The 288358-nt window shown below is 43.7% G+C and overlaps 8 protein-coding genes and 9 long non-coding RNA genes across 58 annotated transcripts in view; 10 read left to right on the top strand and 7 right to left on the bottom strand.

The window, feature by feature from the left end:
• The window catches only part of LOC118379874 (annexin A6-like), a 49934-nt gene extending 4638 nt beyond the window's left edge, over positions 1 to 45296 (top strand). The window contains exons 4-25 of the mRNA XM_052517320.1: positions 6304 to 6398; positions 9091 to 9204; positions 10015 to 10105; positions 13533 to 13612; positions 13992 to 14048; positions 14192 to 14285; positions 14658 to 14753; positions 14965 to 15023; positions 17283 to 17405; positions 18169 to 18227; positions 20401 to 20479; positions 21851 to 21932; positions 22088 to 22182; positions 22412 to 22525; positions 23842 to 23932; positions 29183 to 29262; positions 29394 to 29447; positions 29530 to 29623; positions 40770 to 40865; positions 41230 to 41288; positions 42514 to 42636; positions 44586 to 45296. Coding sequence (XP_052373280.1) covers positions 6304 to 6398; positions 9091 to 9204; positions 10015 to 10105; positions 13533 to 13612; positions 13992 to 14048; positions 14192 to 14285; positions 14658 to 14753; positions 14965 to 15023; positions 17283 to 17405; positions 18169 to 18227; positions 20401 to 20479; positions 21851 to 21932; positions 22088 to 22182; positions 22412 to 22525; positions 23842 to 23932; positions 29183 to 29262; positions 29394 to 29447; positions 29530 to 29623; positions 40770 to 40865; positions 41230 to 41288; positions 42514 to 42636; positions 44586 to 44645 — 1895 coding nt within the window. The 3' untranslated portion in view covers positions 44646 to 45296. The remainder of the gene's footprint in view (positions 1 to 6303; positions 6399 to 9090; positions 9205 to 10014; positions 10106 to 13532; positions 13613 to 13991; positions 14049 to 14191; positions 14286 to 14657; positions 14754 to 14964; positions 15024 to 17282; positions 17406 to 18168; positions 18228 to 20400; positions 20480 to 21850; positions 21933 to 22087; positions 22183 to 22411; positions 22526 to 23841; positions 23933 to 29182; positions 29263 to 29393; positions 29448 to 29529; positions 29624 to 40769; positions 40866 to 41229; positions 41289 to 42513; positions 42637 to 44585) is intronic.
• Positions 1066 to 4700, top strand: LOC127929351 (uncharacterized). The gene is made up of 5 exons (XR_008134600.1): positions 1066 to 1845; positions 1932 to 2404; positions 2534 to 3908; positions 4124 to 4338; positions 4597 to 4700. It is a non-coding gene; the product is annotated as an uncharacterized LOC127929351 (long non-coding RNA).
• On the top strand, positions 29728 to 31628 carry LOC127929355 (uncharacterized). Of its 2 annotated transcripts, none has more exons than XR_008134610.1 (4): positions 29728 to 29766; positions 30334 to 30380; positions 30428 to 30522; positions 31567 to 31628. It is a non-coding gene; the product is annotated as an uncharacterized LOC127929355 (long non-coding RNA). The 2 variants fall into 2 exon arrangements; XR_008134621.1 differs by lacking the exon at positions 31567 to 31628 and adding an exon at positions 30997 to 31025.
• Positions 33690 to 36358, top strand: LOC127929357 (uncharacterized). 2 transcript variants are annotated; one of them, XR_008134642.1, is made up of 5 exons: positions 33690 to 33790; positions 35068 to 35115; positions 35306 to 35352; positions 35829 to 35875; positions 36256 to 36358. It is a non-coding gene; the product is annotated as an uncharacterized LOC127929357 (long non-coding RNA). The 2 variants fall into 2 exon arrangements; XR_008134652.1 differs by lacking the exon at positions 35306 to 35352.
• Positions 45297 to 49748: 4452 nt separating the features above from the next.
• On the top strand, positions 49749 to 99994 carry tnip1 (TNFAIP3 interacting protein 1). 10 transcript variants are annotated; one of them, XM_052517290.1, is made up of 19 exons: positions 55085 to 55189; positions 55659 to 55749; positions 56709 to 56907; positions 61122 to 61271; positions 63447 to 63541; positions 72430 to 72486; positions 77700 to 77900; positions 80242 to 80336; positions 80781 to 80928; positions 82168 to 82266; positions 82563 to 82628; positions 84061 to 84192; positions 86647 to 86775; positions 86873 to 87016; positions 87945 to 88070; positions 88304 to 88387; positions 88902 to 89120; positions 90505 to 90595; positions 97683 to 99994. In XM_052517290.1, the coding sequence occupies exons 2-19, from the start codon at positions 55711 to 55713 to the stop codon at positions 97745 to 97747; spliced, it is 2139 nt and encodes a 712-aa protein (XP_052373250.1). In that variant the 5' UTR covers positions 55085 to 55189; positions 55659 to 55710; the 3' UTR covers positions 97748 to 99994. The 10 variants fall into 10 exon arrangements, with proteins under 10 accessions (XP_052373258.1, XP_052373255.1, XP_052373266.1 ...); XM_052517288.1 differs by having other exon boundaries at positions 82165 to 82266; XM_052517309.1 differs by having other exon boundaries at positions 55087 to 55189; positions 88902 to 89114.
• Positions 58618 to 61220, bottom strand: LOC127929342 (uncharacterized). Of its 2 annotated transcripts, none has more exons than XR_008134523.1 (3): positions 61073 to 61220; positions 59936 to 60505; positions 58618 to 59718 (listed from the first exon to the last, which is right to left on the bottom strand). It is a non-coding gene; the product is annotated as an uncharacterized LOC127929342 (long non-coding RNA). The 2 variants fall into 2 exon arrangements; XR_008134524.1 differs by having other exon boundaries at positions 59936 to 60256; positions 61073 to 61135.
• On the bottom strand, positions 73178 to 77693 carry LOC127929347 (uncharacterized). Of its 2 annotated transcripts, none has more exons than XR_008134554.1 (3): positions 76091 to 77693; positions 75360 to 75442; positions 73178 to 75130 (listed from the first exon to the last, which is right to left on the bottom strand). It is a non-coding gene; the product is annotated as an uncharacterized LOC127929347 (long non-coding RNA). The 2 variants fall into 2 exon arrangements; XR_008134564.1 differs by having other exon boundaries at positions 73178 to 75091.
• LOC127929345 (uncharacterized) lies at positions 84271 to 84867 on the top strand. Its single transcript, XR_008134533.1, has 3 exons — positions 84271 to 84364; positions 84537 to 84622; positions 84752 to 84867. It is a non-coding gene; the product is annotated as an uncharacterized LOC127929345 (long non-coding RNA).
• Positions 99995 to 100173: 179 nt separating the features above from the next.
• LOC118381795 (glutathione peroxidase 3-like) lies at positions 100174 to 115044 on the bottom strand. The gene is made up of 5 exons (XM_035768699.1): positions 114820 to 115044; positions 109487 to 109637; positions 106834 to 106951; positions 105776 to 105875; positions 100174 to 100931 (listed from the first exon to the last, which is right to left on the bottom strand). The coding sequence occupies exons 1-5, from the start codon at positions 114907 to 114909 to the stop codon at positions 100701 to 100703; spliced, it is 690 nt and encodes a 229-aa protein (XP_035624592.1). The 5' UTR covers positions 114910 to 115044; the 3' UTR covers positions 100174 to 100700.
• A 4173-nt stretch (positions 115045 to 119217) lies between these two features.
• gpr137 (G protein-coupled receptor 137) lies at positions 119218 to 133147 on the top strand. The gene is made up of 8 exons (XM_052517281.1): positions 119218 to 120956; positions 121617 to 122230; positions 122470 to 122525; positions 122640 to 122884; positions 124134 to 124273; positions 126701 to 126829; positions 131503 to 131618; positions 131820 to 133147. The coding sequence occupies exons 2-8, from the start codon at positions 121853 to 121855 to the stop codon at positions 131917 to 131919; spliced, it is 1164 nt and encodes a 387-aa protein (XP_052373241.1). The 5' UTR covers positions 119218 to 120956; positions 121617 to 121852; the 3' UTR covers positions 131920 to 133147.
• Positions 133148 to 134490: 1343 nt separating this feature from the next.
• On the bottom strand, positions 134491 to 146931 carry LOC118384075 (E3 ubiquitin-protein ligase synoviolin-like). Of its 3 annotated transcripts, none has more exons than XM_052517238.1 (16): positions 146663 to 146931; positions 144512 to 144663; positions 144322 to 144414; positions 143869 to 144021; positions 143650 to 143698; positions 142998 to 143101; positions 142632 to 142758; positions 141756 to 141855; positions 141489 to 141554; positions 141209 to 141325; positions 138754 to 138914; positions 137328 to 137477; positions 136915 to 137061; positions 136503 to 136686; positions 136300 to 136412; positions 134491 to 136141 (listed from the first exon to the last, which is right to left on the bottom strand). In XM_052517238.1, the coding sequence occupies exons 1-16, from the start codon at positions 146778 to 146780 to the stop codon at positions 135942 to 135944; spliced, it is 2034 nt and encodes a 677-aa protein (XP_052373198.1). In that variant the 5' UTR covers positions 146781 to 146931; the 3' UTR covers positions 134491 to 135941. The 3 variants fall into 3 exon arrangements, with proteins under 3 accessions (XP_052373198.1, XP_052373209.1, XP_052373200.1); XM_052517249.1 differs by lacking the exon at positions 146663 to 146931 and adding an exon at positions 146447 to 146565; XM_052517240.1 differs by lacking the exon at positions 146663 to 146931 and adding an exon at positions 146270 to 146526.
• On the top strand, positions 139125 to 140704 carry LOC127929307 (uncharacterized). 2 transcript variants are annotated; one of them, XR_008134342.1, is made up of 3 exons: positions 139125 to 139400; positions 140161 to 140226; positions 140359 to 140704. It is a non-coding gene; the product is annotated as an uncharacterized LOC127929307 (long non-coding RNA). The 2 variants fall into 2 exon arrangements; XR_008134352.1 differs by having other exon boundaries at positions 139125 to 139846.
• A 573-nt stretch (positions 146932 to 147504) lies between the features above and the next one.
• On the bottom strand, positions 147505 to 166422 carry smad5 (SMAD family member 5). 9 transcript variants are annotated; one of them, XR_008134216.1, is made up of 9 exons: positions 166230 to 166422; positions 161847 to 162493; positions 161257 to 161472; positions 160329 to 160607; positions 155113 to 155214; positions 151096 to 151317; positions 149584 to 149840; positions 149001 to 149260; positions 147505 to 148853 (listed from the first exon to the last, which is right to left on the bottom strand). XR_008134216.1 is itself a non-coding variant. In XM_052517259.1 (9 exons), exons 3-9 carry the CDS (start codon positions 162031 to 162033, stop codon positions 149117 to 149119), a joined length of 1407 nt encoding a protein of 468 aa, XP_052373219.1. In that variant the 5' UTR covers positions 162034 to 162040; positions 162275 to 162493; positions 166230 to 166422; the 3' UTR covers positions 147505 to 149116. The 9 variants fall into 9 exon arrangements, 7 of the variants coding, with proteins under 7 accessions (XP_052373219.1, XP_052373222.1, XP_052373223.1 ...); XR_008134259.1 differs by having other exon boundaries at positions 147505 to 148803; positions 149002 to 149260; XM_052517259.1 differs by having other exon boundaries at positions 147505 to 149260; positions 161847 to 162040; positions 162275 to 162493.
• An 11118-nt stretch (positions 166423 to 177540) lies between these two features.
• LOC127916299 (uncharacterized) lies at positions 177541 to 181534 on the bottom strand. 16 transcript variants are annotated; one of them, XR_008094290.1, is made up of 6 exons: positions 181446 to 181525; positions 181069 to 181162; positions 180511 to 180557; positions 179558 to 179651; positions 177795 to 178170; positions 177541 to 177700 (listed from the first exon to the last, which is right to left on the bottom strand). It is a non-coding gene; the product is annotated as an uncharacterized LOC127916299 (long non-coding RNA). The 16 variants fall into 16 exon arrangements; XR_008094291.1 differs by having other exon boundaries at positions 177842 to 178170; XR_008094293.1 differs by lacking the exon at positions 177541 to 177700 and having other exon boundaries at positions 177772 to 178170; positions 181446 to 181534.
• Positions 181535 to 197809: 16275 nt separating this feature from the next.
• Positions 197810 to 234848, bottom strand: LOC118377121 (transforming growth factor-beta-induced protein ig-h3-like). The gene is made up of 17 exons (XM_052517219.1): positions 234674 to 234848; positions 234272 to 234370; positions 218650 to 218714; positions 218273 to 218430; positions 215081 to 215245; positions 214636 to 214782; positions 213938 to 214079; positions 213017 to 213229; positions 212238 to 212375; positions 211895 to 212037; positions 211184 to 211320; positions 208061 to 208191; positions 202792 to 202916; positions 200472 to 200574; positions 200293 to 200351; positions 198664 to 198691; positions 197810 to 198513 (listed from the first exon to the last, which is right to left on the bottom strand). The coding sequence occupies exons 1-17, from the start codon at positions 234787 to 234789 to the stop codon at positions 198452 to 198454; spliced, it is 2031 nt and encodes a 676-aa protein (XP_052373179.1). The 5' UTR covers positions 234790 to 234848; the 3' UTR covers positions 197810 to 198451.
• Positions 226427 to 227198, top strand: LOC127929262 (uncharacterized). 2 transcript variants are annotated; one of them, XR_008134194.1, is made up of 4 exons: positions 226427 to 226509; positions 226564 to 226731; positions 226786 to 226895; positions 227006 to 227198. It is a non-coding gene; the product is annotated as an uncharacterized LOC127929262 (long non-coding RNA). The 2 variants fall into 2 exon arrangements; XR_008134191.1 differs by having other exon boundaries at positions 226564 to 226895.
• Positions 234849 to 256320: 21472 nt separating the features above from the next.
• Positions 256321 to 288043, top strand: LOC118378381 (START domain-containing protein 10-like). 2 transcript variants are annotated; one of them, XM_052517211.1, is made up of 6 exons: positions 256322 to 256905; positions 278028 to 278175; positions 281765 to 281868; positions 282432 to 282549; positions 285881 to 285933; positions 286482 to 288043. In XM_052517211.1, the coding sequence occupies exons 1-6, from the start codon at positions 256726 to 256728 to the stop codon at positions 286701 to 286703; spliced, it is 825 nt and encodes a 274-aa protein (XP_052373171.1). In that variant the 5' UTR covers positions 256322 to 256725; the 3' UTR covers positions 286704 to 288043. The 2 variants fall into 2 exon arrangements, with proteins under 2 accessions (XP_052373174.1, XP_052373171.1); XM_052517214.1 differs by lacking the exon at positions 285881 to 285933 and having other exon boundaries at positions 256321 to 256905.
• The last annotated feature ends 315 nt before the right edge of the window (positions 288044 to 288358 follow it).

The following is a 288358-nucleotide window of genomic DNA, read 5'->3' as shown; positions in this document are numbered from 1 at the left end:
GGGGGGTGAGAAGGATTACTTTATCCTATCCTAGGTATTCCTTAAAGAGGTGGGGTTTCAGGTGTCTCCGGAAGGTGGTGATTGACTCCGCTGTCCTGGCGTCGTGAGTGAGTGTGTTCCACCATTGGGGAGCCAGAGCAGCGAACAGTTTTGACTGGGCTGAGCGGGAACTGTACTTCCTCAGTGGTAGGGAGGCGAGCAGGCCAGAGGTGGATGAACGCAGTGCCATTGTTTGGGTGTAGGGCCTGATCAGAGCCTGGAGGTACTGAGGTGCCGTTCCCCTCACAGCTCCGTAGGCAAGCACCATGGTCTTGTAGCGGATGCGAGCTTCAACTGGAAGCCAGTGGAGAGAGCGGAGGAGCGGGGTGACGTGAGAGAACTTGGGAAGGTTGAACACCAGACGGGCTGCGGCGTTCTGGATGAGTTGTAGGGGTTTAATGGCACAGGCAGGGAGCCCAGCCAACAGCGAGTTGCAGTAATCCAGACGGGAGATGACAAGTGCCTGGATTAGGACCTGCGCCGCTTCCTGTGTGAGGCAGGGTCGTACTCTGCGGATGTTGTAGAGCATGAACCTACAGGAACGGGCCACCGCCTTGATGTTAGTTGAGAACGACAGGGTGTTGTCCAGGATCACGCCAAGGTTCTTAGCGCTCTGGGAGGAGGACACAATGGAGTTGTCAACCGTGATGGCGAGATCATGGAACGGGCAGTCCTTCCCCGGGAGGAAGAGCAGCTCCGTCTTGCCGAGGTTCAGCTTGAGGTGGTGATCCGTCATCCACACTGATATGTCTGCCAGACATGCAGAGATGCGATTCGCCACCTGGTCATCAGAAGGGGAAAGGAGAAGATTAATTGTGTGTCGTCTGCATAGCAATGATAGGAGAGACCATGTGAGGTTATGACAGAGCCAAGTGACTTGGTGTATAGCGAGAATAGGAGAGGGCCTAGAACAGAGCCCTGGGGGACACCAGTGGTGAGAGCGCGTGGTGAGGAGACAGATTCTCGCCACGCCACCTGGTAGGAGCGACCTGTCAGATAGGACGCAATCCAAGCGTGGGCCGCGCCGGAGATGCCCAACTCGGAGAGGGTGGAGAGGAGGATCTGATGGTTCACAGTATCGAAGGCAGCCGATAGGTCTAGAAGGATGAGAGCAGAGGAGAGAGAGTTAGCTTTAGCAGTGCGGAGCGCCTCCGTGATACAGAGAAGAGCAGTCTCAGTTGAATGACTAGTCTTGAAACCTGACTGATTTGGATCAGGAAGGTCATTCTGAGAGAGATAGCGGGAGAGCTGGCCAAGGACGGCACGTTCAAGAGTTTTGGAGAGAAAAGAAAGAAGGGATACTGGTCTGTAGTTGTTGACATCGGAGGGATCGAGTGTAGGTTTTTTCAGAAGGGGTGCAACTCTCGCTCTCTTGAAGACGGAAGGGACGTAGCCAGCGGTCAGGGATGAGTTGATGAGCGAGGTGAGGTAAGGGAGAAGGTCTCCGGAAATGGTCTGGAGAAGAGAGGAGGGGATAGGGTCGAGCGGGCAGGTTGTTGGGCGGCCGGCCGTCACAAGACGCGAGATTTCATCTGGAGAGAGAGGGGAGAAAGAGGTCAGAGCACAGGGTAGGGCAGTGTGAGCAGAACCAGCGGTGTCGTTTGACTTGTTTTGTCTAGTTTATTAACCAGGCTAGAGATACACAACTCCAACACCAGTATTCACAACTGCTTAGAACAGGGTTGTCCAACCCTGTTCCTGGAGAGATACCCTCCTGTAGGTTTTAACTCCAACCCTGTTCCTGGAGAGCTACCCTCCTGTAGGTTTTCACTCTAACCCTGTTCCTGAAGAGCTGCCCTCCTGTAGGTTTTAACTCCAACCCTGTTCCTGGAGAGCTACCCTCCTGTAGGTTTTAACTCAAACCCTGTTCCTGGAGAGCTGCCCTCCTGTAGGTTTTAACTCTAACCCTGTTCCTGGAGATATACCCTCCTGTAGGTTTTCACTCCAACCCTGTTCCTGGAGATATACCCTCCTGTAGGTTTTAACTCCAACCCTGTTCCTGGAGAGCTACCCTCCTGTAGGTTTTAACTCAAACCCTGTTCCTGGAGAGATACCCTCCTGTAGGTTTTAACTCAAACCCTGTTCCTGGAGAGATACCCTCCTGTAGGTTTTAACTCCAACCCTATTCCTGAAGAGCTGCCCTCCTGTAGGTTTTAACTCTAACCCTATTCCTGAAGAGCTGCCCTCCTGTAGGTTTTAACTCTAACCCTATTCCTGAAGAGCTGCCCTCCTGTAGGTTTTAACTCAAACCCTGTTCCTGAAGAGCTACCCTCCTGTAGGTTTTAACTCAAACCCTGTTCCTGGAGAGATACCCTCCTGTAGGTTTTAACTCCAACCCTATTCCTGAAGAGCTGCCCTCCTGTAGGTTTTAACTCAAACCCTGTTCCTAGAGAGATACCCTCCTGTAGGTTTTAACTCCAACCCTGTTCCTGGAGAGATACCCTCCTGTAGGTTTTAACTCCAACCCTATTCCTGAAGAGACACCATCCTGTAGGTTTTAACTCAAACCCTGTTCCTGAAGAGCTACCCTCCTGTAGGTTTTAACTCAAACCCTGTTCCTGGAGAGATACCCTCCTGTAGGTTTTAACTCCAACCCTATTCCTGAAGAGCTGCCCTCCTGTAGGTTTTAACTCCAACCCTGTTCCTGGAGAGCTACCCTCCTGTAGGTTTTAACTCCAACCCTGTTCCTGGAGAGCTACCCTCCTGTAGGTTTTAACTCAAACCCTGTTCCTGGAGAGATACCCTCCTGTAGGTTTTAACTCAAACCCTGTTCCTGGAGAGATACCCTCCTGTAGGTTTTAACTCAAACCCTGTTCCTGGAGAGCTGCCCTCCTGTAGGTTTTAACTCAAACCCTGTTCCTGGAGAGCTACCCTCCTGTAGGTTTTAACTCCAACCCTGTTCCTGGAGAGCTACCCTCCTGTAGGTTTTAACTCAAACCCTGTTCCTGGAGAGATACCCTCCTGTAGGTTTTAACTCAAACCCTGTTCCTGGAGAGATACCCTCCTGTAGGTTTTAACTCCAACCCTATTCCTGAAGAGCTGCCCTCCTGTAGGTTTTAACTCCAACCCTGTTCCTGGAGAGCTACCGTCCTGTAGGTTTTAACTCAAACCCTGTTCCTGGAGAGATACCCTCCTGTAGGTTTTAACTCAAACCCTGTTCCTGGAGAGATACCCTCCTGTAGGTTTTAACTCAAACCCTGTTCCTGGAGAGCTACCCTCCTGTAGGTTTTAACTCAAACCCTGTTCCTGGAGAGATACCCTCCTGTAGGTTTTAACTCAAACCCTGTTCCTGGAGAGATACCCTCCTGTAGGTTTTAACTCAAACCCTGTTCCTGGAGAGATACCCTCCTGTAGGTTTTAACTCCAACCCTGTTCCTGGAGAGCTACCCTCCTGTAGGTTTTAACTCAAACCCTGTTCCTGGAGAGCTACCATCCTGTAGGTTTTAACTCCAACCCTGTTCCTGGAGAGATACCCTCCTGTAGGTTTTAACTCAAACCCTGTTCCTGGAGAGATACCCTCCTGTAGGTTTTAACTCCAACCCTGTTCCTGGAGAGCTACCCTCCTGTAGGTTTTAACTCAAACCCTGTTCCTGGAGAGATACCCTCCTGTAGGTTTTAACTCCAACCCTGTTCCTGGAGAGCTACCCTCCTGTAGGTTTTAACTCCAACCCTGTTCCTGGAGAGCTACCCCCTGTAGGTTTTAACTCAAACCCTGTTCCTGGAGAGACACCATCCTGTAGGTTTTAACTCTAACCCTGTTCCTGGAGAGACACCATCCTGTAGGTTTTAACTCTAACCCTGTTCCTGGAGAGACACCATCCTGTAGGTTTTAACTCAAACCCTGTTCCTGGAGAGACACCATCCTGGAGGTTTTCACTCCAACCCTGTTCCTGGAGAGATACCATCCTGTAGGTTTTCACTCCAACCCTGTTCCTGGAGAGACACCATCCTGTAGGTTTTCACTCCAACCCTGTTCCTGGAGAGACACCATCCTGGAGGTTTTAACTCCAACCCTGTTCCTGGAGAGATACCATCCTGTAGGTTTTCACTCCAACCCTGTTCCTGGAGAGACACCATCCTGGAGGTTTTAACTCCAACCCTGTTCCTGGAGAGATACCATCCTGTAGGTTTTCACTCCAACCCTGTTCCTGGAGAGACACCATCCTGTAGGTTTTAACTCAAACCCTGTTCCTGGAGAGCTACCCGCCTGTAGGTTTTAACTCTAACCCTGTTCCTGGAGAGACACCATCCTGTAGGTTTTAACTCTAACCCTGTTCCTGGAGAGACACCATCCTGTAGGTTTTAACTCAAACCCTGTTCCTGGAGAGACACCATCCTGGAGGTTTTAACTCCAACCCTGTTCCTGGAGAGACACCATCCTGGAGGTTTTAACTCCAACCCTGTTCCTGGAGAGACACCATCCTGGAGGTTTTCACTCCAACCCTGTTCCTGGAGAGACACCATCCTGTAGGTTTTAACTCAAACCCTGTTCCTGGAGAGACACCATCCTGGAGGTTTTCACTCCAACCCTGTTCCTGGAGAGACACCATCCTGTAGGTTTTAACTCTAACCCTGTTCCTGGAGAGACACCATCCTGTAGGTTTTAACTCAAACCCTGTTCCTGGAGAGACACCATCCTGGAGGTTTTAACTCCAACCCTGTTCCTGGAGAGATACCCTCCTGTAGGTTTTAACTCCAACCCTGTTCCTGGAGAGCTACCCTCCTGTAGGTTTTAACTCAAACCCTGTTCCTGGAGAGCTACCATCCTATAGGTTTGAACTCTAACCCTGTTCCTGGAGAGACACCATCCTGTAGGTTTTAACTCTAACCCTGTTCCTGGAGAGACACCATCCTGTAGGTTTTAACTCAAACCCTGTTCCTGGAGAGACACCATCCTGGAGGTTTTAACTCCAACCCTGTTCCTGGAGAGACACCATCCTGGAGGTTTTAACTCCAACCCTGTTCCTGGAGAGACACCATCCTGTAGGTTTTAACTCCAACCCTGTTCCTGGAGAGCTACCATCCTGTAGGTTTTAACTCCAACCCTGTTCCTAGAGAGATACCCTCCTGTAGGTTTTCACACTAACCCTGTTCCTAGAGAGCTACCCTCCTGTAGGTTTTCACACTAACCCTGTTCCTAGAGAGCTACCCTCATTTAGGTTTTCACTCCAACCCTGTTCCTGGAGAGATACCCTCATGTAGGTTTGAACTCCAACCCTGTTCCTAGAGAGATACCCTCCTGTAGGTTTTCACTCCAATCCTGTTCCTGGAGAGATACCCTCCTGTAGGTTTTAACTCCAACCCTGTTCCTGGAGAGCTACCATCCTGTAGGTTTTAACTCCAACCCTGTTCCTAGAGAGATACCCTCCTGTAGGTTTTAACTCCAACCCTGTTCCTGGAGAGCTACCATCCTGTAGGTTTTAACTCCAACCCTGTTCCTAGAGAGATACCCTCCTGTAGGTTTTCACACTAACCCTGTTCCTAGAGAGCTACCCTCCTGTAGGTTTTCACTCCAACCCTGTTCCTAGAGAGCTACCATCCTGTAGGTTTTCACACTAACCCTGTTCCTAGAGAGCTACCCTCCTGTAGGTTTTCACTCCAACCCTGTTCCTAGAGAGATACCCTCCTGTAGGTTTTAACTCCAACCCTGTTCCTGGAGAGACACCATCCTGTAGGTTTTAACTCTAACCCTATTCCTGAAGAGCTGCCCTCCTGTAGGTTTTAACTCCAACCCTGTTCCTGGAGAGATACTTCTCCTGTAGGTTTTAACTCCAACCCTGTTCCTAGAGAGATACCCTCTTGTAGGTTTTCACTCCAACCCTGTTCCTGGAGAGACACCATCCTGTAGGTTTTAACTCTAACCCTATTCCTGAAGAGCTACCCTCCTGTAGGTTTTAACTCCAACCCTGTTCCTGGAGAGATACTTCTCCTGTAGGTTTTAACTCCAACCCTGTTCCTGGAGAGATACTTCTCCTGTAGGTTTTTAACTCCAACCCTGTTCCTAGAGAGCTACCCTCCTGTAGGTTTTCACACTAACCCTAATATAGCACACCTGATTCTAACAATTAGCTGGTTGATAAGAATCCGATTAGTTACAACTGGGGCTGGACCAATAATGTACAGGAGGGTAGCTCATAGAAACAGAATATAATCCATCAATGGTGTAGCTTTCCAGGAACAGGGTTTGGGCAGCCCTGACTTAGAAAGTTCGAAGGTCAAATATTGCTGATGATGTTACTGATGATCTTCCTCTGTTCTCTACAGGCAGCGACAAGGAGGCCATCTTGGATTTGGTCACTGGCAGAAGCAATGCTCAGAGACAGGAGATTGTACAGGCGTACAAGTCTAGCTATGGGAAGGTACAGGAAAATCACATCATACCATCCAACATCACGTCAAAACATCTAACATCACATCATAACATCTAACATCACAACATAACATCTAACATCACATCATAACATCTAACATCACAACATAACATCTAACATCACAACATAACATCTAACATCACAACATAACATCTAACATCACATCATAACATCTAACATCACACCATAACATCTAACATCACACCATAACATCTAACATCACATCATAACATCTAACATCACAACATAACATCTAACATCACAACATAACATCCAACATCACAACATAACATCTAACATCACAACATAACATCTAACATCACAACATAACATCCAACATCACAACATAACATCTAACATCACATCATAACATCTAACATCACACCTATCATCTAACATCACAACATAACATCTAACATCACATCATAACATCTAACATCACACCTATCATCTAACATCACAACATAACATCTAACATCACAGCATAACATCTAACATCACAACATAACATCCAACATCACAACATAACATCTAACATCACAACATAACATCCAACATCACAGCATAACATCCAACATCACAACATAACATCTAACATCACATCATAACATCTAACATCACAACATAACATCTAACATCACATCATAACATCTAACATCACAGCATAACATCTAACATCACATCATAACATCCAACATCACGTCATAACATCTAACATCACACCTATCATCTAACATCACGTCATAACATCTAACATCACATCATAACATCCAACATCACAACATAACATCTAACATCACACCTATCATCTAACATCACGTCATAACATCTAACATCACATCATAACATCAACATCACGTCATAACATCTAACATCACACCATAACATCTAACATCACATCATAACATCTAACATCACAGCATAACATCTAACATCACATCATAACATCTAACATCACGTCATAACATCTAACATCACACCTATCATCTAACATCACGTCATAACATCTAACATCACAACATAACATCTAACATCACGTCATAACATCTAACATCACAACATAACATCTAACATCACATCATAACATCCAACATCACAACATAACATCTAACATCACATCATAACATCCAACATCACAACATAACATCTAACATCACAACATAACATCTAACATCACATCATAACATCTAACATCACAACATAACATCTAACATCACATCATAACATCTAACATCACAACATAACATCTAACATCACAACATAACATCTAACATCACAACATAACATCCAACATCACAACATAACATCTAACATCACATCATAACATCTAACATCACAACATAACATCTAACATCACAACATAACATCTAACATCACAACATAACATCTAACATCACATCATAACATCTAACATCACAACATAACATCCAACATCACAACATAACATCTAACATCACAACATAACATCCAACATCACAACATAACATCTAACATCACAACATAACATCTAACATCACAACATAACATCCAACATCACAACATAACATCTAACATCACAACATAACATCTAACATCACAGCATAACATCTAACATCACAACATAACATCCAACATCACAACATAACATCCAACATCACAACATAACATCTAACATCACATCATAACATCCAACATCACATCATAACATCTAACATCACATCATAACATCTAACATCACAGCATAACATCTAACATCACAACATAACATCTAACATCACAACATAACATCTAACATCACATCATAACATCCAACATCACGTCTATCATCACGTTTCTGTACCTTTCCAGAGCTGGACCTGGATTGCATAGAAATTACAGTCAGTGTTTTTTGTGTTTTGTGTTTACATAAACATCACTATGTATAATTTGGTGTTGAATGCTTTGAGTATCCATTGTTACTGTGACCCACTCTATGATCTGTAGTTAATACCCGGTCAATACTGGATCAGGTAAGTACCAGCTAAAACCACACTGTAAAATAAAGCTTTACCACAAATGACACAATTCAGCCCATTTGTTAGAAGGTACAATACATTCTTAGTTAAATTCAGGACGTTAAGCTAACATTTGTTTTGTGCTAACGTTAGCTAACATTTGTTTTGTGCTAACGTTAGCTAACATTTGTTTTGTGCTAACGTTAGCTAACATTTGTTTTGTGCTAACGTTAGCTAACAGTCTGAGAATGTAGTGTGCAGCGAACGTCGGTGTCCGTTTCGGGTTCTGAACCGCCACTACAAATAATAATGCAACCCTGTAGGCTTTCTATTACATCTAGTAGGAATAGCAAAGTCATTTAAAGGTTGATTACTGTCCCTTAAACCGCCACAGTTTATACTTACAAAAATTAGCTGTTTCATTTTTAAACTATAAACATTTTGGAATGTTCATTCAAATTGTTCATCGTCTGAAATTGTTACTAAGTAACAGGTTCACCTCAAACAGAACCTTTGTTGAACTCACTCAATATGGTTTACTGAGCCTTCTGCACATTGTCTCACACTTCATGACAGGATAACTTCATAACTTACCAATTATGTTGAGTTCTTTGAGGTAAGTTTTTCCAGTCCACTTGCTACTCACAATTCAGTGTGCACACACCACGAGAGGGTAACTTCATAACAGACATGACTCTCTTCCCCAGAACCTGATAGACGACCTGAAGTATGAGCTGACGGGGAAGTTTGAACGCCTCATCGTCAGTCTGATGAGACCCCAGGCCTACCATGACGCCAAAGAGATCCATGATGCCGTCAAAGTGAGATTCTGTAGTAGAGACCCGTGATGCCATCAAAGTGAGATTCTGTAGTAGAGACCCGTGATGCCATCAAAGTGAGATTCTGTAATAGAGACCCGTGATGCCATCAAAGTGAGACTCTGTAGTAGAGACCCATGATGCCATCAAAGTGAGATTCTGTAGTAGAGACCCGTGATGCCATCAAAGTGAGATTCTGTAGTAGAGACCCGTGATGCCATCAAAGTGAGATTCTGTAGTAGAGACCCATGATGCCATCAAAGTGAGATTCTGTAGTAGAGACCCATGATGCCATCAAAGTGAGATTCTGTAGTAGAGACCCGTGATGCCATCAAAGTGAGATTCTGTAGTAGAGACCCGTGATGCCATCAAAGTGAGACTCTGTAGTAGAGACCCGTGATGCCATCAAAGTGAGACTCTGTAGTAGAGACCCATGATGCCATCAAAGTGAGATTCTGTAGTAGAGACCCGTGATGCCATCAAAGTGAGATTCTGTAGTAGAGACCCGTGATGCCATCAAAGTGAGACTCTGTAGTAGAGACCCGTGATGCCATCAAAGTGAGACTCTGTAGTAGAGACCCGTGATGCCATCAAAGTGAGACTCTGTAGTAGAGACCCGTGATGCCATCAAAGTGAGATTCTGTAGTAGAGACCCGTGATGCCATCAAATGATTATATTTTGGAAGTAAAAGAAATAGGAAAATGCTAGGAATTGAGAATACCCACATCAGACACAACATACTAAATGACTGTTACACAGCCGAGTAAGTAACATTTGCCATTCTGTATTTAATGTCATTGTTTATTTCTAAGGGGGCAGGAACAGATGAGAAGTGCCTGATTGAAGTCTTGGCCTCCAGGAACAACCAACAGATACACAACCTGGTGGAGGCATACAAGGATGGTAAGATGCATTTCTTCCTCCCATTAGATTAGATGGTAAGATATACTTCTTCCTCCCATTAGATGGTAAGATATACTTCTTCCTCCTATTAGATGGTAAGATATACTTCTTCCTCCTATTAGATTAGATGGTAAGATATATTTCCTACCTCCCATTAGATGGTAAGATATATTTCCTCCCTCCCATTAGATGGTAAGATATATTTCCTACCTCCCATTAGATGGTAAGATATATTTCCTCCCTCCCATTAGATGGTAAGATATATTTCCTCCCTCCCATTAGATGGTAAGATATATTTCTTCCCTCCCATTAGATGGTAAGATATATTTCCTACCTCCCATTAGATGGTAAGATATATTTCCTTCCTCCCATTAGATGGTAAGATATATTTCCTCCCTCCCATTAGATGGTAAGATATATTTCCTCCCTCCCATTAGATGGTAAGATATATTTCCTACCTCCCATTAGATGGTAAGATATATTTCCTCCCTCCCATTAGATGGTAAGATATATTTCCTACCTCCCATTAGATGGTAAGATATATTTCCTCCCTCCCATTAGATGGTAAGATATATTTCCTACCTCCCATTAGATGGTAAGATATATTTCCTACCTCCCATTAGATGGTAAGATATATTTCCTACCTCCCATTAGATGGTAAGATATATTTCCTACCTCCCATTAGATGGTAAAATATATTTCTTCCTCCCATGAGATGGTAAGATAAATTTCCTCCCTCCCATTAGATGGTAAGATATATTTCTTCCTCCCATTAGATGGTAAGATATATTTCTTCCTCCCATTAGATGGTAAGATATATTTTCTCCGTCCCATTAGATGGTAAGATTATTTCTTCCTCCCATTAGAATAGATGGTAAGATATATTTCCTACCTCCCATTAGATGGTAAGATATATTTCTTCCTCCCATTAGAATAGATGGTAAGATATATTTCCTCCCTCCCATTAGATGGTAAGATATATTTCCTCCCTCCCATTAGATGGTAAGATATATTTCCTCCCTCCCATTAGATGGTAAGATATATTTCCTTCCTCCCATTAGATGGTAAGATATATTTCCTCCCTCCCATTAGATGGTAAGATATATTTCCTCCCTCCCATTAGATGGTAAGATATATTTCCTACCTCCCATTAGATGGTAAGATATATTTCTTCCTCCCATTAGATGGTAAGATATATTTCCTTCCTCCCATTAGATGATAAGATATATTTCCTACCTCCCATTAGATGGTAAGATATATTTCTTCCTCCCATTAGATGGTAAGATATATTTCCTCCCTCCCATTAGATGGTAAGATATATTTCCTCCCTCCCATTAGATGGTAAGATATACAGTTGACGTTGGAAGTTTACATACACTTAGGTTGGATTCATTAAACCTCGTTTTTCAACCACTAAAATTTCTTGTTAACAAACTATAGTTTTGGCAAGACGTTTAGGACATCTATTTTGTGCGTGACACAAGTCATTTTTCCAAGAATTGTTTACAGACAGATTATTTCACTTATAACTCACTGTATCACAATTCCAGTGGGTCAGAAGTTTACATGCAATAAGTTGACTGTGCCTTTAGACAGCATTGAAAATTCCAGAAAATATTGTCATGGCTTTAGAAGCTTCTGATAGGCTAATTGACATCATTTGAGTCAATTGGAGGTGTACCTGTGGATGTATTTGAAAGACTATCTTCAAACTCAGTGCCTCTTTGCTTGACATCATGGGAAAATCAAAAGAAAAACAGCCAAGTCCTCATAAAAAAATTGTAGACCTCCACAAATCTGGTTCATCCTTGGAAGCAATTTCCAAATGCCTGAAAGTTCCACGTTCATCTGTACAAACAATAGTACCCAAGTATAAACACTATGAGACCACGCAGCCGTCATACCGCTCAGGAAGGAAATGCGTTCTGTCTCCTAGAGATGAACATACTTTAGTGCGAAAAGTGCAGATCAATCCCAGAACAACAGCAAAGGGCCTTGTGAAGATGCTGGAGGAAACAGGTACAAAAGTATCTATATCCACAGTAAAACGAGTCCTATATCGACATAACCTGAAAGGCAGCTCAGCAAGAGGGAGGCTTGCAAGCCAAAGAACACCATCCCAACCGTTAGGCCCGAGGGTGGCAGCATCATGTTGTGGGGTGCTTTGCTAGAGGAGGGACTGGTGCACTTCACAAAATAGATGGTATCATGAGGATGGAAAATTATGTTGATATATTGAAGCAACATCTCAAGACATCAGCAGGAAGTTAAAGCTAGTTCACAAATAGTTCTTCCAAATGAAGAATGACCCCAAGCAGACTCAGTTACACCAGCTCTGTCAGGAGGAATGGGCCAGAATTCACCCAACTTATTGTGTGAAGCTTGTGGAAGGCTACCCAAAACGTTTGACCCAGGTTAAACAATTTAAAAGCAATGCTACCAAATACTAATTGTAGTATTGTGTGTGTAAACTTCTGACCCACTGGGAATGTGATGAAATAAAAAAGCTGAAGTAAATCATTCTCTCTACTAATTATTCTGACATTTCACATTCGTAAAATAAAGTGGTGATCCTAAATTACCTAAAACAGGGAAATTTTTACTTGGATTAAATGTCAGGAATTGTGACAAACTGAGTTTAAATGTATTTGGCTAAAGTGTATGTAAACTACCGACTTCAACTGCATTTGCTTCATCTCGTTAGAAGCTGAATGTCCAGCAAACAAGCAATCTTGATCTTGAGCATCAGAACATGATCATAATGAGAGCAAAAAGTCACTCATTATGACATACAGTATGACATATAATAATAATAATACATATTTTATAGCGCTTTCCATTACAATCTCAGAGTGCTTTAAACAACAACAACAAGACATGCACTTTTGAAAAACAACACAAACAAATAGTCAATGGCCGATCATGGCGGGCAAGGTAGTTCATTAATGGCTTAGGCAGTCGGCACCAGGCTAGAGTAGAGGCAGTTCAGAGATGAAACAGGGGGGTCAGACTGGTCCAGAGCTGTCCATCAGGACACCCTGGCCCAGAGCTTCTCAGTAGTAGTCTCTGAAGTCAAACTCCCATGGGTAGAATTCGCCCACTACCGATGTGTAGCACCCACCTGGGTGAAGACACGACAGACGCGAAAGCACCAGAAAAGCCCACTGTACATCAGTCCAGAATTGTCTACCTTGAAGCTAACCACTGAAGAAAACTACTCAAGAGTTCAGCATCTTGTAGTGTGAAGTTTGTAATTTGCACTTGAATTCACATTTCCTGTTGCTTCCGTATTATTTTCCTGCTGTGAGAAACTGGTCAAATTAAGATGAGACATCTGTACAGCTACTGTATGACATATAACAAACACAGCATATTCCAGTGAAATCCTGGTTGTATTATTAACTGCCTGTGTTGTTACTGTCTTCAGCTTATGGCTCAGACATCGAGGAGGACGTTACAGGAGACACCTCCGGACACTTTAAGAAGATGCTGGTTGTTTTACTCCAGGTTAGTTATTGCTATGCCAGTAGCCATAGTGGATCTAATATGATTTTATGATTTGAAAGGCTGTCAATAACTTGTTTTTCTAGGTTGAGTTTTTCGTTTTTGTAAGTAGATATAACCAATCTGTTAACTAACTTGTTGTTGTCCTAACCAAAGCACTTGTGTAGCTGTTTAGTCAAACATTGTGTGTGTGTGTGTGTGTGTGTGTGTGTGTGTGTGTGTGTGTGTGTGTGTGTGTGTGTGTGTGTGTGTGTGTGTGTGTGTGTGTGTGTGTGTGTGTGTGTGTGTGTGTGTGTGTGTGTGTGTGTGTGTGTGTGTGTGTGTGTGTGTGTGTGTGTGTGTCTGTGTGTGTGTCTGTGTGTCTGTGTGTGTGTGTTTCCAGGGAACCAGAGATGAACCAGGAGTAGTGCATGCAGAATTAGTGGAGGAGGATGCTCAGGTGAGTGTTTGAAGCAGTAGTACAGAACACGTTCACCGCAATACAAACCCACCAACTGTTTCTTCCCTTTCCCTTCCTAACCTGATCAACTCCTTTCTACCTGTCTGTAACTATCCCTTTTTAACACTTTTCAACGCTTTCAGGCGCTGTTTGCAGCCGGGGAGGAGCAGTGGGGCACAGAGGAGTCCATTTTCATTATGTTGCTGGGAAACCGCAGTGTCAACCACCTCCAGATGGGTGAGTATAACACCGGGGTACATAAACATGAGGCTGAGCGGGACAACAGTATCATAACCTCAGCCCCTGACCAGAACACTGGTTACATCCCAAATGGCACCCTACTCCCTATATAGTGCTCTATCTATAACCCATAGATGTTAACAGTAGTGCACTATGTAACAAATAGGGTTCCATTTGGAACGCATCCATTATGATGTCACAGTGTGACATTTACTAGTGTGAATCGGTCCGTTCTTGTCACACCCACAACACACAGGGATCCTGGTTGTATCAGGCTGCTGAGTTATGTGTCTGTGGTCTGGTCTCAGTAGTTCACTGACTAGGATACCATGCCAGGGAATGACTCCGTTCTCTGTCTTCCTCCTGCAGTGTTTGATAAGTACCAGGAGATAGCAGAGAAGCCCATAGAGGACAGCATCAAGAGTGAGCTGTCTGGGGACTTTGAGAGACTCATGTTGGCTGTCGGTACGCGTTGGGACTCTTTCTGATAACACACATGACGTTCCTTCCGCCTGGTTAAAAATCAGACTGAACCCAATTGAAATCAAATTGAACACCGTTGAGTTCACTCACCGTCGTTCAGTGGGGTTTAATCAGGCTAAAAGATCATACCGAGTCAAGTCATCCACTAACTCTTATTTCAACATGTCTGTCTTGTGCTCACTGTCTCCTACAGTTCAGTGCATCAGGAGTGTACCTATGTACTTCGCCAAGCGCCTCTACAAGTCTATGAAGGTGAACCTCAACGGTTTATTCTTCTCTCAGGCTCAGCTGCACTCATACCAACCTCAGTCATACCAACCTCAGTCATACCAACCTCACTCATACCAACCTCAGTCATACCAACCTCAGTCATACCAACCTCACTCATACCAACCTCAGTCATACCAACCTCAGTCATACCAACCTCAGTCATACCAACCTCACTCTGACCAACCTCACTCTGACCAACCTCACTCATACCAACCTCAGTCATACCAACCTCACTCATACCAACCTCACTCATACCAACCTCAGTCATACCAACCTCAGTCATACCAACCTCAGTCATACCAACCTCAGTCATACCAACCTCACTCATACCAACCTCACTCAGACCAACCTCACTCATACCAACCTCACTCATACCAACCTCACTCATACCAACCTCACTCATACCAACCTCACTCATACCAACCTCAGTCATACCAACCTCACTCATACCAACCTCAGTCATACCAACCTCAGTCATACCAACCTCAGTCATACCAACCTCAGTCATACCAACCTCACTCATACCAACCTCACTCATACCAACCTCAGTCATACCAACCTCAGTCATACCAACCTCACTCATACCAACCTCACTCATACCAACCTCAGTCATACCAACCTCACTCATACCAACCTCAGTCATACCAACCTCACTCATACCAACCTCAGTCATACCAACCTCAGTCATACTAACCTCACTCTGACCAACCTCAGTCATACCAACCTCAGTCATACCAACCTCAGTCATACCAACCTCAGTCATACCAACCTCAGTCATACCAACCTCAGTCATACCAACCTCAGTCATACCAACCTCAGTCATACCAACCTCAGTCATACTAACCTCACTCTGACCAACCTCAGTCATACCAACCTCACTCATACCAACCTCAGTCATACCAACCTCAGTCATACTAACCTCACTCTGACCAACCTCAGTCATACTAACCTCACTCATACCAACCTCAGTCATACCAACCTCAGTCATACTAACCTCACTCTGACCAACCTCAGTCATACCAACCTCAGTCATACCAACCTCAGTCATACCAACCTCAGTCATACCAACCTCACTCATACCAACCTCAGTCATACCAACCTCACTCATACCAACCTCAGTCATACCAACCTCAGTCATACTAACCTCACTCTGACCAACCTCAGTCATACTAACCTCACTCATACCAACCTCAGTCATACCAACCTCAGTCATACTAACCTCACTCTGACCAACCTCAGTCATACCAACCTCAGTCATACCAACCTCACTCATACCAACCTCAGTCATACAAACCTCACTCATACCAACCTCAGTCATACCAACCTCAGTCATACCAACCTCACTCATACCAACCTCAGTCATACCAACCTCAGTCATACCAACCTCAGTCATACTAACCTCACTCATACCAACCTCAGTCATACTAACCTCACTCTGACCAACCTCACTCATACCAACCTCAGTCATACTAACCTCAGTCATACCAACCTCAGTCATACCAACCTCAGTCATACCAACCTCAGTCATACTAACCTCACTCTGACCAACCTCACTCATACCAACCTCAGTCATACTAACCTCAGTCATACCAACCTCAGTCATACCAACCTCACTCATACCAACCTCAGTCATACCAACCTCACTCATACCAACCTCAGTCATACCAACCTCACTCATATCAACCTCAGTCATACTAACCTCACTCTGACCAACCTCAGTCATACTAACCTCACTCATATCAACCTCAGTCATACTAACCTCACTCTGACCAACCTCAGTCATACCAACCCCAGTCATACCAACATCAGTCATACTAACCTCACTCATATCAACCTCAGTCATACTAACCTCACTCTGACCAACCTCAGTCATACCAACCTCAGTCATACCAACATCAGTCATACTAACCTCACTCATACCAACCTCAGTCATACCAACCTCACTCATACCAACCTCACTCATACTAACCTCACTCATACCAACCTCACTCATACTAACCTCAGTCATACCAACCTCACTCATACTAACCTCAGTCATACCAATCTCACTCATACTAACCTCACTCTGACCAATCTTAGTCATACCAACCTCACACTGACCAACCTCACTCTGACCAACCTCACTCTGACCAACATTCACTCTCTCTCTGTCTCTGTCTCTATTTCTCTCTATTTCTTTCTTTATCTCTCACCTCCCTCTCTCTCTCCCCCCTCAATCTCTCCCTCTCTCTCTCTCTCCAGGGTCTTGGTACGCAAGACAACACTCTGATCAGGATCATGATCTGTCGTTCTGAGATTGACATGCTGGATATTCGGGAATGCTTCCGTATGTGCTATGAGAAGTCCCTGTACAACATGATCAAGGTGATACAACTTAACTTATCTTAAACCCATAGATGCTTTCATCCTATAGATGTTACAATGCCTCTTCTGTCTTAGTTCTTAGTTACCTTGTCTAGTGACTGAAGTAAGAGTGACTTTATGACTCTATACTTACTGTCTACCTCCCTGTCTATCTAACTAGCTATCTGTCTATCTAACTAGCTATCTGTCTGTCTATCTAACTAGCTATCTGTCTATCTAACTAGCTATCTGTCTATCTAACTAGCTATCTGTTTATCTGTATATCTCCCTGTGTATCTAACTAGCTATCTGTCTACCTCCCTGTCTATCTAACTAGCTATCTGTCTATCTGTATATCTCCCTGTCTTTCTAACTAGCTATCTGTCTTTCTAACTATCTGTCTATCTAACTAGCTATCTGTCTATCTATATATCTCCCTGTCTTTCTAACTAGCTATCTGTCTTTCTAACTATCTGTCTATCTAACTAGCTATCTGTCTATCTGTATATCTCTCTGTCTATCTAACTAGCTATCTGTCTATCTCCCTGTCTATCTAACTAACTATCTGTCTATCTCCCTGTCTAACTATCTGTATATCTAACTAACTATCTGTCTATCTGTATATCTCCCTGTCTATCTAACTAGCTATCTGTCTATCTAACTAGCTATCTGTCTATCTATATGTTTCCTTGTCTGTCTAAGTAGCTTTCTGTTTATCCGTACACATCTCTGTATATCTTTTAACATGGTATCTTAATATTCTGTCTGGTCTTCTACCCAACAGGAAGACACATCAGGAGATTACAAGAGGACTCTGCTCGCCCTGTGTGGAGGAGATGATGAGTAAGTCAGTTACTGCTGATTGATAGAGCTCATCATTACTGTGTTTTGCAGTAGTTAATGTACACCACTTGGGGGCGACATTGCACCATCTCAATTTATTCACAGTTGGCAGATTTAATAATGGCTTTTCTGGGGAAACATTGAGCCAAGGAGCTGAAACCCAAAGCTTCCCTGAAAAGTGAAAGAATTTAGAATTAAATGTTGTCATAGTTCAGGAATGAGTCAGAGGAGAAATGCTGTTAATATATAACTCTCAAAGGGCAAGCCTGAAGGGTGCATGTCACTCATTGTCATGCCAACATCATGTTGGCATGAAGATGGCAAGAGTACAAACAGATCTGTGACCAGACTAGTGTAGGCTAGGGCTACAGCTGGGTCGTTCCAACAATTCAAATTTGACTTGGTTAAAAATAAACTTTTGATTTCACATATTTATTTTACATTCTTTCATAAAGAGCACACGTACAACTTAATAAAAAAAACATGTTTTCCCATCTCAAGAGGTAAAAATAAATAAATGACTATTAAAGTGCCAAATTTAGTAACAGGGCTGACTGTAACACATGATGATTTCATCAGCCATAAATTCCCTTGTGTCAAAATGCTGAATTTGTTACTCTAGCAAGCCTTTATTCATATATTTAAAAAAAAAAAAATGATTTATTCAATTCTCCATGTAGTCTATATTAAAGGGCACTTCATTTAATATAGCAGGCTTCTAAAAATGCAATGGTGCACAATTTCTACCTAAAATATCAAAGAGGAGCAAAAGGCAGTAATTTGATGGAATGACGACCTGAATGACGACCTGAATGACGACCTGAATGACGACCTGAATGACGACCTGAATGACGACCTGAATGACGACCTGAATGACGACCTGAATGACGACCTGAATGACGACCTGAATGACGACCTGAATGACGACCTGAAGACCTGAATGACGACCTGAATGACGACCTGAATGACGACCTGAATGACGACCTGAATGACGACCTGAATGACGACCTGGCTACTTTAGTGAACTATTATTAGTAGAGTAAACAAAGGAAAGGAACATGATGTCATGTTGAATGTGTCAGATCTCAGAATAGCATATTTTATCTAGGAAATTACCCCAGTGGGTTTTCTTTAGATATGTTGTGGAGTCAGGGATAGCTCTGGTTTTGTTGTTGGGAGGGGTTCGGGCTGTGGCGGTCATGAAATTTCGGCAGCCGGTGATTGTCAAGCAAATAACTGTCGGTCTCACGGTGATTGACCTGTAAATTAACATAAACACATTTAGCATCTCCTGGCTTCCACACATGGCCTACAAGCCACTGATGTAGACATTTGAAACATCTACATTTTAAAAAGTTTAATATATCCATGTAATATAACCTATACCATCACAATAAATCCATTATTTATTTTAGACCGGTCAAAAGAAACATGATATGAAGAAAATGTAGTCTATTTCAGAAGAACAGAATAGCGTCGTCTGAGTTGTCCTTATGTTAGGTCCTGATCTGGCTATGCCAAATGGCTGTGGGCTACACTAGTTCATTCAGCAGACAAGATTTGCTTACAATTCCCTGGCATTTTTTAATATTATTTAATAGTATGAAGAATACAATATTATATTAGGAAAGTTGAGAAATAAATATAGCAGGCCTAGCCTATAGAAAGCTGATGGGATCCTCCTCTTTTTAATAGAGGCCATCACTCTGTTTTCTCACACAATTGCAGAGCCTATAGAAATGTTGCGCAACATGAGCTCATGGACTCTTATGAAGTGTTTGATTAGATTTTCCATAACATTTGCATTGATGTCAAAGTGATTAGCGGGACAATAGAGGGCTGAGTACGAGGCGGTTAGCAAGTTTGGTAGCCTACTTATGACCAGCAGCATCAGAGCTTGGAGAAACCTAATTATGGTCACGTGGAATTTGACTGCCTTCATGACTCGGTAATACGGTCACCGCAACAGCCCTAGTCAGGGTTAGCTCTGTGGTGTTGTTGTTGCTGGTGTTATGTTGACTCATGGTTAGATTCAATTAGATACATTGTATTATTATAGTGTCTTTTATCTTCAGGATGCCCAGCCCAGATGGGCTTATAAACCGCTGTCTGTTTTTGTGATTCACTGTGTTCTATACTCCTTGACTCATTGGTATGTAATTGGTCATTGCAGCCTAGCAGGAGAGTTCTTCCCAGAGGCTGCTCAGCTAGCCTACAAGATGTGGGAAACAAGTGCCACGACCAAAGTTCAGGTTCGGCCCTCTGCCCTCTGCCGTCTACTCACACATCCCAAATGGCACCCTATTCAATCAATCTGTTCTAAATGGCCCTATGCAGTGCACTAATTGGGCTCTGATCAAAACTAGTGCACTTCATATGGTTCCATTTGGGACACATATTTTTTGCTCATTTTGGCCCTCGAAAACAGCACACGACATTTCAGAGTTGCTTATAGTATAGATTGCATGTTTGTTCTGGCTCTGGCATGCATCTCATTACCTTTACAAGGATCTCTTCCCTTGTTGTGGCCCCTTAACCCGCGGTGATAACTCTACCATCTCTTCCCTTGTTGTGGCCCCTTAACCCGTGGTGATAACTCTACCATCTCTTCCCTTGTTGTGGCCCCTCAACCCGCGGTGATATCTCTACCATCTCTTCCCTTGTTGTGGCCTCTCAACCCGCGGTGATAACTCTACTATCTCTTCCCTTGTTGTGGCCCCTTAACCCGCGGTGATAACTCTACTATCTCTTCCCTTGTTGTGGCCTCTCAACCCGCGGTGATAACTCTACTATCTCTTCCCTTGTTGTGGCCCCTTAACCCGCGGTGATAACTCTACCATCTCTTCCCTTGTTGTGGCCTCTCAACCCGCGGTGATAACTCTACCATCTCTTCCCTTGCTGTGGCCCCTCAACCCGCGGTGATAACTCTACCATCTCTTCCCTTGTTGTGGCCTCTCAACCCGCGGTGATAACTCTACCATCTCTTCCCTTGTTGTGGCCTCTCAACCCGCGGTGATAACTCTACCATCTCTTCCCTTGTTGTGGCCCCTTAACCCGCGGTGATAACTCTACCATCTCTTCCCTTGTTGTGGCCCCTCAACCCGCGGTGATAACTCTACCATCTCTTCCCTTGTTGTGGCCCCTCAACCCGCGGTGATAACTCTACCGTCTCTTCCCTTGCTGTGGCCCCTCAACCCGCGGTGATAACTCTACTGTCTCTTCCCTTGCTATGGCCCCTCAACCCGCGGTGATAACTCTACCGTGATAACTCGGCCTCTCTCCCTCCAGGACTTCTGATCATAAACTAAACAATAGTGATAGAAGATTCATTGATATTTGGTTTCTGTGACAACACTCAGTCTAAGATTGTTCCTGAACTGCACATCTGTGCATGTTTGCTGCTCTGACCCTTAGAAGTCTGTCTGTCTGTCTGTCTGTCTGTCTGTCTGTCTGTCTGTCTGTCTGTCTGTCTGTCTGTCTGTCTGTCTGTCTGTCTGTCTGGCTGTCTGTCTGCCTGGCTGTCTCGCTGTCTGTCTCGCTGTCTGTCTGTCTCGCTGTGTGTGTCTCTGTGTGTGTACTATATCCGATTTGACCCTTGCCCCCTCTCATCCTCTCTTCTTCAGCTCAGACCGACCATCCGTCCTGCCAGTGATTTCGACCCGGCTGATGATGCTCAGAACCTGAGGAAAGCCATGAAAGGCTTTGGTACATTGCCTCCCATGGAAAACACATCACCTTCACTCTAACCGTGTTAATGACGTTGTTGTAACTGGTTCATACATCATATGGTATTAAACATATTGTGTGGAAGTGTTTGATAAAACAGGTATTTATAACCATTGTTCCCGCCATGTCTTCAGGCACAGATGAAGACGTCATCATTGACATTGTGGCTAACAGGAGCAACGAGCAGAGACAGGAGATCAGACAGGCCTTTAAGTCCATCCTCGGCAGGGTAAGACAGACACCCCCAACACTCACATGGTAGCGCTTTACATTGTACTGTGAAACCCACCACATCCAAAACTCAATCTGTGTGCTAGAATGCAATGTGATGACGTCATTCCAGCGAGTGGGCGATGCACAGCGGCCATTTTGTGCCTGCAGTTTCACACATGGGCCACAGATGTACACAGGATAAGATGGTCATCTGTTCTGTGTGTTAACGACGACCTCTCCTACAGGACCTGATGAAGGATCTGAAGTCTGAGCTCTCTAAGAACCTGGAGAGGCTGATTATCGGCCTGATGCTGACGCCCGCTGAGTTTGACGCCAAGATGATGAGGAAAGCGATGGAGGTAGGAGGAGATGGTGGTCAGTGTATATAATATATAGAAATGTATAGAGACACTGAATGTTTGTGGGGATGGTGGATCTCTCTGTGTGATACATATCTAGTAGACAAGTCTTAGTATGAGATAACATCTTCTGTTCTGTGTGATACAGATTTAGTATGTTCCACAGACAAGGGACAGCCTACAGGTTCTTTCTCCAGTGGGTGGTTTGATGTTTGAGACCGATATGACAAACTATGAATACATTTTAAAAAGTGCCTTTCGACAAGAATGGCACAGAGGAGAGGAGAGGAGAGGAGAGGAGAGGAGAGGATATATAGACATAATATGGCATTTGAAATGTCTTTATTATTGTGGAACTTCTGTGAATGTAATGTTTACTGTTCATTTGTATTGTTTATTTAACTTTTGTTTATTATTTACTCCACTAACTTTGGCAATGTTTACATATGTTTCCCATGCCAATAAAGTAGAGAGAGAGAGAGAGAGCTCCTAACCTCCTGCCCAATGTATGACCATATTAGAGAGACATATTTCCCTCAGATTACACAGATCCACAAAAAATTTGAAAACAAATCCAACTTTGATAAACTCCCATATCTACTGGGTGAAATACCACAGTGTGTCATTACAGCAGCAAAGATTTGTGACCTGTTGCCACAAGAAAAGGGCAACCAGTGAAGAACACACACCATTGTAAATACAACCCATATCTATGCTTATTTATTTTATCTTGTGTCCTTTACCATTTGTACATTGTTAAAACACTGTATATATATATATAATATGACATTTGTAATGTCTTTATTGTTTTGAAACTTCTACTATGTGTGGTGTTTACTGTTCATTTTTATTGTTTATTTCACTTTTAATATTCACTTTATATATTATCTACCTCACTTGCTTTGGCAATGTTAACACATGTTTCCCATGCCAATAAAGCCATTGAATTTAATTGAATTGAGAGAGAGCGAGAGAGAGAGAGAGAGAGAGAGAGAGAGAGAGAGAGAGAGAGAGAGAGAGAGAGAGAGAGAGAGAGAGAGAGAGAGAGAGAGAGAGAGAGAGAGAGAGAGAGAGAGAGAGAGAGAGAGAGAGAGAGAGAGAGAGAGAGAGAGAGAGAGATTCCCATTATTGAGTCAGACTGGCAGACACAGTGTTGACCAAGGTAGGGGTTTCCATGGTGACTAAATCCAAAGATTCTAAAATGTAAATCCCAGCATTTAGAATACATGCAGTGTTTGGTTGCTCAAACAAACCAGAATGACCACATCTCATTCCTATTCCCGGGAGTCACACTAATTATTTCCATATTTTGCCAGGGGGCGGGGACAGACGAACATGCTCTGATTGAGATCCTGGTAACCAGGAGCAACGGGGAGATCCATGCCATGAACACTGCCTACCGGGCTGGTGAGGCCTATAGCGTACTCCATCATCATAATAATAATTATTAGTCTAGTCTCTGTTTTAAGCTGTGGTTGTTGCCACACAGGCCATCACTGTTAAATAGTCACCACTAGCCAGCCTCCACCAAGTAACTACTGTCAATACACACCATCCTATATAACTACTGTCTATACTGTATACACACACCATCCTATATAACTACTGTCTATACACACCATCCTATATAACTACTGTCTATACTGTATATACACACCATCCTATATAACTACTGTCTACACACACCATCCTATATAACTACTGTATATACACACCATCCTATATAACTACTGTCTATACTGTATATACACACCATCCTATATAACTACTGTCTACACACACCATCCTATATAACTACTGTATATACACACCATCCTATATAACTACTGTCAATACACACTATCCTATATAACTACTGTCAATACACACCATCCTATATAACTACTGTCAATACACACCATCCTATATAACTACTGTCAATACACACCATCCTATATAACTACTGTCTATACACACCATCCTATATAACTACTGTCTATACACACCATCCTATATAACTACTGTCTATACTGTCTATACACACCATCCTATATAACTACTGTCTATACACACCATCCTATATAACTACTGTCTATACACACCATCCTACATAACTACTGTCTATACACACCATCCTACATAACTACTGTCTATACTGTATATACACACCATCCTATATAACTACTGTCTATACACACCATCCTATATAACTACTGTCTATACACACCATCCTACATAACTACTGTCTATACACACCATCCTACATAACTACTGTCTATACTGTATATACACACCATCCTATATAACTACTGTCTATACACACCATCCTATATAACTACTGTCTATACACACCATCCTATATAACTACTGTCTATACACACCATCCTATATAACTACTGTCTATACACACCATCCTATATAATTACTGTCTATACTGTCTATACACACCATCCTATATAACTACTGTCTATACACACCATCCTATATAACTACTGTCTAGACACAGCATCCTATATAACTACTGTCTATACACACCATCCTATAAGTACTGTCTATACACACCATCCTATATAACTACTGTCTATACTGTCTATACACACCATCCTATAAGTACTGTCTATACACACCATCCTATATAACTACTGTCTATACTGTATATACACACCATCCTATATAACTACTGTCTATACACACCATCCTATATAACTACTGTCTATACACACCATCCTATATAACTACTGTCTATACACACCATCCTATATAACTACTGTCTATACACACCATCCTATATAACTACTGTCTATACACACCATCCTATATAACTACTGTCTATACACACCATCCTATATAACTACTGTCTATACACACCATCCTATATAATTACTGTCTATACTGTCTATACACACCATCCTATATAACTACTGTCTATACACACCATCCTATATAACTACTGTCTAGACACAGCATCCTATATAACTACTGTCTATACACACCATCCTATAAGTACTGTCTATACACACCATCCTATATAACTACTGTCTATACTGTCTATACACACCATCCTATAATTACTGTCTATACACACCATCCTATATAACTACTGTCTATACTGTATATACACACCATCCTATATAACTACTGTCTATACACACCATCCTATATAACTACTGTCTATACACACCATCCTATATAATTACTGTCTATACACACCATCCTATATAACTACTGTCTATACTGTATATACACACCATCCTATATAACTACTGTCTATACTGTATATACACACCATCCTATATAAGTACTGTCTATACACACCATCCTATATAACTACTGTCTATACTGTATATACACACCATCCTATATAACTACTGTCTATACACACCATCCTATATAACTACTGTCTATACTGTATATACACACCATCCTATATAACTACTGTCTATACTGTATATACACACCATCCTATATAATTACTGTCTATACACACCATCCTATATAACTACTGTCTATACTGTATATACACACCATCCTATATAACTACTGTCTATACACACCATCCTATATAACTACTGTCTATACACACCATCCTACATAACTACTGTCTATACACACCATCCTATATAACTACTGTCTATACACACCATCCTATATAACTACTGTCTATACACACCATCCTATATAACTACTGTCTATACTGTCTATACACACCATCCTATATAACTACTGTCTATACACACCATCCTATATAACTACTGTCTATACACACCATCCTATATAACTACTGTCTATACACACCATCCTACATAACTACTGTCTATACACACCATCCTATATAACTACTGTCTATACACACCATCCTATATAACTACTGTCTATACTGTATATACACACCATCCTATATAACTACTGTCTATACACACCATCCTATATAACTACTGTCTATACTGTATATACACACCATCCTATATAACTACTGTCTATACACACCATCCTATATAACTACTGTCTATACACACCATCCTATATAACTACTGTCTATACACACTATCCTATATAACTACTGTCTATACTGTCTATACACACCATCCTATATAACTACTGTCTATACACACTATCCTATATAACTACTGTCTATACTGTATATACACACCATCCTATATAACTACTGTCTATACACACCATCCTATATAACTACTGTCTATACACACCATCCTATATAACTACTGTCTATACACACCATCCTATATAACTACTGTCTATACACACCATCCTATATAACTACTGTCTATACACACCATCCTATATAACTACTGTATATACACACCATCCTATATAACTACTGTCTATACACACCATCCTATATAACTACTGTCTATACACACCATCCTATATAACTACTGTCTATACACACCATCCTATATAACTACTGTCTATACACACCATCCTATATAACTACTGTCTATACACACCATCCTATATAACTACTGTCTATACACACCATCCTATATAACTACTGTATATACACACCATCCTATATAACTACTGTCTATACACACCATCCTATATAACTACTGTCTATACACACCATCCTATATAACTACTGTCTATACTGTATATACACACCATCCTATATAACTACTGTCTATACACACCATCCTATATAACTACTGTCTATACTGTCTATACACACCATCCTATATAACTACTGTCTATACTGTATATACACACCATCCTATATAACTACTGTCTATACACACCATCCTATATAACTACTGTCTATACACACCATCCTATATAACTACTGTCTATACACACCATCCTATATAACTACTGTCTATACACACCATCCTATATAACTACTGTCTATACACACCATCCTATATAATTACTGTCTATACTGTCTATACACACCATCCTATATAACTACTGTCTATACTGTCTATACACACCATCCTATATAACTACTGTCTATACACACCATCCTATAATACTGTCTATACACACCATCCTATATAACTACTGTCTATACTGTCTATACACACCATCCTATATAACTACTGTCTATACTGTCTAGACACAGCATCCTATATAACTACTGTCTACACACACCATCCTATATAACTACTGTCTATACACACCATCCTTATAACTGCTGTCTATACACACCATCCTATATAACTACTGTCTATATACACCATCCTATATAACTACTGTCTATACTGTCTATTTCACACACGCAGACGCTGATATTGCTCGTTCTGATATTTCTTTCTTTTAGTTCTGGGGGTATTGTGTGTATTGTTTTGTGTTGCTAGGTATTACTGTACTGTTGGAGCTAGAAACACAAGCATTAGGTATTACTGTTCTGTTGGAGCTAGAAACACAAGCATTAGATATTACTGTAGTGATGGAGCTAGAAACACAAGCATTAGATATTACTGTACTGTTGGAGCTAGAAACACAAGCATTAGGTATTACTGTACTGTTGGAGCTATGAACACAAGCATTAGGTATTACTGTACTGTTGGAGCTAGAAACACAAGCATTAGATATTACTGCACTGTTGGAGCTAGAAACACAAGCATTAGGTATTACTGCACTGTTGGAGCTAGAAACACAAGCATTAGGTATTACTGTTCTGTTGGAGCTAGAAACACAAGCATTAGATATTACTGTAGTGATGGAGCTAGAAACACAAGCATTAGATATTACTGTACTGTTGGAGCTAGAAACACAAGCATTAGATATTACTGTACTGTTGGAGCTAGAAACACAAGCATTAGATATTACTGTACTGTTGGAGCTAGAAACACAAGCATTAGATATTACTGTACTGATGGAGCTAGAAACACAAGCATTAGATATTACTGTACTGATGGAGCTAGAAACACAAGCATTTTGCTGTACCTGCAACAACATCTACAAAATATTTGTACGCATCAAATACAATTGTTCTTTTATTTGTTCTTTCAACTGTGGTACCTATTGTTGCCTTTAGGGGGAGCCAGTTGTTCTGGTAGCTGTTACTAAACCATAACACACTGAAGCACTAGTCTTTACTGTAGCTATGAATCAAATCAAATCAAATCAAATCAAATGTATTTATATAGCCCTTCGTACATCAGCTGATATCTCAAAGTGCTGTACAGAAACCCAGCCTAAAACCCCAAACAGCAAACAATGCAGGTGTAAAAGCATGGTGGCTAGGAAAAACTCCCTAGAAAGGCCAAAACCTAGGAAGAAACCTAGAGAGGAACCGGGCTATGTGGGGTGGCCAGTCCTCTTCTGGCTGTGCCGGGTAGAGATTATAACAGAACATGACCAAGATGTTCAAATGTTCATAAATGACCAGCATGGTCGAATAATAATAAGGCAGAACAGTTGAAACTGGAGCAGCAGCACAGTCAGGTGGACTGGGGACAGCAAGGAGCCATCATGTCAGGTAGTCCTGGGGCACGGTCCTAGGGCTCAGGTCCTCCGAGAGAGAGAAAGAAAGAGAGAATTAGAGAGAGCATATGTGGGGTGGCCAGTCCTCTTCTGGCTGTGCCGGGTGGAGATTATAACAGAACGTGGCCAAGATGTTCAAATGTTCATAAATGACCAGCATGGTTGAATAATATGAACACCTATGATGCATGAATAATAGCCTTGTATTAACCTGGGTCTGATGTCTTGCAGGCTATAAGAAGAGCATGGAGGAAGCTATCCAGTCAGACACCTCAGGGCGCTTCAGTCAGATCCTCACATCGCTGGTGCAGGTAACATTTATTCCCTCGTACTGTACATCTACAAAACAACGGGCCATAATATGGCCGTCCGTATAATTCTATATGAGTGAGTGAAGTTTATTCTACATAACAATACCCATCGTGCTCTTCCTCCCCCCCAGGGGGCGAGAGAGCAGGGTCCAGCCGACTGTGACAGAGCATTGGTGGACGCCCAGGTGAGTACATCATGCAACATGACTCTCGCTCGTTAGATTTTCAACGGGATTTATTATGGAGTAGTGTTGATGCTCTTTTCAGGAACTGGCCGATGCCTGTAACGAAGACTCTGACGACATGGAGATTAAGTTCATGAGTATCCTCTGTACCAGGAGCTTCCCACATCTCAGGAGAGGTACCAGAGAAACACTATTTAATTACTACTGACTACATCTCAGAGAGGTACCAGAGAAACACTATTTAACCACTACTGACCACATCTCAGGAGAGGTACCAGAGAAACACTGTTTAACCACTACTGACCACATCTCAGGAGAGGTACCAGAGAAACACTGTTTAACCACTACTGACCACATCTCAGAGAGGTACCAGATAAACACTATTTAATCACTACTGACCACATCTCAGAGAGGTACCAGAGAAACACTGTTTAACCACTACTGACCACATCTCAGAGAGGTACCAGAGAAACACTGTTTAATCACTACTGACCACATCTCAGAGAGGTACCAGAGAAACACTGTTTAATCACTACTGACCACATCTCAGAGAGGTACCAGAGAAACACTGTTTAATCACTACTGACCACATCTCAGAGAGGTACCAGAGAAACACTGTTTAATCACTACTGACCACATCTCAGAGAGGTACCAGAGAAACACTATTTAATCACTACTGACCACATCTCAGAGAGGTACCAGAGAAACACTATTTAATCACTACTGACCACATCTCAGAGAGGTACCAGAGAAACACTATTTAACCACTACTGACCACATCTCAGGAGAGGTACCAGAGAAACACTATTTAATCACTACTGACCACATCTCAGGAGAGGTACCAGAGAAACACTGTTTAATCACTACTGACCACATCTCAGGAGAGGTACCAGAGAAACACTATTTAACCACTACTGACCACATCTCAGAGAGGTACCAGAGAAACACTGTTTAATCACTACTGACCACATCTCAGAGAGGTACCAGAGAAACACTGTTTAACCACTACTGACCACATCTCAGGAGAGGTACCAGAGAAACACTGTTTAACCACTACTGACCACATCTCAGAGAGGTACCAGATAAACACTATTTAATCACTACTGACCACATCTCAGAGAGGTACCAGAGAAACACTGTTTAACCACTACTGACCACATCTCAGAGAGGTACCAGAGAAACACTGTTTAATCACTACTGACCACATCTCAGGAGAGGTACCAGATAAACACTATTTAACCACTACTGACCACATCTCAGGAGAGGTACCAGAGAAACACTGTTTAATCACTACTGACCACATCTCAGGAGAGGTACCAGAGAAACACTATTTAACCACTATTGACCACATCTCAGGAGAGGTACCAGATAAACACTATTTAACCACTACTGACCACATCTCAGAGAGGTACCAGAGAAACACTATTTAATCACTACTGACCACATCTCAGAGAGGTACCAGAGAAATACTGTTTAATCACTACTGACCACATCTCAGAGAGGTACCAGAGAAACACTATTTAATCACTACTGACCACATCTCAGAGAGGTACCAGAGAAACACTGTTTAACCACTACTGACCACATCTCAGAGAGGTACCAGAGAAACACTATTTAATCACTACTGACCACATCTCAGAGAGGTACCAGAGAAACACTGTTTAATTACTACTGACCACATCTCAGAGAGGTACCAGAGAAACACTGTTTAATTACTACTGACCACATCTCAGAGAGGTACCAGATAAACACTATTTAACCACTATTGACCACATCTCAGGAGAGGTACCAGAGAAACACTGTTTAATCACTACTGACCACATCTCAGGAGAGGTACCAGAGAAACACTATTTAACCACTATTGACCACATCTCAGGAGAGGTACCAGATAAACACTATTTAACCACTACTGACCACATCTCAGAGAGGTACCAGAGAAATACTGTTTAATCACTACTGACCACATCTCAGGAGAGGTACCAGAGAAACACTATTTAATTACTACTGACCACATCTCAGAGAGGTACCAGAGAAACACTGTTTAACCACTACTGACCACATCTCAGGAGAGGTACCAGAGAAACACTGTTTAACCACTACTGACCACATCTCAGGAGAGGTACCAGAGAAACACTGTTTAACCACTACTGACCACATCTCAGGAGAGGTACCAGAGAAACACTATTTAATCACTACTGACGACATCTCAGAGAGGTACCAGAGAAACACTGTTTAACCACTACTGACCACATCTCAGAGAGGTACCAGAGAAACACTGTTTAATCACTACTGACCACATCTCAGAGAGGTACCAGAGAAACACTGTTTAATCACTACTGACCACATCTCAGAGAGGTACCAGAGAAACACTATTTAATCACTACTGACCACATCTCAGAGAGGTACCAGAGAAACACTGTTTAATCACTACTGACCACATCTCAGAGAGGTACCAGAGAAACACTGTTTAATCACTACTGACCACATCTCAGAGAGGTACCAGAGAAACACTATTTAATCACTACTGACCACATCTCAGAGAGGTACCAGAGAAACACTATTTAATCACTACTGACCACATCTCAGAGAGGTACCAGAGAAACACTATTTAATCACTACTGACCACATCTCAGGAGAGGTACCAGAGAAACACTATTTAATCACTACTGACCACATCTCAGAGAGGTACCAGAGAAACACTATTTAATCACTACTGACCACATCTCAGGAGAGGTACCAGAGAAATACTGTTTAATCACTACTGACCACATCTCAGAGAGGTACCAGAGAAACACTGTTTAACCACTACCGACCACATCTCAGGAGAGGTACCAGAGAAACACTATTTAATCACTACTGACCACATCTCAGAGAGGTACCAGAGAAATACTGTTTAATCACTACTGACCACATCTCAGAGAGGTACCAGATAAACACTATTTAACCACTATTGACCACATCTCAGGAGAGGTACCAGAGAAACACTGTTTAATCACTACTGACCACATCTCAGAGAGGTACCAGAGAAACACTATTTAACCACTATTGACCACATCTCAGGAGAGGTACCAGATAAACACTATTTAACCACTACTGACCACATCTCAGAGAGGTACCAGAGAAATACTGTTTAATCACTACTGACCACATCTCAGGAGAGGTACCAGAGAAACACTATTTAATTACTACTGACCACATCTCAGAGAGGTACCAGAGAAACACTGTTTAACCACTACTGACCACATCTCAGGAGAGGTACCAGAGAAACACTGTTTAACCACTACTGACCACATCTCAGGAGAGGTACCAGAGAAACACTGTTTAACCACTACTGACCACATCTCAGGAGAGGTACCAGAGAAACACTATTTAATCACTACTGACGACATCTCAGAGAGGTACCAGAGAAACACTGTTTAACCACTACTGACCACATCTCAGAGAGGTACCAGAGAAACACTGTTTAATCACTACTGACCACATCTCAGAGAGGTACCAGAGAAACACTGTTTAATCACTACTGACCACATCTCAGAGAGGTACCAGAGAAATACTGTTTAATCACTACTGACCACATCTCAGAGAGGTACCAGAGAAACACTGTTTAACCACTACTGACCACATCTCAGAGAGGTACCAGAGAAACACTGTTTAATCACTACTGACCACATCTCAGAGAGGTACCAGAGAAACACTATTTAATCACTACTGACCACATCTCAGAGAGGTACCAGAGAAACACTATTTAATCACTACTGACCACATCTCAGAGAGGTACCAGAGAAACACTATTTAACCACTACTGACCACATCTCAGAGAGGTACCAGAGAAACACTGTTTAACCACTACTGACCACATCTCAGAGAGGTACCAGAGAAACACTATTTAATCACTACTGACCACATCTCAGGAGAGGTACCAGAGAAATACTGTTTAATCACTACTGACCACATCTCAGGAGAGGTACCAGAGAAACACTATTTAATCACTACTGACCACATCTCAGGAGAGGTACCAGAGAAACACTATTTAATCACTACTGACCACATCTCAGAGAGGTACCAGAGAAATACTGTTTAATCACTACTGACCACATCTCAGAGAGGTACCAGATAAACACTATTTAATCACTACTGACCACATCTCAGAGAGGTACCAGAGAAACACTGTTTAATTACTACTGACCACATCTCAGAGAGGTACCAGAGAAACACTGTTTAATTACTACTGACCACATCTCAGAGAGGTACCAGATAAACACTATTTAACCACTATTGACCACATCTCAGGAGAGGTACCAGAGAAACACTGTTTAATCACTACTGACCACATCTCAGGAGAGGTACCAGAGAAACACTATTTAACCACTATTGACCACATCTCAGGAGAGGTACCAGATAAACACTATTTAACCACTACTGACCACATCTCAGAGAGGTACCAGAGAAATACTGTTTAATCACTACTGACCACATCTCAGGAGAGGTACCAGAGAAACACTATTTAATTACTACTGACCACATCTCAGAGAGGTACCAGAGAAACACTGTTTAATTACTACTGACCACATCTCAGAGAGGTACCAGAGAAACACTGTTTAATCACTACTGACCACATCTCAGAGAGGTACCAGAGAAACACTGTTTAATTACTACTGACCACATCTCAGAGATGTACCAGAGAAACACTGTTTAATTACTACTGACCACATCTCAGAGAGGTACCAGAGAAACACTGTTTAATTACTACTGACCACATCTCAGAGAGGTACCAGAGAAACACTATTTAACCACTACTGACCACATCTCAGAGAGGTACCAGAGAAACACTATTTAATCACTACTGACCACATCTCAGAGAGGTACCAGAGAAACACTATTTAATCACTACTGACCACATCTCAGGAGAGGTACCAGAGAAATACTGTTTAATCACTACTGACCACATCTCAGAGAGGTACCAGAGAAACACTGTTTAACCACTACTGACCACATCTCAGAGAGGTACCAGAGAAACACTATTTAACCACTACTGACCACATCTCAGAGAGGTACCAGAGAAACACTGTTTAATTACTACTGACCACATCTCAGGAGAGGTACCAGAGAAACACTGTTTAACCACTATTGACCACATCTCAGGAGAGGTACCAGAGAAACACTGTTTAATCACTACTGACCACATCTCAGGAGAGGTACCAGAGAAACACTATTTAACCACTATTGACCACATCTCAGGAGAGGTACCAGATAAACACTATTTAACCACTACTGACCACATCTCAGAGAGGTACCAGAGAAATACTGTTTAATCACTACTGACCACATCTCAGGAGAGGTACCAGAGAAACACTATTTAATTACTACTGACCACATCTCAGAGAGGTACCAGAGAAACACTGTTTAATCACTACTGACCACATCTCAGAGAGGTACCAGAGAAACACTGTTTAACCACTACTGACCACATCTCAGAGAGGTACCAGAGAAACACTGTTTAACCACTACTGACCACATCTCAGAGAGGTACCAGAGAAACACTGTTTAATCACTACTGACCACATCTCAGAGAGGTACCAGAGAAACACTGTTTAACCACTACTGACCACATCTCAGAGAGGTACCAGATAAACACTATTTAATCACTACTGACCACATCTCAGGAGAGGTACCAGAGAAACACTGTTTAATCACTACTGACCACATCTCAGGAGAGGTACCAGAGAAACACTATTTAACCACTACTGACCACATCTCAGAGAGGTACCAGAGAAACACTGTTTAATCACTACTGACCACATCTCAGAGAGGTACCAGAGAAACACTGTTTAACCACTACTGACCACATCTCAGGAGAGGTACCAGATAAACACTATTTAATCACTACTGACCACATCTCAGAGAGGTACCAGAGAAACACTGTTTAATTACTACTGACCACATCTCAGAGAGGTACCAGAGAAACACTGTTTAATTACTACTGACCACATCTCAGAGAGGTACCAGATAAACACTATTTAACCACTATTGACCACATCTCAGGAGAGGTACCAGAGAAACACTGTTTAATCACTACTGACCACATCTCAGGAGAGGTACCAGAGAAACACTATTTAACCACTATTGACCACATCTCAGGAGAGGTACCAGATAAACACTATTTAACCTCTACTGACCACATCTCAGGAGAGGTACCAGAGAAACACTGTTTAATCACTACTGACCACATCTCAGGAGAGGTACCAGAGAAACACTATTTAACCACTACTGACCACATCTCAGAGAGGTACCAGAGAAACACTATTTAATCACTACTGACCACATCTCAGAGAGGTACCAGAGAAACACTATTTAATCACTACTGACCACATCTCAGGAGAGGTACCAGATAAACACTATTTAATCACTACTGACCACATCTCAGAGAGGTACCAGAGAAACACTGTTTAATTACTACTGACCACATCTCAGAGAGGTACCAGAGAAACACTGTTTAATTACTACTGACCACATCTCAGAGAGGTACCAGATAAACACTATTTAACCACTATTGACCACATCTCAGGAGAGGTACCAGAGAAACACTGTTTAATCACTACTGACCACATCTCAGGAGAGGTACCAGAGAAACACTATTTAACCACTATTGACCACATCTCAGGAGAGGTACCAGATAAACACTATTTAACCACTACTGACCACATCTCAGAGAGGTACCAGAGAAATACTGTTTAATCACTACTGACCACATCTCAGGAGAGGTACCAGAGAAACACTATTTAATTACTACTGACCACATCTCAGAGAGGTACCAGAGAAACACTGTTTAATCACTACTGACCACATCTCAGAGAGGTACCAGAGAAACACTATTTAATCACTACTGACCACATCTCAGGAGAGGTACCAGATAAACACTATTTAATCACTACTGACCACATCTCAGAGAGGTACCAGAGAAACACTGTTTAATTACTACTGACCACATCTCAGAGAGGTACCAGAGAAACACTGTTTAATTACTACTGACCACATCTCAGAGAGGTACCAGATAAACACTATTTAACCACTATTGACCACATCTCAGGAGAGGTACCAGAGAAACACTGTTTAATCACTACTGACCACATCTCAGGAGAGGTACCAGAGAAACACTATTTAACCACTATTGACCACATCTCAGGAGAGGTACCAGATAAACACTATTTAACCACTACTGACCACATCTCAGAGAGGTACCAGAGAAATACTGTTTAATCACTACTGACCACATCTCAGGAGAGGTACCAGAGAAACACTATTTAATTACTACTGACCACATCTCAGAGAGGTACCAGAGAAACACTGTTTAATCACTACTGACCACATCTCAGAGAGGTACCAGAGAAACACTGTTTAATTTGTTTAATTACTACTGACCACATCTCAGAGAGGTACCAGAGAAACACTGTTTAATTACTACTGACCACATCTCAGAGAGGTACCAGAGAAACACTGTTTAATTACTACTGACCACATCTCAGAGAGGTACCAGAGAAACACTGTTTAATTACTACTGACCACATCTCAGAGAGGTACCAGAGAAATACTGTTTAATTACTACTGACCACATCTCAGAGAGGTACCAGAGAAACACTGTTTAATCACTACTGACCACATCTCAGAGAGGTACCAGAGAAACACTGTTTAATTACTACTGACCACATCTCAGAGAGGTACCAGAGAAACACTGTTTAATCACTACTGACCACATCTCAGAGAGGTACCAGAGAAACACTGTTTAATTACTACTGACCACATCTCAGAGAGGTACCAGAGAAACACTGTTTAATTACTACTGACCACATCTCAGAGAGGTACCAGAGAAACACTGTTTAATTACTACTGACCACATCTCAGAGAGGTACCAGAGAAATACTGTTTAATCACTACTGACCACATCTCAGAGAGGTACCAGAGAAACACTGTTTAACCACTACTGACCACATCTCAGAGAGGTACCAGAGAAATACTGTTTAATTACTACTGACCACATCTCAGAGAGGTACCAGAGAAACACTATTTAATCACTACTGACCACATCTCAGAGAGGTACCAGAGAAATACTGTTTAATCACTACTGACCACATCTCAGAGAGGTACCAGAGAAACACTATTTAACCACTACTGACCACATCTCAGAGAGGTACCAGAGAAACACTGTTTAACCACTACTGACCACATCTCAGAGAGGTACCAGAGAAACACTATTTAATCACTACTGACCACATCTCAGAGAGGTACCAGAGAAACACTATTTAATCACTACTGACCACATCTCAGGAGAGGTACCAGAGAAACACTATTTAACCACTACTGACCACATCTCAGGAGAGGTACCAGAGAAACACTATTTAATCACTACTGACCACATCTCAGAGAGGTACCAGAGAAACACTATTTAATCACTACTGACCACATCTCAGAGAGGTACCAGAGAAACACTATTTAATCACTACTGACCACATCTCAGAGAGGTACCAGAGAAACACTATTTAATCACTACTGACCACATCTCAGAGAGGTACCAGAGAAACACTATTTAATCACTACTGACCACATCTCAGAGAGGTACCAGAGAAACACTATTTAATCACTACTGACCACATCTCAGGAGAGGTACCAGAGAAATACTGTTTAATCACTACTGACCACATCTCAGAGAGGTACCAGAGAAACACTGTTTAACCACTACCGACCACATCTCAGAGAGTGTTACGATTACTGAGTGAAGAGGTGTGGAGTCAGGCGCAGAGAGCAAAAGGATGTGGGAAAAACACGCTTTAATGTCCAGGAAAAATAACATGAACAAAAGTAGTAAAACAAATTAACAGAAATATAAACGGACAGCGCGAAACCCGAAAATGCAAACAAAATACACTCTAACACAAAACAGACGAACAAGCCCGCACGAAACAGAAGCGGGCTGAACAAACTTATATAACCCCACCCTAACAACCAAACAAGAAACAGGTGATACCAATCAGACAAAACCAAAGGAACACAGAACAACGGATCGGTGATAGCTAGTAGACCGGCGACGACGACCGCCGAGCGCCACCCGCACAAGAAGGGGAGTCACCTTCGGTAATATTCGTGACAGTACCCCACCCCCCTGACGCGCAGCTCCCGCAGCGCGCCGACGCCGGCCTCGGGGACGACCCGGGGGCCGAGGCGCCGGGCGATCCGGACGGAGGCGATGGAACTCTCTCAACATAGATGGATCTAGAATATCCCCCACCGGAACACAGCACCTCTCCTCCGGACCGTACCCCTCCCAGTCAACGAGGTACTGCAAGCCCCTCACCCGGCGTCTCGAGTCCAGAATAGCTCGTATCGTGTACGCCGGGGACCCCTCGATGTCCAGAGGGGGTGGGGGAACCTCCAGAACCTCACCTTCCTGCATGGGACCAGCTACCACCGGCCCGAGAAGAGACACATGAAACGAGGGGTTAATACGATAATACGAAGGAAGTAATAATCCATAACAAACCTCGTTTATTCTCCTCAGGACTTTAAATGGCCCTATACACTGTGGACCCAGCTTCCGGCAGGGCAAGCAGAGGGGCAGGTTTCGGGTCGAGAGCCAGACCCTGTCCCCAGGTGCAAACACTGACTGCGGTGACGGTCAGTGCTCTTCTTCTGCCTTACACTCGCTTGGCGTAATGACTCTTGGACAGCCCTCCAGGTCTCCTTAGAGCGCTGCACCCACTCCTCCACCGCAGGAGCCTCAGTCTGGCTCTGATGCCACGGTGCCAGGACTGGCTGGTACCCCAACACGCACTCAAATGGTGACATGTTGGTAGAGGAGTGGCTTAGTGAGTTCTGGGCCATTTCTGCCCAGGGAATATATCTCGCCCACTCCCCTGGCCGGTCCTGGCATTACGACCGCAGAAACCTACCCACCTCCTGGTTCACTCTCTCCACCTGCCCATTACTCTACGGGTGATACCCTGAGGTCAGGCTGACTGAGACCCCCAGACGTTCCATAAATGCCCTCCATACACGGGAGATAAACTGGGGGCCCCGATCAGAAACTATATCCTCGGGCACCCCGTAGTGCCGGAAGACATGGGTGAAAAGAGCTTCCGCAGTCTGTAGGGCCGTAGGGAGACCGGGCAATGGGATAAGACGGCAGGACTTAGAGAACCGATCCACAACGACCAGGATCGTTGTGTTACCCTGAGAGGGGGGAAGGTCAGTAAGAAAATCCACCGATAGATGGGTCCACGGCCGTTGTGGAACGGGAAGAGGTTGTAATTTACCTCGTGGCAGGTGTCTAGGAGCCTTACTCTGGGCGCACACCGAACAGGAGGAGACATAGAATCGCACATCCCTCACCAAAGTGGGCCACCAGTACTTCCTCTGAAGACCTCGCACTGTCCTAAAAATACCTGGGTGACCCGACGAGGGTAGACAATGAGCCCATCGAATCAATTGATCACGAACAGCGAGCGGCACGTACCTACGACCCTCCGGACACTGTGGAGGCGCAGGTTCCTCCCTTAGCGCCCGCTCGATGTCCGTGTCCACATCCCATACTACCGGTGGCACCAGCTTAGCTGCCGGAATGATTGGAGTAGGATCGATGGACCTGTCCTCAGTGTCATAGAGTCTTGACAGCGCGTCGGCCTTAGTGTTGAGGGAACCTGGTCTATACGAGATCGTAAAACGAAATCTGGTAAAATACATGGCCCACCTTGCCTGACGAGGATTCAGTCTCCTAGCTGATCGGATATACTCCAGGTTACGGTGGTCAGTCCAGATAAGGAAAGGGTGCTTAGCCCCCTCAAGCCAGTGTCTCCACACCTTCAGGGCCTTAACCATAGCCAACAACTCCCTATCCCCCACATCATAATTCCGCTCCGCTGGCCCGAGTTTCTTTGAAAAAAAGGCACATAAACGCCAAAGAAGGGTCCGGATGCGCCAACACCGGCGCCTCAGTGAACATCGCCTTCAACTTACGAAAAGCTCCGTCCGCCTCTGCTGACCACTGCAAACGCACCGGCCCCCCCTTCAGCAGTGAGGTGACCTACTAGTAGACCGGCGACGACGACCGCCGAGCGCCACCCGAACAAGAAGGGGAGTCACCTTCGGTAATATTCGTGACAGAGAGGTACCAGAGAAACACTGTTTAATCACTACTGACCACATCTCAGGAGAGGTACCAGAGAAACACTGTGTTAGCACTAATGCGGTATTAGATAGACATATTATTGGATATATAAGCCTCGATATCTGGCTTTTATGATTGACGATTGACATGTCATTTCTGTTTCTCAGTGTTCCAAGAGTTTGTTCGATGCAGCAATAAGGACATTGAACAGATCATCAAGAAGGAGATGTCTGGAGACGTGAAACAGGCCATGTATGGCCTAGGTAAGGATTGTTCTGCATGGACTGCTTACTGACCTATTTAGGCCCTTGACTCCAGAGTGGAGTATAGGACATTGGGGCGGCAGGGTAGCCTAGTGGTTAGAGCGTTGGACTAGTAACCGGAAGGTTGCTGGTTCAAATCCCTGAGCTGACAAGGTACAAATCTGTCGTTCTGCCCCTGAACAGGCAGTTAACCCACTGTTCCTAGGCCGTCATTGAAAATAAGAGTTTGTTCTTAACTGACTTGCCTAGTTAAATAAAGGTAAACAAATAATAATAATTGAGGCTGTTGACAAATGACATCTTACAGGTTTGGCTATTGTAATATTTATATTTATTGCCCTATCATATCTCTCTTTCTCTGCAGTTCGGAGTGTAAAGAACCAGTCTAATTACTTTGCTGAGCGCCTGTACAAAGCCATGAAGGTAGGTCTATTTAGTCTTCTTTTACAAAATGGCTCACATTGCAGTCCAGCTATATTTTACTGGCCTGTGGATAGCTAGCTAAATGCAGTTTTACTAGGCTAGATGTTAGTATTGGCAGGGGATGGATTTTCTGAGCAGTTCATGTTGTTTATGTCTACCTGGTAGGCTATGTACTATGTGTTTTGTGTTTGTGTTTTGTGTTATTTTGTGTTGTGTTTGTTTTGTGTTTTGTATTGCGTTTTGTATCGTGTTTGTTCTTGTGTTTGTTATTGTGGTTTGTTTTGTATTGTGTGTTGTGTTGTGATTGTTTTCTGTTGTGTTTGTGTGTTGTGTTTTGGTTGTGTTGTGTTTGTTTTGTATTGTGTGTTGTGTTGTGATTGTTTTCTGTTGTGTTTGTGTGTTGTGTTTTGGTTGTGTTGTGTTTGTTTTGTATTGTGTTTTGTATTGTGTGTTGTGTTTTGTATTGTGTTTGTTTTGTGTGTTGTGTTTTGGTTGTGTTGTGTTTGTTTTGTATTGTGTTTTGGTTGTGTTGTGTTTGTTTTGTATTGTGTTTTGTATTGTGTGTTGTGTTTGTTTTGTATTGTGTTTTGTATTGTGTGTTGTGTTTTGTATTGTGTTTTGTGTTTTGTATTGTGTGTTGTGTTTTGTATTGTGTTTTGTATTGTGTGTTGTGTTGTGTATTGTGTTTGTATTTTGTTTGTATTATGTTTGTTATAGTGTTTTTTATTGTGTTTAGTATTGTGTTTTTTATTGTGGTGTGTATTGTGTTTTGTGTTGTGGTGGGTTTTGTTTTGTGTTTGGGTTTTGTATTGTGTGTTGTGTTTTGTGTTGTGTTTGTATTGTGTTTGTGTTGTGTTTTGTATTGTGTTTGTTTTGTATTGTGTTTGTTTTGTATTGTGTTTGTTTTGTATTATGTTTTGTGTTTGTATTGTGTGTTGTGTTTTGTGTTGTGTTTGTTTTGTATTATGTTTTGTGTTTGTATTGTGTGTTGTGTTTTGTGTTGTGTTTGTTTTGTATTATGTTTTGTGTTTGTATTGTGTGTTGTGTTTGTATTGTGTTTGTTTTGTATTATGTTTTGTGTTTGTATTGTGTGTTGTGTTTGTATTGTGTTTGTTTTGTATTATGTTTGTGTGGACCCCAGAAAGAGTATAGATGTTGATACATCAACAGTGAATAGCAGGGATCCAGCTATATGGATAACCATGTGGCTCTTTCCTCTCCCCAGGGTATGGGCACAGACGACAGGGCTCTCATCCGCATCATGGTCTCACGCAGCGAAGTCGACCTTTTCAACATTCGCAAAGAGTTCAAGGAGACTCACGACTGTTCTCTCCATGAATTCATCCAGGTAGAAACCATGGTTGTAAGTTTTTATATTTTACATGGAGATTAACACACTGCTGTCTACTGTCTGCTGTGCTTTACATATCCCTGTACCCTCACACTGTCTGCTGTCTCTGTCTGTCTGTCTGTCTGTCTGTCTGTCTGTCTGTCTGTCTGTCTGTCTGTCTGCTGCACATACTCTTTTGATCGAGACGGGTGGAACGGGGAAATGTTCTCTATAGCTTCCTGTGTTGGGTGGGGCTTTTGGCGCTGCGGCTGCCAAAATACAGCTGTTTAGGAATTTCCCCTGCATGCTCAACTTCCTCTATGTAAGCCGCCGAGCGTGATTGGCTAGGAGATGCCAAGGCAGGAAGTGCCTCAATAACAGATCTATACTGGCTCTCACATGTAAAAAACAAAAACAAAAAAAAACACAAAAAACAGGGTTCACTAAATGTCACCCTATACCCTATGTAGTGAACAACCCTATTGGTCCTGGTTGAAAGTAGTGCACTTTCGAGAGAATAGAGTTTCATTTGGGTCACTCTCCCCAGTCATAACTTCTGCAGGTTAGCGTGGCCCTTAAATAATGTCTATGATATTAGCTCCTAACCAACTGTGCTATTTTTTCAATATTTTTTTCGCATTGTTTTTAACTTATTTTTGTACATAATGTTGCTGCTACCGTCTCTTATGACCCGAAAAGAGCTTCTGGACATCCGATGTGAACAAGACCTTTAAACAGGTCAACATTCACAAAGCCGTAGGGCCAGACGGATTACCAGGACATGTACTCAGAGCATGCGCAGACCAACTGGCAACGTGTCTTCACTGACATTTTCAACCTCTCCCTGACCCAGTCTGTAATACCTATATGTTTCAAGAAGACCACCATAGTCCCTGTGCCCAAGAAGAATGCAACGGTAACCTGCCTAAATGATTACCGCTCCGTAGCACTCACGTCAGTAGCCATGAAATGCTTTGAAAGGCTGGTCATGGCTTCCATCAACACCATTATCCCAGAAACTCCACACTGCCCTCGCACTCCACACTGCCCTTTCCCACCTGGACAAAAGGAACACCTATGTGAGAATGCTGTTCATTGACTACAGCTCAGTGTTCAACACCATAGTGCCCACAAAACTCATCACTAAGCTAAGGACCCCGGGTCTAAACACCTCCCTCTGCATCTGGATCCTGAACTTCCTGACGGGCTGCCCCCAGGTGGTGAGGGTAGGCAACAACACATCTGCCACGCTGATCCTTAACACTGGGGCCCCTCAGGGGTGTGTACTTAGTCCCCTCCTGTGCTCCCAGTTCACCCACGACTGTGTTGCCCCGCACGACTCCAACACCATCTTTTTTTCATTTTATTTTTATTTATATATTTTTTTTTTGCATTTTCCAATTAAGAACATTCAAAACAAAAGTGAAAAGATATTAGACAACGATAGGACAAAGGGACATAATATGACCGTCTGTATAATTCTATATGAGTGAGTGAAGTTTATTCTACATTCTACAGTTTATTCTACATACCAATACCCATCGTGCTCTTCCTCCCCCCAGGGGGCGAGAGAGTATATCACGGTATGACGTTGGTAACCAGTTTATAATAGCAATAAGACACCTCAGGGGTTTGTGATATATGGCCAATATATCACGGCTAAGGGCTGTGTCCAGGCACTCCGCGTTGCGTTGTGCATAATAACAGCCCTTAGCCGTGGTATATTGGCCATATACCACACCCCCTCGGGCCTTATTGCTTAATTATATAATATGTAATATAATAACGTATACTGTTCTGTTCGAACACTCAGTAAAAGAGGCACTAAATACTCCTTCCTCTCAATGTGTGTTTAATTTTGTGTTCAAAATTTGAATGTGTTCCAAATGGCCCCGTTTCCTAAATAGGCCATTTGGGACGGAGACTGTTTTAGTAAGTTCCTAAAAAGCTGTTGCTTCCTCTTTCAGGGTGATACCTCAGGGGACTACCGTAAGACCCTGCTGATGCTGTGTGGAGGACAAGACTAGAACCAGAACCACCCAGCAGGCTTCCAGAAGGCTCTAGAACACCAACTGAAGCTGTCAATCTACCGGTCAACTGTGCTGTGCGTACATCCCCATTGAACCCCGTGGGGATAATCAGTCTGCTCTGTTTGTCCCACACCGCTGCCACTCCTCTGCCAAAAGTGACCTATGACCTCAACAGCCTCCCCAATATAGTCCCTGTTCCGTTCAGCCTTCCTAGCTTCCTTGAAGTAATCACAGATCTAATTTGGTTCAAGTGATTTTAGGGTGCTAACCTTGCAATACAGGGTGCTAACCTTGCAATACACTTATCACGAACTAATGATGCATTTGTAAAGAAGTGGAACAGGAGCCAAAGCTCTGTGCTGTCACCTCCGTGTCAGCTAGCCTGTCTTCTTCATGTCAAATCTTTCTTCTTCTCTTTTCTTTTTTACAGAACTTCTGTAGTGTTAGTGGTATTTACATTGAACGCGAGAGATAGGAAACTGCTTGCCTATGTGTCTAACTGTCAACCTATTGAAGACTTTTTTTGTTTTGTATAGCGCTTCTACAATGTGATAGGTCAATAGGTCATCCATCCAATGAATACTGTATGGTTTTAGGCACGTTACATTGTTTCGCCTGATAATTAAAGGTATGCGTCGTAGTTATGTATTCTGTTTCCTTGTCTTTATTTGAAGACCGATTTGACTGATATAAGATATGATCTATATTATGACAAATACATATAAACATGCATAAATGTTCTAACAGCATTGAATACATTTCAACCGAATTCCGCTTAGGTCCATATTGTGTGTAAAAATGCACATATTGTGTGTCATTTGGCTGAGATCATTTTAAAGTCCTGTGTTGATCTCTGCTGACAGTGCTCCAGCAGGACCGTGTCAATGGCACGTTGTCCCCTATATAGTGCACTACTTTAGACCAGAGCCCTATATGAGCCCTGGTCAAAAGTAGTGCACTACATAGGGAATAGGGTGCCATTTGGTACGTGTCACTGTGGTTCACTATGTTTAGCTACCTGGGTAGCTTTTGGGTGCAGTTCAATGATTAACTATTGATGTTGGCAGAGGTTGTACTGGGCAGAGCTTTAGAATCAGGAAACTCCCTACTTACATCCTAAACAACACCCTATTCCCTACACAGTGCACTTCTTTTAACCAGACCCCTATGGGTTCAGGTCAAGTGTAGTGCACTATTTAGGGAATAGGCTACCACTTTGGACACGACACTTTTATATAATTCACTCAATGCCTCTCCCACTGAACCAACAGTACATAAAAGTTAACCAATCATTAAAAAACAGGATGTTGTGTCTCATTAAAGACGGGTTGATGCCCGTCATCACAGTCATCAAAAGGGTTTTCGTAGATAAATTGCCATTTTCTTTTTAAATCACATCCATTTTGTTCTTTATTTCATACACTTTGGCAGGACGATGAGAGATCTCTAAATTATATATCATCTCTGGCATATACAGTTAGTGTGCACAATATTAAGAACACCTGCTTTTCCCATAATATAGACTGGTGAAAGCTATGATCCCTTATTGAAGTCAATTTTTAAATCCACTTAAAACAGTGCATATGAAGGGGTTAAACAAGGATTTGTTTTGTTGTTGTTATTGTGTGCCATTCAGAGGGTGAATGGGCGAGACGAAATGTCAGTGTCTTTGAACGGGGTATGGTAGTAGGTGCCAGGGTCACCGGCTTTGTGTCAAGAACTGCAACGCTACTGGATTTTTCACGGTCAACTGTTTCCCGTGTGTATCAAGAATGGTCCACCTCCCAAAGGACGTCCAGCCAAATCCCAACTGTGGGAAGCATCGGAGTCAACATGGACCATCGATGTGGAACGGGGGGTGGAACGTGGGGGGGTGCTACCCAATATTAGGAGAAGGTGTTCTTAATGTTTTGTACACTCAGTGTATAGTTAGTTACGTGTATAGTTAGAATCAGTGGAGGCTGCTGAGGGGATGTAGTAGTCTGATAGTGGAGGCTGCACAGTAGTCTGACATTCTATATTTTAACCACAGAAGGTTGGTGGCACCTTAATTGAGGAGGACAAGCTCGTGAATAATGTCTGGAACGGAGCGAATGGAATGGCATCAAACACTGTATAAACCATGTGTTTGAAATCATTCCACTCATTCCTCTCCAGCCATTATCACGAGCCTGTCCTCCTCAATTAAGGTGCCACCAAACTTCTTTGGTTAAAATATAGAATGTCAGACTGTGACTAGGCCTCACAATGTCTCAATCTGCTGAATGTAATGAGCTGTATAATGTACTGTAAGATGTATAATGTACTGTATAATGTACTGTATGATGTACTGTATAATGTATAATGTACTGTATAATGTATGATGTACTGTATGATGTATAATGTATGATGTACTGTATGATGTATAATGTACTGTATAATGTACTGTATGATGTATGATGTACTGTATAATGTATAATGTACTGTATAATGTATGATGTACTGTATGATGTATAATGTACTGTATAATGTATGATGTACTGTATGATGTTTGATGTACTGTATGATATACTATATGATGTACTGTATGATGTATGATGTACTGTGTGATGTATGATGTACTGTATGATGTACAGTATGATGTACTGTATGATGTATGATGTACTGTATGATGTATGATGTACTGTATGATGTATGATGTACTGTGTGATGTATGATGTACTGTATGATGTACAGTATGATGTACTGTATGATGTATGATGTACTGTATGTTGTATGATGTGCTATATGATGTACTGTATGTTGTATGATGTACTGTATGATGTATTATGCACTGTATGATTTCCTATATGATGTACTGTATGTTGTATGATGTACTGTATGATGTTTGATGTACTGTGTGATGTTTGATGTACTGTATGTTGTATGATGTACTCTATGATGTATGATGTACTGTATGATAAATTATGTATGATGTACTGTATGATATACTGTATGATAAATTATGTATGATGTACTGTATGATGTATGATATACTGTATGGTGTAGGGTATGTTGTATGATGTACTCTATGATATATGATGTACTGTATGATGTACTGTATGTTGTATGATGTACTGTATGATAAATTATGTATGATGTACTGTATGATGTATGATGTACTGTGTGATGTATCATGTACTGCATAACATATGATGTACTGAATGATATATGATGTACTGTATGATGTATGATGTACTGTATGATATATGATGTACTGTATGATGTACTGTATGATGTATGATGTACTGTGTGATGTATAATGTACTGTATGATGTATCATGTACTGTATGATGTATCATGTACTGCATAACATATGATGTACTGAATGATATATGATGTACTGTATGATGTATAATGTACTGTATGATGTATAATGTACTATATGATGTATGATATACTGTATGATGTACTGTATGTTGTATGATGTACTCTATGATGTATCATGTACTGTGTGATGTATCATGTACTGCATAACATATGATGTACTGAATGATATATGATGTACTGTATGATGTACTGTATAACGTATGATGTACTGTATGATTTACTCTATGTGATGAGCTGTATTTGTGAGTGCAGCTGTTGTCAAGCCGTCTCAGAGTTAAAAGCGGAAAGAAGAAAAAAAGGGTTTTGAGAGAGGAGGAAATCCCCTACATCAGGCCAAGAGATCCATGGCAACATGTAGAGTGCAGTCTGCACCATGCACCAGCCCAACACTGTTCATTTAAACTGCACTGTGCACCAGCCCAACACTGTTCATTTAAACTGCACCATGCACCAGCCCAACACTGTTCATTTAAACTGCACCGTGCACCAGCCCAACACTGTTCATTTAAACTGCACCATGCACCAGCTCAACACTGTTCATTTAAACTGCACCGTGCACCAGCCCAACACTGTTCATTTAAACTGCACCATGCACCAGCTCAACACTGTTCATTTAAACTGCACCGTGCAGCAGCCCAACACTGTTCATTTAAACTGCACCGTGCAGCAGCCCAACACTGTTCATTTAAACTGCACCGTGCAGAAGCTCAACACTGTTCATTTAAACTGCACCGTACAGCAGGCCAACACTGCTCATTTAAACTGCACCATACAGCAGGCCAACACTGCTCATTTAAACTGCACCGTGCAGCAGGCCAACACTGCTCATTTAAACTGCACCGTGCAGCAGGCCAACACTGCTCATTTAAACTGCACCGTGCAGCAGCCCAACACTGTTCATTTAAACAAAGACAACAACCGCACAATTATCCCTATTTCATGTTAATTATTATACATTCATAGATTTTTTTTAACCTCTATTTAACTAGACAAGTTTAATGTAAATGAGATTAAACTTGGTTATTAGGCCTTATACTGTATGGACATTCATTTCTGTGTTATGTAAACTAAATGTGCAAAGAGACATTTCATGTAATTTCCAGCACACTTTAGTTTTGATTCATAAAGAGTACATTGCAACACTAGTATTCCTGTGTAGAATATAACTAACACATACAGCAACAGACTGGGAGTGTTTTGTGTCTGTTTCGCTGGTTGTGTCGTCCACTTTAGGCCAGACTACACTACTGCGCAGTTAGACGGAACCCAGGTGGGCCTGCTCTGTTCTCTTCTGTTTAGGCTGGTTGTGTCGTCCACTTTAGGCCAGACTACACTACTGCGCAGTTAGACGGAACCCAGGTGGGCCTGCTCTGTTCTCTTCTGTTTAGGCTGGTTGTGTCGTCCACTTTAGGCCAGACTACACTACTGCGCAGTTAGACGGAACCCAGGTCGTCCTGCTCTGTTCTCTTCTGTTTAGGCTGGTTGTGTCGTCCACTTTAGGCCAGACTACACTACTGCGCAGTTAGACGGAACCCAGGTGGTCCTGCTCTGTTCTCTTCTGTTTAGGCTGGTTGTGTCGTCCACTTTAGGCCAGACTACACTACTGCGCAGTTAGACGGAACCCAGGTGGGCCTGCTCTGTTCTCTTCTGTTTAGGCTGGTTGTGTCGTCCACTTTAGGCCAGACTACACTACTGCGCAGTTAGACGGAACCCAGGTCGTCCTGCTCTGTTCTCTTCTGTTTAGGCTATGAACTGCATCAGGCCCTTTTCTCTATGTGGGAATTCCCCATGTCTCTCTAAAAACATTGAAATAGCTTCCCCCTCTATTCACCAATTTCCTTCAAATGCGTCTCTCGGACACACGCTCAATGTGTGGGTGAGTTTATGTTTGTTTGCTTTTTTCCAAATTGTATATATAGATGTCATTTTTGTTTGATGTTATAAGAGAGTTTGTCTAGGTTATAAAGAGTCCTGTGTTGAAACTGTGACTTGGTCAAAACGCTGAATGAATAATCTAATGTGCGTACACGGGCGAATCAAGTTATTTAAAAATAAAATCCAATTTGATTTGTGAATTATTGTTAATATTAAATAGGTTAATTTAATCTCAAATCTAAAATTATAATTATTTCAGACAAATACATCAAAAATATAAATATGTTTTGATGTTTATTTTACTAGGAAAGTCAGTTAAGAACAAATTCCTCATTTTAATGACAGCCTAGGAACAATGGGTTAACTGCCTTGTTCAGGGGCAGAACGACAGATTTTTACCTTGTCAGCTCTGGGATTCCATCCAGCAACCTTCCGGTTACTGGCCCAACGCTCTAACCACGAGGCTACCTGCCGCCCTCAATGTAATATGGTATAAAAACATTTAATTCCCTTTATGTGATGTCATAGTTTCTCTTTGACTGATTAGATTTTTTAAAAATGGCTTACCTTAGTATGAGAGTAATTATAGGTCATATTTGTTGTTTATTAATAAAAAAAATACATCCGAAATTATAACATGACATTTCTGTAATCACCCCCCCCCCCCCAAAAAAACAAAAATAAACATGTTACTATTGGTGTGCATTAACAGTAAATCTGAGTTATGGAAAACAAACCCTATACTGAACAGTGCAAATATCAGCCAGCTTTTCCAGACTTCCATTCAGCACATATCCAACCAAGCTACAGTCCAGGTGTGGACTTTTCACAGTATTTTGTGCTTGAGGAGAAGCCAAAAGTGAGCCATGTATTGCAGCAAATTCTTTGACGTTCATTCCTACAAAGAAGAAAATACATTTTGATAACTTTTGATATTTAAAATATATTAATTTATTAAATGTTTTTGTGAAACTTGAATGACCAGAGTGCATAAGACCGAAATGAGAAACTGACCCAAATCGTCCTCAAACGACACAAATTAAGAAAAAAATGGTGATTTGCGTTAGATCTGGCGTGATTTTCATTGTTTTCTCATAACTGACGACCCACTTCTCACATGGCCACGGGCCACTAGATCAAGGGCCAGTATCCACCTGGACAGATGAATCTGAGTCCTGGACTAAAAAAAATATTTCAATGGAGATTGGAGATTTGCGTTAGATCTGGCTCCATCTATTCTACTCTACTCTATTCTATTCTACTCTACTGTGCTCTATTCTATTCTACTCTACTGTATTCTGTTATACTCTATTATATTATACTCTACTGTACTCTATTATACTCTATTATATTATACTCTACTGTATTATACTCTACTCTGTTCTATTATATTCTACTGTACTCTATTCTACTCTACTGTACTCTATTCTACTCTACTGTACTCTAGTCTACTCTACTGTACTCTATTCTACTCTACTGTACTCTAGTCTACTCTACTCTACTCTATTCTACTGTACTGTACTCTATTCTATTATTCTTTACTGTACTCTATTCTGCTCTACTCTATTCTACTCTACTGTACTCTACTGTACTCTATTCTACTCTATTTTACTTTACTGTACTCTATTCTGCTCTACTGTACTATATTCTACTCTATTTTACTGTACACTATTCTACTATATTCTGCTCTACCGTACTCTACTATTCTACTATATTCTGCTCTACCGTACTCTACTATTCTACTATATTCTGCTCTACCATACTCTACTATTCTACTATATTCTGCTCTACCGTACTCTACTATTCTACTATATTCTGCTCTACCGTACTCTACTATTCTACTATATTCTGCTCTACCGTACTCTACTATTCTACTATATTCTGCTCTACCGTACTCTACTATTCTACTATATTCTGCTCTACCGTACTCTACTATTCTACTATATTCTGCTCTACCATACTCTACTATTCTACTATATTCTGCTCTACCGTACTCTACTATTCTACTATATTCTGCTCTACCATACTCTACTATTCTACTATATTCTACTCTACTATTCTACTATATTCTGCTCTACCATACTCTACTATTCTACTATATTCTGCTCTACCATACTCTACTATTCTACTATATTCTACTCTACTATTCTACTATATTCTGCTCTACCATACTCTACTATTCTACTATATTCTGCTCTACCGTACTCTACTATTCTACTATATTCTGCTCTACCGTACTCTACTATATTCTGCTCTACTATTCTACTATATTCTGCTCTACTATTCTACTATATTCTGCTCTACCATACTCAGCGGGCTAACATTGTCTTTAGTCCCAACTGGGTTTGAATCTAGGTTGTCTGCGTGACACACGACTGGGTTTGATGGAAAGGGAAGAATGAAAAGATAGCAGTGTGCTAACCATTGTGATGGTTACCTGGCCTGACATGAGTGAACTGTTGTGTCGCCCCCAGGGAGTAGGCCTTAAGGTTGGTTATGGCCAGGGATGGCTATTTTAATTTTAGCCCGGCTAGGTTACTTTCTAAATGTAATCTGTTACAGTTTCTAGTTACCAGTCCAAAATTGCAATCAGTAATGTCAGTTTGGGATTACCCAAACTCAGTAATGTAATCTGATTACATTCAGATGACCTTCCCTTTAAGAGGTATTAATTAGAAGATAAAAGGATCTATAAAACACATTTGGTACGTTATCATAGTGGTCCCTGATTTGTAGTCAGATTCGCTCAGGTGGAACAAACTTAAACTTGCGTTTCTTTTCAATGCTGAATTGAATGTCATTTAGAAAACATCCTTTCAGAATGTAAAAGTAGTCCAAGAAGTAATCATCTAGTTTTTCAAAAGTAGCGATAATCTGACTACAATATGTTTACTGGTAATGTAACTGATTACAGTTACTGTTTAAAAAAAAATTATGATTACATTACTCCTCAACCCTGAATATGGTGTCCAATGGGTCCTACAGACCATAGAGAATGAGAGAGGCCTCTAGTGGCCAAAAGGCTGTGTTAGCATGGCCAGCGCAATTTAGGGCTTCCATCATTTTAATGTAGTCAACTAGTTGGACTTCCAACTTCATTGGCTGATCCCTGTTGGTGACTCTGTAGGACTCATGTCCAACCGGGTCATCAGGGGGGGATCAGCCAATCGTGAAGAAGAAAATGTATGTCTTCAAAATGGAGATAGCCTCAATGACGCTGCCCATGCGGTCACAGACGCCATAATGGCACAGATACAAAAATTTGTGCTCTATCTATCTCTATGGTGCAGACGCACTGTCTCACCTATTTTGGTCAATAGCCGTTCATGTTTAGGCATGATTTTATTTTCATTATTGGTTTTGGTTGCATCTAGGTGTTTGGAGGTCACCCATCATGAGATTCCAATCTTTATCAAGGTTGTTCCAAAGTTCATTGTGCATAGATAGAACATCATGGAAATAATAATTCAGCCTATTGTAGAGCTTTTAAAGAAGTAGTGAAGTATATGTGACTGTACTACAGCCTTTCCCTAGAGGTGTGCTGTAAAGGAGTAGTGAATGTGTGACTGTACGACAGCCTCTTTCTAGAGTTGAGGAGCTGTAAAGGAGTAGTGAATGTGTGACTGTACTACAGCCTCTTTCTAGAGGTGTGGAGCTGTAAAGGAGTAGTGAATGTGTGACTGTACTACAGCCTCTCCCTAGAGGTGTGGAGCTGTGAAGGAGTAGTGAATGTGTGACTGTACTACAGCCTCTGCCTAGACGTGTGGAGCTGTGAAGGAGTAGTGAATGTGTGACTGTACTACAGCCTCTGCCTAGACGTGTGGAGCTGTAAAGGAGTAGTGAATGTGTGACTGTACTACAGCCTCTGCCTAGACGTGTGGAGCTGTAAAGGAGTAGTGAATGTGTGACTGTACTACAGCCTCTTTCTAGAGGTGTGGAGCTGTAAAGGAGTAGTGAATGTGTGACTGTACTACAGCCTCTCCCTAGAGGTGTGGAGCTGTGAAGGAGTAGTGAATGTGTGACTGTACTACAGCCTCTGCCTAGACGTGTGGAGCTGTGAAGGAGTAGTGAATGTGTGACTGTACTACAGCCTCTGCCTAGACGTGTGGAGCTGTAAAGGAGTAGTGAATGTGTGACTGTACTACAGCCTCTTTCTAGAGGAGTGGAGCTGTAAAGGAGTAGTGAATGTGTGACTGTACTACAGCCTCTGCCTAGACGTGTGGAGCTGTAAAGGAGTAGTGAATGTGTGACTGTACTACAGCCTCTGCCTAGACGTGTGGAGCTGTGAAGGAGTAGTGAATGTGTGACTGTACTACAGCCTCTGCCTAGACGTGTGGAGCTGTAAAGGAGTAGTGAATGTGTGACTGTACTACAGCCTCTGCCTAGACGTGTGGAGCTGTAAAGGAGTAGTGAATGTGTGACTGTACTACAGCCTCTGCCTAGATGTGTGGAGCTGTAAAGGAGTAGTGAATGTGTGACTGTACTACAGCCTCTGCCTAGACGTGTGGAGGTGTAAAGGAGTAGTGAATGTGTGACTGTACTACAGCCTCTGCCTAGACGTGTGGAGCTGTAAAGGAGTAGTGAATGTGTGACTGTACTACAGCCTCTGCCTAGACGTGTGGAGCTGTAAAGGAGTAGTGAATGTGTGACTGTACTACAGCCTCTGCCTAGACGTGTGGAGCTAATAGCTAGAATCCATAGTTGCTACATCCTTTTTTTTTACTAATAAATTAATGATATATACCCATTGATTCTTGAAGAATACAATTGGTAAATGCCTCATGAGATTAGTTTAACTGTCTACCCCATCTGAACCAGAAATATAAACTTGTTTTACTCCAATGTTTGTAAACAATTTAAGAATAAACTAACACTTTATAGCCTCATAACAATAAGTTATATCATGGATGGTCAGTCCTCCTTGCATCTACAGCTCTGTCTATGAATTGGAGAATGGTGACATGACTCCAGGTCCATATCAGAGGCGTGATAACAACGTGTGTTGTCTGCTTTGTTATTGTTTCAGCTAACCGTTGTAGCTTTGAAGCCCTGGTGGTAGAAGGTAAACCGGTCAAAGCCTTACTCTGACTGTAGTCGTGCAGTCCCAATCCCTACATTACCAAGGTTTGGAGCAAAACCCTGCACTGTCTCTTTAAAGATTACACCAGTCTGTGTCAAGCGTCTGCATTGGTCGGCCCGGTTGTCAACCACAGCTGTTTACATCAGACGAGAGCGAGGTGGACTTTCCCAGGTTACAGCAGAGACCACTTCCGCAATTGGTTGTCTGGGCAAATCGAAGGAGCCACTGAAGCAGAAAGGTAGCTAACACAAGCCAACGATCTCTTTGTTCTTTGGTTACCATGAAATTAATTTAAAGCTGGCTAGCTACGTTATCAGGAAACACACTGGTTTTGACGCGTAGCAAATGGCTAGTTAACGTTAGTTAGTTATCTGTAAGATATTATCTGTCATGTTAGCTAGTATTTGCATGACAATCAGCTAACGGGTTAGCCAGGTTATCTTGTAGAAATACTTTGACAGATAGCTAGCTAACGGATAATATGAATTAGCCATCGTTCAAGTAAGCATAATGTTAGCTTGCTAAACAGTCTGATGTCCTACTTGTTAGCTGACGGTTTTCCAACATCCTAGCATATAGCAACCGATGACTAACGTTAGCTAGCTTCGTGGCTAGTCATTAACATTAACTAGACTAGTGTAACAGTCGGATGTCGCTACTAACTACTGAACCGCGACAGATGTTGTTCTCGTTTGTCATCTAATCAGGGACCTTTATCTTTTCTGGACTGGACACTTTAGCCGTCTCTTCTAATCAATAATGAACGAAGAAAGAAAGAGAGGCCGAAAAGACGCCAGAGTGAGTTGGGTGATGATGATGATGATGATGTGGTGTTGTAACGTGAGGTTGATGTCATCACATCTCATGACAACATCCATGATGACGTTTTCTAAAAGAATGTCTTGTCTTTCATTTCATTATTATATTTCGCAACGGATGTCAACTGCACTAGCAAGGGTCTTTCAAATCATCTGGTTGATGTACAATGTCTTTGTTTCTCATCTGTCTGGCTGGAAGTTCAGTTTAAATATTGCAATGGTCGTTTTTCTGCGGGCCATTCTCCAGTGTGGCATTGTTACATCCTTGTTATCACTCAATGACTTGGACACATCGGTGTGTGTAAGTTACACATTCAAATGATTGTGTCTCAATAGCTTTTGCAGAAATCCCCTTTTGATGGTGGCGTTAAAGACTCTTTACTTTACTCTTTACCAGTAAATGGTTTAGGGTGGGGAACCAACACAATGCTTGTTATATAACCAAATGTCTTCCCCTGTATAAGGTTAGTACTTCTCCTCCTGTATTAGGTAGTATGAGGTTAGTACTTCTCCTCCTGTATTAGGTAGTATAAGGTTAGTACTTCTCCTTAGGCAGTATGAAGTTAGTACTTTTCCTCATGTATGTGGTATGCATTTTGTTATGGCAGGTTAAACATCTCAATGTCTATTAGTTTCCCCCTTAGCCTTGTGTGATATAGCTATTGACTTAGCCTGGTACCAGATCAGTTAGTTAACTCCTTGTCACTCATTGCCATGCCAAGGAGTTGATGTGATGGTAAAAACAGATCTGGGATCTGGCTACTGAAGTATAGGTTCTCCCATGACAAACGGTAAACATGACATTAGCCTATTTCCCCATACTGTCACAGAAGTTACTGAGCACAGTCAAAACACATTCCCTAACTGAAACCTCCCACACAGCTCTGCCTCTCTTTTTCTATTGGTTCTATTCATGTTTCTGTTCTGTTGTTCCTCCAGTTCCCAGCACCATGCCTGGTAAGTGAATCAGTGGCGATGGAAGGGAAAGGGCCCTATCGTATCTACGACCCAGGCGGGGGTGAGGCTAAGCCCAGAGAGGCCAGGGAGGAGGGCAGCAGCGGTGGAGGGGGAAGCTACAGACTACTACTGGAAGAGAACAGCGTGCTCAGAGAGAGGATGAAGGGACTCAAGAGCTTAGGTCCGTACCTGCTTTTGTGATATAATACTACCTCTGTGGTCTAGATCACCAGCTCTTTATTATGATCCTAATCTGATATATACTACCTCTCTGGTCTAGATCACCAGCTCTTTATTATGATCCTAATCTGATATATACTACCTCTCTGGTCTAGATCACCAGCTCTTTATTATGATCCTAATCTGATATATACTACCTCTCTGGTCTAGATCACCAGCTCTCTATTATGATCCTAATCTGATATATACTACCAGCTCTCTATTATGATCCTAATCTGATATATACTACCAGCTCTCTATTATGATCCTAATCTAATATATACAACCAGCTCTCTATTATGATCCTAATCTGATATATACTACCAGCTCTCTATTATGATCCTAATCTGATATATACTACCTCTCTGGTCTAGATCACCAGCTCTCTATTATGATCCTAATCTGATATATACTACCAGCTCTCTATTATGATCCTAATCTGATATATACTACCAGCTCTCTATTATGATCCTAATCTGATATATACTACCAGCTCTCTATTATGATCCTAATCTGATATATACTACCAGCTCTCTATTATGATCCTAATCTGATATATACTACCAGCTCTCTATTATGATCCTAATCTGATATATACTACCTCTCTGGTCTAGATCACCAGCTCTCTAATATGATCCTAATATGATATATACTACCAGCTCTCTATTATGATCCTAATCTGATATATACTACCTCTCTGGTCTAGATCACCAGCTCTTTATTATGATCCTAATCTGATATATACTACCAGCTCTCTATTATGATCCTAATCTGATATATACTACCAGCTCTCTATTATGATCCTAATCTGATATATACTACCAGCTCTCTATTATGATCCTAATCTGATATATACAACCAGCTCTCTATTATGATCCTAATCTGATATATACTATCTCTCTGGTCTAGATCACCAGCTCTTTATTATGATCCTAATCTGATATATACTACCTCTCTGGTCTAGATCACCAGCTCTCTATTATGATCCTAATCTGATATATACTACCAGCTCTCTATTATGATCCTAATCTGATATATACTACCAGCTCTCTATTATGATCCTAATCTGATATATACTACCAGCTCTCTATTATGATCCTAATCTGATATATACTACCAGCTCTCTATTATGATCCTAATCTGATATATACTACCAGCTCTCTATTATGATCCTAATCTGATATATACTACCAGCTCTCTATTATGATCCTAATCTGATATATATACTACCAGCTCTCTATTATGATCCTAATCTGATATATACTACCAGCTCTCTATTATGATCCTAATCTGATATATACTACCAGCTCTCTATTATGATCCTAATCTGATATATACTACCAGCTCTCTATTATGATCCTAATCTGATATATACTACCAGCTCTCTATTATGATCCTAATCTGATATATACTACCAGCTCTCTATTATGATCCTAATCTGATATATACTACCAGCTCTCTATTATGATCCTAATCTGATATATACTACCTCTCTGGTCTAGATCACCAGCTCTCTATTATTATCCTAATCTCTTGTGGACAGAATGTAATCAGGCATTTGACCACTTTACGTAAGATTTTAGTTCGGGGGGTTTCAAATGATTATATTCCATGTAAGGCTACAGCTCTTTAAACAACAACACCCCCCTCCATATATCTGTGTTAGTGTAGGTACTTGTGACGTTGTACCAATGCCACTGTAGACCTGAGACCCTACACAACCACAACCCTCGTCACACTCATCTGTCTAGATTAGTGTTGTGACCTATACATTACAGCTACATATTCCATTCTCATAGCCTTGTAGGAACAATGTGGTTAGACCTGATTCCATTCTTTGGCTGTGTGCTGTAATGTTTGCAGGGAGTTTCTCTGTAGTGACTAGTGAGTGTTGGCGTAGTCCATTCTTTGGTTATGTGCTGTTTCTCTGTAATGAGTAATGTTCTCAGGGTCGGCATGATTTAGTTGTTAGTCATCAGAAACACTAGCTACTGTCTATCCATCACGTATTATAGCTCCTGTAGACTGTGAATAACATATTCATCTATATGCCACAACCCAAAATGAACAAGTGACTAGGCCTACTTCAAATCAAGCTGTTTCTAGCTGTCTCTGGTGTGTAGGAGACCTGTTGTTACTGCTGTGAATAGGGTTGTTACTAATGGTTTGGTGTGTAGGAGACCTGTTGTTACTGCTGTGAATACGGTTGTTACTAATGGTTTGGTGTGTAGGAGACCTGTTGTTACTGCTGTGAATAGGGTTGTTACTAATGGTTTGGTGTGTAGGAGACCTGTTGTTACTGCTGTGAATACGGTTGTTACTAATGGTTTGGTGTGTAGGAGACCTGTTGTTACTGCTGTGAATATGGTTGTTACTAATGGTTTGGTGTGTAGGAGCAGTTTGTTACTGCTGTGAATAGGGTTGTTACTAATGGTTTGGTGTGTAGGAGACCTGTTGTTACTGCTGTGAATATGGTTGTTACTAATGGTTTGGTGTGTAGGAGCAGTTTGTTACTGCTGTGAATACGGTTGTTACTAATGGTTTGGTGTGTAGGAGACCTGTTGTTACTGCTGTGAATAGGGTTGTTACTAATGGTTTGGTGTGTAGGAGACCTGTTGTTACTGCTGTGAATACGGTTGTTACTAATGGTTTGGTGTGTAGGAGACCTGTTGTTACTGCTGTGAATAGGGTTGTTACTAATGGTTTGGTGTGTAGGAGCAGTTTGTTACTGCTGTGAATACGGTTGTTACTAATGGTTTGGTGTGTAGGAGACCTGTTGTTACTGCTTTGAATACGGTTGTTACTAATGGTTTGGTGTGTGTAGGAGACCTGTTGTTACTGCTGTGAATACGGTTGTTACTAATGGTTTAGTGTGTAGGAGACCTGTTGTTATTGCTGTGAATAGGGTTGTTACTAATGGTTTGGTGTGTAGGAGCAGTTTGCTACTGCTGTGAATAGGGTTGTTACTAATGGTTTGGTGTGTAGGAGACCTGTTGTTACTGCTGTGAATACGGTTGTTACTAATGGTTTGGTGTGTAGGAGACCTGTTGTTACTGCTGTGAATAGGGTTGTTACTAATGGTTTGGTGTGTAGGAGACCTGTTGTTACTGCTGTGAATAGGGTTGTTACTAATGGTTTGGTGTGTAGGAGACCTGTTGTTACTGCTGTGAATAGGGTTGTTACTAATGGTTTGGTGTGTAGGAGACCTGTTACTGCTGTGAATACGGTTGTTACTAATGGTTTGGTGTGTAGGAGACCTGTTGTTACTGCTGTGAATAGGGTTGTTACTAATGGTTTGGTGTGTAGGAGACCTGTTGTTACTGCTGTGAATATGGTTGTTACTAATGGTTTGGTGTGTAGGAGACCTGTTGTTACTAATGGTTTGGTGTGTAGGAGACCTGTTGTTACTGCTGTGAATAGGGTTGTTACTAATGGTTTGGTGTGTAGGAGACCTGTTGTTACTGCTGTGAATAGGGTTGTTACTAATGGTTTGGTGTGTAGGAGACCTGTTGTTACTGCTGTGAATATGGTTGTTACTAATGGTTTGGTGTGTAGGAGACCTGTTACTGCTGTGAATATGGTTGTTACTAATGGTTTGGTGTGTAGGAGACCTGTTGTTACTAATGGTTTGGTGTGTAGGAGACCTGTTGTTACTGCTGTGAATAGGGTTGTTACTAATGGTTTGGTGTGTAGGAGACCTGTTACTGCTGTGAATACGGTTGTTACTAATGGTTTGGTGTGTAGGAGACCTGTTGTTACTGCTGTGAATAGGGTTGTTACTAATGGTTTGGTGTGTAGGAGACCTGTTGTTACTGCTGTGAATAGGGTTGTTACTAATGGTTTGGTGTGTAGGAGACCTGTTGTTACTGCTGTGAATACGGTTGTTACTAATGGTTTGGTGTGTAGGAGACCTGTTGTTACTGCTGTGAGTACTGTTGTTACTAATGGTTTGGTGTGTAGGAGACCTGTTGTTACTGCTGTGAATAGGGTTGTTACTTATGGTTTGGTGTGTAGGAGACCTGTTGTTACTGCTGTGAATAGGGTTGTTACTTATGGTTTGGTGTGTAGGAGACCTGTTGTTACTGCTGTGAATAGGGTTGTTACTTATGGTTTGGTGTGTAGGAGACCTGTTGTTACTGCTGTGAATAGGGTTGTTACTAATGGTTTGGTGTGTAGGAGACCTGTTGGAGGAGTCTCAGTGGGAGGCTTCAAAGTTGCGTCAGCGTGTAGAGGAGCTGGTCAGAGACAACGAGGCCCTGAAGTCTTCGACCTCCAGCTTCGCTACCAGTCTGTGTATGGGAGGACCTGTTCAGACTGAGACACAAGGTATGCTATCAGAGATGGGTTTCTTACATGATTATTCATTATTTACAGCCGTACGTTATCATCAATGGCCCAGTGCAGTGAGAAACGTGATTGTCCTGTGTTTTCTATATATTTACACTATGAGTTGGAATAATTTTGTGAATATGAAAATGCCATTTTAGTCTGCCAGCTGTTTGACAGGGCCAGCTGTTTGACAGGGCCAGCTGTTTGACAGGGCCACCTGAAATTACAACCTGTTTTAGTTGGATGGAGTTTTGGCCTTCCATGGTGACATCACTATGCAGTCCATTTGTTATTAGACCAATAAGAATCTCTCTGCCAACAATACATTTTCAGTTTCTCCCTCCCCACTCAGACCACTCCCAAACAGTCCTAGCAAAATTCTTTCTTGAGAAATTGCTCTTTGCTAAGGAACAATTTTTGTTTCTTATTGACCAAATAATTTAATATTGAGGTAAAAATGTCTGCATTGGACCTGTAACAGCAAGCTTTTCCTGAGGTTTCTATAGGCGGTTGCTAACACTATATAATGACCATATAACGGCAGGTAGCCTAGTGGTTAGCGAGTTGAGCCAGTAACCGAAAGGTTGCTAGATCGCATCCCTTAGCTAACATGTAAAAAATCTGTCGTTCTGCCCCTGAACAAGGCAGTGAACTATATAACGACCCTGGAACAGTGGTGTGACTCTATAACGACCCTGTAACAGTGGTGTGACTATATAACGACCCTGGAACAGTGGTGTGACTATATAACGACCCTGGAACAGTGGTGTGACTATATAACGACCCTGTAACAGTGGTGTGACTATATAACGACCCTGGAACAGTGGTGTGACTATATAACGACCCTGTAACAGTGGTGTGACTCTATAACGACCCTGTAACAGTGGTGTGACTATATAACGACCCTGGAACAGTGGTGTGACTCTATAACGACCCTGTAACAGTGGTGTGACTATATAACGACCCTGTAACAGTGGTGTGACTCTATAACGACCCTGGAACAGTGGTGTGACTATATAACGACCCTGTAACAGTGGTGTGACTCTATAACGACCCTGTAACAGTGGTGTGACTATATAACGACCCTGGAACAGTGGTGTGACTATATAACGACCCTGGAACAGTGGTGTGACTCTATAACGACCCTGTAACAGTGGTGTGACTCTATAACGACCCTGTAACAGTGGTGTGACTATATAACGACCCTGGAACAGTGGTGTGACTATATAACGACCCTGGAACAGTGGTGTGACTATATAACGACCCTGTAACAGTGGTGTGACTATATAACGACCCTGTAACAGTGGTGTGACTATATAACGACCCTGTAACAGTGGTGTGACTATATAACGACCCTGGAACAGTGGTGTGACTATATAACGACCCTGTAACAGTGGTGTGACTATATAACGACCCTGGAACAGTGGTGTGACTATATAACGACCCTGGAACAGTGGTGTGACTATATAACGACCCTGTAACAGTGGTGTGACTATATAACGACCCTGGAACAGTGGTGTGACTATATAACGACCCTGTAACAGTGGTGTGACTATATAACGATCCTGGAACAGTGGTGTGACTATATAACGACCCTGTAACAGTGGTGTGACTATATAACGACCCTGGAACAGTGGTGTGACTATATAACGACCCTGTAACAGTGGTGTGACTATATAACGACCCTGTAACAGTGGTGTGACTCTATAACGACCCTGGAACAGTGGTGTGACTCTATAACGACCCTGTAACAGTGGTGTGACTCTATAACGACCCTGTAACAGTGGTGTGACTATATAACGATCCTGGAACAGTGGTGTGACTATATAACGACCCTGGAACAGTGGTGTGACCTATATAACGACCATGTAACAGTGGTGTGACTATATAACGACCCTGTAACAGTGGTGTGACTATATAACGACCCTGGAACAGTGGTGTGACCATATAACGACCCTGTAACAGTGGTGTGACTATATAACTGTGGTGTGACTATGTAATGACCATGTAACTGTGGTGTGACTATGTAATGACCATGTAACTGTGGTGTGACTATGTAATGACCATGTAACTGTGGTGTGACTATATAACGACCATATAACTGTGGTGTGACTATATAACAGTGCTGCGACTATATAACAACCCTATAACGGTGACTCCTGACTGTTTCAGGTCAGGGGAAGCTTCACCGCCAGCCCAGTATCGACCAGAGAGAGAGTCAGCCGTGTCTCTCAACGGGGAAGGCCCTAAATCATGAGCAGCCCAGCGTAAGTGAACAGATATTACTTTATAGCTTTAGAGTACTTCATATTTTCTAGATGTTATTGATCAGGTCTGAGCAGTCCAGCACATTAAGTACAGCCTTATTAGCCTACATCTGAAACGTAACATTTACATGTCAAGGTGGTGCTTTTAGGTCTGTCCCAACTGGTTTCTGGCTTCCAGTAAAGGCTAACTGAAAGTAGCAATAGTCTCTGGTTCTCTCTTTGTGTCCTGTTGTCTTACACTGCCAGGGTTAGTTAGACTGCCAGGGTTAGTTAGACTGCCAGGGTTAGTTAGACTGCCAGGGTTAGTTAGACTGCCAGGGTCAGTTAGACTGTCGGGGTCAGTTAGACTGTCGGGGTAGGGTCAGTTAGACTGTCGGGGTAGGGTCAGTTAGACTGCCGGGGTAGGGTCAGTTAGACTGCCAGGGTCAGTTAGACTGTCGGGGTAGAGTCAGTTAGACTGCCGGGGTAGGGTCAGTTAGACTGCCGGGGTAGGGTCAGTTAGACTGCCGGGGTAGGGTCAGTTAGACTGCCGGGGTAGGGTCAGTTAGACTGCCGGGGTAGGGTCAGTTAGACTGCCGGGGTAGGGTCAGTTAGACTGCCGGGGTAGGGTCAGTTAGACTGCCGGGGTAGGGTCAGTCAGACTGCCGGGGTAGGGTCAGTCAGACTGCCGGGGTAGGGTCAGTCAGACTGCCGGGGTAGGGTCAGTCAGACTGCCGGGGTAGGGTCAGTCAGACTGCCGGGGTAGGGTCAGTCAGACTGCCGGGGTAGGGTCAGTCAGACTGCCGGGGTAGGGTCAGTCAGACTGCCGGGGTAGGGTCAGTCAGACTGCCGGGGTAGGGTCAGTCAGACTGCCGGGGTAGGGTCAGTCAGACTGCCGGGGTAGGGTCAGTCAGACTGCCGGGGTAGGGTCAGTCAGACTGCCGGGGTAGGGTCAGTCAGACTGCCGGGGTAGGGTCAGTCAGACTGCCGGGGTAGGGTCAGTCAGACTGCCGGGGTAGGGTCAGTCAGACTGCCGGGGTAGGGTCAGTCAGACTGCCGGGGTAGGGTCAGTCAGACTGCCGGGGTAGGGTCAGTCAGACTGCCGGGGAAGGGTCAGTCAGACTGCCGGGGAAGGGTCAGTTAGACTGCCGGGGAAGGGTCAGTTAGACTGCCGGGGGAAGGGTCAGTTAGACTGCCGGGGAAGGGTCAGTTAGACTGCCAGGGTCAGTTTGACTGTCGGGGTAGGGTCAGTTAGACTGCCGGGGTAGGGTCAGTTAGACTGCCGGGGTAGGGTCAGTTAGACTGCCGGGGTAGGGTCAGTTAGACTGCCGGGGTAGGGTCAGTTAGACTGCCGGGGTAGGGTCAGTCAGACTGCCGGGGTAGGGTCAGTCAGACTGCCGGGGTAGGGTCAGTCAGACTGCCGGGGTAGGGTCAGTCAGACTGCCGGGGTAGGGTCAGTCAGACTGCCGGGGTAGGGTCAGTTAGACTGCCGGGGTAGGGTCAGTTAGACTGCCGGGGTAGGGTCAGTTAGACTGCCGGGGTAGGGTCAGTCAGACTGCCGGGGTAGGGTCAGTCAGACTGCCGGGGTAGGGTCAGTCAGACTGCCGGGGTAGGGTCAGTCAGACTGCCGGGGTAGGGTCAGTTAGACTGCCGGGGTTAGTCAGACTGCCAGGGTTAGGGTTAGTTACACTGCCAGGGTTAGTTACACTGGTCATTCTTCAGCACCGTTGTACAACGGCTGTGCAGGTGCTTTATGTTCAGAGAGGGAGGGAGGGAGGGAGCTCCCTTCTCACTTTGTTCATGGTGCCAGACGGACTTGTTTTCTTTGCAAGCAACTTTTTTGCCGAATGACAGTGAAGTTAAGAAGTTGTCCATGGTGCCAACCTAAGATACCAACAAGCCTCCTCACCACATTCTCTGACACTCCCTCACCTGCGGCCTAATATGGATATTTTCCTAGATATTGAAAGCTGTTCAGCATGTACAATTACACACACACTCTCACTTTGTAGCCTGCTCCCAGTAGTCCAGAGTTGACTGATAAGACGGCTGGGATTCAGTGGACTGATATAGGGTACATACCATTTTAGAGATTTAACAATGGCTCACAGTGTTCGAAATTCACAATTAATGAATATATTATTAGGCATGGTTTGTTGACCCCTCGCTCATCAACTCACCCATTTCCCTCAGGATACTACATTAGTTTAATCTGTTATGTGTAAAATTAGTTTAGGTTCAGTTTCAAGGCAATTATCAGGGTGATTATCATCTGGGCACTGCACTTTCAACTGCTGGGAGAAGTAGCCCTGTTTACTGCTTGGAGAAGTAGCCCTGTTTACTGCTTGGAGAAGTAGCCCTGTTTACTGCTGGGAGAAGTAGCCCTGTTTACTGCTGGGAGAAGTAGCCCTGTTTACTGCTGGGAGAAGTAGCCCTGTTTACTGCTGGGAGAAGTAGCCCTGTTTACTGCTGGGAGAAGTAGCCCTGTCTACTGCTGGGAGAAGTAGCCCTGTTTACTGCTGGGAGAAGTAGCCCTGTTTACTGCTGGGAGAAGTAGCCCTGTTTACTGCTGGGAGAAGTAGCCCTGTTTACTGCTGGGAGAAGTAGCCCTGTTTACTGCTGGGAGAAGTAGCCCTGTTTACTGCTGGGAGAAGTAGCCCTGTTTACTGCTGGGAGAAGTAGCCCTGTTTACTGCTGGGAGAAGTAGCCCTGTTTACTGCTGGGAGAAGTAGCCCTGTTTACTGCTGGGAGAAGTAGCCCTGTTTACTGGGAGAAGTAGCCCTGTTTACTGCTGGGAGAAGTAGCCCTGTTTACTGCTGGGAGAAGTAGCCCTGTTTACTGCTGGGAGAAGTAGCCCTGTTTACTGCTGGGAGAAGTAGCCCTGTTTACTGCTGGGAGAAGTAGCCCTGTTTACTGCTGGGAGAAGTAGCCCTGTTTACTGCTGGGAGAAGTAGCCCTGTTTACTGCTGGGAGAAGTAGCCCTGTTTACTGCTGGGAGTAGCCCTGTTTACTGCTGGGAGAAGTAGCCCTGTTTACTGCTGGGAGAAGTAGCCCTGTTTACTGCTGGGAGAAGTAGCCCTGTTTACTGCTGGGAGAAGTAGCCCTGTTTACTGCTGGGAGAAGTAGCCCTGTTTACTGCTGGGAGAAGTAGCCCTGTTTACTGCTGGGAGAAGTAGCCCTGTTTACTGCTGGGAGAAGTAGCCCTGTTTACTGCTGGGAGAAGTAGCCCTGTTTACTGCTGGGAGAAGTAGCCCTGTTTACTGCTGGGAGAAGTAGCCCTGTTTACTGCTGGGAGAAGTAGCCCTGTTTACTGCTGGGAGAAGTAGCCCTGTTTACTGCTGGGAGAAGTAGCCCTGTTTACTGCTGGGAGAAGTAGCCCTGTTTACTGCTGGGAGAAGTAGCCCTGTTTACTGCTGGGAGAAGTAGCCCTGTTTACTGCTGGGAGAAGTAGCCCTGTTTACTGCTGGGAGAAGTAGCCCTGTTTACTGCTGGGAGAAGTAGCCCTGTTTACTGCTGGGAGAAGTAGCCCTGTTTACTGCTGGGAGAAGTAGCCCTGTTTACTGCTGGGAGAAGTAGCCCTGTTTACTGCTGGGAGAAGTAGCCCTGTTTACTGCTGGGAGAAGTAGCCCTGTTTACTGCTGGGAGAAGTAGCCCTGTTTACTGCTGGGAGAAGTAGCCCTGTTTACTGCTGGGAGAAGTAGCCCTGTTTACTGCTGGGAGAAGTAGCCCTGTTTACTGCTGGGAGAAGTAGCCCTGTTTACTGCTGGGAGAAGTAGCCTGTTTACTGCTGGGAGTAGCCCTGTTTACTGCTGGGAGAAGTAGCCCTGTTTACTGCTGGGAGAAGTAGCCCTGTTTACTGCTGGGAGAAGTAGCCCTGTTTACTGCTGGGAGAAGTAGCCCTGTTTACTGCTGGGAGAAGTAGCCCTGTTTACTGCTGGGAGAAGTAGCCCTGTTTACTGCTGGGAGAAGTAGCCCTGTTTACTGCTGGGAGAAGTAGCCCTGTTTACTGCTGGGAGAAGTAGCCCTGTTTACTGCTGGGAGAAGTAGCCCTGTTTACTGCTGGGAGAAGTAGCCCTGTTTACTGCTGGGAGAAGTAGCCCTGTTTACTGCTGGGAGAAGTAGCCCTGTTTACTGCTGGGAGAAGTAGCCCTGTTTACTGCTGGGAGAAGTAGCCCTGTTTACTGCTGGGAGAAGTAGCCCTGTTTACTGCTGGGAGAAGTAGCCCTGTTTACTGCTGGGAGAAGTAGCCCTGTTTACTGCTGGGAGAAGTAGCCCTGTTTACTGCTGGGAGAAGTAGCCCTGTTTACTGCTGGGAGAAGTAGCCCTGTTTACTGCTGGGAGAAGTAGCCCTGTTTACTGCTGGGAGAAGTAGCCCTGTTTACTGCTGGGAGAAGTAGCCCTGTTTACTGCTGGGAGAAGTAGCCCTGTTTACTGCTGGGAGAAGTAGCCCTGTTTACTGCTGGGAGAAGTAGCCCTGTTTACTGCTGGGAGAAGTAGCCCTGTTTACTGCTGGGAGAAGTAGCCCTGTTTACTGCTGGGAGAAGTAGCCCTGTTTACTGCTGGGAGAAGTAGCCCTGTTTACTGCTGGGAGAAGTAGCCCTGTTTACTGCTGGGAGAAGTAGCCCTGTTTACTGCTGGGAGAAGTAGCCCTGTTTACTGCTGGGAGAAGTAGCCCTGTTTACTGCTGGGAGAAGTAGCCCTGTTTACTGCTGGGAGAAGTAGCCCTGTTTACTGCTGGGAGAAGTAGCCCTGTTTACTGCTGGGAGAAGTAGCCCTGTTTACTGCTGGGAGAAGTAGCCCTGTTTACTGCTGGGAGAAGTAGCCCTGTTTACTGCTGGGAGAAGTAGCCCTGTTTACTGCTGGGAGAAGTAGCCCTGTTTACTGCTGGGAGAAGTAGCCCTGTTTACTGCTGGGAGAAGTAGCCCTGTCTACTGCTGGGAGAAGTAGCCCTGTCTACTGCTGGGAGAAGTAGCCCTGTCTACTGCTGGGAGAAGTAGCCCTGTCTACTGCTGGGAGAAGTAGCCCTGTCTACTGCTGGGAGAAGTAGCCCTGTCTACTGCTGGGAGAAGTAGCCCTGTCTACTGCTGGGAGAAGTAGCCCTGTCTACTGCTGGGAGAAGTAGCCCTGTCTACTGCTGGGAGAAGTAGCCCTGTCTACTGCTGGGAGAAGTAGCCCCGTCTACTGCTGGGAGAAGTAGCCCCGTCTACTGCTGGGAGAAGTAGCCCCGTCTACTGCTGGGAGAAGTAGCCCCGTCTACTGCTGGGAGAAGTAGCCCCGTCTACTGCTGGGAGAAGTAGCCCCGTCTACTGCTGGGAGAAGTAGCCCGTCTACTGCTGGGAGAAGTAGCCCCGTCTACTGCTGGGAGAAGTAGCCCCGTCTACTGCTGGGAGAAGTAGCCCCGTCTACTGCTGGGAGAAGTAGCCCCGTCTACTGCTGGGAGAAGTAGCCCCGTCTACTGCTGGGAGAAGTAGCCCCGTCTACTGCTGGGAGAAGTAGCCCCGTCTACTGCTGGGAGAAGTAGCCCCGTCTACTGCTGGGAGAAGTAGCCCCGTCTACTGCTGGGAGAAGTAGCCCCGTCTACTGCTGGGAGAAGTAGCCCCGTCTACTGCTGGGAGAAGTAGCCCCGTCTACTGCTGGGAGAAGTAGCCCCGTCTACTGCTGGGAGAAGTAGCCCCGTCTACTGCTGGGAGAAGTAGCCCCGTCTACTGCTGGGAGAAGTAGCCCCGTCTACTGCTGGGAGAAGTAGCCCCGTCTACTGCTGGGAGAAGTAGCCCCGTCTACTGCTGGGAGAAGTAGCCCCGTCTACTGCTGGGAGAAGTAGCCCCGTCTACTGCTGGGAGAAGTAGCCCCGTCTACTGCTGGGAGAAGTAGCCCCGTCTACTGCTGGGAGAAGTAGCCCCGTCTACTGCTGGGAGAAGTAGCCCCGTCTACTGCTGGGAGAAGTAGCCCCGTCTACTGCTGGGAGAAGTAGCCCCGTCTACTGCTGGGAGAAGTAGCCCCGTCTACTGCTGGGAGAAGTAGCCCCGTCTACTGCTGGGAGAAGTAGCCCCGTCTACTGCTGGGAGAAGTAGCCCCGTCTACTGCTGGGAGAAGTAGCCCCGTCTACTGCTGGGAGAAGTAGCCCCGTCTACTGCTGGGAGAAGTAGCCCCGTCTACTGCTGGGAGAAGTAGCCCCGTCTACTGCTGGGAGAAGTAGCCCCGTCTACTGCTGGGAGAAGTAGCCCCGTCTACTGCTGGGAGAAGTAGCCCCGTCTACTGCTGGGAGAAGTAGCCCCGTCTACTGCTGGGAGAAGTAGCCCCGTCTACTGCTGGGAGAAGTAGCCCCGTCTACTGCTGGGAGAAGTAGCCCCGTCTACTGCTGGGAGAAGTAGTCTACTGCTGGGAGAAGTAGTCTACTGCTGGGAGAAGTAGCCCCGTCTACTGCTGGGAGAAGTAGCCCCGTCTACTGCTGGGAGAAGTAGCCCCGTCTACTGCTGGGAGAAGTAGCCCCGTCTACTGCTGGGAGAAGTAGCCCCGTCTACTGCTGGGAGAAGTAGCCCCGTCTACTGCTGGGAGAAGTAGCCCCGTCTACTGCTGGGAGAAGTAGCCCCGTCTACTGCTGGGAGAAGTAGCCCCGTCTACTGCTGGGAGAAGTAGCCCCGTCTACTGCTGGGAGAAGTAGCCCCGTCTACTGCTGGGAGAAGTAGCCCCGTCTACTGCTGGGAGAAGTAGCCCCGTCTACTGCTGGGAGAAGTAGCCCCGTCTACTGCTGGGAGAAGTAGCCCCGTCTACTGCTGGGAGAAGTAGCCCCGTCTACTGCTGGGAGAAGTAGCCCTGTCTACTGCTGGGAGAAGTAGCCCTGTCTACTGCTGGGAGAAGTAGCCCTGTCTACTGCTGGGAGAAGTAGCCCTGTCTACTGCTGGGAGAAGTAGCCCTGTCTACTGCTGGGAGAAGTTGCGGAGCAGGCCCTGTTTACTGCTGGGAGAAGTAGCCCTGTTTACTGTTGGTTCAGTGTGTCAAATCTGAGGGCATGTTGTCCGGTCCTCTGTCAGTCTCTATGGGGGTGCCACAGGGTTCATTTCTCGGGCCGACTCTTTTCTCTGTATATATCAATGATGTTGCTCTTGCTGCGATTCCCTGATCCACCTCTACTCAGACGACACCATTCTGTATACTTCTGGGCCTTCCTTGGACACTGTGCTATCTAACCTCCAAACGAGCTTCAATGCCATACAACACTCCTTCTGTGGCCTCCAACTGCTCTTAAACGCTAGTAAAACCAAATGCATGCTTTTCAACCGTTCGCTGCCTGCACCCGCACGCCTGACTAGCATCACCACCCTGGATGGTTCCGACCTAGAATATGTGGTCATCTATAAGTACCTAGGTGTCTGGTTAGACTGTAAATTCTCCTTCCAGACTCAAATCAAACATCTCCAATCTAAAATCAAATCTAGAGTCTGCTTTCTATTCCGCAACAAAGCCTCCTTCACTCACGCCGTCAAACTTACCCTAGTAAATCTGACTATCCTACCGATCCTCGACTTCGGCGATGTCATCTACAAAATAGCTTCCAATACTCTACTCAGCAAACTGGATGCAGTTTATCACAGTGCCATCCGTTTTGTTACTAAAGCACCTTATACCACCCACCACTGCGACCTGTATGCTCTAGTCGGCTGGCCCTCGCTACATATTTTGTCGACTGGCCCTCGCTACATATTCGTCGCCAGACCCACTGGCTCCAGGTCATCTACAAGTCCATGCAAGGTAAAGCTCCGCCTTACCTCAGTTCACTGGTCACGATGGCAACACCCACCCGTAGCACGCGCTCCAGCAGGTGTATCTCACTGATCGTCCCTAAAGCCAACACCTCATTTGGCCGCCTTTTCTTCCAGTTCTCTGCTGCCTGTGACTGGAACGAATTGCAAAAATCGCTGAAGTTGGAGACTTTTATCTCCCTCACCAACTTTAAACATCTGCTATCTGAGCAGCTGACCGATCGCTGCGCCTGTACATAGTCTATCGGTAAATAGCCCACCCAATTTTACCTACCTCATCCCCATACTGTTTTTATTTATTTACTTTTCTGCTTTTTTGCACACCAGTATCTCTACCTGTACATGACCATCTGATCATTTATCACTCCAGTGTTAATCTGCAAAATTGTAATTATTCGCCTACCTCCTCATGCCTTTTGCACACAATGTATATAGACTCTCTTTCTTTCTACTGTGTTATTGACTTGTTTGTTTACTCCATGTGTAACTCTGTGTTTTTGTCTGTTGACACTGCTACGCTTTATCTTGGCCAGGTCGCAGTTGTAAATGAGAACTTGTTCTCAACTAGCCTACCTGGTTAAATAAAGGTGAAATAAAAAAATTTAACTGTTGGGAGAAGTAGGGGCGATTGGGGAAAACCATTAAAATGACATGCCCTCCTGTAACTGCTTATAACTCTCGTTTTGTTTGTGATATTACGATTCTAACACCGACAGTGTGTTATAAACTTATTTAGGAAAAATCAAGGACGGAGCGGGGCAAGACTGACAAAATGGCAGAGACACAAATCAAATTCATGAGCATTCAAATTCATCAAAATGACTGCTTTATCTGTTCTAGTGTTAAAGGGTTAGTTGGGGTGGTTTTGCCTTGAAGCCCTTTTTCTACTTACCCGGAGTCAGGCGAACTCGTAGAGACATAAAAATGTTATCCACGTGTAGTTTGAAGGAAGTTTCTAACTAGCGTTAGCGCAGCATGCTAGCTGTTCTCATAGACTTCCAGTGCCGTTGCGCTAATGCTAGTTAGCATTGGCTCGCCAAACTACCTCTAACTATCCTTCTCACTGGACGCAGAGACATTAAAAATGCCATCCAGAAGTTCAGTCTGGATCTATTTACAGTTTGTCATTGTCCTGTTTGGTGCTTCTAGGAAGGTCTGTCAGAGTTTGAGGTGGTGAATATGGAGAAGACCTCCGATACCCAGACGGTAAGTACCAATTTTCACACGGGGCTAGCTAACAATAACGGGGCTCAAATGGGATGTTTGGAAACGATCCAGGTTCTTTATGTACTAGATTCAGTTTCATCTATAAAGGTGTGTGTGTGTGTGTGTGTAGCCTACATTCAGAACCACTCAATGTATCTGTTTGTGTCTAGAAGGATCACATTCAGCAAGATTGTAATATGTGTATATTCAGTACCTTCGGTTTCAGACTTATTCTAAAATAGATGAAATAAATAAAGATCCTCAGCAATGTATACACAATACCACCTAATGACAAAGCGAAAACAGGATTTTAGACATTTTTCTAAATGTATTTAAAAAAATAAACATGTTATTTACATACATATTCAGACCCTTTGCGATGAGACTCAAAATTGAGCTCAGGTGCATCCTGTTTCCATTGATCATCCTTGAGATGTTTCTACAACTTGATTGGAGACCACCTGTGGTAAATTCAATTCATTGGACATGATTTGGAAAGGCACATCTCTGCAGCACTCTACCACAAAGGTCTGATTGGTGGAGCACTCCACCAATCAGACCTCTGAAGCCACTCGTCAGAGAAACAACATTCTCTCCTTGATGAAAACCTGCTCTGGACCTTAGACTGCGGGCGAAGGTTCGTCTTCCAACAGGACAATGACCCTAAGCACACAGCCAAGACAACACTGAAGTGGCTTCTGGATACGTCTCTGAATGTCCTTTAGTGGCCCAGCCAGAGCCCAGACTTAAACCTGATCGAACATCTCTGGAGAGACCTGAAAATAGCTTTGCAGCGACGCTCCCCATCCAACCTGACAGAGCTTAAGAGGATCTGCAGAGAAGAATGGGAGAAACTCTCCAAATACAGGTGTGCCAAGCTTGTAGTGTCATACCCAAGAAGACTCGAGGCTGTAATCGCTGCCAAAGGTACTTCAACAAAGTACCGGAAGAAAGAGTCTGAATACTTAAGTAAATGTGATATTTCAGTTTAATTGCTTTATAAATTAGCAAACATTGCTACAATCCTGTTTTTGCTTTGTCGTTATGGGATATTGTGTGAAGATTGATTTGAGGAATAAGGCTGTAACCTAACAAAATGTGGAAAAAACCCAAGGGGTCTGAGTACTTTCCAAATGCACTGTGTATATGTGTGTATATGTCATAACTTCTAGTCGACACAGTTAAAACATACCTGGTGATGAATGTAAGAGCTTGAAAGCAGCTCCCCGAGTTTCATTTCCTTAGTTCTCTGTTCTCTCTGGTCATTTCTCCCATATCAGGAACTTCTCTGTCTCTTTTTGTTGTGAGTCAACCGCTAACTAACTCCAATACTGGGAGCTCAACATGAGTCGTCAGCACAGGGAATGTCCACGATTATTACTGACTACACACACACACACACACACACCTGCTGTTAGGGAATGATTGACAGGGAATAATATCAGTCACAGAATATTCCGGACAGATGTGGTATAGAGTCACAAGGCATATGACCGTCAATGATCTATGCCTCATCACCCAAAGGATAGGAAACTAGGATGTATTTCCTCAAGGCTATACACTGAGCTTTTCTTATTTTATTTATTTATTCTATATTTTATCCCCCCCTTTCTCCCAAATTGTTCAATCTTGTCATCGCTGCAACTCCCCAATGGGCTCAGGAGAGGCGAAGGTGGAGTCCATACGTCCTTCGAAACATGACCTGCCAAACCGCGCTCCTTAACACCCGCCAGCTTAACCCGGAAGCCAGCCGCACCAATGTGTCGGAGGAAAACACCATTCAACTGGCATCAGGGGTCAGCCCGCAGGCACCCGGCCTGCCACAAGGAGTCGCTAGAGTGTGATGAGCCAAGTAAAGCCCCACCGGCCAAACCCTCTCCTAACCAAGACGACGCTGGGCCAAACCCTCTCCTAACCCGGACGACGCTGGGCCAAACCTTCCCCTAATCCGGACGATGCTGGGCCAAACCCTCTCCTAACCCGGACGATGCTGGGCCAAACCTTCCCCTAACCCGGACGATGCTGGGCCAAACCCACCCCTAACCCGGACGACGCCGGGCCAAACCCTCTCCTAACCCGGACGACGCTGGGACAATTGTGCGCCGTCCTATGGGACTCCCTACCACGGTCGGTTGTGGCACAGCCCTGGATATGAACCCAGGACCGTAGTAACACCTTAGACTTCTGCCCCACTCGGTAGCCCCCTACACTGAGCTTTTTATAAACGTTTCACCACCTCTGACTCAATCTTAATGGAGTTTTGCATTATAGGATGGGGAGCATAACTTACATGACCTGTCAATGGCACACGGTGGGACTGAGACTGACACACAAGGGAGACTGTCTATCTACAGCCTGTATGATTCAGATAGGACTTTTCCTTATTTTTATACATCTAGTATCCACAAAACTGGAGAGACAAATCTGTTGTTTTGACATGACTTGATTAGTAGCCAGTCAGCATGGTGGTACAGAGGCTCTGACAGTCCTGTCCTGTCAGCAGGGTGGTACAGAGGCTCTGACAGTCCTGTCCTGTCAGTAGGGTGGTACGGAGGCTCTGACAGTCCTGACCTGTCAGTAGGGTGGTACGGAGGCTCTGACAGTCCTGACCTGTCAGTAGGGTGGTACGGAGGCTCTGACAGTCCTGACCTGTCAGCATGGTGGTACGGAGGCTCTGACAGTCCTGTCAGTATGGTGGTACGGAGGCTCTGACAGTCCTGTCCTGTCAGTATGGTGGTACGGAGGCTCTGACAGTCCTGTCCTGTCAGTATGGTGGTACGGAGGCTCTGACAGTCCTGTCCTGTCAGTAGGGTGGTACGGTGGCTCTGACAGTCCTGTCCAGTCAGCATGGTGGTACGGAGGCTCTGACAGACCTGTCCTGTCAGTATGGTGGTACGGAGGCTCTGACAGTCCTGTCCTGTCAGTATGGTGGTACGGAGGCTCTGACAGTCCTGTCCTGTCAGTAGGGTGGTACGGTGGCTCTGACAGTCCTGTCCAGTCAGCATGGTGGTACGGAGGCTCTGACAGACCTGTCCTGTCAGCATGGTGGTACGGAGGCTCTGACAGTCCTGTCCTGTCAGCATGGTGGTACGGAGGCTCTGACAGTCCTGTCCTGTCAGTATGGTGGTACGGAGGCTCTGACAGTCCTGTCCTGTCAGTATGGTGGTACGGAGGCTCTGACAGTCCTGTCAGTATGGTGGTATGGAGGCTCTAACAGTCCTGTCAGTAGGGTGGTACGGAGGCTCTGACAGTCCTGTTCTGTCAGCATGGTGGTACGGAGGCTCTGACAGTCCTGACCTGTCAGTATGGTGGTACGGAGGCTCTGACAGTCCTGACAGTATGGTGGTACGGAGGCCCTGACAGTCCTGTCCTGTCAGTAGGGTGGTACGGAGGCTCTGACAGTCCTGTCCTGTCAGTAGGGTGGTACGGAGGCTCTGATAGTCCTGTCCTGTCAGCAGGGTGGTACAGAGGCTCTGACAGTCCTGTCCTGTCAGTAGGGTGGTACGGAGGCTCTGACAGTCCTGACCTGTCAGTAGGGTGGTACGGAGGCTCTGACAGTCCTGACCTGTCAGTAGGGTGGTACGGAGGGTCTGACAGTCCTGACCTGTCAGCATGGTGGTACGGAGGCTCTGACAGTCCTGTCCTGTCAGTATGGTGGTACGGAGGCTCTGACAGTCCTGTCCTGTCAGTAGGGTGGTACGGAGGCTCTGACAGTCCTGTCCTGTCAGTATGGTGGTACGGAGGCTCTGACAGTCCTGTCAGTATGGTGGTACGGAGGCTCTGACAGTCCTGTCCTGTCAGTATGGTGGTACGGAGGCTCTGACAGTCCTGTCCTGTCAGTAGGGTGGTACGGTGGCTCTGACAGTCCTGTCCAGTCAGCATGGTGGTACGGAGGCTCTGACAGTCCTGTCCTGTCAGTAGGGTGGTACGGAGGCTCTGACAGTCCTGTCAGTATGGTGGTACGGAGGCTCTGACAGTCCTGTCAGTAGGGTGGTACGGGGGCTCTGACAGTCCTGTCCTGTCAGTAGGGTGGTACGGAGGCTCTGACAGTCCTGTCAGTATGGTGGTACGGAGGCTCTGATAGTCCTGTCCAGTCAGCATGGTGGTACGGAGGCTCTGACAGTCCTGTCCAGTCAGCATGGTGGTACGGAGGCTCTGACAGTCCTGTCCTGTCAGTAGGGTGGTACGGAGGCCCTGACAGTCCTGTCCTGTCAGTAGGGTGGTACGGAGGCTCTGACAGTCCTGTCCTGTCAGTAGGGTGGTACGGAGGCTCTGACAGTCCTGTCCTGTCAGTAGGGTGGTACGGAGGCCCTGACAGTCCTGTCCTGTCAGTAGGGTGGTACGGAGGCTCTGATAGTCCTGTCCTGTCAGTAGGGTGGTACGGAGGCTCTGACAGTCCTGTCAGCATGGTGGTACGGAGGCTCTGACAGTCCTGTCCTGTCAGTATGGTGGTACGGAGGCTCTGATAGTCCTGTCCTGTCAGTATGGTGGTACGGAGGCTCTGACAGTCCTGTCAGTATGGTGGTACGGAGGCTCTGACAGTCCTGTCAGTATGGTGGTACGGAGGCTCTGACAGTCCTGTCAGTATGGTGGTACGGAGGCCCTGACAGTCCTGCCCTGTCAGTATGGTGGTACGGATGCTCTGACAGTCCTGTCAGTATGGTGGTACGGAGGCCCTGACAGTCCTGTCCTGTCAGTAGGGTGGTACGGAGGCCCTGACAGTCCTGTCCTGTCAGTAGGGTGGTACGGAGGCCCTGACAGTCCTGTCCTGTCAGTAGGGTGGTACGGAGGCCCTGACAGTCCTGTCCTGTCAGTAGGGTGGTACGGAGGCCCTGACAGTCCTGTCCTGTCAGTAGGGTGGTACGGAGGCCCTGACAGTCCTGTCCTGTCAGTAGGGTGGTACGGAGGCTCTGACAGTCCTGTCAGTAGGGTGGTACGGAGGCTCTGACAGTCCTGTCCTGTCAGTAGGGTGGTACGGAGGCTCTGACAGTCCTGTCAGTAGGGTGGTACGGAGGCTCTGACAGTCCTGTCCTGTCAGTAGGGTGGTACGGAGGCTCTGACAGTCCTGAGTGAGTCTTCTTGGTGTCGGTCTCAGGTCCTCTGTTGTTTTGCTATTGTTTATCTCTCTTCTTTGATCTATCTTAATTTCATATTTGTCTAGAAATGTATTGTTTTGGAGGTGCTATATAAATAAAGTTTGATTTGATCTCCAGGCTGGTGCAGGACCAGGACAGCTTCCTCAGGAGAACCAGGAGTTAACCAGCCAGCTACAGCGTCTAGAAAGCTCCTTCAGTATCTTTGCTGAGGCGTCCAACCCCAACCAGCTCCTAGCCCACCTGGGACGCATGGCTGTCGAGTTCCACCACCTCTCCTCCAAGGTCCAGAAGAACGAGCAGAGGACCTCCCTCCTCCAGGTAACTGACAGGGGAGAGGGGCAGCTTGGGAGAAAGCCAGGCAGGTAGACAAATGGCTAGGCAGGCAAAGAAGTTAACAGGCTGTGTCCACACAGGTATATTTTGAAAACTAGAAATTCAGCATGTCACCTGTGTAGCGAATAAGAATTGTGTGTTTGTCATTCCCGATGCTATACCAAATGATGTTGCAGAACCATACTCTTCCTGGGGTTCAAATAGGAAACACAACACCGACATATAAAATACAGAATATGCACAATATAATTAAAAATACAATCCGTATATATTTTTAAATGTCATGTGACAGTCCCCGTCGTGCAGTGAAGTGTTCTTTTTAATCTGGTTTCAATGCTGACTTGAGTTACCTGGAGTGGTAGAGTTCCCTGTCGTCATGGCTCTGTTTACCACTGCCTTCCCCAGCCTCTGTACAGGACCATCTGGCTGCATGGCTTGGTACTGACGAGTGTCCCGAAACAGTGTACCAACTGCTTGAACGGACAGTTTGGTTCCTTCGACATCTCGCACAAAGACCAACAGTGATGCAGGCCATCTCTCCTCAACTGACATGCATGCAACTGACATTCATCCTACATTTACATCGAAGTGCTGATCTGTTCTGGACTGACTGTAATTTTCCTATGTTCTTCTTAGCCGCACATGACCACACAACTGGGCAGTAGTCCAGGTGAAACTACACATGACCACACAACTGGGCAGTAGTCCAGGTGAAACTACACATGACCACACAACTGGGCAGTAGTCCAGGTGAAACTACACATGACCACACAACTGGGCAGTAGTCCAGGTGAAACTACACATGACCACACAACTGGGCAGTAGTCCAGGTGAAACTACACATGACCACACAACTGGGCAGAAGTGTAGGTGTCTTGTAGGACCTGTCTGGTTGAGTTGGATGACAAGAAGTCAGTAATGCCTTATCATGGACAGACCATGAGAAATAAGATTATCTGGTCTGATGAAACCAAGGTCTTTGGCCTGAATGCCAAGTGTCACATCTGGAGGAAACCTGGCACCATCCCTACGGTGAAGCATGGTGGTGGCAGCATCATGCCGTGGGGATGTTTCTCAGCAGCAGGGACGAGGAGACTAGTTAGGATCGAGGGAAAGATGAACGGAGAAAAGTACAGAGATGCTTGATAAAAACTGCTCCAGAGCGCTCAGACCTCAGACTGGGGCGAAGGTTCACCTTCCAACAGGACAACGATCCTAAGCACACAGCCAAGACAATGCAGGAGTGGCTACAGGACAAGTCTCTGAATGTCTATGAGTGGACCATCCAGACCCCGGACTTGAACCCAATCGAACATCTCTGGAGAGACCTGAAAATTGCTGTGCAGCGACGCTCCCCATCCAACCTGGGCGAGCTTGAGGATCTGCAGAGAAGAATGGGAGAAACTCCCCAAATACAGGTGTGCCAAGCTTAAGTCTGCCTGTTCCTCCCGCTGAAAATCTTCCCCACCGGACGATGCTGCCACCAACATGTACAATGTGGAAGAAGTCAAGGGGTCAGAATACTTTCAGACGGCGCTGTAATAGGATTTCCATGTCCTCTGCTGCTTATTATGACCGGGAGGACAGGAACGCTACCAAACTCACACCGTCAGTCTCTTAAGCAGTTCGCTATGTTTGAGGTAATCCTTGAACCACTGCGGTTATGGTCACAAATGAGACATTCCTGTCCGAACCCCTTCTATAGCGCGACATCGGGGCTGTAACGGTCCGAACCCCTTCTGTAGTAGCGCGACATCGGGGCTGTAACGGTCCGAACCCCTTCTGTAGTAGCGCGACATCGGGGCTGTAATGGTGTGAACCCCTTCTGTAGCGCGACATCGGGGCTGTAACGGTCCGAACCCCTTCTATAGCGCGACATCGGGGCTGTAACGGTCCGAACCCCTTCTGTAGTAGCGCGACATCAGGGCTGTAACGGTCCGAACCCCTTCTATAGCGCGACATCGGGGCTGTAACGGTCCGAACCCCTTCTATAGCGCGACATCGGGGCTGTAACGGTCCGAACCCCTTCTATAGCGCGACATCGGGGCTGTAACGGTCCGAACCCCTTCTGTAGCGCGACATCGGGGCAGAGAGTGAGTGACCTATGGTGCCAATATTAAAGTAATTGGCTGGAACAGTGGGGAGAAGGGAGGCCAAAGTCTCTCACCATCGATGTGCCCACGATGAGGATGGTGGATATGATATAATCTGATGGGGAAGGAAGTGGAGGAACCAAACAGAACTGCCTCGCTCAGGGGGAATGGTGTGTGACTTGGTACAGGCGGAGAGTACTGTCTCACTAATGCGTGTCCCTCTGTTTGTCTAGACTCTTTGTGAGCAGCTCAGGCAAGAGAACAACGAGCTGAGAAAGAAGATGGAGGAAGACCTTCAGTACAGAAACGGAGACTTGGAACTACTGAGGTGAGTTGTATTTTCTGTGGATTCAGTTGGACTTCTTGCTCCCCAGGGGAGAGGAGGCGTTTGAGTTTATTATTGTGAATTTAAACTGAATGTTGACTTTAATGTTTTCTGCTCCCACGTGAAGTTTAGGACTTTGTTTGAGTTTAAATAAAGGCAATAAACACTTGGTATTCGGTAAACAGTGAGTGGGCTTTTCTTTTTAACGATGAATCTCTGTCCAGCGACTACAGAGCTTCAAGTGAAGTGACAGTTGGTCAAAGTCTATCGTTTTTGATGATTCAGGAATTGCCCTAATATTCTCCCTACCTCAGTGGGGTCTTCCCAGAGGATGTCCTGGGGCTCTGCCAAGCTGCACATTACTCTACTAAACACTGGGATATATATTCTGGATGTCTCTAACTGCCCGGTAACACTAACCCTGTTTTCACTGTCTGGTCACTGCAGACAGGAGAACCTGAAGCTGAAAGAGCAGGTAACGGGAGCAGGAGAGACCGCGGCAGAGAGCGAGGGGCAGCCAGAAGCCAAAGAAGACGTGGTGAGAGAGGAAACTGCCAGCGTTAGATCCAAGACGGAGGTCAGCACACCACAGAAGGTATGGAAATCCTGTGGCAGAATGGATGGAAGGGCACCTGTCTGCTTCAGATGAGTAAAAGCTGGGAGAGAGAGAGGGGGAAATGGATCAGCATACATGTCTAGGAAGCCACAGCATCATTTCAGGATGTGTGTTGTTACAGTAAATCCTGTAGTTTCCATATTGGGTGTTGTCAGTATGAGTCAGCCCATTGCCAGGCATCACAGTAGTGGAGTAGTGAACATGCTTACTTCATCCTCACGTACTGTACAGTAGGAGGATGTGACCGACTTCCCCATTGTCATATCACGTTGTAGTACTTCCAAGTACTACTGCACTGTTGGTGTGTGATATTTCTCATATTGTCTCATTGGTCCATGTAGAATGTCTGTGAGCTACTTCCCAGGTCTTTCTTGCAAATTTTTTAATAAAAAATATATATATTTTTGTTTTGTTTTATTCAAGACATGTATAAATGGTGATCTGTAGTAGTAGAGTGGGCTCTGTGAAGGATGTTTCATAGCCCTGTCCTGTTGCAGAGTGGGCTCTGTGAAGGATGTTTCATAGCCCTGTCCTGTTGCAGAGTGGGCTCTGTGAAGGATGTTTCATAGCCCTGTCCTGTTGCAGAGTGGGCTCTGTGAAGGATGTTTCATAGCCCTGTCCTGTTGCAGAGTGGGCTCTGTGAAGGATGTTTCATAGCCCTGTCCTGTTGCAGAGTGGGCTCTGTGAAGGATGTTTCATAGCCCTGTCCTGTTGCAGAGTGGGCTCTGTGAAGGATGTTTCGGGGTAGTATAGGTAGTTATTAAAGTGTATGCACAGATAATAAGAGTAGCAGCAGTGTAAAAGAGAGAGGGTGGGGCGGAGGCAATGCAAATAGTCTGGGTTGCCATTTGATTAGGTGTTCAGGGGTCTTACGTCTTGGGGGTAGAAGCTGTTTAGAAGCCTCTTGGACCTAGACTTGGCACTCCGGTACCGCTTGCCTTACGGTAGCAGAGAGAACAGTCTGTGACTGGGGTGGCTGGAGTCTTTGACAATTTTTTTGGGGCCTTCCTCTGACACCGCCTGGTATAGAGGTCCTGGATGGCAGGAAGCTTGGCCCCGGGGATGTACTGGGCCGTCTCTTGACAATGTGATTGCTGACATTAAAAAATAAAATAAAAACATTTTGGGAATGTATCAACAAGGGACAAACCAAAAATAGTTTGAGTGCATTGTTCCTTTTTAAAAATCGCCATGTTTTATATCACTGTCCTACAGCAGAATGGGAATACCACAGAGAAGGAGAAAGCCCCGGCCAAGCCCTGTGACCCAGAGGCATACGAGAAGAAGATCAAGCTTCTAGAGAAGCAGAGGAAAGATGTGAGTCCCTCTCAACATTACATCAGCTGTCCTCTTTCCACGTGGAAAGGTCTTTGTGAGAGAAAAAAAAAACATTTCTAGATGCAGATCAAATGACACCCTATTCTCTTAATAGTGCACTACTTTTCACCAGGGTCCACACATAGTAGTGCACTATATAGGAAATAAGGTGCCATTTTGAAACGCACACTTGATTAGGTGTCCTGTTTCGTTGTTGGGAAGTCTGTGAAAAATGTATAAATGACGTTTCAGTCATATTTCCGTTGTGATGATGATGATGATGATGATGATGACAGGTACTGGAAGTGAACAAGCAGTGGGATGTCCAGTGGAACTCGATGAAGTCACAGTTTGAACAGAAGGTTCGTTATCACACACACACACACACACACACACACACACACACACACACACACATGAAATACAGAAGAGATTATCTGAAAACACTCATAGTAACTTGATGGAAATGACATTAGTGACCCGAGGTACAGTCTTGTTTACACATAGTGACCCGAGGTACAGTCTTGTTTACACATAGTGACCCGAGGTACAGTCTTGTTTACACATAGTGACCCGAGGTACAGTCTTGTTTACACATAGTGACCCGAGGTACAGTCTTGTTTACACATAGTGACCCGAGGTACAGTCTTGTTTACACATAGTGACCCGAGGTACAGTCTTGTTTACTATGCAGTGTTTACACATCATTCGTAAAGTTTTCAGACCCCTTGACTTATTATTAATTTGTTTGTTTGTTTTTGAATCTACACACGCTATCCCATAATGACAAAGCAAAAACAGGTTGGGGGGGGGGTGTATAAACAGAAACCTTACGTTTTCAGACCTTTTTCTATGAGACTTGAAATTGAGCTCAGGTTGCATCTTTTTTTTCCATTGATCATCCTTGAGATGTTTCTACAACTTCAAGTCCACCTGTGGTAAATTCAATTGAGTACACCTGGCACACATGTCATGAGCATGAAAGGGAATTGGTTATTATTGGAACGGCGCATACAAGAGACTAGAGGCTGTTGCTTCAATCCAACTGACTTTATTAAAACGAGGGACAGCAGGTTATTTTAGATCGGTAAGGCTGGAAAAAGTTAGTATCATACGAAACGGTACTACGGTATTCTAAAGTGTTTGGTATCATGACGTTTTGGTGCTGTGATATTACCGTGGTACCAGTATACCATGCAACACTAGTTATAACTGAGATACAGATACAGCAGATACAGCCTTAGTGTTCACAGTAAACGCGGCCCTGGAAGTTGCACAGAATTTTCACAGCGTTCAAGTTTGCATTTAGTAGACCTGAACTTTGCTCAGTGACGACAACAACAAAAAACTGAGGGAAAATTACCCGTAGAATCTAACCCCCAAATCTAACCCCCAAATCTAACCCCCAAACCAATCAACATATAGTTTCGCCATTTGGCCGTGGGTCTATACACTAACACAGACCTTTTTTAAAAAACCTTTATTTAACCAGGCAAGTCAGTTAAGAACAAATTCTTATTTTCAATGACGGCCTAGTGGGTTAACAGCCTGTTCAGGGGCAGAACGACAGATTTCTACCTTGTCAGCTCGGGGGTTTGAACTTGCAACCTTCCGGTTACTAGTCCAACGCTCTAACCACTAGGCTACCCGGCCGCCCCTGTGTAACTGCATAGACCTGCTCTAACACAGTTTCTCTGCTACTCCAATCATCTCTATATAAAATGTTGACCTGTTTGTCTCATTGAAAAGACACCAATACTCCCTGTTTTTAAAACTGTTTGAAAAAAACATCAGATCACAGACCTGCGTCAGCGGCTGGCGGACTCCCAGAAGGCCGTGCAGGAGTTAGAGGCGGAGCGAGAACAGAGGCAGCGGGATTACGATAAGAAGCTGCTGCTCGCCAAGTCAAAGATTGAGAATGTACAGGTGAGAACATACAGAAACCTAGTACAGACCCAACAACGTACAGGTGATAACATACAGAAACCTAGTATAGACCCAACAACGTACAGGTGAGAACAGACAGAAACCTAGTACAGACCCAACAACGTACAGGTGAGAACAGACAGAAACCTAGTACAGACCCAACAACGTACAGGTGACAACAGACAGAAACCTAGTATAGACCCAACAACGTACAGGTGATAACACACAGAAACCTAGTATAGACCCAACCACGTACAGGTGAGAACAGACAGAAACCTAGTATAGACCCAACAACGTACAGGTGAGAACACACAGAAACCTAGTACAGACCCAACAACGTACAGGTGAGAACATACAGAAACCTAGTATAGACCCAACAACGTACAGGTGAGAACAGACAGAAACCTAGTACAGACCCAACAACGTACAGGTGAGAACATACAGAAACCTAGTATAGACCCAACAACGTACAGGTGAGAACAGACAGAAACCTAGTATAGACCCAACAACGTACAGGTGAGAACACACAGAAACCTAGTATAGACCCAACAACGTACAGGTGAGAACAGACAGAAACCTAGTACAGACCCAACAACGTACAGGTGAGAACAGACAGAAACCTAGTACAGACCCAACAACGTACAGGTGAGAACATACAGAAACCTAGTACAGACCCAACAACGTACAGGTGAGAACATACAGAAACCTAGTACAGACCCAACAACGTACAGGTGAGAACAGACAGAAACCTAGTATAGACCCAACAACGTACAGGTGAGAACAGACAGAAACCTAGTATAGACCCAACAACGTACAGGTGAGAACAGACAGAAACCTAGTATAGACCCAACAACGTACAGGTGAGAACAGACAGAAACCTAGTACAGACCCAACAACGTACAGGTGAGAACAGACAGAAACCTAGTATAGACCCAACAACGTACAGGTGAGAACAGACAGAAACCTAGTATAGACCCAACAACGTACAGGTGAGAACAGACAGAAACCTAGTATAGACCCAACAACGTACAGGTGAGAACAGACAGAAACCTAGTACAGACCCAACAACGTACAGGTGAGAACAGACAGAAACCTAGTACAGACCCAACAACGTACAGGTGAGAACAGACAGAAACCTAGTACAGACCCAACAACGTACAGGTGAGAACAGACAGAAACCTAGTACAGACCCAACAACGTACAGGTGAGAACAGACAGAAACCTAGTACAGACCCAACAACGTACAGGTGAGAACAGACAGAAACCTAGTACAGACCCAACAACGTACAGGTGAGAACAGACAAACCTAGTACAGACCCAACCACGTCCTCAAGACGTATACAAACCCAACAACATTTTTGCTTTGTGTGTGTTGGTGAGTGTGCGGTCCTCACTGCTGGGAACACGTGCGTGTCAGTGTGGAAGAGAACTGCTCCAGCCCACTCAGCCACGGTCCATTGAGTGTCTCACCTGTCTGTTTGTCACAATGACTGTATATGAATGGACTCAATAGTGCATTTGAAGCCAAGGAAGTCATAGATTTATGTAGACATAACATGCACAGATTAAGCTACACCAGGAAGTGACGTTGTAGGCTAGCTCAGTGCTACCCACTCTCATTGATTATCTCAAGTTGAGGGCCGAGCGAGGTATTGCTAGGCTACCAGTAGCTCTCAAGATTGACCACGAATAGCTGTTTTCCCATTCACTATAATGGGGATTCTGTTTTCTGAAAACTATGCCCACAGTACCATGGGAAGGCTGGAAGTTTATGACTTCAATGAGAAGTGACAGTCACTCTCCCCTGGTCTATCGGCATCATTTGTAAAACGACTAGCTCCAGTGGTTCTGTCCTTTCATGAATCAGGCTGTTGTTCGTTATCCCTTTTGGATTATAGAATAGCCAATGTCCCCTGGTCTGGCCTTGCAGGACATCGAATTTCAGCTTTCTGCGATTTACAGGAAGTGACGTAATTGGGGGTCATACAGTGGTTGAAAAATTAGATTTAATGTAGTCCACGATCAGCTCCTTTTTGTCTTGCTGACGTTGAGAGATGGTCAACAGACAGGTTTGAGGAAGGGAAAGGAGAAGAGGGGGAGAGTGGGACGAAGGGGTGGAAGGAGGGAGGGAAGAGAAGGAGGTAGCGAGAGAGGGAGAGGGACAAAGGAGAAAAACGTCAACCATCTTGACACAGCTTTTCACATTGACTGAAAAAAAAAAAAAAAAAAAAAGAGGAAAAACATCAGCTACTGTGACATTTGACCTTTTTTTCAAAAACATGCCAGGATGTTTTCCTATGATATCATCGTTATTGATAGGTCACCATTTCTGACACATGGAACATTACTCGTCTGACTTTCACATCCTTCAGTCGGGTTTAAACTGTGAATGAGCTCTGAAACAGTGGAGTTGAAGTGTGTTGTGCCAAATGTTGTTGTATGTTGTGTTTTCAGGGGGAGAAGGAGTGTCTGAACTCTGAGACCACAGAGTTGAAGCAGAAGGTTCGTTACCTGCAGGATCAGCTGCTGCCCCTCAGTAAACAGAGAGAGTACCAGGAGAAAGAGATACAACGCCTCAACAGGGTCAGTACTGTGTGTGTACACTCTGTACACTCTGTGTGTACTGTGTGTGTTGTGTGTGTTATCTAACTTACTCTCTCTCCCCCATGCCACCCTTCAGGCTCTAGAGGAGGCCTTGAACCTGCACCCTCCCCCCTCCTCCCAGCAGCCACCGGTCCAGGGCGCCAGCGGTAACCACGGTGATGGGCCTAGTAACTTGAGGAGGCAGGAGCTGCTCACCCAGATAGCAGTGTTAATGGAACAGGTCAGTCAGACACTTTCTGATCTAATTGATCCAGTTCAGTGATTGGCTATATTTCATGGACCAACTGGCATGTGTCTTTACTGACATTTTCAACCTGTCCCTGACCGAGTCTGTAATACCTACATGCTTCAAGAAGACCACCATAGTCTCTGTGCCCAAGAACGTGAAGGTAACCTGCCTAAATGACTACCGCCCCGTAGCACTCACGTCTGTAGCCATGAAATACTTTGAAAGGCAGGTCATGGCTCACAACACCATCATGTCAGAAACCCTAGACCCACTCCGCCTATAGGGAGGAGGTCAGAGACCTGGCAGTATGGTGCCAGGACAACAACCTCTCCCTCAACGTGAGCAAGACAAAGGAGCTGATCGTGGACTACAGCAAAAGGAGGACCGAACAACTCCCCCATTCACATCGACAGGGCTGTAGTGCAGTGCCAAGACAGTCATGAAGAGGGCACGACAACGCCTATTCCCCCTCAGGAGATTGAAAAAATTTGGCATGGGTCCTCAAAGTTCTACAGCTGCACCATCAAGAGCATCCTTACTGGTTGCATCACTGCCTGGTATGGCAACTGCTCAGCATCTGACTGTAAGGCGCTACAGAGGGTAGTGCGTACGGCTCAGTACATCACTGGGGCTAAGCTTCCTGCCATTCAGGACCTCTATACTAGGAAGGAACCTGTACCCCTGCACATTGACTCCGTATCCCCTGTGTATATGCCTCGTTATTGTTGGTTTATTTTGTAATATTCTTAACCAACAATGCACTTCAAGAAATAGAGTTAAGGGCTTATAAGTAAGCATTTCACGGTAAGGTCTACCTACACCTGTTGTATTCACGTACCTGGTGTCCCAGGTCTTCCGAAAAAAAGTTGGATACTAAGTTGGTGAGTTCGAGGTAATCATCCTGCATCTACTCTCTCAGGTGAAGATCTTTGAGGAGGACTTCAGGAAAGAGCGGAGCGACAGGGAACGAATGAACGAGGAAAAGGAGGACTTGAGGAGACAGGTGGAAAGGCTGCAGGGTCAGATGACCAACCTCACCAATCAGGTTAGGAGCTGCTTTCTGCTGTGTCCTAAATGGCACCCTATTCCCTATGTAGTGCACAATGCCATGGGCCCTGGTCAAAAGTAGTGTACTGTATAGGGAAGAGGGTGCCACTTGGGACACAGACTGTTTCACAGCACTTTGCATTGAATAGGGAGGTTCTCATCTCCTCCACATCCCATGTGTGGGTTTTCCTGATGTGTGTTCATACATTTGAGTTGGTTTGTTCTTCTCAGCTTCACCAGGCCCAGAACGAGTGTCAGAGAGAGAGAACAGAGAGATGCAAGCTGGAGAGACTACAGATGCAGCATCATAAACAGGTACTGTAGTCACCGGGCCTCTGTCCCTTCTCATCTCCCATTATTGACAGATTTAGCTTGGCTTCAAATGGCTGTGGTGAACCTAGTCAATTAGCACAGGTGTTATAGGCTAACCCCTCAGTCCAACAGACAGACGGGGCTTGTCTTCACATGGCTGTGGTGGTAAACCCATCAGTCTAGTTTCACCTAGCACTGAGACCCTCTTTTGTAGTAATGACAGCAATAGGATGGATTTAGATGAGTAAAAATGGCTGTGTGCTGTGTTTCACTTCCTTCCACTCTGTTTGAGGACCACCAACTAGGGCAGTGCTTTACAACAGTTATATCTCAAACTAGTGCTACATTCTGCCTGCCTGAAAACAACCCCCTCCGTATTTCCAGATGTAGATCAACTAGATCTGTTGCATAAGATCCAAGTGACTGGACGCTGTGCTTCCTCTACCTGCCTGCTTGCCCTGCTTTACTCTGCTCTGACCGGGGTTACCGAGGTGTGTGTCCCTGTGTTCCCTGGTAGGGCCAGCAGCAGCAGGAGAGGCGTACCTCAGACCCCTCCTCAGGCACCATGAACGTCTCTCTGAGCCCTCCCTACTGTGGTCCCTTTGTGCAGGTGGCTCCAGGAGGAGGGCTGGACGGCTGGCCAATACACCCCAGGATACCCACCAACCCAACAGTTTCTGCCGGCAGCGTAGCGCCACCGGGACGTAGCGACTTCCCACCCCTCACAACGGTAAGGGTCCGTATCACAATATATCAGCGGGGGGAAAAATGTGTTTCTTCCTAGTTCAGGTAGTCTGTCCCCATTTCGGTCCTTTTGGTTCCTAGTGAATATGGTAACCTAATCCCAAATGGACCCCTAGCCGCTACTCTTAGATCATAGCTGCTGACAGAGGAGCTTTTTTCCCCTTGCCAGTAAGCAGCTACTTGCTCTTTGGAGGCTTCGGCCGGGTTACTGTAAAGCACTTTGTGAACAACTTTGGATTACAGTTAACCTGTTACTCCTACCCCCTACTTTTTCGAACATTCTGTTAAAAATCGCGCAACATTTCAGCGCCCTGCTACTCATGCCAGGAATATAGTATATGCATATGATTAGTATGTGTGGATAGAAAACACTCTGACGTTTATAAAACTGGTTAAATCATGGCTGTGACTATATAACAGAACGTGCGTTTCATCGAAAAGCGCAGGAAAACCTGATCACTGAAAATGGGAAAATATATCAATGCGCCACTTGAACGTGTTGTTGAATAGAAACCACATTACCTGGAGCCGAGGTTGCAATACCTACAGCTTCCACACGATGGCAACAGTCTTGTCATTTGCCTACGATTTGTTTCTTGGTCAAACGGACACGAGGCAGCGCATTTCTTCCGGTCTCCGACCGGATATTTTGGTTGAGATTTACCTGGACATTATTTCCAGACGTACAGCTATAGAATATACATCGCCTCGTGATCAATTTGATCGATTTATTAAAGTTTACTAATACCTAAAGTTGCATTACAAAAGTATTTTGAAGTTTTTTGTGAAAGTTTATCGTTGACTTTTTTAATTTAAAAAAATGACGTTACGTTATAAAACGCTATTTTTTTCCTTGATCACACAGTCTTCATAGATCGATATCTAGGCTATATATGGACCGATTTAATAAAAAAAAAAGACCCAATAGTGATGTTTATGGGACATCTAGGAGTGCCAACAAAGAAGATGGTCAAAGGTAATGAATGTTTTATATTTTATTTGTGCGTTTTGTATAGCGCCGACTATGCTAATTATTTTGTTTATGTCCCCTGTGGGCGGGTCTTTTGGGGTGTTATATGCTGTCAGATAATAGCTTCTCATGCTTTCGCCGAAAAGCATTTTAAAAATCTGACTTGTTGCCTGGATTCACAACGAGTGTAGCTTTAATTCAGTACCCTGCATGTGTATTTTAATGAACGTTTGAGTTTTAACGAGTGCTATTAGCATTTAGCGTAGCGCATTTGCATTTCCAGATGTCTAGATGGGACGCCTGCGTGTCGGGTAGGAGTAAGAGGTTAAAGGACTTAACTTAAAGGACTATATGAATAACATGCGATTGGCTGACGTTGTTCTCTCTTCTGCTTTTGATCCTTCAGGGAACCCCTTGGCAGCAATCGTTCCCCCAGCCCAGAGGCTCCAGGGGACCCGGAGCAGGGGAAGGATCCAGACCACCTCCAGAGAACACAGGTATGCTGACACAACTTATGGCCAATGGAAAAAGGGTTGAAAAATTCTGGTAACATTTCCAAAATTTGTGGAAATTGCCATTTAGATTATAGCTTCTAATCAAAAGGTTCTATACTTCTTTTAAAGTAAGGGAAATCGACACAAAACCAGACATGTCACCACTTCAAACCCTTCATTCTGGGTTGTACAATCTAATTAGTATGGTAACACTGTCATCATAATAAAGGTTCAACTTCTATTAACGGGAGTGAATCTATCATAAATACACACACATACACAGCATGTTAAAAACACAATTAGGCAAACTAAGCTAAAAAGAAAACACAAGCTGCAACCCATTTTGGTAATTTGGGATCCCCCACTTCCAAACAGGGATTCCAACCAAGTTGCAAGCCTCCACTCCTTTTGTGGTGAATAGTTTTAAGCTACAGTGGCAATGTGTTCGGCGAGATCAGTTATATTAGAAGAGTGATCTGGGACATAAGTATTGTTCCAGGGCAATTCAAGTAGCATTGCCAATGTTCTCTACATGTCTAGAGATGTCACGAATTTGGTCTAGGGCACATGCAACTCCATACCCAGGGAAAAACACACCAAATGACCTGGAGGCAGGGGCCTGAGTGTGAGTGATGTCAGCTAGAGACCTCTTATCTCTCCTCATTCCAGGAGGTTTGCAGTCTCTTAAACAGAGCCTTCATATCTTGATTGTTTGGAACAGTTCTCATAGCTGTCACTACAAACCCAACAGTGCAATCATTTGATGCATCAAGGGTGGGTTGCACCAACATGGATTAACTCTTAAATCAAGGTTTATATATTAATCTTGTTGCACCAAATGTTGAACCTAGTTTTAAATTAATCCTAGTTAAATTAGAGGAAGGATTTAATTTTTCATTTTAAACCTCGATTCATTTTGAGCCTGTTGCTCAATTAATAAAAAATAAAAACTTAGGTTGGAGAACTGCCACTTAATGTGGTTGAACTGATAACATGGCTGCATATCTACTGTGGAGAGACCAAAACAACCGTTCCTCAGAATAATTAGAGAATCCCGTTGAGTTTTATGATAAACTCATTATTAGTAGGCTTTTTACATGCCCAGTTTGTATAACAATTGAATTGGGGCTTATGATATGCCCAGCCTTGGTATGAATGATGATGTTATGCAACATGCTATAACGGGCCACATAATGGTAACATTGTAGTGAAGTAGCTTTAAAGTTACTTTTAACATGCATTATAGGCATCGATATTTACCAGTTATTTATGCTTACTAAATATTGGTGGGTTGTGTTGTCCGTCGACATCATAGGGGTTATGGAGAGGGGCAAACTGCTGGGGAATCATCTCGCATATCTTCTGGGGGATGGGATCAATTTTCTTGGATTGAGGCCCCCCTCCGGTCTGAAATAGCCCCCCGCCTCTCTTCTGCCACATTTAAACTGTTTAAAATGTGGCTTTTGACAACAAAAAAATCCAGCATGCTTCATCCGATTTGGGTCCCTCTTCTGTTTTAATGCGTGTCCATCCATTAAATAATATTTGTTACTATCCAAATTTCAATCAGCTTAATAACACATCCTTTTCGCACTCACACAATTCCCAAACACACTCAGTAATCTCTGCTATTACCCCATTTGCATCTTCAACGATTCTCTTGTCGTTACTTCCTATGCACCATATGTATCTTCCTATACATATAAAATAACACCTTGTGCCATTATCAGTGGCTGCAGACCACGTAAACACTTCCAAATAAATGCCCAAATAAATGCCCACAGACAGCTATCAGCGGGGCATGGTACTGTTATTTGCCCTCGCTCTAGTATTTTCTAGAAGACTAGCTTTAGCCTTCTTCCACGTCCATATGTATCTTCAAAGGTTCCTCTATAGTCTACAGTCACCATATATTCTACAGTATCTATACTGTCTACAGTAGCTATAGTTTCCTGTATCTGTGTCTGTAGTCTGTGGCAAAGAAGGGGGTCGAGTGATAAATGGCAGATATGTAAACGGGCTCAAACATCCCTACCAGGGAGAAAAGTGAGTATGAGGCCATATCGGGTACCCGAGGTTTCGACGGGCCGCGATTAGAGCAGAGACGGATAAAATGTTGACAGCTGGAGTGATCGAAGAGTCACATAGTGAGTGGTCTAGCCCAATTGTGATGGTCTCCAAGCCCGATGGGTCTTTGCGTTTCTGTAACGACTTTCGGAAGGTAAATGAAATCTCCAAGTTTGATGCCTACCCCATGCCCCGAGTAGATTAACTACTGGAGAAAATTGGTAATGCTCGGTACATTACGACCCTTGATCTGACAAAAGGGTACTGGCAAATTCCTCTGACCCCCAGGGCCAAAGAAAAGACAGCCTTTGCAACACCTGACGGTTTGTTTCAATACACAGTCATGCCATTCGGCTTACACGGGCCCCAGCCACCTTTCAACGGCTCATGGACAAAGTCCTAAAACCACACAAAGCATACGCCGCAGCTTATTTAGATGACGTGGGGATCTACAGGCCAGATTGGGAATCCCACTTACCCCGGGTACAGGCAGTGTTAGACGCCCTTAGAAAGGCAGGGCTCACGGAAAACTCTACCAAGTGTTATGTGGGGTTAGAGGAAACAGAGTATCTGGGATACACTGTGGGAAGAGGGTTAATCAAACCCCAACATAAGAAGGTGAAGGCAATTAGAGAATGGCCGAAACCAGGAAATAAGAAGCATGTTCGAGCCTTCCTAGGGCTGACCGGTTACTACCGGAAGTTCATCCCAAATTATTCCACAGTGGCCGCCCCACTTACCGACATGACTAGAGCCTGAGGGCCAAGCATGGTCAAATGGGATGAAAGGGGTCACCAAAGCATTTAGGACATTACAGGAGGCTCTCTGCTGTAACCCAGTGCTGGTGGTACCAGACTTTGAGAGAGAGTTTGTGGTTCAGACGGATGCCTCAGAGGTCGGCTTGGGAGCAGTGCTATCCCAAGAGGTAGAAGGGGTGGAACACCCCATCCTGTTTTTAAGCAGGAAGCTGGAACCACGGGAAACCAACTACTCAGTCATTGAGAAAGAGGCGCTGGCAGTAAAGTGGGCTCTAGAAAGCCTGAAGTACTACCTGCTGGGGCGCCACTTCACCCTCATCAGTGACCATGCCCCACTCACCTGGATGCATAGGGCTAAAGAGAAGAACGCTCGGGTGATGCGGTGGTTTTTGAGTCTCCAACCGTTTCATTTTGACTTGAAACACAGAGCAGGGAAGGAAATGGGAAACGTCGATGGGTTATCCCGCATGCACGCATATTTTGCTGCGGTAGCCCGACCTAGGGGGTCGGATCGAGGGGGAGAGTTGTGTGGCAAAGAAGGGGGTCGAGTGATAAATGGCAGATATGTGAGAGCAGAACTAATAAACGGGCTCTGCCCGATCACTAAAATGGCCACCCCTGTCAGAACTACAGATCACAAAATGTCCGACCGCCAAAACTACAAGTCCTAGAAGCAAGGGGAACCCTCAGAAGGTGGAGCCGACCAACAGATAAAGGGTCAAGAAAAAACAGGAAGAGGGAGAGAGTGCTGGAAGGATCTATGAACAATAGAGAAAGAGACAATGGAGATTAGCTGGATTTACCGTGTATGAGCTGGATTGTTTTGGACTTGCCTGTTGGCGTTTGGACCTGGACCTACCGAGAACCCGATTCGTGTACCGAACCCTGCTATCCTTGACCTCGCCTACGGCCTGGGTGGACCAGGACGGAGAAACAAACACACAGGTACTGTCCTGTTCGAAAGAACTCTCATTATTGGGTGATTGGGTGACAGTTTACCACTTAATTTATGTCGAACGCTCCTAACCTTGAAGAGGTTTGCCACAAGTCATAGATGCTATAGACTCTATAGTCTCGCCGCATCGCATACATATAGAATAACACCTTGTGCTATTACTTTTTTTTTTATTAAAAAAAAAATATATATGAATTTTACCCCTTTTTCTGCCCAATTTCGTGGTATCCAATTGTTTAGTAGCTACTATCTTGTCTCATCGCTACAACTCCCGTACGGGCTCGGGAGAGACGAAGGTTTAAAGTCATGCGTCCTCCGATACACAACCCAACCAAGCCGCACTGCTTCTTAACACAGCGCGTCGGAGGAAACACCGTGCACCTGGCAACCTTGGTTCGCGCGCACTGCGCCCGGCCCGCCACAGGTGTCACCGGCTGCGACAGAGCCTGGGCGCGAACCCAGAGTCTCTGGTGGCCCCGTTCGTACTATTACTTAAGACTAGTGGTACCCTCCTTAATTTTGTTTAGTTTTATTCTCTATTTTATACAAATTCATTTAAATTGACTTAATGAAATTCAGTCGCAGCGTCCCTCAATTGTTCACGAATTATGTGTCACCGAGGCAGCTCACAGTAAGGTTCTGTTCTGGGTTGGTCCTCATCGTCTTTTGGTCCGACGGTAATTTCCCTCACGCTTCATAAAATGCGGCACGGGTTTTCCTCGCAAACCCTCACTGGAGAGCTCTGCAGGCAGAATCAATCATCCCATTCGAGACGCCTAAATGTCATGGAAATTCTACACACCAAGTCGATCTTAAATGAATAATGATTTATTAACAGCAAGCTGGAGGTCACAGTCAATCTCGGATGCATAAAGGACCGGTCTGAAGTGAGCTCTGCCACGGCAGTCGCCTTTAGTTCTCTTACGGTGCATTCGGAAAGTATTCAGACCCTTTTGAATTGTTCAACATTTTACGTTACAGGGGCGGTAGGGTAGCTTAGTGGTTAGAGCGTTGGACTAGTAACCGGAAGGTTGCAAGTTCAAACCCCCGAGCTGACAAGGTACAAATCTGTCGTTCTGCCCCTGAACAGGCAGTTAACCCACTGTTCCTAGGCCGTCATTGTAAATAAGAATTTGTTCCTAACTGACTTGCCTAGTTAAAAAAAGGTCAAATAAAAAAACAGGCTTATTTTAAAATGGATTAAATAAATAAAAATGTCCCACATCAATCTACACACAATATCCCATAATGACAAAGTGAAAACAGGTTTTTAGAAATGTGTTCATTTATTAAAAACAGATGCCTTATTTAAGTATTCAGACCCTTTGCTATGAGACTTGAAATTGAGCTCTGGTGCATCCTGTTTCCATTGATCATCCTTGATATTTCTACAACTTGATTCGAGTCCATCTGTGGTAAATTCAATTGATTGGACATGATTTGGAAAGGCACACACCTGTCTATATAAGGTCCCACAGTTGACAGTGCATGTCAGAGCAAAAACTGTTCTGAGAGCTCCTAGACAGGATTCTGTCGAGGAACAGATCTGGGGAAGGGTACCAAAACATTTCTGCAGCATTTAAGGTCCCCAAGAACACAGTGTTCTCCATAATTCTTAACTTGAAGAAGTTTGGAACCACCAAGGCTTTTCAGGAGCTGGCCAAACTGAACAATCGGGGGAGAAGGGCCTTGGTCAGGGAAGTGACCAAGAACCCGATGGTCACTCTGACAGAGATCCAGAGTTCCTCTGTGGAGATGGGAGAACCTTCCAGAAGGACAACCATCTCTGCAGCACTCTACCAATCAGACCTTAATGGTTGAGTGGCCAGACAGAAGCCACTCCTCAGTAAAAGGCACATGACAGCCCGCTTGGAGTTTGCCAAAAGGAACCTAAAGGATTCTTAGACGATGAGAAACAAGATTCTCTGGTCTGATGAAAGCAATATTGAACTACTTGGCCTGGATGCCAAGCGTCACGTCTGGAGGAAACCTGGCATCATCCCTACAGTGAAGCATGATGGTGGCTGCATCATGCTGTGGGGATGTTTTTCAGCAGCAGGGACTGGGAGACTAGTCAGGATCGAGGGAAATATGAATGGATCAAAGTACAGAGGTCCTTGAATAAAACCTGCTCCAACAGAACAACGACCTTAAGCACACAGCCAAGACAATGCAGGACTGGCTTCGGGACAAGTCTCAATGTCCTTGAGTGGCCCAGCCAGAGCCTGGACCTGAACCCGAGCAAAAATCTCTGGAGAGACCGGAAAATATCTGTGCAGCGACGCTTCCTGTCCAACCTGACAGAGCGTGAGAGGATCTGCAGAGACGAATGGGAGATACTCTCCAAATACAGGTGTGCCAAGCTTGTAGCGTCATACCCAAAAAGACTCAAGTTTTTGCTTTGTCATTATGGGGTATTGTGTGTAAATTGAGGGTAAAAAAAAACAATTTAATCAATTTTAGAATAAGGCTGGAACGTAACAAAATGTGGAAAAAGTGAAGGTGTCTGAATACATTCTGAATGTACTGTGTATATACTGTGGTTCTTCCTTTTAAAAGTTGCAGGGTACAGCAGAACAGATTGCAAGGTGCTGCACAACAGATTGCAAGGTGCTGCAGAATTCTATGGCACGTTATTTAAGTGTCAGCCATTGTTGCCAGAATTACGCAATTTACCACAAACTGTCACCATCTACCACAAACAGTCACAGCATAAGCTCAAAACTTTTAAAGGAAGAACCACTGTAGTGCTTACAAGTTATATTTGCTTGATTTTAACTTGTTAATTATTCATAAACAATTCATCATTAACATTTGGTTCATGCATGTGACTGACCAATACCTCACGAGGCTTCTTCTCTCCAAGCTGAGATCTTGAATCTGAGAGATCCCTTTCCGTTCTCAAAACAATGTTCTGTGCGTACTGCCAAGTTGCAAATACTGATGGTGAGGATTCTTCCCATGCACGATCATTCAGTCACTTGCATGAACCCAGTTTAATTGGTTATTATAAACGCACAAACAATTTTCCTTCACACCTGGTTTGAAGGTCACCCGGAATAAGGCTGCATCAGCAGGAAATCCTGAATCCTCCAACCAGGATTTCTGGTTGGGAAAGTTCCCAGAATTTTGCAACCCTACCAGGGAAACATTTTATTTTTGCAAATCTCTCACTTTTTTTCTCTCTCTCATCCATTCACAAATGGTCTATTTTTGCTTTCCCCATTCTCTCTCTCCTTTTGTTCTCTGAGTGGCTGATTGTGTGATCAATGAGACGTTAAACAAACCTTTTCCTCTACTCTGTCTATAGATCAGTCCACAGCAACTGGGTTTGTAAAAAGAGAGCGACAGAATATTGACCCTGGAAAGCACTAAGGGCCTCGCCACCGTTGGTCCTTTCGTTGCCTCACCATGGAGACAGCTGGGTGGTAGAAGCATGAATCACTTTTCTGTTGACCCGGTGTGATTTGAACTATAATTTTCCTACTGAATTGTAGATATCCTGTTGTAATGTTGTTTATACTTGCCTTTTTATAAGCCTACTTGTGAGACAAACACTGTTTTCGCTATTCAGAAATATAATACATCAATATTACCATTTAGATGTTTCTTTTTTTAACCTCGTATTATTTTTTGGGAGATTCAATATCTGCTTTAAATGATTCTATGCAGGAACTGAAGTCATTTTGTGTAATAGGTTGAAATTATCTCAATGTAATATTAAAACAAGATACCTATGTGATTATCAGCTGTTGACGATCGTCCCACTGCAAAATATTATTATTTTATTTTTTACAAACAGTTTTGTTACTTGTAGGGTTAAGGGGTCCATTCTCCCATGTCAATAACAGCCAATCCTACTTGTATTCATTCCAACGATATATAATTCTATAGATAAATTGCCTTGGAATTGGATTCATAGAAGCGTAACCGTGGTTTTTCTTTGTTTTTCAGTACCATTGGTGTTCTAGAACTGTACTATAAGTGTAACTGTTCATAAAGTGATTGTTAAAACGCATCAAGCTTGGGAAGTGAATTTAGCTGGTATATCATGCCATAAAACATGGCTGTGGTGATTATTGATCATTTATTTATAATCTACTGTTTTGATGGTTGCATTAACTAAATGTAAATCACTTGTCTTTAGTAATGCTGTTCTTTCTATGTTAGTGTACTCCCAATATATTGTAGCTATTGACATCGTATGTTCGTTACACACACACACACCCTCACAAGAGCACCTGATTGGCCAAAAATGCACCTTTGCTTTGATTTCATTGGGTTAAATATTTGATAATCGATTCCAATATATATATATATCCTCAACATATTTACCCACGAAGCTGTCCAGTTGTGTGGAGAATTGGGTCATTGGTCGTAGTGTGCCCAGGCTTTGTTCCAATAGTCTTGAATGGCTTCCTTTTCCTGGTCTCATTTCCTTCCCTTCCTTCCCTGCTGCTGACAGTTAGATAGTACTACTGTAATGTGTAGGCCTGTTCTGGTGACGTTAAACGTTAGCCTGCCTGAGCGCTCCGCTAGCAGTATGGTCAGTGTAGGCGCTGTAAGTGCATTAATATGTGAATTTATATCGCGATAACAGGGTACATTTGGTCTCCGATTGCTTTAGCCTGTCAATCATGTCCTTTTTGCATCCAGTCAGAGGTGAGGAAATGAAGCGATTTTAAAACCGAGACTCGACTAACCCCTAAGGTTCAGTCAGCCAACCATTACCTCAGTAACAGCCCAGTGATAAACCACCTCCGCCAGACAGGGACTGTTACCCAAATGGCACACTATTCCCTGTATAGTGCACTACTCTTGCTCCCGGCTCTGGTTAAAGGAAGTGCGCTATATAGGGAATAGGGTGCCATTTGGGTCCCATTCCTGACTCAGCTGGCTTCTGTCTCAATGCACCTCTCAGACAAGCAGCTCCATACTATCTACAGTATCTACCCGACAGTCCTGTGAACCTTTATGACACTGTCAACAGAGCCGGGCTTGAATTCCCTGCCACGTACCTTACCCCAGGTACTACTGTTGATCTGAGAGGATCGGATAGGTGTTGACAAAATGGCAACAATGAAAAGTCGTTGTACGACAAGGTGGATTTATTGTTACCGTATTTGCTTATACCTTGCCAATGCTTTATGTCGACTAGTGTTAGGGGGCGAGGGATTGATTTTTGGGGATTGGTCACTACCCTAGAGCTCCAATCCTCCCGATGTGTGATTTGATTTGGTGGTGAACTAATGTTCTGTGTCTCCTCCTGAATCAAACTAATAACTCAAAGCTATATAGGGTTGAATATGTATCGTGTTATAATCCTTATTGTGTTTTGTTTCATTCAGACTGCTGGTAAAGATGGGTGTTTTATTCACAATGTTCACTGTAAATAGTTGGAACAGTCTTTTCTTTTAAAAGACAGATTCCAGAATGGTCCAATAGTTGAATGGTGACGTTTTAAAGGTTGAATTGCACTTTGAAAGGAATGCTTTGTTTTCCTCTGGCGGTTGTCTTTTTCTGGTTTGTAGTTCTGGAGTTTTTTGCAGAAGGCAAAAGCACATTACTGATGTGATGAGACTTTTTCTATTTGACTGGCTTAATAAACATATCCTAAATGTCTTTGTACATTTTCACTCTGGTGTTTATTTTCAATTAAAGTTTTTTTTTTCTTTTTTTTTTCGACTTAAAATAACAGATTCTCTTTAACAAACCATTGTTGACCTGGACATTTTGTGAAAGCATGTGAGTGGTCACACACCACAGGGCATCATTGTTTACAGGAAGAAATTGGCTCCATGTTGCATTGATGTGATTTATTGACATGAATTAGTCAGGCAGAAGCAGTGGGTAACTGGGCGTCTGGTCTGTGTGGCAGGACGAGGAGGTAGCATGGCTCCTAGGGTTACCAGGCCCAGCCTGAATGCACTGAAGGACTGGCCTGGACCCTAGAACTCAGGCTTGGCACCACAGAATCACTGTTTTCAAGCCTCACCTTCATACAACATGCCACCTCCTTTATGACCTACAACCCTTACCCAGTACCACCATCAACTGATGGAACCTGGAAACCGTTCCACTGTGATTTCATGTATCTAAAGGAGCGATCTCTAATAAATCTATAAAAATAAATCAAATCCAGCCTATCGCGGATGGAATGAATTCCATTTCAATTCAGGAATTTACTCAACTGAAATGGAATTTGACCCCAGCCCTGATGACAACACAGGCTGCGTCGCAAATGACACCCTATTCCTTATGTAATGAATTTCCAGTAATGCACTACATAGGGAATACTGTGCCATTTGGGTCACAGCACAGTAAAACCTTAGTCAATGTTCTGCTGGGTGGACTGGGATAAGAGTTGATTGAAGTATTTGATGATGTCCATCCGAACCTCAGACACTGTGACCCGGGGAAACCACCTCATCACGGGCTTTCCGTCCGGTCCGACCAGGAACTTCTCAAAGTTCCACTTGATGTCGTTCATCTTCAGGGGCTCCCAGAACAGCCTGTTGGTGGGGTTCCCAAAGCTGTCCCCTACCGGCGGGCAGGAGTTCTAGAAGACAGGGTTATAGGGTTAGAACAGTTCTAGAAGGCAGGGTGAAAACAGTTCTAGAAGGCGGGGTTAAAACAGTTCTAGAAGGCGGGGTTAAAACAGTTCTAGAAGGCGGGGTTAAAACAGTTCTAGAAGACGGTTAAAACGGTTTTAGAAGACAGGGTTAAAACGGTTCTAGAAGGCAGGGTTAAAACAGTTCTAGAAGGCGGGGTTAACAGTTCTAGAAGACAGGGTTAAAACAGTTCTAGAAGACAGGGTTATAGGGTTAGAACAGTTCTAGAAGGCAGGGTTAAAACAGTTCTAGAAGGCAGGGTTAAAACAGTTCTAGAAGACAGGGTTAAAACAGTTCTAGAAAGCGGGGTTAAAACAGTTCTAGAAGACAGGGTTAAAACAGTTCTAGAAGACAGGGTTATAGGGTTAGAACAGTTCTAGAAGGCAGGGTTAAAACAGTTCTAGAAGGCAGGGTTAAAACAGTTCTAGAAGACAGGGTTAAAACAGTTCTAGAAGGCGGGGTTAAAACAGTTCTAGAAGGCGGGGTTAAAACAGTTCTAGAAGGCGGGGTTAAAACGGTTCTAGAAAAACGGTTCTAGAAGACGGGGTTAAAACGGTTCTAGAAGACGGGGTTAAAACGGTTCTAGAAGATGGGGTTAAAACAGTTCTAGAAGACGGTTAAAACGGTTTTAGAAGACGGGGTTAAAACAGTTCTAGAAGACGGGGTTAAAACAGTTCTAGAAGACGGGGTTAAAACAGTTCTAGAAGACGGGGTTAAAACAGTTCTAGAAGACGGTTAAAACGGTTCTAGAAGACGGGGTTAAAACAGTTCTAGAAGACGGGGTTAAAACAGTTCTAGAAGACGGGGTTAAAACAGTTCTAGAAGACGGGGTTAAAACAGTTCTAGAAGACGGGGTTAAAACAGTTCTAGAAGACGGGGTTAAAACAGTTCTAGAAGACGGGGTTAAAACAGTTCTAGAAGACGGGGTTAAAACGGTTCTAGAAGGCGGGGTTAAAACGGTTCTAGAAGGCGGGGTTAAAACAGTTCTAGAAGACGGGGTTAAAACAGTTCTAGAAGACGGTTAAAACGGTTTTAGAAGACGGGGTTAAAACAGTTCTAGAAGACGGGGTTAAAACAGTTCTAGAAGATGGGGTTAAAACAGTTCTAGAAGACGGTTAAAACGGTTTTAGAAGACGGGGTTAAAACAGTTCTAGAAGGCGGGGTTAAAACGGTTCTAGAAGGCGGGGTTAAAACGGTTCTAGAAGGCGGGGTTAAAACGGTTCTGGAAGATGGGGTTAAAACGGTTTTGGAAGACGGGGTTAAAACGGTTTTGGAAGACGGGGTTAAAACAGTTTTGGAAGACGGGGTTAAAACAGTTTTGGAAGACGGGGTTAAAACAGTTTTGGAAGACGGGGTTAAAACAGTTTTGGAAGACGGGGTTAAAACAGTTTTGGAAGACGGGGTTAAAACGGTTTTGGAAGACGGGGTTAAAACGGTTTTGGAAGACGGGGTTAAAACGGTTTTGGAAGACGGGGTTAAAACGGTTTTGGAAGACGGGGTTAAAACAGTTTTGGAAGACGGGGTTAAAACAGTTTTGGAAGACGGGTTAAAACAGTTTTGGAAGACGGGGTTAAAACAGTTTTGGAAGACGGGGTTAAAACAGTTTTGGAAGACGGGGTTAAAACGGTTTTGGAAGACGGGGTTAAAACAGTTTTGGAAGACGGGTTAAAACGGGAAGACGGGGTTAAAACAGTTTTGGAAGACGGGGTTAAAACAGTTTTGGAAGAGTTAAAACGGTTTTGGAAGACGGGTTAAAACAGTTTTGGAAAGTTAAAACAGTTTTGGAAGACGGGGTTAAAACAGTTTTGGAAGACGGGTTAAAACGGTTTTGGAAGACTGGGTTAAAACGGTTTTGGAAGACGGGGTTAAAACGGTTTTGGAAGACGGGGTTAAAACGGTTTTGGAAGACGGGGTTAAAACGGTTTTGGAAGACGGGGTTAAAACGGTTTTGGAAACGGGGCGGTTTTGGAAGGGGTTAAAACGGTTTTGGAAGACGGGGTTAAAACGGTTTTGGAAGACGGGGTTAAAACGGTTTTGGAAGACGGGGTTAAAACGGTTTTGGAAGACGGGGTTAAAACGGTTTTGGAAGACGGGGTTAAAACGGTTTTGGAAGACGGGGTTAAAACGGTTTTGGAAGGCGGGGTTAAAACGGTTTTGGAAGGCGGGGTTAAAACGGTTTTGGAAGACGGGGTTAAAACGGTTTTGGAAGACGGGGTTAAAACGGTTTTGGAAGACGGGGTTAAAACGGTTTTGGAAGACGGGGTTAAAACGGTTTTGGAAGACGGGGTTAAAACGGTTTTGGAAGACGGGATCTACAGTAAGGATCCCATGTCATACCCGTTTTGGCCAGACAGCATCAGATACATGGGCTACAAATACAGAGACAGAGGGGCTATGTTTTGCTCACTCAGATGCTTTCTCATGTGATATGCAAATACATTTTAAACTCTGTTGTTCACAATTCCTGACATTTAATCTAAGTAAAAATGACCTGTCTTAGGTCAGTTAGGATCACCACTTTATTTAAAGAATGTGAAATGTCAGAATAATAGTAGAGAGAATGTTTTATTTCAGATTTTATTTCTTTCATCACATTCCCAGTGGGTCAGAAGTTTACATACACTCAATTAGTATTTGGTAGCATTGCCTTCAAATTGTTTAACTTGGGTCAAATGTTTTGGGTAGCCTTCCACAAGCTTCCCACAATAAATTGGTTGAATTTTGGCACATTTCTCCTGGCAAAGCTGTTGTAACTGAGTCAGGTTTGTAGGCCGCCTCGCTTGCACACACTTTTTCAGTTCTGCCCACAAATTTTCTATAGGATTGAGGTCAGGGCTTTATGATGACCACTCCAATACCTTGACTTTGTTGTCCATTTGCCACAACTTTGGAAGTATGATTGGGGTCATTGTCCATTTGGAAGACCCATTTGCGACCAAGCTTTAACTTCCTGACTGATGTCATGAGATATTGCTTCAATATATCCACATCATTTTCTGCCTCATGATGCCATCTATTTTGTGAAGTGCAGCAGTCCCTCCTGCAGCAAAGCACCCCCACAACATGACGCTGCCACCCCCGTGATTCATGGGAGCTCGTTGGCTTGTAAGCCTCCCCCTTTTTCCTCCAAACATAATGATGGTCATTATGGCCAAACAGTCCTATTTTTGTTTCATCAGACCAGAGGACATTTCTCCAAAAAGTATGATCTTTGTACCCATGTGCAGTTGCAAACCGTAGTCTGGCTTTTTTTATGGCGGTTTTGGAGCAGTGGCTTCTTCCTTCCTGAGCGGCCTTTCAGGTTATGTCGATATAGGACTTGTTTTACTGTGGATATAGATACTTTTGTACCTGTTTCCTCCAGCATCTTCACAAGGTCCTTTGCTGTTGTTCTGGGATTGATTTGCACTTTTCGCACCAAAGTATGTTCATCTCTAGGAGACACAACACGTCTCCTTCCTGAGCGGTATGACGGCTGCGTGGTCCCATGGTGTTTATACTTGCGTACTATTGTTTGTACAGATGAATGTGGTACCTTCAGAAATTGCTCCCAAGGATGAACCAAACTTGTGGAGGTCTACAATTATTTTTCTGAGGTCTTGGCTGATTTCTTTTGATTTTCCCACGATGTCAAGCAAAGAGACACAGAGGTTGAAGGTAGGCCTTGAAATGCATCCACAGGTACACCTCCAATGGACTCAAATGATGTTAATTAGCCTATCAGAAGCTTCTAAAGCCATGACATCATTTTCTGGAGTTTTCCGAGCTATTTAAGTCAACTTAGGTTAACTTCTGACCGACTGGAATTGTGATACAGTGAATTATAAGTGAAATAATGTCTTGTTAGATAAATGACTTGTGTTATGCGCAAAGTAGATGTCCTAACCGACTTGCCAAAACTATAGTTTGCTATTTAACAAGAAATGTGTGGAGTGGTTGAAAAACAAGTTTTAATGACTCCAACCTAAGTGTATGTAAACTTCCCGACTGTAAACTATAGATCTCCTCCAATGGACTCAAATTATGAAGCCACTTGCTAATTGAATGTAATTAATGAAGAAGAAAATGTTTATATTTTATTTATATATATATATATTTTTTTTTACATTTTTGGTGAAGCACGGCTTCCCTTGGTATCCGTGATACACCTACTGTAGTAGGCCTAGTGACAACCACCGAGTGTCATTACACTGTTTTTAACAGATAGTCTATTTCCATTCGTCAAAATGGCGCATGCACAGTGCACTGTTTGGGTGCTGTAATTATTTTGATGTGGACAAACATGTACAACGGTAGGTAGCCTACTAAGTGATTTGTTTTTACAATCAGATGAAAACATAACTGGTTGTGTTCATGTCACATTAAAATGTCATACATTTTTACTGTTAAATGACACACCTTTCCTAATAAGCCTATTAAAAACAGGTGTGCACCCAATAGTCTCCACCCCTCCCCTGAATGTCATGATATAATTCCCACTCTGTGTAACCCAGTTGCATATCTGTTACAGGGTGATTTTTGCCAACTGTCACTTCCACACAGTATCTGTCCAAGAATTTAGTCGCCCAGAAAGGGTTATTGACCCCCTGTAGACGAGGAGGACAACAGCAATCACCTGAAGGATGGCCCATCCCTAAATGGTCCAGTTTTCCACAATTCCTGGTTGGAGATTTTTGGGATTTCTTGCTTTTTTTACCTCGTGATTCAAGGAATCTTCTAACCAGGATTTCTGTAAAAACCTGGACATTTTGGGTGTGTCCCCAGATTTTTGATACGCTAATCACTTGCTTACTTTGAGGAAAGTGTAGACTCCTTGTTCTGTGTCTCCGTTCACATCCCCCCTCTGGAATAGCAGGAAGTTTGGAACGAATCCATTTCCTGGTCGGATATGCCTGGAACCCAAGGAGAGATAGATACGCTTATCACTGGTGTGCTTCCCAAGTGGCAATCTATTCCCTATATAGTGTGTTACTTTTGACCAGGGCCCCATGAGGCTCTGGTCAAAAGTAGTGCACTATATAGGGAATAGGGTGCCATTTGGGACACAGACATTGCCTAGACATGCTTTTGAGCCACTTAACGGACCTTTTTATTGGGTGCCTCACTCACTGAGCTATTGCCTTAGATAGATCGACTATGTGACACGAACACGAACCACAACACTGTTAAGCCTGTTATACATACAATCTCTGCTTTCACTAGAGAGGTTAACAACCCAGGTTATAAACCCAAATATACTGAGGGCGGACACTGGTGAAACCAGGGTTTCTAGTCTGGTGTACATGGGGTTTAAGCTGGCCAGGAGTAGAGTCTAGGGTGGGCTAGAGGGACCAGATACCATAGGAATGTTGTATATGTTTCTCAGAGTGGGTTATACCTTAGGGATTTGTATATCGCTCCTTAGATGTTATTTTCCAAACTAAAAGAAGCTCTATTGATTGACAGAAGTATTGCTGTCTTGTTCCCTGCATTCAGGCATGCAGGACAATTGGATTAAGTGCTTCTACACCTGCATTGCTTGCTGTTTGGGGTTTTAGGCTGGGTTTCTGTACAGCACTTTGAGATATCAGCTGATGTACGAAGGGCTATATAAATAAATTTTGACCAGGGCCCCAAATAACATTTAATTTGATTTTTTTTTTTTTATTAGTTTCAAGTGTCAGGTTTATTTCCCCTATGTAATAAAACAGTGGTAATGTATATCGTATACATTACACCACTATGTCTTTTTTTACCCCCTAAGGTCGATGTCTGTGCCCCATCTAATTAGCATAATACACAATTCCCCCATCCGAAATCTGTCAGTTTAAAGACGTACGTTTTTACATGTTAACGGATCTCTCTACTTACTTTAGAGAGGCCAGAATCTCATGATTGTCTCCTGGCTCCTGTTTTCCAAACTGATTGGAGGGGAACCCGAGAATGGTGAACCCATAATCCTTCATCTCCTTGTGTAGTGCATTCAACTCTGATTAGATGACACACACACACACACACACACACACACTGATGGATTACAGGTTGTATAATAACAACATAATAAGCCCTCGGGTAAATTGAGGACAAAATCAGCTTTCAAAACAACGTACATTAAGTAGGGCGTACACTATAGTTCTTCCTCTTCTCGTCACATATGGACTGGCCTCTTTCTCTTTGTTGAAGAGTGCTTTACGGGCTTCATTCAATCAGATCCACTTTAGCCGACAACTGCTTTACGGGCTTCATTCAATCAGATCCACTTTAGCCGACAACTGCTTTACGGGCTTCATTCAATCAGAGCCACTTTAGCCGACAACTGCTTTACGGGCTTCATTCAATCAGAGCCACTTTAGCCGACAACTGCTTTACGGGCTTCATTCAATCAGAGCCACTTTAGCCGACAACTGCTTTACGGGCTTCATTCAATCAGATCCACTTTAGCCGACAACTGCTTTACGGGCTTCATTCAATCAGAGCCACTTTAGCCGACAACTGCTTTACGGGCTTCATTCAATCAGAGCCACTTTAGCCAACAACTGCTTTACGGGCTTCATTCAATCAGAGCCGCTTTAGCCGACAACTGCTTTACGGGCTTCATTCAATCAGATCCGCTTTAGCCGACAACTGCTTTACGGGCTTCATTCAATCAGATCCGCTTTAGCCGACAACTGCTTTACGGGCTTCATTCAATCAGATCCGCTTTAGCCGACAACTGCTTTACGGGCTTCATTCAATCAGATCCGCTTTAGCCGACAACTGCTTTACGGGCTTCATTCAATCAGATCCGCTTTAGCCGACAACTGCTTTACGGGCTTCATTCAATCAGATCCGCTTTAGCCGACAACTGCTTTACGGGCTTCATTCAATCAGATCCGCTTTAGCCGACAACTGCATTACGGGCTTCATTCAATCAGATCCGCTTTAGCCAACAACTGCATTACGGGCTTCATTCAATCAGATCCACTTTAGCCGACAACTGCATTACGGGCTCCATTCAATCAGATCCGCTTTAGCCGACAACTGCATTACGGGCTTCATTCAATCAGATCTGCTTTAGCCGACAACTGCTTTACGGGCTGTTTTGGTATGTCGGACTTGGAACTGCGTTAGAGCTGTCAAATCCAAAAGCGACTCCTGGCATTGTACCTAAAGCGGACATTGCCATTGGCTGCACGGAGTTGCATTCACAGAAATCTCACGCAGCCTTTGTTTACAAGTCAACACTGGAATGGGAGATGTAATCTACACCTCCATTAGGCTGATAGAAATTCTCATTATTTTGTTTCTCGATTTTGTGATCGTCATTACTTCTACATGGCCTACACTTCCCTCCTTCTGACTGCAAACTCAAGTGAGGTGGGTGTGGCTTCCTGACAACGATCACAAGAACAGCTGCTCACTGATTTTGACAGCTCCAATGCAGTTCCACCTCCGTCACTGCCAAAACATTAGTTATGTGGGTGTCAGCTAACGCCGGTTAGCGCTTGATCTGATTGAATCTAGGCCTGCCAGTCAGTCAGGCCTGTTAGTCTATGCATGGACCTGCTCATTGTAAGAGGGATTTACAGTGAATCAGGTTGTGGGGTTTTGAGGGTAAACTAAGTGTGGGTAAGGTTGGGCTGTATCCAGATGTTCATACCGTCTCAACATTTCTGTACCATACCAGACCGAATGTCTACACAAGAGGCGGTATAAAAAATAAAATAAAAATTTAGGCAACAGGGATCTTGTTCCAGGAGGGGGTTGAACGTCTCTGCTGTAACCAAGAAGCTTGATCTTGACATCTAGCCACTTAGCCAGCAAGTTAGTTAACCAAATGCATAGCAGGAGCCCTGATATAATTTATTTGACACATCTTAGATTTCTTATAATTATAAGAATTGGCGTAGCACGCAGACCCTGCAAGGCGAGGCGGGCTTACTCTCTCACGAGAGTCAGCAGTCTGAGGCACTACAGCCCCGGGTTTAATCCCAGCAGGCTGTTTCACAGCAGGCCGTGACCGGGAGACCCATAAGGCGGCGCACAATTGGCCCAGTGTCGTCTTGTGTTAGGTAAGGATTTGGCCGGACGGGATTTCCTTCTCCCATCGTGCTCTAGTGACTCCTTGTGGTGGGCCGGGAACCTGAAAGCTGACTTCAGTCATCAGTTGGACGGTGTTTCCTCCGACACATTGGTGTGGCTGGCTTCCGGGTTAAGCGAGCAGTTTGTCAAGAAGCAAAGCGGCTTGGCAGTGTTGTGTTTCTGAGGACGCGTGGCTCTCAAACTTCGCCTCTCCTCTCCACCAATTTGATATCACGAAATTGGGGAGAAATAAGGTTAAAAGCACAAAAAATAATATATACAAAAAAATATATATAATAATCATACCAACTGTATATCGCCCAAGCTTAAGCGTGGGGCTATGCTACTGTTAGCTAACTCTCCTGTTAGCCTATTGTTAGCTAATTCAACTGTTAGCCTACTGTTAGCTAATTTAACTGTTAGCCTACTGTTATACTGTTAGTCTTAAGCCAGACAGTCTTACCCAGGTACTGGAAGGTGAGTCCTCAGTAAGAGGCTACGTTGACGAAGAGGACGGTCTTCCCCATGTACTCACGGAGGGAGACTGAACGACTCCCATTCAGGGTCTTAGCATTGTAGTTATAGATGGTGCCATCTTTTGATGGGTCACACACCTGAAGATCAAAACACACACACACACACACACACGTTTAAACATTTATGCATATTCTCTGCTGTATATTTATGCATGTGCTTTTTGTGGTGCTATCCGCTGTTAGTCTCAGAAAATAGGCCAAATGCATGTAGACCCAGTTTTCAATCTTCAACAAAAAATCTAAACTAATCAATGACATCCAATAGTGATGTTTACCATTCTAGTCTTGTAGACCAAGAATGTAAGCACTATTATTCTACTTGTTTTACATAATAAATCATGTGTATTTATCTGTCTAGGGCTGTCCCCGCTTAAAATACATATTGGTCAACCGAGAGTCGTCTGTTCTTTCAACCAATTGATTGGTCTAAATTTGTAAATGTGTATTTTTCCATATATAGACCCAACATATGTGTTTTTAATAAAATCAACTACATGCACTGAGCTTGTCTGATGCTTTAAGCCAGAGGTGTTAATCTCATTTCGAGGAGGGGCAAGTGTCTGCTGGTTTTAGTTTTTTCCTTTCGATTAAGACCTCGATGACCAGATGAGGGGAGTTCCTTACTAATACCTAGACAACCAGGTGATGAGCGTTCCTTACTAATACCTAGACAACCAGGTGATGAGCGTTCCTTACTAATACCTAGACAACCAGGTGATGAGCGTTCCTTACTAATACCTAGACAACCAGGTGATGAGCGTTCCTTACTAATACCTAGACAACCAGGTGATGAGCGTTCCTTACTAATACCTAGACAACCAGGTGATGAGCGTTACCTAGACAACCAGGTTACTAATACCTAGACAACCAGGTGATGAGCGTTCCTTACTAATACCTAGACAACCAGGTGATGAGCGTTCCTTACTAATACCTAGACAACCAGGTGATGAGCGTTCCTTACTAATACCTAGACAACCAGGTGATGAGCGTTCCTTACTAATACCTAGACAACCAGGTGATGAGCGTTCCTTACTAATACCTAGACAACCAGGTGATGAGCGTTCCTTACTAATACCTAGACAACCAGGTGATGAGCGTTCCTTACTAATACCTAGACAACCAGGTGATGAGCGTTCCTTACTAATACCTAGACAACCAGGTGATGAGCGTTCCTTACTAATACCTAGACAACCAGGTGATGAGCGTTCCTTACTAATACCTAGACAACCAGGTGATGAGCGTTCCTTACTAATACCTAGACAACCAGGTGATGAGCGTTCCTTACTAATACCTAGACAACCAGGTGATGAGCGTTCCTTACTAATACCTAGACAACCAGGTGATGAGCGTTCCTTACTAATACCTAGACAACCAGGTGATGAGCGTTCCTTACTAATACCTAGACAACCAGGTGATGAGCGTTCCTTACTAATACCTAGACAACCAGGTGATGAGCGTTCCTTACTAATACCTAGACAACCAGGTGATGAGCGTTCCTTACTAATACCTAGACAACCAGGTGATGAGCGTTCCTTACTAATACCTAGACAACCAGGTGATGAGCGTTCCTTACTAATACCTAGACAACCAGGTGATGAGCGTTCCTTACTAATACCTAGACAACCAGGTGATGAGCGTTCCTTACTAATACCTAGACAACCAGGTGATGAGCGTTCCTTACTAATACCTAGACAACCAGGTGATGAGCGTTCCTTACTAATACCTAGACAACCAGGTGATGAGCGTTCCTTACTAATACCTAGACAACCAGGTGATGAGCGTTCCTTACTAATACCTAGACAACCAGGTGATGAGCGTTCCTTACTAATACCTAGACAACCAGGTGATGAGCGTTCCTTACTAATACCTAGACAACCAGGTGATGAGCGTTCCTTACTAATACCTAGACAACCAGGTGATGAGCGTTCCTTACTAATACCTAGACAACCAGGTGATGAGCGTTCCTTACTAATACCTAGACAACCAGGTGATGAGCGTTCCTTACTAATACCTAGACAACCAGGTGATGAGCGTTCCTTACTAATACCTAGACAACCAGGTGATGAGCGTTCCTTACTAATACCTAGACAACCAGGTGATGAGCGTTCCTTACTAATACCTAGACAACCAGGTGATGAGCGTTCCTTACTAATACCTAGACAACCAGGTGATGAGCGTTCCTTACTAATACCTAGACAACCAGGTGATGAGCGTTCCTTACTAATACCTAGACAACCAGGTGATGAGCGTTCCTTACTAATACCTAGACAACCAGGTGATGAGCGTTCCTTACTAATACCTAGACAACCAGGTGATGAGCGTTCCTTACTAATACCTAGACAACCAGGTGATGAGCGTTCCTTACTAATACCTAGACAACCAGGTGATGAGCGTTCCTTACTAATACCTAGACAACCAGGTGATGAACGTTCCTTACTAATACCTAGACAACCAGGTGATGAGCGTTCCTTACTAATACCTAGACAACCAGGTGATGAGCGTTCCTTACTAATACCTAGACAACCAGGTGATGAGAGTTCCTTACTAATACCTAGACAACCAGGTGATGAGAGTTCCTTACTAATACCTAGACAACCAGGTGATGAGAGTTCCTTACTAATCAGTCACCTTAATTCATCAATCGACGACAAGGGAAAAGTGAAAACCTGCATACACTTGGCCCTCTATGGATTGAGTTGGACACATGTGCTTTAAGCACACTGTTTGATGAAATAATTAAGACACACAAATGACTCAAAGGGGGAGCAAGAGATCAAGATAACCAGAACAAAAAAAGATATATTCCAAACCCTCCTCCTCCCACCTGTCATTATACTCCTGAAGTTGTGGGTAGTAGGCTACACCAGTAGTCACCAACCCTTTTTCATGTGGAGTGTCAATTTACAATTTATCTTAACATTTCTACCGATCTGCGGTGGAATGAACTTGTAACGTTGTATCAACAATGTACTTGCAACGTTGTATCAACTATTCTGGGCCCTCAGAGTTTCCCTGCCAGAGTGAGCTCTGGACAGACACAGTTGTAGGTTATTTGCGCAAGGGATAAGAAGAAATCAGGTATTTTAAGATGAAAATATAATGAATAAATACACAAAACTCATAAATTGAATTAAATAAACCAAAACAATTTTTAAACCAAAAACACAAAACATCCACATCAAATTCAATATTTTTTATTTGATCAAATAACCACTTTTTGTGCCGTATTAATTTACAATCCTTACAAACCACTTAAAGTAAATGTACATTACTGTATTGTACATAGGCTGATCATCTAGGTTTGTACCTGTAGACTTTCTATCACCATGGAGATAAAAACAATGAGCAATACAGTAATTGATTACATTGAGACATCAAGTAGTTTGTGATGTGATGACGTGGCTCAGTTGGTAGCGCACGGTGTTGTGGCAATGCTAGAGTTGTGGGTTTGATTTCTAAGGAAATGGATGCACTCCCTACTTTAGATCTCTCTGAATAAGAGCATCTACTAAAAATAAATAAACAGACCATTTCAGTTTTCTCATAGAAATGTGTTGCATTTGCAAAGAAACTAGAAAATATACACTACCTTTCCAAAGTTTGGGGTCACTTTGAAATGTACATGTTTTTGAAAGAAATTTTTTTTTTTGTCCATTAAAATAACATCCAATTGATCAGAAATACAGTGTAGACATTGTTAATGTTGTAACTGACTACTGTAGCTGGAAACGGCAGATTTTTTAATGGAATATCTACATAGGCCCATTATCAGCAACCATCACTCCTGTGTTCCAATGGCACGTTGTGTTAGCTAATCCAAGTTTATCATTTTAAAGGCTAATTAATCATTAGAAAACCCTTTTGCAATTATGTTAGCACAGCTGATAGCACAGCAGATAGTAGTTGAGTATCTGGAGCATCAGCATTTGTGGGTTCGATTAGAGGCGACTCTGGGATGCTGGCCTTCTAGGCAGAGCTGCAAAGAAAAAACGATATCTTAGACTGGCCAATAAAAAGAAAATATTAAGATGGACAAAAGAGCACTGAACAGAGGAACTGTGCCTAGAAGGCCAGCATCCCGGAGTCGCCTCTTCACTGTTGATGTTGAGACTGGACAGAGGAACTCTGCCTAGAAGGCCAGCATCCCGGAGTCGCCTCTTCACTGTTGATGTTGAGACTGGTGTTTTGCGGGTACTATTTAATGAAGCTGGCAGTTGAGAACTTGTGAGGCATCTTTTTCTCAAACTAGACACTCGAATGTACTTGTCCTCTTGCTCAGTTGTGTACCGGGACCTCCCACTCCTCTTTCTATTCTGGTTACGGCCAGTTTGCGCTCTTCTGTGAAGGGAGTAGTACTCAGCGTTGTACGAGAGCTTCAATTTCTTGGCAAATTCTCACATGGAATAGCCTTCATTTCTCAGAACAAGAATAGACTGACGAGTTTTAGAAAAAAAGTTATTTGTTTCTGGCCATTTTGAGCCTGTAATCGAACCCACAAATGCTGATGCTCCAGAGACTCAACTAGTCTAAGGGGCAGTTGTTTTGCTTCTTTAAACAGAACAACAGTTTTCAACTGTGCTAACATAATTGCAAAGGGGTTTTCTAATGATCATTTAGCCTTTTAAAATGATAAACTTGGATTAGCTAACACAATGTGCCATTGGAACACAGGAGTGATGGTTGCTGATAATGGGCCTATGTAGATATTCCATTAAAAATCAGCTGTTTCCAGCTACAATCGTCAATTACAACATTAACAATGTCTACACTGTATTTCTGATCAATTTGATGTTATTTTAATGGACAAAAAAATGTGCTTTTCTTTCAAAAACACGGACATTTCTAAGTGACCCTAAACTTTTGAACGGTAGTGAATATCAAGCAAGTATTTTTATATTCCACAAGTATTATCAGATGAACTGTTTTGTACAGATAATTATCAGACTCAAGTTACAAATGTTGATAGTAAAATACCAGGCGCGTTTTGCTGCATGGTTCGCGTGACGCTCCAAGCATAGGTAAATATTTAGTTTTGTTCCCAGATTGATTATTTCTATTTGAACAACAAGCACTGGATTGTGAAATAAACAGAATTATATTTTACTACACCGAAACGATAAAGCAAATATGCCACAATGTAAAAGATTAGCCTGTGTCGCAATTTAGTTATCCCAGACATATTTTCAAATGAAATTATATTGTATCAATCGTAATATAACTAGGCTATATAATATATTCATCCATTTACAACAGGAATTACCTGACTGAATGAGTCGCCTTCAGCCCAGTGCTGTAACAGCCCCAGTAGTATCAGAGGTAGGACCCACAGACTCTCCTGCATGCCCCGCATCGTGACAGTGAGAAGGACCTGTGTATGTCCGCTCCTTTTCCTTTCACAAGGATGTAGTTTACAATCTGTCCAGTATGATTTATCCCTCTCCACGCAATGACAACAAGCTGACGCACACTTCCTTCTCAGCCAATACAAATCCAGAGCCCAGTCTCTAATGTTTTTTTTCTTCTCTCACTGGGGTTCGTGCTGACGACTGCCTTTTGACAGAGTAGATAGACACCTAGACAGGTCAGTTACCACTCACTGACAAATGGTAGAGTAGATATCAAGAGTCTGTCACCACACACTGACAAATGACTGCCTTTTGACAGAGTAGATAGACACCTAGACAGGTCAGTCACCACACACTGACAAATGACTGCCTTTTGACAGAGTAGATAGACACCTAGACAGGTCAGTTACCACACACTGACAAATGACTGCCTTTTGACAGAGTAGATAGACACCTAGACAGGTCAGTTACCACTCACTGACAAATGACTGCCTTTTGACAGAGTAGATAGACACCTAGACAGGTCAGTTACCACTCACTGACAAATGGTAGAGTAGATATCAAGAGTCTGTCACCACACACTGACAAATGACTGCCTTTTGACAGAGTAGATAGACACCTAGACAGGTCAGTTACCACACACTGACAAATGACTTCCTTTTGACAGAGTAGATAGACACCTAGACAGGTCAGTTACCACTCACTGACAAATGGTAGAGTAGATATCAAGAGTCTGTCACCACACACTGACAAATGACTGCCTTTTGACAGAGTAGATAGACACCTAGACAGGTCAGTTACCACTCACTGACAAATGGTAGAGTAGATATCAAGAGTCTGTCACCAAACACTGACAAATGACTGCCTTTTGACACGAAATTGGGGAGAAAAGAGGGTGATAGTACACCTTTTAATTTTATTTTTTATAAATCTGATGTCTATCATCATTATCATGATCATGTTTGATGTGGCAAAGATAGTGCACTTACAATATGATGCAATTGATTAATTCTACTAAATAAACTACCATGTGATGGGAGAAGAAGGCCTACCAGAATACAAAATGTCATCAATATTTAGCCAACAGGGGGAATGATATTTAACTGCCTCCTACAGTTTCCTGCTGTTTCCATGGTGAGCTGAGCCTCCAGCTGGCTACCCAGCAAACCCAAATTGGTTCAGTCAAAGTTCCCAGAACATTCATTAGGTTGCTGCAGATGTTCTCATAACACAAAAACGGTCCAGTTGAGCAGATTATTCTACATTGCTTCTTTTAGGATGCAAAAAAAACATTCACCTGATGTTACAAGAACATTCCCAGAAAACATTTGGTCAGTTCTTTAAAAGGTTCCCAGAATGTTTTGTTAGGTTGTGGGAAAGTGTGGACATGACAACTAGATATGTTCCCAAAACAAACAAAACTGTCCAGTTGTGCTGATTATTACAATTAGGTTGCAAAAAAAAAAAAAACATTCTAATCTTGCAACATTCAAAAAAATCCTAAAACATTTCTTTAGATTGTGGGAACATTGTGGGGATATGACAAGCGATAGGTTCCCAATAACATTAAAACAGTCAAGTGGTCCTGACGTCAGGGTGCACAAACCATTCCTTAGATGTTACAATGTTGACAGAACAGCCTTTCTGAGTTCTTTAAATGTTCCCAGAATAATTTCGACAGGTTGTCGGAACAGTGTGGGTATACATTACAAGAGATGTGTTCCCAAAATACAAAATATGTTTAGTTGTGATGACATTCCCTTAATGTTGTAAGAATGAAATGCCGTTTAAACAACGTTCATAGCATATTTGCAAAATATACCAATGAGGTTCACGCAATATACACTTTACCTTGTCTTGGAGGTCTTGGAGGTCCTCAGAGCGAAAATATATATATATATTTTATTGAACCTTTATTTAACTGTAGCAGTTTAGCACAGATCCACAAGCTATGTGTGTCTCCATTTGAACCACACTTCTTCCCCTGTTAGCTTACCGGTGTTCAGAGCACGCTAGATAGCAAATAAGCACAGGTAGTCTATGTCTTCCGTAACATGGAGATACTGTATGGCCGTGTGGAAACACTAACCCTGTAAATATGTGCAGTAATTTACCCTTTCGTTTTTATGAAAATAATTTTTCGCTAATATGGAAGATACTTTCCTTATGTTTCCAAAATCGTACCGCAAGTGATGCGTTTTAATGTTCATAGAGATGCGTTTTAAGGTTCATAAAGAGTGTCAGGGATCTTAACAAAATTCCCCCGACCAGAAAATACTATCGTCAATAGGAGATAAAGCAGTTGGCATCTAGGAATGGGTTAGGGTCACTGTTGCTTTTCAGATAAAAAAATGTTTAAAAATCAGCCAGAGGGGACCATATCAAGCATCTCAATGAAGGAAATATATCAGGTGCGTTTGTAATAGTTGAAAAGTCCATTTTTACACCATGTTTAATTTTGAGTTAGCAGCCAGATCATAAAACCTCTGCGCCAGGGCTGTGGCCTCCATACATTTCTGACTTATATAAATATATTTTTTTAACCTTTATTTAACTAGGCAAGTCAGTTAAGAACAAATTCTTATTTTCAATGACGGCCTAGGAAGAGTGGGTTAACTGCCTTGTTCAGGGGCAGTTAATATGCTGTGTACTTGTAACACTGTATTTTAGGATTGTCTTTCTTGAAAGTCTTATGAAATTCTAATGTAGAAATTGTCAAATTGTTTTCTTGTTAAGTTTGAAGGTTCTGAGTCTGTATTTAAGATACACATGATTACACAAAAATACAAGTTATTTAAAGGAAGCTCTATCCAACTAAAATCACATTTCATTAGACTTTCAAAGCGTGATGAAGAAAGGAGTACAGAGATAAGAGAGTGTAAAGGGATGAGAGGGAAAGTCAGAGAGGGAGGGAGAGAGAGAGAGAGACAGAGAGAGAGAGAGAGATACAGAGAGAGAGAGAGAGATACAGAGAGAGAGAGAGAGAGAGAGAGAGAGAGAGAGAGACAGAGAGAGAGAGAGAGAGATACAGAGAGAGAGAGATACAGAGAGAGAGAGAGAGAGATACAGAGAGAGAGAGAGAGAGAGAGAGAGAGAGAGAGAGAGAGAGAGAGAGAGAGAGAGAGAGAGAGAGAGAGAGAGGGAAGCATTACCACTTCATAGTGCATCCAGCCAATACTCTTGGTGAGTACGTATAGGCTGAGTGCTACAGCAACATGCAACTCAAACACACCTTTTCATTTATTTAAAGCTGCATCTCGCTCCGTCCTGTAACAACGTTCCACCCCTGTAAGAGGAAACTGCCTTCCCCTTGTTGAGTGAAACCTGAGGAAGGGATGTGGTATGATCATGGTGTACAATGGTTCGTATTTGTGTACTTAAAAAAATATATATATACACTACCGATCAAAAGTTTTAGAACAATGGTTTTTCTTTATTTTTTCCTATTTTCTACATTGTAGAATAATAGTGAAGTCATCGAAACTATGAAATAACACACATGGAATCATATACAGTTGTAAACAAAAAGTGTTAAACAAATCAACATATATTTTATATTTCAGATTCTTCAAATAGCCGCCCTTTGCCTTGATGACAGCTTTGCGCACTCTTGGCATTCTCTCAACTAGCATCATGAGGTTCAATTAACAGGTGTGCCTTCATAAAAGTTCATTTGTGGAATTTATTTCCTTCTTAATGCATTTGAGCCAATCAGTTGTGTTGTGTGTGACAAGGTAGGGGGAGTATACTCCCACATTCTGTTCTCTCTTCCTCCCCCTTCTTTCACCCCCTCCATCCTCTCCCTCTTCTCTCACCCTCTCCGTCCCTCTCTCACCCTCTCCATCCCTCTCTCCCTCTCCATCCCTCTCTCCCCCCTCCCTCAATCTCCCTCTTCTCTCTCTCTCCTTCCTTACTTCCCTCCCTTCACCTTTCATCTCTCTCCCTTTCCCTCCTCTCTCCCCGTCCCTCCTTCTCCCTCTGTGTGTGTGTGTGTGATCGAAAGAGTGATCACAGAGAGAATAGAACAAAGCTGACCCCTACAGGTTTGGTACTATAGTTGCTTTAAATGTAAACCCCGCCCCCACTGTACTACGTCATGTCTGACTACTAGGAAGTAAATCGAGATTACATTTTGTCAACCTCCCTGTCCGGAGCGATATCTTCGAATAAGGTAACAAATGTTAGTATTTACTTATTTTGTAACTGGTCAAACTAACATTGCCACAATGTATGTATTACTATTGAGCTAGAGAGTAAAAGAAAGATGTAACGTTAGCTGGCCCACATAACGTGAGTTTTCACAAAGCCAGTTGATCTAATTAGCTGCTGACTGTAGCTGGCTGACTAACGTTATCGCGCAGTTATTTTAGCTACGCAGATAATCACACCGTCAGCATTGAAGATTAGGGTAGTTTAGCTAGTCTTCGGGTTATATTGTTCAGCTGCTAGTTTGTGAAGTTGTTTAGACATGCAGAGGGTTAAATTGAAAGGGATAAAGTCGCCTAGTTGGAGTGGGAAATCCCCAATGTAGAAAGTAAACAACACCGACTTGGACAATCGGATTAGTTGGTATAAACAGCCTCAAACTAATGACTGCAAAATCGTTGAAATGTTTCACTACAAGCCAGAATGTTGAATAAAAATACATTTGAACTTAATCTACCGGTTGACGGTGGTGTTGGTCCTTTAGATGGTCGAAATTTGAGACACGCCCTGCATTGTTAACCTGACTTCTTAGAGCGCTGGGTGTTTTTACTGATTGACCCTTCATTTAACTAGGCAAGTCAGTTAATAACAAAATCTTAATTACAACAACGGCATACCAAAACGTCTCCTGCGGGGACGGGGTCCTGGGGTTAAAATAGATAAATAAATACAATATAAATATAGGACAAAACACATATCACAACAAGAGACACCTTGGTTTGTTTACGTTTCTACGTTTGTCTAGATGACGTAAACCTACAGCTCTGTCTAGTGGTGACGTCAGGGACAGCAGTTGTTGACAACTGTAGCAAACCCTAACTATGTTCCCTAACTGAAACCTCATTCTCCTAACCTGCTACGTTAATTCACTTAACCTGCTACGAAAACAAACCATGTGTGCTGACAAATTGTCTGTAAGGTCCCTCAGTCGAGCAGCGAATTTCAAACACAGATTGAACCACCAAGTATCACCCCACCCGTACTGAAGTTGGCATTTCAATTACCTGGCACATGCACAAAACCATGTAAATGGCCTGCTTGACTTCATTGGACTGAGCCATAATAAGAACAACCCAGTTAGTATGCCCATTGCCTGCATGTACTTCCGTCATGTGCTCATGCCTTCAGTCATGAACGAACATGTGTGCATGCGATGCATGCAGTCTAACTGCAGTCTGCAGGTACAACGACTTCAGAAAGCATTCATACCCTTTGATTTATTCCACATTTTGTTGTGAAAAAAATAGTAAATGTCTGTTTTTTTTTACCCATCTGCCAATGGGTGCCCTTCTTTGTGAGGCATTGGAAAACCTCCCTAGTCTTTGTGGTTCAATCTGCATTTGAAATTCCTGCTCCACCGAGGGACCTTACAGATAATTGTGTGTGTGGGGTACAGAGATGAGATAGTCATTCAAAAATCATGTTAAACACATTTTTTTTTGCATAGAGAGTCCATGCAACGTATTGACTTGCTAAGCACATCTATACTCTAACTTATTTAGGCTTGCCATAACAAATGGGTTGTATACTTATTACCTCAAGGCATTTCAGCTGTACATTTATTTTATTAAATTATATTTCGAAAAATATAATTCCACTTTGACATTGTGTGGTATTGTGCATAGACCAGTGACCCCAAAACATCTAAATGTCATAGAAAATGTGGGAAAGGTCAAAGGGTATGAATACTTTGAAGGCGGTGTATATGAACTGTTTAGCTCATGGGCCAGGTGATAGAAACGCCAACGTCAGTACCTGGGCTCTAAAGGTCGGCTGAACGATACTTTCCTGTGGATATTTTGTCTCACATTTCGAGCAGCTGAAAGACAAGTCGCACAGAAAACAGGTAGAGAAAGTAAAAAATAAATGTTATTCAACATTTGGGCTTGGAAAGGCACGTGTGCACGATTTTGCAGTTATTAGTTTCAGGCTGTATATAAGTTACCAATTAATTGTGTGTTACAGCGTGATTTAATCAGACTAAGTTGGACTGTTACTCAGATAGCTATGTCTCAAACTCCCCAACCACAGGCTGGTGGCTCGTTAAGGCGCTTACAGATGGGCAGCGAGGGTCTCATAGACTTCAATGGGAGTAGCGCAGCAGGCGGAAAACGCAAGAAGCACCGTCAGTGCTGTTCGCTCCAGTGAGCGGTGCTCATATATGAAATTAGCCGATGTCTTGAACGGCGTTCATCTTGTAAACCAATCAAACCATGTTTTTAATGACAATATTCGAGCTGACAACAACCGGGACCGTTTGTCACTACACACGGTAGGCCGATTTCCTCGCGGTTCAATTGCCTTTTACCCGCGGCCCGTCTGTAAGCGCCTTAAGTTCAGTCAGCTGTACAACTTTTTCTTGTGACAACTTGTTCTGTACACTAAGTTCCATGTATTGCATAACGAGCTCCTTTTTTTATAAAGATAGCCAATAAGTCACAGTGTAGTCTACTGTAGGGTTTCTGTCTTTTCACAACGTTTTTTTTGTTGTTGTCTCTCTTTACAGTTGTCTCTACTACCTCTACCACAGTGACAAAGTGTTGAGGCAGAGGACCATGTTATTCAAACCACTCTGAAGATAGTGTTTTAATCGCACTTTTAAAAAAAATGGACACACTGAAATCCTCCCGTGTTTATTTCGAACGCTAATAAATGTGATCATTATTGATCATTTTATATACAAGGGAAATAACTATCTTATTGCCAGACAGTGAGTGACACAGTCTATTCCCATTCACCTCAATGGAAGTTCCAGTCACACCAATACTACCCTCTAACTCTACCCTGCCAACACCTTTCCCTCTGCACCCGGCCGTGGCCCCATCAGTCCAGCTTGGATTTACCATCCTCTACACTACTCTCTACGGAAGTCTCTTCTTGGTAGTCTACGTTCAGCTCTGGCTCCTCTTTCTCTACCGACACAAGCGCTGGAGCTACCAGAGTGGGTTTCTGTTCCTCTGTCTTCTCTGGGCGGCTCTTCGTACAACTCTGTTCTCTTTCTACTTCCATAATGCCCTGGAAGCCAATCACCTGGCCCCAGTGTTTTACTGGCTCCTTTACTGCTTCCCTGTCTGTCTGCAGTTCTTCACCCTCAGTCTCATCAACCTCTACTTCACTCAGGTAAGACACACATATTATATCTCAGATCACGTGACATGCTTGCGGGACAAGTTTTTCTGAGTTATGATTTGTTATGAAAGCATTAGTCTTGACACTCGTGACAGATTTTTAAATCGAGAAGCAGGCCGACGCACGCAAGTTTTGGTTTTCAGGTTCTGAGACTATCTAAGTATTTGTTAAAGACTAGTATGTATTCACTTGAACTATCGTCTGGTTTCTATTCTCCTTTGTGTGTACAGGTATTACTCAAAGTGAGAGAGAAGTACAACCCTGACACTGAACCCGCCAATGGACTGTGAGTTCCACTTCCCTAAAAATGACTTGCGGTTGTGTCTTTTAAAAAAAAATTTAGTGGTTTTGAAGTAGCTTTATTTAAAACATTTGCATTGACACGTCTCACTCTTCTCAGATGTTGGGCGCGGTGCTTCTACACCACCCTGAGTGGTGTGTTCCTGTGTGTCAACGTGGTGTGTGCTGCTCTCGGCTGGAACGGGGGCAGTGGAGGAGCAGGAACTAAAACATGGAGTCTGGTTCTGATACGAGTGCTGGTCAACGACCTGCTTTTCATCTTTGAGGCTGTCTGTCTAGCTGCACTACTGCTTCTGTTAACCCGACGCTCCCCATCCACCAGCCCTTACCTGCACAGTAAGGTGAGTCCTGACTGTAGATATCCACCTGCACAGTAAGGTGAGTCCAGACTGTAGATATCCACCTGCACAGTAAGGTGAGTCCAGACTGTAGATATCCACCTGCACAGTAAGGTGAGTCCAGACTGTAGATATCCACCTGCACAGTAAGGTGAGTCCTGACTGTAGATATCCACCTGCACAGTAAGGTGAGTCCTGACTGTAGATATCCACCTGCACAGTAAGGTGAGTCCAGACTGTAGATATCCACCTGCACAGTAAGGTGAGTCCAGACTGTAGATATCCACCTGCACAGTAAGGTGAGTCCTGACTGTAGATATCCACCTGCACAGTAAGGTGAGTCCTGACTGTAGATATCCACCTGCACAGTGAGGTGAGTCCTGACTGTAGATATCCACCTGCACAGTAAGGTGAGTCCAGACTGTAGATATCCACCTGCACAGTAAGGTGAGTCCAGACTGTAGATATCCACCTGCACAGTAAGGTGAGTCCTGACTGTAGATATCCACCTGCACAGTAAGGTGAGTCCTGACTGTAGATATCCACCTGCACAGTAAGGTGAGTCCTGACTGTAGATATCCACCTGCACAGTGAGGTGAGTCCAGACTGTAGATATCCACCTGCACAGTAAGGTGAGTCCAGACTGTAGATATCCACCTGCACAGTAAGGTGAGTCCAGACTGTAGATATCCACCTGCACAGTAAGGTGAGTCCAGACTGTAGATATCCACCTGCACAGTAAGGTGAGTCCTGCCTGTAGCCCTTACCTGCACAGTAAGGTGAGTCCAGACTGTGTTAATCAGCTATTCCTTAAAAGGGAATTCAACGGAACAATTTTGTATTCTCTAGTCAGGGATGTGATTCTTCCCTAAAATAATTCATGCTTTTATGACATTCATTCTCCACTAACTGTAACTGACCGAGCTATTCCTAACCGTATCCCCAAGCTAATTGGGAGGAAGTGTCTGGTGAATGGGTAATGGGACAACCTTATAGTAGAATATCTAGTTATAGTGGAGAAAGTTCTTATTGCTAAAAACATACCTGATAATATGGACCATGCATGATCTAATATGTTAAAATAATTTAACCAAAATGTTATTGGGTTTGTTTTGGGAGGTGGAAATGTTATATTTTAGATGGTGTCAGCGTAATTTTATTTGAATTCATTTTGAAGTTCAATTGAATGAGTAGTTCCAATTGAATCAGTACTACGTGCAGATTGGTATGTATCTTCTTCCCCCAGGGAACAACAGTGTGCCAGACTGCAGTACTAGGAGCAGGTGTAATCTTGCTCTTTGCTAGTCGAGCATGTTACAACCTGGCTGTTCTCATACTGTCCCAGAATCACAGAGTGGAGTCCTTTGACTTTGACTGGTACAATATCTCTGACCAGGTAAAGCGCTTTATTCATGTACACTGAAACAAAAATGTCAACGCAACATGCAACCATTTCAAAGATTTTACTGAGTTACAGTTCATATATACAGTGGGGAGAACAAGTATTTGATACTGACGATTTTGCAGGTTTTCCTACTTACAAAGCATGTAGAGGTCTGTAATTTTTTATCATAGTTACACTTCAACTGTGAGAGACGGAATCTAAAACAAAAATCCAGAAAATCACATTGTATGATTTTAAATAATTAATTTGCATTTTATTGCATGACATTTGATACATCAGAAAATCAGAACTTAATATTTGGTACAGAAACCTTTGTATGATCTCTGTAATTGTAAATGTTTCCTGTAGTTCTTGACCAGGTTTGCACACACTGCAGCAGGGATTTTGGCCCAATCCTCCACACAGACCGTCTCCAGATCCTTCAGGTTTTGGGGCTGTCGCTGGGCAATACAGACTTTCAGCTCCCTCCAAAGATTTTCTATTGGGTTCAGGTCTGGAGACTGGCTAGGCCACTCCAGGACCTTGAGATTCTTCTTATGGAGCCACTCCTTAGTTGCCCTGGCTGTGTGTTTTGGATAGTTGTCATGCTGGAAGACCCAGCCACGACCCATCTTCAATGCTCTTACTGAGGGACGGTGGTTGTTGGCCAAGATTTTGCAATACATGGCCCCATCCATCCTCCCCTCAATACGGTGCAGTCGTCCTGTCCCCTTTGCAGAAAATCATCCCCAAAGAATGATGTTTCCACCTCCATGCTTCACGGTTGGGATGGTGTTCTTGGGGTTGTACTCATCCTTCTTCTTCCTCCAAACACAGCGAGTGGAGTTTAGACTAAACAGCTCTATTTTGGTCTCATCAGACCACATGAGCTTCTCCCATTCCTCCTCTGGATCATCCAGATGGTCATTGGCAAACTTCAGACGGGCCTGGACATAAACTGGCTTGAGCAGGGGGACCTTGCGTGCGCTGCAGGATTTTTATCCATGACGGCGTAGTGTGTTACTAATGGTTTTCTTTGAGACTGTGGTCCCAGCTCTCTTCAGGTCATTGACCAGGTCCTGCCATGTGATTTTGGGCTGATCCCTCACCTTCCTCATGATCATTGATGCCCCACGAGGTGAGATCTTGCATGGAGCCCCAGACGGAGGGTGATTGACCGTCATCTTGAACTTCTTCCATTTTTGAATAATTGCGCCAACAGTTGTTGCCTTCTCACCAAGCTGCTTGCCTATTGTCCTGTAGCCCATCCCAGCCTTGTGCAGGTCTACAATTTTATCCCTGATGTCCTTACACAGCTCTCTGGTCTTGGCCATTATGTAGAGGTTGGAGTCTGTTTATTGTGTGGACATGTGTATTTTATACAGGTAACAAGTTCAAACCGGTGCATTTAATACAGGTAATGAGTGGAGAACAGGAGGGCTTCTTAAAGAAAAACTAACAGGTCTGTGAGAGCCGGAATTCTTACTGGTTGGTAGGTGATCAAATACTTATGTCATGCAATAAAATGCAAATGAATGACTTAAAAATCATTCAATGTGATTGTCTGGATTTTTTGTTTTAGATTCAGTCTCTAACAGTTGAAGTGTACCTATGATAAAAATTACAGACCTCTACATGCTTTGTAAGTAGGAAACACTGCTGATTTTGCAGGTTATCAAATACTTGTTCTCCCCACTGTATGTATGTATGTATGTATGTATGTATGTATGTATGTATGTATGTATGTATGTATGTATGGAAATCAGTCAATTGATATGAATACATTAGGCCCTAATCTATGGATTTCCTATAACTGGGCAGGGGTGCAGGCATTGGTGGGCCTGGGAGGGCAAAGGCCCACCCACTGGGGACCCTAGCAACAGCTCTGGTGGACATTCATGCAGTCAGCATGCCGATTACACACTCCTTCAAAACTTGAGACATCTGTGGCGTTGTTGTAACACATCTGCAGATTTTAGAGTGGTCTTTTATTGTCCCAACACAAGGTGCACCTGTGTAATGAACAAGCTGTTTAATCGGCTTATTGAAATGTTCACTGACAGGGACGGAAACACGTTTGTGCACAACATTTGAGAGAAATAATATGTTTGTGTCTGGAAAATTATTTCAGCTCATGAAACATGGGACCAACACTTTACATGTTGAGTTTTTATATTTTTCTTCAGTGTTGTTAACATACAAAACAGTTGAATTGATTCAGTGACATTGGCAAGATGTCACTGGGAAATCTAAGGGGATCTATTTGAGAAAGAATCTCTCTCTAATGTTGATACATTATCAGTAGCGATGTCACTGCGATGTCGTCTGTAGTTATTGGGGATGCAAGCTGATTTTTAGATCAGTGACTCTGTGGAGTCCGTCTGCAATGTAGTCTCAACCTCAAACATGTACAATAACACAGTGCTTGTCTTTCCTCAGGCTGACCTGCGTAGTGAACTGGGAGACCGGGGTTACTTGGCGTTCGGTGTAATTCTCTTCATATGGGAGCTGCTTCCCACCAGCCTCCTCATCCTCATCTTCAGAGTCCGCCAACCGCCTAAAGAAGATGTTAGTTTCTGTTCTCTTTCCTTCCTGACCAGACCTCTAGGGTCGCTCTCCCTACGTTTCCTGGCCAGCCCTCTAGGGTCGCTCTCCCTACGTTTCCTGACCAGACCTCTAGGGTCGCTCTCCCTACGTTTCCTGACCAGACCTCTAGGGTCGCTCTCCCTACGTTTCCTGACCAGACCTCTAGGGTCGCTCTCCCTACGTTTCCTGACCAGACCTCTAGGGTCGCTCTCCCTCGTTTCCTGACCAGACCTCTAGGGTCGCTCTCCCTACGTTTCCTGACCAGACCTCTAGGGTCGCTCTCCCTACGTTTCCTGACCAGACCTCTAGGGTCGCTCTCCCTACGTTTCCTGACCAGACCTCTAGGGTCGCTCTCCCTACGTTTCCTGACCAGACCTCTAGGTCGCTCTCCCTACGTTTCCTGACCAGACCTCTAGGTCGCTCTCCCTACGTTTCCTGACCAGACCTCTAGGTCGCTCTCCCTACGTTTCCTGACCAGACCTCTAGGGTCGCTCTCCCACGTTTCCTGACCAGACCTCTAGGGTCGCTCTCCCTACGTTTCCTGACCAGACCTCTAGGGTCGCTCTCCCTACGTTTCCTGACCAGACCTCTAGGGTCGCTCTCCCTACGTTTCCTGACCAGACCTCTAGGGTCGCTCTCCCTACGTTTCCTGACCAGACCTCTAGGGTCGCTCTCCCTACGTTTCCTGACCAGACCTCTAGGTCGCTCTCCCTACGTTTCCTGACCAGACCTCTAGGGTCGCTCTCCCTACGTTTCCTGACCAGACCTCTAGGTCGCTCTCCCTACGTTTCCTGACCAGACCTCTAGGGTCGCTCTCCCTACGTTTCCTGACCAGACCTCTAGGGTCGCTCTCCCTACGTTTCCTGACCAGACCTCTAGGGTCGTTTCCTCTCCCTACGTTTCCTGACCAGACCTCTAGGGTCGCTCTCCCTACGTTTCCTGACCAGACCTCTAGGGTCGCTCTCTCCCTACGTTTCCTGACCAGACCTCTAGGGTCGCTCTCCCTACGTTTCCTGACCAGACCTCTAGGGTCGCTCTCCCTACGTTTCCTGACCAGACCTCTAGGGTCGCTCTCCCTACGTTTCCTGACCAGACCTCTAGGGTCGCTCTCCCTACGTTTCCTGACCAGACCTCTAGGGTCGCTCTCCCTACGTTTCCTGACCAGACCTCTAGGGTCGCTCTCCCTACGTTTCCTGACCAGACCTCTAGGGTCGCTCTCCCTACGTTTCCTGACCAGACCTCTAGGGTCGCGTTTCTCCCTACGTTTCCTGACCAGACCTCTAGGGTCGCTCTCCCTACGTTTCCTGACCAGACCTCTAGGTCGCTCTCCCTACGTTTCCTGACCAGACCTCTAGGGTCGCTCTCCCTACGTTTCCTGACCAGACCTCTAGGGTCGCTCTCCCTACGTTTCCTGACCAGACCTCTAGGGTCGCTCTCCCTACGTTTCCTGACCAGACCTCTAGGGTCGCTCTCCCTACGTTTCCTGACCAGACCTCTAGGGTCGCTCTCCCTACGTTTCCTGACCAGACCTCAGGTCGCTCTCCCTACGTTTCCTGACCAGACCTCTAGGGTCGCTCTCCCTACGTTTCCTGACCAGACCTCTAGGGTCGCTCTCCCTACGTTTCCTGACCAGACCTCTAGGGTCGCTCTCCCTACGTTTCCTGACCAGACCTCTAGGGTCGCTCTCCCTACGTTTCCTGACCAGACCTCTAGGGTCGCTCCTCGTTTCCTGACCAGACCTCGTTTCCTGACCAGACCTCTAGGGTCGCTCTCCCTACGTTTCCTGACCAGACCTCTAGGGTCGCTCTCCCTACGTTTCCTGACCAGACCTCTAGGGTCGCTCTCCCTCGTTTCCTGACCAGACCTCTAGGGTCGCTCTCCCTCGTTTCCTGACCAGACCTCTAGGGTCGCTCTCCCTACGTTTCCTGACCAGACCTCTAGGGTCGCTCTCCCTACGTTTCCTGACCAGACCTCTAGGGTCGCTCTCCCTACGTTTCCTGACCAGACCTCTAGGGTCGCTCTCCCTACGTTTCCTGACCAGACCTCTAGGGTCGCTCTCCCTACGTTTCCTGACCAGACCTCTAGGGTCGCTCTCCCTACGTTTCCTGACCAGACCTCTAGGGTCGCTCTCCCTACGTTTCCTGACCAGACCTCTAGGGTCGCTCTCCCTACGTTTCCTGACCAGACCTCTAGGGTCGCTCTCCCTACGTTTCCTGACCAGACCTCTAGGGTCGCTCTCCCTACGTTTCCTGACCAGACCTCTAGGGTCGCTCTCCCTACGTTTCCTGACCAGACCTCTAGGGTCGCTCTCCCTACGTTTCCTGACCAGACCTCTAGGGTCGCTCTCCCTACGTTTCCTGACCAGACCTCTAGGGTCGCTCTCCCTACGTTTCCTGACCAGACCTCTAGGGTCGCTCTCCCTCCCTACGTTTCCTGACCAGACCTCTAGGTCGCTCTCCCTACGTTTCCTGACCAGACCTCTAGGGTCGCTCTCCCTACGTTTCCTGACCAGACCTCTAGGACCAGTCGCTCTCCCTACGTTTCCTGACCAGACCTCTAGGGTCGCTCTCCCTACGTTTCCTGACCAGACCTCTAGGGTCGCTCTCCCTATGTTTCCTGACCAGACCTCTAGGGTCGCTCTCCCTACGTTTCCTGACCAGACCTCTAGGTCGCTCTCCCTACGTTTCCTGACCAGACCTCTAGGGTCGCTCTCCCTACGTTTCCTGACCAGACCTCTAGGTCGCTCTCCCTACGTTTCCTGACCAGACCTCTAGGGTCGCTCTCCCTACGTTTCCTGACCAGACCTCTAGGTCGCTCTCCCTACGTTTCCTGACCAGACCTCTAGGGTCGCTCTCCCTCGTTTCCTGACCAGACCTCTAGGGTCGCTCTCCCTACGTTTCCTGACCAGACCTCTAGGGTCGCTCTCCCTACGTTTCCTGACCAGACCTCTAGGGTCGCTCTCCCTACGTTTCCTGACCAGACCTCTAGGGTCGCTCTCCCTACGTTTCCTGACCAGACCTCTAGGTCGCTCTCCCTACGTTTCCTGACCAGACCTCTAGGGTCGCTCTCCCTACGTTTCCTGACCAGACCTCTAGGGTCGCTCTCCCTACGTTTCCTGACCAGACCTCTAGGGTCGCTCTCCCTACGTTTCCTGACCAGACCTCTAGGGTCGCTCTCCCTACGTTTCCTGACCAGACCTCTAGGGTCGCTCTCCCTACGTTTCCTGACCAGACCTCTAGGGTCGCTCTCCCTACGTTTCCTGACCAGACCTCTAGGTCGCTCTCCCTACGTTTCCTGACCAGACCTCTAGGGTCGCTCTCCCTACGTTTCCTGACCAGACCTCTAGGGTCGCTCTCCCTACGTTTCCTGACCAGACCTCTAGGGTCGGTTTCCTGACCAGACCTCTAGGGTCGCTCTCCCTACGTTTCCTGACCAGACCTCTAGGGTCGCTCTCCCTACGTTTCCTGACCAGACCTCTAGGGTCGCTCTCCCTACGTTTCCTGACCAGACCTCTAGGGTCGCTCTCCCTACGTTTCCTGACCAGACCTCTAGGGTCGCTCTCCCTACGTTTCCTGACCAGACCTCTAGGGTCGCTCTCCCTATGTTTCCTGACCAGACCTCTAGGGTCGCTCTCCCTATGTTTCCTGACCAGACCTCTAGGGTCGCTCTCCCTACGTTTCCTGACCAGACCTCTAGGGTCGCTCTCCCTACGTTTCCTGACCAGACCTCTAGGTCGCTCTCCCTACGTTTCCTGACCAGACCTCTAGGGTCGCTCTCCCTACGTTTCCTGACCAGACCTCTAGGTCGCTCTCCCTACGTTTCCTGACCAGACCTCTAGGGTCGCTCTCCCTACGTTTCCTGACCAGACCTCTAGGGTCGCTCTCCCTACGTTTCCTGACCAGACCTCTAGGGTCGCTCTCCCTACGTTTCCTGACCAGACCTCTAGGGTCGCTCTCCCTACGTTTCCTGACCAGACCTCTAGGGTCGCTCTCCCTACGTTTCCTGACCAGACCTCTAGGGTCGCTCTCCCTACGTTTCCTGACCAGACCTCTAGGGTCGCTCTCCCTACGTTTCCTGACCAGACCTCTAGGGTCGCTCTCCCTACGTTTCCTGACCAGACCTCTAGGGTCGCTCTCCCTATGTTTCCTGACCAGACCTCTAGGGTCGCTCTCCCTACGTTTCCTGACCAGACCTCTAGGGTCGCTCTCCCTACGTTTCCTGACCAGACCTCTAGGGTCGCTCTCCCTACGTTTCCTGACCAGACCTCTAGGGTCGCTCTCCCTACGTTTCCTGACCAGACCTCTAGGGTCGCTCTCCCTACGTTTCCTGACCAGACCTCTAGGGTCGCTCTCCCTACGTTTCCTGACCAGACCTCTAGGGTCGCTCTCCCTACGTTTCCTGACCAGACCTCTAGGTCGCTCTCCCTATGTTTCCTGACCAGACCTCTAGGGTCGCTCTCCCTACGTTTCCTGACCAGACCTCTAGGGTCGCTCTCCCTACGTTTCCTGACCAGACCTCTAGGGTCGCTCTCCCTACGTTTCCTGACCAGACCTCTAGGGTCGCTCTCCCTACGTTTCACTTCACCTATGTTTGGTTTCCATTTCTGGATTTGTATGTGTAGTCCCATTCTGACGTGTCTCTTCCTTCTGTCGCAGGGCTGTAGTATGCCCAACAGCAACAGAGTACCCCGGCCGTACTTCTTTGATGACCCAGCAGGGGAAGACGCTGACTCGGGTGTTCCTTGGGTCAACAGCTCACATCCACACCAAAGGTAATAAACTGTCTGAACATTACCCGGGTTGGTGCAAAACTGTATGGAAATTGGAATTTCAGTCTACTTTCTGAATTCAAAATGGTATTTATTGGCCCTAACCTTGGACTTTTACCTAATTGTGTAATAATCAATTCACCTGTATGGTTATTTACAACAACAAATAGTTTACTGTTCACACTGTTGTCTCCTTTTCACCAGCTGGTATGGATCCATCAAGGAGACGACACCTCTCGTCTTCGCCAGTAACCCTCTGGACCAGAACCAACACCACTCCTTTTACTCTACACCACAGAACTAACTGATCCTCTGTCCCAAATGGCACCCTAATTCCCTTTTTATAGTGCACTACTTTTAACCAGGGACCATAGGGCTCTAGTCAATTGTAGTGCACTATGTAGGTTAGAGGATGCCATTTGGGACGCACATTGATCCTGTCTGTCTGCAGTGAAATGCTGAAGCGCTCTATCTCAGGTTGCTGAAAAGGCGTTGCGCGGTCGATCCAACATACTTTGGTCATGCAGCATTTACAGTGAGTCGGCGCGTCCGTACTTCGCCGAGCTGTTGTCAAGGAAGTGACTTTGTGTTTTTATACAGAACCTCCCGCCCTCGCCTACCGTCACCCAATCATGTCAATGCGGAGCGATGTGGAACCCTCTGCATTGTTACATTTGGGGAGGCGCACGGCGATTGTGGTCCGGAGCTCAGTTTGGCCTCTGGAGGCTCTTGCAATTGTCACACCCTCCCATACGGAGCCTCAAACCACATTTTCAAATCCACCATAAATTGTCTTTGATCGCTTTCAGCTGCAGACAGCAATACCTCCATTCCAATTGACTGGTGTTTTTGCACACAAAAAAACAACCTCATCACTAAATAGAGTAACTATGCACCTTTTATTTTATTGATCAACTGATGACCGTCATCTCCAACAGAGCCTCGTTTTTTGTGGGGGGGGGTTTTATTCTTATGATTGGTCGCGATGTGTTTTGTCCTCTGACCTGTGTATTCATTAGATCTGATTGCAGTCTCTGTGCTATTTCATGTCAACTCCTTGTCCGTCAATGCCATGTCAACGGAGGTGGTAAGAGGACAAACACTGACACTCAGGCTATATTCATTCCATTACAGAAAGTTTATTTTCAAATTTTCTGACAGGACTAAATGTCATTATTTTGTAAAGGTATTGTTTCCTACTTGCCGTCTAGCTTAAAGGCACTGTAAAAATCGGCATGACCACTTTCAGAAGTAATGCAGACAACAGATTAGTTTTGTCATTTTATGTGATTGTACATTGAAGTAAACTAACTTATTTAATCAGATATCACCTGTCGTTTTAGCAGTTATGGACCAAATACCTCTTCCTTCTCACCAGCATCCATTTTATAAGGGAATTTTCTAGGTGCTTCATAGCTAAACAGAATATACTCAGATTGTGTAAATGTGTGATTACACTGAACAAAAAAAGCACAACATGTAACGAGTTCTCGTGTTTCTATGAGCTGAAATAAAAGATCCCAGAAATGTTCCATATGCATGAAAAGCTTTTTCTCTAATTTTGTGCAGTGAGCATTACTTATTTTTGCCAAGATAATCCAGCCACCTGACAGATGTGGCATATCAAGAAGCTGCTTAAACAGCATGATCATTACACAGGTGCACCTTGTGCTGGTGGACAATCAAGGGCCACTCTAAAATGTGCCGTTTTGTCACAACACAATGCCACAGATGTCTCCGTTTGAGGGAGCATGGAATAAAATTTGATTAAAATTGGCATGCTGACTTCAATGTCCACCAGAACGGTCAGTTTATTTCTCTACCATAAATTGCCTCACTATTTTATGGCTGCACTCATGCCCAGTCATGTGAAATCCATAGATTAGGACATTTCTATTGTCTCATAATTGTTGCATTTATATTTTTGTTCAGTATAATGCGTCTCAACACATGTGAACAAGAAATAATTTATTCTCGGTTGGTGCTCTTTTCCTCAGTTTAGGGCTGGATTCAACCCACATCGCCGGAGACGGCGCCTTAAAGGTAATTTCCTATTGAGCCGACATGTGCAGCGTTTACCGTGAATGCAGTCTCTGGGACTCTGGGAACATTACCTTTAATTGTCAATAGTGCTAGGGAGTGATTGAAGAGCCCCTACACTACCACTATAGTAAATGTGAAAAAACGAAGAGGGAGCACAGAGGCGACAGGTTTTCCACCAGCTGAGTAGTTTGTGTCGTTCTGTCTTTTCTAGATAGCAGAGATGAATATTCAGCTCCTGATAGTGAACCCAGCAATGAATATTCAGCTCCTGATAGTGAACCCAGCCATGAATATTCAGCTCCTGATAGTGAACCCAGCCATGAATATTCAGCTCCTGATAGTGAACCCAGCCATGAATATTCAGCTCCTGATAGTGAACCCAGCCATGAATATTCAGCTCCTGATAGTGAACCCAGCCATGAATATTCAGCTCCAGATAGTGAACCCAGCCATGAATATTCAGCTGATAGTGGACCCAGATAGTGAACCCAGCCATGAATATTCAGCTCCTGATAGTGAACCCAGCCATGAATATTCAGCTCCTGATAGTGAACCCAGCCATGAATATTCAGCTCCTGATAGTGAACCCAGCCATGAATTTTCAGCTCCTGATAGTGAACCCATCCATGAATATTCAGCTCCAGATAGTGAACCCATCCATGCATATTCAGCTCCTGATAGTGAACCCAGCCATGAATATTCAGCTCCAGATAGTGAACCCAGCCATGAATATTCAGCTCCTGATAGTGAACCCAGCCATGAATATTCAGCTCCTGATAGTGAACCCGTTGGTGTAGTACATCCCAACAAAGACGTGACCTCTGACAACAGCAACATTTCATTGGTTTATTCTGCATTATGTACAGATCCTAGTAAAACTTTACAATATGTACAGGTTAAATCAACCCACTTTCCTATTAAGTTATAATAAACCCGCCCGCAGCAAAATCTTGAGAAATCAGAAATTACAAAAACAGAAAGTATAATCTCATCACTCAGGACGCTATGGCTACACCCTATTCCCTAGATAGTGCACTACTTTCAACCAGAGACCTATGCACTACGTAGGGAATAGGGGGCCCATTTCAGACATTGCTTTAACTCAAGGGTCAGGCCTCCATGTAACACAGTCTGACAAGCAGGACAATAAGGGGGAATACATTTTACAGTGACGAAGAAAAGCAACCTCTCACAGGTGGATTGACTCCACGGTAGAAGGAGAAGTAGCAGTGACCTGAGATTTAAAACACTTGTCCACTTTGCTGTCACTGACCAAGAAATCAGCTCTCAGGTAAGGTCTGTATTTGAAGAAGTCAAGTCAGTTCTATTTAAAGAAATCAGGTCTGAGGTTCGGTCTGTATTTGAAGAAGTCCGGTCTCCGGTCAGGTCTGTATTTGAAGTAGTCCGGTCTCCGGTCTGTATTTGAAGCAGTCAGGTCTGTATTTGAAGAAGTCCGGTCTCCGGTTAGGTCTGTATTTGAAGAAGTCCGGTCTCCGGTCAGGTCTGTATTTGAAGAAGTCAGGTCTCCGGGCAGGTCTGTATTTGAAGAAGTCCGGTCTCCGGTTAGGTCTGTATTTGAAGAAGTCAGGTCTCCGGTCAGGTCTGTATTTGAAGAAGTCCGGTCTCCGGTTAGGTCTGTATTTGAAGAAGTCCGGTCTCCGGTTAGGTCTGTATTTGAAGAAGTCCGGTCTCCGGTCAGGTCTGTATTTGAAGAAGTCAGGTCTCCGGTCAGGTCTGTATTTGAAGAAGTCCGGTCTCCGGTTAGGTCTGTATTTGAAGAAGTCCGGTCTCCGGTTAGGTCTGTATTTGAAGAAGTCCGGTCTCCGGGCAGGTCTGTATTTGAAGAAGTCAGGTCTCCGGTCAGGTCTGTATTTGAAGAAGTCCGGTCTCCGGTCAGGTCTGTATTTGAAGAAGTCCGGTCTCCGGTTAGGTCTGTATTTGAAGAAGTCCGGTCTCCGGTCAGGTCTGTATTTGAAGAAGTTCTGGTCTGTGTGTTTGAATATCACTCCTCAGTAGTGAAGAGTGGTGAAACAAAACACCTGCATATGGATCGTAAGATGTCAGGCAGTTGAAAAATAAAATAATCTTGCTTTTATTATGTTCCAACAACAAAACGGTTGTTCCTTCTTCCTCTCTCTTGGCTGTCTGAGTTTAAACAGCATAAAACGCAGAGCCAGGAGGGGAAAAAAAGAGAAAAAATAAAATACATCTCTTATTATTGATTGGTAATCAATAATGTATTGATTGATAAGTCAGTTCCCAGAATGCATCAGTAGGCATGTATCAGTGGTCAGGAGGAGGGGGTGTGGTCTCGAGTTTGCGGAGACGACGGCGCCTCAGCTCTGAAGGGTTGGGCTCTCCGTCTTCGCCGACTTCCTCTCCATCTCCTTCCTCTTCATCCCGCTGGTCTTCACTGTCGCCCAACGTGGTAGAGTCTGGCTGGGAGAAACCTGTGGCCCCATTCACAGCTTCAGGTTCAGCGGCTGGAGAGTAAGAGACAGAGGAGCGAAACAAAAGTGAGAAAATGTGTCTACGGTGTAAAAAACACACCGCTTTAAAATCCCACTAACAGCTAGTCCAGATTCCTACAAAATGATTCATGTTCACTTCACAATATCAGTCAGTCAATAGGAGGACTTACCTGTACTGCTCTGAGAGTCGTTCTCCTGGTTCTCCTGGGTTTCTGCACTAGTGGAGGGAGGAGATGATCCGCTGGCCTCTCCAGCAGCGCTGCTGGTTTCTGACTGAGGAGGACTGAGGAGCAAATGAGTAGCATGATAATCATAGGCTAAACAATACATGGAAATGTTGACCCGCATAAAAATGAAAACAAGGCATCATTACGTGAGCGTGGCGACGGTAGTGAGGTAGTGGTGGATGTTGAGCATGGCAGCGTCCAGTAGAGTGTGGATGTTGTGGAGACACTGCAGTCTGGCCTCCAGGCCTCTACGGCCCTCCTGCTCCAGCTCCCTCAGCTCAGCCTCTGACATGGTGGACAGGGCCGGGGGAGGAGGGGGCATGGATGACACTGGGACAGAACACACAGCATAACAAGGTTATTCAAGATACCAGCCTTAATACAGATTTGTGAACATCTTAGCCTCCCTCAGCAACAGCCCTCCCTCAGCAACAGGGTAGATAAGAACAAAACTGTTGCTAGAATTGTTGAAAATGGTAGCCCATCTACAATACTATTTTCATGATGGAGGCTTCCTTTATAAGTGAAGGAGTAAGTAGGAATGAATCCAGATCTTACCAAACGGTGGAGGTGGTGGTGGCATAGTCAGCCACGGAGCTGAGGGGAACGGCGGGGGTGGGAAGGAGGGGAAGGGGAACCCAGGCATAGGGCCTCCTGGAGCAGGAGCAGCACCGACTGTACTGGCCCCTGTGGAATGACTGGTACCTGATTCACACAAGGAGAAATTATGACTTCAATGTTCACACAGACACTTTAGGGCTGGTCTTCCAGACCCAGAGGAAGTCTAGTCCTGGACCAAAAAGCTCAATTGAGAATATAGGTATTGAACAGGCCATTTCGTCATCTAGGTCAGAGAAACCTCTAATTGACTAGAATGTGAAGATTGGTCTGCGTCTACCCTCCCATTCAGAAAAGATAAGACTGACAATTTGACAGATGCCTTAGTACCAGAGAGTAGAAATGAGACTCACCAGCGCCCTGAGTCTGAGCCGTCTCTGTGGCCCCAGGGGTGTCTGTGGCCCCTGGGGCACCGGGAGCACCAGCAGGGGGGGCCGCTCCAGGGAAGGGCCCCCAGAAAGGAAACAGCCCTGGGGGGAAGTGGGGCATCATTCCAGGGCCAACTAGATGAGACAAGGGGACAAGAGGACGCATGTCAGTCAGCCGCTTGGGAGGCAACCCAGTTTACAGCTACTAACTTCATGAAACTATTAGTGGGTTTCTATCAGATATCTGGTAACTTCATGAAACTATTAATGGGTTTCTATCAGATATCTGGTAACTTCATGAAACTATTAGTGGGTTTCTATCAGATATCTGGTAACTTCATGAAACTATTAGTGGGTTTCTATCAGATATCTGGTAACTTCATGAAACTATTAGTGGGTTTCTATCAGATATCTGGTAACTTCATGAAACTAGACTCAGAAGAAAAAAATAAGAAACGTCCCTTTTTTTTAGGACCTTGTCTTTCAAGGATAATTCGTAAAAATCCAAATAACTTCACAGATCTTCATTGTAAAGGGTTTAAACACTGTTTCCACATGCTTGTTCAATGAACCATAAACAATTAATGAACATGCACCTGTGGAACGGTCGTTAAGACACGAACAGCTTAGGCAATTAAGGTCACAGTTCTGAAAACTTAGGACACTAAAGAGGCCTTTCTACTGACTCTGAAAAACACCAAAAGAAAGATGCCCACAGGGTCCCTGCTCATCTGCGTGAATGTTCCTTAGGCTTGTAGGCCTGTTGTAAGGCAGGTCCTCACCAGACATCACCGGCAACAACGTTGCCTAAGGGCACAAACTCACCATCACTGGACCAGACAGGACTGGCAAAAAGTGCTCTTCACTGACGAGTTGCGGTTTTGTCTCAGGGGTGATGGTCGGATTTGCGTTTATCGGCGAAGGAATCAGCTTTACACGGAGGCCTGTACTCTGGAGCGGGATCGATTTGGAGGTGGAGGGTCCGTCATGGTCTGGGGCGGTGTGTCACAGCATTATCGGACTGAGCTTGTCGTCATCGCAGGCAATCTCTTTTTTTTTGTTTACCCCTTTTTCTCCCCAATTTTGTGGTGTCCAATTGTTTAGTATCTACCATCTTGCCTCATCGCTACAACTCCCGTACGGGCTCTGGAGAGACGAAGGTTGAAAGTCATGCGTCCTCCGATACACAACCCAACCAAGCCGCACTGCTTCTTAACACAGCGCGCATCCAACCCGGAAGCCAGCCGCACCAATGTGTCTGAGGAAACACAGTGCACCTGGCGACCTTGGTTAGCGTGCACTGCGCCCCGGCACGCCACAGGAGTCGCTGGTGCGCGATGAGACAAGGACATCCCTACCGACCAAACCCTCCTTAACCGATGGAGCCATTACTCTGTGTGGTGCTACCCACCGTTCCCAGGTGGACCAGGGACAGGGGCGTTGGCGGGTGCTGCTGGGGCAGGGGGCTGGGCAGGCGCTGGGGTGGGGGGCTGATTGGGGTTAGAGGCCCGGAGGACATCCATACGACATGTAGGACACGTCTGCTGTCTCTGGAACCAGGAGCGAAGGCAACTGGGACACAAAATGAAGGAAAAGGTTAGTTAGCTACACAGAGTCTGGAACCAGGAACGAAGGCAACTGGGACACAACATGAAGGAAAAGGTTAGTTAGCTACACAGAGTCTGGAACCAGGAACGAAGGCAACTGGGACACAAAATGAAGGAAAAGGTTAGTTAGCTACACAGAGTCTGGAACCAGGAACGAAGGCAACTGGGACACAACATGAAGGAAAAGGTTAGTTAGCTACACAGAGTCTGGAACCAGGAACGAAGGCAACTGGGACACAAAATGAAGGAAAAGGTTAGTTAGCTACACAGAGTCTGGAACCAGGAACGAAGGCAACTGGGACACAACATGAAGGAAAAGGTTAGTTAGCTACACAGAGTCTGGAACCAGGAACGAAGGCAACTGGGACACAACATGAAGGAAAAGGTTAGTTAGCTACACAGAGTCTGGAACCAGGAACGAAGGCAACTGGGACACAAAATGAAGGAAAAGGTTAGTTAGCTACACAGAGTCTGGAACCCGGAACGAAGGCAACTGGGACACAAAATGAAGGAAAAGGTTAGTTAGCTACACAGAGTCTGGAACCAGGACACAAAATGAAGGAAACGGTTAGTTAGCTACACAGAGTCTGGAACCAGGAACCAAGGCAACTGGGACACAAAATGAAGGAAAAGGTTAGTTAGCTACACAGAGTCTGGAACCAGGAACCAAGGCAACTGGGACACAAAATGAAGGAAAAGGTTAGTTAGCTACACAGAGTCTGGAACCAGGAACGAAGGCAACTCGGACACAAAATGAAGGAAAAGGTTAGTTAGCTACACAGAGTCTGGAACCAGGAACCAAGGCAACTGGGACACAAAATGAAGGAAACGGTTAGTTAGCTACACAGAGTCTGGAACCAGGAACGAAGGCAACTGGGACACAAAATGAAGGAAAAGGTTAGTTAGCTACACAGAGTCTGGAACCAGGAACCAAGGCAACTGGGACACAAAATGAAGGAAAAGGTTAGTTAGCTACACAGAGTCTGGAACCAGGACACAAAATGAAGGAAACGGTTAGTTAGCTACACAGAGTCTGGAACCAGGAACCAAGGCAACTGGGACACAAAATGAAGGAAAAGGTTAGTTAGCTACACAGAGTCTGGAACCAGGAACCAAGGCAACTGGGACACAAAATGAAGGAAAAGGTTAGTTAGCTACACAGAGTCTGGAACCAGGAACGAAGGCAACTCGGACACAAAATGAAGGAAAAGGTTAGTTAGCTACACAGAGTCTGGAACCAGGAACGAAGGCAACTGGGACACAACATGAAGGAAAAGGTTAGTTAGCTACACAGAGTCAGGAACCAGAAACGAAGGCAACTGGGACACAAAATGAAGGAAACGGTTAGTTAGCTACACAGAGTCTGGAACCAGGAACGAAGGCAACTGGGACACAAAATGAAGGAAAAGGTTAGTTAGCTACACAGAGTCTGGAACCAGGAACGAAGGCAACTGGGACACAAAATGAAGGAAAAGGTTAGTTAGCTACACAGAGTCTGGAACCAGGAACGAAGGCAACTGGGACACAAAATGAAGGAAAAGGTTAGTTAGCTACACAGAGTCTGGAACCAGGAACGAAGGCAACTGGGACACAAAATGAAGGAAAAGGTTAGTTAGCTACACAGAGTCTGGAACCAGGAACGAAGGCAACTGGGACACAAAATGAAGGAAAAGGTTAGTTAGCTACACAGAGTCTGGAACCAGGAACGAAGGCAACTGGGACACAAAATGAAGGAAAAGGTTAGTTAGCTACACAGAGTCTGGAACCAGGAACGAAGGCAACTCGGACACAAAATGAAGGAAAAGGTTAGTTAGCTACACAGAGTCTGGAACCAGGAGCGAAGGCAACTGGGACACAAAATGAAGGAAAAGGTTAGTTAGCTACACAGAGTCTGGAACCAGGAACGAAGGCAACTCGGACACAAAATGAAGGAAAAGGTTAGTTAGCTACACAGAGTCTGGAACCAGGAACGAAGGCAACTCGGACACAAAATGAAGGAAAAGGTTAGTTAGCTACACAGAGTCTGGAACCAGGAACGAAGGCAACTCGGACACAAAATGAAGGAAAAGGTTAGTTAGTGACATAAAAATCAGAAAACTAACAGGACCAGCAAAAACACAAAATGGAACAGAAATGACAAGTCAAATATCAAAAATATTTTCTTATTTTCTACTTTCTGATACCTTTCGGTCTAAAGTAAGTATAGCGTAGATCCGTTCTGTCTAAAACAGGAATAGTATAGTAGTATCCATAAAATACCTAGAGTGGAAGATATGGTTGCAGGGAAGTTTCTTGGCTCCAGTCACCATCTCTTCACGACAGATGATACACACGTTGTCTGAAGCCAGCAGATCTTCAGGAGTGGCATCTGGGTAACTGCAGAGACACACATCCAGTTCATTGACCATGAACTAAGTCCACGGATGTTTAGTCAATGTTTTTCATCCTAAAATTATGAAAATGGTAAGAGGAACGATTTTTTCCCCCCCGTTGTGGATACCCCAAAATAACAAAGAAAACAGATGAATTGCACACTCACAGTGTATTCATGTTGCGGATGGCTCGCCGTGACATTATTGCATCTGTTACTGCTTTCTTGAACTGCCTAAAGAACAGAGGACAGAATCCAGAAATTCCGGTGTTCTAATGGCTACATCTGCCTCGTATAACAACAAAAATGATAAGAGAAGACAATCTGTTGGCCAGGTAACATACGGAGTCGTCAGAGAGCCCTGGCTTCCAGGTCTAAGAATTTTAGAACGGTATCTTTTAAATCTAGGGTTTAGAGAGTAGCGGTGTTGCTCACCTCATAGCCAGGTACATGGGCCGGATGGCGAATAGGGGGAAGGTGTGCACCTTTATCATGATGGTCATGAACACCATGTACAGGAGGACCTTGATGAAACCTGGGAGGGAAGAGTGGAGAGATTTCTTACTGAAGTGGGATGTTATACATACATACATACATACATACATACATACATACATACATACATACATACATACATACATACATACATACATACATACATACATACATACATACATACATACATACATACATATATGACCAGTTTCCTGGACACAAAACAAGCCTAGTCTTGGACAAAAACATGCTCAATGAACATGCTTTTCATTCTAAGAAATGCAGCTTAATGTGAATTAACGAAGCTCAATGTGGACCCAAGAAACTGGACCTTTAAAGTTGCATAGCAAGTGTAGAGCATCTTTAGCAATATAGGTATCATACCAGTGTAGAGCATCTTTAGCAATATAGGTATCATACCAGTGTAGAGCATCTTTAGCAATATAGGTATCATACCAGTGTAGAGCATCTTTAGCAATATAGGTATCATACCAGTGAAGAGCATCTTTAGCAATATAGGTATCATACCAGTGAAGAGCATCTTTAGCAATATAGGTATCATACCAGTGTAGAGCATCTTTAGCAATATAGGTATCATACCAGTGAAGAGCATCTTTAGCAATATAGGTATCATACCAGTGAAGAGCATCTTTAGCAATATAGGTATCATACCAGTGAAGAGCATCTTTAGCAATATAGGTATCATACCAGTGTAGAGCATCTTTAGCAATATAGGTATCATACCAGTGTAGAGCATCTTTAGCAATATAGGTATCATACCAGTGTAGAGCATCTTTAGCAATATAGGTATCATACCAGTGAAGAGCTCGGTGTAGAGCATGTAGACTGCTTTGTTGTCCCAGGGGTTGTCACTCTGGAGGTGAACAGTGTGGAGGGTGTACTTGATGAAGGTGGTGAGCACCATTGTCATCAGGATGGCATACTAAACAACAACAGTGTTATTATTCTGAGAAGTGTGCTGAAGTATAACCAACTGCTTTGATTCATCAAAACAATGAAAACTACTAATATATATATATTGTCATGTGACACTTTACTCCTATATGCCTGCTATATATATATATATATATATATATCAGACTATATATATATATAGCAGGCATATAGGAGTAAAGTGTCACATGACAGATTCAGAAAAAAACAATTTATAGTTTAACAAACCTCAAATCCAAAGACTAGTTGGACAGAGGCCCCTCGGGTGATGATACTGTGACAGGCATGGTTAACAAACAGGAAGTCCAGGATTCCCAGCAACACCATGAGAGCTGTGTGAGAGAGACACAATGATTTAGATCATCTGTCCATTCCTCCCAGCCATTTTGACTGAACACACTAGTACAGGCCCAGACATTATTGCCCTAGTTGCCCCAGTTGCGTTATCAAGCTACAATGTAGCATATAGCTTTATTTATTTTATTTTATTTAACTAGGCAAGTCAGTTAAGAACAAATTCTTATTTTCAATGACGTGTTAACTGCCTGTTCAGGAGCAGAACGACAGATTTGTACCTTGTCAGCTCGGGGATTTGAACTTGCAACCTTCCGGTTACTAGTCCAACGCTCTAACCACTAGGCTACCCTGCCGCCCTTAAGAAACACACATGGTACTAAAAACACCAGTTTCACATGGCTGTGACTAAATCAGTCACACTCCAATAAGTAGTAACAACTACAGTACTGAGATACACTGTAGGGTCTATTAAAAGACAGTATAACCCATACTGTACTGTAAACCACTGAAGGGCCCATTACAAAGATACTGAATATCACTGGGTGGGCCTTTAACACCTTGAAGAGATATAACCCATACTCACAGAACACCCTGAAGTGGAAGACCCAGGATATATTAGGACTTCTCTCCATCTGAGTGAGGTGGGAAAATACCATCAGAACACAGACAGACAGACACGTGCTTTCCTTTCACATTCATTGTCACTTTATAGACGGTAAACATGTTTCTTGTAAAGTAACGAAAATGTCTGAACTATGTGAAATATCTATACAAATGTGTTTAACATGTAACAGCCTCTCACAAAGTCCACCCTGTCCTCAGCCAGCCAGTGGAAGCACTTGATGAAGAGCAGCAGGGTGAAGAGGCCTACGAAGCGGGGAGAGAAGTCATCCCTGAACACGGTAAAGGCCAGACACGTCTCTGTGACAGCATACCAGGATCGCTCTATCAGATGCTGAAGGAAGAGGAAGTTGAATCTTAGTGATAACCTTTTTACACTATCGAACTGACCCAACCTGTACTGGCTTTTTGTTTTCAGATTTTCCTTTCCAGCGTCAGTCTAACAAATATGGTGGATGTGTAACCAAGACAACACAGCTCAGGAATGAGTAGAGGGTATGATGGTTGCCTAAGCAACAACAGCATCACATTACATAGAAGTCCAGTTCCACTTATTGAGAAATACAGATCTGGTAATCTAATAAACCAAGCAGGAGTAAACAAATGCTGAAATATCATTTAAATTGGTCCATACCTCCATCTCCGCAGCTCTCAGTTGTCCGAAGAAGATTTTACGCATGAACTTTCCCAACAGGAACACCAACACAAACGCCTGGATGTACAACACCTGACACAAAGAGGAGTGGGAGGGAAAGCCACGTTACAGACCATACATCTGATAAACATGTCAAACAGGGGAATGTAGAGAACTAGTGTGTACTCACTGCCATACTGGGGCTACTCTTAGTGAGGTAGACCACAGTGGGGTAGAACTGGTGTTTGAGAAAGTAGGCATGGGCAATCACAGCTCCAGTCAGAGCCAGACTGGTGGCAGTCACCAGGCCTGCACGCACCATGGTGTAGGCAGTATCTACAGCTGTGTGGTAGGACGACAATCAGAATGTAGAGCAGGTTAGGGTATTGTCATTTCATAATCTTGGCTGTTGGATAATACAATTGCTTCCTTATAGCTCACTAGATAGCTAACAAGTAACAGTCACTGAATAAATACATGTATGTTGACAGCTGCCTAGGGGCCAAGTGTAAACAGAGCAATGTTTCAACTGTACAAAAATATAAAAACGTAACATGCTAAAATTTTCGAAGATTTTACAAAATTAGTTCATACAAGGAAATAAATCAATTGAAACAATTTTCAGCTTCCGTGAATTGTGTACAGCATCTTGCCACATGGGGCTGTGCATTATCATGCTGAAACATGAGGTGATGGTGGCAGATGAATGGCATGAAAATGGGCCATAAGATCTCGTCGCGGTATATCTGTGCATTTCAAATTGCCCTCGATAAACTGCAATTGTGTTCGCTTTCCGTAGCTTATGCCTGCCCATCCCACCCCACCATGGGCCACTCAGTTCACAACGTTGATATCAGCAAACCGCTCATCCACACGACACGATACACGTGGTCTGCTGTTGAGAGGTCGGTTGGATGTACTGACAAATTCTCTAAAACAACATTGGAGGAGGCTTATGGTAGAGAAATTAACATTCAATTCTCTGACAACAGCTCTGTTGGACATTCCTGCAGTCAGCATGCAATTTCACGCTCCTTCAAAACTTGAGATATCTGTGGCAATTTGTTGTGTGACAAAACTGCACATTTTAGAGTGGCCTTTTATTGTCCCCAGCAAATTCAAATCAAACTTTGTCACATGGGCCAAATACAACAAGTGTAGACCTCACAGTGAAATGCTTACTTACAAGCCCTTAACCAACCGTGCAGTTCAAGAGTAAAACGTTAATTTACCAAATATACGAATGTACAAAGTTATAAAAAAGTAACAATAAAATAACGAGGTTATATACAGGGGGTACTGGTACTGAGTCAGTGTTCGGGGGTACAGGTTAGTTGAGGTCATTTGTACATGTAGGTAGGGGTGAAGTGACTATGCATAGATAATAAACAGCGAGTAGTAGCAGGGTACTCAGCTTCTTGATATGCCACACCTGTCAGGTGGATATATTATCTTGGCATAGGAGAAATCCTCACGAACAGGGATGTAAACAAATTTGCGCAGAATTTCATAGAAATACGCTTTTTGTGTGTATGACACATTTCTGGGATCTTTCATTTTTGCTCATGAAACATGGGATCAACACTATACATGTTGCGTTTACATTTTTGTTGAGTCTAGATTGACTTCTTCACTCAATTTAATCAAGCCTTAATTTCGTTCAAACTAAAACTGCATTGTTGATATGCCATATTTAAATCTAGATATAGATATATCGGATGACAAGTTAATAACAAGACAGCTAACAGGACAGCCAATACATAGCTAGTTAACAATGCAATGTTATAGCTGAGGGGGTGTGTTAGCTAATCTGGGTTGGAAGGGACCGCTAGCTTGGCTGCTCTTGCTCTGCATAGCCGGCTATTCTGGTAGTTAGCTGTACAGTAATGTTACTGCAGTGCGAAACTAATATGGACAGCTAGCTAGCTAGCTAACGTTAGCTACTCACGGACTCGATGTCGTTTTTGTCACGGAATTCACTTGTTGATCTTGTTCCAACGTTTTGATTGGGGCGTTCAAAATTATTTACAAGATGTATCAAGTCCCTCAACTATATTACGACCAATTACTTTTCCCTTCTTCAAGCATTTCGCTGTATATTTTAACTAACAGTTATATTATATACCCCAAGTCCCAAAGACGCCCGAGTCTCCGATACGTGTTTATCTTTGGCTTGCTCCTCCGAGTGGCCACCTCACTTCCGGGGAAATCCAAAGTAGCAAGAGAGATTGAAATGAAGTGTGCAGAGAACAAACCTCTTTTCACATTATTTAAAGATAAATATTTCAATTATTTTGAAATAATCAGTAAATGTAAAAACTGGAAAAAAAGCAATACTCACCACAAAAGTATTTAACAAATTGAAAATTAATCTTGATATGTAAATACTCCCTCCCTGTCTGTTGGGTTAATGCACTCGTTTGTATATTTGTTTGTTGTTTTGTATTTGTTATGTGCATAATAAAAAGAGATTAAAGTGTATATGCGCTCGATGGAAACCTTTTGTTGGCTGTTAAACGAAGAAAAGCAAATAGATAACAAGCTGACGTTGCATTCCAATAGAAACGGTGACACTCGATTGACAGAATTCCCGTAGGTCGTTGTAGCCAACTACCGTTAGACTGTTATCAATGGGAGTGCATGGGTTTTCACACCAGCGTACCCCGGCTTATTTTTTTGGCATTGGATTTGTACCGTGGTGACTGGTAAAGACCATATTTTAGTAGATATACGGTAACTCAACGCGGACCAATAGATGAACAGGGATATATATTTTACCAATGGTGGTCTGGCAAGTTGATTTCCTACCACGTACTAGTGCCAATCAAATGATGGGTTTTATTAACCGTAATGGACTGTAGTGCCGCACCATTAAAATGTCAGCATCGCAACTGAAGTACCCACCAATGCTTGTTTTTCAAAATAAGTTGTCGTGACAGACAAGTATTCACAAAAGTGTTTTAAAAAATAATATAAATCAGGTGAATAAACATGTAGTCATGGTTACCCATTATCGGTTAACTTTGTGCTAATGAAGTTGATTCTGTCATATCAGAATAATGCCACAAACTGTACCCTACACAAACTTACCTCCACAAGATAAAAACATTAAAAAAGATGGTTAATGAATACAGAAAGTCATTCTGTCACTTGAACATATACAGTATGTACAGAGAACCAACCCAGCATCATTGACAACTTTATTGATGAGTTCTCCTCTGAGAAGTGTGATTGTTTCTAGCTTGACACCTGTTCAAAACATTCAGTAATGAACTCATATCATAGTTATCAGTTAGACATACTTTATTTAAAATGGCAGTAACTCAAGTTTTTCTAGTGATAGAAACTATAAAATGGAAACATTGAGATCGGAGTCTTAATAGTAAACATAATGATATCTATACCTTAGATGTAAAATATCTGGCATTAGAAAACATGGCAAGAAAAAAAAAAGTTTGCAAAGTAAAATTACAAGTAGTTTGACTGTGGTAAATTTGTAGTAGTGATATACATTTCATTATTATTATTTTCTAACTAAAAAAAAGGGAAATATTTTAATATTTTATGCAAAATCCTTAAAAAAACATTTAAAATATAAAGTAAGGTACATGCTTTCCAGTCCTACTACTCTCAATAGAATAAGCACATGGTTGGTAGTGGATGACTCAGAGCAGTACTTTGTCCATTATTTTGTGCCGCTACTCTACTTTAATCTTCTGCTTGTAGCCTCCATTTTTCTTTATTTTAATTCTGCTGCTCTGGGTTCAACATCCCTTCTGCAGCCAGATACTGTAAACAGTTCAGCCTTTTATCATCTCCTTTCACTCATTAAAACATTAAAAATAAAAATGTTTTTATTTTTTTTATTTTTATGTGTAAAAGAACCTCCCAGCCTGGCTGGTCTGGTCTTGGGGGAGGGGACCAATAAGACACTGAAGAGATGGGGTTGAGAGTCTGGTCTGTGGGGTGACCATTAAGACACTGAAGACATAGTACCCTACACAAGAGAGTGTGTAGAGAGTCTGGTCTGTGGGGTGACCATTAAGACACTGAAGAGATAGGATTGAGAGTCTGGTCTGTGGGGTGACCATTAGGACACTGAAGAGATTGGATTGAGAGTCTGGACTGTGGGGTGACCAATAAGACACTGAAGAGATGGGGTTGAGAGTCTGGTCTGTGGGGAGGCACCATTAAGACACTGAAGAGATGGGGTTGAGAGTCTGGTCTGTGGGGTGACCATTAGGACACTGAAGAGATTGGATTGAGAGTCTGGTCTGTGGGGTGACCAATAAGACACTGAAGAGATGGGGTTGAGAGTCTGGTCTGTGGGGAGGCACCATTAAGACACTGAAGAGATGGGGATGAGAGTCTGGTCTGTGGGGTGACCATTAGGACACTGAAGAGATGGGGTTGAGAGTCTGGTCTGGAGGGAGGCACCATTAAGACACTGAAGAGATGGGGTTGAGAGTCTGGTCTGGGGGGAGGCACCATTAAGACACTGAAGAGATGGGGTTGAGAGTCTGGTCTGGGGGTAACCATTAGGACACTGAGGCGATGGGGGGGTTGAGAATCTGGTCTGGGGGGCACCATTAAGACACTGAAGAGATGGGGTTGAGCGTCTGGTCTGGGGGGGGTAACCATTAGGACACTGAAGAGATGGGGTTGAGAGTCTGGTCTGGGGGGTAACCATTAGGACACTGAAGAGATGGGGTTGAGAGTCTGGTCTGTTGGGGGGGGTTAACCATTAGGGCACTGAAGAGATGGGGTTGAGAGTCTGGTCTGGGGGGAGGCACCATTAAGACACTGAAGAGATGGGGTTGAGAGGAGAGCCCATCTGTGTCAGCACTTTATCCAGCCACTGCAGAGGGCCGTGAAGGTGCACTTCTATCCAACAGGGGGTGCTGGTGACATCTTGTCGGTGATACTCGGCTCCCCAGCCCTGTTGGGGGGGGGGGGCGAGAGAGAGAAAGTTAAAGATGGGTCATATTCAGTAAATGGTCCAAAAAAAAAAGGAATGAAACAGCGAATTTGTCCGATCAGAAATGCTTGTTTTCCATTTCAGTGTTACGCCACAGTGTGCCCCAGTGTTATTCTCAACATTGCCGAGTTGCTCTTTCAATGAGATTAAGATGACTGTTTTAAATTATTTCCACAAAAATCTATATATTTTTTTAAATCAATGGACAAGATCATAAAGCAGTGAACTGTACATAGTACTGAAACTAATATTATTGTTGAATCAAAATGTAAATTGTATATCACCTTTACAAAGCTCATTCGGATGGTGCACATCTTGGTCAGTTCGTAGACAGCCTCAAAGCCATGGTTCACAGACTGGGCCAGTAGCTGAGCAAATTCCTGGTTGTTAAAGATCTTCAGACTGCAGCCACTAGGGATCTTACACACCGTGGTGGGGTGGAAACCATGATGATAGTTACAGTTACGACTCTGAACGAAGATACTGGTGTCACTCAGACACTCTGCATACACCTCACCTCCTACATAGTACAGGTGGACGCCTGAGGGAGAGAGAGAAAAGAGAAAGTACAGTAATATCTAATGCTTGCGTTTCTAGCTCCAACAGTACAGTAATATCTAATGCTTGTGTTTCTAGCTCCAACAGTACAGTAATATCTAATGCTTGTGTTTCTGGCTCCAACAGTACAGTAATATCTAATGCTTGTGTTTCTAGCTCCATCACTACAGTAATATCTAATGCTTGTGTTTCTAGCTCCATCACTACAGTAATATCTAATGCTTGTGTTTCTTGCTCCAACAGTACAGTAATATCTAATGCCTGTGTTTCTAGCTCCAACAGTACAGTAATATCTAATGCTTGTGTTTCTTGCTCCAACAGTACAGTAATATCTAATGCCTGTGTTTCTAGCTCCAACAGTACAGTAATATCTAATGCTTGTGTTTCTTGCTCCAACAGTACAGTAATATCTAATGATTGTGTTTCTTGCTCCATCACTACAGTAATATCTAATGCCTGTGTTTCTAGCTCCAACAGTACAGTAATATCTAATGCTTGTGTTTCTGGCTCCAACAGTACAGTAATATCTAATGCCTGTGTTTCTAGCTCCAACAGAACAGTAATATCTAATGCCTGTGTTTCTAGCTCCAACAGAACAGTAATATCTAATGCTTGTTTTTTTAGCTCCAACAGAACAGTAATATCCAATGCTTGTGTTTTTAGCTCCAACAGTACAGTAATATCTAATGCCTGTGTTTCTAGCTCCAACAGAACAGTAATATCTAATGCCTGTGTTTCTAGCTCCAACAGAACAGTAATATCTAATGCTTGTTTTTTTAGCTCCAACAGAACAGTAATATCCAATGCTTGTGTTTTTAGCTCCAACAGTACAGTAATATCTAATGCTTGTGTTTCTAGCTCCAACAGAACAGTAATATCTAATGCTTGTGTTTCTTGCTCCAACAGTACAGTAATATCTAATGCTTGTGTTTCTAGCTCCAACAGAACAGTAATATCTAATGCTTGTGTTTCTTGCTCCAACAGTACAGTAATATCTAATGCTTGTGTTTCTAGCTCCAACAGAACAGTAATACCTAGCAAATAAATAACCCAGAATACAAATCAATAAAAATAATGTTTTAGTTGAATATCATGCATGTGTCACCATTCCTTCCCCACACTTTCTCTAAACCCCTCATCTAATTTCAATCTTCACAACCTCATCAACTAATCTATTATTCTCAATGTGTTGCCGTGTTCACCTTCGCCGATGTGGCACCGCGTGTGTTTATTCTCACCTTTGCCGATGTGGCGGCGTGTGTTCTCTATGGTTGAGTTGCGGTTGACGTTGGAGAGCAACCCCAGGCAGAAGCGGTTCTTGTTGTTGGAGGGGTCGGTGAAGCCGTCCACCAGGACGCTGGTAGAAGAAGCATGGTAGGCCTCACCCACTCTGTTGTTCAACTCATAGTACACAATACTGCACCAGTGGCTCGGTTCCTCGTACTCCACTGGCTGCACATCTACAGGGAGAAGGTAGAGCGGAGGTTTAACTCATAGTACACAATACTAGACCAGTGGCTCGGTTCCTCGTACTCCACATCTACAGGGATTCTTCTTTGTTGTAAAGGAAAATGGATGCGTAAATCTTGAAATGTACAATTTAAAATGTGATCAATTCATGAATGATGTGGTGCCCATAGTTCCTTTTCAGTCAGGCAACTTCGGTACAACATATTATGGGGAGTCGCACTCTTGAGACAATCACGCCCGACGAGGACAATGAAATCTGTACCTCACTGGGAGCCAAAGCCTTCCACAGGTGATAAACGTGAGGCTTGGATTCATTCCTTCAATTATTCAGCTCATCACCTCAGTGTGAACGCTACTTAAAACTGGAAAACGAGACAGTCTCACGCGGTGCACCAACTAAACGGTCCCTAGGTGGTATATTCTCATTCTAAAAAGGGAATAAGTTCCAAGATGTTATGTCTCTATTTAAGGCTCTTATTACATGTTACTACATACAGCCTCTCCTGGTATAAGTTGCAATTGGTCTGGTGTCAAGTTCACCAGTGTCGCCATACTTGAGTTACCTTTCATTTATGATTATGGCGAAGACGGTATATCGAAAGTTGAGCTCCACTCCATTTTGGGATATAACATGTTATAATCCTTTATAATTGTCTCGTCTAACTGTATAAAGTGCCTTATGAATGTATACGGCTCTCAGTATCGTGAAGTTAACTTGGCGCTAAACATATATTCTGAACGCGTCCTCTGCTAGCTAACATGGCGTCAAATGGCTAACGTCATCCAGGAACGGTCAAGACAAAGTTGTATTTTCATGTACAGGAGCTGGAGGAAAGTACATTCATAATAATCTGAATCTAACACCTACGTTCTGGGCTTGATTGCTGCAGGGAAGCCTAGTGGTTAGAGTGTAGAGGCGGCAGGGTAGCCTAGAGGTTAGAGTGTAGAGGCGGCAAGGTAGCCTAGTGGTTAGAGCGTTGGACTAGTAACCGGAAGGTTGCAAGATCGAATCCCTGAGCTGACAAGGTACAAATCTGTCGTTCTGCCCCTGAACAAGGCAGTTAACCCATTGTTCCTAGGTAGTCATTGAAAATGAGAATTTGTTCTTAACTGTCTTGCCTAAAGGTAAAATAATAAAAAATATATATAATAATTGCCAGGTATGTTGTAATTTATGTGGTGAATATTTTTTTTATTTTCTAATGGCATCTCTGAAGCAAGCTGATTGGTTGTATTTTTAGCCTTGGTTACTAGCCTTGGTTACTGTAAAATACAACACGTCGAATGTCTACCGGCTCCTGTATGCTCTGTCTCCGGTTACGAGTCGGTCGAATGTCTCCCGGCTCCTGTATGCTCTGTCTCCGGTTACGAGTCGGTCGAATGTCTACCAGCTCCTGTATGCTCTGTCTCCGGTTACGAGTCGGTCGAATGTCTACCGGCTCCTGTATGCTCGGTCTCCGGTTACGGGTCAATCTGGTCGAATGTCTCCCAGCTCCTGTATGCTCTGTCCCCAGTTACGGGGAAGTATCCGAAGAGAGAGGGCGACCGGGTTCATGTGTTTGCCTTGGTTAAGCACCGCTTGACTCTCTTTCCCAGAAGGGTCCAGGTCCCACCTTGGTGATCCGGGTCTTAAGTAGACCTGAGACCAAATTAGCGAACAAGCGCTGCATATCGTGCTAGCCAGGTTTGCCAACTTGCAGAGGCAAGCTAGCTACTGGCTAGCTATTCCGGCTTCCTTTAACAGTGGAATTGCGTTGATAGCTCGCTTGTTTAGTATTAACGTAGCTAGCGTTAAATCGCTTGGTTATTCTAAACGGAACATGCTGCTGTCAGAGGACAGCTCGCCTAGAAGCCTTATCATGGCTAACATACATAACAATGAGCTACATAACAATGAGCTGCATTCGCCGAAGGTTATGGCAATCACATTTCTATTTCCAATTCCTAGAGTTGGAGGGACTGGGGCTTGCGGGCACCTATCAATGAGGAAGCAGTCGCCGAGTGCTCGGCTCAGGTAACCCCCCTGGAGCGAGGGGCCGTAGCACGGGTCTGAGCCCCTCCACAAAAACCTTACAGTAACATCAATGCCCCCCCCCCTGCCCCGTTTGGTCCCGGCCAAACGGGGTGCTACGTCAGCCATTGTCGGAGCCCCGTGTACATAGATGAGGTAAAGCAGAAGTTGTAGAAGTGGTCAATGGAACGCAGACGTTGTAACAGGCCCACAAATGTGGTTACTTAAGTTCGATTTGGCTGCATAACATTTAGAATAGGGGTGTGCAGACAATGGCCATACTCGTTTTCATAATCATATTCGGAAATTGAAAAGTTGAGTCGGATAGGATGATAGTTGTGATGAAAATACATTTTTTTTTAAAACAGTTGTTTTAAGTAGATTTTGGCAAAATATCTCCATGCACAATCTCGCTGCTAACTTTGTCAGATTAAACATCCTCGTTTACATACCCTTTCCCTGCTTATTAGATATTATGCACATCGATAGCTTGATAGCAAACGTCCTCGCCATGTGATGCATTACAGTAGCAGGCAGCAGTAAACTAAATGATCAGACCGAAAACATTAGCGAAAAAAAGTGATAGGGGTGTAATTATGAAGCGAGTGGGCGGAGAAATACAGCGTCACTCTATCCAATCAGAGCAGCAGGATCAACGTACAGCCCACCCTTCTCTTTACAGACAGGTAAACTAGCCAGTTGAGTTAATTAGACCACGTAAAACCTTAATACGACTGACTGACATGAGAAATAGTCGTTTTGTAATTATCAGTGATCATAAATCGTCTCCAGAAAATTGCCCATTTCTGTTACAAGACTCGTTCGGTCCAACTACTCAGCACACCCCCTAATGTAGTAGTAGTCTCCTTTCATGTTTAGAAGAAGTGGCTGCTAAATGCTAATTCCCGTTCCTATAAGGTGATTAGCATAGCTAGCATACAGAAATCGGTGGTGTTTTTTATTTTATTTTTACTGTAATGCAGTTCATTGGTGTTGACATGAACATGTGTTGTTCTTTACATCCATACAAGCATTATAGTCAGATTTTTACTTCAACAGTGTGACATGCATGTAAACAATTCCCTAAAGGTGGGTTAGTTTTTCAATGAGGAGACACTGGATTTCCCCCCACCCAAACGTTTCCATGGCAATTCCATTGTTTTAGTCCAGTTCGATTGACCTCTTTCCTGCATCTATAAGGGGTCTGACTTCATCCAGGCTATACAGTCTCACGTTTGAAAACCTGTCCATGTTTAACCTCTAAAAGTATAAGCTGTTGTCCCTGTTCCAACTGGGTTACAAACCTGCCCATTTTAGAGTGTCCTTTTATTCTCCCCTAGCACAAGGTGCACCTATGGAATGATTCAGCCATTTAATCAGCTTCTTGATATGCCACACCTGTCAGGTGGATGGATTAGCTTGGCAAAGGTGAAATGCACAGGGATGTAAACAAATTTGAGCAAAATCAGCTTTTATCTTTCATTTTAGCTCATGAAACCAACCCTTTACATGCTGGGTTTATATTGTTGATCAGTATAGATCCTTCAACCGAAGTCACGAGAGTGCGACTCCCCGGAGTATGTTGTACCTCGTTTCTCTCCTTCAGGGAATAGTAGGATTTCAGTTTGTATTGACTGCCATGTGATCAGGTCAACGTAGACAATTAGGATAAATCAGTTCCAATGAATGAAGGATATGATGTCAGGAATCAGGAATTCCCGATTGATTAAAGTGGAGGTAAAAACATCATAAAGTGTAAGGTCAGACTCCTCACCCCCACTAGGCATGTTCCTGGGGCCGCTGCTGCTGGTCTCCATGGACCCCTCCTGTCCCATCTGCTCGTCAGGGGGCATGTAAGCCGGGGGTGGGGTATCAGCTGGAGAAAAAAACACCACAATGGACAGATAGTTAAGAAACCAGATGCAGCTGATTACAAATGGCTGTCCACACACACACACACAGAGGACGGACAACTCCCAAGAGGAGTTAAAAACCCATCCGCCACCACAGGATCTTTGTCTACCCGGAAACAGGTGTAGGGTTTCACACACATCCGCCACATGGAACACTAATGTATGCACAGTCCCATAAGTGTTGTATTACACAACCACTGATGAAGACAGAAATTGAGAAACCTTTCAAGTGGGGTATGGGTGGGGACTGTTGGTAATGTTTTCTAATGAGAAGACTGGTCTTCCTACAGACCAAGCACCAGTGACTCGGTCAATAATTTAAAAAAAAATTAAAAAAAAAAGTGGTCAGATGAAGCAGATGCTAAGATACAGGACTGTTGTGCTAGCACAGACTGGTTTTATGTTCCGGGATTCTTCCAATGGCATCGAGTACTACACCACATCAGTCACTGGCTTTATCAAGAAGTGCATCAAGGACGTCATCCACACAGTGACTGTACATACATACTCCAACCAGAAGCCATAGATTACAGGCAACATCCGCACTGAGCTAAAGGGTAGAGTTGCCACTTTCAAGGAGCATGGACTCTAACCCGGAAAAGTAAGAAATCCTTCTATGCCCTACGACGAACCATCAAACAGGCAAAGCGCCAATACAGGACTAAGAGCGAATCGTACTACACAGGCTCCGACACTCGTTCGGATGTGGCAGGGTTTGCAAACCATTACAGACTGAAGGGAAGCACAGTCGAGAGCTGCCCAGTGACAGGAGCCTATCAGAAGAGCTAAACTACTTCTATGCTTGCTCCAAGGCAAATTACACTGAAACATGCATGAGCGCACCAGCTGTTTCCAGACGACTGTGTAATCATGTGATCTGGAGCCAATGTGAGTAAGACCTTTAAACAGGTCAACATTCAGAAGGCCGCAGGGCCAGACGGATTACCAGGACGTGTAATTCGAGCGTGCGCTGACCAACTGGCAAGTGTCTTCACTGACATTTTCAACCTCTCCCTGTCCGAGTCTGCAATACCAACATGTTTAAAGCAGACCGCCATAACGTCCTTGGACACAGGGACTAAGGCAACCTCCCTAAATGACTACCGACCCGTAGCACTCCCGTCTGTAGCCATGAAGTGCTTTGACAGGATGGTCATGGCTCACATCTACACCATTATCCCAGAAACCCTAGACCCAATCCAATTTACATAGCGCCCTAACAGGTGATGCAATCTCTATTGCACTCCACACTGCCCTTTCCCACCTGGACAAAAAGAACACCTTTGTGAGAATGTAATTCATTGACTACAGCTCAGAGTTCAACACCCTAGTGCCCTCAAAGCTCATCAATAAGCTAAGAACCCTGGGACTAAACATCTCCCTCCGGACATCCGCCAAGCTGATCCTCAACACAGGGGCCACTCAGGGGTGCTCAGTCCCCTTCTGTACTCCCTGTTCACTCATGACTGCATGGCCAGGCATGACTCAAACACCATCATTAAGTTTGCCGATGACACAACAGTGGACAGCCTGATCACCGACAACGATGAGACAGCCTATAGGGAGGAGGTCAGAGACCTGGCCGTGTGGGGCCAAGACAACATCTCCCTCAACGTTTTCAAGACAAACGAGATGATTGTGGACTAGAGGAAAAGGAGGATCGAGCACGCCCCCATTCTCATCGACGGGGCTGTAGTGGACCATGTTGAGAGCTTCAAGTTCCTTGGTGTCCACATCAACAAACGAACATGGTCCAAGCACACAAACAGTTGTGAAGAGGGCACAACAAAACCTATTCCCCCTCAGGAGATTGAAAAAATTTGCCATGGGTCCCCAGATCCTCAAAAGTTTTGACAGCTTCACCAGAGCATCCTGACGTTGCATCACCACCTGGTATGGCAACTGCTCGGCATCTGACTGTAATGCGCTACAGAGGGTAGTGAGGAAGGCCCAGTACATCACTGGGGCCAAGCTTCCTGCCATCCAGGACCTCTATACCAGGCGGTATCAGAGGAAGGCCCCCAAAAAATTGTCAGACTCCAGCCACCCTAGTCATATACTGTTCTCTCTGCTACCGCACGGCAAGCGGTACCAGAGTGCCAAGTCTAGGTCCAAGAGGCTTCTAAACAGCTTCTACCCCCAAGACATAAAACCCCTGAACATCTAATCAAATGGCTACCCAGACTATTTGCATTGCCCCCCCACCCACTCTTTTACACCAATGCATAGTCACTTTAATAACTCTACCTACATGTACACATTACCTCAATTAACCGGTGCCCCTGCACATTGACTCTGTACCAGTACCCCTTGTATATAGTCGGCATTGTTATTTTACTGCTGCTCTTTAATTACTTGTTCCTTTTATTTCTTATTCGTATATTTTAAATTGCATTGTTGATTAGGGGTTTGTAAGTAAGAATCTCACTGTAAGGTCTACACCGGTTGTATTCAGTGCATGTGACAAATAAAAGTTGATTCGATTTAGATTTTTTAAATTTTTATAAATGTAACAAATAATTGAACAGCAGCAGTAGAATAACAGTAGCGAGGCTATAATCAGGGGGTACCGGTACAGAGTCAATGTGGAGGCTATATACAGGGTATTACGGTACAGAGTCAATGTGGAGGCTATATACAGGGGGTACCGGTACAGAGTCAATGTGGAGACTATATACAGGGTATTACGGTACAGAGTCAATGTGGAGGCTATATACAGGGGGTACCGGTACAGAGTCAATGTGGAGGCTATATACAGGGTATTACGGTACAGAGTCAATGTGGAGGCTATATACAGGGGGTACCGGTACAGAGTCAATGTGGAGACTATATACAGGGTATTACGGTACAGAGTCAATGTGCGGGGGCACCGGTTAGTTGAGGTAATATGTACATGTAGGTGGAGTTAAAGTGACTATGCATAAATTCTAAACAGAAAGTAGCAGCAGTGTAAAAGACGGGGTCTGGGTAGCACATAGAAGTGACTCTAACACTGCAGTGATTCAACCCTGGGGGTAATTCACCACAATTAAAAAGACAAAAAGCTATTTTCCATGCTGCCATTATTCTACAGCGGCCCATTCATCTTTTCATTAGCAAATCTCACTGGCTGGGGATATATAGTTGAAGTCGGAAGTTTACATACACTTAGGTTTGAAGTCATTAAAACTTGTTTTTCAACCACTCCACAAATTTCTTATTAACAAACTATAGTTTTGGCGAGTCAGTTAGGACATCTACTTCACGCATGACAAGTAATTTTTCCAACACTTGTTTAGTAAGATTATTTCACTGTATCACAATTCCAGTGGGTCAGAAGTTTACATACAATAAGTTGACTGTGCCTTGGAAAATTCCCAAAAATTATGTCAGGGCTTTAGAAGCTTCTGTTAGGCTAATTTACATTATTTGAATCCATTGGAGGTGTACCTGTGGGTGTATTTCAAGGCCTACCTTCAACCTCTGTGCCTCTTTGCTTGACATCGTGGGAAAATCTAAAGAAATCAGTCAAGACCTCAGAATTTTTTGTAGACCTCCACAAGTCTGGTTCATCCTTGGGAGCAACTTCCAAACACCTGAAGGTACCATGTTCATCTGTACAAACAATAGTATGCAAGTATAAATACCATGGGACCATGCAGCTGTCATACCACTCAGGAAGGAGACGCGTTCGATCGCCGAGAGATGAACGTACTTGTGCTAAAAATGCAAATCAATCCCAGAACAACAGCAAAGTACCTTGTGAAGATGCTGGAGGAAACAGGTACAAAAGTATCTATATTGACAGTAAAACGAGTCCTATATCGACATAACCTGAAAGGCAGCTCAGCAATGAAGCCACTGCTCCAAAACCGCCATAAAAAAGCCAGACTATGGTTTGCATCTGCACATGGAGACAAAGATCGTACTTTTGGAGAAATGTCCTCTGGTCTGATGAAACAAAACTGTTTGGCCATAATGACCATTGTTATGTTTGGAGGAAAAAGGGGGAGGCTTGCAAGCTGAAGAACACCATCCCAACTGTGAAGCACGGGGGTTGTGGGGGTGCTTTCATGTTGTGGGGATGCTTTGCTGCAGGAGGGACTGGTGCACTTCACAAAATAGATGGCATATTGAGGGAGGAAAATTACGTGGATATATTGAAGCAACATTTCAAGACATCAGACAGGAAATTAAAGCTTGGTCGCAAATGGGTCTTCCAAATGGACAATGACCCCAAACATACTTTGAAAGTTGTGTCAAAATGGCTTAAGGACAAGCCCTGACCTCAATCCTATAGAATATTTGTGGGCAGAACTGAAAAAGCGTGTGTGAGCAAGGAGTCCTACAAACCTGACTCAGTTACACCAGCTCTGTCAGGAGGAATGGGCCAAAATTCACCCAACTTATTGTGGGAAGCTACCCGAAACATTTGACCCAAGTTAAACAATTTAAAAGGCAATGCTACCAAATACTAATTGAGTGTATGTGAACCTCTGACCCACTGGGAATGTGATGAAAGAAATAAAAGCTGAAATCATTATTATTATATTATTACTATTATTCTGACATTTCACATTTCTAAAATAAAGTGGTGATCCTAACTGACCTAAGAGAAGGAATTTTTCCTAGGATTAAATGTCAGGAATTGTGGAAAAACGGAGTTTAAATGTATCTGGCTAAGGTGTATGTAAATTCAACTGTATATATACACACACTAGAATAGGAGCTATGTTGGGCCCAGCGATGAGCACAGTGACTGACAGTCAACCTGATGCCGGGCTTTGTGACACTCTTTAGTTGGCATTTTGATTGTTCCCCCTGGCTGTCAGAGGACCCTGGTTTGTATCATGGACCATCATCCCAAACTGTTAGAAATCAAACCAAATTGTCCTCCACTGATTTCTAAAATCACATTTTCACCAGGAAAACACTTTTTTTATAACTTTCTCAGAGGTCAAAGGGCAGTGTGAGGTGAAGTGTACAAGTGTGAATATATGACATAAGCTAACAACATATTATGTTGTAATAGCAGCCATGGTAACGGACTATCAATAAACACATAGGTGCATGATATATGATAGGAGTGAATACTGACATCTACCTGGAAGCTGGAAGGGGCTGGAGGGCCCGGAGCTGGCAGGAGAGTTGGGGTAGGTGCCCACCCCTCCGCTGGAGGCTGGGGAGGAAGGGTAGGGGGAGTTGGGGGAGATTGGGAAGGAGGAGCCGCTGCCCCCGCTGTGCTGCTGGAAGGACTCTGGGAAGGTGGCGTTCAGAGGCATGTGGGGCTCGTTGTGAGTCATGTTCCTGAACTGGACCAGGAGGCTGTGTTGGGGGTTGAACTCACTGTGGCGAGGCACCAACACCGGAGGCAGCACTGGTGGAGAAGAGATTTTTTTTTTAAATAATATATACATTGGGATTGAAGAGACTTTAAAATGAAACCTTGAGACACTACAGTATTTAATCTGAAACCAGTGAAAACATAGGTACGACACATTAATGAAGGAATGTTCTCATCAGCATGACCGGTCGTCATTTGGGACTGTTGTGCATGTCCATTGAAAGGACTTGCATCTAGCCTTCACATTTGAACAAACAATATACTATGATGCAGATCTTATTGATCAGGTCATTTTGAAAGTCCTTGTCCTGTGCTCTGCTCCTCCCCCTCCCTGACTGACAGCTCTACATTAACCAATTCAAGGGTAGATATCACGTCACTCACGAGGAGACAAGAGAACACTTCCTATCTCTAAGGAAGCAGCCAGAATGTCCCATATTGTTTTGATGAAATCACCTTGAGGGATATTTATTGGAAACTCTAATCTATATATGGTGTGAATAGTCCAGTACTCTCCTTCAATTAACTTAAACGGTAACTTAAGACAGATTAGCCTTACTGTGTCCTACACATTTCTTGAAAGACGTGGACAACAGCCACAATTTAATCACACGTTTAGACTAAGGTCTTGCAATGCATTAGATTGAGTCAATACTGTAATAGGAATGAACACATGACGTACCTGGGCTCTCTACTCTCTTGTAGTGGTAGGGGTTAATGCAGACCTCCTTCTGCTTCGAGCCAAAGGGGTAGTCACACACCTCCAGAGGTTTGAGCTCATGGTGAGACTGTAGGTCAGGCCATCTCCACACTCTGCAGTAGATGACGTGGGGGAGACCCTTCCTGTGAGACACCTGGAGACGACCATCCAGAGACCGAGGAATGGTCACACACTTACCTGGCAGGGCAGGAGATAAGGGAGACGGGTTTTAGGGAAAGGTGAGAAAATATCTGGACCAAGTATCATGATGATCGCTCTCTTAGTCATCTAGAATACTCTATGATCCAGAGACACACACACCTGGCCTGAAATGGACCAAGTATTATGATGATCACTCTCCTAGTCATCTAGAATACTCTATGATCCAGAGAGAGAGAGAGACACATACACCTGGCCTGAAATGGACCAAGTATATTATGATGATCGCTCTCTTAGTCATCTAGAATACTCTATGATCCATAGACACACAGACCTGGCCTGAAATGGACCAAGTATGACACCGCACACACACACACACACACACAGTACACTACAGACAGAGGGTCACTCACTGGGCTGTCCTGGGCTGCTGAGGGCTTTCTCCAGGTCCTCCATGGCTCCCTTCTTCTTCTTCAGTTTCTTGACCAGAGCGTCAACAGCCTTCTCAGCCCATTTCTCCTCCTCGTCCCCCTGCTTCCACCCCAGCAGACGCTTCACAGCTGGACTGGTGAAGGAGAACAGGCTGGACATAGAGGTCATGGTGCTGCTGTCCAGGGTGAGAAGGAGTGGAGGGAGGGAGGGAGGGAGAGAAATGTACCAGGAAGTTAAGGGTCCTCTTCTTGGATCGTGTACAACAGGGAGCGTGTGTGTGTTTGGGGAAGGGGAGTGTAGAGAGGAGGCTTAGCCTTGCACACCAAGGACAGGAAATAGAGGCAGGACGCAGGCAGGACACAGCTGCTGCTGCTCAGGAAAGGAAAGCCTGTCGTGAGGTGGGAGGTACCTTGGAGCTGGGTCACAACCAACCCCACTGAGGGGAGTGCAGTTTGGGGAACAAGTTCAGCTGAGATCAGGCCTCTGGGACACAACAGCCCAGAGGATTTACAAACGTAGCTAGTCAATAGGCAGACATAAATAGGAAAAGGACCAATTATCTCCCTCTGGTTAGGTCCGTACCATATGATGAGGTGGCCAGAGCCTGGGTAAAGGTCTAGTGTGGAACCTGGAGGGGGAAAAATAAGAGAAGCTGTGGGAAATATATTGCACAACAGAATCCTCAGATCAGGTGACATAATGTGACTTAATATAATGTTTACATACCCTACATTACTCATCTCATATGTATATACTGTACTCGATACTATCTACTGCATCTTGCCTATGCCATTCTGTACCATCACTCATTCATATATCTTTATGTACATATTCTTTATCCCTTTACACGTGTGTGTGTGTGTGTGTGTGTATAAGGTAGTAATTGTGGAATTGTTAGGTCAGATTACTTGTTGGTTTTTACTACATGGTCGGAACTAGAAGCACAAGCATTTCGCTACACTCGCATTAACATCTGCTAACCAGGTGTATGTGACAAATACATTTTCATTTGATTTGATCTAAGGCCGGGACGATACCAGTATCACCATACTCCTTAGTATCGGTGCAAGGAAACAAAACACTTAGCGGATTTGACTTGTTTAGGAAAACAGCCCTAATGTTGGAAACAAAAGTCATCATGCAGTTTTGTCATTTACCAACCTATAGCAGACAATATTTCACATACAGCCGCCTTTTAAGGACCAAAGAGTTGGTCGACAAACATGTTTGTCAAGCAGTGGCAAATATTTAAGTAATAAGGCACGAGGGGGTGTGGGTAATGGCCAATTTACCACGGCTAAGGGCTGTTCTTAGACACAACACAATGTGGAGTGCCTGGACACAGCCCTTAGCCATGGTATATTGGCCATATATCACAAACCCCTGAGGTGTCTTATTGCTATTATAAACTGGTTAACAACGTAATTAGAGCAGTAAAAATAAATATTTTCTCAAAACCCATGGTATACAGTCTGATAACATCACAGCTGTCAGCATTCAGGGCTCGAACCACCCAGTTTATAAATAAAAAATATTTTATGGCACACGAGATGCCTGTCTGAGTGGACTAGTCTACAGTGGAGGGCACAGGGATGGCACACCAGTGAGGAAAGTTACAGTTTATTTCATTCCATTTATGACTTGTTAATTTATTAGTGGTCTTTTGTTTGGAGCGCTCCTGTCAATCTTGAGTAAGGATGTGCACCTGATTAGGCCGACTTCTACGCCCATCGGCTACCTGGCCTGCGTGCAAATGTAGGCCGATAAAAATGTGTCCATTTGGGGATCTGATACTGTTTCTGGATTGGCTTAACGCACCACCACTAATGAGTTGTGGAGCTTCTCAATGTAGTGTTTTCTTTACCTCAAAAACTGGCAAGTAAACTAAGTCTGTCTGTACATCCATTGAGAATGACAATAGTTCCTCAACGTAGCCTATTTGACAAATCTTTCCAGCTCTCTTAACCCTTTGATGACCACTCAGCATTGAAATGAGGGGGGGGGATGTCACGCTCTGATCCGGTGTAAACGTCATAAAATAGGCCTACCTGATTACTTCTTATCCCTTGCACAATTAGCCTACAGCTGTGTCTGTCTGGGACACACTGGTGTTAATAGTTCATACAATGTTTCAGGTTCTGTGAAGACAGGCCATTGCGTGGCCAAGGTTATTTATAGGATTTTTTTTCTATTTTTAAAAGAAAAATCAAGCTATTTTCTACCTGTGAGCTGCAATGTTTTTATTTGTTGGCTTTATGTAGGCTACTTTTACATATTGCCAATGGCAACAGAAGTTACATTTAAATAGAATTTTGATTAACCACATGCCATTGATTTTGAGCTATGAAGACTATAAATTAAACTGTTCCACGAAAATGTGCATATGAAAATCGTAACTGAAAATGCGAAAATGGTACGTTAACTTGGCACTCAGTTGCCTATTACCGGCAACTGCAGGAAGATAAAAGGCAGAATCTGCAAAGGCCAGCAGCAGCAGAAGGATCGGGAAGAGGTTTATTTGCTATATTGATCTATGGCTCCCTCTTTAGTAATTTGAGTCTTCATTTTTTAATTTGCAGTGCTTAAAGCATCAGACTTGCTCAGTAGCCTACATATAGTTGATTTTATTCAAACACAGGGTGTGTCTACATATGGAAAACCATTTTTTTTTTTTTAATTGGTCGAATCGATTGGTTGAAAGAACAGACTCCTCTCGGGTCGACCAATATTTTTTTTTTGTCTGGGACAGCCATACTGGGTGGACAGAGACAGAAAGAAGACAGAAAATACAGGCATTGCTGCACAGCTGTTGAAAACAGCCCTGGCAGAGAGGATGTGAGGCAACTGAAAGCGCCTTTCTCATCATATTCCTTCCCTTACGGCACACAGCTGTCCAACAGCACCAGGCAGTTTAGAGCTTCATGTTTCATTGTTACAATAGGGAAAAAAGCAATAGTGGAGTCCTATAGGGAATGAAATATACCCTACACTTCAGTCAACACAGGACACAAATTGTGAGCTTTGCATGTGTGAAGAAGTGAGATGGCAGGGAATACAAGGACAACTACATGTAGCAGATACTAGCTAGGCTATTCACAGACTCTCTACAGATCCATGTAGGTGTGTTTCATCCATGAATCTATGGATAACTTGGTAAGCAAGCTCTCTGGACACAGCCCGTCTGGTTTCTGTTGCTGTGAGGCTGTAATGCCAAGTGAGCGATGACAGCAATACAATAACATTAACGACAGGAAACGAGGTGCACAGAGCCCCGAGTCCAGTGACTGATAACATCACTTCACACCTAAGTATTTTCCTGCCTGGCTGTCCTTGTCAGCAGGGTCAGGAAGCAACAACACAAACAGTGTCTGGATGAAGAGTTTTTGACCGTCACCATGGGTACCAGGTTCGGAGAGTGCCTCACTTCAATCACCATTGGGCAGAACAACAATCTTGTTGAGATGAAGCTGAGAAATTCAGCAAAATGTATAGCAACATTCAACAGACTTGAGAAAGAAAAAATAAAATACTGAACGTTGAGACAATTCTGACATGGCCATGCTCTGGCTACACGATGAAAGTGAAGGGCGAAACAAAGGATGGTTCCGGTAACTAAGCATGAGATGTCTCCCCATCCCCACCCAAGGTGATACTCGACCCATAATCACAACCATTATACCACTGAAGCTTGAAATCAACACAACATGTCCCGATTCCCTGGAATACACCTTTTTTTTTGTCGACGTTGAACAAAGTAGCTAACTTCCAAAGTAGACATTACAGTAACGTTAAAGTTAACTAGTACGTTTTCAATTTGATTCAATACGCGTAGCTAGCTAGCCATGTGTATTTCGTTTTTCAGATATTCTTCATTAATAATTTTACGTATGTAGCTAAGCTTAAGTGATTATGGCTAAGAGTGGAACATATGAATTTTTATATCCATTTCGCTAATTCGTTAGCTCGTTGGCTAAACTTAGCCAAGTAGCTCCCGTTAGCGAGCTCGACACGCTACAACTGAATTAAGTCAGCCAGTTGGGTTATCGAGTTGAACCGAATTGGTGGTACAATCAAACGTTGTTCGTGTGGGTTTTATATGGCTCACGTTAACGAGAACACGTCCTATGTTGACCACAAATATCGTCTTTATCCCCCCACCCCAATTCCTAGCTAACTAAGCTATGTTCTCCCTTCTCCACCATTCCAGAGATAACTTTTTCAATCACTTCTCCAGCGAGCTACACCCCACCCCCCTCTCTGGAAAAGTACCCAAGCCTAGCTTTACTGATTCAAACTTGGTAATTGTGTAGCCTACCCATGGAAACATGCTTATCTAGTGGGTAAGCTATCATTTCATCGCATACCTTTCAAGAATTGAGGCAGGCTGGTCGCTTCCTTTAGTACTTTTCTCTATTTAAAGCCGGGGTTTTTTTTTTTGTGTTTTTTTTTTTTGTGTGACTTTTTTTCCCCTCCAAAGCCTTCGCCTAAACTCTCCCGACTCATCTGTCCCAGCGTCAAGTAGACTGGGAGGCGGAGCGCATATCCCTCCGCTAAATGAGAGATTTGACTCTCAAATGTTCTTCATCATCTGTTTCTTCTTCTTCTTCTTCTATTTTACACTTTGTCACGAGTCTTCTTCAAATGAGGGCTATTCCATGTTAACAGGGTGATGCTGATACATTTTAAAGTGAAACATCTGAGTATGTCAAACAAAAGCCGACGATTGGAACCATACACAACTCTATGTAAAATGATGACTTTTAAACTATTTCCACAGAACATTTTACAAAAACACATTTGCTTAAAGAACAGTGCAGATGCAAAGTTTGCTAACAGAATGACGTTTGTGCTGTCATTCTGTTACCAGAATCTGCAATGCTCTTTAAATAAAGTAAATAATAATAATAATAATTTATTACATTTGTAAAACACTTTATTATATAAAATAATCTCAGTGCAGAAAATAACAAATAAAACCAAATAGAAAAAAAATACTATAAAAATGTGTTTTATCCCAAATGTTCTGTGTAAATAATTAAAAGCAGTCCTTGTGCATAGAGTTGTATGATTTGTTTAACTTCGCAATGATTTGTCTTTATTGCACATAGATTTTAAAATGAAAAATCTGAGTCTCAGCATCACTCTGTTCCTGTGGAATTGCCCATGAGCAGCTTGTGTAAAAAAATATATTATAAAGAAAAATGATCATAATCGTACATCAGCAGATGCTGTGATCTGTGGTCCACTGAAGCAGACAATACAGGACTGTTTCGCTAGCACAGACTGGAATATGTTCTGGGATTCATCCAATAAAATTGAGGAGTCACTGGCTTCTTCAATAAGTGCATCGATGACATCATCCCCACAGTGACTGTACGTACATATCCCAACCAGAAGCCAATGAATTACAGACAACATCCGCACTGAGCTAAACGCTAGAGCTGACCCTTTCAAGGAGCAGGACACTAATCCAGACGTTTATAAGAAGTCCCACTATGGCCTCCGACGAGCCATCAAACAGGCAAAGCATCAATCCAAGACTAAGATTGAATACGCCGACTCTGACAATCACGTGTGTTCCCTCTCCAGCCTCTAGATCACCAGGCTGCTCGTTAGGCGCACACCTGTCACCATCGTTACTGCGCGTCAGATTCACCTGGACTCCATCACCTCCTTGACTACCTGCCCTATACAGTGGGGCAAAAAGTATTTAGTCAGCCACCAATTGTGCAAGTTCTCCCACTTAAAAAGATGAGAGAGGCCTGTAATTTTCATCATAGGTACACTTCAAATATGACAGACAAAATTAGGAGAAAGAAATCCAGAAAATCACATTGTAGGATTTTTAATGAATTTATTTGTAAATTATTTTCTCTTTTTTTCTACTGTGTCATTGACTTGTTTGTGTTATTGGCTTGTTTATGGTTTACTCCATGTGTAACTCTGTGTTGTTGTCTGTGTCACACTGCTTTAGTTTATCTTGGCCAGGTCGCAGTTGTAAATGAGAATTTGTTCTCAACTAGCCTATCTGGTTAAATAAAGGTGACATTTAAAAAATGTAAGACCCATCTCTTCAGTGGGTCCTATGATTGAGTGTAGTCTGGCCCAGGAGGGTGAAGGTGAACAGAAAGGCACTGGAGCAACGAATCACAGTTGCTGTCTCTGCCTGGCCGGTTCTCCTCTCTCCACTGGGATTCTCTGCCTCTAACCCTATTACAGGGGCTGAGTCACTGGCTTACTGGTGCTCTTCCATGCCGTCCCTAGGAGGTGTGCGTAACTTGAGTGGGTTGAGTCACTGACGTGGGTTGTGCCGTGGCGGAGATCTTTGTGGGCTATACTCGGCCTTGTCTCAGGATGGTAAGTTGGTGGTTGAAGATATCCCTCTAGTGGTGTGGGGGCTGTGCTTTGGCAAAGTGGGTGGGGTTATATCCTGCCTGTTTGTCACTGTCCGGGCAGGGCCACAGTATCTCCCGACCCCTCCTGTCTCAGCCTCAAGTATTTATGCTACAGTAGTTTGTGTCGGGGGGCTAGGGTCAGTCTTATATCTGGAGTATTTCTCCTGTCTTATCCGGTGTCCTGTGTGAATTTAAGTATTCTCTTTCTCTCTCTCTCTCTCTCTCTCTCTCTCTCTCTCTCTCTCTCTCTCTCTCTCTCTCTCTCTCTCTCTCGGAGGACCTGAGACCTAGGACCATGCCTCAGAACTACCTGGCCTGATGACTCCTTGCTGTCCCCAGTCCACCTGGTCGTGCTGCTGTTCCAGTTTCAACCGGTCTGCCTGTGGCTATGGAACCCTGACCTGTTCACCGGACATGCTACCTGTCCCAGACCTGCTGTTTTCAACTCTCTAGAGGCAGCAGGAGCAGTAGAGATACTCAATGATCGGCTATGAAAAGCCAACTGACATTTACTCCTGAGGTGCTGACCTGTTGCACCCTCGACAACCACTGTGGTTATTATTATTTGACCCTGCTGGTCATCTATGAACATTTGAACATCTTGGCCATGTTCTGTTATAATCTCCACCCGGCACAGCCAGAAGAGGACTGGCCACCCCTCATAGCCTGGTTCCTCTCTAGGTTTTTTCCTAGGATCAGGCCTTTCTAGGAAGTTTTTCCTAGCCACCGTGCTTTCTTGGGGTTTTAGGCTGTGTTTCTGTACAGCACTTTGTGACATCAGCTGATGTAAGAAAGGCTTAATAAATAAATTTGATTGATTGACGTGCACGCTCTAGCCGTGCAGTCTCTCCAGGTCCTGATTGGCTAGCCAGTCTGCCCCACACTCTCCAAGGGAGTAAATATGGGCTCCCGAGTGGCGCAGCAGTCTAAGGCACTGCATCTCAGTGCTCGAGGCGTCACTACAGATTCTGGTTAGATTGCCGACTGTATCACAACCGGCCGCGATTGGGAGTTCCATAGGGTGGCGCACATTTGGCCCAGCGTCATTATGGTTTGACCCGGGGTAGGCCATCATTGTAAATAATAATTTGTTCTTAAAACCTCTTTGGGATAGAGGGCAGCATTGGGAAGTTTGGATGAAAAGCATGCCCAGAGTAAACTGCCTGTTACTCAGGCCCAGAAGCTAGAATATGCATATAATTAATAGATTTGGATAGGAAACACTCTAACGTTTCCAAAACTGTTAACATAATGTCTGTGAGTATAACATAACTCATATGGCAGGTGAAATCCTGAGAAAAATCCAACCAGGAAGTGGGAATTCTGAGGTTAATAGTTTTCAAGTGAATGACTATCGAATATCCAGTGTCTGTGGGGTCAGATTGCACTTCCTAAGGCTTCCAGTAGATGTCAACAGTCTTTAGAAGTTGTTTCAGGCTTCTATTGTGAAAGGGGAGAGAATAAGACCACTCAAAGCAAGTGGCTCAACTGAAAGCCATGAGTTGTTTATCGCGCGTGGCCGTGAGCGCGAGCTCCATTCCCTTTCCTTTCTAATGAAAACAGTATTGTCCGGTTGAAGCAGTATTTAATATTTATGATAAAAACACCCTAAGGATTGATTCGAAACATCGTTTGACATGTTTCTACAAACTTTTTTGACTTTTCGTCTGGACTTTGTGCCCGCACTTATGCATTTGGATTACTGGACTAAACACGCAAACAAAAAGGAGGTATTCGGACATAGAGATGAACTTTTTCGAACAAAACAAACATTTATTGTCTAACATGGAGACCTGGGAGTGCCATCAGATGAAGATCGTCAAAGGTAAGTGATTCATTTTAACGCTATTTCTGACTTTTGTGACACCTCTCCTTGGCTGGAAAATGGCTGTATGGTTTTCTGTGGCTAGGTGCTGACCTAACATAATCACATGGTGTGCTTTCGCCGTAAAGCCTTTTTGAAATCGAACACAGCGGCTGGATTAACAAGAAGTTTATCTTTAATCCTATGTATAACACTTGTATCTTTCATCAATGTTTATGATGAGTATTTCTGTAATTTGATGTGGCTCTGCAATTTCACCGGATGTTTGTTTGAGACAATGCATTTCTGAACATAACACGGCAATTTCAAATGAGGTTTTTTATTATCGAACAAAACAAACATTTATTGTGTAACATGGAGTCCTGGGAGTGCCACCTGATGAAGATCATCAAAGGTTAGTGATTCATTTTAGCGCTATTTCTGACTTTTGTGATACCTCTCCTTGGCTGGAAAATGTCTGTATGGTTTTTGTGGCTAGGCTCTGTCCTAACATAATCGCATTGTGTGCTTTCGCCGTAAAGCGTTTATCTTTAAAATGGTGTATAATACTTGTATGTTTGAGGAATTTTAATTATGAGATTTCTGTTGTTTGAATTTGGCGCCCTGCAATTTCACTGGCTGTAGGCCAGGTGTTCCGCTAGCGGAACCCCCTTCACAGAAAGGTTAATTGACTTGCCTAGTTAAATAAAATAATATTGCTGTACCTGAACGGTGTTATTCTAGTCTGTGAGTGTGGGTGGACATACAGTATGTACATGGGATGTGTGAACACAGATTAAGTTGTTGTTTATCTTGTCTTTTATATATCACTACGTAGCTATTGCAATGTTATATGTTATTATTATTAGTTTTTAGTATTGGTCATTAATACCATTTGTGTAATGCTTGCTTTTTATGTTGCCCATTTCCTTAGACTCATTGTATGTTATAATTGTAGTATTATCTAAAACCTGGTTATTTTACAGTGCTTACCTATTGTGCTATTGAAGTTCTGTTCCATTTCATACATTCATCCATAACATCTCCCCCATTGAAATGTTCCTTATTGACTGACCTTCATGTCTTAAATTAATTTTTATTTGATTTAATTTCACCTTTATTTAACCAGGTAGGCAAGTTGAGAACAAGTTCTCGTTTACAACTGCGACCTGGCCAAGAATAAAGCAAAGCAGTTCGACACATACAACAACACAGAGATACACATGGAATAAAACAAAACATACAGTCAATAATACAGTTAAAGAAAATCTATATACAGTGTGTGCAAAGGGAGGTAAGGCCACGGTGGTGAAGTAATTACAATATACCAATTAGACACTAGAGTGATTGATGTGCAGAAGATGAATGTGCAAGTAGAGATACAGGGGTGCAAAGGAGCAAGATAAATAAATACAGTATGGGGATGAGGTAGTTGGATGGGCTATTTACAGATGGGCTATGTACAGGTGCAGTGATCTCTGAGCTGCTCAGAAAGCTGGTGCTTAATTCTAGTGAGGGAGGTAAGAGTCTCCAGCTTCAGTGATTTTTGCAATTCATTCCGGTCATTGGCAGCAGAGAACTGTAAGGGAAAGCGGCCAAAGGAGGAATTGGCTTTGGGGGTGACTATGATGGATGATGGACTGTTGTTTCTCTTTGTTTATTTGTGCTGTTCTTGCCATAATATGGACTTGGTATTTTACCATATAGGGCTATCTTCTGTATACCCCCGCTACCTTGTCACAACACAACTGATTGGCTCAAATGCATTAAGAAGGAAAATGTGCCAAACTAGCTTGACACAGCAATGAAATTTTGCCTTTACAAGCATCGCATGCCACAGATTTAGGACCTGCATATAGAAATTGTGGTCTGCTGGTCAGTGCCAAAGTTCATTATGTTCAGTATGTAAATCTTGGTAGGGCAAACTCACATTATTTATTTATATGCATGCTAGCAAAGCTACTACACAACACAACACTACACAACACTACACTACACAACACAACACAACACTACACAACACTACACAACACAACACTACACAACACTACACTAAACAACACTACTTAACACAACACAACACAACACAACACTACAACACAACACTACACAACACAACACAACACTACAACACAACACTACACAACACAACACTACACAACACTACACAACACAACACTACACAACACTGCACTAAACAACACTACTTAACACTACACAACACAACACACAACACAACACTAAACAACAACACATCACAACACAACACTACAACACAACACTACACAACACTACAACACAACACTACAACACAACAACACAACACAACACAACACTACAACACAACACTACAACACTACACAACACTACACTACACAACACTACACAACACTACTTAACACTACACAACACAACACTACTTAACACTACACAACACAACACTACACTAAACAACACAACACAACACAACACTACACCACAACACAACACTACAACACTACACTACACAACACTACACTACAACACTACACTACACTACACAACACTAAACAACACAATACAACACTACACTACACTACACTACACTACACTACACTACACTACACTACACTACACTAAACAATTATTGGATGGGCACTTCTAATGTAAATCTATGGCAGCACCCAGTGGTGGAAAAAGCAAGGCGGCTTGAACCTCGTAGCTCTCTATGTAGATTTAGCAGTGACATAGTGTCCCCATGAGTGACAGAACACTGAGCCAATCACGGCGCAACAAGAGAAGATTACTAACCCCTACACTCTGTATTTTTTGCTGGCTGTCCCTCCTCCACTGCATTTTGGAGCGGCCTTACTCAAGAAAGCAAAAAGACACTACTTTATTAACTCGGTACATTTTTTTTTTTTTTACACTGGTTGCAAACTGGTAAGTGTCATGACTCTCATGTGTGGATCCAAGGATCAGGTTACAGTGGACCAGCGTCCAATAGAGCCCACTCACCCGTGGGGGGGGGGGGGGGGATTAATGTGGGGGTTTTATGACACCTCACGTCGATCGTAAACAGTAATGCAGCAGACCGACTCCTTCCTGGTGTCTAGTTTGGGTGAATGGAATGTTCTGTTTTTTTTACAGAAGATGTTGCCGCCCAAAACTTCAACATCAAACAATGGACACTGTGACAATATATTTCAACATCCAAATGTTGGGGATGATGAGAGATGGAATATGAAACATTTATTTTTTTGTGATGCCATTAAAATAGTTGTAAAGACATTATAATGCAAACATTGTAACTTGAAGAGCATTTACACAGTGTATAGGTTTATATTCTTTATGTTGTGTAGAAAATATCACGGATATTTTTTTGTGATTGATTATAGGATTGTGATTTTAGTTCTATAACGAGATCATAGTAATTATGATGCCTTGCCTCGTAACTAGCCACGCCCCAGAGAGCGTTTTACCCGAGGGTATAAAAGATTGAGTTAAAAACGAACATATCAGACTAAAACGGACCACAGCTGCAGCGAGGTCTATGATATAGTCACGACCCCCGGGAACGCAACACGAGGTTGAAGAAGACAAACGATCCTCTAACGATCCGATGCTACGGTTGAGTACTGTATCTAAGACGGGGAATTTAAGTAGCATCATCCGGTTATTCTCTTCAAGTCATTGTCGCCTACCACTGTTCCCATCACCACTGCTTACATCCCTGCATATCAGTCCCTTTCAGATGACCCCCCAATGAATTTTGACTTGACGTTCCCCTTTCAATCCCCATGTTTTAGACGTGAGGCGTGACATATGGAACATCAGGCTCCTCCCACGAGAAGCAGTGCATGATCAATAACACCCTCAACAATGAGATCTGCTGGAAGTGATGTACTCTCTCATCTGGCATTTACCAGAAAAGGAAGATCCACACAACAAAGGGGGGTAAGAATTGATTTACATTTGTATGTAATATAACCTATTCTGGCAGCCTAGTGTGTGTGTGTTTGAAAACAGGTACTGACAGGAGTACAGATGAGAACGCTGATTCAGTGCCCCCCAAAAAAACTGATTGGAATGAACTTACCTTTATTTTACTAGGCAAGTCAGTTAAGAACAAATTCTTATTTTCAATGACAGCCTAGGAACAGTGGGTTAACTGCCTTGTTCAGGGGCAGAACAACAGATTTGTACCTTGTCAGCTCAGGGATTTGAACTTGCAACCTTCCAGTTACTAGCCCAACGCTCTAACCACTAGGCTACCCTGCCGCCCCAGATGTCCATTGATCAGTGCCAACTTTGGGAGCATGTGGTCCTTGACAAAATCCTGCAGTCCACCAATATGTGTCTCCCAGCAGTCGTCATGGGAATGGTGATGGAGGCTTTGGTGGTCCACACGACGAAGAAGCAAGAGTCTCCTTCCAGTGATGTACACCTGCCTTTGGACCTGGTCTCCTCCTCCTGGATATAGAAGTCCTTCGACTTAAGTGCCTCTGCAATGGTTCAATGGTAAGGTCGCCTTCCACCATACGGACACTTGAAGTCCATCACTGCTGTGGTTCCCACCAGACCGTCTGGTGAGGCACCCAGGATCCCAGACCCCACGACCCAAAGCCCTGACTCCTGCATATCCATCCCTGTAGACATTTTGAATGGCTTTATACCCTCATCTTCATTATCCGGGTGGCAGGGTAGCCTAGTGGTTAGAGTGGTGGACAGGTTCAAGTTGAAAGTTGAAATCCCCCACCTGTAGCACGCGCTCCAGCAAGTATATCTCACTGGTCATTTCCAAAGCTGCTTTGGCCGCCTTTCCTTCCAGTTCTCTGCTGCCAGTGACTCCAGTTCTCTGCTGGAGACTTACATTTCCCTCACTAACTTTAAACATCAGCTATCTGAGCAGCTAACCGATCGCTGGAGCTGTACATAGTCCATCTGTAAATAGCCCACCCAATCTACCTACCTCATCCCCATATTGTTCTTTTGTACCTCAGTATTTCTACTTGCACATCATCATCTGCTCATCTATCACTCCAGTGTTAATATGCTAAATTGTAATTACTTCGCTACTGTGGCCTATGTATTGTCTTACCTCCTGACTCCATTTGCACACACTGTATGTAGACTTTATTTTTTTCTATTGTGTTACCGACTGTATGTTTGTTTACTCCATATATAACTCTGTATTGTTGTTTGTGTAGAACTGCTTTGCTTTATTCTTGGCCAGATCGCAGTTGTAAACGAGAACTTGTTCTCAACTAGCCAACCTGGTTTAATAAAGGTGAAATAAAAATTAAAATAATGGGAAAAAAAAGGATTGGAACCATTACTGGGTTTAACGCTAGGTTTTATGGGTATTATGACACTTCCGCTGTGCCGGACTACATGGAGGAGGTCAGAGACTGCCAGGACAACAATCTCTCCCTCAATGTCAGCAAGACAAAGGAGCTGATCGTGGACCACAGGAAATGGAGGATCTAGAATGCCCCCCATCAACATCGATGGGGCTGTAGTGGAGCAAGTCGAAAGCTTCAAGTTCCTCGTGTCCACATCACTAAGGAATTAACATGGTCCACATAAACCCACACAGTTGTAAAGGGGGCACAACAGTGCTTCTTCCCCCTCAGGATGCTGAAAAGATTTTGGCATGGTCCCTCAAAGACCTCTATACCAGGCGGTGTCAGAGGAATGGCCCAAAAAATGTAAGACTCCAGCCACCCAAACCATAGACTGTTCTCTCTACCACCGCACGGAAGGCAGTACCAGTGCACCAAGTCTGGAAACCAACAGAGCCCTGAACAGCTTCTACCCCTAAGCCATAACACTGCTAAACAAGACTGCTAAATAGTTAATCAAATGGCTATCATTTTTTGCACTAACTCTCTTGCACTGACATTGTACACATACTGGACTCTACCCACACACTCACACATACTCACACTGACACCCCAACACACACATACTGGACTCTACCCACACACTCACACATAATCACGCTGACACCCCAACACACACATACTGGACTCTACCCACACACTCACACATACTCACGCTGACACCCCAACACACACATACTGGACTCTACCCACACACTCACACATACTCACACTGACACCCCAACACACACATACTGGACTCTACCCACACACTCACATACTCGCACTGACACCCCAACACACACATACTGGACTCTACCCACACACTCACACATACTCACGCTGACACCCCAACACACACATACTGGACTCTACCCACACACTCACACATACTCACACTGACACCCCAACACACACATACTGGACTCTACCCACACACTCACACATACTCACGCTGACACCCCAACACACACATACTGGACTCTACCCACACACTCACACATAATCACGCTGACACCCCAACACACACATACTGGACTCTACCCACACACTCACACATACTCACGCTGACACCCCAACACACACATACTGGACTCTACCCACACACTCACACATACTCACACTGACACCCCAACACACACACTCACACATACTCACACTGACACCCCAACACACACATACTGGACTCTACCCACACACTCACACATACTCACGCTGACACCCCAACACACACATACTGGACTCTACCCACACACTCACACATACTCACACTGACACCCCAACACACACATACTGGACTCTACCCACACACTCACACATACTCACACTGATATGTCACCCCAACACACACACTCACACATACTCACACTGACACCCCAACACACACACTCACACATACTCACACATACTCACACTGACACCTCAACACACACACATACTCACACTGACACCCCAACACACACTCACACATAATCACACTGACACCCCAACACACACACACACACACACACACGCACGCACGCACGCACACACACACACACACACACACTGACACCCCAACACACATACTCACACTGACACCTCAACACACACACTCCCACATACTCACACTGACACCCCAACACACACACACACACACACACACACACACACACACACACACACACACACACACACACACACACACACACACACACACACACACACACACACACACACACACACACACACACACACACACACACACACACTGACACCCCAACACACATACTCACACTGACACCTCAACACACACACTCACACATACTCACACTGACACCTCAACACACACACTCACACATACTCACACTGACACCCCAACACACACACTCACACATACTCACACTGACACCCCAACACACACACTCACACATACTCACACTGACACCTCAACACACACACTCACACATACTCACACTGACACCCCAACACACACACACACACATACTCACACTGACACCTCAACACACACACTCACACATAATCACACTGACACCCCAACACACACACTCACACATACTCACACTGACACCTCAACACACACACTCACACATAATCACACTGACACCCCAACACACACACTCACACTCACATACACACACACACATCCATACTGACGCCACACACGCGTTCATACCCACCATATAATACTGCTGTTACTGTCTATTATCTATCCTTTACCCCTACCTACAGTATACTGCTGTTACTGTCTATTATCTATCCTTTACCCCTACCTACAGCATGCTGCTGTTACTGTCTACTATCTATCCTTTACCCCTACCTACAGCATGCTGCTGTTACTGTCTACTATCTATCCTTTACCCCTACCTACAGTATACTGCTGTTACTGTCTACTATCTATCCTTTACCCCTACCTACAGTATACTGCTGTTACTGTCTATTATCTATCCTTTACCCCTACCTACAGTATACTGCTGTTACTGTCTACTATCTATCCTTTACCCCTACCTACAGTATACTGCTGTTACTGTCTACTATCTATCCTTTACCCCTACCTACAGTATACTGCTGTTACTGTCTATTATCTATCCTTTACCCCTACCTACAGTATACTGCTGTTACTGTCTATTATCTATCCTTTACCCCTACCTACAGTATACTGCTGTTACTGTCTATTATCTATCCTTTACCCCTACCTACAGTATACTGCTGTTACTGTCTAATATCTATCCTTTACCCCTACCTACAGTATACTGCTGTTACTGTCTAATATCTATCATTTACCCCTACCTACAGCATGCTGCTGTTACTGTCTATTATCTATCCTTTACCCCTACCTACAGTATACTGCTGTTACTGTCTAATATCTATCATTTACCCCTACCTACAGTATACTGCTGTTACTGTCTAATATCTATCCTTTACCCCTACCTACAGTATACTGCTGTTACTGTCTAATATCTATCATTTACCCCTATCTACAGCATGCTGCTGTTACTGTCTATTATCTATCCTTTACCCCTACCTACAGTATACTGCTGTTACTGTCTATTATCTATCATTTACCCCTACCTACAGTATACTGCTGTTACTGTCTATTATCTATCCTTTACCCTACCTACAGTATACTGCTGTTACTGTCTATTATCTATCCTTTACCCTACCTACAGTATACTGCTGTTACTGTCTATTATCTATCCTTTACCCTACCTACAGCATGCTGCTGTTACTGTCTATTATCTATCCTTACCCCTACCTACAGTATACTGCTGTTACTGTCTATTATCTATCCTTTACCCCTACCTACAGTATACTGCTGTTACTGTCTATTATCTATCCTTTACCCCTACCTACAGCATGCTGCTGTTACTGTCTATTATCTATCCTTTACCCCTACCTACAGTATACTGCTGTTACTGTCTATTATATATCCCGTTGTCTAGTCACTTTACCCCTACCTACAGTATACTGCTGTTCCTGTCTATTATCTATCCTTTACCCCTACCTACAGCATGCTGCTGTTACTGTCTATTATCTATCATGTTGTCTAGTCACTTTACCCCTACCTACAGTATACTGCTGTTCCTGTCTAATATCTATCCTTTACCCCTACCTACAGTATACTGCTGTTACTGTCTATTATCTATCCTTTACCCCTACCTACAGCATGCTGCTGTTACTGTCTATTATCTATCCTTTACCCCTACCTACAGTATACTGCTGTTACTGTCTAATATCTATCCTTTACCCCTACCTACAGTATACTGCTGTTACTGTCTATTATCTATCCTTTACCCTACCTACAGTATACTGCTGTTACTGTCTATTATCTATCCTTTACTCCTACCTACAGTATACTGCTGTTACTGTCTATTATCTATCCTTTACCCCTACCTACAGTATACTGCTGTTACTGTTTATTATATATCCTTTACTCCATACCTACAGTATACTGCTGTTACTGTCTATTATCTATCCTTTACCCCTACCTACAGTATACTGCTGTTACTGTTTATTATATATCCTTTACTCCCTACCTACAGTATACTACTGTTACTGTATATTATCTATCCTTTACCCCTACCTACAGTATACTGCTGTTACTGTCTATTATCTATCATTTACCCTACCTACAGTATACTGCTGTTACTGTCTATTATCTATCCTTTACCCCTACCTACAGTATACTGCTGTTACTGTCTATTATCTATCCTTTACCCCTACCTACAGTATACTGCTGTTACTGTCTATTATCTATCCTGTTGTCTAGTCACTTTACCCCTACCTACAGTATACTGCTGTTAATGTCTATTATCTATCCTTTACCCCTACCTACAGCATGCTGCTGTTACTGTCTATTATCTATCCTTTACCCCTACCTACAGTATACTGCTGTTACTGTCTATTATCTATCCTGTTGTCTAGTCACTTTACCCCTACCTACAGTTTACTGCTGTTACTGTCTATTATATATCCTGTTGTCTAGTCACTTTACAGTATACTGATGTTACTGTCTATTATCTATCCTGCTGTCTAGTCACTTTACCCCTACCTACAGTTTACTGCTGTTACTGTCTATTATCTATCCTTTACCCCTACCTACAGCATGCTGCTGTTACTGTCTATTATCTATCCTTTACCCCTACCATAAAGTATACTGCTGTTACTGTCTATTATATATCCCGTTGTCTAGTCACTTTACCCCTACCTACAGTATACTGCTGTTACTGTCTATTATATATCCTTTACCCTACCTACAGTATACTGCTGTTACTGTCTATTATCTATCCTTTACTCCCTACCTACAGTATACTGCTGTTACTGTCTATTATATATTATTTACTCCCTACCTACAGTATACTGCTGTTACTGTCTATTATCTATCCTTTACCCCTACCTACAGTATACTGCTGTTACTGTCTATTATCTATCCTTTACCCCTACCTACAGTATACTGCTGTTACTGTCTATTATATATCCTTTACCCCTACCTACAGTATACTGCTGTTACTGTCTATTATCTATCCTTACTCTACCTACAGTATACTGCCGTTACTGTCTATTATCAATCCTTTACCCCTACCTACTGTATACTGCTGTTACTGTCTATTATCTATCCTTTACCCCTACCTACTGTATACTGCTGTTACTGTCTATTATCTATCCTTTACCCTACCTACAGTATACTGCTGTTACTGTCTATTATCAATCCTTTACCCCTACCTACAGTATACTGCTGTTACTGTCTATTATCTATCCTTTACCCCTACCTACAGTATACTGCTGTTACTGTCTATTATCTATCCTTACCCTACCCAGTATACTGCTGTTACTGTCTATTATCTATCCTGTTGTCTAGTCACTTTACCCCTACCTACAGTTTACTGCTGTTACTGTCTATTATATATCCTGTTGTCTAGTCACTTTACAGTATACTGATGTTACTGTCTATTATCTATCCTGCTGTCTAGTCACTTTACCCCTACCTACAGTTTACTGCTGTTACTGTCTATTATCTATCCTTTACCCCTACCTACAGCATACTGCTGTTACTGTCTATTATCTATCATGTTGTCTAGTCACTTTACCCCTACCTACAGTATACTGCTGTTCCTGTCTATTATCTATCCTTTACCCCTACCTACAGTATACTGCTGTTACTGTCTATTATCTATCCTTTACCCCTACCTACAGTATACTGCTGTTACTGTCTATTATCTATCCTTTACCCCTACCTACAGTATACTGCTGTTACTGTCTATTATATATTCTTTACCCCTACCTACAGTATACTGCTGTTACTGTCTATTATCTATCCTTTACCCCTACCTACAGTATACTGCTGTTCCTGTCTATTATCTATCCTTTACCCCTACCTACAGTATACTGCTGTTACTGTCTATTATATATCCTTTACCCCTACCTACAGTATACTGCTGTTACTGTCTATTATCTATCCTTTACCTCTACCTACAGTATACTGCCTGTTACTGTCTATTATCAATCCTTTACCCCTACCTACTGTATACTGCTGTTACTGTCTATTATCTATCCTTTACCCCTACCTACAGTATACTGCTGTTACTGTCTATTATCTATCCTTTACCTCTACCTACAGTATACTGCCGTTACTGTCTATTATCAATCCTTTACCCCTACTTACAGTATACTGCTGTTACTGTCTGTTATCTATCCTTTACCCCTACCTACTGTATACTGCTGTTACTGTCTATTATCTATCCTTTACCCCCACCTATATGTACATAAGGTAGCTACATATACATTTTACCCCTGCACATTGACATGGTACTGGTACTCCCTGTATATAGCCATGTTATTACCTCATACCCCTGCACAATGACTTGGTACTGGTACACCCTGTATATAGCCATGTTATTACCTCATACCCCTGCACATTGACTTGGTACTGATATTCCCTGTATATAGCCATGTTATTACCTCATACCCCTGCACATTGACTTGGTACTGATACTCCTATATATAGCCATGTTATTACCTCATACCCCTGCACATTGACTTGGTACTGGTACTCCTGTATATAGCCATGTTATTACCTCATACCCCTGCACATTGACTTGGTACTGATACTCCCTGTATATAGCCATGTTATTACCTCATACCCCTGCACATTGACTTGGTACTGATACTCCCTGTATATAGCCATGTTATTACCTCATACCCCTGCACAATGACTTGGTACTGGTACACCCTGTATATAGCCATGTTATTACCTCATACCCCTGCACATTGACTTGGTACTGATACTCCCTGTATATAGCCATGTTATTACCTCATACCCCTGCACATTGACTTGGTACTGATACTCCCTGTATATAGCCATGTTATTACCTCATACCCCTGCACATTGACTTGGTACTGATACTCCCTGTATATAGCTATGTTATTACCTCGTACCCCTGCACATTGACTTGGTACTGATACTCCCTGTATATAGCCATGTTATTACCTCATACCCCTGCATTGACTTGGTACTGATACTCCCTGTATATAGCTATGTTATTACCTCATACCCCTGCACATTGACTTGGTACTGATACTCCCTGTATATAGCCATGTTATTACCTCATACCCCTGCATAATGACTTGGTACTGATACTCCCTGTATATAGCTATGTTATTACCTCATACCCCTGCATTATGACTTGGTACTGATACTCCCTGTATATAGCCATGTTATTACCTCATACCCCTGCACATTGACTTGGTACTGATACTCCCTGTATATAGCCATGTTATTACCTCATACCCCTGCATAATGACTTGGTACTGATACTCCCTGTATATAGCCATGTTATTACCTCATACCCCTGCATAATGACTTGGTACTGATACTCCCTGTATATAGCCATGTTATTACCTCATACCCCTGCACATTGACTTGGTACTGATACTCCCTGTATATAGCCATGTTATTACCTCATACCCCTGCATTATGACTTGGTACTGATACTCCCTGTATATAGCTGTTATTACCTCATACCCCAGCATAATGACTTGGTACTGGTACACCCTGTATATAGCCATGTTATTACCTCATACCCCTGCACATTGACTTGGTACTGATACTCCCTGTATATAGATAGCTACGTCAATTTTACTCCTTATTGATATTCGTTATTCACTGTGTATTTATTCCTTGTGTCATTATTTAAAATGTTTATTCTATTTTTATATGTATCTTTCTCTCTGCATTGTTGTAGATGGACCCGTAAGTAAGAATGTCACTGTTAGTATACACCTGTTGTTTACGAAGCATGTGACAAATACGATTTGATTTGATAAAAAAAAAAAAGATAGATTTTGATTCAAGAATAGGGCTCGCTAGAAGAACGTGTGAATGAATTTATTTTCATGGATGAAATAAATTCTAATCATATTTCATTCATAGTTTGAACATATGTGTTCGAAATGTTTTCGAGAATTTGAATTCCTGGGTTGTGCTTCGGCTCTGGTACGTCACACAAATTGGCTCCATGTTGTCTGGGGGTCACTTCACGAGAGAGAGAGAGAGAGAGAGATACTGGATTTTACCCTCTACAACATAACCCCTACTTCAAATCAAAACCTACAACCTGATTTTGGACGGAATTACGGAATCACCTGGAAGGTTCACAACTACCAAGGATTTTTACTCTATACAGCAAATTCTCTGGAAAACAACAGAAACCTGAAAACACCATCCAACCTGGAACTGAGTGAGTAATGCTTAGGCTGAACCTATATCTTATTTCCAAAAGCCAAGAAGAAAAATACACAACATTACTTTATAAGGACTGAATTCTAACATAATTCTGCCAAGCTTGATACAGCTTCAACTAGCACTGACGTGTCAAGTGAGAGGTGTCAAAGCCCATTAGCCCAACAATGGCAGGAGAGTCACACAGTCTACCCCAACCAAATGGAGAGGCCTTAGAAGCTCCCTCCCGCTGTTCAGAGGCAATTAAAATACAGTACCCTGTGCATGTAAAGAATGAGAAGTCAAGAAAAGATTACAAAATGAAGCTCCTTATGGAAAATCAAGAGACACTTTTTGCTGACTATTACAAAAATGGGAACATCAGCAACCTTATCTTCCACACAAACCATCCCCGGGCATGGCACAGTGCTATATTAGCACACTACCCCTCTGTTACGAGAGCGGGATTACCGAGGGGTGGAAACTCAGAATACTTGATAACGAGGACTCTGAGTCATGTAATATAAATATCTATAAGTCCGGAACAGTGATCGTACAAAGTAACCACAAACAGCTTCAGCTGGACTTTCACCTAATCAAAGAATTAGCCCAACAGGAGAAGCTCTCCTTGATAAAGATACCCCCACCCCGAGCGGGTCAAACCAGAGCTCTTCATTATGTAACACCACAGACGAGCAACCCCAGCGGAGAGTCAACCTCCCAGCACGGACTACCACTCCCTCATTGAAATGAAGGACAAATTCACCCAGCTGGAGGTAAGACAGGTGGAGCTGGAACAGCAGGTGATTACACTTCAGTCAGCACAGACCCAGACAACAGTCCAGCACAACAACACCCCTTAACCAGACCCGGAGAGCTGGAGGTGGACAGAGACATATCTGCACTCTGGACTGTGGTGAGACAACTTCAACAGGAGAAAGAGCAGAATCAGGAGAAGAACAGAGCATTAGAGGAGAGGATCGGACTGCTGGTGGAGGAGAGGTTGAGGGGGATGGAGGAGAGGGTGAGGGGGACGGAGGAGAGGTTGAGGGGGACGGAGGAGAGGTTGAGGGGGACGGCGTGTGACAGAGAACAACCCACTAGAGAGGTGGCCACCCCCACAGAGAAGCCAGCAGAACAGCCCACCCCAGCACCTGACAAAAGTTTCGACACCACAGCAGAACAGTCCACACCAGACCCTGACCATAGAGTCGACACCACAGCAGAACAGACAAATGAAGAACCACAAGCCCAGCGGCTCTCACCCCCTCCGAGCACCCCCCCTGTCAGCCACCCTGATAGCCCTTCTGACAACCCCTCACACCCACTGAGGACAAACACAAGACACAGATTGTACTACTTATGGACTCAAATGGGAAATATATAGAAGAAAAAAACTTTTTCCCAAACATAGTGTGTCTAAACTCTGGTGTCCAAACACCCAGCGTGCCCTCGACCTTCTGTCTGAGGACCAACTAGGTTCACCCAGCCACATAATAATACACACAGGCACAAACGACCTGAGAGCACAGCAGGAAAGGGTGGCAACAGCACTGAAGGGAGTGATTGAAAAGGCTTCTTCTACTTTCCCCAACGCACAAGTGGTTATCTCCACCCTGCTACCACGAAAAGACTTCCACCCTGCCACAATACAGCAGGTAAACGCAAGTATTTCCCGTGACTGTGCCTCAAAACCAAATGTTTTCCTGGCCCACCACTCCACCCTGGACTTGAACAGCCTCTATGACCAGGTCCACCTCTACAAGGCAGCAGTGCCCACCTTTGCCAGGACCCTAAAGGACATCGCTCTCAAACGTATCCCCAACACTTCACACAGGAGCAACAGATCAATAGACTCTCCACCCAGACCAGCGAGACACCCTCCCAGACCTGCAGGACCCCCTGGACCTACACATAGAGGACCCACGCCAAGAGGAATTACATCCAGACCACAGTACACCCAGACACATCCACACCCCCACCCCAACCAATCAACACCCCCCACGTCAACCATGCCCACACCCCATTTAGGCCCCCTCAGATCAGACCTATGCCACTCCTGCCCACCCCATGCACCCCACCCCCGCAAAGAGGGCCTCAACATGGAAGCCACACATACGCCCAGGTAGTGAGCGGGCAAACAGTCCCAACCCCCACTCTCACACTCGCCCAAGCCAATAGCATGTACCAGATGCTCAGCAGGCTCTGCTCACACTTACTGGCCTGAGGCCAAACCACACGACCAACAACATTGGACATTCTATGGAACAAAAAGCCTTCACTATATCATCCTGGAATATCCAAGGCCTGAGGTCATCTGCCTTTGGCCTAAAGAGCAGAAACCCGGACTTCACCAAAGAAATCGGTAACACAGACATTGTCATCCTGCAAGAAACCTGGTATAGAGGAGACGGACCCACTGGTTGCCCTCTAGGTTACAGAGAGCTGGTAGTCCCATCCACCAAACTACCAGGTGTGAAACAGGGAAGGGACTCAGGGGGTATGCTAATTTGGTATAGAGCAGACCTAACTCACTCCATTAAATTAATCAAAACAGGAACATTCTACATTTGGCTAGAAATTCAAAAGGAAATTATCCTAACAGAGAAAATGTCCTCCTGTGTGCTACCTATATCCCCCACTAGAATCCCCATATTTTAATGAAGACAGCTTCTCCATCCTGGAGGGCGAAATCAATCATTTCCAGGCCCAGGGACATGTACTAGTCTGTGGCGACCTAAATGCCAGAACCGGACAAGAACCTGACACCCTCAGCACACAGGGGGACAAACATCTGCCTGGAGGTGACAGCATCCCCTCCCACATATGCCCCCTAGGCACAACTATGACAACATAACCAACAAAAACGGGTCACAACTCCTGCAGCTCTGTCGCACGCTGGGTATGTACATAGTCAATGGTAGGCTTCGAGGGGACTCCTATGGTAGATACACCTATAGCTCATCTCTTGGCAGTAGTACTGTAGACTACTTTATCACTGACCTCAACCCAGAATCTCTCAGAGCGTTCACAGTCAGTCCACTAACACCCCTATCAGACCACAGCAAAATCACAGTCTACTTAAACAGAGCAATACTCAACCACGAGGCATCAAAGCCAAAGGAACTGAGTAACATTAAGAAATGCTATAGGTGGAAGGAATGCAGTTTGGAAACCTACCAAAAAACAATTAGGCAACAACAAATTCAATCCCTTTTAGACAATTTCCTGGGTAAAACGTTCCACTGTAATAGTGAAGGTGTAAACTTGGCAGTAGAAAATCTTAACAGTATATTTGACCTCTCAGCTTCCCTATCAAATCTAAAAATCTCAAATAGAAAACCGAAGAAAATTAACAATAATGACAAATGGTTTGATGAGGAATGCAAAATCTAAGAAAGAAATTGAGAAACCTGTCCAACCAAAAACATAGAGACCCGGAAAACCTGAGTCTACGCCTTCACTATGGTGAATCACTAAAACAATACAGAAACACACTACGGAAAAAGAAGGAACAGCATGTCAGAAATCAGCTCAATGCAATTGAAGAATCCATAGACTCTAACCACTTCTGGGAAAATTGGAAAACACTAAACAAACAACAACACGAAGAATTATCTATCCAAAATGGAGATGTCTGGGTAAACCACTTCTCCAATCTTTTTGGTTCTATAACAAAGAACAAAGAGCAAAAACATATACATGATCAACTACAGATCTTAGAATCAACTATTAAAGACTACCAGAACCCACTGGATTCTCCAATTACATTGAATGAGTTACAGGACAAAATAAAAACCCTCCAACCCAAAAAGGCCTGTGGTGTCGATGGTATCCTCAATGAAATGATCAAATATACAGACAACAAATTCCAACTGGCTATACTAAAACTCTTTAACATCATACTTAGCTCTGGCATCTTCCCCAATATTTGGAACCAAGGACTGATCACCCCAATCCACAAAAGTGGAGACAAATTTGACCCCAATAACTACCGTGGAATATGTGTCAACAGTAACCTTGGGAAAATCCTCTGCATTATTATTAACAGCAGACTCGTACATTTCCTCAATGAAAACAATGTACTGAGCAAATGTCAAATTGGCTTTTTACCAAATTACCGTACAACAGACCATGTATTCACCCTGCACACCTTAATTGACAACCAAACAAACCAAAACAAAGGCAAAGTCTTCTCATGCTTTGTTGATTTCAAAAAAAGCCTTCGACTCAATTTGGCATGAGGGTCTGCTATACAAACTGATGGAAAGTGGTGTTGGGGGTAAAACATATGACATTATAAAATCCATGTACACAAACAACAAGTGTGCGGTTAAAATTGGCAAAAACACACACATTTCTTCACACAGGGTCGTGGGGTTAGACAGGGATGCAGCTTAAGCCCCACCCTCTTCAACATATATATCAACGAACTGGCGCGGGCACTAGAAAAGTCTGCAGCACCCGGCCTCCCCTGCTAGAATCCGAAGTCAAATGTCTGCTGTTTGCTGATGATCTGGTGCTTCTGTCACCAACCAAGGAGGGCCTACAGCAGCACCTAGATCTTATGCACAGATTCTGTCAGACCTGGGCCCTGACAGTAAATCTCAGTAAGACCAAAATAATGGTGTTCCAAAAAAGGTCGAGTCACCAGGACCACAAATACAAATTCCATCTCGACACTGTTGCCCTAGAGCACACAAAAAACTATACATACCTTGGCCTAAACATCAGCGCCACAGGTAACTTCCACAAAGGTGTGAACGATCTGAGAGACAAGGCAAGAAGGGCATTCTATGCCATCAAAAGAAACATAAATTTCAACATACCAATTAGGATTTGGCTAAAAATACTTGAATCAGTCATAGAGCCCATTGCCCTTTATGGTTGTGAGGTCTGGGGTCCGCTCACCAACCAAGACTTCACAAAATGGGACAAACACCAAATTGAGACTCTGCACGCAGAATTCTGCAAAAATATCCTCCGTGTACAACGTAAAACACCAAATAATGCACGCAGAGCAGAATTAGGCCGATACCCACTAATTATCAAAATCCAGAAAAGAGCCATTAAATTCTACAACCACCTAAAAGGAAGCGATTCACAAACCTTCCATAACAAACCATCACAAACAGAGAGATGAACCTGGAGAAGAGTCCCCTAAGCAAACTGGTCCTGGGGCTCTGTTCACAAACACAAACACACCCTACAGAGCCCCAGGACAACAGCACAATTAGACCCAACCAAATCATGAGAAAACAAAAAGATAATTACTTAACACATTGGAAAGAATTAACAAAAACAGAGCAAACTAGAATGCTATTTGGCCCTACACAGAGAGTACACAGCGGCAGAATACCTGACCACTGTGACTGACCCAAAATTAAGGAAAGCTTTGACTATGTACAGACTCAGTGAGCATAGCCTTGCTATTGAGAAAGGCCGCCGTAGGCAGACATGGCTCTCAAGAGAAGACAGGCTATGTGCTCACTGCCCACAAAATGAGGTGGAAACTGAGCTGCACTTCCTAACCTCCTGCCCAATGTATGACCATATTAGAGAGACATATTTCCCCAGATCACACAGATCCACAAAGAATTCGAAAACATATCCAATTTTGAAAACTCCCATACCTACTGGGTGAAATTCCACAGTGTGCCATCACAGCAGCAAGATTTGTGACCTGTTGCCACGAGAAAAGGGCAACCAGTGAAGAACAAACACCATTGTAAATACAACCCATATTTATGCTTATTTATTTTATCTTGTGTCCTTTAATTATTTGTACATTGTGTATATATATATATATATATATATGTATATATATATATATATATATATAATATGACATTTGTAATGTCTTTACTGTTTTGAAACTGTTGTATGTGTAATGTTTACTGTTAATTTTTGTTGTTTTTCACTTTATATATTCACTTTGTATGTTGTCTACCTCACTTGCTTTGGCAATGTTAACACATGTTTCCCATGCCAATAAAGCCCTTGAATTGAATTGAATTGAATTGAGAGAGAGAGAGAGAGGGGCAACTAATAGAAAGTGTGTACGCACGTTATATTGCAATCCCTACCAAATGAATTGACTTACTTGTGTTCCCGTGACACACGTTTTCCAGCTGCTATCTTTTCTATGGCACTTATCTTTTCACCTTTGAAAAAAAGTTATTTGTATCCTAGTGAGCATCACGTCAAGCCGTTTGCACACCCCCCACAACAAACTGAAACAAACGGCGTTGAACAAAAAGCAGAGTTGGTGATATGTGCGCCACTCATCTGTGTGGCGTTTTGTTTTGTCTCATTCGACACGTCCAATCGGCGTTTGTTAAGACAGTGGCTACAGCTGCTCCGATAGATACAACTGGAAGGATCGGCCACTAGTGGGCAGTCTTCCTTCACACGTAGCAAGTTCTCTTCTTATGATGAGACAGCCTGACAGAGACAGACAGGAAGGCAGACAGACAGACAGACAAATTCCCAACAATATATTAAACATTGGAATATTGAAGATCATTTATTTAAAAAATGAAGTATGTAGATTAAATGATATCTTAATCAGACAATGGACATGATACAGCTGTAACCTATGCTGCCCTACCAAGCAAAAAGGAGTAAGTGCTCTTTATTTATTTTTTTCCAAACAGGCAAGTCAGTAAATAACTTATTATTATTTACAATGACGGCCTACCAGGGAACAGTGGGTTAACTGCCTTGTTCAGAAGGGCAGATTTGTACCATATCAGCTCAGAGATTTAATCTAGCAGGGTAGCCTAGTAGTTAGAGTGTTGTACTAGTAACCAGAAGGTTGCAAGGTCAAACCCCCAAGCTGACAAGGTACAAATCTGTCTGAAAATAAGTATTTGTTCTTAACTTCCTTTCCTAGTTAAATAAATAGCAACCTTTCAGTTACTGGCCCAATACACTAGGCTACCTTCCACTCACAGCATGGATCTGAGAAAAATTGCTTTCATTACCTTTAGTTTTACACTAACTTTGCAGTTACTGCTAACATGACCCCCATTTTCTCCAAAACACAATACAATGGAGGCAGGATACTTGTCCACATGATTAAGCATATATTTAATGTAGCACAAAATGATATTTACACATTTTCGACCATTTTCGACCAGTTACAGTCTTTTTTGCTTGGTAGGGCAGTTTGGGAGAATCGTGTACCTACAGTATCCTCAGAATGAAAAAGCCTAACAGTAAGATAATGCTGTCGGGGAGGTAATGCTGTCGGGGATGTAATGCTGTCGGGGAGGTAATGCTGTCGGGAATGTAATGCTGTCGGGGAGGTAATGCTGTCAGGGAGGTAATGCTGTCGGGGATGTAATGCTGTCGGGGAGGTAATGCTGTCGGGGATGTAATGCTGTCGGGGAGGTAATGCTGTCGGGGAGGTAATGCTGTCGGGGATGTAATGCTGTCGGGGAGGTAATGCTGTCGGGGATGTAATGCTGTCGGGGTGGTAATGCTGTCGGGGAGACCCAAACTCCTTCAATGGGTTCTAGAACAGAACTACGAGGGACGGCGCGTTCTGCAAAAAAAATGTAAGTACACAGCAATGTCAATAACAGATGGAAGCGACATGGTGATACTGTATTCCAAGGCTTGAGGTACAGAAAACCTGTTTGGTGTCTGTCTGTTTTGTGGTTTTCATTCATTCATTATCTCCCATTTATGTGAATATCTTTTTTTTATATGGTTTAAAATAGGACTACAGTTTACTCTGTCCTCATTTATTTACTTAGCCTATGGGCTATTATTTTAGCCAATAAGGTCTCCTGAGTGGCGCAGCGGTCTAAGGCACAGCATCTCAGTGCCATGGGGTGTGACTACAGACCCTGGTTTGATTCCAGGCTGTATCACAACCGACCGTGATTGTGTGGCGCACAATTGGCCAAGTGTTGTCTGGGGTAGGGCCGTCATTGTAAGTAATAATTTGTTCTTAACTGACTTGCCTAGTTAAATATATATATATATATATATATTTTTTCAGTCCCATGTTCTATGAATCACCCAATACACAGATACTCTCCCTTTGATGGAAGGAAATGAATTGGTTTGTAGATCTTCATTGACAGCTCTTTCACAATAACGCAAGAGATACAATACCTATTTGATCTGTTCCCTAAATTACCGTCCACATCTTGGGTGTTCTCTTGACATAAGTGGGCCATTGTAGGTCAAGCCTGGCAAAGCCTGGCCAAGCCTGGTCAAGTTAATAGGGTGTATCAGGGGGCAATAGGTGGACCACAGATCAACCATGGTACAGGGAGGCTGGAGGTCTTCCGTTCTGGGGAGAAACATCTGCCTCTATCAACACAGAGAGAAGGACATCATCCTATGTAACAAGTCTCTGAGGAGCAAAAGCTTAGTCCCAGATCTGTTTGTGCTGTTTTGCCAACCTTTTTGATCAATAATATGGTGATCAATGACCTTTAGGAGTTGGAAATACAGTATAAACTGACCTGGGCCCCACAAGGGTGCGTTCTCAGCCCCCTCCTGTACTCCCTGTTCACCCATGACTGTGTGGCCATGCACGCCTCCAACTCAATCATCAAGTTTTCAGACGACACTACAGTGGTAGGCTTGATTACCAACAACAACGAGACGGCCTACAGGGAGGAGGTGAGGGCCCTCGGAGTGTGGTGTCAGGAAAATAAACTCGCACTCAACGTCAACAAAACCAAGGAGATGATCATGGACTTCAGGAAACAACAGAGGGAGCACCACCCCAAGCCACATCGACGGGACAGTAGTGGAGAAGGTGGAGGTGGTAGGGAGGTGTGCACATCACGGACAAACTGAAATGGTCCAACCACACAGACAGCGTGGTGAAGAAGGCGCAACAGCGCAGGAGGCTGACGAAATTTGGCTTGTCACCAAAAACACTCACCCCGCTATCATCCAGAAGGCGAGGTCAGTACAGGTGCATCAAAGCGGGGACCGAGAGACTGAAAAACAGTTTCTATCTCAAGGCCATGAGACTGTTAAACAGCCACCACTAACATTGAGTGGCTGCTACCAACATACTGACTCAAATCTCTAGCCACTTTAATAATAAAAAAATTGGATGTAATAAATGTATCAATAGTCACTGTTAACAATGCCACTTTTTAAAATGTTTACATAACCTACATCTCATATGTATATACTGTATTTTATACCATCTACTGCATCTTGCCTATGCCGCTCGACCATCACTCATCCATGTATTTATATGTACATATTCTTATTCATTCCTTTACACTTGTGTGTATAAGGTAGTTGTTGTGAAATTGATATATTACTTGTTAGATATTACTGCACGGTCGGAACTAGAAGCACAAGCTTTTCGCTACACTCCACATTAACATCTGCTAACCAGGTGTATGTGACCAATAAAATTGGAATTGATTTGGCACCAGGCTATAAAAACAACTTTAGGTATAACCAGTGAATGATTGATTTGGCACCAGGCTATAAAACAACTTTAGGTATAACCAGTGAATGATTGATTTGGCACCAGGCTATAAAAACAACTTTAGGTATAACCAGTGAATGATTGATTTGGCACCAGGCTATAAAACAACTTTAGGTATAACCAGTGAATGATTGATTTGGCACCAGGCTATAAAAACAACTTTAGGTATAACCAGTGAATGTTTGATTTGGCACCAGGCTATAAAACAACTTTAGGTATAACCTTTAGGTAGCCTGAGTGGTTAGAGGCTGTAAAACAACTTTAGGTATAACCAGTGAATGATTGATTTGGCACCAGGCTATAAAACCTTTGGTTAACCAGTGAATGTTTGATTTGGCACCAGGCTATATAAAAACCTTTGGTTAAGAGTGAATGATTGAGGCGGCAGCCAGGCCTAGTAAAACAAGTTTAGGTATAGCCAGTGGATTGATTTGGCACCAGGCTATAAAAACAACTTTAGGTATAACCAGTGAATGTTTGATTTGGCACCAGGCTATAAAAACAACTTTAGGTATAACCAGTGAATGTTTGATTTGGCACCAGGCTATAAAAACAACTTTAGGTATAACCAGTGAATGTTTGATTTGGCACCAGGCTATAAAACAACTTTAGGTATAACCAGTGAATGTTTGATTTGGCACCAGGCTATAAAAACAACTTTAGGTATAACCAGTGAATGTTTGATTTGGCACCAGGCTATAAAACAACTTTAGGTATAACCAGTGAATGTTTGATTTGGCACCAGGCTATAAAAACAACTTTAGGTATAACCAGTGAATGTTAAGGTCAAGACACCCTCTTCACTGATGTCGTGAAACATCCTGCTCTGTCAGAGATGAGTCATCAGGGCGGCAGGGTAGACTAGTGGTTAGAGTGTAGAGGCGGCAGGTAGCCTAGTGGTTAGAGTGTAGAGGTGGCAGGGTAGCCTAGTGGTTAGAGTGTAGAGGCGGCAGGGTAGCCTAGTGGTTAGAGTGTAGAGGCGGCAGGGTAGCCTAGTGGTTAGAGTGTAGGGGCGGCAGGTAGCCTAGTGGTTAGAGTGTAGAGGCGGTAGGGTAGCCTAGTGGTTAGAGTGTAGAGGCGGCAGGTTAGCCTAGTGGTTAGAGTGTAGAGGTGGTAGGTTAGCCTAGTGGTTAGAGTGTAGGGGCGGCAGGGTAGCCTAGTGGTTAGAGTGTAGAGGCGGCAGGGTAGCCTAGTGGTTAGAGTGTAGAGGTGGCAGGTTAGCCTAGTGGTTAGAGTGTAGAGGTGGCAGGTTAGCCTAGTGGTTAGAGTGTAGAGGTGGCAGGGTAGCCTAGTGGTTAGAGTGTAGAGGTGGCAGGGTAGCCTAGTGGTTAGAGTGTAGGGGCGGCAGGGTAGCCTAGTGGTTAGAGTGTAGAGGTGGCAGGTTAGCCTAGTGGTTAGAGTGTAGAGGTAGAGGTGGCAGGTTAGCCTAGTGGTTAGAGTGTAGAGGTGGCAGGGTAGCCTAGTGGTTAGAGTGTAGAGGTGGCAGGGTAGCCTAGTGGTTAGAGTGTAGAGGCGGCAGGTTAGCCTAGTGGTTAGAGTGTAGGGTGGCAGGTAGCCTAGTGGTTAGAGTGTAGAGGTGGTAGGTTAGCCTAGTGGTTAGAGTGTAGGGGCGGCAGGTTAGCCTAGTGGTTAGAGTGTAGAGGTGGCAGGTTAGCCTAGTGGTTAGAGTGTAGGGTGGCAGGGTAGCCTAGTGGTTAGAGTGTAGAGGTGGCAGGGTAGCCTAGTGGTTAGAGTGTAGAGGCGGCAGGGTGGCCTAGTGGTTAGAGTGTAGAGGTGGCAGGGGTGGCCTAGTGGTTAGAGTGTAGAGGCGGCAGGGTAGCCTAGTGGTTAGAGTGTAGGGTGGTAGGTAGCCTAGTGGTTAGAGTGTAGAGGCGGCAGGTTAGCCTAGTGGTTAGAGTGTAGAGGTGGCAGGGTAGCCTAGTGGTTAGAGTGTAGAGGTGGTAGGTAGCCTAGTGGTTAGAGTGTAGAGGTGGCAGGTAGCCTAGTGGTTAGAGTGTAGAGGCGGCAGGGTAGCCTAGTGGTTAGAGTGTAGAGGCGGCAGGGTAGCCTAGTGGTTAGAGTGTAGAGGTGGCAGGGTGGCCTAGTGGTTAGAGTGTAGAGGCGGCAGGGTAGCCTAGTGGTTAGAGTGTAGAGGCGGCAGCGTAGCCTAGTGGTTAGAGTGTAGAGGCGGCAGGGTAGCCTAGTGGTTAGAGTGTAGAGGTGGCAGGGTAGCCTAGTGGTTAGAGTGTAGAGGAGGTAGGTAGCCTAGTGTTTAGAGTGTAGAGGTGCCAGGGTAGCCTAGTGGTTAGAGTGTAGAGGCGGCAGGGTAGCCTAGTGGTTAGAGTGTTGGACTTGTAACCGGAAGGTTGCGAGTTCAAACCCCTGAGCTGACAAGGTACAAATCTGTCGTTCTACCCCTGAACAGGCATTTAACCCACTGTTCCTAGGCCGTCATTGAAAATAAGAATTTGTTAACTGACTTGCCTGGTTAAATCAAATTAAAAAAATGGTTGTAATTTCAACTTTTAATATAGGAAGAACAAAGCTCCTTGACTTTCCTCTCCTAGGAAGGGTAACAGCTGTCTTCAGGGATGATAATGTTATGGCTAGGTGTCTCGTAGAAGTGTTAAAGCCACAGGAACAGGACCAGTAGAGGAATACATGAGGTGAAAGTACCACACGTGCTCCATGTTACAGGGCTAATAACGGGTGCTAGGCCGACTTCATCATAGTCCGGAAGGGAACAGAATAAAGAATAAATGAAACAGAGGTTTGAACTTAAACAATGGGCACACTGACATAGAAACCCTCTGAACTTGCATGACTTTTGCTTTTAAAATGGTGTGCCAATCTACCATGTCTTGCTGAAACAATATACTATAGGCTACTAGTAGCAATAAATAACGTAATAAACTACATGACATCCAGCAACAACATTGAGTCTCTACATGTTTGGTTACGAATGTAATGGTAAAGATGTAACAGCAGTATTATTCTCCCTGACGGTCTTTGCTCCATATATTACCTTGAGCTCTAAGTCTCGTATAGAATCCGAACTCTGACATTTGAGAGAGTTCTAGAATCCGGTGGGAATTCCAGAGCTCTAAAGAGTGCCGTGACCTTTGCCTTCTCCATAATCTGTCTCATAATATTTAGACTTGTTAAATTGTTTCTTGGCATCCAGACCAGTCAGTGGCCTTCAGTTCCTGAGCAGGGCTCCTAGTCAGTGGTCTCTCTGCCCCCTGTAGCTCCAACAGCTTGGTAGTGTCTGCTCCAGAGTGTAAAACACTTTTGGAATGATCATTCATTGTTACGGATCATTTGCCGGGAGACCTGCCAACTGGGAGCTAGCTATTGCATGCATATATCTGTCTCCCCCTCTCTCCCTTACAACACTCCTATACACGGCCCTTCCCAGGCGCTCAACCAAGAAACTGGAACTCACAGTAGGGGTTCCTATGTTCTAAATTCTTTACAAAGAACAATCCCCCCAGAGAAATTACAGAAACAAACTTCAAAGAGTTTTTCAAACTTAACATTAAAGTCAATGTTAGTGAGTGGTGAGTTCGGTCTTGGATTCAATTATTATTGATATCACATGGATGAGATTAACTTTACAAAAATGTCTCAATTCAGTTTCTGTACAGTGAGGTGTTGACGTTGTTCTACAGATGGACCTGTGTCAGTGGTATTCAGCAGGAGTTTGTCTAATTCAAACAAAAGAAAGACATTGTTCTTAGACATTTTTGCACATCCTACCATTCCAGTGTTTAATTGGTATATTGTAATTACTTCGCCACCATGGCCTATTTATTGCCTTCTCTCACCTCATTTTCACTCACTGTATATAGACTTTGTTTTCTTTTGTTCTACTGTATTATTGACTGTATGTTTGTTAATTCCATGTGTAACTCTGTTGTTGTATGTGTCGAACTGCTATGCTTTATCTTGGCCAGGTCGCAGATGTAAATGAGAACTTGTTCTCAACTAGCCTTCCTGGTTAAATAAAGGTGTTCTCAACTAGCCTACCTGGTTAAATAAAGGTGTTCTCAACTAGCCTTCCTGGTTAAATAAAGGTGTTCTCAACTAGCCTTCCTGGTTAAATAAAGGTGTTCTCAACTAGCCTTCCTGGTTAAATAAAGGTGTTCTCAACTAGCCTACCTGGTTAAATAAAGGTGTTCTCAACTAGCCTTCCTGGTTAAATAAAGGTGTTCTCAACTAGCCTTCCTGGTTAAATAAAGGTGTTCTCAACTAGCCTTCCTGGTTAAATAAAGGTGTTCTCAACTAGCCTACCTGGTTAAATAAAGGTGTTCTCAACTAGCCTACCTGGTTAAATAAAGGTGTTCTCAACTAGCCTTCCTGGTTAAATAAAGGTGTTCTCAACTAGCCTTCCTGGTTAAATAAAGGTGTTCTCAACTAGCCTACCTGGTTAAATAGAGGTGTTCTCAACTAGCCTTCCTGGTTAAATAAAGGTGAAATTAATAAATAAATAAAACATTGAGTATGGTACGTCCCAAAGGCACCCTATGTCCTATACAGTACACTACCGTTTGACCAGAGCCCCTATGGACCATGGTCAAAAGTAGGACTTTAAAAACAGGGAATAGGATGCCATTTTTGATGCAGATAATATAGACAAGTGCCATGCCAATATCTTGAAACACTTAGGTATCGTCATGGATAGAACTTGAATAAATCCCAACAAACTACAAAATGAACATTTAATTTTTTGGGATGTGCAGACATTGCTCTTTGGTTTCCACACATAAATATATTGCTACAGTGTGTTACAAATGGAAAGCATGTGACATAACTATTGGTGCATTATTGTTTTTAACAGGTTTAATGGAAGAAAAAATAATATCAAAGAGAAGCAGAACTTATTTGCATATGCCCGAATAGCTTTTCCGTTCCAGCCTAAATATGAAAACATACTACATCTGTCATATCAAAACAAAATACAGTATATATTTCTCAAGAAAATCCGCTCTGCGTTTACATTTAAAATCAGAAGTCACGTGTGAACATTCAAAACACTTTTCATGAAACTACAGTATATGTAGTCATAGCTAGTTGCTGTGCTTTGGTTGTCCATTTTTCACATCAAAGAAAATACACAAGTAATTCAATTCTTTGGTCTTTGGTATATGAAAGCAATTATGGAAGATATTCCACTAAAATATACCCCAACTCTGTCTTCATCTAGAGATTGGTTAATATTTACCATCTTTGACAAAATGTGATCTATTACACTTTCTTTCTTTTCCCCCCCAGATAAGAAGAATATATTCCATGAACAAACAGGAACAATCCACTGATTTGTGTTGCTGTTGATGGTTCTCTCTTCATTTACTGGATGCGAGTCATCGTTCTGCTGGAGAGACTTTTCCTGACCTTCTGGAAGAGATCATCTGAAACAAAAGATCAAAACAACATTTAACACCAGTTCAACAGTAGTTGGTTTTGTGGAATGCACCACACGAGACTGTGAGACATCCAAGAATAATATATTATATTAATAATATATTATTATTATTATTATTATATATAATAATATTTACCATTTTTGACTCCGATTCTTGAGTCCGTCTGTGAATGAAGGAATTACAACAACATTTACAGTTGAAGTTGGAAGTTTACATAAACCTTAGCAATACACCTTAGCCAAATCGATCAATTCCTGATGAAAAATTCTGTCTTAGGTCAGTTAGGATCACCACTTTATTTTAAGAATGTGAAATGTCAAAATAATAGTAGAGAAAATGATTTCTTTCATCACATTCCCAATGGGTCAGAAGTTTACATACAGTCAATTAGTATTTGGTAGTATTGACTTTAAATTGTTTAACTTGGGTCAAAGATTTCAGGTAGCCTTCCACAAGCTTCCACAATAAGTTGGGTGAATTTTGTCCCATTCCTCCTGACAGAGCTGGTGTAACTGAGTCAGGTTTGTAGGCCTCCTTGCTCGCACACGCTTTTTCAGTTTTGCCCACATATTTTCTATAGGTTTGAGGTCAGGGCTTTGTGATGGCCACTCCAATACCTTGACTTTCTTGTCCTTAAGCCATTTTACCACAACTTTGAAGTATACTTGGGGTCATTGTCCATTTGGAAGACCCATTTCGACCAAGCTTTAATTTTCTGACTGATGTCTTGAGATGTTGTTTCAATATATCCACGTAATTTTTCTTCCTCAAATATGCCATCTATTTTGTGAAGTGCACCAGTCCCTCCTGCAGCAAAGCACCCCCACAACATGATGCTCCCACCCCCGTGCTTCCTGGTTGGGGTGGTGTTCTTCGGCTTGCAAGCCTCCCCCTTGTTCCTCCAAACATAACGATGGTCATTATGGCCAAACAGTTCTATTTTTGTTTCATCAGACCAGAGGACATTTCTCCAAAAAGTACGATGCAAACCGTAGTCTGGCTTTTTTATGGCGGTTTTGCAGGAGTGGCTTCTTCCTTGCTGAGTGGCCTTTCAGGTTACGTCGATATTGGACTCGTTTTACTGTGGATATAGATACCTTTGTACCTGTTTCCTCCAGCATCTTCACAAGGTCCTTTGCTGTTGTTCTGGGATTGATTTGCATTTTTAGCACCAAAGTACGTTCATCTCTAGGAGACAGAACACGTCTCCTTCCTGAGCGGTATGACGGCTGTGTGGTCCCATGGTGTTTATACTTGAGTACTATTGTTTGTACAGATTAACGTGGCACCTTCAGGCATTTGGAAATTGCTCCCAAGGATGAACCAGACTTGTGGGGGTCTACAATTGTTTTTCCGAGGTCTTGGCTGATTTCTTTTGATTTTCCTATGATGCCAAGCAAAGAGGCACTGAGTTTGAAGGTAAGCCTTGTAATACATCCACAGGTACACCTCCAATTGACTCAAATTATGTCAATTAGCCTATCAGAATCTTCTAAAGCCCTGACACAATTTTCAGGAATGTTCCAAGCTGTTTAAAGGCACAGTCAACTTAGTGTATGTAAACTTCTGACCCACTGGAATTGTGATACAGTGAATTATAAGTGAAATAATCTGCTGTAAACAATTGTTAGAAAAATTACTGTCATGCACAAAGTAGATGTCCTAACCGACTTGCCAAAACTATAGTTTGTTAACAAGAAATTTGTGGAGCGGTTGAAAAACGAGTTTTAGTGATTCCAACCTAAGAGTCTATAAATGTCTTACTATCATGGAAGAGGCAGTCCTGATGGGGTCATCAGCCTGTTCCCTGTCAACCTTAGGAGCTGGAGGAGAGAGAACAAGACAGGGTTAGAATGACAATTGGAGGATAATACAGTATGCCATATACAGTCATGTGAGATGGTTTATTCAGTATTTATGGACAGTGAAGCGATTGCTCTTACACAGTGGCTTTATGATGGCTCCCACAGCATGGACAACTCCATTGGTGGCCATCAAGTCGGCTTCAACCACTGGGACCTTGTTGATGTACACGGTCTGGTTCCTCTGAAGAACAAAAAGATACAGGGTATATATAAGGTGATACTTAATATTTTCATAACAGGGGTTCACAAGAATCAAGTTATGTTGAAAGAATGTACAGTACCAGTCAAAAGTTTAGACAAACCTACTCATTCCAGGGGTTTTCTTTATTTTTTTACTATTTTCTACATAGTAAAGAAAATTGGGTTTTTCTTTATTTTCTACATTGGCATACACTACAATGTGAGATGGTTTGGGATGACTTGGACCGCAGAGTGAAGGAAAAGCCGCCAACAAGTGCTCAGCATATGTGGGAACTTTTCCAAGACTATTGGAAAGCATTCCAGGTGAAGCTGGTTGAGAGAACGCCAAGAGTGTGCAAAGCTGTCATCAAGACAAAGGGCGGCTACTTTTAAGAATCTCAAATATGAAATAGATTTTGATTTGTTTAACACTTTTATGGTTACTACTATATGTGTTATTTCATAGTTTGATGTCTTCACTATTATTCTACAATGTAGAAAATAGTAAAAAATAAAGAAAAACCCTGGAATGAGTAGGTGTGTCCAAACTTCTGACTGGTACTGTATATATCAATACATTGTGCACAATGTAAATTATGTAAGTCATAGTACACAATAAAAAAAGTTGCATTTTCTCCACTGAAAACAAAATCATAAATAGTAGACTGGTTTCATAAACTGGTAGTACATGTTAATACTGGTAGTACATGTTAATACTGGTAGTACATGTTAATACTGATGGTACTGGTAGTACATGTTAATACTGGTAGTATATGTTAGTACATGTTAATACTGGTAGTACATGTTAGTACATGTTAATACTGGTAGTTCATGTTAGTACTGGTAGTACATGTTAGAACTGGTAGTACATGTTAGTACTGGTAGTACATGTTAATACTAGTGGTTCATGTTAGTACTGGTAGTACATGTTAATACTGGTAGTACATGGTAATACTGGTAGTACACGTTAATACTGGTAGTACACGTTAATACTGGTAGTTCATGTTAATACTGGTAGTTCATGTTAGTACTGGTAGTACATGTTAATACTGGTAGTACATGTTAGTACATGTTAATACTGGTAGTTCATGTTAGTACTGGTAGTACATGTTAGAACTGGTAGTACATGTTAGTACTGGTAGTACATGTTAATACTAGTGGTTCATGTTAGTACTGGTAGTACATGTTAATACTGGTAGTACATGTTAGTACTGGTAGTACATGTTAATACTGGTAGTTCATGTTAGTACTGGTAGTACATGTTAGTACTGGTAGTACATGTTAATACTGGTAGTTCATGTTAGTACTGGTAGTACATGTTAATACTGTTAGTACACGTTAATACTGGTAGTACACGTTAATACTGGTAGTACACGTTAATACTGGTAGTACATGTTAATACTGGTGGTACACATGTTAGTACTGGTAGTACACGTTAATACTGGTAGTTCATGTTAATACTGGTAGTACACGTTAATACTGGTAGTACACGTTAATACTGGTAGTTCATGTTAATACTGGTAGTACATGTTAATACTGGTAGTACATGTTAATACTGGTAGTACACGTTAATACTGGTAGTACACGTTAATACTGGTAGTTCATGTTAATACTGGTAGTACATGTTAATACTGGTAGTTCATGTTAATACTGGTAGTACACGTTAATACTGGTAGTACACGTTAATACTGGTGGTACACATGTTAGTACTGGTAGTACAAGTTAGTACTCTTATTACATGTTAATACATGTTATAGCAGTACTAACATGTACTACCAGTATATGTTAGTAGCCTTTCAGTTCAGATCATGCTAGTACATGTTCATATTGTTATTACATGTTAGTACTGGTAGAACTGGTGGTACACATATTAGTAGTATCAATATCAAACATCGTGTTGCAGGATCAAATTGTTCCAGGATCGTGTGTTCTAGAATCGTGTGTTCCAGGATCGTGTGTTCTAGGATCGTGTGTTCCGGGATCGTGTGTTCTAGGATCGTGTGTTCTAGAATTGTGAGTTCCAGGATCGTGTGTTCTAGGATCGTGTGTTCTAGGATCGTGTGTTCTAGGATCGTGTGTTCTAGGATTGTGAGTTCCAGGATCGTGTGTTCTAGGATCGTGTGTTCTAGAATTGTGAGTTCCAGGATCGTGTGTTCTAGGATCGTGTGTTCTAGGATTGTGTGTTCCAGGATCAAACAGTCATGAGGGCCTACTGTACCATGTTCAGCTCCAGCTTGTCTCCCTGCAGAGGCTTCAGTCTGGTATGGGAGCCCACTCCTCCACTGACCAGAATCTCCTTAGCCATGTGGTACTTCAAAACACTGGCCAGCTCCTGGGGGTTGCCTAGACAACAAGCTGATATTAGAACACCTACCAGATCATGTTGTATCTCTATGGTCTAGACGTTTACAAACAGAGGAAACTGAGGAACACTGCTGAGGAATGAATGCTTAAAAAGTGAAAAGGAATTGGTTGTGCAACATGGAACTGATGAGTTAAGGTACTTCGCAAAACTTTAGCATTACAGCTACATTCTCAAGTCATTGAACATGAAGTCATTGAACATGAAGTCATTGAACATGAAGTCATTGAACATGATGTCATTGAACATGAAGTCATTCAACATGAAGTCATTGAACATGAAGTCATTGAACATGATGTCATTCAACATGAAGTCATTCAACATGAAGTCATTCAACATGATGTCATTCAACATGATGTCATTCAACATGATGTCATTCAACATGATGTCATTCAACATGATGTCATTCAACATGAAGTCATTGAACATGATGTCATTCAACATGAAGTCATTCAACATGAAGTCATTCAACATGATGTCATTCAACATGATGTCATTCAACATGATGTCATTCAACATGATGTCATTCAACATGAAGTCATTCAACATGATGTCATTCAACATGATGTCATTCAACATGATGTCATTCAACATGATGTCATTCAACATGAAGTCATTCAACATGAAGTCATTCAACATGATGTCATTCAACATGAAGTCATTCAACATGAAGTCATTCAACATGATGTCATTCAACATGAAGTCATTCAACATGAAGTCATTCAACATGATGTCATTCAACATGAAGTCATTGAACATGATGTCATTCAACATGAAGTCATTCAACATGAAGTCATTCAACATGAAGTCATTCAACATGAAGTCATTCAACATGAAGTCATTCAACATGAAGTCATTCAACATGATGTCATTCAACATGATGTCATTCAACATGAAGTCATTCAACATGAAGTCATTCAACATGATGTCATTCAACATGAAGTCATTCAACATGATGTCATTCAACATGAAGTCATTCAACATGATGTCATTCAACATGAAGTCATTCAACATGATGTCATTCAACATGAAGTCATTCAACATGAAGTCATTCAACATGATGTCATTCAACATGATGTCATTCAACATGATGTCATTCAACATGATGTCATTCAACATGAAGTCATTCAACATGAAGTCATTCAACATGATGTCATTCAACATGAAGTCATTCAACATGATGTCATTCAACATGAAGTCATTCAACATGAAGTCATTCAACATGAAGTCATTCAACATGAAGTCATTCAACATGAAGTCATTCAACATGATGTCATTCAACATGATGTCATTCAACATGATGTCATTCAACATGATGTCATTCAACATGAAGTCATTCAACATGAAGTCATTCAACATGATGTCATTCAACATGAAGTCATTCAACATGAAGTCATTCAACATGATGTCATTCAACATGAAGTCATTCAACATGATGTCATTCAACATGAAGTCATTCAACATGATGTCATTCAACATGAAGTCATTCAACATGAAGTCATTCAACATGATGTCATTCAACATGATGTCATTCAACATGAAGTCATTCAACATGAAGTCATTCAACATGTCATTCAACATGAAGTCATTCAACATGATGTCATTCAACATGATGTCATTCAACATGATGTCATTCAACATGATGTCATTCAACATGAAGTCATTCAACATGATGTCATTCAACATGATGTCATTCAACATGAAGTCATTCAACATGAAGTCATTCAACATGATGTCATTCAACATGATGTCATTCAACATGATGTCATTCAACATGATGTCATTCAACATGAAGTCATTCAACATGATGTCATTCAACATGATGTCATTCAACATGATGTCATTCAACATGATGTCATTCAACATGATGTCATTCAACATGATGTCATTCAACATGATGTCATTCAACATGAAGTCATTCAACATGATGTCATTCAACATGATGTCATTCAACATGAAGTCATTCAACATGATGTCATTCAACATGAAGTCATTCAACATGTCATTCAACATGATGTCATTCAACATGAAGTCATTCAACATGATGTCATTCAACATGAAGTCATTCAACATGTCATTCAACATGAAGTCATTCAACATGATGTCATTCAACATGATGTCATTCAACATGATGTCATTCAACATGAAGTCATTCAACATGAAGTCATTCAACATGATGTCATTCAACATGAAGTCATTCAACATGATGTCATTCAACATGATGTCATTCAACATGATGTCATTCAACATGTCATTCAACATGTCATTCAACATGAAGTCATTCAACATGATGTCATTCAACATGATGTCATTCAACATGAAGTCATTCAACATGATGTCATTCAACATGATGTCATTCAACATGATGTCATTCAACATGAAGTCATTCAACATGTCATTCAACATGATGTCATTCAACATGATGTCATTCAACATGATGTCATTCAACATGACGTCATTCAACATGACGTCATTCAACATGAAGTCATTCAACATGATGTCATTCAACATGTCATTCAACATGATGTCATTCAACATGAAGTCATTCAACATGATGTCATTCAACATGATGTCATTCAACATGATGTCATTCAACATGATGTCATTCAACATGAAGTCATTCAACATGTCATTCAACATGAAGTCATTCAACATGAAGTCATTCAACATGAAGTCATTCAACATGATGTCATTCAACATGATGTCATTCAACATGATGTCATTCAACATGATGTCATTCAACATGAAGTCATTCAACATGATGTCATTCAACATGAAGTCATTCAACATGATGTCATTCAACATGATGTCATTCAACATGAAGTCATTCAACATGATGTCATTCAACATGTCATTCAACATGATGTCATTCAACATGATGTCATTCAACATGATGTCATTCAACATGATGTCATTCAACATGATGTCATTCAACATGATGTCATTCAACATGAAGTCATTCAACATGAAGTCATTGAACATGAAGTCATTGAACATGAAGTCATTCAACATTAAGTCATTGAACATGAAGTCATTGAACATGATGTCATTCAACATGAAGTCATTCAACATGAAGTCATTCAACATGAAGTCATTCAACATGATGTCATTCAACATGATGTCATTCAACATGATGTCATTCAACATGATGTCATTCAACATGAAGTCATTCAACATGATGTCATTCAACATGAAGTCATTCAACATGATGTCATTCAACATGATGTCATTCAACATGATGTCATTCAACATGATGTCATTCAACATGAAGTCATTCAACATGATGTCATTCAACATGAAGTCATTCAACATGATGTCATTCAACATGATGTCATTCAACATGAAGTCATTCAACATGATGTCATTCAACATGAAGTCATTCAACATGATGTCATTCAACATGATGTCATTCAACATGATGTCATTCAACATGAAGTCATTCAACATGAAGTCATTCAACATGATGTCATTCAACATGATGTCATTCAACATGATGTCATTCAACATGAAGTCATTCAACATGAAGTCATTCAACATGAAGTCATTCAACATGATGTCATTCAACATGAAGTCATTCAACATGATGTCATTCAACATGATGTCATTCAACATGATGTCATTCAACATGAAGTCATTCAACATGATGTCATTCAACATGATGTCATTCAACATGATGTCATTCAACATGAAGTCATTCAACATGAAGTCATTCAACATGATGTCATTCAACATGAAGTCATTCAACATGATGTCATTCAACATGATGTCATTCAACATGATGTCATTCAACATGAAGTCATTCAACATGATGTCATTCAACATGAAGTCATTCAACATGATGTCATTCAACATGATGTCATTCAACATGAAGTCATTGAACATGATGTCATTCAACATGAAGTCATTGAACATGAAGTCATTCAACATGAAGTCATTCAACATGAAGTCATTCAACATGAAGTCATTCAACATGAAGTCATTCAACATGAAGTCATTCAACATGATGTCATTCAACATGATGTCATTCAACATGAAGTCATTCAACATGAAGTCATTCAACATGAAGTCATTCAACATGATGTCATTCAACATGAAGTCATTCAACATGATGTCATTCAACATGATGTCATTCAACATGATTCTATTTGTCTAAACGTGTCCTGCTCATCTAAACAGTTGTTGTTGCAAAACAGTTAGGCAATCATTAACAAACAGCAGTGTTTATTCATTACACATTATTTTATATACCCAAAAAACAGTAATTGTAGCTGCAGTATACTGTAGGTAGGTCATACTGTAACTGAACACCTGGCTCCAGTTAACCACAGCTGTTTGGCATTCATACGTGTGGCAGCATCCAAGATGCATTCTACCATGTCATCATTTCCTGCGTGTCGATAGGTTATTAGGTTCATTCAAACAGTTCTGTCTGCCTGCCGAACATATTTTCACTGTGGGACAAATCAGATTGTCCTTTAGGTGCCATTGATTTTTCTTTGCTGGAAAAGTACAGTGTTTTACAAAGCCAGTCATGTGAAACCTGTTCAGATTGGTTGTTTGTAAGGCAGGATGCCAGTCACCCAAATACACCACATAAATTATATACACTACACACATGACATACACTACACACATGACATACACTACACACATGACATACACTACACACATGACATACACTACACACATGACATACACTACACACATGACATACACTACACACATGACATACACTACACACATGACATACACTACACACATGACATACACTACACACATGACATACACTACACACATGACATACACTACACACATGACATACACTACACACATGACATACACTACACACATGACATACACTACACACATGACATACACTACACACATGACATACACTACACACATGACATACACTACACACATGACATACACTACACACATGACATACATTATATACACTACATATATGACATACACAACATACATGTGATAGAGCACATATGGCGGAGAGGTATCTGTTATAATTATCCTAGTCTTACATTACCAGACCTCAACCCTGTATTCTCGTTTGAGACTGGCTTTGTTCTAGAAAAACTAGAATGTCTGGAGCCAGGGATGTCCTTACCCATGAGTTTGTTGAGGTCAGCCTTTGGCAAGGTGCTGAAGGCATCGTTGGTGAGAGCGAACACGGTATGGGGACCGGCCTGGTTCATCAGCTCTGTCAAGCCAGCCGTCTGGATGGCACCGACCAACAGACTGGAACAGAAGAAGGGAACACACACTTAGAAAGACCACCCTCAGAGCAACAAAGAAGACTTCACAACTGACTGATTTCCAACACACACAGTTTGGACTTCAGTTGACTATTGGGAAAGATTTTACCACATCGAAGAGTTGTGGTTTCTGATGTGCCAAATATACCAAACATGTATCAGTTGAATCATGGAAGAACAGAACAGATCAATGGTAGTAAAAACACAGAGTTAACGGAAAAGAACCAGGATGCTGAACGTGGGTGGAAATGAAGCAGCATATTGCCTTTTGAGCCTTTCAGTTCTGGAAAAACCATTAAGACGCTTGGAGGCCTATAGCTACAGAAGAAGAACACACGCTGTGCTACGTAGGCAGAAGCTACACTGTTAAAATGAAGTGTATTGTAACACCAAAACCAGTGGCAACTGAGCTGCCACCAACTTGAAGGAGACAAAAACCTTCACTTTGCTAGAGTATTTGAAACACATCATCCTGAGACGTTCTGAAACATGACAAGGTGTGTCGTAACACCAGTTAATCAAGTGTTCTGCAACACCTCGCCAGGGACGAGGAGCACTAACCGAAAAAAGGTTGAAAACACTATGATGGTGTTTCGTGTCCTGTTCAGCGCAGAATTAGATACCGTCTATTTTGGTGTCGTTTCCTCTCTCTAAAGCTTCTAAACCCCATTATGATGTTTTGAGTCCTGTCTAGTGCAGAATTAAATCCCTTTGTCTGGTGTCTTAATGACAACATTGTTTTATGTATTTGATAATTTGCCATTTTGTACCGGTTTGGCAGGCACTGTGTTTAAAACCACCGGCACAAACTGGATGTTCTGGTCCTTCTGTAGCTCAGTTGGTAGAGCATGGCGCTTGTAACGCCAGGGTAGTGGGTTCGATTCCCGGGACCACCCATACGTAGAATGTATGCACACATGACTGTAAGTCGCTTTGGATAAAAGCGTCTGCTAAATGGCATATATTATATTATGTAGAACTGCAAGACACGAGGATTCTGTACTTGCCTCTTCCACTGACAATCGTGACTGTCGGAATGTCTGCTGTGCTCATTGAACGTCAATTTGTCTTGACGGTTTCGATATGCGTTCATCACGATCCATTACACCTCGTGGCACAACAAGCTTAATACTCATTTAGAAATATACTTTTCTTTCTTCAAAACATTCATACCACATTGTGTGTAAGAATCAAAAAGTTTTATTTTTTATTTTTTATAAACCACAATCCTCTAAAAACAGAATCACGTGGCAAGATAAGGAAATGCAATGTGGTTTAAACAAATTATTTCCAATGAGTTCAATCTTGTTGGTTACACTCATGAAATATAATTATGTTTTTAACAACATATTCAGTTTGATTCATTTTTACATTATTTTTGGTAAATTGAAATGAATAAATCATTGAAACGACTAGCATACATTCTTTTTTAAAAGAAGACAGTTGTACCAGAGGGGCATATTGGGAAAGAAAGGCAGACCGTTCAGGTCCATGTGGAAGAGTGGTCAGGTCAACTCCCTGTTCGTTCCTCTCCAGGAAGGATGAGACCATCCGTGCCTCCTCTAATTCCCTTCTGGCTTGACGGTGCCGTCGCTGCTGTGCCAGGTCCTTGGCAATGAATTCCCTTTCCTGTAGAGCTCTACGGGCCTGCACATCCAATCGGTGACATCGTTCGTCAGCCTGTCGTTCCTCCTCAATCTGACGCTCAATTTCCTCCAAAGCTAATAGTTTCATCCTCTCTTGTAGGACAGCGGTCTGTGAATCGCTGAGGGCTAGTGAATGGCGGCTGCCATGGCCACTATCCACTGGTCGAACTCCCACTCCGTCTAGAGTGATTCAACGATTTCCCATTAGTTAAGGGGTGAGCGGAGCCTGCCTCTGGAAGCTGGTCGACCTGTGCAGTGGGAGTTACCTCCTCCATAGGTTCTTCACGTAGACCACTTCCCTGCTCCAAAGCAGTTTCCGGTCCTTGGCTCAGAGGGGATGGTTGTTGGCTGAAACATATAGTTGATCCATCAACTCTTTGAGCTCTGGTGGGCTTGCCCTTTGATGTCGGAACCTTGACCACATAATCCTTAAGATAACCAGGTGCTTGCCTGGTTCTTCTGGTGCTGCTGGTGGTTGAGGATGAAGCCTTTGTTGTTTTAGGCTTAGCTCCTGGATATTTCCTTTGTTCCAAGACCTTTCCCTCAGCTGCTCTCTCCTCCTCGCTTCTTCGTTCCAGTGGAGACAATTCTTCCCTCTCCGCCTCCATTTCCTTTTCACCTGTCTTTGGTTCAGTCAACATCCGGCTCAAAGGACCATTGAAAGATTATTGGAATCTGTGTGGGTAGCTGGACAGGTAGGATGACTGACAGTGAAGGTGAACAGGTGGTCACGTGTCAGGTGACAGAGGAATGGATGAGACTGAGGCAGGAATTCCTTTAACCATAAAGTGGTATATTTACTGAGTAGTGTGGATTCATGGACACACAGAACTTCTGGATGAGATGGAGTTAAGGAAGAGAAAGCAGCGAGATCAGGTGATGGCAATTTCCTCCTTTTATGGAGTTGAGATCTGTCGGACATTTCCACCTGACCTAATTAAAGCGCCCCTGGCCCAGCTGAGTAAATGGCAATGAATTAAAGGAGTATTCCACCAACTCCATGGGCCTTTTCTACAATTCAGGTTGAAGAACCACTTTGGGTGTTTCAGAGTACTTCTGTTTTAAAATCTATGATGTGTATCATACCATTTACATTGGGTTTACATTCAAACACCAGATTTCAGTTTAGGTTCTCTACTTGTCACGTTTTCATTACACAACCATGGTGTTTTGAGACTTTTTATTTTTACACTGTACCCTATTTTGTGCATATGCTACATATCTGTTCTTGTTCTTCTGAAATTGAATCATATTGCCTCGAGATATTATTAAGGAAAACCTTGGTATTGAATCATTCACTGATTCATTCACTGATTCATTGACTCTCACCTGAATCGGTCATCAGCCTTCAGGACATCCATGATGGTGCCCATTGGAGGAGTCAGGACCTTGTCGACTGTGAACATGCTGCCAAAACGTCCGGTCTTGTCGTGGGCAGCGATACAGGAGTTCTCTATGCACAGGCTCTGTTATTGAGAGAGTGAGAGATAGAGAGAGTGTGAGTGAGTGAGTGAGTGAGTGAGTGAGTGAGTGAGTGAGTGAGTGAGTGAGTGAGTTTGAGTTTGAAGTAATGTTTGCTCTACCATCACCATGATTGCATCCCATTACCTCAATCAATCAAATATATTTATAAAGCCCTTTTTACATCAGCCGATGTCACAAAGTGCTGTACAGAAACCCAGCCTAAAACCCCAAACAGCAAGCAATGCAGGTGTAGAAGCATGGTGACTAGGAAAAACTCCCTAGAAAGGCCAGAACCTAGGAAGGAACCTAGAGAGGAACCAGGCTATGAGGGGTGGCCAGTCCTCTTCTGGCTGTGCCGGGTGGAGATTATAACAGAACATGGCCAAGATGTTCCTTTAGGAAGAGAGTCATCTACATAATGAGTTAACCTTTAGGAAAAGGGTAATCTACATAATGAGTTAACCTTTAACCTTTAGGAAGAGTATTGTCTTCTCTTAATTCAGCTCAACCTGAGTCTTTTGCATCATGAGATGCCTGCTGTAGGTCCTCCAGAGGGATTTGATCTGTGGTACTTACGTTACGGTAGACCAACACTCTGAGTTTGATTCCTCCCAGAGTCTCTAGCTCTTGTCTGTGGTACAGTACACTGGAAGACAGCTGCTCCTTCAGGATGTGGTTCTTCAACAGCTTCTTCAGCTCACCAGTCATCGTCACACCCTCTGTTAACAATATTAACAATAGATACAGAAGTTATCAGATTTATGAAATGGCTCACGAATCATGGCTCAAGTCACTCCTGTTTGTTAGCATAGAGAGAAGGAGACAGAGAGGGAGACAGAGAGAGCGAGAGAGAGAGAGGAAGAGAGAGATGGAGATGGGGGGAGAAAAATATGGAGGGAGCGCCATCGATCAATGATACCTTTGAAAGCTTCATTCTGAGGGGTCAGGATGGTCAGAGCCTCTGAGCCAGAAAGGTGGGAGCCAAGACCAGCATCAACAAACAGCTTGGTCGCTGTGGTAACGGCAGATCCCTGGGCCAGCTCCAACAAGGTTTTAGCTTAAAAAGAGATCAGTACATAAATGAACATTTCTCATTGAACAGAGATGGAGAAGACTCTTCATTAAGTAGCCTTGAGGTCTTGTCTCAACATGAACCATTGAGTTGAATCTACTTTATATTTGTTGCAGTAGCATTCCATACAGACACACGTAGACTAGACTCTCAACTCCTATGGCAGTTAGAGACCTTCTCAGACTAGACTCTCAACTCCTATGGCAGTCGGAGACCTTCTCAGACTAGACTCTCAACTCCTATGGCAGTTAGAGACCTTCTCAGACTAGACTCTCAACTCCTATGGCAGTTAGAGACCTTCTCAGACTAGACTCTCAACTCCTATGGCAGTTAGAGACCTTCTCAGACTAGACTCTCAACTCCTATGGCAGTTAGAGACCTTCTCAGACTCTCAACTCCTATGGCAGTCGGAGACCTTCTCAGACTAGACTTTCAACTCCTATGGCAGTCGGAGACCTTCTCAGACTCTCAACTCCTATGGCAGTCAGAGACCTTCTCAGACTAAATCACCCTTACTAATAATCTCCTAAAAGAAGGCAGAAGTCCAATAGTTTGAATTACAGCCTTATATTTTGGCATTGACGCAACAACTCTCAACCTAAGGATCTGACTCTGATTTGAATTACCTGAGTCTGGGATGAGGAGCTCGTTGATGTAGTGGACGACTCCGTTGGTCCCCAGCTGGTCTTTCTTCTGGATGATGGCCTTCCCGTTGAGGGTCATGTCACTCCCATCACAACCCACCTCTAGCACAGTCCCCTGTAGGGTCTCCAGGGGAGTACCAGATGTGATGGACTCTGCACACTGCATGTTCTTCAGGATGTGGTAGTTCAGCAGGTCTGGATGGAGAGTACAGACACAAGTAGAACTTAGTTCACGTTAATAAGTCATTGGGTTCCCGTTTTCGATATCTATCTTCCTGTTCTATATCCAATATCTATCTCCCCGTTCTATATCCAATATCTACCTCCCCGTTCTATATCCAATATCTATCTCCCTGTTCTATATCCAATATCTATCTCCCTGTTCTATATCCAATATCTATCTCCCTGTTCTATATCCAATATCTATCTCCCTGTTCTATATCCAATATCTATCTCCCTGTTCTATATCCAATATCTATCTCCCTGTTCTATATCCAATATCTATCTCCTGTTCTATATCCAATATCTATCTCCCTGTTCTATATCCAATATCTATCTCCCTGTTCTATATACAATATATATCTCCCTGTTCTATATCCAATATCTATCTCCCTGTTCTATATCCAATATCTATCTCCCTATTCTATATCCAATATCTGTCTCCCTGTTCTATATCCAATATCTATCTCCCTGTTCTATATCCAATATCTATCTCCCTGTTCTATATCCAATATCTATCTCCCTGTTCTATATCCAATATCTATCTCCCTGTTCTATATCCAATATCTATCTCCCTGTTCTATATCCAATATCTATCTCCCTGTTCTGTATCCAATATCTGTCTCCCTGTTCTATATCCAATATCTATCTCCCCGTTCTATATCCAACTGTCCTTAGATTCACCTCTCAGAGCCACGGGGTCTCCTAGGATCCTCTTGAGCATTTCAGGGGGGATCTTCTCGAAGGCTTCGTTGGTTGGAGCGAACACCGTGTAGTGACCATCGCTCTCCAGCATTTGGGTCAGACCAGCAGCATCAACAGCGGTCTAAAAAACATAGAATCACACACTGAATCAACACCCCGAATCAACACTGAATCATCACTGAATCAACACCCCGAATCAACACTGAATCAACACTGAATCAACACCCCGAATCAACACTGAATCAACACCCTGAATCAACACTGAATCAACACTGAATCACAAACTGAATCAACACCCCGAATCAACACTGAATCAACACTGAATCACAAACTGAATCAACACTGAATCATATCATATGTTCAACATGTATAAAATGGTAAGAGAGTTCTGTATGATATACTCTTCTGTGAATGAATGAATGGATGAATGAATGGATGAATGGATGAATGAATGGATTAATGGATGAATGGATGGATGGATGGATGAATGGATGAATGGATGAATGGATGAATGAATGGATGAATGAATGAATGGATGGATGGATGGATGAATGAATGAATGAATGGATGAATGGATGAATGGATGGGTGGATGGATGAATGAATGAATGGATGGATGAATGGATGAATGGATGGATGGATGGATGAAGCGACAAACTGTTAAAGTCGTTTACTTACACGAAGAGTCTCCAGATCATCGTCGGTGTCGATGAAAGTGTGCACGTTGTTGGTAACCGCGGTGATGACTCTGTCCACGACGTGCACGATCCCGTTGGTCGCATGCTGGTCTGTTTTCACCAGACGAGCACAGTTCACTGTTACAATCTGCAATGACAAGAGAACATTTCGTGATCTTTTGTTCAGCCGGCTTTTCGATCGATGGTCTACGTGACCATTTGAAAGATTACCAAAACAACATATCTGTTCATGTCTCTTTTGTTGTTGAGCTGTCTCTCTAGAGGTTCCAACTTGCTTGGTCATATTGCACAAATAGATCTGGGACCAGGCCAAGTCACAACATCATATACGAATATATGAATCCGTCCTCACCCAAATGAAGGTGCTACCAGCCACCGGTGCTTCCGACAAATTGCAACATTAACATTGGACAGATGCTACTCACTCCGTTGGGGTAGTGGTGGATGTGAACGTTGAAGTCTTGGTACATGGAGGGGAAGGCCGATCCGTGCTTCAGGTCCTCAGAGGTCAAACGGCGGTTCACCATGTGGTAGTGGAGCGCGTTGAGCAGCTCAATATTCACGTTGCTCACCAGAGCATCCAGGATTTCCTAAATAAAAACCAGAGTCATATTTTCATCAGATTAACAATCAGTCACAAGCTAACAATATATACTGAACAAAAAAATATAAACGCAACATGTAAAATGTTGGTCCCATGTTTCATGAGCTGAAATAAAAGATCCCAGAAATGTTCCGTACACACAAATTGTTTATTTCTCTCAAATGTGCACAAATTTGTTTACATCCTTGTTAGTGAGTATTTCTTCTTTGCCAAGATAATACATTCACCTGACAGGTGTGGCATATCAAGAAGCTGATTAAACAGCATGATCATTACACAGGTGCACCTTGTGCTGGGGGACAATAACAGGCCACTCTAAAATGTGCAGTTGTCACAGAACACAATGCCACAGATGTCTCAAGTTTTGAGGGAGAGTGCAATTGGTATGCTGAATGCAGGAATGTCCAACAGAGCTGTTGTCAGAGAATTGAATGTTAATTTCTCTACCATAAGCCTCCTCCAATGTTGTTTTAGAGAATTTGGCAGTACATCCAACTGGCCTCAACAGCAGACCACGTGTATTGTGTCATGTGGATGAGCGGTTTGCTGTTATCAACGTTGTGAACTGAGTGGCCCATGGTGGCGGTGGGGTGGTATGGGCAGGCATAAGCTTCGGACAATGAACACAATTGAAGTTTATCGATGGCAATTTGGATGCGCAGAGATACCGTGATGAGATCCTGAGGCCCATTGTTGTGCCATTTATCCACCGCCATCACCTCATGTTTCAGCATAATAATGCACGGCCCCATGTCGCAAGGATCTGTACACATTTCCTGGAAGCTGAAAATGTCCCAGTTCTTCCATTGTCTGCATACTCACGAGACATGGTCACCCACTGAGCATGTTTGGGATGCTCTGGATCGACGTGTATGACAGAATGTTCCAGTTCCTGCCTATATCCAGCAACATCGCACAGCCATTGAAGAGGAGTGGGACAACATTCCACAGGCCACAATCAACAGCCTGATCAACTCTACACGAAGGAGACGTCGCACTGCATGAGATAAATGGTGGTCACACCAGGTACTGACCGGTTTTCTGACCCACGCCCCTACTTTATTTTTATTTTTTAAGGTATCTATGACCTACAGATGCATATCTGTATTCTCAGTCAAGTGAAATCCATAGTCTAGGGCCTAATGAATTTATTTCAATTGACAAATTTCCTTATATGAACTTTTGTTGTATGTAGCGTTTATATTTGGTTCAGTATACACAGTGCATTTGGTTCAGTATACACAGTGCATTTGGTTCAGTATACACAGTGCATTTGGTTCAGTATACACAGTGCATTTGGTAAGTATTCAGACACCTTGACTTTTTCCACATTTTGTTACATTACAGCCGTATTCTAAAATGGATTAAAACATTTTTCCCCTCTCATCAATCTACACAATAATGACAAAGTAAAAACAGGTCTTTAGATGTTTTTGCAAATGTATAAAAAAGAAAACTGAAATATCACATTTACATCAGTATTCAGGCACTATCCTCAGTACTTTGTTGAAGCGCCTTTGGCAGCGATTGCAGCCTCGAGTCTTCTTGGGTATGAATGACGCTACAGCTATTTTCAGGTCTTACCAGATATATTCGATCGGGTTCAATTCCGGGCTCTGAATGGGCCACTAAAGGACATTCAGAGATTTATCCCGAAGTCACTCCTGCGTTGTTTTGGCTGTGTGCTTATTTAGGGTCGTTGTCCTGTTGGAAAGTGAACCTTCGCCCCAGTCTAAAGCCCTGAGTGCTCTGGAACAAGATTTCATCAAGGATCTCTGTATTATGCTCTGTTCGTCTTTCTCTTAATCCTGACTAGTCTCCCAGTCCCTGCTGCTGAAAATTATCGACACAGCATGATGCTGCCACCACCATGCTTCACCGTAGGGATGGTGCCAGGTTTTCTCCAGATGTGACGCTTGGCATTCAGGCCAAAGAGTTCAATATTGGTTACATTAGACCAGAGAATCTTGTTTCTCATGGTATGAAAGTCCTTTAGGTGCCTTTTTGACAAACTCCCAGCAGGCTGCCATGTGCCTTTTACTGAGGAGTGGCTTCTGTCTGGCCACTCTACCATAAAGGTCTGATTGGTGGAATGCTGCAGAGATGGTTGTCCTTCTGGAAAGTTCTCCCTTCTCCACAGAGGAACTCTGGAATTCTGTCAGAGTGACCATCGGGTTCTTGGTCACCTCCCTGACCAAGTCTCTTCTCCCCCGATTGCTCAGTTTGGCCGGGCGGCCAACTCTAGGAAGAGTCTTGGTGCTTCCAAACTTCTTCCATTTAAGAATGATGGACTATGTTCTTGGGGACCTTCAATGCTGCAGAAACATTTTGTTACCCTTCCCCAGATCTGTGCTTCAACACAATCCTGTCTCTGAGCTCTACAGACAACTCCTTCGACCTCATGGCTTGGTTTTTGCTCTGACATGCACTGTCAAATGTGGGACCTTATATAGACAGGTGTGTGCCTTTCCAAATCATGTCCAATCAATTGATTTTACCACAGGTGGACTCCAATCAAGTTGTAGAAACCTCTCAAGGATGATCAATGGAAACAGGATGCACCTGAGCTCAATTTTGAGTCTCATAGCAAAGGGTCTGAATATTTATGTAAACAAGGTAAACCTGTTTTATATTGTTGATACATTTGCAAAACATTTTTTTTTAAACTTTTCGCTTTGTCATAATGGGGTATTGTGTGTTGATTGATTAGGAAAATGTAATTAAATGTAATCCATTTTGGAATAAGATTGTAACATAACAAAATGAGGAAAACATCAAGGGGTCTGAATACTTTCAGAATGCACTGTATATATTAAAAAAGACATGAACTTGGTTATAGCTACTGCTCCTAAAAAGGAACATTGAAATGCTTGTGTGGTTGGTTCGGCTGATAACACGTAGTCTGAGGTCAGAATAATACAACATCTCTAGATGCAACAGGATTGGGGTGAATTATATTTCATTTTCTGGTTTCTCTCTCAGTGTATCCCTCTCCTGTGGAGATGAGACTCACAGTGGGTAGGGCCGCCCAGGCCTGGTTGCTGGGGGCGAAAAAGGTGAAGCTCCCTGGTCCCTCGATCTCCTCCCTCAGCTGAGCCCTCTCTGAGTACATCTTAGTGGTGGCGGCTCCAACCATACCCAGTGTGTTGTAGATGTTCACCAATGGCAGGGCTGGGGAAAAAAATACACTGTTAAACGTCATAATGGGGGAATGTATGAAAATCAAATGTTGACTCGATGGATGTATATTTCACAACCAAAGTGAGATGCCATGTTTTGTTTGACAGGCCTCTTGTCAGGCCTCTTAATTATCCCAAATTGATAACTAGATGTTGCATCATACGGATAGTAAGTGACTGAGCTGTAACTTGATTTGCATTTTCTTCTTACCAGCAGGACAACCCTTCTCTCCTGAAAGCTTCTCGTAACCGGGGCAACACTCATAGCTGATCACCCTGTCGACCAATAAGAACACAGGTTGAAGATGACTGCAGCCAATCAGAGATGAAAACAACAGGTCATTTTCTCATTACCCTTTCAAATCAAAAGACTCTAGCCTTGTCCCAGATATTGTTTGTGTTATCTTGCCACAAACAGATCTGTGACCAGGCAAAAAAAAGATTGAGCAATGTGTCTTAGGCTAAATGATTCAACCACATGCAATACACAAAGTTCTGCCATTTTGTGCATTTAAGATATTTCCACAATAAATCTAAACTGGGCTCAGCTGGAAGGTCATAAAAGCTCATTTCCTCAGAGAGAGACAAAGAGGGAGCAGAGGAATCCACTGACCCAGGGTTGGCCAAAGGAAACTCCAAAAAGGGGACTAAGGGACCGATACTGAGGCTCCGGTCCAGTAAAAGGTGTACCACTAAGCTACCAGATAAAAATGTGAACCTTAACATTACGTAAACAATAAGTGGTCTATCTCCACGAAAAGGAAGCTTTTAACTAGCTACAGTTGAAGTCGGAAGTTTACATACACTTAGGTTGGAGTCATTAAAACTTTTTTTTTTAAACCACTCCACAAATTTCTTGTTGACAAACAAATTTCTTGTTTTGGCAAGTCGGTTAGGACATCTACTTTGTGCATGACGCAAGGAATTTTTTTCAACAATTGTTTACAGATGTCACGCCCCGACCTTAGAGTTCCTTATTATGGCAGGGTAGCCTTGTGGTTAGAGCGTTGGACTAGTAATCGGAAGGTTGCAAGTTCAAATCCCTGAGCTGACAAGGTACAAATCTGTCGTTCAGTTAACCCACTGTTCCTAGGCCGTCATTGAAAATAAAAATTTGTTCTTAACTGACTTGCCTAGTAAAATAAATTATACAAATAAAAACCATTCTCTATGTTAGGTCAGGGTGTGACTGGGAAGTCTATGTTTTCTGTTTCTTTGTGTTTGGGCGAGTGTGGTTCCCAATCAGAGGCAGCTGTCTATCGTTGTCTCTGATTGGGGATCATATTTAAGTTGTAATTTTCCTTTTTTGGGGGGGAGGGGGGGGGTCTTGTTTTCTATTTAGTGTTTTTGCCTGACAGAACTGTGCGCTTTCGTTTTCGCTTTTTGTCATTTTGTTTGAGTGTTTTTTGAACATTAAAATCATGAACACTTCCCACGCTGCGCCTTGGTCCACTCTTCATTCAACAAACGAGAGCCGTTACAACAGACAGTTATAATCACTTATAATTCACTGTATCACAGTTCCAGTGGGTCAGAAGTTTACGTACACTAAGATTACTGTGCCTTTAAACAGCTTGGAACATTCCAGAAAATTATGTCATGGCTTTAGAAGCTTCTGATAGGCTAATTGACATAATTTTAGTCAATTGGAGGTGTACCTGTGGATGTATTTCAAGGCCTACCTTCAAACTCAGTGCCTCTTTGCTTGACATCATGGGAAAATCAAAAGAAATCAGCCAAGACCTCAGAAAAAAAACATTGTAGACCTCCACAAGTCTGGTTCATCCTTGGGTGCAATTTCCAAACGCCTGAAGGGACCACGTTCATCTGTATAAACAATAGTAGGCAAGTATAAACACTATGGGACCACACAGCCGTCATCCTGCTCAGGAAGGAGACGTGTTCTGTCTCCTAGAGATGAACGTACTTTGGTGCTAAAAATGCAAATCAATCCCAGAACAACCGCAAAGGACCTTGTGAAGATGCTGGAGGAAACAGGTACAAAAATATCTATATCCACAGTAAAACAAGTCCTATATCGACATAACCTGAAAGGCCGCTCAGCAAGGAAGAAGCCACTGCTCCAAAACCGCCATGAAAAAGCCAGACTATGGTTTGCAACTGCACATGGGTACAAAGATCGTACTTTTTGGAGAAATGTCCTCTGGTCTGATGAAACAAAAATAGAACTGTTTGGCCATAATGACCATCATTATGTTTGGATAAAAAATGGAGAGGCTAGCAAGCAGAAGAACACCATCCCAACCATGAAGCACGGGGGTGGCAGCATCATGTTGTGGGGGTGCTTTGCTGCAGGAGGGACTGGTGCATTTCACAAAATAGATGGCATATTGAGGGAGGAAAATTGTAGATATATTGAAGCAACATCAAGACATCAGTCAGGAATTTAAAGCTTGGTTCCAAATGGACAATGACCCCAAGCATACTTCCAAAGCAGAACTGAAAAAGTGTGTTCAAGCAAGGAGTCCTACAAACCTGACTCAGTTACACCAGCTCTGTCAGGAGGAATGGACCAAAATTCACCCAACTTATTGTGGGAAGCTTGTGGAAGATTTAAAGGCAATGCTACCAAATACTAATTGAGTGTATGTAAACTTCTGACCCACTGAGTGAATGTGATAAAAGAAATAAAAGCTGAAATAAATCATTCTCTCTAATATTATGACATTTCACATTCTTAAAATAATGTGGTGATCATAACTGACCTAAGACAGGTCATTTCTACTGGGATTGAATGTCAAGAGTTGTGAAAAACTGAGTTTAAATGTATTTGGCTGAGGTGTATGTAAACGTCTGACTTCAACAGTACATTCGGTGTCAAGTTCTTCATACAGCCAGAAAACAAGCAAAATGATGGCAAAGGATGCTAGTCAATTGTGTAAACATTAGTATTACTAATCCAACAGTGGGACACATAGGTTATAGTGTGGAACACACAGTGGCAATATTAACAATACATAACACATAAAAAAAAGACAAGGCAAAAGCTGTGGAAAGCTACACAAAAATAATTTGGCATTTTGCAGCCCCTTGCAGGCCCTACACTCCAACCCAAGCACTCCGAAGGGAGGTCAGATCCCACTCAGATCAGTCAAAGCTCTTTAGCAGAGTACCTGCCTATCTTCTGAAAACATCTGAAACCCTCTCTTCAAAATGTAGCCCCCCCATAGCTTCTTTACTGAGGAAAATGTAAAGGAAAGGGAGATACCAGTCGTACAACTGAATGCCTTCAACTGAAATGTGTCTTCCACATTTAACCCAACCCCTCTGAATCAGAGAGGAGCGGGGGGCTGCCTTAGTCGACATCCACAGCGCACAGGGAACAGTGGGTTAACTGCCTTGCTCGGGGGGGCAGAACAGATTTTTTTACCTTGTCAGCTTGGGGATTCAATCCAGCAACCTTTTGGTTACTGTCCCAATGCTCTAACCACTAGGCAATTTACTATGATATGTGATTGTCACACTTAGCTATTTTAAGATGAATACACCTAGTGTAAGTCACTCTGGATAAATGACTAAAATGTCAAAGAAGACCAACTCTGAGTCCTAACATTGATGAAAGTCAATGGAAAACTACCTGAGCCAGATACAGTCTATACCCACTTGTTACGTCAACCCTAGTTAACCACATCGTCCCCACAATCCCCTTTCAAGCATAATGAACTATACTGTATAAGCTGTTTAAGACCAGACAATGATCTGAGCAATCAGCTACTGTTATACTCCTAATGAGAGGGTAGTTGGTAGCTCAGAAACATGGTTAGGGGACAATCCTAACATTCAACGAGGGGGCGAAGGGGACGACGACCCCTGTAAAACACAGTAGCCAGGAAACCAGCCCAGACTGATTATCAAAACAGATGATCACTCAACTTAGATTTTTTTTTTCTCCGCAAGCATAAACAAAGATGGAAGCCATGGATATATCTGTCAAAATAAACAGCAAGGTTGTATAATTCCAACACTGTGTACATTGAGATGTCTGAGTGTTGAAGCAAGCTGTCCACCATGTAGAAGTACTAAAGAAGTACACTGAAGGTCCATTTGACTTTACGGGGTCCATGTTGAAATCAGCATGCTAGATAGATTTGGATTTTCCCACACAGTCATCTCTCACTTTGGCTTCATATTCATAAGTACTGTGTCAACAATATATATATATATATGTTTTCTTGCTTTATTGATTAAGAATAGACAACAAAAAAACATTTATTTCCCAGACAATATAACAAGATGTAATTTGTGTGACCGTGTATAAAGCTTTACAGACTAGTTAGCTCTGCGATTCACCTTTAGTCAAATGTTACTACTTCAAAACATAGTGTGATTGCTGAGAAAAACAGAAGAACCAATGCATTGGTGTTGAGAGTGGGGCTTTGGGAGGTAACTGAGGGGTGTTGTTAGGGTTATTGGTGACTCAAGAGTTATGGGTTTCTCCCCTCATGTGACCTGTAACCTCTCTAGCACCAGCAGCACCACGTCCCCATGGCCTACATCTGAACCCATTAGCTTTCGGCTGCTAGTCCAACACTCTAACCACTAGGGTAGCCTAGTTTTCTGCCCCTGAACAGGCAGTTAACCCACTGTTCCTAGGCCGTCATTGAAAATAAGAATTTGTTCTTAACTGACTTGCCTGGTTAAAAATAATAATTTTTAAAAACTCAGTGGCCACTCAGTCACACAGACAGGGTTCAGTTCAGGACGATGAAAGCTGCTACACACCACAGTGTTCAAAACTGCACTCAAATTCAGACCTGGGTTCAAATACTATTTGAAATTAGAGATGCACGATGTATCGTGCGCATATCGGAATCAGGCGATATTTGCTAAAAAAATTACAACATCGGCATCGGCCTGATGTCTAGTTCAACGGCGATGTGCAAAACCGATGTCAAAGCTGCCGTACGTAACTATATAATGTAAGAAGATGGCTCCGAGAACGATACAGCGCTACACAGAACATATACTAAGCACACACTTCCAACAATTAAATAAGTTCAAGTCCAGCAGTCATTTTCAGCGAGACGACTCAAAGGCGAAATCCATTAACGCCAAGATAATGGAATTCATTGCCCTTGACAATCAAACGTCCTCTGTCGTGGCTGATGTTGGCTTTCGCCGACTGGTCGAGCACCGGTACACACTATTTTCCAGATGTTGCCCTACCAGAGTTACACAGTATTTTTGAAACGTACATCTTATAAGCTGCTAGTAGCTTCACGACTGACATTTGGACCAGTGATGTCAGCCCCACGAGCATGCAGAGTCTGACAGCACTGCGGGTCGACGAGGATCTCGTACTGAGGAAAGACGTATTGCTCAAGAATGTGCTGGTTCTCATACCGCTGCTGCCATTTCAATGGCATTTGAGAATATGTTTAAAACTTGTGTAACGGATGTGAAACGGCTAGCTTAGTTAGCGGTGTGCGCTAAATAGCGTTTCAATCGGTTAAGTCACTTGCTCTGAGACCTTGAAGTAGTAGTTCCCCTTGCTCTGCAAGGACCGTGGCTTTTGTGGAGCGATGGGTAACGACTGTTGTTGATGTGTGCAGATGGTCCCTGGTTCGCGCCGGGTATGGGTGAGGGGACGGTTTAAAAGTATACTGTTACACTTGGAAACATGAACACACTCCTGGCTCCATTCAAACAACTGACTGGAGAAATAAGCTCATCGACAACAGACGTGACTACATGCCTCTGTCGTGGCATTGAAACGCCTGCTCAACAAAACTGCCCAAACAGACCGTGCGGTTAAAACGTACGAAAGTACTCGAGCGCGTGAACAAGCGATCCGGTGGCGTTCTCTCTGAGCCTCTTTACTGTGTCGCCACCACGCTCCATGCTATTGTTAGATTACTTGTTAGATTTGTATTTATTAGGTAGTTGTTGGGGAATTGTTAGATGACTTGTTAGATATTACTGCACTGTCGGAACAAGAAGCACAAGCATTTCGCCACACTTGCATTAACATCTGCTAACCGTGTGTATGTGACCAATAACATCTGCTAACCATGTGTCTGTGACCAATAACATCTGCTAACCATGTGTCTGTGACCAATAACATCTGCTAACCATGTTTATGTGACCAATAACATCTGCTAACCATGTTTATGTGACCAATAACATCTGCTAACCATGTGTCTGTGACCAATAACATCTGCTAACCATGTGTATGTGACCAATAACATCTGCTAACCATGTTTATGTGACCAATAACATCTGCTAACCATGTGTCTGTGACCAATAACATCTGCTAACCGTGTGTATGTGACCATAACATCTGCTAACCATGTGTCTGTGACCAATAACCATGTGTATGTCAATAACATCTGCTAACCATGTGTATGTGACCAATAACATTTGATTTGATTTGCTAGGTACTGTAGGGACTGTAGTGACGCCTCTTGCACTGAGATGCAGTGCCTTAGACCGCTGCATCCATGAGTGTGTGTCAACTATTTAACTGTACTGGAATGATTAAAAGGCAGCTAAAATTTTAAGTATCGGACAAAAATGTCATATCTGTGCATCCCTTTTTGAATTTTTTTTTTTTTTACGTTCTGTGATTTGTTTTTTGTTTGCCTGGCCTAACAGGCCAATCTAATAGTCCCGAAAGTGCAAACTCCTGCACATCCGGCACTACAGACAGGCTAAAGGATACAAGTATTAGAAATATTCTACATAGTATTTTAACTCAACTCTCTCTTGTCTGTCTCTGTCTGGAAATGTAATTAAATCCAAACTGATAAAAGCTTTTTGAAACCTTTGTTGACACAAGCCCAGGTTTGTCCTTTCGAGCGCAACTCTCAATCTCCCAGTCCCAGCCCTCTCAAATTGACACAGTTAGGCCTGGCTTGCTATGGAAAAAGTACATTTTTCATGGCTTCCTTATGAATGATTAGTGTGCGTTTAGGGACGGAAGTCCCTCAACAGTACCCTCTAAAGCCATCATTTCCTCCAAACATCCAGCGCCCACAGCAAAGTTTCACTTCCTCTTCAACTTTCATGAGATTTCCAATGAAAGAAACACTGTTCTGAATCGCCAGCAAACGTCTCCCGTTACAAAGACATCAAGTTTGTGTCTGTGGTAAAAACAATTCTACAGGAAACATCATGATAATTTCACAATACTCATCAAGGGACATCAAATAACAAGAAAAATCCAGAAACAGAAGACTCTCTCACAACTCACAACTCACACTCAGACTCTCTCTCTCACAACTCACACACTCACACTCACAACTCACACTCACACTCAGACTCTCTCTCTCACACAACTCACACACTCACACTCACAACTCACACTCACACTCAGACTCTCTCTCTCACACAACTCACACTCAGACTCTCTCTCTCACACAACTCACACTCACACACTCACACTCAGACACTCACACAACTCACACTCAGACTCTCACACAACTCACACTCAGACTCTCACACAACTCTAATAATAACACTAATAAGACATTTCTCTTTTACACTCAGACTCTCACACAACTCACACTCAGACTCTCACACAACTCACACTCAGACTCTCACACAACTCACACTCAGACTCTCACACAACTCACACACCAAGACCCACTTATTTTAAATAGCAAATGCCTGTTTTCTTAACACACCCATTTCCATGCACTGCAGGGAAAGGCAGTATAATGGTGCATTGGTCGACACATGACTTTCCCAAAACCTACAACACAATCTCAGAGGAATGTTAGACAGAGCAATAACCAATAGCATCTTGCCCCCTGCAGGGATGTTAACATTGACGTCGATCAAACCACCGCTACTGTGGAAGGCTGTCAGTGCCTTTACTGCCCAGGGTCCAGGACAGGGCCTATCTGGAAGATTGATGTTGGTAACCTGAGTTGTCCTTTTATCCTCAGAGGTGGTCAAGCTATTTAACACTACCCGGACTGATTGAATAGAGACACAAGGTATCCATTATCTACTGTTTAACACTACCCGGACTGATTGATTAGAGACACAAGGTATCCATTATCTACTGTTTAACACTACCCGGACTGATTGATTAGAGAGACGCAAGGTATCCATTATCTACTGTTTAACACTACCCGGACTGATTGATTAGAGACACAAGGTATCCATTATCTACTGTTTAACACTACCCGGACTGATTGATTAGAGAGACGCAAGGTATCCATTATCTACTGTTTAACACTACCCGGACTGATTGATTAGAGAGACGCAAGGTATCCATTATCTACTGTTTAACACTACCCGGACTGATTGATTAGAGAGACGCAAGGTATCCATTATCTACTGTTTAACACTACCCGGACTGATTGATTAGAGACACAAGGTATCCATTATCTACTGTTTAACACTACCCGGACTGATTGATTAGAGAGACGCAAGGTATCCATTATCTACTGTTTAACACTACCCGGACTGATTGATTAGAGACACAAGGTATCCATTATCTACTGTTTAACACTACCCGGACTGATTGATTAGAGACACAAGGTATCCATTATCTACTGTGTAACACTACCCGGACTGATTGATTAGAGAGACGCAAGGTATCCATTATCTACTGTTTAACACTACCCGGACTGATTGATTAGAGAGACGCAAGGTATCCATTATCTACTGTTTAACACTACCCGGACTGATTGATTAGAGAGACGCAAGGTATCCATTATCTACTGTTTAACACTACCCGGACTGATTGATTAGAGAGACGCAAGGTATCCATTATCTACTGTTTAACACTACCCGGACTGATTCATTAGAGAGACGCAAGGTATCCATTATCTACTGTTTAACACTACCCGGACTGATTGATTAGAGAGACGCAAGGTATCCATTATCTACTGTGTAACTACCTAGCTAACCCAGCTATTTATCTCCCCAAAACTAACTACCAAGCTAACCCATCTATTTATCTCCCCAAAACTAACTACCTAGCTAACCCAGCTATTTATCTCCCCAAAACGAATTACTTAGCTAACCCAGCTATTTGTCTCCCCCAAACTAACTACCTAACTAAACCAGCTATTTATCTCGTCCAAACTAACTAACCCAGCTCTTTATCTCCCCCAAACTAACCCAGCTACTTATCTCATCCAAACTAACTACCTAGCTAACCCAGCAATTTATCTCCCCAAAACTAACTACCTAGCTAACCCAGCTATTTATCTCCCCAAAACGAATTACTTAGCTAACCCAGCTATTTGTCTCCCCCAAACTAACTACCTAACTAAGCCAGCTATTTATCTCCTCATACGAACACTAAAACGTATGTACTTCCAGTCCATGTCAACGTCACAGAAAGAGAAGAGGACTCAGCAACAAAGCGGATGACTCAATGATTCATGGACGAGTCATTTCCTAAAGTCATTTCGCAATTTTACATCAAACTAAGATTTTTGGTGCAGTATTTCTAAATGAAAAAAAATGTGATTGAAAACGAGTCGTCTCACGTTGAATGACAACAACGTCTTTATTGAAGAATCGCTACTGTTGACGATTCACCAACGGAGGGGTGTACACCTTGGCTACTGACTTCGGCTTGCTTCAAGAAAAAAATGTTGTGTGCTCGAAACAACCCCCCAAACAAATACCTTACCGAAGTCCAAAACGAACAGAAACGTCATCATAATATATACACAAACTGTTTCGGCTGGGAGGTGCCTTTCTGTTGTCAAATTCCCCATTTATTATTTTTTTATTTTATTTAACTAGGCAAGTCAGTTAAGATCAAATTCTTATTTACAATGACGTTAACGGGTTAACTGCCTTGTTTAGGGTCAGAACAACAGATTTTTACCTTGTCAGCTCTGGGATTCGATCAAGCAACCTTTTGGTTACTGGCCCAATGCTCGAACCACTAAGCTACCTACCGCCCCTACACTCTAACCACTAGGCTACCTGCCGCCCCTACACTCTAACCACTAGGCTACCTGCCGCCCCTACACTCTAACCACTAGGCTACCTGCCGCCCCTACACTCTAACCACTAGGCTACCTGCCGCCCCTACACTCTAACCACTAGGCTACCTGCCGCCCCTACACTCTAACCACTAGTCTACCTGGACCATTAAGTCATTAACATTTTCAGAAGATATTTTCTCTCCCAGGACTGTTGGGACATCTTGCATAACAGCCGACTATACATCCCTAATGGAACTCTAGGGTCCCTGGTCAAAATGAATAGGTTTCTGGTTTAAAGTAGTGCACTATATAGGGAATAGGGTGCCTATTGGGACGCACTCACTGTCTCATCTACACTGGCATCAGACTGTCCTGGCAGGACCCAACGACCGAAGGAGAAGTTCTCTCCCATTTCGACCGCACTTACTGTCTCATCTACACTGGCTCAGACTGTCCTGGCAGGACCCAACGACCGAACCAGAAGTTCTCTCCCATTTTGCCGCACTCACTGTCTCATCTACACTGGCATCAGACTGTCCTGGCAGGACCCCACGACTCTAACCAGAAGTTCTCTCCCATTTCGCCACCACTTACTGTCTCATCCACTGGCATCAGACTGTCCTGGCAGGACCCAACCACGAAGGGAAGTTCTCTCCCATTTTGAACGCACTCACTGTCTCATCTACACTGGCATCAGACTGTCCTGGCAGGACCCAACGACTCTAACCACTAGGCTCCCTACCGCCCTTACTGTCTCATCCACTGGCATCAGACTGTCCTGGCAGGACTCTAACCAGGAGAAGTTCTCTCCCATTTCGAACACACTCACTGTCTCATCCACTGGCATCAGACTGTCCTGGCAGGACCCAATGACAGAACTGAGAAGTTCTCTCCCATTTCGAACGCACTCACTGTCTCATCTACACTGGCATCAGACTGTCCTGGCAGGACCCACACTCGAAGGAGAAGTTCTCTCCCTGCCGCACTCACTGTCTCATCCACTGGCTCAGACTGTCCTGGCAGGACCCAACGACTGAAGGAGAAGGCTCTCCCATTTCCGCACTCACTGTCTCATCCACTGGCATCAGACTGTCCTGGCAGGCCCCTACACTCAAACCAGAAGGCTACCTACCGCACCTACTGTCTCATCCACTGGCATCAGACTGTCCTGGCAGGACCCAACGACTCTAACCAGAAGGCTCCCATTTACGCACTCACTGTCTCATCTACACTGGCATCAGACTGTCTTGGCAGGACCCAACGACCGAAGGAGAAGTTCTCTCCCATTTCTAACCACTTACTGTCTCATCTACACTGGCATCAGACTGTCTTGGCAGGACCCTAACCGAAGGAGAAGTTCTCTCCCATTTGCCGCCCCTCACTGTCCATCTACTGGCATCAGACTGTCTTGTCAGGACCCAACACCTAACCAGAGGTTCTTTCCCATTTGAACGCACTCACTGTCTCATCCACTGGCATCAGACTGTCCTGGCAGGACTCAACCACGAAGGAGAAGTTCTTTCCCATTTCCCCTCACTGTCTCAACCACTGGCTCAGACTGTCCTGGCAGGACCCAACACTCTAAGGAGAAGTTCTTTCCCATTTGAACGCACTCACTGTCTCATCCACTGGCATCAGACTGTCCTGGCAGGACTCAACGACCTAACCAAGTTCTTTACCATTTGAACGCACTCACTGTCTCATCTAACCATCAGACTGTCCTGGCAGGACCCAACGACACTCTCCCAACCACTCACTGTCTATCTACACTGGCATCAGACTGTCCTGGCAGGACCCAACGACCGAAGGAGAAGTTCTCTCCCATTTCGAACACTTACTGTCTCATCTACACTGGCATCAGACTGTCTTGGCAGGACCCAACACTCTAAGGAGAAGTTCTCTCCCATTTCGAACGCACTCACTGTCTCATCTACACTGGCATCAGACTGTCCTGGCAGGACCCAACGACCGAACCACTAGTTATCTCCCATTTCGAACGCACTTACTGTCTCATCCACTGGCATCAGACTGTCCTGGCAGGACCCAACACTCGAAGGAGAAGTTCTCTCCCATTTCGAACGCACTCACCGTCTCATCCACACTGGCATCAGACTGTCCTGGCAGGACTCAATGACCGAAACCAAGTTCTCTCCCATTTCGAACGCACTCACTGTCTCATCCACACTGGCATCAGACTGTCCTGGCAGGACCCTACACTCTAAGGAGAAGTTCTCTCCCATTTCGCCACTCACTGTCTCATCCACTGGCATCAGACTGTCCTGGCAGGACCCTACGACTCTAAGGAGAAGTTCTCTCCCATTTGAACGCACTCACTGTCTCATCTACACTGGCATCAGACTGTCCTGGCAGGACCCAACACTCTAAGGAGAAGTTCTCTCCCATTTCGCCACTCACTGTCTCATCTACACTGGCATCAGACTGTCCTGGCAGGACCCAACGACCGAAGGAGAAGTTCTCTCCCATTTCGAACGCACTCACTGTCTCATCCACTGGCTCAGACTGTCCTGGCAGGACCCAACCACCGAAGGAGAAGTTCTCTCCCATTTCGAACGCACTCACTGTCTCATCTACACTGGCATCAGACTGTCCTTAGGACATTTTCAGAAGGATATTTTCTCTCCCAGGACTGTACTGTCTCATCTTGGCATCAGACTGTCCTGGCAGGACATCCCTAATGGAAGTTCTTTCCCATTTAGCACTCACTGTCTCAAACTGGCATCAGACTGTCCTGGTTTAAAGTGGCAGGGAGACTCAACGACCGAAGGAGAAGTTCTTTCCCATTTCGAACGCACTCACTGTCTCATCTACACTGGCATCAGACTGTCCTGGCAGGACCCAACGACCGAAGGAGAAGTTCTTTCCCATTTCGAACGCACTCACCGTCTCATCTACACTGGCATCAGACTGTCCTGGCAGGACCCAACGACCGAAGGAGAAGTTCTCTCCCATTTCGAATGCACTCACTGTCTCATCTACACTGGCATCAGACTGTCTGGCAGGACCCAACGACCGAAGGAGAAGTTCTTCCCATTTCGAACGCACTCACTGTCTCATCTACACTGGCATCAGACTGTCCTGGCAGGACCCAACGACCGAAGGAGAAGTTCTCTCCCATTTCGAACGCACTCACTGTCTCATCTACACTGGCATCAGACTGTCCTGGCAGGACCCAACGACCGAAGGAGAAGTTCTCTCCCATTTCGAACGCACTTACTGTCTCATCTACACTGGCATCAGACTGTCTTGGCAGGACCAACGCCCGAAGGAGAAGTTCTCTCCCATTTCGAACGCACTCACTGTCTCATCTACACTGGCATCAGACTGTCCTGGCAGGACCCAACGACCGAAGGAGAAGTTCTTTCCCATTTCGAACGCACTTACCGTCTCATCTACACTGGCATCAGACTGTCCTGGCAGGACCCAACGACCGAAGGAGAAGTTCTCTCCCATTTCGAACGCACTTACTGTCTCATCTACACTGGCATCAGACTGTCCTGGCAGGACCCAACGACCGAAGGAGAAGTTCTCTCCCATTTCGAACGCACTTACCGTCTCATCTACACTGGCATCAGACTGTCCTGGCAGGACCCAACGACCGAAGGAGAAGTTCTCTCCCATTTCGAACGCACTCACTGTCTCATCTACACTGGCATCAGACTGTCCTGGCAGGACCCAACGACCGAAGGAGAAGTTCTCTCCCATTTCGAACGCACTCACTGTCTCATCTACACTGGCATCAGACTGTCCTGGCAGGACCCAACGACCGAAGGAGAAGTTCTCTCCCATTTCGAACGCACTCACTGTCTCATCTACACTGGCATCAGACTGTCCTGGCAGGACCCAACGACCGAAGGAGAAGTTCTCTCCCATTTCGAACGCACTCACTGTCTCATCTACACTGGCATCAGACTGTCCTGGCAGGACCCAACGACCGAAGGAGAAGTTCTCTCCCATTTCGAACGCACTCACTGTCTCATCTACACTGGCATCAGACTGTCCTGGCAGGACCCAACGACCGAAGGAGAAGTTCTCTCCCATTTCGAACGCACTCACTGTCTCATCTACACTGGCATCAGACTGTCCTGGCAGGACCCAACGCCCGAAGGAGAAGTTCTCTCCCATTTCGAACGCACTCACTGTCTCATCTACACTGGCATCAGACTGTCCTGGCAGGACCCAACGACCGAAGGAGAAGTTCTCTCCCATTTCAAACGCACTCACTGTCTCATCTACACTGGCATCAGACTGTCCTGGCAGGACCCAACGACCGAAGGAGAAGTTCTCTCCCATTTCGAACGCACTCACTGTCTCATCTACACTGGCATCAGACTGTCCTGGCAGGACCCAACGACCGAAGGAGAAGTTCTCTCCCATTTCGAACGCACTCACTGTCTCATCTACACTGGCATCAGACTGTCCTGGCAGGACTCAACGACCGAAGGAGAAGTTCTCTCCCATTTCGAACGCACTCACTGTCTCATCTACACTGGCATCAGACTGTCCTGGCAGGACCCAACGACCGAAGGAGAAGTTCTCTCCCATTTCGAACGCACTCACTGTCTCATCTACACTGGCATCAGACTGTCCTGGCAGGACTCAACGACCGAAGGAGAAGTTCTCTCCCATTTCGAACGCACTCACTGTCTCATCTACACTGGCATCAGACTGTCCTGGCAGGACCCAACGACCGAAGGAGAAGTTCTCTCCCATTTCGAACGCACTCACTGTCTCATCTACACTGGCATCAGACTGTCCTGGCAGGACCCAACGACCGAAGGAGAAGTTCTCTCCCATTTCGAACGCACTTACTGTCTCATCTACACTGGCATCAGACTGTCCTGGCAGGACCCAACGACCGAAGGAGAAGTTCTCTCCCATTTCGAACGCACTCACTGTCTCATCTACACTGGCATCAGACTGTCCTGGCAGGACCCAACGACCGAAGGAGAAGTTCTCTCCCATTTCGAACGCACTCACTGTCTCATCTACACTGGCATCAGACTGTCCTGGCAGGACCCAACGACCGAAGGAGAAGTTCTCTCCCATTTCGAACGCACTCACTGTCTCCTCTACACTGGCATCAGACTGTCCTGGCAGGACCCAACGACCGAAGGAGAAGTTCTCATAAAATGATGAAGAAAAAGCATTTCCTACTTCAACATTCTGGTTTCCAACTGAACCAATCTTAACAAGGGTTTGAAACCTCAATCCCAGCAGATGATTGAAAACAGACCTCACTGCATGTCACTTTTACAACAGTGAGTCATTATGGTTAGCGACTTAAATAGTTGGGCTACTGATTCAGGAAGGAATTTCACTAATGTGCTCTTTAAAACTGTCACCTTCATCATACTTCACTCTTTGAATATGGAGATTTTATGCAAGCTGATGTTTGGGACTAATTTGAGCATAACTCAAAGTCAAATCAATTCCTTCTCACTGTATGCCATTTACTGCACCTCTATGCTATGGTTACGTCCCAAATCGGTTGGTTTCTGTCCTTACCCCCTGCTGCTTCCAGCAGAATAGAGGTGAAGGGTCAATGTTTTCACTTGACAATCTTAGTTGGGAGTTCTCCGTCATGAAACCCACACGAAAGGAAAATTCCTAATTTAAACCTGTGGAAAACTCCGAAATCATTCTTAAAATCTATTGTTTGCGTATCTAAATGAACAATAAAGGCAGTGGTCTGCTCAGCACAAATTACAAAGAAAGTTTGGGCTCCTCATCCTTTCTGATGAAGGACATCCTATCCATCCACACTAGATTCATAGTCTACAACAGTAGGCTAAAATACTAAATATATTGACGCAACATGTTATAATAAATCAACTCACTGTCAACCATTTAAAATGAACACGCACGTTAATAACATGTTTATATTACACTCACGTTGGTTTTCCGCAGATCTTGCGATGGTACCATTGCTTGCAGTTGGTGAAGTATTTCTTGTCGGTCCCTTGTATCTTTTGCATCGCGCACACATTTGGTCTAAAAAGAGATGAGAGGATATTTCATTGCGTTTTATTTCTTTTTAGCGGCACATTACAGTAGACAATTGTGAGTTTGCCCATTAAATCGAATTACTTGTTCACTGTACTTACTACAAAGCAGTTGTGAAGCACAACAAAGTATGCCATTAAAAATCACTAGGCGTAGTAAGTCATATATTTTCTAACATAAAACATTAATCATCCTTCGTGATTATACGAATAAAAGTCATGTTTGCTTGAAATTCCATAGCGCAAAACGTTCTAAGGGCACATCATCATTTGAATAAGTAAGCAGCCTTACCCATGCTGCCTGCCTCTTATCCTGCTGTGTTGAAGAACTGATTGATAGGGTGACTTTGCCAAACAAATCGTTGCAATCAAGGTGATCGCCAAAGTGAATAAAGTTAGGTGCTGCATTTTTTGCCCTTTTCCCCTTATACCGTCCGCCTCCGCACTCCAGACAAGACCGAGGACGACGCGACCATGAATATATAGTGAAGGAAACCGTTCTGGGGAGGGGCGTGGGGAGTGAGCCAAGATAGGCGTGGGGAATATAAAACCTTTTGCACAAAAACATTAAATAAGAAAATAGGTATAACTAACGGAGTCGATCTTATTTTACCACAAATACAGTAATGACATGGAAAGAAAATAGATGAATTAATGTGAACAAATATATTTTTTGAGATACATTTTATTGGTCATCAAATTAGTCCCAAATGCAATGCCATCCCTCAAATTAGTCCCAAATGCAATGCCATCCCTCAAATTAGTCCCAAATGCAATGCCATCCCTCGTCTGAGACATGAAGACGAGCATCAGCTCCTCAAGCTAATGCCTGGGTCAGGCATTAGATACATGGATATTTCACCTTCTGAGGACATCCACTGTAGAGTATCATCACCAGGACATCTAGCCTTCTGAGGACATCCACTGTAGAGAGTATCATCACCAGGACATCTAGCTTTCTGAGGACATCCACTGTAGAGAGTATCATCACCAGGACATCTAGCCTTCTGAGGACATCTACTGTAGAGTATCATCACCAGGACATCTAGCCTTCTGAGGACATCCACTGTAGAGAGTATCATCACCAGGACATCTAGCCTTCTGAGGACATCTACTGTAGAGTATCATCACCAGGACATCTAGCCTTCTGAGGACATCCACTGTAGAGTATCATCACCAGGACATCTAGCTTTCTGAGGACATCCACTGTAGAAAGTATCATCACCAGGACATCTAGCCTTCTGAGGACATCTACTGTAGAGTATCATCACCAGGACATCTAGCCTTCTGAGGACATCCACTGTAGAGAGTATCATCACCAGGACATCTAGCTTTCAGAGGACTCCACTGTATTTTAGTATCATCACCAGGACATCTCCCTTTCAGAGGACATCCACTTTAGAGTATCATCACCAGGACATCTAGCTTTCTGAGGACATCCACTGTATTTTAGTATCATCACCAGGACATCTAGCTTTCAGAGGACATCCACTGTAGAGTATCATCGCCAGGACATCTAGCCTTCTGAGGACATCCACTGTAGAGTATCATCACCAGGACATCTAGCTTTGTGAGGACACCACTGTATTTTATCTGCCATCATCACCAGGACATCTAGCCTTCTGAGGACATCTGCTAGTAGAGTATCATCACCAGGACATCTAGCTAGTATTTTTCTGAGGACATCCACTGTAGAGTATCATCACCAGGACATCTAGCTAGTATTTTAGGACATCCACGGTAGAGTATCATCACCAGGACATAATCCTTCTGAGGACATCTACTAGTATTTTATCTGCCATCATCACCAGGACATCTAGCTTTCTGAGGACATCCACTGTATTTTATCTGTATCATCACCAGGACATCTAGCCTTCTGAGGTCATCTATCTGAGTATCATCACCAGGACATCTAGCCTTCTGAGGACATCCACTTTATCTGAGTATCATCACCAGGACATCTAGCCTTCTGAGGACATCCACTGTAGAGAGTATCATCACCAGGACATCTAGCTTTTTGAGGACATCCACTGTCATCATCACCAGGACATCTAGCTTTTTGAGGACATCCACTGACAGTATCATCACCAGGATTTTATCTAGCCTTCACCAGGACATCCACTGCTAGTATTTCATCAGGACATCTAGCTTTGTGAGGACATCCACTGTAGTATTTTAGTATCATCACCAGGACATCTAGCTTCCTGAGGACATCCACTGTATTTTATCTGTATCATCACCAGGACATCTAACCTTCTGAGGACATCTGCTGTATTTTATCTGTATCATCACCAGGACATCTAGCCTTCTGAGGACATCCACTGTAGAGTATCATCACCAGGACATCTAGCACTTCTGAGGACATCCACTGGACATATCCTCCCAGGACATCTAGCTTTGTGAGGACATCCACTGTAGAGAGTATCATCACCAGGACATCTAGCTTTGTGAGGACATCCACTGTAGTATTTTATCTGCCATCATCACCAGGACATCTAGCCTTCTGAGGACATCCACTGTATTTTAGAGTATCATCACCAGGACATCTAGCACTGCTAGTGACATCCATCTGTAGGAGTATCATCACCAGGACATCTAGTATTTTTCTGAGGACATCCACTGTAGGACATATCATCACCAGGACATCTAGTATTTTATGAGGACATCCACTGTACAGTATCATCCCAGGACATCTAGTTTATCTGAGGACATCCACTGTAGAGTATCATCACCAGGACATCTAGCCTTCTGAGGGCATCCACCAGGACATATCATCACCAGGACATCTAGCTTTGTGAGGACATCCACTTTATCTGAGTATCATCACCAGGACATCTAGCTTTGTGAGGACATCCACTGTATTTTATCATCATCAGGACATCTAGCTTTCTGAGGACATCCACTGTAGAGTATTTTATCATCACCAGGACATCTAGCTTTCAGAGGACATCCACTGTAGTATTTTATCATCACCAGGACATCTAGCTTTCTGAGGACATCTACTTCTAGATTTTATCATCACCAGGACATCTAGCCTTCTGAGGACATCTACTATTTTATCTGCCATCATCACCAGGACATCTAGCCTTCTGAGGACATCCACTGTAGAGAGTATCATCACCAGGACATCTAGCCTTCTGAGGACATCCACTTTTATCTGCCATCATCACCAGGACATCTAGCCTTCTGAGGACATCCACTGTAGAGAGCCATCATCACCAGGACATCTAGCCTTCAGGACATCCACTGTATTTTATCTATCATCACCAGGACATCTAGCCTTCTGAGGACATCTACTAGTATTTTATCTGCCATCATCACCAGGACATCTAGCACTTCTAGGACATCTCTGTAGAGTATCATCACCAGGACATCTAGCTTTCTGAGGACATCCACTGTAGTATTTTATCTGTATCATCACCAGGACATCTAGCCTTCTGAGGACATCCACTGCTAGTATTTTATCTGCCATCATCACCAGGACATCTAGCCTTCTGAGGACATCCACTGTAGAGGTATCATCACCAGGACATCTAGTATTTTTCTGAGGACATCCACTGTAGAAAGTATCATCACCAGGACATCTAGCTTTTTGAGGACATCCAGGACATCTCACCAGGACATCTAGTATTTTTCTGGGGACATCCACTGTAGAGTATCATCACCAGGACATCTAGTATTTTATCTGAGGATCATCCACTGTAGGACATCACCACACATCTAGTATTCTGAGGACATCCACTGTAGGACATCTATCATCACCAGGACATCTAGCCATCATCCAGGACATCCACTAGTATTTTAGCCATCATCACCAGGACATCTAGCTTTCTGAGGACATCCACTGTAGAGTATCATCACCAGGACATCTAGCTCTGGGGACATCCTAGTACTTTAGAGTATCATCACCAGGACATCTAGCCTTCTGAGGACATCCACTGTATTTTAGTATCATCACCAGGACATCTAGCCTCTGAGGACATCTACTTTATCTGCCATCATCACCAGGACATCTATCCTCTGAGGACATCCACTGTAGATCTGCCATATCATCACGAGGACATCTAGCTTTCTGAGGACATCCAGTATTTTATCTGCCATCATCACCAGGACATCTAGCCTTCTGAGGACATCCACTGCTAGTATTTTATCTGCCATCATCACCAGGACATCTAGCACTGAGGACATTATCTGCCATCATCACCAGGACATCTAGCTTTCTCCCATCCACTGCTAGTATTTTATCTGCCATCATCACCAGGACATCTAGCTTCTGAGGACATTTATCTGCCATCATCACCAGGACATCTAGCCTCTGACACATCCACTTTAGAGCCATCATCACCAGGACATCTAGCACACTGAGGACATCCACTTTATCTGCCATCATCACCAGGACATCTAGCTTTCTGAGGACATCCACTGCTAGTATTTTATCTCATCACCAGGACATCTAGCTTTCAGAGGACATTTACATTTACATTGCCATCATTTAGCAGACTCCTCTTATCCACTGAGTATTTTATCTGCCATCATAGAAAGTATCTCGCCACGTCATTTTAGCCATTCTGAGGACATCCACTGCTAGATTTTATCATCACCAGGACATCTAGCTTTCTGAGGACATCCATCATCACCAGGACATCTAGCCTTCTGAGGACATCCACTGTAGAGTATCATCACAAGGACATCTAGCCTTCTGAGGACATCCACTAGTATTTTATCTGTATCATCACCAGGACATCTAGCTTATCTGAGGACATCCACTGTATTTTATCTGCCATCATCACCAGGACATCTAGCCTCTGAGGACATCCACTGTATTTTATCTGCCATCATCACCAGGACATCTAGCCTCTGAGGACATCCACTGTAGATTTTATGCCATCACCAGGATGAGTTCCTCACCAGGACATCTAGCTTTCTGAGGACATCCACTGTAGAATCTGCCATCATCACCAGGACATCTAGCTTTGTGAGGACATCCAGTGTGAGTATCATCACCAGGACATCTAGCCTTCTGGGGACACACTGTAGTATTTTATCTGCCATCATCACCAGGACATCTAGCACTTCTGAGGATTCCATCTGCCATCATCACCACGGACATCCACTGTAGATTTTATCTGCCATCATCACCAGGACATCTAGCCTTCTGAGGACATCCACTGTAGAGAGTATCATCACCAGGACATCTAGCTTTCTGAGGACATCCACTGTAGAGAGTATCATCACCAGGACATCTAGCCTTCTGAGGACATCCACTGTAGAGAGTATCATCACCAGGACATCTAGCTTTCTGAGGACATCCACTGTAGAGTATCATCACCAGGACATCTAGCTTTCTGAGGACATCCACTGTAGAAAGTATCATCACCAGGACATCTAGCCTTCTGGGGACATCCACTGTAGAGAGTATCATCACCAGGACATCTAGCCTTCTGAGGACATCCACTGTAGAATATCATCACCAGGACATCTAGCCTTCTGAGGACATCCACTGTAGAGTATCATCACAAGGACATCTAGCTTTCTGAGGACATCCACTGTAGAGAGTATCATCACCAGGACATCTAGCTTTCAGAGGACATTTACATTTACATTTAAGTCATTTAGCAGACGCTCTTATCCAGAGCGACTTACATCCAGTGTAGAAAGTATCATCGCCACGTCAACTAGCCTTCTGAGGACATCCACTGTAGCGAGTATCAAAGCCAGGACATCTATTTTACCACAGAAATTCTCAGTTTGACCTGAACAAAGTTTCTCAGCCAATAGTTTCAGTCATTGGCTTGGACTGGGAACCCTGGACTGGGAACTCTGACAAAAACTGCTTTTTGTTAATACATCTGTCTCACCCACACCCAGAGTGTTTCAGCAGGGATGAGTTCATTGCTAACTTGTATTGTCTTCCTCTGACCCTATTGCGTGGGCTGAGTCACTGGCTTAATGGTGCTCTTCCATGCCGTCCCTAGGAGGGGGTGCGTCACGTTGTGCCAGGTTTTTTTCACCATACACGACTTTGAGTGGGTTGAGTCACTGACGTGATCTTCCTGTCCGGGTTTTGCGCCCCCCCAGGGCTCGTGCGGTGGGGGAGATCTTCGTGGTCTATACTCAGCCTTGTCTCGGGGTAGTACGTTGGTGGTCTGTTGATATCCCTCTAGTGGTGTGGGGGCTGTGCTTTGGCAAAGTGGGTGGGGTTATATCCTGCCTGGTTGGCCCGGTCCAGGGGTGTCGTCAGACCACAGTGTTCCCCGACCCCTCCCGTCTCAGACTCCAGTATCTATGCTGCAGTAGTCTATGTGCCGGGGGGACAGGGTCAGTCTGTTATATATGGTGAAATTCTACACTTGAAGGCAATAAAATCACAGATGAATGATTTCTAGTAATGTTATGCACATTTACGAAAATTGCATCAAACTATTCAAGAGTGAATCCAAATATGTTTTAGTAAAAGGATAATGATAATATATAATAATAATATAATAATATAATGATGACACAAGCTAACAGTGATAGGGAACATACTAGATTACACTACCAGGGTTAGTTACACTGACAGGGTTAGTTACACTGTCAGGGTTAGTTACACTGTCAGGGTTAGTTACACTACCAGGGTTAGTTACACTGACAGGGTTAGTTACACTGTCAGGGTTAGTTACACTGCCAGGGTTAGTTACACTGTCAGGGTTAGTTACACTGTCAGGGTTAGTTACACTGTCAGGGTTAGTTACACTGTCAGGGTTAGTTACACTACCAGGGTTAGTTACACTGACAGGGTTAGTTACACTGTCAGGGTTAGTTACACTGTCAGGGTTAGTTACACTGACAGGGTTAGTTACACTACCAGGGTTAGTTACACTGACAGGGTTAGTTACACTGTCAGGGTTAGTTACACTACCAGGGTTAGTTACACTGTCAGGGTTAGTTACACTGTCAGGGTTAGTTACACTGACAGGGTTAGTTACACTGACAGGGTTAGTTACACTGACAGGTTAGTTACACTGACGGGGTTAGTTACACTACCAGGTTAGTTACACTGTCAGGTTAGTTACACTGTCAGGGTTAGTTACACTACCAGGGTTAGTTACACTGACAGGGTTAGTTACACTGTCAGGGTTAGTTACACTGTCAGGGTTAGTTACACTGTCAGGGTTAGTTACACTGCCAGGGTTAGTTACACTGTCAGGGTTAGTTACACTGTCAGGTTAGTTACACTGTCAGGTTAGTTACACTACCAGGGTTAGTTACACTGTCAGGTTAGTTACACTGTCAGGGTTAGTTACACTGTCAGGGTTAGTTACACTGCCAGGGTTAGTTACACTGTCAGGGTTAGTTACACTGACAGGGTTAGTTACACTACCAGGGTTAGTTACACTGACAGGGTTAGTTACACTGTCAGGGTTAGTTACACTGTCAGGGTTAGTTACACTGCCAGGGTTAGTTACACTGACAGGGTTAGTTACACTGACAGGGTTAGTTACACTGTCAGGGTTAGTTACACTACCAGGGTTAGTTACACTACCAGGGTTAGTTACACTGACAGGGTTAGTTACACTGACAGGGTTAGTTACACTACCAGGGTTAGTTACACTGACAGGGTTAGTTACACTGTCAGGGTTAGTTACACTACCAGGGTTAGTTACACTGACAGGGTTAGTTACACTGACAGGGTTAGTTACACTGACAGGGTTAGTTACACTGACAGGGTTAGGGTTAGTTACACTGCCAGGGTTAGTTACACTGCCAGGGTTAGTTACACTGTCAGGTTAGTTACACTGCCAGGTTGTTACACTGCCAGGGTTAGTTAGACTGCCAGGGTTAGTTACACTGCCAGGTTAGTTACACTGCCAGGGTTAGTTACACTGCCAGGGTTAGTTACACTGCCAGGGTTAGTTAGACTGCCAGGGTTAGTTACACTGCCAGAGTTAGTTACACTGACAAGGTTAGGGTTAGTTACACTGACAGGGTTAGGGTTGTTACACTGACAGGGTTAGTTACACTGCCAGGGTTAGTTACACTGCCAGGGTTAGTTACACTGCCAGGGTTAGTTACACTGCCAGAGTTAGTTACACTGACAAGGTTAGGGTTAGTTACACTGACAGGGTTAGGGTTAGTTACACTGACAGGGTTAGTTACACTGACAGGGTTAGTTACACTGCCAGGGTTAGTTACACTGCCAGGGTTAGTTAGACTGCCAGGGTTAGTTACACTGCCAGGTTAGTTACACTGTCAGGGTTAGTTACACTACCAGGGTTAGTTACACTGACAGGGTTAGTTACACTGTCAGGGTTAGTTACACTGTCAGGTTAGTTACACTGTCAGGGGTTAGTTACACTACCAGGGTTAGTTACACTGTCAGGTTAGTTACACTGTCAGGTTAGTTACACTACCAGGGTTAGTTACACTGTCAGGTTAGTTACACTGTCAGGGTTAGTTACACTGACAGGGTTAGTTACACTGTCAGGGTTAGTTACACTGTCAGGTTAGTTACACTGTCAGGTTAGTTACACTACCAGGGTTAGTTACACTGTCAGGTTAGTTACACTGTCAGGGTTAGTTACACTACCAGGGTTAGTTACACTGACAGGGTTAGTTACACTGTCAGGGTTAGTTACACTGTCAGGGTTAGTTACACTGTCAGGGTTAGTTACACTGCCAGGGTTAGTTACACTGTCAGGGTTAGTTACACTGTCAGGTTAGTTACACTGTCAGGTTAGTTACACTACCAGGGTTAGTTACACTGTCAGGTTAGTTACACTGTCAGGTTAGTTACACTGTCAGGTTAGTTACACTACCAGGGTTAGTTACACTGTCAGGGTTAGTTACACTGTCAGGGTTAGTTACACTACCAGGGTTAGTTACACTGACAGGGTTAGTTACACTGTCAGGGTTAGTTACACTGTCAGGGTTAGTTACACTGCCAGGGTTAGTTACACTGACAGGGTTAGTTACACTGACAGGGTTAGTTACACTGTCAGGGTTAGTTACACTGTCAGGTTAGTTACACTACCAGGCTTAGTTACACTGACAGGGTTAGTTACACTGACAGGGTTAGTTACACTGACAGGGTTAGTTACACTACCAGGGTTAGGGTTAGTTACACTGCCAGGGTTAGTTACACTGACAGGGTTAGTTACACTACCAGGGTTAGTTACACTACCAGGGTTAGTTACACTGACAGGGTTAGTTACACTGACAGGGTTAGTTACACTGACAGGGTTAGTTACACTGACAGGGTTAGTTACACTGTCAGGGTTAGTTACACTGCCAGGGTTAGTTACACTGCCAGGGTTAGTTAGACTGCCAGGGTTAGTTACACTGCCAGAGTTAGTTACACTGACAAGGTCAGGGTTAGTTACACTGACAGGGTTAGGGTTAGTTACACTGCCAGGGTTAGTTACACTGACAGGGTTAGTTACACTGACAGGGTTAGTTACACTGACAGGGTTAGTTACACTGACAAGGTTAGGGTTAGTTACACTGACAGGGTTAGGGTTAGTTACACTGACAGGGTTAGTTACACTGACAGGGTTAGTTACACTGCCAGGGTTAGTTACACTGCCAGGGTTAGTTAGACTGCCAGGGTTAGTTACACTGCCAGGGGTTAGTTACACTGACAGGGTTAGTTACACTGCCAGGGTTAGTTAGACTACCAGGGTTAGAGTTAGTTACACTGCCAGGGTTAGTTACACTGACAGGGTTAGGGTTAGTTACACTGCCAGGGTTAGTTACACTGCCAGGGTTAGTTACACTGCCAGGGTTAGTTACACTGCCAGGGTTAGCACACTGCCAGGGTTAGTTAGACTGCCAGGGTTAGTTAGACTGCCAGGGTTAGAGTTAGTTACACTGCCAGGGTTAGTTACACTGCCAGGGTTAGTTACACTGCCAGGGTTAGTTACACTGCCAGGGTTAGTTACACTGCCAGGGTTAGTTACACTGCCAGGGTTAGAGTTAGTTACACTGCCAGGGTTAGTTACACTGCCAGGGTTAGTTACACTGCCAGGGTTAGAGTTAGTTACACTGCCAGGGTTAGTTACACTGCCAGGGTTAGAGTTAGTTACACTGCCAGGGTTAGTTACACTGCCAGGGTTAGTTACACTGCCAGGGTTAGTTACACTGCCAGGGTTAGAGTTAGTTACACTGCCAGGGTTAGTTACACTGCCAGGGTTAGGGTTAGTTACACTGTCAGGGTTAGTTACACTGCCAGGGTTAGTTACACTGCCAGGGTTAGTTACACTGTCAGGGTTAGTTACACTGCCAGGGTTAGAGTTAGTTACACTTCCAGGGTTAGTTACACTGCCAGGGTTAGTTAGACTGCCAGGGTGCCAGCTTCAGGATCTAGACCACATTTCAACTAACTGCACAGAGCTCTGCTGTCTGCCCTGTCTGTCCGGTCTGCCCTTGATGGGTAGAATTTGGGCAAATGGAACAAGACACATTCCAAGGTGTTTCCCTCAGACACGGCTTCAGCTTTTATGCCAAACAGAAAACTTTTAAAGCCCTCAAGATCCAGCGAGGGAGACTGGGAGTGGCTGCAGCTTTGATGCCAACCCTGAAGATGACTTAGGCTGCTGTAAAGTAATACCTCTCTACCGCTACAGCCTTGGTTCTTCCTCACACTGGAGCTAATAATTAAATTAATGTTGATTTAGGTCTACCACACAAATATTTGACTGAACACACAGGAGGTCTTGCCAAATCGACCAAGGCGACCATGAAGCATTTGGTTTCTAGAGGGTCCAGCAAACAAGGTAGACTAAAGCTTAAAGTCCAGTCAGTCAGAGAAACTTTAGGAATCATTTCCACCCAGCTGTAGGATCCTGTAGATTCCAGTGTGTGTCAGGTATGAAGGACGACCAATAAATCTACAACACCAGTCTCTAAAAGACCTCTCTTGTTCCCCTCCATACCATTATAATGCTTCATTGAACAAATGGTATTTTATACTAGTTCACTTTCACACAGAGAGAAAGGGAGCAGGGAGGTTGAAGGGTCAGAGGTCAGGGGTTAGTTCCTCAGAGAGAGAGAGAGAGAGATCAGGGAGTTTGAAGGGTCAGAGGTCAGGGGTTAGTTCCTCAGAGAGAGAGAGAGATCAGGGAGTTTGAAGGGTCAGAGGTCAGGGGTTAGTTCCTCAGAGAGAGAGAGAGGGGAAGCAGGGAGGTTGGAGGTTCAGGGGTTAGTTCCTCGGAGATAGAGGGAGGTTGGAGGGTCAAGAGTTAGTTCGGGGAGGTTAGAGGTTCGGGGGTTAGATCAGGATGGTTGGAGGGTCAGAGGTTAGTTCAGGGAGGTTTGAGGGTCAGGGGTTAGGGGTTCTGATCAATATTAGTAGACTACAGTGCATTCGGAAAGTATTCAGACCTCTTGACTTTTTCCATATTTTGTTACATTACAGCCTTATTCTAAAACTGATTAAACTGTTTTTTTCCCCTCCATCATCAATCTACACACCATACCCCATAATGGCAAACCAAAAACAGGTTTATCATTTTTTTCTCTCACATTTATACAAATTTAAAAATGGAAATATCACATTTACATAAGTATTCAGACCCTTTACTCAGTACATTACTGAAGCACCTTTGGCAGCGATTGCAGCCTCGAGTCTTATTGGGTATGACGCTACAAGCTTGGCACACCTGTATTTGCGGAGTTTCTCACATTCTTCTCTGCAGATCCTCTCAAGCTCTGTCAGGTTGGATGGGGAGCATCTCTGCACAGTTATTTTCAGGTCTCTCCAGAGATGTTCGATCGAGTTCAAGTCTGGGCTCTGGCTGGGCCACTCAAGGACATTCAGAGACTTGTCCCAAAACCACTCATGTGTTGTCTTGGCTGTATGCTTAGCGTAATTGCCCTGTTGGAAGGTGAACCGTCGCCCCCAGTCTGAGGTGCTGTGTGCTTTCGATCAGATTTTCATCTCTCTGTACTTTTCTCTGTTCATCTTCCCTCGATCCTGACTAGTCTCCCAGTCCCCGCCACTGAAAAACATCCCCACAGCATGATGCTGCCACCACCATGCTTCACCGTAGGGATGGTGCCAGGTTTCCTCCAGACATGATGCTGCCACCACCATGCTTCACAGTAGGGATGGTGCCAGGTTTCCTCCAGGCGTGACACTTGGCATTCAGGACAAATAGCTCAATCTTGGTTTCATAAGACCAGAGAATCTTGTTTCTCATGGTCTGAGAGTCCTTTAGGTGCCTTTTGGCAAACTCCAAGCGGGCTGTCATGTGCCTTTTACTGAGGATTGGCTTCCGTCTGGCCACTTTACCATATTTGCCTGATTGTTGGAATGCTGCAGAGATGGTTGTCCTTCTGAAAGGTTCTCCCATCTCCACAGAGGAACTCTGGAGCTCTGTTAGAGTGACCATTGGGTTCTTGGTCACCTCCAAGGCCCTTTACCTCCGATTGCTCAGTTTGGCCAGGCGGCCAACTCTAGGAAGAGTCTTGGTGGTTCCAAACTTCTTCCATTTAAGAATTATGGAGGCCACTGCATTCTTGGGGACCTTCAATGCTGCAAAAATGTTTTGGTCTCATAGCAAAGGAACTAGGATTTAAAAATAACTGTTTTTGCTTTGTCATTATGGGGTTTTGTGTGTAGATTAATGAGGGGAAAAATGCATTTAATACATTCTAGAATAAGTCTGTAAGACCTCTTCCTTCCTATGTGTTCTAGAGTGACCTTTACACATAGGAGTCATTAGACAAAGGGGTCTTCTGTACTGGTAAGTTTAGTTAATAACTCCTTAAGGAGCCTACCATTAGTCCTTAAGGATCCTACCGTTACTCCTTAAGAATCCTACCATTACTCCTTAAGGGCCTACCATTAGTCCTTAAGGAGCCTACCATTAGTCCTTAAGGAGCCTACCATTAGTCCTTAAGGAGCCTACCATTAGTCCTTAAGGAGCCTACCATTAGTCCTTAAGGAGCCTACCGTTAGTCCTTAAGGAGCCTACCGTTAGTCCTTAAGGAGCCTACCATTACTCCTTATTAAGGAGCCTACCATTAGTCCTTAAGGAGCCTACCATTAGTCCTTAAGGTCCATGGATCCTCTGTGATATCTGGCAGCCAAAGCAGCCAAATACCCCATCTAAATGTGAATCAATTCTCAATTGCGTTACGGTTATAGAAACATAAATCCCTCTACCTTCATATTACATAAAAATTATTTCACAAATGCAAAATCTACACTTACTGTTTTAACCTGTTTTAACCGGATTTAACCGGATTTAACCGGATATATCACAGTTGCAGATGACAGTATTTTTCAGTGCCAACATATTTCTGGAGGTCCTTCTTCCACTACACACAGGAGCATGCTAGATAGCTAAGTAGCACAAGTGGCCCCTCTGTCTTCTGCCTGTCTTCCACAAACAAGCCCTGTAGTAACATGGAGATATGGCCGTGAGGGAACACTAACCCCTTAATTAAAAAGGTGTGTATCAATTTAACCTTTTGGTTTTTTGAACCCACTGTTCATAGGCCGTCATTGAAAATAAGAATTTGTTCTTAACTGACTTGCCTAGTAAAATAAAGGTAAAATAAAAAAATAATAAAAATATGCTCTCAAAAGTTCAGACGGAGCGTCAGGGCTCTTAAAGTAGGATCCTTAAAGGCTCCTTAAGGAGTAATGGTAGGATCCTTAAGGGCTCCTTAAGGAGTAATGGTAGGCTCCTTAAGGAGTAATGGTAGGATCCTTAAGGAGTAATGGTAGGCTCCTTAAGGAGTAATGGTAGGATCCTTAAGGAGTAATGGTAGGCTCCTTAAGGAGTAGTGGTAGGATCCTTAAGGAGTAATGGTAGGATCCTTAAGGAGCAATGGTAGGCTCCTTAAGGAGTAATGGTAGGATCCTTAAGGAGTAATGGTAGGATTCTTAAGGAGTAATGGTAGGATCCTTAAGGAGTAATGGTAGGATCCTTAAGGAGTAATGGTAGTATCCTTAAGGAGTAATGGTAGGATCCTTAAGGAGTAATGGTAGGATTCTTAACAGTACATCTTGGGTAAGTGTGCTATATGTTTGTGGGTCTCTTTACAGGCTGGAACATTCTAATTCTTTAATGGGCATTTCTCAGGGAGGGGTGGGTTAGCATAGAGCTGGAGAGCGGAGGACCCCTCTACATCATCAAGGAAGACTGAAAGGTTGTGATGCCCCTGAGACCTGTTTAGGTACACTGTTACCCTCGTCAAACAAACAGAGAAACACTACATGTGCGCGTGCGTGTGTCATAGTATTTGCTGTGCGTACAGTTATTTACTTAATCATGTTTTAAATAATGGTCAGGAAGGAAAGTATTTGAGATGTAATTTGTCACATTTTCAAAGTAACACATACCAATGGGTAGATATACCATTTTATCTGGGAGAGTGGTTGTTGGGGCTGCATCTCTTCTATTGTTATTGAAAGAAGACAGAGATGAAATATGACAGGTTAACTTGTGGACAGGCATCTGTTTCTTCTATCAGGGTTTTATGGCCATGTCCAACTGGAGTCAGTTACCATGGGGCCTAGAGCTGAACGGTTAACTATACCGCTGCCAACCGGCCTAGAGCTGAACGGTTAACTATACCGCTGCCAACCGGCCTAGAGCTGAACGGTTAACTATACCGCTGCCAACCGGCCTAGAGCTGAACGGTTAACTATACCGCTGCCAACCGGCCTAGAGCTGAACAGTTAACTATACCGCTGCCAACCGGCCTAGAGCTGAACAGTTAACTATACCGCTGCCATGGGGCCTAGAGCTGAACAGTTAACTATACCGCTGCCAACCGGCCTAGAGCTGAACAGTTAACTATACTGCTGCATGGGGCCAACCGCTGTCATGGGGGCTAGAGCTGAACAGTTAACTATACTGCTGCCAATGGGGCCTAGAGCTGAACAGTTAACTATACTGCTGCCATGGGCTGCCACTCCTGCCATGGGGCCTAGAGCTGAACAGTTAACTATATAGCTGAAAGTTAACTATACTGCTGCCATGGGGCCTAGAGCTGAACAGTTAACTATACTGCTGCCATGGGGCCTAGAGCTGAACAGTTAACTATACCGCTGCCATGGGGCCTAGAGCTGAACAGTTAACTATACTGCTGCCATGGGGCCTAGAGCTGAACAGTTAACTATACTGCTGCCATGGGGCCTAGAGCTGAACAGTTAACTATACCGCTGCCATGGGGCCTAGAGCTGAACAGTTAACTATACCGCTGCCATGGGGCCTAGAGCTGAACAGTTAACTATACTGCTGCCATGGGGCCTAGAGCTGAACAGTTAACTATACTGCTGCCATGGGGCCTAGAGCTGAACAGTTAACTATACCGCTACCATGGGGCCTAGAGCTGAACAGTTAACTATACTGCTACCATGGGGCCTAGAGCTGAACAGTTAACTATACCGCTGCCATGGGGCCTAGAGCTAAACAGTTAACTATACCACTACCATGGGACCTAGAGCTGAACAGTTAACTATACCGCTACCATGGGGCCTAGAGCTGAACAGTTAACTATACTGAACAGTGCCAAGGGGCCTAGAGCTGAACAGTTAACTATACCACTGCCATGGGGCCTAGAGCTGAACAGTTAACTATACTGCTGCCAAGGGACCTAGAGCTGAACAGTTAACTATACTGCTGCCATGGGGCCTAGAGCTGAACAGTTAACTATACTGCTGCCATGGGGCCTAGAGCTGAACAGTTAACTATACCGCTACCATGGGGCCTAGAGCTGAACAGTTAACTGTTCTTTACACTTTCCTTATTTTGCACACAGAGAGAACCAAGCAGAGCAATGGAATGATAACGCACAGATTTATTTAAATTTATTTATATTGTTTGTTTGCGTAGGGAGTATACAATTCAAAGAATTTAGAAAGGTAAATTGGATGATATCATCACATTTATCTGGGTTTTCTACTGAACACCTGGGTGAAAACACTATTTGAAATCTTTCAAATACTTTAAGAATTTTCTTTAGCCTGCCTGCAGTTTCAGATGCCTGCCTGGAGGTTCGCAGTTTTGGGACTACTCTATTGGTTCCATTAAGCCAGACAAAGTCGATCAAGCCCAGATTAAGTATTTGGAACGATGTTTCATAGTATTTTATCCCATGCAGCTGTGTTTTCCTCCCTAAACCAGAATACTATTTGAACCCATGCAGCTGTGTTTTCCTCCCTAAACCAGAATACTATTTGAACCCATGCAGCTGTGTTTTCCTCCCTAAACCAGAATACTATTTGAACCCATGCAGCTGTGTTTTCCTCCCTAAACCAGAATACTATTTGAACCCATGCAGCTGTGTTTCCCACTCTAAACCAGAATAGTGTTTGAACCCATGCAGCTGTGTTTTCCTCCCTAAACCAGAATACTATTTGAACCCATGCAGCTGTGTTTTCCTCCCTAAACCACAATACTATTTGAACCCATGCAGCTGTGTTTTCCTCCCTAAACCACAATACTATTTGAACCCATGCAGCTGTGTTTCCCACTCTAAAACAGAATACTATTTGAACCCATGCAGCTGTTTCCCTCCTTAAACCAGAATAGTGTTTGAACCCATGCAGCTGTGTTTTCCTCCCTAAAACAGAATACTATTTGAACCCATGCAGCTGTTTCCCTCCCTAAACCAGAATACTATTTGAACCCATGCAGCTGTTTTCCTCCCTAAACCAGAATACTATTTGAACCCATGCAGCTGTGTTTTCCACTCTAAACCAGCAGCTGTAGAAAGAATAGTCTTTTTTTTCTATTTCCTCTACTCAGGGGTAGGACGGGTCTACTTCCAGTCTGCCTCCATACCATACATGCTAAGGGTCAATTCAACTACAAAATGTCATGGGTACGGCATTAGCTGTAGACAAAATCAAACCGGGACACCCTCACCCCTCACTTCACTGTATCACGTCCACTACGCATTCTGCAACTACACTGACATGCAATGTACCCCCAAAGCTAATAACCAAACAAGGAGAAAGAAGATCATGTGTCTTATAGGCACAATATGAAGAAGAGTTGGTCAATGGAAACAGCTCCACAATGTAGGTATTTCATCCAGTAAATTCTCAAAAGGTTACAAAAGGAGAGTTACTGTAAGAGTGCATGTGTTGTGGTATAGTGAAGGTCGTGAGTGGAAGCAATAGCTAGCGACTCAGCAAAGAGACCATTCAGAACAAAAAACTGTGGTTACCTTAAAAGCATAGAGAGATCCTCAGTTCAGACAAACAGGTGTCTTTGTGTATAAAGACAAAGCTGATGTAATGGTTGAGTAAGTTCTCCAGAATCTCTCCTGTAAACATTCTCAGAGCATAAATCTGAGTCATAAGAGCCTTTTCAACACTTATCCTCTCCAAACCTTTCGAAACAAAGTAGCCGGGACCAAATATTTGTCAAATGGTCACTCCAACATCTCTAGGAATGGAATAATGATAAGGTACACATACTTAGTACATGTTATTGGTCAGTTATACATACTTAGTACATGTTATTGGTCAGTTATACATACTTAGTACATGTTATTGGTCAGTTATACATACTTAGTACATGTTATTGGTCAGTTATACTTAGTACATGTTATTTAGTACATGTTATTGGTCAGTTATACATACTTAGCACATGTTATTGGTCAGTTATACTTAGTACATGTTATTGGTCAGTTTAGCACATGTTATTGGTCAGTTATACATACTTAGTACATGTTATTGGTCAGTTTATACATACATGTTATTTCAGCATACTTAGTACATGTTATTGTTTATACTTAGGTTACAGTTTACATACTTAGTACATGTTATTGGTCAGTTATACATATTGGTCAGTTCACATACATGTTATTGGTCAGTTTACATACTTAGTACATGTTATTGGTCACTTAGTACATGTTATTGGTCAGTTTTACTTAGTACATGTTTAGTACATGTTATTGGTCAGTTATACATACTTAGTACATGTTATTGGTCAGTTCACATACTTAGTACATGTTATTGGTCAGTTTACATACTTAGTACATGTTATTGGTCAGTTTACATACTTAGTACATGTTATTGGTCAGTTCACATACTTTACATGTTATTGGTCAGTTTACTTAGTACATGTTATTGGTCAGTTTCACATACTTAGTACATGTTATTGGTCAGTTATACATACTTAGTACATTGGTCAGTTTTTACATACTTAGTACATGTTATTGGTCAGTTATACATACTTAGCACATGTTATTGCTCAGTTTACATACTTAGTACATGTTATTGGTCAGTTTACATACTTAGTACATGTTATTGGTCAGTTTACATACTTAGTACATGTTATTGGTCAGTTCACATACTTAGTACATGTTATTGGTCAGTTTACATACTTAGTACATGTTATTGGTCAGTTTACATACTTAGCACATGTTATTGGTCAGTTTTACGTACTTAGTACATGTTATTGGTCAGTTCACATACTTAGTACATGTTATTGGTCAGTTTACATACTTAGTACATGTTATTGGTCAGTTCACATACTTAGTACATGTTATTGGTCAGTTTACATACTTAGTACATGTTATTGGTCAGTTTACATACTTAGTACATGTTATTGGTCAGTTATACATACTTAGCACATGTTATTGGTCAGTTATACATACTTAGCACATGTTATTGGTCAGTTACACATACTTAGTACATGTTATTGGTCAGTTTATATACTTAGTACATGTTATTGGTCAGTTATACGTACTTAGTACATGTTATTGGTCAGTTTACATACTTAGTACATGTTATTGGTCAGTTATACATACTTAGCACATGTTATTGGTCAGTTACACATACTTAGTACATGTTATTGGTCAGTTATACATACTCAGCACATGTTATTGCTCAGTTATACATATTTAGCAGATGTTATTGATAAGGTACACATACTTAGTACATGTTATTGGTCAGTTATACATACTTAGTACATGTTATTGGTCAGTTATACATACTTAGTACATGTTTTTGGTCAGTTTACATACTTAGTACATGTTATTGGTCAGTTATACATACTTAGCACATGTTATTGGTCAGTTATACATACTTAGCACATGTTATTGGTCAGTTATACATACTTAGTACATGTTATTGGTCAGTTATACATACTTAGCAGATGTTATTGATACGGTACACATACTTAGTACATGTTATTGGTCAGTTATACATACTTAGTACATGTTATTGGTCAGTTTACATACTTAATACATGTTATTGGTCAGTTTTACGTACTTAGTACAATTTATTGGTCAGTTCACATACTTAGTACATGTTATTGGTCAGTTTACATACTTAGTACATGTTATTGGTCAGTTATACATACTTAGTACATGTTATTGGTCAGTTTACATACTTAGTACATGTTATTGGTCAGTTATACATACTTAGTACATGTTATTGGTCAGTTATACATACTTAGTACATGTTATTAGTCAGTTATACATACTTAGCAGATGTTATTGATAAGGTACACATACTTAGTACATGTTATTGGTCAGTTTACATACTTAGTACATGTTATTGGTCAGTTATACATACTTAGCACATGTTATTGGTCAGTTATACATACTTAGCACATGTTATTGTGGGTGCAGCAAAATTCTTGTGTTCCCAGCTCCAACAGTGCAGAAGTATCAAACAATTAACAACAATACACACAAATCTAAAAGTAAAAGAATGGAATTAAGAAATATATAAATATTAGAAAGAGCAATGTTGGAGTGGCATTGACTAAAATACAGTAGAATAGAATACAGTAAATACATATGAGATGAGTAAAGCAGTATGTAAAGAACATTAAAGTGACTAGTGTTCCATTATTAAAGTGACCAGTGAGTCCATGTCTATGTATATAGGGCAGCAGCCTCTAAGGTGCAGGGTTGCGTAACCAGCTAGCGATGGCTTTTTAAGAGTCTGATGGCCTTGTGATAAAAGCTGTTTTTCAGTCTCTCTGTCCCAGCTTTGATGCACTTGTACTGACCTCACCTTCTGGATGATAGCGGGGTAATCAGGCCGTGGCTTGGGTGGTTGATGTCCTTGATGATCTTTTTTGGCCTTCCTATAACATTGGGTGCTGTAGGTGTCCTGGAGAGCAGGTCGTTTGTCCCCGGTGATACGTTGGGCAGACCGTACAACCCTCTGGAGGTTGTAAAAGTTTGTGAGGGTTTTAGGTGCCAAGCTACATTTCTTCAGCCTCCTGAGGTTGGAGAGGTGCCTTCTTCACCACATTGTCTGTGTGGGTGGACCATTTCAGATCATCAGTGATGTGTATGCAGAGGAACTTGAAGCTTCCTACCTTCTCCACTGCGGTCCCGTCGATGTGGATAGGGTTGTGCTCCCTCTGCTGTTTCCTGAAGTCCACCATCAGCTCCTTCATTTTGTTGACGTTGAGGGAGAGGTTATTTTCCTGGCACCACTCTCCCAGGGCCATCACCTCCTCCCTGTAGGCTGTCTCGCCGTTGTTGGTTATCAGGCCTACTACTGTTGTGTGGTCTGCAAACTTGAAGATTGAGTTGGAGGCATGCTTGGCCACGCAGCCATGGGTGAACAGGGAGTACAGAAGGGGGCTGAGCACGCACCCTTGTGGGGCCCCTGTGTTCAGGATCAGCGAAGTGGAGGAGTTGTTTCCTACCTTCATCACCTGGGGCGGCCCGTCACGAAGTCCAGAACCCAGTTGCACAGGGCAGGGTTCAGACCCAGGGCCCTGAGCTTAATGATGAGTTTGTAGAGTACTCATCGTTAAGAAGAACAGGTTGTTTAATCTGTCCATTTGAAGTAGCATATGGTAATTTAGATGAATCAGCTATCATACTGGTGTAGCTTTGTGCTTGTAGTTGGGTCAGGTTACCAGGGCAGATGTCTTGAAGTGACAAGGGTCAGTGGCTCACAAAAGTGCTCTGAGCCATGTTTACTGCAAGCTCCCATTGAACTCCAATGAATTGTGTTGGTGGGATCAACTCCCTGCCTACCTGTAGACTCACAAAGCCTGTGGCCTCACGTAACTGTGTTAAAGTTGAACAGCCTTCCCTTGAAAGGGAAACCCATCTGTATAGTTTCATTGATAACGCTGGTCCCCTGGATCCAATATCATCAACCATTGAGGTAGTCAATTGTGGTCAGGTTTCTTTGTTAGAAAGGCAAAGAATCGGGTCCTATTATCATGGATGAATAGCAAGCTAAGATAAATGTCACACACATCATCATTCATCATGACTGCTTTTCAGGTGGATGAGTGGTAGAATGTATTCTCATAACCACTGTTCATATTTTTTAACATTTCTTTCAGGTGGCAACTAGAGTGGTTGTGGCAATGCGAAACTGAAAAAAAACAACATAAAACACATCTAAAATAATATGCCTGTAAGGGTTTTCCTGTGGTGAAGGAGAAGCGGACCAAAATGCAGCGTTGTGGTTATTCATGTTCTTTAATAAAGGAACTAGACATGAAATAACTAACAAAACAATAAACATGGAACACCTCAACAGTCCTATCTGGTGCAAAGACAGAGACAGGAACAGTCACCCACAAACACACAGTGAAACCCAGGCTACCTAAGTATGATTCTCAATCAGAGACAACTAATGACACCTGCCTCTGATTGAGAACCATACGAAACATAGAAATACCCAAAAACATAGAAAAACAAACAGACTGCCCACCCAACTCACGCCCTGACCATACTAAATAATGACAAAACAAAGGAAATAAAGGTCAGAACGTGACAATGCCTAATCTGTAGGAGCCCACATTGTTGTCCTTATATACAGTGACTCATTAGTGGACAGAGTGACGTTTTTAAATGTGCAGAAATTAATAAAAATGTGATTATAAACGTTATTACTACATGTTGCTGGATAAAAGGCTATGTTTTTTCACCTACCCTCACCAGCAGACAATTAGACAAACCAAACACATCATAAACATGACACCTGATCATGTTGTTCCTCTGTCAGTCTGACTAACTCCGCGGCCATGTTGTCTCGGACTGCCGCACCGCACCTGAAAGCAGGATATTGGTAACCTGACGCCTCTACCTGTTTACCGCCTCCACCACAGTGACTAGTGATGGACTGTGAGAGCTTCAGAGGCAGGGGACGTTAGTACGACGTAGGTGGCAGTATCAACAGGACTCCGGACAAAAGTCCACGTAAATTAGTCTTACCTCTACCTTCACATGAGTTTCTACTTGTTATTGGGACTTTAATTGTTACAGAATTTCGCCTGGAAAGCACTTTGTGCTGACATCTATCATAACCATCGAACTCAGCATTGCAGTGGGAGCTAACAAAGCCAAATGAAGATCTACTGCAAAAGGAGAACCACTTTCTGTCTGCCGTTAGTCTCCAACTGATACATGTGTACCACATCACAAGGAGGGTACAAGAAGATGCCCGTTCAGATACCAGACGATACAGACTTTACCTCTTTCAAGGAACAATGTGAAAACCAGGAAGGATGGACAGCGCGCTACAGCAAGGGAAACGTGACGGTGTGGTGCAGGGATGAAGAGTGTAAAACGATCCAGAAACTAAAGGCAAGTGTGTCGCTACGACAGATTCATTCCGGTACGTCTGGTGCTGTGCTTTACGCACCGCGGAGAGGAGAGAAGACTGGACGTGTAGAACTTGAGGTTTCCAAGAGAAACTGTAGCGCTTCTCAAGATTAGTATCATTTTTTTCCCTACTGAACAGGTTTGAATCTAACGTGTGGAATCATAATGATACTTTTCCTAATGTTAAAATGAATACGATCATCAATACGTCCTGTATAAAGCCGTGTTCATGATATTGTGTCTGGAGTAGACTTGAGTAGTTAGCCTTGAGATGTAGGTTTATCTTTGTGAATAACATGGCATTGAGTAATTCCCCAGTTCATACAAAGTTTATATTTTCTGATTAGATAGGTGATTAAGTACACCAGGGTTTAGGCTTCATAATACACTGGTGACTGTTAACATAGTCAACCATAAGTTGTTACAGTATAATGTGTGCTTGTCTCTTAACCATATTAGTGGCACATAATGACAAATACTGTCAGTGTCTCTCCATCACTTGGGATGCATCTCAATAGTCTACAGTTGACTTAGAGACCCCTGGAGCATTATATTACCCATACTGCTGTGTTTCTCCTCTGCCCCCCCTTAGAGACCCCTGGAGCATTCTATTACCCATACTGCTGTGTTTCTCTTCTGCCCCCCTTAGAGACCCCTGGAGCATTCTATTACCCATACTGCTGTGTTTATCTTCTGTCCTCCCCTTAGAGACCCCTGGAGCATTCTATTACCCATACTGCTGTGTTTCTCTTCTGTCCTCCCCCTTAGAGACCCCTGGAGCATTCTATTACCCATACTGCTGTGTTTCTCTTCTGCCCCCCTTAGAGACCCCTGGAGCATTCTATTACCCATACTGCTGTGTTTCTCTTCTGTCCTCCCCTTAGAGGCCCCTGGAGCATTCTATTACCCATACTGCTGTGTTTCTCTTCTGTCCTCCCCCCCTTAGAGACCCCTGGAGCATTACATTACCCATACTGCTGTGTTTCTCTTCTGTCCTCCCCCTTAGAGACTCATGGAGCATTCTATTACCCATACTGCTGTGTTTCTCTTCTGTCCTCCCCCCTTAGAGACCCCTGGAGCATTCCATTACCCATACTGCTGTGTTTCTCCTCTGTCCTCCCCCTTAGAGACCCCTGGAGCATTCTATTACCCATACTGCTGTGTTTCTCTTCTGTCCTCCCCCTTAGAGACTCATGGAGCATTATATTACCCATACTGCTGTGTTTCTCTTCTGTCCTCCCCCTTAGAGATCCCTGGAGCATTCTATTACCCATACTGCTGTGTTTCTCTTCTGTCCTCCCCCTTAGAGACCCCTGGAGCATTCTATTACCCATACTGCTGTGTTTCTCTTCTGTCCCCCTTAGAGACCCCTGGAGCATTCTATTATCCATACTGCTGTGTTTCTCCTCTGCCCCCCTTAGAGACCCCTGGAGCATTATATTACCCATACTGCTGTGTTTCTCTTCTGTCCTCCCCCTTAGAGACCCCTAGAGCATTCTATTACCCATACTGCTGTGTTTCTCTTCTGTCCTCCCCCTTAGAGACCCCTGGAGCATTCTATTGCCCATACTGCTGTGTTTCTCTTCTGTCCTCCCCCTTAGAGACCACTGGAGCATTCTATTACCCATACTGCTGTGCTTCTCTTCTGTCCTCCCCCCCTTAGAGACCCCTGGAGCATTCCATTACCCATACTGCTGTGTTTCTCTTCTGTCCTCCCCCTTAGAGACCCCTGGAGCATTACATTACCCATACTGCTGTGCTTCTCTTCTGTCCTCCCCCTAAGAGACCCCTGGAGCATTCTATTACCCATACTGCTGTGTTTCTCTTCTGTCCTCCCCCTTAGAGACCCCTGGAGCATTCTATTACCCATACTGCTGTGTTTCTCTTCTGTCCTCCCCCTTAGAGACCCCTGGAGCATTCTATTACCCATACTGCTGTGTTTCTCTTCTGTCCTCCCCCTTAGAGACCCCTGGAGCATTCTATTATCCATACTGCTGTGTTTCTCTTCTGTCCTCCCCCTTAGAGACCCCTGGAGCATTCTATTACCCATACTGCTGTGTTTCTCTTCTGTCCTCCCCCTTAGAGACCCCTGGAGCATTCTATTACCCATACTGCTGTGTTTCTCTTCTGTCCTCCCCCTTAGAGACCCCTGGAGCATTCTATTATCCATACTGCTGTGTTTCTCTTCTGTCCTCCCCCTTAGAGACCCCTGGAGCATTCTATTACCCATACTGCTGTGTTTCTCTTCTGTCCTCCCCCTTAGAGACCCCTGGAGCATTCTATTACCCATACTGCTGTGTTTCTCTTCTGTCCTCCCCCTTAGAGACCCCTGGAGCATTCTATTATCCATACTGCTGTGTTTCTCTTCTGTCCTCCCCCTTAGAGACCCCTGAGCATTCTATTACCCATACTGCTGTGTTTCTCTTCTGCCCCCCTTAGAGACCCCTGGAGCATTCTATTACCCATACTGCTGTGTTTCTCTTCTGTCCTCCCCCTTAGAGACCCCTGGAGCATTACATTACCCATACTGCTGTGTTTCTCTTCTGTCCTCCCCCTTAGAGACCCCTGGAGCATTCTATTACCCATACTGCTGTGTTTCTCTTCTGTCCTCCCCCTTAGAGACCCCTGGAGCATTCTATTACCCATACTGCTGTGTTTCTCCTCTGTCCTCCCCCTTAGAGACCCCTGGAGCATTCTATTACCCATACTGCTGTGTTTCTCTTCTGTCCTCCCCCTTAGAGACCCCTGGAGCATTCTATTACCCATACTGCTGTGTTTCTCTTCTGTCCTCCCCCTTAGAGACCCTGGAGCATTACATTACCCATACTGCTGTGTTTCTCTTCTGTACTCCCCCTTAGAGACCCCTGGAGCATTCTATTACCCATACTGCTGTGTTTCTCCTCTGCTCCCCCCTTACAGACCCCTGGAGCATTCTATTACCCATACTGCTGTGTTTCTCTTCTGCCCCCCTTAGAGACCCCTGAGCATTCTATTACCCATACTGCTGTGTTTCTCTTCTGTCCTCCCCCTTAGAGACCCCTGGAGCATTCTATTACCCATACTGCTGTGTTTCTCTTCTGCCCCCCTTAGAGACCCCTGGAGCATTCTATTACCCATACTGCTGTGTTTCTCTTCTGTCCTCCCCCTTAGAGACCCCTGGAGCATTCTATTACCCATACTGCTGTGTTTCTCTTCTGTCCTCCCCTTAGAGACCCCTGGAGCATTCTATTACCCATACTGCTGTGTTTCTCTTCTGTCCTCCCCTTAGAGACCCCTGGAGCATTCTATTACCCATACTGCTGTGTTTCTCCTCTGTCCTCCCCCTTAGAGACCCCTGGAGCATTCTATTATCCATACTGCTGTGTTTCTCTTCTGTCCTCCCCCTTAGAGACCCCTGGAGCATTCTATTACCCATACTGCTGTGTTTCTCTTCTGTCCTCCCCCTTAGAGACCCCTGGAGCATTACATTACCCATACTGCTGTGTTTCTCTTCTGTCCTCCCCCTTAAAGACCCCTAGAGCATTCTATTACCCATACTGCTGTGTTTCTCCTCTGCTCCCCCCTTACAGACCCCTGGAGCATTCTATTACCCATACTGCTGTGTTTCTCTTCTGCCCCCCTTAGAGACCCCTGGAGCATTCTATTACCCATACTGCTGTGTTTCTCTACTGTCCTCCCCCTTAGAGACCCCTGGAGCATTCTATTACCCATACTGCTGTGTTTCTCTTCTGCCCCCCCCCCCCTCCTTAGAGACCCCTGGAGCATTACATTACCCATACTGCTGTGTTACTCTTCTGCCCCCCCTCCTTAGAGACCCCTGGAGCATTACATTACCCATACTGCTGTGTTTCTCTTCTGCCCCCCCTCCCCTAGAGGCCCCTGGAGCATTCTATTACCCATACTGCTGTGTTTCTCTTCTGCCCCCCCCCCCTCCCCTAGAGGCCCCTGGAGCATTCTATTACCCATACTGCTGTGTTTCTCTTCTGTGTTCCTCCTTAGAGACCCCTGGAGCATTACATTACCCATACTGCTGTGTCTGCTCTAATACACTCTCTCCTATACTGTAACACTCACTAGATAAATAACTGCTGAGGTTTCTCATCTTCTCATCTTGCAGCAAATGCTTGTTGATACAACAGTAGTTTATTCAGTCTCAGAGCATCACGTCTTGTGAATAGGGCTGACATAATGATAAGCTAGGGAAGAGGAGGAGAGAAAGCGATAGAGAGAGAGGAGAAGGGGCTTATCAAGGATGATGAAGAATGATGAAAGTCCTAAATGATTAAAAGGAGAGCTTCCTCTCATTTATGATCATTTAGGACAGCAACGTTATGCAGTACAGTGTACCAAGAATTTTGCGGTTTCCAAAAACATTGCAAAATGGTTCCAAAAGGGTTCTTCGGTTGTCCCCAAATGAGAACCCTTTTTGGTTCCTTATAGAACCCTCTGTGGAAAGGGCCTTACATGGAACCCAGAAGGGTTCTACCTGGAACCAAACAGGGATCTTCAAAGGGTTCTCTATGTGGACAGCCAAATAACCCTTGTAGGTTCTAGATAGCTCCTTTTTGTCCTAAAATACTCATCAGTTCCAGAGGATTCGTTCATATTTCATGGAAGGTTTGTTATTGCACCATTGGATAGGAATTCAGGTGGATCCCAATTCTGCACTACAGTATAGCAGTATAGTAGTATAGCAGTATAGCAGTATAGTATATCAGTATAGCAGTATAGTATATCAGTATAGTAGTATAGCAGTATAGCAGTATAGTATATCAGTATAGCAGTATAGTAGTATAGTATAGCAGTATATCAGTATAGTAGTATAGCAGTATAGCTGTATAGCTGTATAGTATATCAGTATAGTAGTATAGCAGTATAGTATATCAGTATAGTAGTATAGCAGTATAGTAGTATAGCAGTATAGTATATCAGTATAGTATATCAGTATAGTAGTATAGCAGTATATCAGTATAGTAGTATAGCAGTATAGTATATCAGTATAGTAGTATAGCAGTATAGTAGTATATCAGTATAGTAGTATAGCAGTATAGAAGTATAGCAGTATAGTATAGCAGTATAGTAGTATAGTATATCAGTATAGTAGTATAGCAGTATAGTATATTAGTATAGCAGTATAGCAGTATAGCAGTATAGTATAGCAGTATAGTAGTATAGCAGTATATCAGTATAGTAGTATAGCAGTATAGCAGTATAGTATATCAGTGTAGTAGTATAGCAGTATAGTAGAATAGTAGTATAGTAGTATAGCAGTATGTCAGTATAGTAGAATAGCAGTATAGTATATCAGTATAGTAGTATAGCAGTATAGTATATCAGTATAGTAGTATAGCAGTATAGTATAGTAGTATAGTATATCAGTATAGTAGTATAGCAGTATAGCAGTATAGTATAGCAGTATAGTATAGTAGTATAGTATATCAGTATAGCAGTATAGCAGTATAGTAGAATAGCAGTATAGAAGTAAAGTAGAATAGCAGTATAGTAGTAAAGTAGAATAGCAGTATAGCAGTATCGTAGAATAGTAGTATAGCAGTATAGCAGTAAAGTAGAATAGCAGTATAGCAGTATAGAAGTATAGCAGTAAAGTAGAATAGCAGTATAGTAGAATAGCAGTATAGCAGTAAAGTAGAATAGCAGTAAAGTAGAATAGCTGTAGAATAGCAGTATAGCAGGATAGCAGTATAGCAGTATATTGGAATAGTAGTATAGTATTATAGTAGTGTAGCAGTATATCAATATAGCAGAATAGTAGTATGGTAGTATAGTAGGATAGTTGTATAGCAGCATAGTATATTATTATAGTATTATTGTAGTGTAGTAGTATATTAGTATAGTGGTATAGTAATGTAGTAGTATATTAGTATAGAGGTATAGTAGTGTAGTAGTATATTGGTATAGTAATGTAGTATATTAGTATAGCAGTATAGTAGCGTAGTAGTATGGTGGTATAGTAGTGTAGTAGTATATTAGTATAGCGGTTTAGTAGTGTAGTAGTATATTAGTATAGTAGTGTAGTGGTATATTAGTATAGTGGTATAGTAATGTAGTATATTAGTATAGCGGTATAGTAGCATAGTAGTATAGTGGTATAGTAGTGTAGTAGTATATTAGTATAGCGGTTTAGTAGTGTAGTAGTATATTAGTATAGCGGTTTAGTAGTGTAGTAGTATATTAGTATAGCGGTATAGTAGCGTAGTAGTATAGTGGTATAGTAGTGTAGTAGTATGTTAGTATAGGGGCGGCAGGGTGGTTAGTGGTTAGAGCGTTGGACTAGTAACCGAAAGGTTGCAAGTTCGAATCCCCGAGCTGACAAGGTACAAATCTGTCGTTCTGCCCCTGAACAGGCAGTTAACCCACTGTTCCTAGGCCGTCATTGAAAATAAGAATTTGTTCTTAACTGACTTGCCTGGTAAAATAAAGGTAAAATAAAGGTAAAATAAAAAAAATAGTCGTATAGCAATATAGTAATAATATAGCAGTATATTAGTATAGTAGTAGTATAGTAGTGTAGTAGTGTAGTAGTATAGTAGTGTAGTAGTATAGTAGTGTAGTAGTATATTAGTATAGCGGTTTAGTAGTGTAGTAGTGTAGTAGTATAGCAGTATAGTAACATAGTAGCATGGGAGTATAGTATCATGGTAGAATATTAGTATAGTGGTATGGTAGTATATCGGTATATAAGTATAGTAGCACAGAAGTATAGTAATCTAGTAGCATAGTAGAGAATTAGTATATTGGTATTGTAGTATAGCCTATGTAGACCTAATGTAGATGCATACTGTAACAAAGTAGAGCCCAAACAATCCATTCAGAAACAGAACCCTCAACACACTAGACGACATTACGCAATATGTATTCTATACTTCTATATTATATAGTAGTCCTACAGTAGGTAAGACTCGATCATCAGACCATACGTCTGTAGCAGCCAGCTATACTGTAGTCCTAGGTAAGACTAGGTCATCTGACCATACGTCTGTAGCAGCCAGCTATACTGTAGTCCTAGGTAAGACTAGATCATCTGACCATACGTCTGTAGCAGCCAGCTATACTGTAGTCCTAGGTAAGATTAGGTCATCTGACCATACGTCTGTAGCAGCCAGCTATACTGTAGTCCTAGGTAAGACTGGATCATCTGACCATACGTCTGTAGCAGCCAGCTATACTGTAGTCCTAGGTAAGACTAGATCATCTGACCATACGTCTGTAGCAGCCAGCTATACTGTAGTCCTAGGTAAGACTAGGTCATCTGACCATACGTCTGTAGCAGCCAGCTATACTGTAGTCCTAGGTAAGACTAGGTCATCTGACCATACGTCTGTAGCAGCCAGCTATACTGTAGTCCTAGGTAAGACTAGGTCATCTGACCATACGTCTGTAGCAGCCAGCTATACTGTAGTCCTAGGTAAGACTAGGTCATCTGACCATACGTCTGTAGCAGCCAGCTATACTGTAGTCCTAGGTAAGACTAGGTCATCTGACCATACGTCTGTAGCAGCCAGCTATACTGTAGTCCTAGGTAAGACTAGATCATCTGACCATACGTCTGTAGCAGCCAGCTATACTGTAGTCCTAGGTAAGACTAGGTCATCTGACCATACGTCTGTAGCAGCCAGCTATACTGTAGTCCTAGGTAAGACTAGGTCATCTGACCATACGTCTGTAGCAGCCAGCTATACTGTAGTCCTAGGTAAGACTAGGTCATCAGACCATACGTCTGTAGCAGCCAGCTATACTGTAGTCCTAGGTAAGACTAGATCATCTGACCATACGTCTGTAGCAGCCAGCTATACTGTAGTCCTAGGTAAGACTAGGTCATCTGACCATACGTCTGTAGCAGCCAGCTATACTGTAGTCCTAGGTAAGACTAGGTCATCTGACCATACGTCTGTAGCAGCCAGCTATACTGTAGTCCTAGGTAAGACTAGGTCATCTGACCATACGTCTGTAGCAGCCAGCTATACTGTAGTCCTAGGTAAGACTAGGTCATCTGACCATACGTCTGTAGCAGCCAGCTATACTGTAGTCCTAGGTAAGACTAGGTCATCAGACAGTTTCTGTCTGTCAGAAAGGAAAGGCAGGCTGTGTCTCTGATGTGACGTCCACCCAGGAGAGGTCCTGAAAAATGAAGAGTGGAAAACTGTGGTAATGGCTCGCAGCTAGTAACGAGGAAACCTGATTCCCCCCTGCTGCCAGGCCAAGAGGGTAACGGCCCTTACAGAAGGAACTCCAGCTGACCCCGTCTGAAACCCAGATGGGGTAAATAAAGAGGAAACACAGGAAATGAATGATGGATTGTTTAGAAGGATGAATGAGAAAACAAATGTTGACACCCGGAACAAACGTCAACAAAACAGGATATGATGGCTATAATATAATAATATAATAATATAATAATATATGCCATTTATCAGACGCTTTTATCCAAAGCGACTTACAGTCATGTGTGCATACATTGTACGTATGGGTGGTCCCGGGGATCGAACCCACTACCCTGGCGTTACAAGCGCCATGCTCTACCAACTGAGCTACAGAAGGACCACAGATAGATAGACCTCTCTTTATAATGCATGAATCTTTCCGGGCCAGTGATGCAATTCTTTGCTCATGAATAACAGAACGTAAAGGTAGGTATTGACGACATTCCATTCAGAGGGACCTAACCTAAGGAGGAAACCCAGTCAGAGGAGCGACTAGGCCTTCTGTTAGAAGCCAGGCCTGGACGGGGGTTGGACAGGAGGGGGATGTGATGGTGAATTATTAACTCAACCTAAGGAGGAAACCCAGTCAGAGGAGCGACTAGGCCTTCTGTTAGAAGCCAGGCCTGGACGGGGGTTGGACAGGAGGGGGATGTGATGGTGAATTATTAACTCAACCTAATGTGATTGTGTCACACCTGGCATGATAAACAGCACTGTAGTCCCTGCCCACTGATTAACTAAAGTTATCCTGTAACATTTAGAATGGAAGGAAGTGGAATGCTTATTCCGGGCTAGACCTAATGGAAGGAAGTGGAATCCTTATTCCGGGCTAGACCTAATGGAAGGAAGTGGAATCCTTATTCCGGGCTAGGCCTAATGGAAGGAAGTGGAATCCTTATTCCGGGCTAGTCCTAATGGAAGGAAGTGGAATCCTTATTCCGGGCTAGACCTAATGGAAGGAAGTGGAATCCTTATTCCGGGCTAGTCCTAATGGAAGGAAGTGGAATCCTTATTCCGGGCTAGACCTAATGGAAGGAAGTGGAATCCTTATTCCGGGCTAGACCTAATGGAAGGAAGTGGAATCCTTATTCCGGGCTAGACCTAATGGAAGGAAGTGGAATCCTTATTCCGGGCTAGACCTAATGGAAGGAAGTGGAATCCTTATTCCGGGCTAGACCTAATGGAAGGAAGTGGAATCCTTATTCGGGCTAGACCTAATGGAAGGAAGTGGAATCCTTATTCGGGCTAGACCTAATGGAAGGAAGTGGAATCCTTATTCGGGCTAGACCTAATGGAAGGAAGTGGAATCCTTATTCCGGGCTAGACCTAATGGAAGGAAGTGGAATCTTATTATTCCTAATGGAAGGAAGGGCTATTCCGGGCTAGACCTAATGGAAGGAAGTGGAATCCTTATTCGGGCTAGACCTAATGGAAGGAAGTGGAATCCTTATTCCGGGCTAGACCTAATGGAAGGAAGTGGAATCCTTATTCGGGCTAGACCTAATGGAAGGAAGTGGAATCCTTATTTAGACCTAATGTGGCTATTCTGGGCTAGTCCTAATGGAAGGAAGAATCCTTATTCCGGGCCTAATGGAAGGAAGTGGAATCCTTATTCCTAATGGAAGGAAGTGGAATCCTTAGAGGCCTAATGGAAGGAAGTGGAATCCTTATTCGGGCTAGACCTAATGGAAGGAAGTGGAATCCTTATTCGGGCTAGGCCTAATGGAAAGAAGTCTTATTCGGGCTAGTCCTAATGGAAGGAAGTGGAATTCTTATTCTGGGCTAGTCCTAATGGAAGGAAGTGGAACTTATTCCGGGCTAGGCCTAATGGAAGGAAGTGGAATCCTTATTCCGGGCTAGACCTAATGGAAGGAAGTGGAATCCTTATTCCGGGCTAGTCCTAATGGAAGGAAGTGGAATCCTTATTCCGGGCTAGACCTAATGGAAGGAAGTGGAATCCTTATTCTGGGCTAGACCTAATGGAAGGAAGTGGAATAGGCCTTATTCTTATTCGGGCTAGACCTAATGGAAGGAAGTGGAATCCTTATTCCGGGCTAGACCTAATGGAAGGAAGTGGAATCCTTATTCCGGGCTAGACCTAATGGAAGGAAGTGGAATCCTTATTCCGGGCTAGACCTAATGGAAGGAAGTGGAATCCTTATTCCGGGCTAGACCTAATGGAAGGAAGTGGAATCCTTATTCCGGGCTAGACCTAATGGAAGGAAGTGGAATCCTTATTCCGGGCTAGACCTAATGGAAGGAAGTGGAATCCTTATTCCGGGCTAGGCCTAATGGAAGGAAGTGGAATCCTTATTCCGGGCTAGGCCTAATGGAAGGAAGTGGAATCCTTATTCCGGCCTAATGGAAGGAAGTGGAATCCTTATTCGGGCTAGACCTAATGGAAGGAAGTGGAATCCTTATTCCGGGCTAGGCCTAATGGAAGGAAGTGGAATCCTTATTCCGGGCTAGTCCTAATGGAAGGAAGTGGAATTCTTATTCTGGGCTAGACCTAATGGAAGGAAGTGGAATCCTTATTCGGGCTAGGCCTAATGGAAGGAAGTGGAATCCTTATTCCGGGCTAGGCCTAATGGAAGGAAGTGGAATCCTTATTCCGGGCTAGACCTAATGGAAGGAAGTGGAATCCTTATTCCGGGCTAGACCTAATGGAAGGAAGTGGAATCCTTATTCCGGGCTAGACCTAATGGAAGGAAGTGGAATCCTTATTCCGGGCTAGACCTAATGGAAGGAAGTGGAATCCTTATTCCGGGCTAGACCTAATGGAAGGAAGTGGAATCCTTATTCCGGGCTAGACCTAATGGAAGGAAGTGGAATCCTTATTCCGGGCTAGTCCTAATGGAAGGAAGTGGAATCCTTATTCCGGGCTAGGCCTAATGGAAGGAAGTGGAATCCTTATTCCGGGCTAGTCCTAATGGAAGGAAGTGGAATCCTTATTCCGGGCTAGGCCTAATGGAAGGAAGTGGAATCCTTATTCCGGGCTAGACCTAATGGAAGGAAGTGGAATCCTTATTCCGGGCTAGGCCTAATGGAAGGAAGTGGAATCCTTATTCCGGGCTAGTCCTAATGGAAGGAAGTGGAATTCTTATTCTGGGCTAGACCTAATGGAAGGAAGTGGAATCCTTATTCCGGGCTAGGCCTAATGGAAGGAAGTGGAATCCTTATTCCGGGCTAGACCTAATGGAAGGAAGTGGAATCCTTATTCCGGGCTAGTCCTAATGGAAGGAAGTGGAATCCTTATTCCGGGCTAGACCTAATGGAAGGAAGTGGAATCCTTATTCCGGGCTAGACCTAATGGAAGGAAGTGGAATCCTTATTGGCTAGACCTAATGGAAGGAAGTGGAATCCTTATTCCGGGCAGACCTAATGGAAGGAAGTGGAATCCTTATTCGGGCTAGTCTAATGGAAGGAAGTGAATCCTTATTCCGGGCTAGACCTAATGGAAGGAAGTGGAATCCTTATTCCGGGCTAGGCCTAATGGAAGGAAGTGGAATCCTTAATAATGGAAGGAAGTGGAATCCTTATTCTGGGCTAGGCCTAATGGAAGGAAGTGGAATCCTTATTCCGGGCTAGACCTAATGGAAGGAAGTGGAATCTTATTCCGGGCTAGACCTAATGGAAGGAAGTGGAATCCTTATTCCGGGCTAGTCCTAATGGAAGGAAGTGGAATCCTTACGGGCTAGGCCTAATGGAAGGAAGTGGAATCCTTACTCCTAATGGAAGGAAGTGGAATCCTTACATAGGCCTAATGGAAGGAAGTGGAATCCTTATTCGGGCTAGACCTAATGGAAGGAAGTGGAATCCTTATTCCGGGCTAGGCCTAATGGAAGGAAGTGGAATCCTTATTCCGGCTAGTCCTAATGGAAGGAAGTGGAATTCTTATTCTGGGCTAGACCTAATGGAAGGAAGTGGAATCCTTATTCGGGCTAGGCCTAATGGAAGGAAGTGGAATCCTTATTCCGGGCTAGACCTAATGGAAGGAAGTGGAATCCTTATTCGGGCTAGTCCTAATGGAAGGAAGTGGAATCCTTATTCGGGCTAGACCTAATGGAAGGAAGTGGAATCCTTACGGGCTAGACCTAATGGAAGGAAGTGGAATCCTTATTCGGGCTAGACCTAATGGAAGGAAGTGGAATCCTTACGGGCTAGACCTAATGGAAGGAAGTGGAATCCTTATTGGCTAGTCCTAATGGAAGGAAGTGGAATCCTTATTCGGGCTAGACCTAATGGAAGGAAGTGGTTTATTCCGGGCTAGGCCTAATGGAAGGAAGTGGAATCCTTATTCCGGGCTAGTCCTAATGGAAGGAAGTGGAATCCTTATTCTGGGCTAGGCCTAATGGAAGGAAGTGGAATCCTTATTCCGGGCTAGACCTAATGGAAGGAAGTGGAATCCTTATTCCGGGCTAGACCTAATGGAAGGAAGTGGAATCCTTATTCTGGGCTAGACCTAATGGAAGGAAGTGGAATCCTTATTCCGGGCTAGACCTAATGGAAGGAAGTGGAATCTTATTCCGGGCTAGTCTAATGGAAGGAAGTGGAATCCTTATTCGGGCTACTAATGGAAGGAAGTGGAATCCTTATTCGGGCTAGACCTAATGGAAGGAAGTGGAATCCTTATTCTGGGCTAGGCCTAATGGAAGGAAGTGGAATCCTTATTCTGGGTTAGACCTAATGGAAGGAAGTGTAATCCTTATTGGCTAACCTAATGGAAGGAAGTGGAATCCTTATTCCGGGCTAGACCTAATGGAAGGAAGTGGAATCCTTATTCCGGGCTAGTCCTAATGGAAGGAAGTGGAATCCTTATTCCGGGCTAGACCTAATGGAAGGAAGTGGAATCCTTATTCCGGGCTAGGCCTAATGGAAGGAAGTGGAATCCTTATTCCGGGCTAGTCCTAATGGAAGGAAGTGGAATCCTTATTCCGGGCTAGACCTAATGGAAGGAAGTGGAATCCTTATTCCGGGCTAGACCTAATGGAAGGAAGTGGAATCCTTATTCCGGGCTAGACCTAATGGAAGGAAGTGGAATCCTTATTCCGGGCTAGACCTAATGGAAGGAAGTGGAATCCTTATTCCGGGCTAGTCCTAATGGAAGGAAGTGGAATCCTTATTCCGGGCTAGGCCTAATGGAAGGAAGTGGAATCCTTATTCCGGGCTAGTCCTAATGGAAGGAAGTGGAATCCTTATTCCGGGCTAGGCCTAATGGAAGGAAGTGGAATCCTTATTCCGGGCTAGACCTAATGGAAGGAAGTGGAATCCTTATTCCGGGCTAGGCCTAATGGAAGGAAGTGGAATCCTTATTCCGGGCTAGTCCTAATGGAAGGAAGTGGAATTCTTATTCTGGGCTAGACCTAATGGAAGGAAGTGGAATCCTTATTCCGGGCTAGGCCTAATGGAAGGAAGTGGAATCCTTATTCGGGCTAGACCTAATGGAAGGAAGTGGAATCCTTATTCGGGCTAGTCTAATGGAAGGAAGTGGAATCCTTATTCCGGGTAGACCTAATGGAAGGAAGTGGAATCCTTATTCCGGGCTAGACCTAATTCTTATTCCGGGCTAGACCTAATGGAAGGAAGTGGAATCCTTATTCGGGCTAGACCTAATGGAAGGAAGTGGAATCCTTATTCCGGGCTAGTCCTAATGGAAGGAAGTGGAATCCTTATTCCGGGCTAGACCTAATGGAAGGAAGTGGAATCCTTATTCCGGGCTAGGCCTAATGGAAGGAAGTGGAATCCTTATTCCGGGCTAGTCCTAATGGAAGGAAGTGGAATCCTTATTCTGGGCTAGGCCTAATGGAAGGAAGTGGAATCCTTATTCCGGGCTAGACCTAATGGAAGGAAGTGGAATCCTTATTCCGGGCTAGACCTAATGGAAGGAAGTGGAATCCTTATTCTGGGCTAGACCTAATGGAAGGAAGTGGAATCCTTATTCCGGGCTAGACCTAATGGAAGGAAGTGGAATCCTTATTCCGGGCTAGTCCTAATGGAAGGAAGTGGAATCCTTATTCCGGGCTAGTCCTAATGGAAGGAAGTGGAATCCTTATTCCGGGCTAGACCTAATGGAAGGAAGTGGAATCCTTATTCTGGGCTAGGCCTAATGGAAGGAAGTGGAATCCTTATTCTGGGTTAGACCTAATGGAAGGAAGTGGAATCCTTATTCCGGGCTAGACCTAATGGAAGGAAGTGGAATCCTTATTCCGGGCTAGACCTAATGGAAGGAAGTGGAATCCTTATTCCGGGCTAGTCCTAATGGAAGGAAGTGGAATCCTTATTCCGGGCTAGACCTAATGGAAGGAAGTGGAATCCTTATTCTGGGCTAGGCCTAATGGAAGGAAGTGGAATCCTTATTCCGGGCTAGTCCTAATGGAAGGAAGTGGAATCCTTATTCTGGGCTAGGCCTAATGGAAGGAAGTGGAATCCTTATTCCGGGCTAGACCTAATGGAAGGAAGTGGAATCCTTATTCGGGCTAGACCTAATGGAAGGAAGTGGAATCCTTATTCTGGCTAGACCTAATGGAAGGAAGTGGAATCCTTATTCGGGCTAGACCTAATGGAAGGAAGTGAATCCTTATTCGGGCTAGTCCTAATGGAAGGAAGTGGAATCCTTATTCGGGCTAGTCCTAATGGAAGGAAGTCCCGGGCTAGACCTAATGGAAGGAAGTGGAATCCTTATTCTGGGCTAGGCCTAATGGAAGGAAGTGGAATCCTTATTCTGGGTTAGACCTAATGGAAGGAAGTGGAATCCTTATTCGGGCTAGACCTAATGGAAGGAAGTGGAATCCTTATTCGGGCTAGACCTAATGGAAGGAAGTGGAATCCTTATTCGGGCTAGACCTAATGGAAGGAAGTGGAATCCTTATTCCGGGCTAGACCTAATGGAAGGAAATGGAATCCTTATTCGGGCTAGGCCTAATGGAAGGAAGTGGAATCCTTATTCGGGCTCAGGCCTAATGGAAGGAAGTGGAATCCTTATTCGGGCTAGACCTAATGGAAGGAAGTGGAATCCTTATTCCGGGCTAGACCTAATGGAAGGAAGTGGAATCCTTATTCCGGGCTAGACCTAATGGAAGGAAGTGGAATCCTTATTCCGGGCTAGACCTAATGGAAGGAAGTGGAATCCTTATTCCGGGCTAGACCTAATGGAAGGAAGTGGAATCCTTATTCCGGGCTAGACCTAATGGAAGGAAGTGGAATCCTTATTCCGGGCTAGACCTAATGGAAGGAAGTGGAATCCTTATTCCGGGCTAGACCTAATGGAAGGAAGTGGAATCCTTATTCCGGGCTCAGGCCTAATGGAAGGAAGTGGAATCCTTATTCCGGGCTAGACCTACCTAACCCTTCTTTATAATATCCTTCCTTCCTCTCCCCAACATGAGGAAAGGCCTGGGGCCAACATCACTGGCTCCTCTCTCTGTCCTTCCTTCCTCTCCCCAACACGAGGAAAGGCCTGGGGCCACCATCACTGGCTCCTCTCTCTCAGTCCTTCCTTCCTCTCCCCAACACAAGGAAAGGCCTGGGGCCACCATCACTGGCTCCTCTCTCTCTGTCCTTCCTTCCTCTCCCCAACATGAGGAAAGGCCTGGGGCCACCATCACTGGCTCCTCTCTCTGTCCTTCCTTCCTCTCCCCAACACGAGGAAAGGCCTGGGGCCACCATCACTGGCTCCTCTCTCTCTGTCCTTCCTTCCTCTCCCCAACATGAGGAAAGGCCTGGGGCCACCATCACTGGCTCCTCTCTCTCTGTCCTTCCTTCCTCTCCCCAACACGAGGAAAGGCCTGGGGCCACCATCACTGGCTCCTCTCTCTCAGTCCTTCCTTCCTCTCCCCAACACGAGGAAAGGCCTGGGGCCACCATCACTGGCTCCTCTCTCTGTCCTTCCTTCCTCTCCCCAACATGGAGACTACGGACCTGGGTTCGATCCCAGGCTGTGTCGCAGTCGGCCACGACTGGGAGAACCATGAGGCGGTGCACAATTGGTCCAGCATCGTCCGGGTTAGGGTAGGGTTTGGCCCAGCTATCCCACACCCCCATCCCACTCTGCTGCTGTGACCCCAAGCTATCCCACGCCCCCATCCCACTCTACCGCTGTGGCCCCCAGCTATCCCACACCCCTATCCCACTCTACTGCTGTAGCCCCCAGCTATCCCACACCCCCATCCCACTCTGCTGCTGTGGCCCCCAGCTATCCCATGCCCCCATCCCACTCTGCTGCTGTGGCCCCCAGCTATCCCACGCCCCCATCCCACTGTGCTGCTGTGGCCCCCAGCTATCCCACGCCTCCATCCCACTCTACTGCTGTGGCCCCCAGCTATCCCACTCTGCTGCTGTGGCCCCCAGCTATCCCACTCTACTGCTGTGCCCCTCAGCTATCCCACTCTACTGCTGTGGCACCCAGCTATCCCACTCTACTGCTGTGGCCCCCAGCTATCCCACTCTACTGCTGTGGCCCCCAGCTATCCCACTCTACTGCTGTGGCACCCAGCTATCCCACTCTACTGCTGTGGCCCCCAGCTATCCCACTCTGCTGCTGTGGCCCCCAGCTATCCCACTCTGCTGCTGTGGCACCCAGCTATCCCACTCTACTGCTGTGGCCCCCAGCTATCCCACTCTACTGCTGTGGCCCCCAGCTATCCCTCTCTGCTGCTGTGGCCCCCAGCTATTCCACTCTACTGCTGTGGCACCCAGCTATCCCACTCTACTGCTGTGGCCCCCAGCTATCCCACTCTACTGCTGTGGCCCCCAGCTATCCCACTCTACTGCTGTGGCCCCCAGCTATCCCACTCTACTGCTGTGGCCCCCAGCTATCCCACTCTACTGCTTGGGCCCCAGCTATCCCACTCTACTGCTGTGGCCCCCAGCTATCGCACTCTACTGCTGTGGCCCCCAGCTATCCCACTCTACTGCTGTAGCCCCCAGCTATCCCTCTTTGCTGCTGTGGCACCCAGCTATCCCACACTGCTGCTGTGGCACCCAGCTATCCCACTCTACTGCTGTGGCCCCCAGCTATCCCTCTCTGCTGCTGTGGCCCCCAGCTATTCCACTCTGCTGCTGTGGCACCCAGCTATCCCACTCTACTGCTGTGGCCCCCAGCTATCCCTCTCTGCTGCTGTGGCCCCCAGCTATTCCACTCTACTGCTGTGGCACCCAGCTATCCCACTCTACTGCTGTGGCCCCCAGCTATCCCACTCTACTGCTGTGGCCCCCAGCTATCCCACTCTACTGCTGTGGCCCCCAGCTATCCCACTCTACTGCTGTGGCCCCCAGCTATCCCACTCTACTGCTGGGGCCCCAGCTATCCCACTCTACTGCTGTGGCCCCCAGCTATCGCACTCTACTGCTGTGGCCCCCAGCTATCCCACTCTACTGCTGTAGCCCCCGGCTATCCCTCTTTGCTGCTGTGGCACCCAGCTATCCCACACTGCTGCTGTGGCACCCAGCTATCCCACTCTACTGCTGTGGCACCCAGCTATCCCACTCTACTGCTGTGGCCCCCAGCTATCCCACTCTACTGCTGTGGCCCCCAGCTATCCCACTCTACTGCTGTGGCCCCCAGCTATCCCACTCTACTGCTGTGGCACCCAGCTATCCCACTCTACTGCTGTGGCCCCCAGCTCTCCCACTCTACTGCTGTAGCCCCCAGCTATCCCTCTCTGCTGCTGTGGCCCCCAGCTATCCCTCTCTGCTGCTGTGGCCCCCAGCTATCCCACTCTACTGCTGTGGCCCCCAGCTATCCCACTCTGCTGCTGTGGCCCCCAGCTATCCCACTCTGCTGCTGTGGCCCCCAGCTATCCCACTCTACTGCTGTGGCCCCCAGCTATCCCTCTTTGCTGCTGTGGCCCCCAGCTATCCCACTCTACTGCTGTGGCCCCCAGCTATCCCACTCTACTGCTGTGGCCCCCAGCTATCCCACTCTGCTGCTGTGGCCCCCAGCTATCCCACTCTGCTGCTGTGGCCCCCAGCTATCCCACTCTACTGCTGTGGCCCCCAGCTATCCCACTCTGCTGCTGTGGCCCCCAGCTATCCCACTCTACTGCTGTGGCCCCCAGCTATCCCACTCTACTGCTGTGGCCCCCAGCTATCCCACTCTACTGCTGTGGCCCCCAGCTATCCCACTCTGCTGCTGTGGCGCACGCAGAACTGTATATGTATCAGTCACTCGCTAATGCGTCAGAGATATGGCGGAAATCCACTTATTTGCTTGTTTACGTTGTAAATTAATACACTGTGATTGGCTATTAGCTAGTATTTATATTTATATTTATGTATTTATAAAGCCCTTCTTACATCAGCTGGTATCTCAAAGTGCTGTACAGAAACCCAGCCTAAAACCCCAAACAGCAAGCAATGCAGGTGTAGAAGCACGGTGGCTAGGAAAAACTCCCTAGAAAGGCCAAAACCTAGGAAGAAACCTAGAGAGGAACCAGGCTATGAGGGGTGGCCAGTCCTCTTCTGGCTGTGCCAAGTGGAGATTATAACAGAACATGGCCAAGGTATCCAGTTTAATATTATGTACACTATACTGTATAGGGTTTAATGTGATGTACACTATACTGTATAGGGTTTAATATCATGTACACTATACTGTATAGGGTTTAATATCATGTACACTATACTGTATAGGGTTTAATATGATGTACACTATACTGTATAGGGTTTAATATCATGTACACTACACTGTATAGGGTTTAATATGATGTACACTATATTGTATAGGGTTTAATATGATGTACACTATACTGTATAACGAGCATTGAGATGGATGTAATGTAAACAGAGAGCATTAGGATGGATGTAATGTAAACAGAGAGCATTAGGATGGATGTAATGTAAACAGAGAGCATTAGGATGGATGTAATGTAAACAGAGAGCATTAAGATGGATGTAATGTAAACAGAGAGCATTAAGATGGATGTAATGTAAACAGAGAGCATTAGGATGGATGTAATGTAAACAGAGAGCATTAAGATGGATGTAATGTAAACAGAGAGCATTAGGATGGATGTAATGTAAACAGAGAGCATTAGGATGGATGTAATGTAAACAGAGAGCATTAGGATGGATGTAATGTAAACAGAGAGCATTAAGATGGATGTAATGTAAACAGAGAGCATTAAGATGGATGTAATGTAAACAGAGAGCATTAGGATGGATGTAATGTAAACAGAGAGCATTAGGATGGATGTAATGTAAACAGAGAGCATTAGGATGGATGTAATGTAAACAGAGAGCATTAAGATGGATGTAATGTAAACAGAGAGCATTAGGATGGATGTAATGTAAACAGAGAGCATTAGGATGGATGTAATGTAAACAGGGAGCATTAAGATGGATGTAATGTAAACAGAGAGCATTAGGATGGATGTAATGTAAACAGAGAGCATTAAGATGGATGTAATGTAAACAGAGAGCATTAGGATGGATGTAATGTAAACAGAGAGCATTAGGATGGATGTAATGTAAACAGAGAGCATTAAGATGGATGTAATGTAAACAGAGAGCATTAGGATGGATGTAATGTAAACAGAGAGCATTAGGATGGATGTAATGTAAACAGAGAGCATTAGGATGGATGTAATGTAAACAGAGAGCATTAGGATGGATGTAATGTAAACAGAGAGCATTAGGATGGATGTAATGTAAACAGAGAGCATTAGGATGGATGTAATGTAAACAGAGAGCATTAGGATGGATGTAATGTAAACAGAGAGCATTAGGATGGATGTAATGTAAACAGAGAGCATTAGGATGGATGTAATGTAAACAGAGAGCATTAAGATGGATGTAATGTAAACAGAGAGCATTAGGATGGATGTAATGTAAACAGAGAGCATTAGGATGGATGTAATGTAAACAGAGAGCATTAGGATGGATGTAATGTAAACAGAGAGCATTAGGATGGATGTAATGTAAACAGAGAGCATTAGGATGGATGTAATGTAAACAGAGAGCATTAGGATGGATGTAATGTAAACAGAGAGCATTAGGATGGATGTAATGTAAACAGAGAGCATTAAGATGGATGTAATGTAAACAGAGAGCATTAGGATGGATGTAATGTAAACAGAGAGCATTAGGATGGATGTAATGTAAACAGAGAGCATTAGGATGGATGTAATGTAAACAGAGAGCATTAGGATGGATGTAATGTAAACAGAGAGCATTAGGATGGAGGCAATGTAAACAGAGAGCATTAAGATGGATGTAATCTTAGGCAACACTTCCTATAGTGTATTATTAATTCAACTAATATATATATATATATCCTATGGTAAATTAATGTAGTTAGGTCCTGGTATATTCCGTTGGTTTCATGTGGTCACGCAGGTGTATAATATAACAGTACAACAATAACAGTAATATAATATATTCCACTTCCTCAACTTCAAATGTTGCTGTTATGGTGGTGTACTGTACTGTGTTTCCACCTGGAGATCTTTTGAAATCCATTTGATGAATGTTTTCTGCACAGTGTAATCTTTACTATAAAACACAGACTGATCTATTGGGAACCCTCCAAATAACAATGTGTTAGTAACTGTAACATAAATCCTTCTGGAAGAGAGTCTGTAGCAGATTGTCGGATCTGTTTTTATGGCACGCACTACCACTACATCGTTCTGAACTTCATTGATTCTAAAGACAGTTCCATCTTCAGAGGCCCCAGTTCAGAGAAGTTGACTCAGTCACTGTTCTACCTTGTTATTCATAGCTAACCTAGTCCTATGTAATTACACAGTAAATAGCAGTAGCAAAAAAGTAGTGACATCGTCATTTCTAGGTAATAACACGATGACAGGGTTTAAGGTTATTACACAGATATATTTCTCAATACGTTTTTTTAAATATAATGTGTTGTTTTACTTACTGTTTCAGATGAGGATAGTGTGTAAGGACGTGACTGCCGAGACCCTTTACGATGTCCTTCATGACACCAGCTACCGGAAGAACTGGGACAGCAACATGATCGACACCCACGATATTGGCAGGCTCACTGTCAACGCAGACGTAGGATATTACTCTTGTGAGTTAGTGTCAGATGTAGGATATTACTCCTGTGAGTTAGTGTCAGATGTAGGATATTACTCCTGTGAGTTAGTGTTACTCCTGTGAGTTAGTGTCAGATGTAGGATATTACTCCTGAGAGTTAGTGTTACTCCTGTGAGTTAGTGTTACTCCTGTGAGTTAGTGTCAGACGTAGGATATTACTCATGTGAGTTAGTGTACTCCTGTGATATTACTCCTGTGAGTTAGTGTTACTCCTGTGAGTTAGTGTCAGAAATAGGATATTACTCCTGTGAGAGTGTGAAATAGGATATTACTCCTGTGAGTTAGTGTCAGACGTAGGATATTACTCCTGTGAGTTAGTGTCAGAAATAGGATATTACTCCTGTGAGTTAGTGTACTCCTGTAGGATATTACTCCTGTGAGTTAGTGTCAGAAATAGGATATTACTCCTGTGAGTTAGTGTCAGACGTAGGATATTACTCCTGTGAGTTAGTGTTACTCCTGTGAGTTAGTGTCAGAAATAGGATATTACTCCTGTGAGTTAGTGTCAGACGTAGGATATTACTCCTTTGAGTTAGTGACAGATGTAGGATAATACTCCTGTGAGTTAGTGTTACTCCTGTGAGTTAGTGTTACTCCTGTGAGTTAGTGTCAGACGTAGGATATTACTCCTGTGAGTTAGTGTCAGACGTAGGATATTACTCCTGAGAGTTAGTGTTACTCCTGTGAGTTAGTGTTACTCCTGTGAGTTAGTGTCAGACGTAGGATATTACTCCTGTGAGTTAGTGTCAGACGTAGGATATTACTCCTGTGAGTTAGTGTTACTCCTGTGAGTTAGTGTCAGACGTAGGATATTACTCCTGTGAGTTAGTGTCAGAAATAGGATATTACTCCTGTGAGTTAGTGTCAGACGTAGGATATTACTCCTGTGAGTTAGTGTCAGAAATAGGATATTACTCCTGTGAGTTAGTGTCAGACGTAGGATATTACTCCTGTGAGTTAGTGTCAGAAATAGGATATTACTCCTGTGAGTTAGTGTCAGACGTAGGATATTACTCCTGTGAGTTAGTGTTACTCCTGTGAGTTAGTGTCAGAAATAGGATATTACTCCTGTGAGTTAGTGTCAGAAATAGGATATTACTCCTGTGAGTTAGTGTCAGACGTAGGATATTACTCCTGTGAGTTAGTGTCAGAAATAGGATATTACTCCTGTGAGTTAGTGTCAGACGTAGGATATTACTCCTGTGAGTTAGTGTCAGACGTAGGATATTACTCCTGTGAGTTAGTGTCAGACGTAGGATATTACTCCTGTGAGTTAGTGTTACTCCTGTGAGTTAGTGTCAGAAATAGGATATTACTCCTGTGAGTTAGTGTCAGAAATAGGATATTACTCCTGTGAGTTAGTGTCAGACGTAGGATATTACTCCTGTGAGTTAGTGTCAGAAATAGGATATTACTCCTGTGAGTTAGTGACAGATGTAGGATAATACTCCTGTGAGTTAGTGTTACTCCTGTGAGTTAGTGTTACTCCTGTGAGTTAGTGTCAGACGTAGGATATTACTCCTGTGAGTTAGTGTCAGACGTAGGATATTACTCCTGTGAGTTAGTGTCAGACGTAGGATATTACTCCTGAGAGTTAGTGTTACTCCTGTGAGTTAGTGTCAGATATAGGATATTACTCCTGTGAGTTAGTGTTACTCCTGTGAGTTAGTGTTACTCCTGTGAGTTAGTGTCAGACGTAGGATATTACTCCTGTGAGTTAGTGTCAGACGTAGGATATTACTCCTGTGAGTTAGTGTCAGAAATAGGATATTACTCCTGTGAGTTAGTGTTACTCCTGTGAGTTAGTGTCAGAAATAGGACATTACTCCTGTGAGTTAGTGTCAGACGTAGGATGTTACTCCTGTGAGTTAGTGTCAGACGTAGGATATTACTCCTGTGAGTTAGTGTCAGAAATAGGATATTACTCCTGTGAGTTAGTGTCAGAAATAGGATATTACTCCTGTGAGTTAGTGTCAGACGTAGGATATTACTCCTGTGAGTTAAGTGTCAGAAATAGGATATTACTCCTGTGAGTTAGTGTTACTCCTGTGAGTTAGTGTTACTCCTGTGAGTTAGTGTCAGACGTAGGATATTACTCCTGTGAGTTAGTGTCAGACGTAGGATATTACTCCTGTGAGTTAGTGTCAGAAATAGGATAATACTCCTGTGAGTTAGTGTTACTCCTGTGAGTTAGTGTTACTCCTGTGAGTTAGTGTCAGACGTAGGATATTACTCCTGTGAGTTAGTGTCAGACGTAGGATATTACTCCTGTGAGTTAGTGTCAGACGTAGGATATTACTCCTGAGAGTTAGTGTTACTCCTGTGAGTTAGTGTCAGATATAGGATATTATTCCTGTGAGTTAGTGTTACTCCTGTGAGTTAGTGTTACTCTGTGAGTTAGTGTCAATAGGATATTATTCCTGTGAGTTAGTGTCAGACGTAGGATATTACTCCTGTGAGTTAGTGTCAGAAATAGGATATTACTCCTGTGAGTTATTACTCCTGTGAGTTAGTGTCAGAAATAGGACATTACTCCTGTGAGTTAGTGTCAGACGTAGGATATTACTCCTGTGAGTTAGTGTCAGACGTAGGATATTACTCCTGTGAGTTAGTGTCAGAAATAGGATATTACTCCTGTGAGTTAGTGTCAGAAATAGGATATTACTCCTGTGAGTTAGTGTCAGACGTAGGATATTACTCCTGTGAGTTAAGTGTCAGAAATAGGATATTACTCCTGTGAGTTAGTGTTACTCCTGTGAGTTAGTGTTACTCCTGTGAGTTAGTGTCAGACGTAGGATATTACTCCTGTGAGTTAGTGTCAGACGTAGGATATTACTCCTGTGAGTTAGTGTCAGAAATAGGATATTACTCCTGTGAGTTAGTGTTACTCCTGTGAGTTAGTGTTACTCCTGTGAGTTAGTGTCAGAAATAGGATATTACTCCTGTGAGTTAGTGTCAGACGTAGGATATTACTCCTGTGAGTTAGTGTCAGATGTAGGATATTACTGCTGTGAGTTAGTGTCAGAAATAGGATATTAGGAGGAGGAAGAAGAAGAAGAGGGGGAGAAGGAGGATGAAGATGAGGAGGGGGAATAGGAGGAGAAGGGGGGGGGGGAAGACGGGGAGGAGGAGGAGGAAGAGGGGGAGTAGGAGGAACAGGGGAAGAGGAGGAGGGGGAAGAAGAGGAGGAGGAAGAGAGGAAAGAAGAGGAGGAGGGGGAGTAGGAGGAGGAAGATGAGGAGGGGGAGTTAGTGTCAGACGAGGATTCTAAACTGCGGTACGTGAACACCAGTCAGTCAATATGCAACAGATGTAGTAGACTAAACCATATTTCTCAAAGTAAAGGGTGTTTTTATGACTAGGCCTACTGTAACCACATGTTGCAGATGAAACATACAGCGATCTAATCAGGCATAGAAATAGACTGAATAGACTGGGTTGTGAGGCAGTTTCAGAATCATTGAGAACTTTACAGACTTAGACAATAGAATACTACAGTACGTGGACATTTGGACTCAATGGGACATCTTCCACTGAAGTCATGTTGTCATTGTGTTTTGTAGGGAAGTGCCCGAGCCCCCTGAAGAACAGGGACTTTATCACTATGAGATCGTGGCTTCCTCTGGGCAACGACTACCTGATCATCAACTACTCTGTCAAACACCCGGTATGTACCGTTATCTACACACGGTGTTGGTTTGCTCTGAATATTATCAACCGTGGGGCTCCCGAGTGGCACAGTGGTCTAAGGTACTGCATCTCAGTGCAAGAGGCGTCACTACAGACCCTGGTTTGAATCCAGGCTGCATCACATCCGGCCGTGATTGGGAGTCCAATAGGGGTAGGCCTTCATCGTAACTAAGAATGTGTTCTTAACTGACTTGCCTAGTTAAATAAACAAAAACGTCACAATGAACGAGTGGCTGGATCTCTTTTTCATACGAGTAGGATTACAAAGATAATTTGATTTATCTAAAGTTGTACATGTCGTCTAGTGAATTTTGTACAATAGATAGATTCCATTAGTGCTGTTTGGCAGACTCAGTAAGAAAGCTCTGCCAGAGGCCCAGTCTACTGTAGAAGTCGGGTCAAACATCTCCACATGTCTCCGTTTGTTAAACAGAAGAAGTCTAAACATAATGTGAACAGCTGACTGGTTTCATTTGTTATGGTAATCCATGTATGAATAATACTTTCATTTGATTGGTCATTTGATTGGTCTTATTCCAGCAATATCCACCCAGAAAGGACTGCGTGAGAGCAGTGTCTCTACTGACAGGATACCTGATTCAGTCCAGTGGAGAAAACTCCTCCACTCTCTATTACCTGACGCAGGTCGATCCCAAAGGTAAACCTTCTGGTTATTTACAGGACTGTACATCTAAATGATTTACATAACATGTTTTTGGTGATGACGGTACAGCTCTACGCTGGTCAACACCAGTCCTGGATACAGTGCATCGCTGTCATAGGGTGCTATGAGAAGCCTGCTCTGTCTGTTTGTGTACGTAACACCATTCCTGTGAGCTGAAAGACCCCTAGCTTCACTCCACACTGAGAGAGCGCTGTTGAAACACCTCTGTGTATGAGTGTGAAGAGACTCGGTGTGTGTGTGTCCTTGAGTGTGAAGAGACTCAGTGTGTGTGTGTGTGTGTGTGTGTCCTTGAGTGTGAAGCGACTCGGTGTGTGTGTGTGTCCTTGAGTGTGAAGAGACTCGGTGTGTGTGTGTGTCCTTGAGTGTGAAGAGACTCAGTGTGTGTGTGTGTGTGTGTGTGTGTGTGTGTGTGTGTGTGTGTGTGTGTGTGTGTGTGTGTGTGTGTGTGTGTGTGTGTGTGTGTGTGTGTGTGTGTGTGTGTCCTTGAGTGTGAAGAGACTCAGTGTGTGTGTGTGTGTCCTTGAGTGTGAAGAGACTCAGTGTGTGTGTGTGTGTGTGTGTGTCCTTGAGTGTGAAGAGACTCAGTGTGTGTGTGTGTGTGTCCTTGAGTGTGAAGAGACTCGGTGTGTGTGTGTGTGTGTGTGTGTGCTTGAGTGTGAAGAGACTCAGTGTGTGTGTGTGTGTCCTTGAGTGTGAAGAGACTCAGTGTGTGTGTGTGTCCTTGAGTGTGAAGAGACTCAGGGTGTGTGAGGGTGTGTGTGTGTGTGTGTGTGTGTGTGTGTGTGTGTGTGTGTGTGTGTGTGTGTGTGTGTGTGTGTGTGTGTGTGTGTGTGTGTGTGTGTGTGTGTGTGTGTGTCCTTGAGTGTGAAGCATCAGGAAGCCTTTGATGCTCCCTGCACCAGTGTAACACCACTGCTACTGAAGACATGTTTTCTGAATCTGCTGATTTCATCTGTTTTCTGTGCTGCTCCAAGCTACCCGTTGATAATAAATGCCTTCTATTCCATTGGTGTGTGTGTGTGTGTGTGTGTGTGTGTGTGTGTGTGTGTGTGTGTGTGTGTGTGTGTGTGTGTGTGTGTGTGTGTGTGTGTGTGTGTGTGTGTGTGTGTGTGTGTGTGTGTGTGTGTATCTGTGTCTGTGTCTGTGTCTGTGTCTGTGTGTGTGCGTTGCTGTTAAAGCTCATATTCATGGCATGGAATCCCCAGAAGCTATGAACAGCTGGAACAGTATCGTCACACTTCTGTACTGCCTACTGTCCTTACTGTAAACCAGGGGTCCTGTAGGAACGATATCTACTGTCCTTACTGTAAACCAGGGGTCCTGTAGGAACGATATCTACTGTCTACTGTCCTTACTGTAAACCAGGGGTCCTGTAGGAACGATATCTACTGTCTACTGTCCTTACTGTAAACCAGGGGTCCTGTAGGAACGATATCTACTGTCTACTGTCCTTACTGTAAACCAGGGGTCCTGTAGGAACGATATCTACTGTCTACTGTCCTTACTGTAAACCAGGGGTATTGTAGGAACGATATCTACTGTCTACTGTCCTTACTGTAAACCAGGGGTCCTGTAGGAACGATATCTACTGTCTACTGTAAACCAGGGGTATTGTCCTTACTGTAAACCAGGGGTCTTGTAGGAACGGTATCTACTGTCCTTACTGTAAACCAGGGGTCCTGTAGGAACGATATCTACTGTCTACTGTCCTTACTGTAAACCAGGGGTCCTGTAGGAACGATGTCTACTGTCCTTACTGTAAACCAGGGGTCTTGTAGGAACTATATCTACTGTCCTTACTGTAAACCAGGGGTCCTGTAGGAACTATATATACTGTCTACTGTCCTTACTGTAAACTATGGGTCCTATAGGAACTATATCTACTGTCCTTACTGTAAACCAGGGGTCCTGTAGGAACGATATCTACTGTCCACTGTCCTTACTGTAAACCAGGGGTCCTGTAGGAAATATATCTACTGTCTACTGTCCTTACTGTAAACCATAGGTCCTGTAGGAAATATATCTACTGTCTACTGTCCTTACTGTAAACCAGGGGTCTTATAGGAACTATATCTACTGTCTAATGTCCTTACTGTAAACCAGGGGTCCTATAGGAACTATATCTACTGTCTACTGACCTTACTGTAAACCAGGGGTCTTATAGGAACTATATATACTGTCTAATGTCCTTACTGTAAACCATGGGTCTTGTAGGAACTATATCTACTGTCTACTGTCCTTACTGTAAACCAGGGGCCCTATAAGAGCTATATCTACTGTCTACTGTCCTTACTGTAAACCATGGGTCCTGTAGAAACTAAATCTACTGTCCTTACTGTAAACCAGGGGTCCTATAGGAACTATATCTACTGTCTACTGTCCTTACTGTAAACCAGGGGTCCTATAGGAACTATATCTACTGTCAATTGTCCTTACTGTAAACCAGAGGTCTTATTGGAACTATATCTACTGTCCTTACTGTAAACCAAGGGTCCCGCAGGAACTATATCTACTGTCTACTGTCCTTACTGTAAACCAGAGGTCTTATTGGAACTATATCTACTGTCCTTACTGTAAACCAGGGGTCCCGCAGGAACTATATCTACTGTCCTTACCATAAACCAGGGGTCCCGCAGGAACTATATCAACAGGAAGCAGTGTGTTTTTTAAGGAGTGAAAAACACGTTTTTGCTAGTATTGTATTTGCTATCGTAGGCCTGCCTACTAGAAATACTTGAGCAGTATTGTATTTGCTATCGTAGGCCTGCCTACTAGAAATACCTGAGCAGTATTGTATTTGCTATCGTAGGCCTGCCTACTAGAAATACCTGAGCAGTATTGTATTTGCTATCGTAGGCCTGCCTACTAGAAATACCTGAGCAGTATTGTATTTGCTATCGTAGGCCTGCCTACTAGAAATACCTGAGCAGTATTGTATTTGCTATCGTAGGCCTGCCTACTAGAAATACCTGAGCAGTATTGTATTTGCTATCGTAGGCCTGCCTACTAGAAATACCTGAGCAGTATTGTATTTGCTATCGTAGGCCTGCCTACTAGAAATACCTGAGCAGTATTGTATTTGCTATCGTAGGCCTGCCTACTAGAAATACCTGAGCAGTATTGTATTTGCTATCGTAGGCCTGCCTACTAGAAATACCTGAGCAGTATTGTATTTGCTATCGTAGGCCTGCCTACTAGTTATACTTGAGGAGTATTGTATTTGCTATCGTAGGCCTGCCTACTAGTTATACTTGAGGAGTATTGTATTTGTGTTGTGCCTTCATGTTTTTGGTTTGGACTGCAGGTTCCCTTCCCAAGTGGGTGGTGAATAGAGCGTCTCAGTTCGTAGCACCGAAGGTAATATTGTCATATGAATATGATAATCAATCTGGTCCATCTGTCAGTGTATTATGGCTGTTTGTAACCGTGTGTTATATGTGAAAATGTGATCGTATTATTTAAATGTTTAAGGAAAATTAGTTCAAATGACGACGAAAAGAGATCCTAATAAAATCAAATAAAATCTGTCTTATAAATGTAGTATCTTGAAAAGCGAGAACGAGAGAGACTGTTCCTAACAAATCACAGAGGTAGCCTATATTATCCATCTCTGGTTAGGGAAAGAAATGATTGTATACCTCTTCCTCCATCTATTGGTTTCAGGAAATGCATGCATTTCCCCAAGACGTTTTGATTCCAAAATCACTAATCATGGACACCATTAAAAAGTCATACCGTGGAGTTATAACTCATTATTAGACATTTAACAACTATTTATAAACACATCATTTACAGTTTATTGCTTACTTATAAAACCTTTCAAAACATGTCTACATGACTTATCTAAGAGGCTCTTAATTAACCCATTCATTTAGAATCTGAATATTTGTGCTCCTTCCCCCTAGGCCATGAAGAAGATCTACAAGGCCTGTCAGAAGTATCCAGAGTGGAAGAGGAAGCACAACCCTCACCTGAAGCCCTGGATTTATCCCGAGCAGAACACCTTACCGTGTATTAACGTGTCTGACCTTGTGCCTCAGAGAGCCGACTCACTGGAGAACATTGATGAGAGCCGCCTGACGGAGGAGAAACAGGCACAACGTCACAGTGATGACGAAGAGACCTAGTCTGAGTGAAGAAACTGTTTGTATGTAATTGTGTGGCTGTGTTTAAAATGGCACCCTATTCCCTATATAGTGTATTACTTTTGTGCAGGGCCCATTAGGCCCTGGTCAAAAGTAGTGCACTACTACCTATAGGGCTCTGGTCAAAAGTAGTGCACTACTACCTATAGGGCTCTGGTCAAAAGTAGTGCACTACTACCTATAGGGCTCTGGTCAAAAGTAGTGCACTATACAGTATAGGAAATAGGGTGCCATTTGGGACACACACTGTTGAGTTTGTGTGTGTGTGTGTGTGTGTGTGTGTGTGTGTGTGTGTGTGTGTGTGTGTGTGTGTGTGTGTGTGTGAGAGAGTGTGTACAGTACCTATAATGTACATGTATGATTGACTATAATTTTGATTTCCAAATTTGTCTTGTTGCGTTTAGCTGGTAATTGATCAATAACTTATTCAATCTGAGGGGTTTAACAGGGTATTTTCATATAGCATGACAAATTAGGAGAAAAGATCTGACATATTCTTTAAAAAAATGGACGACGTATTTACGGTGCTATCGCTCAATTAAATAGTATAATATCTCATTGACAGTAATAATAGACTAAACCTTTGAGTAAAACTTTGTGTCTCTTTCACAAAAAAAACTCATTTGAAGACAATATTTCACATTTCACATTTCACACTTATTCACATTTGATTTGACTAAGCTTTAATTTGGCTCTTGGGGTGGTGCAGCGGTCCAAGGCACTGCATCTCAGTGCAAGAGTCTTCACTGCACAAATCCAAGCTTCATCACATTCAGCTGTGATTGAGAGACCCAACGGCCGCGCCCAACATCGCCCGGGGTAGGTTGCCATTGTAAATCATTATTTGTTTTTAACTGACTTGCCTGGTTAAATAAAAACAAAACAAAAAACACAGTAAGTAGCCTTTACCAATACAGGCAGTCTACTTAAGTATATGTCCAGTTCTCTAGTGCCTCCCAGTGGCAGTAATATGTCATAACATTTCCTCATCCCCCAGTGTTCCGGAAGCCATGAGCTGTTAGAACAATGGAATGTCAAGCTTGTTAGGAAGTGAATTAGCATAATGCACCAAGACATGTGTTCTTTTGTACAGTGAATGGCCCACTGAGGCTCCTATAATGACAGTCACAGGGGAGGAGAGATGGCAGCATAACCTGTTTGGAATCAGTCATAATCTGTTATAGTTTTTTATAACCTTAGATGGTCATGAAGCATGTTTAGCTGTTAAACGGTCATTACATTACTTATACTTTGGTGTTGCCTGTTCTGACTGAATATGAAACATTATGTCTTTATGAATGAATAAAGTTATCATTAGGAAACGTGTTTTCATTTAATTCAAACGGCCTTTTTGTAGGATTTTCTGCCGTGTTTCCAGAATGGAGTGTGTGTGTGTGTGTGTGTGTGTGTGTGTGTGTGTGTGTGTGTGTGTGTGTGTGTGTGTGTGTTGAAAGCTTTGCATTGAATTACACACACGTTTGTGTATATTAGCAAGTGTGTACATTGAACTCTGTTCACCTTTTTTTGGCATCACTATTTCATGGTGCGGTGCAACATGGCGCTGCATCATGTTCATACTGACTGATGTTACATCAAGAGAAGTTGTCTCCTGATTCTAACACCTTCGCGGCTGATGT

Source organism: Oncorhynchus keta, chromosome 4, assembly GCF_023373465.1.
Source record: "Oncorhynchus keta strain PuntledgeMale-10-30-2019 chromosome 4, Oket_V2, whole genome shotgun sequence".
Taxonomy (NCBI): domain Eukaryota; kingdom Metazoa; phylum Chordata; class Actinopteri; order Salmoniformes; family Salmonidae; genus Oncorhynchus; species Oncorhynchus keta.
Note: the sequence above shows the minus strand (reverse complement) of the source record. Positions and strands in the feature narration are given on the sequence as shown.

What these genes read in the sequence shown, in the direction of transcription:
- tnip1 (XM_052517288.1), top strand. Translation starts at nt 55,711, where the DNA reads ATGAACGAAGAAAGAAAGAGAGGCCGAAAAGACGCCAGA. An exon ending in AGGTCAGCACACCACAGAAG is followed by an intron (nt 80,929 to 82,164) that starts GTATGGAAATCC and finishes ACTGTCCTACAG; the next exon opens with CAGAATGGGAATACCACAGA. An exon ending in CACCCCTCACAACGGTAAGG is followed by an intron (nt 89,121 to 90,504) that starts GTCCGTATCACA and finishes TTGATCCTTCAG; the next exon opens with GGAACCCCTTGGCAGCAATC.
- gpr137 (XM_052517281.1), top strand. Translation starts at nt 121,853, where the DNA reads ATGGAAGTTCCAGTCACACCAATACTACCCTCTAACTCTACCCTGCCA. An exon ending in TTACCTGCACAGTAAGGTGA is followed by an intron (nt 122,885 to 124,133) that starts GTCCTGACTGTA and finishes AGGGAACAACAG; the next exon opens with TGTGCCAGACTGCAGTACTA. An exon ending in GCCAACCGCCTAAAGAAGAT is followed by an intron (nt 126,830 to 131,502) that starts GTTAGTTTCTGT and finishes CTTCTGTCGCAG; the next exon opens with GGCTGTAGTATGCCCAACAG.
- LOC118384075 (XM_052517238.1), bottom strand. Translation starts at nt 146,780, where the DNA reads ATGCACATAACAAATACAAAACAACAAACAAATATACAAACGAGTGCA. An exon ending in CCCATGTACCTGGCTATGAG is followed by an intron (nt 141,555 to 141,755) that starts GTGAGCAACACC and finishes TCTGTTCTTTAG; the next exon opens with GCAGTTCAAGAAAGCAGTAA. An exon ending in GGCTCAGACTCAGGGCGCTG is followed by an intron (nt 137,062 to 137,327) that starts GTGAGTCTCATT and finishes TGTGTGAATCAG; the next exon opens with GTACCAGTCATTCCACAGGG.
- smad5 (XM_052517259.1), bottom strand. Translation starts at nt 162,033, where the DNA reads ATGACCTCTATGTCCAGCCTGTTCTCCTTCACCAGTCCAGCTGTGAAG. An exon ending in CAGCAGCCCAGGACAGCCCA is followed by an intron (nt 161,473 to 161,846) that starts GTGAGTGACCCT and finishes CTGCCCTGCCAG; the next exon opens with GTAAGTGTGTGACCATTCCT. An exon ending in CTTCCAGCTTCCAGGTAGAT is followed by an intron (nt 155,215 to 160,328) that starts GTCAGTATTCAC and finishes TTTTTTCTCCAG; the next exon opens with CTGATACCCCACCCCCGGCT.
- LOC118377121 (XM_052517219.1), bottom strand. Translation starts at nt 234,789, where the DNA reads ATGCAGCACCTAACTTTATTCACTTTGGCGATCACCTTGATTGCAACG. An exon ending in GGACTGCCTCTTCCATGATA is followed by an intron (nt 198,692 to 200,292) that starts GTAAGACATTTA and finishes CTTCATTCACAG; the next exon opens with ACGGACTCAAGAATCGGAGT. An exon ending in AAGAATCGGAGTCAAAAATG is followed by an intron (nt 198,514 to 198,663) that starts GTAAATATTATT and finishes CTTTTGTTTCAG; the next exon opens with ATGATCTCTTCCAGAAGGTC.
- LOC118378381 (XM_052517211.1), top strand. Translation starts at nt 256,726, where the DNA reads ATGTGTACCACATCACAAGGAGGGTACAAGAAGATGCCCGTTCAGATA. An exon ending in AAACGATCCAGAAACTAAAG is followed by an intron (nt 256,906 to 278,027) that starts GCAAGTGTGTCG and finishes TTACTGTTTCAG; the next exon opens with ATGAGGATAGTGTGTAAGGA. An exon ending in CTCAGTTCGTAGCACCGAAG is followed by an intron (nt 285,934 to 286,481) that starts GTAATATTGTCA and finishes CCTTCCCCCTAG; the next exon opens with GCCATGAAGAAGATCTACAA.